Source organism: Panthera leo, chromosome D2 (assembly GCF_018350215.1).
Source record: "Panthera leo isolate Ple1 chromosome D2, P.leo_Ple1_pat1.1, whole genome shotgun sequence".
Lineage (NCBI taxonomy): Eukaryota > Metazoa > Chordata > Mammalia > Carnivora > Felidae > Panthera > Panthera leo.
The window spans coordinates 17,742,674-18,030,189 of NC_056689.1; the positions used below are offsets into that span (position 1 = coordinate 17,742,674).

Below are 287,516 nucleotides of genomic sequence, written 5' to 3' on the forward strand. Positions count from 1 at the left end.
CCAGATGGGGGATTCCTCCTCCCTTCTGCCAGTTTCCGTGGTCGTCCGCATTAACCCAGAGAGACGCTCTTGCGACAGGCCGGTGGGTGGCTTTGCGCTACCGAGTAATCAGAGGGGACCTACACCAGTTTAGCGCTCTGGTTTTTAAACGGTAACCACCTGTTTTCAGATACGTGCTTGAAGCAGACGGCAGTTCCACCGGGGGTCTCTTGGAGCCCCTGCAACGCCGGGACGAGTTTCTGTTCTTCTGGAAGGAGGACAGAGGCACCTAGAGTACTGATTAGGAAAGCCTGTAGGACCCCGTCCTGCAGATGTGAGTCTGAGAGCCTTGGAGAATTGCTCCAGTTCAAATCCACCTGGCTCCAGTATTTCCAAGGGTTGGAGAGACTGGTTGCCCCTGGATTGGCTCAGTTAGTAGCTAGCTGGCCACTGCTGGGGTCTGGGGAGGGCCCAATAAGTGTTTCTCACCACAGTGGGGGGGGGCAGCAGGTGGCATCCCGAGGCCAGCCATCGCTGTGGGATGTCTTTGCTACAGAGTCTGAAAAAGAAAATCAGAACAAGGAGCATCCCGACCCTTATGGAGAATAAAACAACAAATACCTAGAAGCTTCTCCAGAGCAAAGCTCTGTTAGGCCAAATGCACTGAGCTTCACGTGGTTTGGGCCGCAGTCCCAGGGCTGCGGCTATAGTTAGAATCGGGTAAGGTAATCCTTCAGGGAACGGAACGTGGGTGAGTTTCTGTTTGTATTTGCTGCCTTCCTTCCCGGTTTCTCTGTTTCATTCACATTGTCTCTTGTCCCCACACTCTGCTTCCTAAAAAGCCTCAAGTTTGAACAAGGTCTGACTGTAGTCAATGGAACATTATAATACTAAGGTCATATTTCAGAACTGAAGTGGGTTATTGGGGTGGCTCAGTCGGTTAAGCATCCGACTCCTGGTTTTGCCTCGGGTCATGATCTCACAGTTTGTGAGTTCAAGCCCCATGTCGGGCTCCACGCTGACAGCACATAGCCTGTTTGGGATTTTCTCTTTCTCTCTCTCTCTCTCCTTCTGGCCCGCCCCCACTTAGTCTCTGTTGGTCTCTCAAAATAAATTAAAAAAAAAAAAAAAAACCTCAAATGAGTTACATAGGAAAACTTTGGTGTCTGGATCATTCTGGACAAGGACATTCAGTTTATTGACTCCATTAGACAAGGCCCGGCCACCAGAATCGAATGAACTCTACAGCTGTGCCAGAGAAGTTCGCAGTCGCCAGGAGCCTGGAAGGCTCTGGCTCATCGTGTGTGGCCGTGCACCGCCGTTGTCCTGGGTTCTGGGTTCCTCAGGGAACCCAGCCTCAACACCAGGCAGTGAGGGAGGCAGGCAGACCCACCCATGCCCCCTCTGAAATGTGGGGCACTTGACCCCGGCGGGCACCAGATGCACCTGGTGTGGCAGATTCTAGAAAAGACAGAATCGCATCCTCCCAAGAGGCTGAAGCCAGACCATATCTGACCCAAAATTGCCTATTTGCCATGCAGCCAATTATGCGTAAGCTTCTCTGGAAAGCACTGGCCCTGAGAGCCAATTCGACCTCAGTGTTTCTGGAACGTGCTGCACCACACGTGAGCAGCTAGTCAAAAAGGGGTCCTACGAGAAGTCCTAGCCAAGCGAAAAGAAAGTTTCTCATCTCCTAAGTACCAATCTGCAGCTACAAAAGTTTTATTCCTTCCATTCCCCCTGTGGCTTATACTTGGTTCTAATTTCCTCCAAGGAAATGGGGTACTGACCTCTTCAACCTGACAGCTGGTGTGAGGGTTTGCTTGCCCCCAGTTAACTTCTAATGTCCCACACTCCTCCACTAGGAAAGAGCCACAACTTTAGCAAAAGCAGCGCTAGAAAAAAACATTCACTGGGAAGATGAGATTTTAGCTACTTTAATTAGCTTTTTCACTAGCCCTGGCCGTCTTTTTAAAAATGCGTCTGTTCCTCAAAAAATTAAACATAATACTACCAGGTGTGCCTGGCTGGTTCAATCAGTAGAGCATGTGACTCTTGATCTCAGGGTCATGAGTTCAAGCCCCGCCTTGGGCCTAGAGATTACTTAAGAAAAAAAAAAAAAAAAAAGAATTACCGGATGATCTAGCAATCCTTTTTTAAATTTAATTCCTTTTTAATGTTTATTTTTGAAAGAGAGAGAGAGAGAGAGAGAGAGAGACAGAGTGTGAGTGGGGGAGGGGCAGAGAGAGAGGGAGACACAGAATCCGAAGCAGGCTCCAGGCTCCGAGCTCAGGGCTCTCAGCACAGAGCCCGACGCGGGGCTTGAACTCCCAAACCGCGAGATCACGACCCGAGTCGAAGTTGGACGCTTAACCGACTGAGCCACCCAGGCGCCCCTGGCAATTCTGCTTCCGGGTATTTATCCAAAGAAAATGAAAACGCTAATTTGAAAAGGTATGTGCAGCCTCATGTTCATTGCAGCATTATTTATGATAGCCAAGACGTAGAAACAACCTAAGTGTCCATCAGTGAATGAATGGATAAAGATGTGGTGTGTATGTGTGTGTGTGTGTGTGTGTACATATATATGTGTGTGTGTATATATACATATATATGTGTGTATATATATACGTATATATACACATAAATATATATACATACATACATATATACATGTATACATATAAATAATATTCCATTGCCTATACATATATATGTATAGGCAATGGAATATTACATTATTTAACGTTTAAGAAGGATGAAACCCTTCCATTCGTGACAACACGGATGGACCTCGAGGAAATTAATGCTAAGTGAACTGAGTCAGAGAAAAACAGATATTGTACGATCTCTCCTACATGTGGAATCCAGAAAAATATACATATACAGTATATAGAAAACTAAGCTCGTAGAGAACAGATTGGTAGTTGCCAGAGGTAGGGGAAGGGGGTTGGGAGAAATGAGTTGAACTGCTTGGGTTTTTTTAGTTAAATTGATACCAAAAAAAAAAAAAAAAAAAAAAAAAAAAGCATCTAGTTTCATACTTGAGAGCTGCCTCCCCGCGATAGAATATAGAAGGAGTGAACAAAAGAAGGAAGAAGGAGATGTGGTTTCTATTATTTCAATAGATTAGAAAGAACAGAACAGTTGTATTCATTTTTTAGGTAGAAATTTAAGATCTGGAGTGGTGGGATTGTGGGATTTTTTTTATTATTATTATTAGTGAGGCATGTTGGAGTCATTAATGCCATACATAGTCTATTGTGGCTTTTTAAAGTGTGTCCCCTCATTAATGCTTATCAGTGCTTATCAATAGAAGTACAGTGTCCAAAGTGGGACAAATGCTGTTTTAGTTCCTGTCCCCGTCAAGCCGTGAGTCTAGTCCTGCCCACCATCCTACAGGAAGAGACTTTGACCAGTGAGGGGGTCCCGGAGGCTAGGACAGTGGGTCCACATAGAAACCAAATGGTAAGAGGGGCGGTTGGGAAAACAGGGCGATTAGCTTGGTTGGTGAAGCACTGACTCAGGAGGGAACGTGACATTTGTCTCTGGACTGCCTAGTCCCCTTCTCCATGTGGTGCACGTCACCAGGCTTCCGCTCAGTGGGGAAAGCAATTTGCAATGCGTAGAGCTGCCCAACATTGGGACAGGACACCCCAGAAAGCAGGGAACGCTCTGTCAGTTCCCGGATGTCTCCAGCCAGGGGCAGCTCTCAACACAGGAAGGTCCCGGAGGGCATCCTGTGGGCAGGAGGTGGCCTTAACTCCGGGCTGTGGGCTGGAGCGGGACACCCCTGCTGGCAGCTGTCATCTTAACTGAGGAGGAGCAGAAAATAGCCATGAATCGAAGCCCTGACTCCTGGGCTCCTGGGGAGAGGTGATTTGGGATGAAGAAGGACCAAAATTACAAAGACGACTGCCTCTCTCCAGAGGATGCCGGCAGCCAGCTCCCAGCCGCTCACCTTCTTCCTCTTCCTCAGGTGGGGGTCCCCACTGACCCCAAGTTCAAGGGCACCAGCCATCAGCAACAGGGAAATCCCTGCCAAAGAATCTGGGAAGATTGCCGTTTTATTTGAAAATGCCTTTGCACCATTCCATTATTTTGCTTTTCCTTACAGTTTTCAGTTAAGAACCTTTAGGAGGGGGGCGGCCTGGGTGGCTCCGTCAGTTAAGCAGCAGACTTCGGCTCAGGTCATAATCTCGCGGTCTGTGGGTTCGAGCCCCGTGTCCTGCTCTTTTGCTAACAGCTCAGAGCCTGGAGCCTGCTTCGGATTCTGGGTCTCCCTCTCTCTCTGCCCTTCCCCCACTCATGCTCCGTCTCTCAAATAATAAACATTAAAGTTTTAAAAATATAATCTTTAGGAGGAAATTTGTAATCTCGTGAACTGCACATATGTAGCCCTCAGGGGACGTCACACAACTACGTCCCCATCCCTTTTGTGAAGATAAAGCCTACCCTTTTGTCAAGACTTTGATTTCACCCTAAGACATGCTTGCAATACATTTTTACAAATTTTGTATGCCATGAGCTAATTTCTGAGTTCTAAAATGTGAAGTATGGCATATACATACATACATACATGTGCATATATATATATATATATATACAGTGTAATTCAGACTTCTCATGTGATTTTTCTTCAGTTTGTCTACAGTCAGCAACTTTGAAATACAATCAAATATATTGCATTTGCGGGGCGCCTGGGTGGCTCAGTGGGTGGAGCGTCCGACTTCCGCTCAGGTCATGATCTCACAGTCTGTAAGTTCGAGCCCCGCGTCGGGCTCTGTGCTGACAGCTCGGAGCCTGGAGCCTGCTTCGGATTCTGTGCCTCCCTCTCTCTCCGCCCCTCCCCTGTTCATGCTCTGTCTCTGTCTCGAAAATAAATAAAAACATTCAAAAAAAAACTTTTTAAATACATTGCATTTGCTTCTCTCTGGTGGTTTCTTCTGGGGGAGGGAGGGTATGATGAAGGAAATTCGTGAAAAGCATCATGGGATCTGTTGTCAGACTAATAGAAGAGGTTGGGCAAAGCCTGGTGAGCCCACCCTAGGGACGCTCCCAAAGGAAAAGAGTGTTGGCAGATAAGGGGGCCCCGGGGGCCGCAGGCATGTCTGGACATCTGAGCCTTCTCAACTCTGCTGCTAATCCTGGGGAAAGTCAGAGGGGTTCCCGTGGGGGCCTCCTCAGGCTCCCCCTCCCATTGTTCATGTTGGGGGTGGGGGGCAAGTGGGAACAAAGGGTCTCTACCCATCAGAGGCCGGATTGTGCAGCCTGCCACTTGTCAGCTGCTGCCATCACCACAGCCTGTCATTCTCCTCCCCCTTTCCAGAAGGTTCTAGAATTGGACGCATGAAACTGGGGTGAAGTTTCTCAGAAATTAGGTCCTTGTGAACGAGGGAAAATGGGAGGTGGTAGGTGTGGGGGCATCAACAAAACACAGGGTCCGTGACTTTGGCTTTGGTGGCGATATCCTACAAGGCCACAAGATGGGGCTCGTCGTGAACACAGAAAATACTTATGAGGGACGAAATGTCAGATCCCAGTTTCCAGTCTTCTTTTGACACATCACAGAAGAATGGAAAGATTTGGAGAAGCGTGTGCTTGTCAACTTAAAATCCGAATTAAAACATCCTCACCGCACATACTTGGCAACGTCTTAATTTTTGAGAGAGGGAGAGAGAGAGAGCGGGGGGGGGGGGGGCAGAGAGAAGGGGGGACAGAGGATCTGAAGCAGGTTCGTGCCGACGGCAGAGAGCCCAGTGCGGGGCTCAAACTCAAACCTTGAGATCATGACCTGAGCCAAAGTCAGACGCTTAACTGACTGCCACCCAGGCGCCCTGCTCGCCAAATGTTTTTGTAAGTGATGAATTTGTCTTTATTTCATGATGTCTTGTTGACCCCTGATGTGATTATTTTCTAACCTCCACCGTCTTTGTATCCCTCCCTCCATTTTTCCTTTCTACATCTCTCTGCCTCTGACTCCTCTCTCTTCCCCTCTCCATTTTCTCCACCCTCTTCTACCCTCCCCTTCTCCCCTCTCCCTGCCGCTTCCTTCCCTCCTCCCTTTTCCTCACATAACTTTGGTGAGCCCTGAAGTCGTTCCCTGATTGTCCTCTCTGAGCACAGGGGACATTGTGGGATATTCCTGCTCTATCTGGGTTCTTCCTTTCTGTTCTCTCGTATCCCGGTTTTCAAGTCTCACTGCCCCACAGGGACTCTTACCTCCTCTCAAGTAGGGGTGGGGGGTGTGACCCTCTGTACCAAAGACATGAGGGCAAGACACCCCAGAAAGAAGACATCCAACAAGGTGGGGCGCCTGTGCTGACTGCTCGGAGCCTGAAGCCTGCTTCAGATTCTGTGTTTCCTTCTCTCTCTTCCCCTCCCCCACTCACATTCTGTCTCTCTCAAGAATAAATAAACATTTAAAAAAAAAAAAAGACTTCAACAAGGAGACAGAAGACCCTTTATAGCCGGGAATGGATGACAAAATTTATTTTACTGATACTAGGGTCCCAGTCTTCCCTGCCATCTCTTGGGGCTCATGGGACTACTCAGAAAAGCTAACAGCTGCTTTCTGGTTTGAGAGAGAGGAAAGCTGAAGGAAAGCGGAATAAAAGCCATTCATTGAAGAAACTTTTATTGAACTCTTCTAATCTACTAGCTACTGGGGGCGAACAAGAACGCTCTCTTCCGTCATGGGTTGTCAAACAGTGGGAGACACACACACACACACATACACACACACACAAATACCTCGTGACCAGAATAATAATAGTATGTTAAAAAAATAATCAAGGAATGGGGTACCTGGGTGGTTCCGTTGGTTAAGCATCTGATTCTTTTTTCTTTTTAAGTTTATTCATTTTGGGGGGGGGGGGGGAGAGGGAGGGGCAGAGAGAGCGAGAGAGAGAATCCCAAGCAGGCTCCAAGCTGTCAGCACAGAGCCCAAGGCAGGGCTCAGACGCATGAAATGTGAGACCTTTGGCTCATGACCTGAGCCAAAGTCAGACACTTGACCGACTGAGCCACCCAGGCGCCCCAAGCATCTGACTCTTGATTTCAGCTCAGGTCGTGATCTCATGGTTCGTGGGTTCGAGCTCCATATCGGGCTCCGTGCTGATAGTGCAGTGCCTGCTTAGAATTGTCTCTCTCCCTCCGTCTGCCCCTCCCCACCCTCAAACTATATTAGCTTTTTTTTTTAATTAAGAAACAATGACTATATTTTCTCACCCACAAATGGGGATACATTGGCTGAACCGTGTTCTGTCACTGGGGTAGCATATTTTTATAGGATTTATTACAGGAGATCTATACGGGCCAGAGAGATGTCAGGTGTGAATATGACTTCACAAAACGAATCGTGCTTGTTTCATGGAGTAAAACTGGGTGACACTGGTTCATCTTGGGCCAAAGGCTCTGGGATTTGCCATGGGGAGAGTCTTGGACTAATAGGTACAAGCCCAACAACTGTGCCCCAGTTTAATCACCCTGACGCCACAGGGCAAGAGAACGTGAGATCCGTCCATGTTAAAACTTACGCTTAGAGAAGAAATATTCAATCTGGAGGGAGAAACCTGCTCCTGAAGGAGTCAAAGTCGACTGAACACGGACGCTCTGCACCAGGCACACCCTGATTAGGGGACAGTGGCCGACTCACCCTCCCTGTCCCCCTCCCCACCCTCTCCCAAGTCCCAGGAACTAGAAAAACATGGGGTAAGACTTGTCATCAGGGACTCCCTCACCCGGTTGCCCCCGCCCTTAGCCACCTGACCTTGGACACCTTGTGGTAGCAGTCACTTTTTGGTCACATTCACCATCCAACAGGGGAAAAAGTCTAGAGACCATGAGTAATAAACCCCCCAGTCGACACCCATGACCTGCAAATATATTCATGGAGATAACGGGATGGAATATTTAAAAATCCAGAAGGATTGTTGCCCACGATTGGAGTTCTGGAAGAATGAAATGGAGGCGGCTTTGTCTGATCTCAACAGTGTTAGAATGAGAAAAAGAGGAATATTTAACAACCTGGTCTGACCTTGATTCAATCACCTTCCAGACCCAATTTTTGGTCTGCCGCCCCTCCCTCGCCCCGCCCTCCCCCCACTGCCCTCCCGAAATTTGTCCTCCTTTGAGATGACGCCTTTCCCATGTCTGTCCAGCAGAGGGCAGCAAAGTACACCTTATGAGCCTCAACGAAGGTGAACCGTACAGAGCCTTCGTTCAACAAGTATGTTCCGAGTTTGGGGTCCAGGGATTATTCTAGGCACTGTGGATACACAATAAATAGGACACACAAAGTCTCCACTGGTCCAGAGAAAGGAGAGAGACAATACACAAGTCATCAAGACCATAAACCATGATGCCATGGGGCCAGGAACGGGGAAAGTCCTTGCTGCTGAATTCGGCATTCATTCAACCAGCAAATGTGTACTGGGTGCTGATTAGGCACCAGGCACTGGTAGAGACGCCTGACAAATCTCTGCCCTCCTGGGGCTTATGTTCTAGCAGTTGGGAGAGGACGCAGGAGCCTTTTTAAAAGATGTCAGGTATGTGGAAGAAGAAGAAATAGGTTTTGCAGGATGCTGGGGTATGAGGCAGAGGGAGGGTCAGGTTAGGTTCAGAGGCTCAGATCAGAGAAAGTTCCAAGGAGGAAGTCAGTCGAGCAGCATCAGGGACCCACTGCGGCTTACGCTCAGGCTTGCTGTGTTGGGATCATGTGGGGATGCCCGGCCCACCCCAGGCCAAGTGGGGGACCACTGGTCTAGAGCAAGCGGTGCCTGGGGCAGAGCAGGGCTGCAGGGCTGTGCAGGGCTGTCGTGGGGAGAGGAGGGGCTATGGTTAGAGAGGCCCCAAGAGGCCCAGCGGGACAAAGACGGTTGACTCCAGTGCTGCGGGAAAACCAAGAACATGAGCACAGACAAGCAAGGAGCAGTGAGGGGGAGGGGGGGGGGGAGGGGGGGTTACCTGGCCTCAGGGATAAGGACAGGAAATGGTTACTAGACTAGGGGAGGGACGGGGAGGAGAGACGTGGAGGGAGAAGAAAGGGTGGGGTGGGAGCAGCCTAAAGCCCATCATGCAGTGGGGCCAGGGGAATAATTAGCCCCATATCTTTCTTCCTGCCCCTCAGGTCCTGCCATGCCCCCGGGGGGCCAAATCTGGGCAGTCAGAGGACTGAGAGGCTTCCCCAACCAGGGGGAGGGCGGGGAGCGGCTCCGCAGAGGGGTGTGCAGCCCCCGGGACCGCGCCGGGGGCGAGGGTGGGGGGAAGGTGGAAGGAAAACAGGGCTGCAGTGTGTATGGAGCCCGGCTCTGGAGGGGCTGGGCTTCCAGGGCCTCCCCGGAGTCCTGCCCGGAGGAGGCCGAAGGGCCCTGGCTTCTGATGTGAAAATGGGACCCTATCTGCTTCCGTTTGGGGGGCCGTCCCGAACAGCCAAGGGGAACGCAGAGTTGGTGGGTTGGACACGGGGCTTGGACGCGCCCGGAGGTTGCCAGAGGGCCGCACAGGGTTTGCAGCGGGTCCCCTGGAGTCCCTGCCGCTCGGCCGCGCAGTACCTGCGCTTCACGGGAGAGGGCAGCCTGGAACAGCAGGAAGGGCCTCCCGGGCCAGCCGTGCTCAGAGCCCAGGAGGCCCAGAGTCCAAGTGACCAGAAAGGCGGGGACGACCCTGGTGCAGGGGAGGTGTGCGGGACGGGGCGGTCTCCCTAGGCCCCACTCCTCCCCCCAGAGCAGGGAGCCAGACAGACCCAAGGAATCCCTGCTGGTCCTGTTCCGCCAACATGGCCTTGCCCGCTCCGTGGGGGTCCCAGGTATGTCACACGGTCAGCCTCTCCAGGGACAGGCTCTGCTCTTGTGGCTTCTGGGGTAAGAACACCTGCCTGGCTTCCTTCCCAAGGACCCGGTGATGACACTGGGGATGTGAACATCCGGGCACTGCCGTCCTCATTACCAGCACCACGGGCTCAGCCCGCTGAGTGACAAACCCAGGGCACACGGGAAGTCAGCACTGTCGCAGGCCACCTGCTCTCTGTCACCCAGTTCCTTGTACACAGGTGGGAGGTGGGTGCTGGTCCGAGGACAGTCCTGCAGCCCAGCCAGACGAGCCCTACTTCTCACCTCACCAGGCCACCCGTGTCCGCGGGGGCTCCAGCTCTGTCTGGTCCACCTGTCCCCCCGCTGGCCAAGGAAAGCCTAGCAAATAAGACATTAAATCCCTAACAAACTTGCTATAATTGGACGCGCCCGGAGTCGGTTAAGCGTCCGACTTCGGCTCCGGTCCTGATCTCGCGATTTGCGTGTTCGGCCCCGCGTCGGGCTCTGTGCTGACAGCTCGGAGCCTGGAGCCTGCTTCGGATTCTGCGTCACCCTCTCTCTCCGCCCCTCCTCTGCTCATGATCTCTCAAAAAGAAATAAATGTTAAAAAATAAATAAATAAAAAATAAAAAAGCAAGCAAGCCAGCTGTCTTTTTGCTAACATAAACTGTGCCTGAAGCTGGCCTGGGCGTCCCATTCTGGATCTTTTCTATTTCTGAGATCTCATCCTTAGCTTTCCGGGATGTTGTGGATCCAAAGCAACCAGGGTCCAGGTGGGGAGGGTCACCTGCGCAGGGAAGGCCTCCGGCGTCCACATGATGCCCTCTACTCCTGCTGCCTGTTGGCGGTCTTGATGCCCTGGGGATGCCCTGTGATGCCGCGTTGGCCGTAGGTGCCAGGAGGCCCAGCAGACCTCCCTGCCCCTACAAGGCAGGTGGCCTTGCAGAGAGCTCCCCCTATCTAGATCTGAGGAGGTGGGAGGGGCAAACAGCTCTAAGACCTCCCCCACCTCCTCCTCCCCCTCTCCCTACCCAGCACACCGCTCGAACCCTAAGAAGTCACCTGCTTCTGAAGTCTGCGTGTTTTAGCAGCCGCCCCTGTTTGTGGAGGGTGTTATCCTCGAGCTTGAGAAGAGGGGCTGCCTCCAGGTCAAAGCAAAACGTGTTCACAGAAGTGAGGATTCCAGCTATGCTGATCCGCAAAAAGTAGAGAGGAGCCTCCAGGCTGTTTCCACGGCAGCTGCGCCATTTTGCATTCTCAAGGAAGGCGCACGGGGCTCCAATTTCTGCACGTCCCCCGCCTCCCTCGCTGTCTTCTTTCTTTGATAACAGCCATCCCAGCAGGTGTGAAAGGGCATCCCATGGTGGTCTCGGGTCGCATTGCCCCGACGGTTAGTGATGCTGGCCTTTGTTTCTCGTATACCTGTTGGTTGCCTGTGCGTCTTCTTTGGAGACCTTGAAAACAGAACGACCACAGGACCCAGCAATCGCTTCTGGGCATTTATTCAAAAGAACCGAATCCGGGCCTTCAAGGATTCGTGCTCACGTGTTCACGGCAGCGTCTTCCACAGCAGCCCAAGAGGTGGGGACAACCCAAATGTCCACCAACAGGCGAAGGAATAGAGAAAGCGGGGAATGTACACAAGATGGAATACGATCCAACCTTTAAAATAAGAAAAGTCTGCAATACGTGACAACATGGATGAACCTTGAGCACATTATGCTGAGTGAAATAAGCCAGACGCAGAAAAGGCAAGTAATTCAGGACCCCGCTTCTAAAGGCATGCCTCGGAGATATGGAGGGGTCTCTTCCAGGACCACTGCAATCAAGCAAATGTCACAATTGAGTCAAATAAATTTTTTGGTGTCCCAGGGCGTAGAAAAGTTATGTTTACACTTTACAGGATGTTTGCTACAGATTGTGGTCTATTAAATGTTCAATAGGATTATGTCTAAAAAAACTGGGTGGCTCAGTCGGTTAAGTGGCCGACTTTGCTTCAGATCATGATCTCACGGGTTTGTGAGTTCAAGCCCCGCGTCGGGCTCTGTGCTGACAGCTCAGAGCCTGGAGCCTGGTTTGGATTCTGTGTCTCCCTCTGTCTCTCTCTCTGCCCCTCCCCGCCAACCCCCCACCCCGTCTCCCTCTCCCCACCCCCCTCTGTCTCAAAAATACATAAACATTAAAAAAACAACATACAGACCTTAATTTAAAAATACTTTATTGCTAAAAGTGCCATCATCATCTGAGCTTTCGGCGAGTTGTAATCTTTTTTGCAGGTGGAGGGTCCCGCCTCGATGTTTTTGGCTGCTGACTGATCAGGGTGGTGGCTGTTGAAGGCCGGGTGGCTGTGGCCATTTCTTAAGGCAACAATGAAGTTTGTCGCATCGATTGCCTCTTCTGTTTGAGGACGATTCCTCTGTGGCCCGCGATGCTGTTCGATAGCATTTTACCCCCAGTAGAACTTCTTGGAAAATCGGAGTGGATCCTCTCAAAACCTGCCGCTGCCTTCTTATGTGATATTCTAAATCCCTTGTTGTCATTTCAACAGACTTCACAGCATCTTCACCGGGAGTGGACTCCAGCTCCAGAAGCCACTTTTCTCTGCTCGTCCCTAAGAAGCGACGCCTCATCCGTTCAAGTCTGATCGTGAGAGGCAGCCCTTCAGTCCCGTCTTCGGGCTCCGCTTCTGAGTCCGGCTCTCTTGCTGTTTCCACATGCGCAGTGACTTCCTCCGCGGAAGTCTTGAACCTTCAGCCCGGAAAAAAAAAAAAACCGAACAAACCCAAAAAACAACAACACCCAATATCTGCAAAGCGCAACAAGGCTAGATGTCATAAAACGAGGCATGCCCGTCGAAGGTGCATACGGCGGTCACGTTCACAGAATCAGAGGGGGCTGGCGGTCGCCGGGGGCCGGGGGAGCGGAATGGGAAGTTACTAATCAATGAGCATAGAGTCTCAGTTACGCAGAATGAACACGTGCTAGAGATATCCTGTATAACTTGGTGCCTAACGTACTGCGTTGACCTTTAAAAACCGGTTCGGGGGGTAGATCTTTTGTTGTGTCCTTACCACAAATAAAATAAAATCGAAAAAAAAGAAAAAAAGAGTCATGAACCACGAGGGGTGTAGCCTGAGCGGCTGGAGGGGACCGTGGCCGGCAGCGAACGCCCCTTCCCGGCCATCAAGCCTGCGGGGACCCGGCGCAGGCTGGCGGGAGAGATCCTCAAGCGTTTTGAGCGAAACAGATCCTGTCTCCATCGCCCTGAAATGGATCCAGGCTTCTGGGGACCTTCCCAGGGAACCCTACGCTGACCCGGAGGGCCGTCCGTTCCGTGGCGACCTGGCGGCCTGTGTGTCATCAGGGCCTGGGGTTGTCGTGGTCTGGGAGCGGCTGGATGCGGTGAAGCCCGAGTGACGCTTGGGGAGACCATCCCTGCGGACTCCAAGCCTGGGGCCGTCCGTGGGGCCTTTTGCATCCAAGGTGGCAGAAGCATCATCCGCGGTGGCAATTCCGTGGAGAGTGCGGAGAAGGAGACCGGCTTGTGGTTTCAGGCTGAGAAGCGGGGGGAGGAGGAGAGCCGGATCTCCAAGTGAACTAGATCTCCCGAGTGGCAAGAGGGCAGACTCCAATGCCTCGCCCACTCTGGTCCCTCTTCCTGGCATGGGCAGGGGCCAGGCTGTAGCAAATCCTTTCGTTTTTGAGAACTGCCTTAAATTTTTTTTTTTTTTTTTTTTTTTTAACATTTAGTGTTGAGAGACAGAGACAGACAGAGCATGAGCAGGGGAGGGGCAGAGAGAGAGAGAGAGAGGGAGACACAGAATCCGAAGCAGGCTCCAGGCTCCGAGCTGTCGGCGCAGAGCCCGACGCGGGGCTTGAACCCACGAACTGCGACATCATGACCTGAGCCGAAGTCGGGCGCTCCACCGACTGAGCCACCCAGGCGCCCCCTGAGAACTTCCTTATAATCCGGAGGGGGACGCGGAGCTCCCTGCACGGTATTCTGCGCTACTCTCAGATTCAAATGTTTCGTCCGATAGAAAAGCAAATGAAGGAAAGACAGGAAGGAAAACGGAACCGTGAGCTGGTCCCATGGCGGCTGGACACGAAGCAGGCAGTTCGAGTCCGCCCTTCGATGTCTGCCTGGCTTGGTCAATGAATCAGCAAGGTGTCTCATCTGTGCACAGGTCAGGCGCCCGGTGTGGAGCCAAGACATCTGTTTCTGGACATCTTCGGTACGAGGATAAACAAACAGCAATCTTTCCAGAATGGGGGGTAGGTTGGGTAAATCTTTCTGTATAGCTGGTGGATTACTCTTTTTTCTTTAGTATCTATTTTGTTGAAGTGAAATCCGAGTTCACTAACATACAGTACAATAATGACCTCAGGAATGGAATGAAGTGACTCATCACTTCGATAGAACACCCAGCGCGCATCCCAACGAGTGCCCTCCGTCACACCCCTTTGCCCCTTTAGCCCATCCCCCCCCCCACCCGACACCCAGCCAGCAGCCTTCAGTTTGTTTTCTGTATTTAAGAGTCTCTTACGGTTTGTCTCCCTCTCTGGTTTTATATTATGTTTGCTTCCCTTCCCTTATGTTCATCTGTTTTGGCTCTTAAATTCTGCATGACTGAAATCGTATGGTATTTGTCTTTGCCGGACTTATTTCACTCAGCGTAATACACTCAAGTTCCATCCACACTGTTGCAAATGGCAAGATTTCATTCTTGTTGCTCGCCAAGTCCTACCCCATTGTGTACATATACACATCTTCTTTATCCGTCCGTCGATGGACATTTGGGCTCTTTCCATACTTTCGCTACTCTCGACAGCGCCGCTATAAACATTGGGGTGCCCGTGCCCCTTCGAATCAGCACTCCTGCATCCTTTGGATAAATACTGGGTAGTGCAATTGCTGGGTCATAGGGTGGTTCTATTTTAATTTTTATCTTTTTTAAAATGTTTATTTATTTTTGAGACAGAGAGAGAGAGAGAGAGACAGAGTGTGAGCCGGGGAGGGGCAGAGAGAGAGAGAAGGTGACGCAGAATCCGAAGCAGGCTCCAGGCTCCGAGCTGTCAGCACAGAGCCCGACGCGGGGCTCGAACCCACAAACCGTGAGAGCATGACCTGAGCCAAAGTCGGACGTTTAAACGCCTGAGCCACCCGGGGGGCCCCAAACTATTTTTAATTCGTTGACGAACCTGGTCCACGTTAATCTTGCCAAGGACTGGCGGCAGAGATGGAGGGACCCCTCGGGGTCTCTCTCCATGATCTGATGATTGGCACTGAGTGCGTCGGAGTATCCTTTCTCTGCTCCTGCTGGCAGGGACCCCGGGGGTGGGGGCTGCCGGCCCCATGTGATCTGGAAGCCTCGGCAAGTCCTCCTTTCCCACATCACTCACACCTCAGAAAATGCCTGCTTTGGTCTTCTGAGCATCTCCGATGTAAGATACCAAGCCCCCACCACTCCGAGGGTGATAGCTAAACCGTCTTCCATTAATGGTTTAATGTGAATTAGTTAATTGCTATCATTCATTTTAATTCATCTCAGCCGGTCTTTCCAGAAGAATCTTCCATAAATCAAGGAGGCGGGTTTTAACTATTGCCCGGATGCCAGCTTGCAAAGACCAGTGAGACCCAGGTCCCGGCCTCCCCAGCAGTCGAGGGGGGGGCGGGTGCAGACACAGTGAGCCACCGCAGACCCAGGGGACAGTTCCGCACAAAGCGCTGTGGAAACCTGAAAGAACATTCCAGAGCGCTGGAGCAGTTGAAAGCTAGGACTTCGGGGAAGCTGAGCAGAGCCCTGAAAATAGAGCACATTCCAGGGAAGGGCCCAGCAATGAATGGGCCGGAAGTGGTTGGGAAAGGGTCCAGGAGGTTGACTGAGACGTGGTGATGACAAGTCAGGGCAGGAACACGTTTTCCTTTGTTTTGTTTTGTTTGTTTGCTTTGCTACAGGGCAGGCGTCATTGCTCTGTGAACGTATATGCGATTTTTCTTTTTCTGGGAGGAAGATCCACAGAATTCCTCAGATTTATAAAGCACATATAGAGGCGCCTGGGTGGCTCAGTCCGTTGAGCGTCCGACTTCAGCTCAGGTCGTGATCTCACGGTTTGTGGGTTTGAGCCCCGCGTCGGGCTCTGTGCTGACCGCTGTTTCAGATTCTGTGCCTCCCTCTCTGTCTCTGCTCCTCCCCCCACTCGCACTCTTTCTCTCTCTCTCAAAAATAAACAAACATTAAAAAAAATTATAAAGCATATATAGTCTGAATAGTTGGGCCCCCTGCCTTCCTCAATGGCAAGACTTGGAGAGCTTTTTAAATTTTATTTCTTTTTAGGGAGAGAGAGAGAGTGTGAGCTGGGGCGGGGGCAGAGAGAGAGAGAGGGAGACCCAGAATCGGAAGCGGGCTCCAGGCTCCGAGCTGTCAGCACAGAGCCCGACGCGGGGCTCGAACTCATGAACTGGGGGATCACGACCTGAGCTGAAGTCAGAGGCTCAACCGACTGAGCCACCCAGGTGCCCCAAGACTTTGAGAGCTTTTAAGCAGGGGTGTCTCTCCACGGGAACGCAGCTGCGCTCTGGCCGTTCCTCCTTCGGCCACGGGGACCGCTGGGCACACACTTTCTCCACTTGAGAGGAGCCAACATTGAAATGGATTTTTTATAAAGTTGCTGCCAGCATCTTCATAAAGGGAAACATTCAGCAGAGCGCCTGGCTGGCTCAGTCACTACAGCATGCGACTCTTGATCTCAGGGTTGTGGGTTCAAGCCCCACATTAGGGGTAGAGCTTACTTTAAAAAAAAAAAAAGAGAGAGAGAGAGAAACATTCATTCTTCACGGAGTTCCTTACGCCTCTTCGATAGACTTGACACTGTTCTGGGCATCGGATGTCCCTGTTCTGAAGGATCTCATGTGCCGGGGGAGAGAGACATACAGTGGACATCACACAGAAACAAGAACATTGCAGAAAATGTCATGGAAATAGAAGAGAGGAGGGGCAGGGGCATGAGAGCCATCACAAGAGGCATCTCTGAGGAGGGGACATTTGAGGCTTCTCTGCCAGTGAGGAGGAGGCGGGTCCTTCAGATTGGGGGGCAGAACATTCTAAGCAGTGGAAATGACCAGAGCAGTGGAAGTCAACTTTGTAGCTAAAACGGGCAAAAAAAAAAAAAAGACGGGGCTGGAGGGGCCAGAGTGGGGGGAGCTGGCAAGTGGCAGGGCTGAAGGCGGGGGGCACAGGGACAAAGCCCAGACTGAGCGGGCCCCGGGCGGGAGGGACTAACACTAACAGTATTTCGAAGCCTTTGCAGTGTTTTCGTTTTGTTTTTTAAAATGCGAAAGCTGGGGCGCCTCGGCGGTTCAGTCGGTGGAGCGTCTGACTCTTGATTTTGGCTCAGGTCATGATCCCAGAGTCGTAGGATCGAGCCCGGCGTCAGCGAGGAGCCTGCTTAAGATTCTCTTTCTCTCCCTCTCTGCCCCTCTCCCCTGGATCATCCTCTCATCTCGCTAAGATAAAAACAATAATAAAAAAAATACAATGTGGAAGTAACCTCATCTGATGTCTTATTTTATTTTTTTTAATTAAAAAAAAAATTTTTTTTAACGTTTATTTATTTTTTTTGAGACAGAGAGAGACAGAGCATGAACAGGGGAGGGTCAGAGAGAGGGAGACACAGAATCTGAAACAGGCTCCAGGCTCTGAGCAGTCAGCACAGAGCCCGACGCGGGGCTCGAACCCACGGACTGCGAGATCATGACCTGAGCCAAAGTCGGCCGCTTAACCGACTGAGCCACCCAGGCGCCCCTGATGTCTTTTTTTAAAATTATTTTTTATTTCGGGGCGCCTGGGTGGCTCAGTCGGTTACGCGTCTTACTCCCGATCTCACGGTTCATGAGTGTGAGCCCCGCGTTGGGATTCTCTGTCTCCCTCTCTCTCTGGCCCTCCCCTGCTATTTCAAAATCAATCAATCCACTTTACAAAACACTGACATAATTGTTTATTTTGAAGTAGCTCAAGACTCACAACGAGAAGTGGCAAAAGTAGTCAATTTCCCATGTACCTTTCACAGGGTTTTGGGTGGACAGAGATTTCCCTTTGTCTCGGGCAGGTGCCTTGGGGGTGGAATTGTGGGGTCCCGTGGAAACCCTAGGGCCCAGCGTCGAGAAGGTGCCAGGCTGTTTTCCAAGGCAACTGCGCCACGTCGCATTCCCACCAGTCATGCGTGAGCGTCCCCAGTTTTTCTACGTCTTTGCCGACGTCTGTCCTTTCCGTTACAGCCGCCCCGGTGGCTGTCACGTGGAGCCTCATCGTGGCTTCAATTTGAACTCCCCGCCCGATTACTGAGGTTGAGCGGCGTTTCACGAGTGATCTCTTTTTTGAACGTGGCTTTCGCTCTCGGTGGAGACAGCACTGGGGGAAGGCGATCGTGGACACGAAGAGGCCAGTCTGGGGGGCGGCGGGGGAGGGGGTGCCGCCCGGCACCGGAGGGCAGGAGCGTGTTCTGGAGCAGCTGAGGAAGACAGGAGCAGCCTGTGACCTGGGATACATCTTGGAGGAGAGAGTAAGGAGACATGACTCTCAACCACGTGTGGACCACAGGTCAAAAAACAGAGCCTCTGTTTTCCGGGTTCCGTGAACTTGGCTATGGGGCCCCGAGTACTTCACTTACTTAAATCACTTCTTCTTGCCTCGTAACTTAGAGCGCCACTCTGGGCCCTTGGAAGAGTTCCCAGTTGTCGAATATTTGAGGCGCTGTCAGGACAAACGGATTTATCCGCTACCGCTCAGAATCAGGGCCAGCGCTGGGCTCCATATGAAAGGGCTTCTCCTAATAATTTGAACAACCTGCAGCGGGTTGTGCCGCCCGGCGGCTGGGAATCCGTTCACTGGACGGCAAGCTGCTGGTGCGTCTTAAATCGGCAGCCCTCGGAGACGGTGCGCCCTTGACGAAGGGCGAGGTCCGCTACGACCCCAAGCCCTGGATGCTTTTGGACTCTAATTTCACCACTTGTAGAGTGAGAGTTGAGACCGGGTAAGGTGGAAAGGCATGCAGGTGCTTTCACACTGGTGCTCTCTCCGGGTCTGGAGGCATGGGGTGCCCAGGACAGTTCTGGGTGGCATGGGGGGGGGGGGCCCGACGCGGGACTCGAACTCATGGCCTGAGCTGAAGTCGGACGGTTACCTGACCGAGCCCACCCAGGCGCCCCTCTATTAGCTCTCTTCGACCCTGACACTAACCTTATGAAGCAGGCACTTTTATTACCACTAATCTACAGATGAAGAAACGGGAGCACAGAGAGGTTAAGCCACTCTGTCAAACCTCACAGCGCGTGGGTGATAAAGCCAGGGTGTGACTTCCCACAGCCCCGCCCCCCGAAAGCCCAGTCTCTCAGTCATGACATCACATCACTGTCGCATCAGTAAAGTGTGGCTTCCGGGAGACTTTGAGCCAACTGGGGAAAATCTGATTTTACCAGGTAAAGCTGTTTCGAAAATACGCAAGGCAGCATTAGAGTTCATGATCGTTGTTCTGGCTTCTTCAAGTGGCCGCTGAAGGTGAGAGAAAAGAATGTTCGGAGTACGAACCTCTCTCCTGCCAAGCTGGTTTTCCCTGAGAGGAAGGCTGAGGACGGTGGGGAGGCTGTCCTGGGGGTATCCCATCTGGAAAGCAGTTCCATGAAGGGGGAAAGCTGGGAGAGCCTTGCTGTGGCCTTAAAGCAGCTCACCAGCGCTCCAGGGAAGGTTCTGGAAGGAAGTCAACAGATTGTGGACAGTGATAGCTCTGGGAGGTGGGTGCTCCATTCACTCATTGACTGGGGACACCCCATTTTTAGCAGAGAACTTGCAGAGAAGGGGTTTAGTGCCTTCCCACCATGCAGAGCTCGCACCCCAACGAGAAGCTTCCGTCCCGATGTCCTGCTGGCCTGACCCTGGCGCTCGCTACTCTCAACGGCACGGGAGCTGGCTCACTCTGGGGCATCTGAGGGACACGGCCCCCAGGCAGGCCTGCCTGGGCCGCCCGACAGTATGTAAAGCAGCCGGAAGCCCACAGACCCTCAGAGATGCTGAGTCCCTCTGAGGCCGCCACGGGTCCAAGGTCAGGCCAGGAGGTCAACCGCGCTCACCGGAGAACGTGCCACGGGGCTGGCGGATACTGAGAACCCGGTCATAGCCCCGAGGTCACTCTGTGCCGCTGCAGACACGGTACTGACAACAGTCCACCCCAACAGGTGACTCACGCTGAACTGGGCACATTTCTTGGGGGAAGAAGCTTCATGCAGAAAACAACCCCAGCTTTTTTTTTTCTTTTCTTTCTTCTTTTTTTTTTTCTTTTCTTTTTTCTCTTTTTTCTTCCTTCTCTTTTCTTTCTTTTCTTTCTTTCTTTCTTTCTTTCTTCTTTTCTTTTTTCTTTTCTTTTTTTCTTTTCTTCCTTCTCTTTTTTCTTTTCTTTCTTTTCTTTTTTCTCCTCTCTTTTTTTCTTTTCTTCCTGTTTTCTTTTTTCTTCCTTTTCTCTTTTCTTTCTTTTCTTTTTTTCTTTTTTCTTCTCTTTTTTCTTTTCTTTCTGTTTTCTTTTTTCTCTTTTTTCTTCCTTTTCTCCTTTTTTCTTTTCTTTCTGTTTTCTTTTTTCTCTTTTTTCTTCCTTTTTTCTTTTTTCTCTTTTCTTCATTTTCTTTTTTCTTTCTTTTTTTCTTTTCTTCTTTTTTTCTTCCTTTCCTCTTCTTTTCTTTTCTTTTCGTCAAATTGGGAAAATAAAGCCATCAGCCGCTTGGTCTTCCCTGTGGAAGTTCAGAGCTCAGGGGCGGGGCCCCGCCTCCAGGGAACAGAGGCTGCAGGAATGGGGGGGGCACTGAACTTCTGGGGGTTCGGCCCCTGGGGATGGGTGGTCTCCCGGTCTCTGGGGCACACTGCCTTCACTCCTCCCCGCACGGCCCTGCCAGCCCTGCAGCCTCTCTCAGCAGTCACGGTCACGGTCACGTGTCTACACTTGCAGGGCGGAGGCGGTGTCCCCATGGGAAGGCCGGCACCTTCCAGCCGGAGGGTGAGGAGGCCCCCGGGGCTCCCGACACTGGGGAGCAGCAGTCAGCGCGGTGGGGGCGCAGCTGGCACGGTGACTCCCTCTCTCAGAACAGCTCATTTGCGAACAGCTTCACCTGCTCCTTCTCTGGGGTTTTTCTGGAGCGGGTACCTCCCTCTGCTGCAACATCACCCCCGAGGGACTCCCAACGTTTCAAAGCCCAGAGGCTCTCGGTTTCTCTTTCCTCCAGCTGCATGGACACCACGGAAGCCCCCCTTCCCCCTGCCGGCCTCCTTCCAGGATCCCCATCTCCATAGCTCTCTGGCCAGCAACCCTCTCATGACCAGTGGGCCAAAGGGCACGGGTGGTGAATGTGTCACCCTTCCCTGGGGACACCTTCTCTTTACTGATGCCCATCAACACACGGTGTCTTTTTGTTTTTGTTTTTTTTTTTCTTAAGTAGGCTTCCACACCCAGTGTGGGGCTTGAACTCACGACCCGGAGATCAAGAGTTGCATGCTCTACCGACTGAGCCAGCTAGGCAAGCGTCCCCAAGACACGATGTCTTAACAGAAGGAGCAGTAGAGAGAACAGTGACCCTCAAAGGTGTCTCTCCCTGGAATCTGTGAATACGCCACCTCACGTGGCCAACGGGAACTTAAGTGGCACACGGAAGTAAGGTTGCTAGGCAGCTCAGCTGGAGACGGCGAGCTGGATTATTCTGGATTATCCCAGTGGGCCGGTGTCATCCCCAGGGTCTTTATCAGTGAGCCCCTTCCCCAAGTGTGTTCACAGGGGAGGAAGAAGGGTAAGAGGTGCGGTGCTGTGGCCGTTGAAGGCGGAAGGGGCTGCACGTCGAGAGGCGTGAACAAGTTCTAGAAGCTGGGGAAGATGTGGCTACGGGATCCTCTCCCAGAGCCTCCAGAAGGGAGCACAGCCCTGCAGACACCTTGGTTGTAGCCCAGCGGACCCCAAGCCAGGCTCAGACCTCCAGACTATAAGACTGAGCCACCGGGTTTGAGGTCACTTGTTTCAGCCCTGGAGAGACCTGAGGGCAGTCGGGACACGGAGGAGTTTCTCGATAAGCACAGGGTGGGCGGCTACCCAGCCTTGCAGGAGCTCCTGGCCTTGCAGGAGAGCAGAGGGAGCCGGTTTTCCTGGAGAGAGTAAGAACCCGGAAAGACAAGAGCATCTGACTTTTGTCCCTTCCGAGCGCACGCGCGGAGGCCAGCCTCGAGACAGACTTCTGTGTTTCTGATCCGTGGGGGCAACGAGCAAAACGAGATTTTAACAGAACTGCCCCAACGGCCAACCCGCGTGATCACGGCTGTTGTCTCAGGCGAAGCCCCTGCACGGAGCCCGAGTTTATCGCCCCCGAGACCAAGGAAGACTGTAACGCAGGCAGGTCAGTTGTGATCGGGCCAGGAAGAGGCCTGGCCCTCAAGTGCCACCTGCCGGGACGGGACGGGACGTCACGCCTAGGACGGAGACGCAGCGGGCAGCGTGGAAGGACGTAGAAGGCAGGACCCTCCCACCAGGGGAACACCTCCAGCCCTTTTCCTGCCTCTCCCACCCCGCGTGCCTCAGGCTGACCCTGCGTTTAAGGACAGAGGCAGGACCTGGGCCTCACAGTGAGAGGCCACATGCCTACGAGAGGAGGCAGCTCCCATGTGGTGGGAAGTGTGGCAACAGAGCCGGGACTCTCGGACTCTCGACTGCATTTTTTAAAGTTGATTTTTGAGAGAGAGAGAGAGAGAGAGAGAGTGAGCGGGGGAAGGGCAGAGAGAGGGGGACAGAGGATCCAAAGCTGGATATGTGCTGACAGCAACGAGCCCAACGCGAGGCTCGAACCCATGAACCGTGAGATCGTGACCTGAGCCGAAGTCGGACGCTCAACCGGCTGAGCCACCCAGGCGCCCCTTCCTTCCCTCTTCTAACTTCTGGTGGCTGCTGGCGTTCCTTGGCTGGTGGCCAGTTTCTGCCTCTGTTTTCTCATTGACTTCCGTTCCGTGTGTATAGCTCCCTCTGTCTCTCTTTCATAAGGACACTGGTGATTCGATCGAGGCTCCACTTGGACAATCTCGGGTCATCCCTCCGCATCAAGATCCTTAGGTTAATCGCAACTGCAAAGATGCCTTTTCCTTATTTTTAGGCCCCAGGAATTAGGACGTAATATCTTTGGGCGGCCATTTCTTTTTTCATTTTTTCTTTTTAATGTTTATTTATTCTTGAGAGAGAGACAGACAGAGACAGAGTGTGAGTGGGGGAGGGGCAGAGAGAGAGGGAGACACAGAATCCGCAGCGGGCTCCAGGCTCCGAGCTGTCAGCACAGAGCCCGACGCGGGGCTCGAACTCACAAACCGCGAGGTCATGACCTGAGCTGAAGTCGGACGCTTAACGGACTGAGCCACCCAGGCGCCCCTTGGGGGGCCGTTATTGAACCTACCACCATTCCACACTCTGGCGGCCAGATATTCACGTCTCTCCCACGTGCAACGTATATTCACCTCATCCCAACATCCCTGAAAGGCTCAACCCACGACAGCTTCAACTCAAGTTGAAAAAAATCTCATCTGTATCTCATCGAAAGTTCCAAATCACATCATCTAAATGGGGTATCGGTGAGACTCTGGATATGGTCCAACCCGGGGAAAATTCCTCTCTCTCTCTCTCTCTCTGGGCCTATGACACTAGGAAATAAGTTAATCTATTCCCCAAACACAAGTGGAGGGCAGCCAGAGAATAACAGTTACAAGATTCTCATTCTAAAAGGGCAACAGTGAAAGGGAAAGGGGGTCACCAGTCCCAAGCAATCGGGAAACCCAGCAGGGCAGATTCCCTTAGGTTTCAGGGTCTGGGATCTCTCTCTCTCTCTCTCTCTCTCTCAAAAATAAACATTAAAAGAAAAGAACATAATACTTTTGGGGCGCCTGGGTGGCTCAGTCCGTTAAGCGTCCGACTTCGGCTCAGGTCACGATCACGCGGTTCGTGAGTTCGAGCCCCGCATTGAACTGGAGCCCGCTTCGGATTCTGGGTCTCCGTCTCTCTCTGCCCCTCCCCCACTTGTGCTCTGTCTCGCTCTACCAAAAAATAAATAAAATGTAAAATAAAATAAAAAGAACATAATACTTTTAAGCACGATTATATCTTAGGTACAGGGCAAGCTTGCCTGATGACCATCACTCAGGGCCCTTACTGAACTTTCTTTCCAGGCCCTTCTTTCTTCCTGGCCTGGAGGTCTGGCAGATGGCCGACGTGAGCGGGATCATGACGAGGACGGGCAGCGCCCGTTCTCTGGGGCAGCTGTGCACAGCTGGTTCCTGCCTCGTTTGCATCCCCTCAAACACGGCCGTCTCGGCCACTATTCAGGCGGTCACGCCGGACGGTGACGAGCAGGACAGGGGATAGAGGGCGCCAGCCTTTCCTGAAAATGGGTTTTACCGACTTGCTCACGGCAACACGGGAGGCAAATCGCTTCACGCAAGGTCGGCCGTGCCAGCCGACACGGGCTGCTTCTTCCGTCACCCTGTGCCCTCCAAAGAGCGGGCTTTCCTCAGGGGACACCACGGATTCCTGCGTGAACAGCGTCCCCGCCCGCAGCCTCTCGCTCGGCCTTTCTGCCAAGTCGTCCCACACATCGCGCCGGGAAAGGCCCAGACGTGTATGCGCTTTGGAGACGCCGGCAGGACTGGGAAGAGGCAGGTGGGGACGTGGCCTCGCGGTGCGAAGGTTCCCGGGAGCAGCGGGACCTCCTTCGGAACCACAGATCCGTCTCCTTCCCTCACGAGGACCAGGAGGTCCCCAGGTGGAGGAGGAGGATGGGGCCGCAGTCCGCGGCCCAGCAGCCTGGGTGCCAGTGTGGCGTTTAGGTCAGCCGGGTGTGCGGTGAGAATCCACCTGTTTTCCCATAATACAAAATGTCTTAAGAAAAAAGGACTTAGGAGCTCACTGGAAGGGGCGGGGGGTGCTGGGGGGCTCTTCGTATCCACAGCGATGGTGGACACAACACAGAGAGGGCCAGGCTTGGGGAGCACTGGCATCGTCCCTAGAGACCCCCGCTGCCCCGTCTTTATATGGACGGTGGACCTGGCTTCCTCGCAGGCCCCTCTGGCTGCCCATGAGGCTACCATCACTCTTCTGGAAAGCTCTGACATCCATGGGACAAACAATTTTAGTGGTAACACGGCAGGTGGTGTGACAGATTGACAGGTGGCGACCGTTTGGAGAAGGGGGATCTGTTGAACTCTCTCAATCCCATCACCCAGGCAACCTCTCTTCATAATCACTGGCCCTGGACCCCGGGCGCCGGGAGGCAGGCTGTGTCCGTGAACCTTCCCTCCAGCCCTTGCCTCCCCGATGGGGCCCACGGATGTGCCAGAGACCGTCCCTGCTTTCATGGGCTTCTGGACGTGGAGACATCTTCCGCGATTTGGATCTTCTGCCTCTGGGGCTAAAAGGACAGCAGGGCAAGAGAAAGGAGGAAAAGCTGAGCTGTCACCGGCGTGGCTGATGAAATTCAGGTCAGGTATGTGACAGCTGCGGTCCTGAGCAGTTCTTTCCCCAGAAGTGTCATCAGGGAGAGAGACTTTTTTGACAGACAACAGTGTTTATCACCCTGGCGACTCTGCTCCAGGCCCTGCCTTGGCGGGAGCCACGGGTCCTCTCGGGGACCCCCAGCAGCGGGAGGACACTGTGCGTGTCCCCGGGAGGCAGCAGTGTGCTCACTGCACAAAGCGAGGACTCAAGAACCCGCTCCCCACCCTCCACTTCCCCACCTGCTCCTGGCAGCCGAGAGCGCAGGCAGAAAGGCTGGGACTTTGTCGTAATAACAAAGGGACAGCTTGTGGGGGTGGGGGGTGAGGTACGGGCTGCGAGCCTTGCCTCGGGAGTGAGGTGGAGAGATCTGTCACTCACAGGCTCCTGAACCCAAGGATCCCACACCGAAGTCGCGAAGTGAGGATCCGTGATGTGAAATCCTTTCGAGCAGCAGGTGCCCGGGGTGGGGATGGTTTTCTGGCAAAGCAGGTCCGGGTCAAGGCCGAGTTGGAGGACCCCACCATCTCGTCCCGGCAACTCTGTTACTATCATATCCCCATTTTTACCGACGAGGGAACAAGAGTACGGAGAGGTGAGAACACTTGATCCAGAATCCTACAACCTGGGTTGGTGTGGGCATGGCCTTTTGCGTTTTTGCTTTTCAGCTCCCAAAGGAATGGCAAGATGCAGCCAAGGTTTGAGAATTACGGGTGTCAGACTCAGAGCAGGAGGTCTGGGATGTTGCAAAGCTTGTCATCTGCTGTCACCTTTTCACATTCTAACGTACTGGGGGTTAGCACTGCAGCAAATGAATTGCGGGGGAAGGGCGGACGTAAGTCCTTTGGGGCAGGGATAGAACACCCTGCTTCGTGACTCCCCACACGATGTCTTTCTCATACGCAAAACACATTCACCCCGTCCCAACAGCCCCAAAGGTCTGGACCGATCCCAGCATCCAACACAGGTCCAAAATCTCATCCAAACAGCACCCGAATCAGGCGTGGGTGAGACCAGAGGTAAAGGTGTTCTCGACGGTCTCAAACTGGGGTCTCAGAGCAGACAAGTTGAAAGAGGACTTCATCCACCTCCATTCGGACCTCAGTCGGCACTAATTAAATTCGTTTCAGCTTCTCTCTTCACTCAGGCAAAAGACCCCCAACAGGCACAGCATCCCGTGATGAAACTACCCCCTGGAGAAGCAGGGCTGCTCCGAGCTGCAAGACCCCGCGTGCTTGACCCCGAGACAGTGGTCCTCCACCTGACCTTCATGCCGGGGCCACTGACCTTTGTCCCACGTTCTCCAAGTATTTTCAGCACTTTGGAGAGTCTTTGAGCCGCCAGTCGGCTGTCTTTCCGGTGTTGGCCTCACGGAAATAAATTCCTTGTTCTACCACCGCTCGTGTCTCTGACTTTGGGTTTTGCCAGCGGTGAGAGGCTGAACCTGGTCTGTTTGGGACCCCCCTGCGCCCCGGGTGAAGTTAGTTATCTGTTTCCAAAATAGAACAGTGGATCAGAGGACAGATGTCCCCAAGCCCAAAGGGAGAAATTGGAAAGAAGAAAGGGGTGGCGGTCCCAAGCACGTCTGAAACCTACAGGGCGAGTTCCTCTAGATTTTAAGGCTCAAGAATAACCCTCTGGCTCCAGGCTCTGCCTTCTGGGCCCACCAGGGTGGTGACCCTGACCCTTAGCCCTGACCCCTCTGAAATGGAGGAAGAGTCAGCTCTGTGCCCCTGGGGCTGTGCCCTCGGGCCGGTGTGGCAGTGAGGAACGCCTGTGACCTTTGAACGGTCTTCAGGGTCATCCTTCTCTTGGCCTGAAGGGCGAGGCATGCTCACAGCTGGATGACTGTGCTGTGCTGTCCCGCAGAGTCCCAGAAGTCCGACAGCCTTCCTCCGTTTTGTCCCGTCTCTGGTCCCCTTGGTCTAAGTTGGCATTTCTGCTGGTGTACAATTCTTTCAACACTTGAGATGGGTCTCAGGAGTCCTAGCCCTCAGACAGGAGGCTCATCACAGACCTGGATAAGCCTGCTTCTATTCCCAGCTTCTGCGGAGATGGCTATTGGGATCCTCGGGTGACAGGCCTATATTCTCTTTAGCAAACTTGGCCCTGCCTCCTGTTGAGAGATCTCTCCAGAACACGCTTTCCCACTTTGGGAAGTGCAGATAGGTGGGGAGTTTTCCAAATCTTCAAGTTCTGATTTCTCTTCCAGTTTGTCTCCTTTCTCTTGCATTTTTACTATAAATAGCAAGAAGAAACCAGGCTGTACTTGGCAACCATTTGCCTGGAAACCTCCCCAGCTCCGTACCCGGCTTGGTCACGTGCTACTGTCCATGAAACACTGGGACACGTTTCAGCCAAGGTTGCGGCCACTTTTTGACAAGGTCTGCCTTCCTCCAATTTCCAGTCAATGGTGCCTCACGTCCATCTGAGAACGCTTCGGGAGCATTTCATGGTCTTTAACTTTTTTTCTTTTTTAGTTTTATTTTGAGAAAGAGAGAGAGAGAGCGAGCATGTGCAGGAGAGGGGCAGAGAGAGAATCCCAAGCAGAATCTGTGCTGTCAGCAAGGAGCCTGACTTGGGGCTCGATCTCACGAACCATGAGATCATGATCTGAGCCGAAATCAAGCATCGGACGCTTAATCGCCTGGGCCACCCAGGTGCCCTGGGAACACCTTTACTGCCCATATTCTAGCAGCATTCTGTGATGATATATGCATCTCCCTAAGGCGATGTAAGCCTTTTCTTTTTTTTCTTTTCTCTTCTCTTCTTTCCTTTTCTTTTCTCTTTTCTGTTCTCATTGAGCCTTCAAAAGAATTGCTTTCATGCCTGTATTTCTACCAACTGTTTCTTCAAGGCAATCCAGGCTTTGTCTAACATTCTCCTCAAAACTCTTCCAGCTTCTACACACTACCTAGTTCTGAAGCCATTTTCATACTTTTTAGGTATTTATTACCCAGCTCCTGGTCCCAAAATCTGCATGAGTTTGCTGGGGGGGGGGGGGCAAAAAAAGAACCACAGACCGGGTGGCTTAATCAATAGAGATTTATCTGCTCGTAATTCTGAAGGTGCCAAGTCAGAGACAAGGTGTTGGCAGGCTTGACTTTTCCGGAGGCCTCTCTCCGTGTGTAGACAGCCATCTCCTCCTTGTGTCTTCATCCGGTCTTCCTCACGTGTGTCTGTGTCCTAATGTCTTCTTCTTTTAAAGACACTAGTCATGGGGCACCCAGGTGGCTCAGTTGGTTAGGCATCTGACTCTTGACTGTGGTTTAGGTCACGATCTCACGGTTCGTGAGTTCAAGCCTCACATCGGGCTCTGCGCTGACAGCGCGGAACCTGCTGGGATCCTCTCTCTCTCTCCCTCTCTCTGCCCCTCCCCTGCTCATGCTCGATCACAAAATAAATACGAACTCAAAACAAAATAAATAAAACATTAAAAAATAAGATTACAAAGACACTGGAGCCTACCCCAATAACCCCACTTTAACTTATTCACTCGTTCCAAGACCTTACCTCCAAATATAGTCACATCCTGAGGTGGTGGGGGATAGGATCTCAACGTGAATTTTCTGGAGGTGGAGGAAACATAAATGGAGGCTCCATAATGAGCCTTGGACACTTTTTTTTAAAATTTTTTTTTAATGTTTATTTATTTTTGAGACAGAGACAGAGCATGAACGGGGGAGGGTCAGAGAGAGAGGGAGACACAGAATCTGAAACAGTCTCCAGGCTCTGAGCCGTCAGCACAGAGCCTGACGCGGGCCTTGAACTCACAAACCGCGAGATCATGACCTGAGCCAAAGTCGGACGCTTAACCGACTGAGCCACCCAGGTGCCCCAAGCCTCAAACACTTTATTTTCCACTTCCTCAGACATGACCCATGTGGCTTAGTGATGTCGCTGTGTGGCTGTGCCCTGCCCACCCCCCACTGTTGCCCCCTACTGGAGAGACGCGGGCCATGCTCTCACCGGGTCTTGCTCCTGGCATGTGGCTGGGGGAGGGGAACACATAGGATGGAGAGGTGCTTAGCTGTCCCTGTTCTGAGGCCCCTGGCGCCACTCCCAGGATGTGTAATGTGCATGGAGAACTCAGCGTCTCTAGCACGGATCGCCTCGGTTCCCCTGTTCGGTCGCCCTTCCCTCTGTGGCCCCCACGTGCCCACAAGCCCGCAGCAGAAACCACGCTGGCTGGTGGCTGGTGGCAGCCGCCGCCCCTGCCCGGGAGGGAGGCGCTCTTCACGACTCCCCTCTTCTTGGCAATCATCCCGCGTGAGCCGACTGTGCCCATTTCACGGCCCGGGTTAAATGACGCGCCTTGGGGGACACAGGTGGTGTGAGGAACCACGCCCGCGCTCTGTCCCCTCACCCCCCTCCGGCCACCGCCCTATCCCCCCACAGCTCTGCGCTTGGGCTCCACGCTCCCCTTTAACCACCCGCGGCCCCTGTCTCTTCACTGCTCTTGTGAGCAAACTGGACGAATGGCTTGGCTTATGGGAGCCTCAGTTTCCCCGATGGTGAAACGGGGGTGACAACTGCTTTGTGGGCGGTGAAGGTTAGAGGGGATTTGGAGGATGGCGCTTTGGTTCCAGGGCCTGGCAGGTCACAGCCAGGCTTCTTGGGGTCACCCCGTTCCACTTGCCTTTCTCGCTTCCCCTCAAGCCTTACTCTCTATCCTGAAACTCCCGCCCCGCGTGGCACCCGGCAGTGGTGTTCCGTCGATCGCGCACCTCGCCCGTGTCGAGCGCTGGTGCGGCCCCGGGCGGGCCTGCGGTGAGGAGCTCCGTGGAAGCAGGTGGACCGTCCACGCAAGGCGGGCTTGGGGGTGACGGGCTCCCGGAAGAGGCCGTGCCAGTGGCGGTCGAGAAACCTCTCCATCCCTCTCATCCCGAAACACTTCTACAACATCCCCATTCTGCTTCCTTGCTCCCTGGACGATCTTCTGCCTCCTGCATTTCCCGTGTGGATCCAAGAGAGCGAGAGGCCGGTCAGAGAACCCCAGGCCCCTTGGCCCCCAGGTCATAGGTTCAACCGGCGCTTGGACGTCCTGCGGACGAGGGGGCCTCCCTGCGGCCCTTCCTGGGCTCCCTCCCTCACCCGCCCGAGGCATTTATTACCTATTATTTCTCAACACGAATGCAAATTCAGTGACCGTGAGTCTCGGGTGCGTGGCTCACACAAGTCTGTCCCCAAGGGGCACCTCTTCTCACTCAGCCTTCAGCATCAGGGCAGGGGCCCAGGTCCAAGGTCAACGTCCGATTCTCCTCTGCTTCGCTCAGCCTCACACACTGTTTCCATGTGATGCTGCAGCAAGGAGACGAACCCCCCGAGGCTCAGAGATGGTCCCAGATCGCAGACGTAAGTCGCGAGTGTCATCTACACTGGGGTTCTTAGAATTCAGGGCATCCGGAAACTTCGGTGGGGCAAAAAATGACATCTTTATTTTCACGAACCTCCAGTTGAATTGGAGAACTCCAACTGAACCGAGGACTTTGTCACCAGTTAAAAAAAAAAAAAAAAAGGAAGAAGAAGAAGATCACAGGGGCATCTGGCTGGCTCCGTCGGTAGAGCTCGTGAGTCTTGATCTTGGGTGTTGTAAGTTCGAGCCCCGTGTCGGGTGTCGAGATTACTTAAAAAAATAAAATCTTTAGAAAAAAAGATCACAGGTATTTTCATATTACATTAATTATTGCAGATTTTTGAAAATCCTGCTCATGCCCATCACGACTTTGAAATAACAGTAGCTACGAGATTAGAAGCCTCGTTATTTAATGCGTTAGGAAGCACATATCACAAAACATTGTGGTAACTGTGTTTCCGTCTAGTTAGTCGTCTCTGTAATCCCAGGACACATGTTTTATTCATTTGAAAACCTCAGAAGAAACCCCACGTTGCCGGCAGACATCAGACACCGGGAGACCCAGAAGCCACCGCTCTCGAGGATGTAGGGACGCTGCGACCACATGGCCGTCCAGCTGTCCACAGGCCCCGCCTGTCCAGCTGCTTCCAGGACTCTTGCAGGGATGAGCAGTTCTCCCTTCCTGGTCCTCCTTGCCAGCAGAACCAATTTCCATGACTGAGGACAGCGGCCCTGGGATAGGACCATTGCTGGCTGACTAAGCACCTGAGTGCCCGGTTCTGCAGGGGTGGGGTGGGGTGGGGTGGTCACTGGGAAAGATGTGTCTTCTCCAAGGAGAGAAAGGAAGGGAAAGAGAAGGGAGAAAGGAAGGCAGGCAGGACAAAGAAGAAAGGAGGGAGGAAGGGGGGGTGGGGGAAGAGAGAGAGAGAGAGAGAGAGATAAAGAGAGGGAGAGAAGGAAAGAAGGGGAGAAAGGAGAAAGAGCCTGGGTGGGAGGGGGGAGGCGGACAGTCAGGCAGAAAGCAGTTCGTTTTGTTCACGACAACGTCTAGCCCCAGGATTGACCTAGAACCCTGTCACCTGTGGATTTCTTGTTATACAAGGTAACAAGTGTCTCTTTTAATCTAATCTGTATGTAACTAGGATTTCTCCCACCCAATCCAAAAAAGTGCTCTAACAGAGAATCTTCTGCAATTCAGCAGCAACACGACAGCTCATTTCTGAAAGTCCTTCGGTGACCCGCATCGGCCACTCCACGGTCTCACATCTTGACCCTCACCTGGTGACCCCTCCCCCAGGCAGTTGCTCACACAGCGGGGAGGCGGCCCGGCCAATAAAGAGACTCAGTCTTTATTCTCATGACTGTGTTCAAGGTCTGGTTCAAAGTCTGACTCCCCCGTGGGTGGAACCCGGGATGAGGACCACGGTGGTCCTTTCTGCAGCCCTGGCCCAGCAGGGCCCGGACCCCCAGGAGCTCAGGCAGGAGCCGACACGCCAATCTTTCTCATTACTGCTTTGAGACCCTACGGTTTTTTGGAAATGACGTACGACATTTGCAGGCACACATAATACAGAAAATCAAGCATCTATACACTGTATTATTGGTAAATTAGTTAGGGATATTGGTAAATTGGTTTCGGGAGAGAATTTTCTTTCTTTTCAGGTGTGTCCATAGACGGGAGAGAGCATAAAAGCTTTTATTTTGTTGGCTGAATGTTTTTTTAAGGTTTACTTATTTTTGAGCGAGTACAAGTGGGGAAGGGGCAGAGAGAGGGGGACAGAGGACCTGAAGTCGGATGCTCAACGGAGTGAACCACCCAGGCGCCCCCTGGCTGAACATATATGTATATTCTTTCAATGTGATTGCTGTAGAATCAAATAGCTGGGCCAAGTCACATACTTGATTATAAAAAATGTTGCAGATCTGGTCCTCTTGCTCCAGTCCAGAGCTCATAGAGCTCCCCTCCCCCTGGACCAGCCCAAACTCCTTCCAGAACATTCCAGAGGGCACAGCTGGCTGGACTACCCGGTCTCGGTCTCTGCAACGACCCCACTCAGAGGCTACAAAGTGTGCTGTCCTCTTTCCTGGCATTTAATGTTTTCTCCCCTCCTACGTCTTCGGGACTATCAGGACAACATAGTTTCTCAACAAATAACGAATAAGCTCTTCCCTGATGTCAAAGCAAGTCCCCCGCCCCCAACCCCACCATTCCTAAAGGACTCTGAGGGATACTGCACAACTATGCTAAGAGCTCTTTTTAAAAGACGGCAGGAAAACCAAGTTTTTAGTTGTCTCGAATAATGGAGAAAGGGGATGCAGAAATGTGGCTTCCGGAACATTAAAAAGACTCACCTGTCCAGCCTTTTCAGTGACTCCCCACACCCCCAATCGCAATCCAAATTGCTCAACAAAAAATCAGTCATTTCAGTGTTTTCTTGACATGCCGGTGGGGTTTTCTAAAGGTAGGTATTTCATTTTATTAAAAACAATTTTTAATGTTTACTTTTATAATTTATTTTTTTAATTTTTTAATGTTTTAATCTTTATTTTTGAGACCGAGAGAGGGAGAGAGAACGAGCGAGCAGGCAAGGGCAGAGAGAGAGGGAGATACAGAATCCGAAGCAGGCTCCAGGCTCCGAGCTGTCAGCACAGAGCCCGACCTGGGGGCTCGAACCCACAAATCGTGAGATCATGACCTGAGCCAAAGTTGAACGCTTAACTGGCTGAGCTCCCTGGGTACCCCAATGGTAGCTATGTTAAAAGACAGAAGGGAAAGGACCTCAGCCAGCCTCAGATGGCATTGAAGAGCCCCAGGAAAATGGTAAGCAGGTATATAGATTTAAAATACTATAGAAGCTGGGGTGCTTGGGTGGCTCAGTTGGTTAAGTGCCAGACTTCGGCTCAGGTCACGATCTCACAGTTCATGGGTTTGGGCCCCGCGTCAGGTTCTGTGCTGACAGTTCAGAGCCTGGAGCCTGCTTTGGATTCCGTGTCTCCCTCTCTCTCCGCCCCTTCTTGGCTTACACTACTCTCTCTCTGTAAAATAAATAAACATTAAAAAAAATTTAAATGCTAAGAAGCTGTGAAAATATTTGCCCCCTGCCCCCACCCCGGTTCGGTTTGGCATCCAGGCTCTAAGTGCCCAGGGCAGACTCCAGGTGAGCACTTAGAAGTGGCATGACCTTGAGCAGGTTATAGCCCTTGACCTTGAGGAGGTTAAGGGCTTCCAGCAGCAGCCTCTCTGACCAGCTATAAGAGGCAGCCCATCACTCTGTCTCACAGGCTACTGTGAGCGACGAGAGTATGTTCCGGGGCACGGCTCAGGGCCTGGCAGGCACATCGGGAACATTCCACAAACAATAACAGTAACAGTAATTATTACAAATAAGAATAAACCCCGCGAGGGCACAGCAGTAAAAAGTGAATGAGTTTTAGAAGTGTGATAGGAAATGGTCACTGAGCGGGGTCCCCAAAGCAGACAGACCGTCTTCCTGGTCCTCCCACACTAGTCCCCTCCATCCTGTAAAGCCCAGGAATGACGTTAGCCACCAGCACAGAGCGTTATCTATAAAGTATCTTCTCTTTATTTAAGTTAAACAATTTTCGAGGATGGTTTCCATCTATAAAATGGACAAAGTACAAGCTCTGTACAGCAGTTCTTTTTAAAAATCAACTGGAAAAAAAATTACCAAACTATATTTTGAGTTTGCAAAACATACTCACAGATACCATCATTTTAGCGTTTATGAGGACGTAAGAAAAGACCACCACAGAGAAGACGACTCACTTTGCCACGCTTGGCTCAAAGGGCTCTTAGGAAAAGAATCCGTACTTGTAAAAACGGGAGAGGGTGGGATCGTCCCGATGACTAAAAAAATAACGCAACCACAGTAAGTCACTTTGGCACACTGTGTCATGTAAACATAGCTCACCTGTAGACACTGGTTCCCGCCCCGCCTGCGTCCCACAGCCTCGCGCGGGTACCCGACGCTCTCCCCAGGGGCCCACCTGGAGTCAAGACCAGCCTCTGAGGACACAGGTGTGCAGCGTCGAGCCGGCTAGGGCCTCCCTGCCCGCTGAAAGCACCTCTGGGTGCTCGGCAGGGGGCCAGAAAGGAAGACACAGGACAGTCACCCGGCCACGCCTCTACGCCTGAGCCCAGCGTCCCGGAGCAAACACGCGCAGGGCTTGTGCAGTGGAGGACAAAAGACCAGGAAGATCCCCTTTCCTAGAGGAACGGGCAGGGAAGAGAGTGGCACTTTGCAGAGCGTCAACCCAGCGGAATCTTCTGGGGACACTTCTCACTCTGTGACCTCCCAGTCTCTGCCCAAAGGGGCCCGAGGAGGTGAATTTCTGATGCGCGCCCCACGATGCCTCAGCTTGTGGGTGGCCGGCCTCTTTGAGACGGGGCCCGGGTGTGGGCAGCAGGCAGGAGAGGGGAGAGGGAGGCAGTGGCCGCGAGAATGACCAAGGAGCCACTCTGTCCCTGCGTGCGGGGCCGCCGCAAAGGCAAGGAGGACTCTGTGGGGACATTGCCGGGTGCCTCTTCCTGGTAGTAGCTTTAGTTCTGGTCTTGTGGTTTATACCGACAGCGGCTTCCTAAAGCACAAGCCTCGTGTTCCATGCCCTCCGTGTCAACGGATCAGGCGTCTTTCGGTTTGTAGCTTTCCTAACGGTCGACCCAACGCCCATGACCGACAGCAGTCACCTGGGCCCGGGAGGGACAGTGTGGGCAGGCCAGATTCCAGAGCCCAGGGACCGTGGCCAGCCTGCCAGCTCGCCCAGACTCTCCCAATGAGTCCGGGGCTGGTCTCTGACAGCTTCCTGCCATCACCTACTGAGGGCCGTGGGAAGGGGTGGTTTTTTTTTTTGTCTGTTTTTGTTTTTGTTTTTTGTTTTTCCCTAAGAGAAAAGAAATTGGAATTTAAAAAGACCCAAAGCAACGTCTGCTAAAATAAGTAACCCATCCACGTTTACAGATACCGAGGGCACGAAATGTGGATCCCAACATTTGGCGGTGACTTCCGGGCTGAAGGCAACAGAGGCGCCCTGTGTAGGGCAGCCCCCCCCCCCGCCCCCCGCCCAGCGGCCCCCATAGCATCTGCTCACGAGGATGCTCCAGGGGGCAAGGGAGACCACCTCCTCCCTCCCGGAGAGCCCCATCCCTCTTCCTTCTGGCTGTGAACTGCTCTGTGGAGAATTTACAAGATGAGAACAACCTACAGAAACCATAGGGAACTGACCGTACGTTCGTTCTATATACTTATATTTAGTGTCCCACTGTAGAAAAGTTCATACTCAGATACAGCAAGTACATCATGTGGAAGAGGGGGGGTCTGTGCTGGGAAGACAGCTGGGAATAGAGGAGTGGGGACAGGGGAATACGACGTAAACCTGCAAAGCGACGTGGTTCGCTGCTGTGGAAACCCGACGTGATTTCAATGGCATCAAACATGGAGATTTCGAGAGAGTTCTCCTCGTGGTGACGTAGCAACGACACCCCTTCCACCCTCCCTGCCCCCAACTCGTACGCGTTCGGGCCGCTTCTCCGCCGTCCCTGGGGGGTCGTCCGGGGCTTCCCGGCCGGAACCGGGGGGGTGGGGGGGGCACCGGGGGGGCCGTGGCCTCGGAAAGGGGGCCCGGCTGTCTCCTGTGAGGGGAGGAGAGCCGTTGCTCTCTCCTGGCCTCTTCCGTGTCCGCCCAGGCCCCGCGCCTCGCAGAAGTTCTCCGACTTTCAGACCGTGATGGAATACTGAGGTATATAGTTTCGCGGAAAGTTCAAGAAACATAATCAATAACGTGATCACCAAACTCAGCCCGACGGTGTAGGAGACAGGCCGGCGCGGCCTCCCCGGCTCTCCTACTGCTGCAGGTTGAGCGTGAACTTCCACTGCTGGGACAGGGCCGGGCTGCACACCTCCACGCTCAGGCCCCCGTTCTTGGCCGTGCGGCTGTCCAGGCACAGGTTGCTGCCCACGTGCCGCAGCTTGGAGTTGCCCTCGATCTGTTCCCACTTCTGCAGAAGACAGGAGAATGCCTTACAGTAAGGGCACGAACGGAACGGCACGAAACAGATCCTTTTGGCGGGGTCTTCTGGCTACATTAAAAACCCAAAGAACCAAGTATCTTTTTGGGGGGGGGTGGTCTCTGATCACGATGGATGGGAGTTACCAACGGGCCCCCCACAAAGCAGCCCCAGGTGCTGCGAAGCGCCCAGGAAAGAAACCTCCGCTCTCCGGCCTCGGTTTGCAACTCAAAGCCTCCTTTTCCAGGCCGCCAGGGACCGCTTCTCCTGTCCCGCCCTCTCCCTCCTGTGGCTGTGCCCTTGTCCAAGCACCAGCGCCCGGGCACCTGCTATCCTCAGTCATTACAAGGACTTGATGTAGGGACTCTGCATTCGTCCCCAAGAAGGCCTCATCTGATGATCTTTCACCTCAAGGAAGGAGCCCCAGGAAGCTGAACCAGCTCAGAGGGGACCCCAATCGTGCCCCTGGTTACTGGAAGGCAGCCCTGCCCAGAGGGCATGGCCTGGGCACCTCCACACTCTCACGTAGGCCCTCCTGCTAGGCTGAGCCAGAGGAACCGTGTCAGGTGCAGCGAGAGGGAAAGAGATGCTTGAGTGGCCAGAGTATCACCTTGAGGAACCTGTTTCTGGACTGTCCGTTTTCTCTACTAGTCTGCGGGCTCCTTGGGGGCCGTGTGTGTGAGAAACTTGCCTCAGCCACACTAGAGTCTCCCAGCGCTCTGCCTGGCACAACCGAGTTCCAAATGGGGCACTTGGAGAGCACAGGGCAGAACGTCTTCTTACTCAAGCGTGCGCACCCTCCCCCCTACCAAAACTAAACCCAGCAACCAACCCGCCAACCTCAACCCACCAGCTAACCAAACTCAATCAGCCAGTCAATCAACTCACCGATCAATCAACTCATCAACCAACCAACCAACCAACCAACCAACCAACCAACCAACCAAGTCAGGAGACAAAGCCCACAGCCTAAAGGAAAGGGAAGGAAAGGCAGGAAATCTGAGCCCCCCCACCCTGCTGTTTACCCCCATGTAGAAATCTTGAATGTTTGTTCTTTAAAAAAAAAAAAAAAAGTATCACACTTTTTTCTCCCCAAAGTTCTCCCTTCATTAACATAGTCTGTGATTCTAATTAATTTTTTACACTGTGTGCGCTAAAGCTCCTTTCCGTAAGTATTTTTGCAAATCCTTTTGACACCGTGGAATTGAATTTTCTTCCTCCTGCCTCCCTTTCCCCTCTGACTCTGCAAATGCACACACAACACGAGCACACAGACGTGCCTGGAAACCAAATGGTCCAACTGGCAGGACGGTGCGGCTTCAAGATAAATTTAGCTGAGAAGCCTCGTCTCAAATGGCACATGAATGAGGTGGGGAAGGAGGCAGAAGAGGCAGAGGGGAGCCCAGCTCCCTGGGAACTGACCTTCTGCACCGGGACCCTGGGATACGCATTCGCATGGCCCGCTAACCTGGAGTTTTTGCCAACAGTGAAATTCAGCGTGATCAGATGAACACGGGGGAGGTCATGGCTACCTGCCTGTCATCTCCTCCTTTCTGGCTCCCTGGCCGTCAGTCATTCCTCACGCAGGTTTCCTCCATTGTCATGGGAAGTGTGTATGCCCTGCCCACATCCCCGTGTCACTCTGAGTGGCCAAGAATCGGGTTTGACAAAGGACACGGAATGAATGGAATCTGATTTCCTTCTCTGGAGGGGCTCTGCCTGTCATGTGTCAAAACATCAGCTAAATGGAAGGTCTTTAAAAAAAGAACCCAACCCCAGCTGTGTCTCTGGCAGGCAGCGCCCTCCGCCCGGGCTCACGGGTCAGATTTCTGGGGCATCGAGGCTCTCCTGAAACAGCCCCCACATTTCCACGTGCCACGCAGCCCGAAGAGTCTGCAAGAATTTTCCATCTCCTGGTGTGAGCCTCTCGGGGGGTCAGTGACACTTCCTAAGACCTGGGACTACAGCAGGATTACCTGTCAACTCCTGAGATAAGACCAGCTCCCGCTAAAGTAGCTCCTCTAGAGGTTACGCATCTGTTTTGTTCTGTTCTTTTAGGAGGTTTGGTGACCAGATAAAATCATCAATTTGTCCCTTCTTTGTGCCTCCATGGACGCCCCTGCCCCGTGACACTCCACGGTAGCGTGGCTGCAGCCTGGGCGGGGGGCATCATGGAATCCTGGGTGCATCGATGCCCAACCAGCAGGACTGTGGGCGGCCCGGGTCCAGGGGACAGGGGCCTCCCCGTTGGGCGGTCGCGCTCGCGGACCAGGGGTACCGTGCACTCCTGAAACCATGCCGTCAACACAGATGAACATTTGAGGACGGCAGACTGTGGGCAGACAGCCGTGCGGGGGAGGCACCCGCTGCTAAACCAGGGATTCCGCTGAGTAGAGGATGCGGGACACCCAGTGGTCAGGCCAGCGGTGGCCAGAGGCAAGCGTTTCTCCGACAACGGGATCTAATAAGCAAGGGACCAGGTTTTGGCCTCGGTCCTCCCAGGGGACCCTGGAGAGAAGATGCGGGTCTCAGCCTCCCCTTTTGTGAAGCCGGTGTTGAACTAGAAGCCCACTCAGGCTCCTGGCTCTGTGCCTCAGTTTCCCTACACCCATCTACCTGAGAAGAAGGGACTGTATGAAGACAAGCCCGCTCCACACGTTGGCATGTGGAAGGGCCTTTTGCGGCTACGTTTCTATTTCTGACACTAGCCATTACCCCAGTCAAGAAAGGGCATGTCTCCATGTTACCCGCTGGGAGTATGTCAGAGAAAACCAGCTTCAAAGGCAAAAACATTCTAAACTGTTTGGAAAAATACATACACATATATGTACATACATGTATATATGTGTGTGTATATATATACACACACGTATACACTTGAGAGTGTGCGTATAAGGTTTCATCCACTGGAACTTACATAGCATTTTTGTAAGTTTAAAAAGCAAAGATATTTAACAAATAAGAACGTAAGTTTTCTTTAAAATATCCAGCGGCATGGAGAGAATGTGCCCCCACGTGCAGGGGGGTCTGATGAGGCGGCAAGTTACGGGGTTGCGGTCATCACGTCCAGCACTCAGACCCACACATCCGCGGCCACCACCGTCCGTTATCTCCTTGGTGCTCACCGACGTCACCAGATACTTTCAGGGTGCCCACAAACAAGCAGCTGCTACAGAGAAGCTTCTGGACAGGGGACCACCAGCCCTGCTTCCCTTGCACAGCACGGAGGGGAGGAAATGACCTGCCCCTACCACCGTGCCCGGGCTAGAGAAGGCAAGGCGTTCACAGACCTTCGGAGGAGCCGAGCATACAATCACGAAACAGATCGGTCAAGAAGTTACGGGGAGCCGTAACCCAGGACGGGGCACTCATGGGAGAGCGGCCCACAGGGGGCAGAGGAGAGAAAGCACGCCATCCAGAGCCGGTGCCCACGGAGACCGAGGAGCCTTCGCAGCACTCGCACCCCGCACCCTGCAGAGACACGACGATCCCACGTTCGCCCAGCACGGGATTCGCGGGCAGCCGGCCACACACCGGGGGCTGCCCAGCAGGGTAGGGGGACGGCGGGCAGACCGCGGGAGCTGGAGTCCGGTAGGGCAGCCGGCACGGCAACAAACACGGCGTACGCGCTGCCCGTCGAGGCCACGGAGGAGGCACCGGGAGGCCAGGCCGAGGGGCACGGGCACCCTACCTGTCTGCTGTCGTTTTCCCGGCAGCCCTGCAGCTTTATGACCGAGCCCGGCGTCCGGTCCACCACCGTCAGGCACAAGTCCATGTGTTTCACCGACTTCTCCTTCGTCAGGGCCCATTCCTGGAACGCAAAACTGCAGGTCAGGGGCGGGCCACGCGCGGGCCCGTGAGGGGACGGGGCCCCCAAAGGGAAAGGGTCACGCTGTGGAGCCGGGATGTGGAGCCCCCTGGGCCAACGCAGGGCCGACACGCGACTTTCCGCCTAAGGGCGGGTCCTCAGCTGGGGGTGTCCGGGGGTGCCTCCCGGCGCAGCACCAAGATTTTTGCAGACCGTCGTGGCAGCAGGGCTCCGAGAACGCCAGGAACCAAGATAAACAGTATTAACTATGTTAGCCCCAGACGCAAATCAGAGCACCGCGCTCATCTTCTACCCTTAAATGTGAGCTGGAGACACCGTGGCTCGTGCGTGGTTCCCACAAGACGGACGGTGCACCCACGTCGTTTTGGGGAAGGCTCTGCGCCCCCTGCAGGTGTGGTCTGGAAACAGCCTTTACGAATGCGGATTGTAACGTGTGAAAATTATAAATTACACAGGGCCAATCTAGGCAAAACGTACAGCGTGTAGCCTCACTCCTGGGCGGTGGGTGATTTAATGCTCAGGAAGGTCTGAGATCCCTGCGGCTGGGCCTATGTATTTACACACACACACACACACACACACACACACACACACACACAGCACAACTAGTTATTCTGAGTACTCGATAAGACTGTCTCAAACGGCAGGAAGCCAGAGAATGGGGAAGAAGTGGGAGTGTGGCCATAGGCAGAGGGCTCCCGGCAGGGCAGTGGGTGGGACAGGAGGAAGGTGGCTTCTGACCTCTGCTCTAGGGCGGGACCCTTTCGAAGGGGTAAACACCCAAATGAGCGCTCGGGATCCAGAAGCAGCAAGGCGTCTCCCGATGCAGAATTCTATCAGGACAGACCACCCGTGGCGTCATTTCTGCCGCCACGATACAGCCGTCCTTGCAATGACCCCACCGCGCCCTGCAGCGACCCAGGTGCTCTCGCAGGGCCGGGCCCAGGGCGGTGAACAGGCAGGCAGGGCCCCGACCCCGTGGGGCTGGCTCTCCAGCGGGGAACACACATGAATGTACCACGGCCACTTAGGCGTATTAAGTGCTTTGGAGAAATTATTTTCCTTTTCTTCTAAGGGGACAGAGATGAGAGAGGGAATAAATTATCATTTTTTTAAAGTGTATTTATTGAGAGAGAGAGAGAATGAGTATCTCAAGCAGGCTCTGTGCAGTCAGTGCAGAGTCCAATGTGCGGCTCAAACTCACGAAGCGTGAGACCATGATATAAGCCAAAGTCAAGAGTCAGACGCTTAACTGATTGAGCCACCCAGGCACCCAGGGAATAAATGACCTTGTAAAGAAGCCTCACTATTCAATACCCAGGTCACCCTGGGACAAATGGTGGGCCCCAGACAGGCAGCCCCCGCAGGGACCGGAAAAGCCGTTAGCCTGTTCTCCGGCTGCCTCGCTCCTAACAGGGAGGCCGACTCGGGCCAGTGCCCTCACTCCCCTCGCCTTCAACGTCCTCACCTTTTAACTAGTGTTTCTCAAAGTGTGCTCCATGAGGAATTCTATGAAGTTAGTTCCAGGTCAAATACATTTGGGAAACGGTGAGTTTGGGCCATGTTTCCCTCCGCAAGTTCGGAAAGAAGTCTCTTAAAGGCTCTGAAAGTCCGAGGATAGAAGAAACTGCCCGGGCTGTTTTCCTTTGAGACTCTCAGGCTCGGGAGCTCGGAGCCCTGTCCCCACCTGTCCCCGCCAGCGGCTCTTGGCAGTGAGCTCTGCAGAGTGCCCTCTGGTAAGGGCCACGTGCCGCCTCTGAGCGGCGACTGCAACCTTCCACGATGCCGTCACTCAACAGTCGGTGCTTCTCAGGTGCCAACAGGTGCTCAACGTCACCGGCACTTGAGGGCGTCACTCACGGCACAAAGGCCCCTGAGAAGGAGGACGTGCATGTGGTCTTTCGTCACGTGTCCAGCGAGGCTTGTGTGAAACAATGGCACCGAGACACCCCCCACCCCCACCCCCCGCTCCTGTCTAAGATTTTACATGGTTCCGGGAAGCAGGTGTCGAAAGCCGCTGGAAGGGCTGCAAACAGATACCCAGTTAAAGCTCACGTCTCGATGTTTCTACGAGCTTCTTGCCACTGTGCGCTTAATTATTTTAAAGCCGACTTTAGGCTGAATTTCAGAAAAACTAATTCAGCTGTGCAAACAACACAGCTAGTTGCCACTTTGTTCTTCTGTGTTGCATTTCAATGATCTGGATTTGTCAAATAAAGTTCATAAATATTTAAGGAACGCTTTTTTGAGCCGCTCCTCTTAAAAAAGCCAGGCCATTAATTTTCCCATTTCCTGTGTGTCTGCTGGGGCTCAGCCAGAAACCACATAACAAACCTTACTCTTCCAGAGCATGGGACCCTATTTTCAGTGAGGGAATGTTATCTACCCTCAGTTTTCACCCATGTGGCACACTTCTTAAGAAAGCATCACTTTGCGTCAGATCAGATGGGGCTCACTCGTGGCGGGTTTACGAGTCGGGTTCTCTGCGAGCGGTAGGCGTGAGCTCTGCCTTCCAGAACCACACTCCCCAGTACGGTGGGAAAAAGAAATTTTTTTAATCCTTTTTGAGACACACACACACACACACACACACACACACACAGAGAGTGAAAGGGTAGGGGGAGGGCAGAGAGAGAGGGAGACACAGAATCCCAAGCAGGCTCCAGGCTGTGGGCTGTCAGCATAGAGCCCAACGCGGGGCTCGAACCCATGAACCAAGAGATCGTGACCTGAGCCGGAGTGGGACGCTTAAGGGACTGAGCCACCCAGGCGCCCCGCCTCGGTTCAGTTAAACAGAGCAAATGCCTCACACCCTCGGTCGCATTAGCTACGTTCTGAGTGCTCTGTAGCTGCAAGGGGTCGGGGAGAACCGCACTGGACGGGGCGGGCTAGAACACCGTCCTCACTTTACAAAGCACAGCTGGACGGCGCTGATCTAGAAGGCGGCTCTCTCTGGGCCTCAGGCCGGTCCACGGAGGAAGGTGTTCCCAGGCGTGTGGGTGAAAGTACACCACGTCGTCATACTGCCTCCCGGTCCCTCAGTGATGTGGCCTCTCCCTCGAGGAAACTCTTCACCGTGCAGCTGCTCCTTTAGAATCACCCGCCTCGGGAGCTTTCGAAAGCCCCAGTGCTCTGCGGCCCCAGGCCAAGTGAAATCCCAGGCTTTCTGGGCATGGGACCTGGCGTCGGTATTTCTTAAAAGCTTTCGGGGCTATTCCAGCACAAAACCACAGGAGGAGTGCTCAGAGCGAGTGGAAACCTGCTCCCTGGAGAGGCGGGGCTGTGTCCTCCCGTCTATGACCCCTGAGGGGGCAGCACCTGGCACAGCGGGTCCCCCGCAAATGTCTGCTGAAAGGGAGGAAAAGTCACCCCGTGCGAGAACAGCAATGGTCTCACAACAGGAAAGGGGAAAAAAGAGTGGGAACGGGTTGGCTCCGCACAGGCCGTCACGTGTGTTTGTCACGACAGCCCCAGGCACGGCACCGGGGTCTGCTTTGCGCAGGCTCTGGGACAGGCCAAGGTCGGGGCTGGGCCACGGCACAGCACTGTCGCCTGTGTGCACAGCTGGGAGCAGCCGTGTCTGGGGGGCCTCCTCCACTGTCCCCAACTACTTCCTCCCCCGAAGACGGTGCCCTGAGAGCAGCTCGCCACCAGCGAGCTCCGATGCCTAGACATCAGGGGACTATAACCAGGACACCTCGGAGACTGAGAGGGGGAGCAATGAAAAATTTCACGGGGAGAAACAGGTGTAAACCGAGAACGTCCGGGCCAGGCCAGAGCAGTGTTCGTGGGCTGAGATACCAACATGCAGGCGGGATCTGGGGATCCAGAGCCACAGCCACCAGCCGTCACTGGTGGGGGTGATCACATGGGCCACTGAGTGGTCGAGAGCCAAGCACAGAGCCCGGGACAGAAGCTGGTGCCTGAGACACTGAGGGCAGGGTGGGCGGTGACGGGAAATCCTTCACGGCCGGCCGGCACACTTACTTTTAGAATGCCCTACAGAGGGGCACCCGGCTGGCTCAGTAGGCTAGGCCCCCGACTGGATTTCGGCTCAGGTCGTGATCTCACGGTCCGTGAGTTCGAGACCCGTGTCGGGCTCTGTGCTGATGGTGCGGAGCCTGCTTGGGGTTCTCTCTCTTCCCTGATTATGCTCTCTCTCTCTCTCTCTCAAAATAAGTAAAGAAATGTTAAAAAAATTACTTTCAGATGCTCTACAGAGTAAGACTTCTCACTGCCCAGGAGAGCTGCTAAAATATAAAGGACTGAGCCCTTTAACTTTCACTGGATCATCAGAACATCGCAAATGTGACAGAGGGGAACCCCAGGAATGAATTGAGTGAAGCCAAGGCGGAATTATAAAACGTCTAACAACAGGGCTGGTAAATAACTCGAAGGCAAACTTTCAGCAGTTTCATCATGGCTTTGGACAGAAGCAGATAAAACCCCCGCCTGTCCCCGTGCTCACACCCCTCCCGCCTCCCACCGCAGCCCCGAACCTCTACTGCTCAGTGTAGAGGGAGCCATCCCTGCACGGCCTCCCGCAGTCAGACCTGGGCCGGGACAAGGATGACAGCAACGCCACGTGACCCTGTGTCATCCCCTGTTGTGTGAGGCTGAGTATGTCACAGAGGCCATGCGGTCCCCAGCAAGAGGTGGGATCACACTTAATTTCACTGCCTCGGACTGAAGGGCAGGAAGAGTGCCTCCCCACCCCCCCCCCCCCACCTCCTGTCCCCAACCAACAAACTGCCCGACTTGTGTCCTCCCTCCGCCTCTCCTTCCTTCCCTCTTTACTGGTCCTCCTTCCAGCTGACCCCTCACATTTGGGGGGCCTGGGAAAGAGTACAAACGGGGACCCACATATCACAGGCTGAAATACTTGAAATCCGTAAATCCAGCTGTACCCAGAGGCTGGCCGTGCACTCACCCAAAGCTCACGGCCTGTCCAGAAGACAGAGGCTCTGGGGACAGAGGGGAGACCCTGGGAGCCCAGGCGGGGGGCGGTGGGGGCGGCACGCAGGTGCTGGGCCGGACCTGGCTGCCGCCTGAAGCTGGCTCTCCGCCTCTTATCTGATTTAGGGTGTCCGGACCATTCCAAGCATCTGCTAAGATGCCATCACCAAGTGAAGGGAGCATTTGGGGATCGCAGTCTGCCTAGATACTCCCTGGGGGTGGGGTCTGGAGCCACCAGCTGTACATGGGAGCAGGGGCCCTCTTTTAAAAATAATCCTTTTTAAAGAAGGTTCTAGGATCAATAAACCTGGATACACCGAGTTAAACTGCCTCCCAAACCCCGCCTCACCCCGTTTAAACTGCAGGCCCTCTGAGAGCTTGGCATATTTTCAAAGAGGTAAGAGTACTTAGCATTGCCCAACCTTTTTTTGCGTACAAAGCCCATGGTTTCCCAAATACCTGTTATTATCTCATTACAAAATGGCTTTCTAGACCATTGTCTTCTGGAACACGCAGGCCACGGTTAGGCCCATCAAGCCTTCTTGGCCTCATTTTCAGTGAGGATAGAAGGTGGTGGGGTTTTACGCTTCCTGGAAAAGTTGCGTGTGTGTGTGTGTGTGTGTGTGTGTGTCAGACCGAAGCTAGTAATTATTAATTTTTCTATCTAAGCTGTTGCTGTCTAACAGGCAGGGGGACCAGGAATGACTCTGGCGGCTGCCACAAGGACTGTGGTTAAGTACCCATTTAACTGGGGCATAGGTAGGTGTTGACAAGCACATTCGGAGACTAGACACAGATGGGGACACAGAACAGGTGCTCTGGGGATGAGCACACATCACAGGGAGGACGGAGGCAGCAGGAAGACGAGGAAGAGGAGGAGGAGGAGGAGGAGAGGGAGGAGGAGGAGGAGGAGGAGGAGGAGGAGGAGGAGGAGGAGGAGATTAAGACTGGCCCAAGGCTGCTGACAGGCTCCACGCCTCTGATCCGAGACACCCCACCCGATTTGGTGGCCGTCTGCTAGCGGGTGACAGGCAGGAACTAGGTGCTACCTCACGGACAACTGGGGTCACAGGAGAAAGGCAGCAGCTAGGACTTGTAACGTCAGGGCCCCTTCCCCGTTGTCTCTGGGTCTCCGGGAGCTAAAGTCCACCCCACGCACATACCTGGTTCCCCCCTGCATTGTGGCACTCGTAAACTCCGACGACACCGTCAGCAAAATGTCCCAAAGTGTCCAGGCAGTTGGTTCCCTGCTGCAAGGCCCCAAAAGCTATATCCTGGTGGTCGGGAACCCTGGAAAGCAACGGGAGAATCGTCTGCTTAATTCCGCGGGAGCCCCCAGCTCCCGCCATCCACTTCCTCGGCTTGGTGACTTTATCTCAGGCAGCAGGAACCACGAGAGGAAGGCCTCCACTAGGCCCCGTGCCCCTCCCCCACTGGCGGGCGGTCTCAGCGGGGCAGCGTTTCACCCACGTCCTGGATTTCTAAGCCCGACTGAAGATCACGTTGGAGGACGAGTCTTTGTATTCCATGTCAGGGAAACGTTTCTGGAAAGGAAAAGCTCCTGTATTCTTCCGGTGTTGGTCCGTTGGAAGTTCTTTAGGAAAGCAATGAATGAGGGGCGCCTGGGTGGCTCTGTGGGTTGAGTGTCGGACTTCGGCTCAGCTGACGGTCTCGCAAGTTCGTGAGTTAGAGCCCCACTCTGGGCTCGTTGCTGTGGGCCCAGAGCCTGCTTCGGAGCCTCTGTCCCCCTCTCTCTGCCCCTCCCCCGCCTCGTGCTCTCAAAAACAAACATTAAAAAAAAAATTAAAAAAAAAAAAAGATACGTATTTAAAAAAAAAAAAAAAACAGTAAAAGAAAAGCAGTGAGCATGGTCATGTGCCGCTTGAACTTCCCAGAAAACTTAGGATCTGACCTTTGCCTGGAAGAGGGGAGAACCTGAGTGGCTTTGTCGGGCGGCCTTGCCACAAACAGACCCAGGGCATGGCAGGGGGGGGAGGGGGGGGAGGGGGGGGGATGACACGCCTTGGGATTCGACCCGCATCTGCACCCAGCCTGGGCCCTGCACCAGCTGCACCAGTCGTCTCCCAGACCTCCCGCTCTCTCCACACCTCACCCCCCTCTTCCGCACGGCACCCGAGGAACAGGCCAGCTGCAAGTTATCATGTAAAAATACTGCCTCGTAAGCCGGGCTCTTGGGAAGCACTCGGTAAGTGGCAGTGATTACCACGGCCACAAACATAAGTACGAAGTTGCTGTCTCCCTTGCCTGGTGCAGGGCGGGGTCGGGGGCAGCGGAGTCACCTGCCGGCACGGTGTGCGATGCTTTGGACACGGTCCAGTGTCACCTCGGGGTGAAACCACATTTGATGTCGCTCTTGCCTGGCATCATTACCCACTAAGACCCAGGCCAGCAAATACGAGGTGGGCGCCACTGGGGGGCTATGATCTGCTGCTGGGAGGCCCCGCGTGAGCTGAGAGAGAGAGAGACGACGACCGGGGGGCTCCCGCTGGTGACCGACGCCGTTCCCAATCCCCAGCGAAAGCCATCCTTCACAGAGGGGGCCGGAGGGAGGACACCGTCCCGCTGTGCCGGCTCTTCCGGCTGGGGGTGGGCGGGGGGAGGGGGGCGGGACGTCGTACGTTGCTTTAAAAGCCGAGGCAACGGTTCCAGGGGGGGATGTGCGCGAGCAGCCGCGATGAGGCCCAGCCGCATCATCTAACCCTCCCACGCGTCTCTGTGACGAGGGGTCTGGAGGAGCCGTTAGTGCAAAAGATCACGGTGGGGGCTGTCGCGTTCCCGGTCCCCGGGCTGGGAGACACGGGACTCGCGGTGAAACGCTCTGGGCATATTCAGAACAAGGGATGTGCCGCATTAAAGCCAAGAGCTGTCTGGCAACCCCTTTACGAAGATGAAGCGGAGATGGATCCCGAAGGCCGGAGGCCCGCGCGCCCGCCGATGAGGGTATCAGTGCTCCCTCGGGACGCGGGGCTCACATTAATTCATAAGGAGACGCCGGGTGTGGACAGAAGGCGCGGAAGAGTGCTTCTGATGAGCTCTCCGGGAGGGAAGCAGGGCGCCGGCGTCATGACTCCCATTTTACGTGGGGTAGAGACCAGCCTGGAGGAGGGAGGCGCCGTGGGCGGGGTCCCGGTCCCCGCGCCCCTGCTGGGTGCCACCATCGGCGGTTGCACAGGAGGGGGCGGTGGTGCCCGGGCAGCAGGGGCCAAATGGCAAGCGGCAGAGGGGCAGAGGGGAGGTATTCTTGGACCTGCGCCCGGGTCGGTGCCGGGTCTCAGCTCCCGACTCTCGCCGAGTGGGGCGAGACACGCGAGGACAGGGAGGCCCGGGGCGCCAGAACCGGGAGGCCGGACGGAGGCAGCCGGGCAGGGTGGGCACAGCGCACACACCGGTGGGGGGGGGGGGGGGGCGGGCGCTACTCCTCGGGCCACTTACATGGCCGGTTAGAGCACAGTCCTCGGCCGCTTAGCCCCTGCCCCCCTTGCCAACGGGGAAGGAGTTAGATGAGGGGACACCTGGGACTGTCTCCACCTCTCCGGAGAAGGGCAAGGGAACGCGGCAGGAGGCCGCCATTCAGGGAGCACATTCTCAGGGCTGCTTGGCGACAACGGGGGGGGGGGGGGTGGGGAAGGACACACAGCTCTCACTGTGGGGGGGTAGCGGGGGGTCCAGCTCCTGGCCTCCTGTCCGAGGTGCAATCTTCACTTCCTCACCTTCCAAGGCCTCGCCGCCTCTCCGACACTTGTTGCTCCTAAGCCCCGGCGAAGTGAGACCCCCCCCTTGCAGGTCCCCCCGGGGGGCTTACCTTAACTCTGGGTAGACGTTTTCGAGGTACCATTTGAAAGGCTTGCAGCTAAGCTTCTTCCTAAGCTCCAGTCGGCTCTGAATACTGGAGAAGAGGGAAACAAGATTCCTTTACCAATCTGAAGAACTGACCAGCTCCCTCCATCAAATCTGCTCCTGAGAACAGCCCTGAGGCGGCAGTGGACCTTGGACCCCGCACACTCCTGTCCCCATGACCCCGGGCACCTCCCGCACCCCGCCTGCCCGAGGCCCTCGCCCGGTCCCGAGCAGAGGCCCCTGCTTTGACCCCCGGGGCGCTTGTTCTCGACTCTGGAGGCGGTGTGGTTCTTGGGGTGCGGGCTGACCACAGGGCTCCCCCCCACCCCCAAGGATCCCGAGCAAAGCAGCACGAGAGGGCGCAAGTTACACTTACTTTCCATAAGGGACGTTTCTGGCAGAAGGCACTGCTGCGTAATAGAAGTTTTTGTATTCGTCCATCCAGACCTCTGCTGCCCGGCGGGTGTTACTAGAAACAAAACAAATCTCCTTGAGCTGTGATCTGCTTCCTTTCCATCAGCGTCACGCCGTGTGCACTCGTCCGCTCGGAGTGCCACTTAGGAAGGTCCTCCGACGCCGGCCGGCAGCTTGGGCAGCGGCGTAGAGAGCGGGCTGTCCCCGCTCAGCACCCAGGCCCGTGTCTGCGGGTAGCTGGCATTCAGCGGGTGCTTACTGAACAAACAGAGCTCGCTTTCTCGGGTTGCGCGAAAACGGATTGTCAAAGGGCAAAAGTCGGAGTCAGAAATGCAGCACAGGCAGGGACTGGGAAGAAGAGACTGGGGCTGTACCATCGGGAAGGACAAAGCGTCATGGCAACAACCCGTGCGAATGTGTGCGCAGAAGGAAGCACCAGGGAGGACAGCCGAGAACCCCTCGGCCTCCACGGCCCTTCTCATCACGGCTCTCACCCTACCAGACGGCCGTGGCCAAAAGTTAAAAATAGGTAAGAATTCCTATTAAAAAAGACTTTTTTTGCCTGCAGACCTGAGCTGACAGAGTGTCCTGTTTGGACAAGGAGTCGTCACGTGAAGGGGACAGCAGCTTTACGCCCCACACGTGGGGCTCTAATTAGCCACCCCATGCTTTTCTAGAAGGCAGGAAAACCACATGCTTCGGTCTCAAAACCATGATGCATGATCAATAAGGCCGCTGGAACAAGCTACTTTTGCACACACGGCCTGCGTTAAAGGATTCACGCGCACGGACGTCCACATCTGACCCTGCCGGCATTCTTTGCAAAGCATGTATAGAGCAGCATTCATACAAGGAGCCTCTCTGCTCCCAAGTCCTGGACTCAGTTCCAAAGTAGACTCACCCCTCCTTAAGAATCCGTACAGAACACACGACGTTCTTCCACAATAAATTATTAGGGAGGCAGCGTTCACCTTGGAAAGGAATTCCTTTTCTCTACCAAAAAGGTCTCTTTTTAAGTAGGGAGGCTTTCAAACGATGTGAGCTACAATTATGAAGATAATTTCTAGGCGGGGCATACATCTTTCACCTAAAGCGATGCAGAGCCCCTTTTTCTCTTCCCGAGATAGAAGATGAACTGTTCCAAATGCCATTTACTAGACAGACAAGACAATACGAAATAACACGGCTGTCCTCTGATCTGGCAAGTTCCCGCTTCGGAAGGGAGGGGGAGGGGAGGAGGCTGGAGAGATGGACCTACCACATTAGAAGACTACCATCTTTGTTAATGAAATTGGCGATATTGTTTATTTTCGCTCTGTAAGAAAGACGTTCAACAACGGGCATTTAAAGATCCGAAGTGCCCGGGATGCTGGATCGTTAAGTATTATTTCTCAGAAGAGCCATTAAATATTCTTACTGGGATTCGGAGTCTTACTAAGTGGCCCATGCCTCAACTTAACACCCAGTCAATCTCCAACAGGCTGTGTGACGTCAGTCCTCTGGGACCGGGATCGCTCATCAGTTGGATGAAACGGTCAGATTCAAGCATCTCCTAGGTCCCTTTCAGCCCCGAACGCTTCCAAGGTTTTCTGAATTCCAATCACACAGTGGTTTTGAATCACCTAAGTCATTAACCCATTTCACAATCCCTAAACGCAAAGCAACATCCTTCTGTCTGCTGAATCGAGAAAGATCCATAGGTAAGACCCAACCAATAAGCTTCACGTGCTTACTTCGCCCCAGTTTCCATTCATTCATTCAAATATTTATTCAGTACCTACTATATGCCAGTCTTCTTGGTGCTACGGATACAGCGGCACCCAGAAGGGTCCACTTTGATTTATCCAGGTTTTCCTTGCCTTTGCTTCCTCTCTGCCCACCCCTACGCTCAGCGCAGACAGGGTAGCTCTCTCAGAAAGCAGGCAGCAAAAGAAGGTGTGAGTCACACGGGCCAGTTCTACTGCACGGTGGGAATAACAGAAAACAGTCCGGTAAGAAAGTAAGTTAACACCGCTGGGTTTCAATCGCATTGGTGAAGTCTCGCCATTAACTCGAAACCTAAAACCCAATACCCCTCTCTAAGGGATGTGCCCCACCGCCAGGCTGCTCTTCTGACTGGGGCCATCTCTGGCCTCCGGGTAGATTCTAATTCACACATACACTCCAGCACGCACTCAACACCCTACAGTCTCTTGAGGGGCCTGTAGGAAGCAAACTGGACATGTCATGACGTCACCCAACTGGCCCACTCTCAACTGGTCTTGAGGGATGTGGCTGCCACAACCAGAGACGTGAAGCAAGGATTTGCAGGTGGGTCAGAGCCTTACCCTTTCTAAAGTGCCAGTGCCCACATGTGCACACGGGAGGGGCAAAACAAGGCAGGATCCCACTGGGGCTACTTGCTCCATTCATTAACTCATTCATTCATTCATTCATTCCTCACTCACTCATTTGCTGACAAACTAACCTACATAGGGGCGCCTGGGTGGCGCAGTCGGTTGGGCGTCCGACTTCAGCCAGGTCACGATCTCGCAGTCCGTGAGTTCGAGCCCCGCGTCGGGCTCTGGGCTGACGGCTCGGAGCCTGGAGCCTGTTTCCGATTCTGTGTCTCCCTCTCTCTCTGCCCCTCCCCCGTTCATGCTCTGTCTCTCTCTGTCCCAAAAATAAATTAAAAAAAAAAAAAAAAAAAAAAAAAAACCAAAAAAAAAACGTTGAAAAAAAAAAAAACTAACCTACATAAATGAGATCGTCCTCTGCGTGTTGTTCTATCGCCTCTTTTAGCATCTAGATAAAAAGATCGGTATGTGGTAATGCCGTGGAGTCCAGAGCCCGGCTCCCCCAGTGGCAACCTGGCTCAAGTGCTTTCCGGTTGTGTGAACTTGGCCGGAGGGATGACGCTTTCGCCGCCTCAGCTTCCCTTATCCCTGAAGCGGGGACCAATCAGAGTACTTCGTTCATAAGGTTTTAGAATGACGTAAGCTAATGTTGGCAAAGTACTGAGAAACAGCCCGACGCACACTAATCGCCACATACGTGTTAGCTCTCGTCGTGAAGTCCCAATTGTTAATGGTGAAATACTTACACACTTAATGCCGCATATCGGAGGAAACCAGAGAGAACGCGGAACTGGAAAGGGACCTCAGAAACCATCTAATTCGGCCCCCTTATCTTTTAGATGAGTCAGCCGAGGCAGAGGGCCGCGGAGATGCGACGAAGGCCAGCAGATCTCTGGGGGCCTGGGTCAGTCTTTTGTCCGGGCCTCTGGTGCGCAGACTTCTCAGGGGCCATAAGTTATGGCGAAGAAGTTTCCCTTCTAAACGGCTTAAAAACGACACTGCATAAAGCAATGTTCTGTGCATGTGTATGTTAACGGATACCTTGCCCTGGTAGCGACCAAGGGCTTTAATACGTCCACACGAGAGGCTTTTGGGAGGAATCTCATGTTGTCCCCGGGAAAGAACAAACCCCTCACTGTTTATTTTGTGGAGCTAGCTGTAGAAGAAATACTTCCGTTTCTAGTAAAGAGCAGAAATGACGTCAGACGGCATTCGGGAAAGGACGTACTGTTGAAAGAGGGTAATTTGGCCGGAAGTTTTATTTGATACTTGGCCTCGCTGGAGGCTCCCAGAACTCAGACCCTCCGTGCTGACATTTTCACTTCTGCTGAAATAATTTTCACTTCCGGGTAAGAACAACGCGCGTGGTGTGCAACCTGCACTTGAAATCTAAGCTGTAAAACAGCGGACCAGAGAGAGGCTGTTTGTTCTCCCGGGCTCACTTCTGCTCTCTCTCCAGCTCTCCGGGTTCGGTGGGGGCACCGGGTTGGCAAAGCTGACCGCAGGCCTGGGGCTCGCTCATCATAATTCCCGGCTGCCGGTCTCCGGCCACAGCCAGGCCACCGTAATCGCTGCCTGTCGGCGCTCCGCTGTCACAGCCACAGCCCCGTCCGCGCCACCTTCTCTCTGCCTGGGCCCCCGCCCCTGCCATCGGTTCCTCCTGATGTCACCTCCTCACCACCCTCTGCCCAGAGGCCATGAACACTTCGCTAAAGCTTAAAACAGAGAAGTCAGATACCTGCTCAAAAGTCAGGTGCCTACGGTAACTCGCGCCCCCCCCCCCACCCCCCAGGCATCCAAACATCATCCCGAGTTTCCCCCCACCTACAGGGTGCTTGGCTGGGGCTGGTCGAGCTCTCCCACCCTGTCTACTGTCCCCTTATTCCCTAGGCTCTGGGCCCACCTGGTGGCAGACGCCGATCTCAGCGCCGAGGACCTGCTCGTCCTGCAGGGAGCGCTGTCCCCCAGGAGCCCAAAGCCCCTCCCTCCCACCTCTGGGTCTGAAACGAGGGCGCAGAGGGTCCCTCCGTGTCCAGTCCGCTCCCGCTCAACCACGTGACCACCGGTGATCCTTCTCTGATCCTTCTCGCAGCATTTATCAGTGGCTGCAGTCTTACTTAGCTATTCAGATGTGGGGCTGACCGCTCCCGGCTCCCTGGGGCCAGGCTGGCCACGGGCCTGCGTGCCGTTTTATCTTTAGCATCTGGAAGAATTCCCCAGAAGACACCCGTAGGCCCACGATGGGTAATTGGCCTGTCTTCTTCAGAAAATTCTTGATTTGGTATCTTCACGTTTGCGAAGATATTTCTGTTATCTACCATAAATCATTTCCATACGCCGCGTCTTTTTGGCGTGAATTTAGTATGGCCTGACTTTCGCGTTGTTCACATACGGTGCCCTGAATGGTAATATATCAAGTTCCTCTTGTTCACAATAACGTTTTCTCACACATTCTGCCGGCGGGGGGGCGGGGGGGGGGGGAGTGTCTAGTTGTCTGAGCCTTCACACGGGTACAGACTGGTGTCATTACTACCACATCAGGATGCAGGAAGGCACGGTCACCCCGGACACCCCTCAGGCTGCCCCCCTGTACTCACGCCTCCGCCCCACCCCTGTCTGCTCCCTGTCACCGTAGCTGTGTCCTTCTGACACCGTCCTAGAAACGGGATTAAACACCATGCAACTTGTCACTCAGCAGAGTGAGTGGCACCCGTGCTGCTGTGGGCACAGTCGGTCCCCGTCCTTGCTGAGTGGCACCCCAGGGAAGGACACCTGCTTCTATACAGCCCGAGGTTAAGTCCCGTCTGGGTGGTGGTGGCCACCGGTGTTCCTGTCCCCGCTCAGCCCCTCATAGCCACTCACCGGGCGAAGACGGTGCCGCTGCCACCCGGGAAGGTGTAGGGGTGCTGCTTCCGGAACACGTGTCCCACGCGGCTGCAGGGGACGATCTCCAGGCTGCCGCCGCACTGCCACACGCGGAACGAGATCTCTGAGGCGATGAATGAGACAGGGTGACTGACGGAGCCCTGGACTGTTCTGAGCAGCAGCCACCCCAGACAGGGTACAAGACATCCACCTGCCAGTATCCCATCAAAGGGCTCTCGTGCCCTCGCCTCCTGAAGGAGATGTGAACAGGGAGCCTGCCTCCTTCCAGAACCTGGTCCTGAACATTCTACGGTGGGGACACTGGACACACCCAGTATCTCCTGGCTCCATAGCACAATCAAGAAAGTATGTGCAGGCAGATCAGCCTGACTGTAGCGAATATAAGTTGCGTGCCTTAAATATACACAACGTTAAATCGTCAACGGCACCTCAATAAAGTTGAAGAGAAAAAAAAAAGAGATGGAACGAAAGTTCGTACTGCGGTTCACCAAGAGGGTGTCTCCACAGCAGTGTTTTTTTTACAGAAATGGGAAGTGGTGTAGACAAAAAGAAGAATGTCAAACAAACTCCCTACCCTGGGACACTTACTAGCTTAGATTTGAGCACAGATCCAAATTATGGAGTCAGCTAGATCCGTGTTACCAAATCCCATGTTTGCATTCAAGAATTCGGTTCCAAATTAAAACAAAACAAAACAAAACAAAAAAACAACAAAAGAGCATGCAGAAACGTTTTTCAGATTCAGACGAGACACCTGCAGACAAGTGTGATTCTCTGGTCTATTTTGAACATGGAGGGACTCCGGGCACAAGACCTCGCGTATCCGTGCGACATCACAGGTATTCACTGATGAAATGCTTGCCCTGAGTTCTTCACCAGCGGGTTCGTGATCAGGGGCTATTACGTCCGCACTTGCTTTGTATCGACACCGTTAGAAAAGGCACCAGGAAGGGGTATAAACATCCATGAATTAAAAAGCATGAAATACCCACAATGGAGCTTCGATGTCAGATATAACCGGCCACCATATAAGCCAACTTCCTCGACAGCTTATTTTCAGGGCACTGACCACGAGTAAGCAGCTGGACTTTCTCTCTTCAGGAGAAAACGACCCTCCCCTTAAATTCCAAAATTTATGCTTATCCAGAACTGTGCATTATTAGCAGGCTGCAAGTCACCTGGAAAGTTCACAGGTGCCTTTGGACTGTGGTAATGACCAAAGACGCCCGAGTAGCACAGAACCCTCAGAGCTGGCCATGGACTTCACTGGTCAGTAACCAACGGTTCACCTGCTTCGACACAGAATCTACCTGCAGGAGCAATGAGATGCTCAGGCCAACTTCAACACACACACTGCCCTGAGTGTCTGTACTGGGGAAGAGCTCGGCGCGTGGCTGGCTTCTGGAACAGCCTGGCACCCTCTGACCAGGCACCTGTCCTCCTCACCAACCATCTCAGCGACCGCAACAGTCTTCATGGTTCGTATAAAAGGGCACTTCCTCGACATCATTTCACACCCGTAAGAACACGGTGAGGAAGCGAGCTAGAATGCACAGAGTTAGCAGTCACCGCTGGAAGTATAAAAGGGTCAGAAATAAGGTGGGATTAGGGCACACCACAAGCGAGCTGCTGGATAAATCCTCCAGGCAGAGCCCTGTCTGTGGCAGCAGGTGCCCAGACCGCACCGCTGAAGGCACGTAACACCCCCTCGGGCACGACGGGAGTTCCCAGGACTGGATCTAGCAAACTCAAGTAGGAAACCCCTCGTTGGCTAGAGAGGAGCGATCCATGCAGCTGCCGTGGGCCTTTCATAACCAATTCCCTCACAGCCTTGAAAAATGTAGGGTCATGACCAACCCAAGTCTCTGCCGTGACGGGTTTCTGACTTTCTCCGTGTCCAACAAAGCTTTGAATAAGAAGTTCTCTGCGTTTCAGGAGAATAGAAATTTAAATATACGCTTGCCTAACTGGAACATTCGATCTGGGGGCTAGGAAGGCCCTGAGGCTTCCGTGGAGGGCATGTGTTAAACCAGGAAGGGACCCATTCAGAGACCTGGCGGGAGATTTGGAAGGCCACACAGAAGTACGATTACGTTCAACTCTGAATGCACTTGAACTTGGGGACGCTACAACTTGGGAACGATTACGCAGGATAACTTGGTGGCTTTTGGATCAGGCCACTTGTTTGCTTCTCGGCTCTGCTAACAACCGGCCGTGAGGTCTCGGGCAGGACCTCGGTCCTTCAAGAAAGCATGAAACGAGACGCACAGCGCTGGCGAAAGTCTCTAGGTTGCGCACCCGCAACTAACGAAACCGTGGCGCCGTGCCTAACTACACCTCAACCGAAAAAAAAAGAAAGCAAGCACAAAATGAGATGATGCACCGGAAGCAGTCAGCATCTGGCTAATGCTGTGGGGACACGGCACAGAGGACAAATCACGTGTCCAAGGAGGCTAACGCCTACGTCTCACAGGGGCCGGGGACCAGCTTCTCCGTCTTTCTTTTTCACTGCTTACGTTAGACTTACGTTGCCAGCTAGGAAAAGCGGAAGGTGCAGTGGTTTGGGGGGGGGGTGCACCTCGAGGTGGGCTTGGGTGTTACCCGGAGCACCCCACCTCTCCCGACACACGTCCACACCCACCGGTGTGCACCCACCCGGCGCTCAGAAAAGAAGTCAGAGAGGTGCCAAACGGACTCAGATTGGGGACTTCTCTTGCTGAAGCCCTACGCCTGTTCACCCTCCAGAGCCAGTGGGAGACTCCTCGAGAGCGGCTTTACGGAGCCGGGCAAGGGAAGGGACGATGCCAGACGGCACCCACGCAGGGACTGTTCCAGCCCCTTCCTCCCTGTCCGGCCCCACCCCCACCGAGGCCCCTCAAGCCCTTCCGCGGGACCTCACTCATGGCACAGCTACATAAATACAAAAACCAAACCAACAAAAACTCCAGGGCATTTAAGAAAACGGCCTCCCCTCCCTCAGGTCTCTGGTGAAATGTCCCCTTTGGTATTTATATCGACACTCTTCGGTGACACAAAGGCTGGCTGCCACATCATCGGCCTAATCCGTGCTTTCAGCTGACAGCACACCTTTTGAAAACCACGGTCACCTAAGTGAAGCCCTGTCCTGCTGGGTGGTCCCGGCCGGCGAGATTTGCACGAAGCCATCAGGAGATGCCTGGGGACCGAGGGTGACGCGGAAGTCTCTTCAGAAGGTTAATCATTCTTCTGAAGCCTTTCGTGCTCAAACGACTTTCACACAAGTCCTCCCTACCTGTCACCGTGTCATTAAAAAAACAACCAAAAGGAGTTTGACTCATGGTCCTTTGTCCCAGTGTTGTTACTGAGCCCAAAGAAGCTTTCAACATCAAACCGAGGCAGACAAATCTCCACAGAGGAGACGCCATCACTAACTTTAACATCATAAAGTCAGAGAAATAAAACAGGCGCGGCGAGCTTTTTTCTTCTAAACTAACAAAAAATGTCAAAGTTTCTGTTACGGGTAAAAACTCCTAAAACTGACGGTGACATCATTTGTCCTCTCCTTTGTCCCTGCCCTGCTTTCTCCCAGGGTTTGCCCACCCAAGGGCGGATGGTACCGAACAGCGTCAAGAGCTGAGGAGAATCAGTTCAGGACCGCCAGCAAAAAACGACGACGACAACGACAAAAAACAAAACCAACCAAGCAAAAATCAAACAAAACAAGAAATCTTTTCATCTCAATGCAGTAAGTATGGTGCAGGTACTAACCCAGACCAAAGTCTATAAAATTTCATTGTATAGAATTGGGCGCCTGGGTGGCTCAGTCGGTTGGGCGTCCGACTTCGGCTCAGGTCATGATCTCGCGGTGTGTGAGTTCGAGCCCCGCGTCGGGCTCTGTGCTGACAGCTCGGAGCCTGGAGCCTGCCTCGGATTCTGTGTCTCCCTCTCTCTCTGCCCTTCCCCTGCTCAAACTCTGTCCTCTCTGTCTCTCCAAAATAAACGTTAAAAAATGAAATTTCACTGTCCCTAAACCTGAGGAAAAACGATTAGCATGGGTTAGTAAAAACAAACAAAAAAATCAAACTAAATGAGAACCGTTCACAAAGTAGTCAAGGAGGGATTAAATGCCAAGGCCTCTTCACGCCGTCTGATTTCCGGGACTGTGGTCAACCCCACGAGGCTGGCCCGGACTCACTTTCCACTCTACACGGCTGAAAGCAAATCCTACAGCCTGAAGCACTTCCCCACGTTTGTTAAGCTCGCTTTCCAAACCCTCGGGTCCACACGACTTTGAAAAGTTTGCATTTTCCTTCAAAGACAGTGTCTGTCCTCTAGCATCCCTCATTCTAACTTAGGGTGACAGATTTTAACGCCCAACCCAAAAGGGGCGCCTGGGTGGCTTGGTTGGTTAAGTGTCTGACTTCGGCTCAGGTCATGACCTCACGGTCCATGAGTTCGAGCCCCGCGTCGGGCTCTGTGCTGATAGCTCGGAGCCTGGAGCCTGGAGCCTGTTTCAGATTCTGTGTCTCCCTCTCTCTCTGCCCCTCCCCTGTTCATGCTCTGTCTCTCTCTGTCTCAAAAATAAATAAACGTTAAAAAAAAAAACAATTAACGCCCAACCCAAGACACCCTGAAGAAAGGTATGTTATCGATACTTATTCGGGGACGGACGGGGTCTGATGAACGGTCACTAACGTCTTTATAGCTGGTTGCCAACTGGCCGCCTGTATACCACAAGCTCTTGCCTAACAGCCTCTTCCAAGCTTCCGCTTTTCAGTCGGGCGCCCTTGCTGGGCGGAAGGCCACGGCTTCACCAGGCTTGGAGAGCCAAGATGCAGGCTCACACGTACCCAGGTTCTCTCCTCCCCACACGTCCATCATCATGTCGTACTTCCCCAGTTCTTCAAAATAGAGCTTGTCCATCACGAACAGCCCTCCAGCAATCATAGGGGTTCTGAAAAGGCAGAGAGGGTGGAAGGGAAGAGAGGGAGAGGTCAAAGGTCAAGGACAGCGCTCCTGCATTCTACTGCCAAGGTCAGGTCTACAAGGTGAGCTTAAAAACGAAGCCACAGCCACCGTTCCCCAGTCGGGGCTCAGGATGCTGTCGCTGTTTTTCCGCTGCTGACTTCAAATGCTTCCCACCTGCCCTGCTCAGACGCTCCCACGGCGCAAGGGGCCGGACCCGGTCCCCTACGAGAGCGTGACCACTGAAGCCGGGGGCACTCACTGACAGGTGGCCTTTCCGTGCCTCCATTTCCTTAGAAGATTACAAAGAACGATACGTATAAGCTCTCAGGAGACTCTGCAAGCGACCCAATAATATCAGCTGCCCTTATCTTGGAGCTGGTTCCTCACGTTAGATGGGACCCATCACCTCTGTGTCTCCTGGTCAGCCTGAGAGGCAGTTAACTGAGCCCCTACTTCCTTCCCAGTAGATGCCCTGAGAACTCAATGTCAAGTGCCGGCAGGGAGAGGAAGGGCTTAACTAAGTCTCTAGAAAACACGGGGCCTGGGGTCTCACCTGTGAGGGCACCCCAAAGGATGCCCGGCACTTACTTTATGGGGGCGACCGGGTTCCCCTGGCGGGATCTTCTCTGCTCGGGCGTCATGTAATCCCATTTGAATACCAAGTTCCAGTCAAAACCTGCCGGCCACAGAGAAGACACAAAACACAAGGCGCCGATAAGTACGAACTGTGCTCCTGCACCTCCGTCCCTCACGGCTTAGACGTATTTGTATTTGATGTTTGGACTGGACTCACTGAAACCACACACAGCAAAAAAAAAAAAAAAAAAAAAAAACAAGAAAAGAGCGTGACCACGAAAGTCGCAGCAGGAGGGAGAGGGCGCCCGGGGGACCTGGGCAAGAGACCGGCAGGGAAGGCGCATGCTGGAGAGGCTCCCTCTGAACAGAAAACGCGGGTCAGGCTTTCCTAGGATGAAAATGCCTGAGGGTAACGGACCCAGGGAGAGAAGGGGGGTCCGTGTGGAGACACCCTGCACACCCGAGGGCTGTAAGGAGGCGAGAGAAGAAAGAGGGACAAAGTCAAATCTGCCACCGGGCCTCCAACACTGTCCTGGGGCAAAAGAAGAACCCAGGGGAGGGGACAAGAACACAGGGTCCCTGGGCCTGCAACCTGGGATCCTCTCAGCGTCTCCTGGCTGCAACCAAACCATATTGGGGTGGGGGGGTGCAGAGGGACCACTTTTTGACGAAAATGAGCCAAATACTTCCTTTGGCTGCCAGCGCAGCAGGCAGCAAGCTGCAATTTCTGAGAAATACGGCCGCCGTCCCAAGTCACTTCTAGAAGCCACAGGCTGCTTGGACAGCCGAGCGTAGGCCCGGTACCTGCCCGTGGTTTCTGATGTTTGTATTGCCGTGTCTCGCCCTTACTCAGAAGGCACCCCGCACCAAGCCGTGGGTGACCACACACCCCACCCGCTGATGCTCCAGAGATGCACGAGGAGACCACTTCTTGGTGACAGGGGGCTCACGATACTGCGTTTCCAAGGGTCTGGCAGCTGAACCTAATTACTCTAGGGCCATCTGTCCTCCAGCTCTGTGCCATGGGGCCTGGACCAGCAGGGACCGTGCAAGGCCTAGGTTCGGATCTCTCTTCGGGGTGCTCTGAGGTCAAGGTCTGGCTGTCCCGCCAGCCCCCACGTCTGTAGCCTGAACAGGGCAGGGTGGGAGGCGTGAGCCGGGGGTCTCCCGGGCCAGCACGGTACGCCAGATGGCCCCTCCAGAGGCATGGGACCACAAAGGCCCCCCCGCTGGTACCGCCGAGTGCCACAGGCTAGCAAAGAAGAGGCGAGTGGCTGGGGGGGCCAGGCGGCAGAGACGGGAGCCCAGGGAGGAAACTGAGGCAGGCCCCACACTGGCTTTCCCGAAGAGCCCAGCTCTCCCCGAGGCCTGCCTCAACCAGGGAAACGACAAACGTCCTGCCTGTGTGATCAGCAGACAACGCAGAGGCCCCAGCGGGCCAGGTGACGTTACCACCGCCCGCTGCTTGTGAATGTTCATTCTTATTTTATTAATTTGGTCCAAACAGACAAACTATGTTAGGTTTTGAGAACGTGCTAAAAGTGCCGTCCTTGATTTTTTTCCCCCCTAAAGGGATCTGACAAAATGTTTCTGGAGTAAACCTGGTGCCTCTTCTTCTTCCGACCCCGGCAGGAGGCCTGAGCCCCGCCCCGCAGAGCATCTGGGTCCCTGCGCTGGCTCTCACACAGGAAGCTGCTCTGGGAGCAAGAGAGCCCATCAAATTTCCGCTCTTGCAAGTCCTCGGGGACGAAGACATTTTGAAGACCGACGCTTTCTTGATAACTAAGGATCTGTCCCCTTTAAAGCAGCCAAACCGCCTCACTGTTTGCCGAGAATCGTTTTTGAACTCCGTGTCTCCTGATGCGCGTAGAGCCCTCCCACGGCGACGGCCCCGCTGCCGATGGCTCGGGACGGGGGACCTGCCTGGCCACATCACGGACCTCGTGCCGGCGAGGCTCATCCCTTCGCTGCCCACGACACTAGCACCCCACTTCTCAGACGGGCACGCGGAGTAGCAGAGGTCAGCTGGCAGGTGGGGCCAAAAGCCGGAGTCGCCCGGACCGCCCCGGCATTCTGTTTCCTGAGGCTGCGCCCGGTTTGAGAGTTTCACGGTCTTCTTCTCTCCGTGCCAGGCCATCAGTGGCTCCTGTGTCTGTCCGCAACAGTCCGTCCTCCTGGCATCCACTCAAGGTGTTGGAAGACGGGCAAAGCGACCCCTAGGTTCACACAGAGCAACTGGGGTGCCGCTGGGCAGGTAGAAAAGACTTCGTGGACCGTAGGTGGGAAGGGTCGAGAGCAAAGACATTACACACGCAGAAGGCACAGGCTCTGACGTCTCTTTCAGCTGCTTTGAGCGGTCTCAGCTGACCTCCTGGCTCTCAGCCGGGCTCCGAGAGGCGTGACCGCCAACTGGCCGAGGTTCAGAGCACAGAGCGTTTATGACCGGGCGGTGGCAGAGCCCTGTGTCACCAGCCACCCCCTGCCCCACCCCCACCCCACAGTCCCAGGGACAGAAGGACACTAGTAAGAGCCGTGTGTCACATGACCAGTCCTTTCAAGGGGCCAGTGTGATCCCTACGCTGCCATCAGCACCATGGAGCCCTGCATGAGACCGGCGTGTCCCCAGGCAAGGTCCAGGAGCCCGCGGGGGTCCACAGACCCTTCTGGGGGTCTGCCACGTCAAAACCGCGTTCATATTTACATGAGACCTTATGTAAGTGCCTCTTTCAGGCTCACTCTTTCAAAAGCCCATGATGGAGCTTTCCAGAAGCTGTAGGACGTACGAGATCAGCACTCTGATGGACAACTGGATGTATATTTGCATCGCCTCGTGTTTTAACAAGTTCTCGGCTTGAATTTCTAACCCAGCAAATGCCGATACGTGCAGCCAGCACGGTATAGTCGAACAGGGGTTCTCTGGGGCCTGTGATAATTTCTGGGAACGTGAAGAGCACGAGAAAAGTCACCAACGGGGCCCCAAGGGGGCTGGGTGTGACAGAACACATCCGGAGGCTATGAGGATCAACAGGAAGCTGGTGTGACCACTTACACTTGAGGTGACCCAAAAGTGAAGCAGGATATGAATGGTCGGTGGGGGGGGGGGGGTGTAGGGGGGGACCTGCAACCAAGCCACGCGAAGGGGTAAAATTGGCAGGACTTGGTGACGAGCGGGCTTGGGTGGTCAGCGGGAATTGGGGATGACCCGGGTGACCCGGGCGGCAGGGCAGGTGACCTGGATGGCTCTGCCACCAGGGAGAGGCAGGCTGTCGCTGTCAGAGGAGCTGGCGTCACAGGCAAGGCAAAGCCAGGCCCGATGCTGAGCTCTGATGCTCACCGCACACGGCCTGTCAGCTCTGGCGGATCCTCGTCCCAGACTCCGACCTGGGAAGGCTTAATCTTCCGATTAAAAATGACACCAGTCGTGTGTACTGAGCCACACGTGTCATAACAGCCACAGAAGGCCAACGAGATAAGAGAAGAACAGGAAACACAGGAAGTCCTCTAAGGGAAATAAGGCTATTTTTCGCTCTCTTTAGGAGATCCCACTTGTCGAGCACAGAGACACCCTTTGCTCGCGGCGCGTGCACCGGCAGCGTGAAAGCTGCTGTCACTGTCACGCTGAGAAGGAGCAGCGATCAGACGCCACACAGACAGCAAGAGCGAGGCGGGGGGGGGGGGGGGGGGACCAGGAGCCGTGCTTACCGCCTTTCAGGTCAGCGGATGCCCCCACGTACTGAAAGTTGTCCATATTGATGACGTCGATGATGGGGGACACGACCCGAGTCCTGTCCTGGAACACAAATGAACAAAAGACAGGAGTAGGTATCACAAACAAAACAAAGGATCCCACCCCACAAAAGGCAGGCATTCGTGGCAGGCAGTTTCAGTGAAACCCACCGCCTGCCATCTCTAACCACGCTGTGCTCCAGGGGACCTTGGGGCCCCCCATCCAACGCGCACGCCCTGCCCTCGGCCGTCCTGTGGACGGGCCCTATTCTGTGCCGAGCAAGGTCGAGGGTGAGCGGGCAGAGAGAATCACTCCCTGAGAGGAGGCAGCCATGGGCACGGGGTGCCTCAGGCGTTTGCTGCCCCGGCTGGAGGCAGGGACCGCGCCAGGGTCCCCAGCGCGCTCTTCCGTTTTTCCCAGATGTCAAAACGCCGACCACGGGGCTGCTTTCATCCTGACAGAATCTAAGCTCAGCTGCACTGAAACATGAGAACTGTGAGCCGCGGCCTTGGGAGTGGACTCCTGGCCGAGACACCCACACGGCAACGCTAGGGCATGAGCAGAGCTACCGAGTATTATTCCGGCAGAACGGAAGCCAAGTCGGCTAGAGAATTCCAGACTCTACGCAGGTCTTACCTGTGATTTCTATCAAACAAGAACATTTTTTCCCTTAGATGGAGGCATTTCTTTATGCCGCGGTTATTATTCTGGTAAGAGTTTGTGAACATAAGGCCTTTTAACCTTCCTGCCCTCTTTCAAACGAGATGCTTGATGCTGGGGACAGGCGCTGCCCCACGCGGCTAGTTAACGGAAGAGGAAGTGCTGTCCTCCAGCCATTTACAGAGCCCGTGTTAACCAGGGGAAAGACTTCGAAAAACAAATTGGTAACAGAATCAGCAGAGCTAAGAGCCTAATACATCACAGGAACACGTAAAAGAACAGTATAAAGTTCTGACATCACCCAGGAGCGAGTTTACGGGACACAAGACCCCGTGCGCCGAGAAGGGAGAATCAAGTCTTCCCTTGCCTGGCTCAGTCCGGACCTGGGGATGGGCACCAAATAGCATAATTTGCTCTCCTTCTCAGTCCGCTTCTTTTGTTTTGACTTCTTTTTTTTTAATTTTTTTTTTTAGTTTATTTTGAGAGAGAGAGAGAGAGAGAGCGTGAGCAAGAGAGGGGCAGAGCGAGAAGGAGAGAGAGAGAATCCCAAGCAGGCTCCGAACTGTCAGCGCAGAGCTCAACACGGGGCTCGAACCCACAAACCGTGAGATCGCGACCGGAGCCGAAATCCAGAGTCAAACGCTCAACTGGTTGAGCCCCCCAGGCGCCCCTTGGCCTCTTCTGATAGGACTGGAATTGGTGAGAGTGGCAATTTTCCACTCCTTCTGCCCTTACTTGAGGAGAGAGTATTTGAAAGAATTCTGACAGTTTGATGGCAGAAGCCTGCGGTCTCCACACACGCTAATATCCTGGCTGTGGCCGTGTCCTCCGCGACCAGGGAGGAGTCTGGTTGTGTGAGAACGGGCCTGGAGAGGACGGGATTCCAGAGGGTTCTTCTCTCGGCTAGGTGCGTGTATAGGTGTAAGAGGGCTCAGTGAGAGGGGATGCAGCAGAAACTGCTTTGCACCCCTGGCTGGGTCTCCTGCATGAATTCTGGATGTGTTATTAAACACGTTAACCCCCAGGTTCCTCGTGGGGCAAATGGGGTCAATACGTAATTTATCTAACACATAGTTAGCGCTCGGTGAACAGTCCCGAATCTCGTGGCATCACTGAGAACTGGGACAAGGAGTCAAGATCATCAATACCGCCATAGCATCATCATCGCTGGTAGCTTGTGGTTATTGAGTATTTCATGGTTTAGTGCCCCTCAGCTACCCGTGTCACGCGTGACTCGTAAAAGGCTTCACTTGTTCGTTTCTGTACTTTCGTTAGGTTCGCTTTATCACCCCAAAGAAACCCTTTCTCAGTACGGAGAAAAGAAAAGTTAGGAAAGCAAGCAAAAGGCAAGCAAAATGACAAAAGGCCGAAGGTAATACCAGTGATGACGTGTCTGGAGACAGAGGTGCACAAAATTGCGCCCCGGGGCACCCTGACAGCCTCTAACGGTCAACTGTGCGCTCACGGGCACCCCGTTCCGCCACGAGCCGGCAGGCTGGGCTCGTCGGCGAGCAGCATGGCTGGAGGTGGCCAGCCTGCCCTCCCGGCCCTCTGGAGGCAGCGATGGCATCAGCCACTCCGAGCGCACTGGCTGGACGCCGGGCGCTGTCCTCAGCGCTCGGCCCCTCCTGAGCTCAGAGAGAAGGCAGACCCTCCTAAGAGGAAAGGGACCGTGGGAAACTGATCAGGCTCTCGCCAGCCTCCGCCGCTCCTCGCCTCCGACTCATCAAAGTGATTTTCTCTCCAGTGATAAGATTCCTACAGTGAACGGAATACTCTTGGAGCGGTTGTGCCAGAGGCACGCTTCCCCCCCCACCCCTTTCCAGCACGCGGGAGGAGCCCAGCACGAGCCCCGGGCCTCACCTCAGCCACCCTCTCCAGGAGGGGCTCCAGCCAGTGCTCGTTGCACTCACAGTGGCTGTCCAGGAACGTCAGGACCTTGGCCTGGGCCGCATCGGCCCCCCGGACCCGTGAGCGCATCAGGCCTGCGGAAGCGATTTCAAAAGCGCATCAGAGTATCTGAGAAGAAGGCAACGAGACAGCACATACAGCATTGACATCCCCCCGCCGCCCCCCACGGCTCTGTGGCCCCCTTGCCGGGCACAGTCTAGTACAGAGTTGGGGGGCAGGATCAATCCTGCCCCGTGGTTACCAAGACAGGCTGCTGTCAGGATCTCCATTCCTGAGTTCCTTGGAGGACGAGGAAGGCAACTTTCTTAGAACGACTGCCCTCTGAGTCAGGCCCTTAAGAACCTGAAGTCTCCTTTATCAAGCAACTGAACCGTGGAACTTTTCCGACTACCTTCTTCTGACGCAGCAACGGTTTTCTCCTTAACTGGGGCAAGGGAGGTGTTACCCAGACACCTTCAGGCGCTGGTGGTACCGATTTTAATGGCGATGACGTAACGCTCAGGGCGCTGCAAATAGCTCTGCCTGTCCAAGACCTACCACAGCCAAAGAACATCGGTGGCAAATCCCGGCTGACCGGGTTTTACAGAAAATTCGTTCCACGACAGGTCAAATTTCCAGAGTTTACGTACTGTGGTCTGTTAATAATATAGATTTTTTACTATCACGCCGAGTCTTATCACAAGTCGTATCTCTGTCACTGGATGACACGGCCATAAGTGGCTTTTGCTGCGTATGCCGGGCCTTCCACAGTGTCCCCTGTCATGATCACCTGGGGTTGTGCATTTCACAATTTCAGGTACCTGTGACCAACGGAGGTCTGGAAGCCAGGGGATCCTCCTTCTGACATATCATCAGAAGGTCAGCAGTAGCCTAACGTTAGGTCACAAGTCTGTGTCATCCCCCTCCCTTCATCTTATCACGGGGGCATTTTATCACCTCACATCATCACAAGAAGGGTGAGGAAGGAACGAGAAGATATTTTGAGAGAGAGAGACCACATTCGTGTAACTTTTAAACAGTACAGTTATAAATGTTCCATTTTATTATTAGTTATTATGGTTTATCTCTTATTCTGCCTAATTTATAACTTACACCTTGCTGGAGATACGCATGTATAGGGAAAAAGTTTATTCAGGGTCCCTTACTATCCGTGGTTTTAGGCGTCCACTGGGGGGTCTTAGAACGTATTCCTGTGGATAAGGGGGCACAACTGTATATGAAGATGATGTGACTATTCACGACCCGTGAGGACAGTGTTTTCAAGTTCCTTTATACAGAGTAGTCAAAATGGGTTTTCAATGATTCTTCTAGGTCTGCATGCTATGGGAGGGGGAAAAAAGATAAAGGCTTCTAGTTCTGGTAATTGCAAAGTCAAGAGTCTTAGCTTGTATTAGACAAGCTCTTGCTCAGAGAAGAGTTATAAACTCTGACCAAAAGAGAAAAAGCAAGAATCGGAAAGGGCCAGACAGCAGTGAGAAGCAGGCAGCAACTGGAGGGGATTCAGTCCCTGAAAGGAGAAAATCACAGGGAGTGAAGCCCAGGGGTGTGTGGTGTTTCTCCCGAGGTTACGCTACGACCCGCTGCAACACAGCCTTTTTGGCTGGAGGTGTCAGAGGACAGAGTTCAGGGTTTCGAGAGGGGCTAGAAACTGAAAGGAGGAGATCCCGGAAAGGAGGTTCGTTCGTCCCAAATCTGGAGATAACCTCCTCAAAAATCCTCGGCTGACTCCTGAACTTCAGGCACAAGGGAGACCCCGTGAAGTCCGTGAAAAGAAACAATCAGAAGGCAGAGAGAACTGAGATTTCAGCCGGTAACCACCACGGGGACTCACAGTTTGGCACAGGGCTCCCACCAAGTTAGAAGGGCTGGGTCATCTTTGAGGCTTCCCAGCCGATTCTAATAAGCAGCCAGATGAAGTCACTGGCACATTAAAACCCCCACTAAACAAACCGAAGGCCATTCCTTCGCTGCCATAATATTCACGCAACTGATTTTGTCTGACATCTAGTAGCATTACGAAGCACATGTATAGATGTTCAAGTACATGGGAGACATACATGCACACACGGACACCCAAGCACACACATACATTCCCGTGTGTGCTTTTTCTCACTCAGTACCACCCGCTTCGTTTGCTTACAGGTTTCCTTCCCACACTCTGTCTTCCCACAGCGGCCCCTCCCCCTCCCTTTCCAGAACAAAGCATCAACTCACGTTCTTACCCAAGTGAACATCCTAACTTAAAGCACTCAGAGGCACTGATGTCTAAGGTTAAACTCTGACAAGGCCAGCAAGTGATCTGTCAGTTATAAAATGCCACCATGAAAAATAATTTCTTTCTTTTCCTCCTCTTCTTCTTCTTTTTTCTTTCTTTCTTTCTTTCTTTTTTTTTTTTTTTTCTCCTTGTGCTAGCAGGCACTTTGGGTTTCAATTCAAAAAGTTATCATGCAGTTTGTTTGGGGGCCCATGTAATGCAAGACTTCGGTTTGACCTCAAGGTTTTGGCTTATTCTAAGCTTGGGAGATAGACGCGAGTCCAGCAAATAGAGCTTCCCAAGGGCAGGGCTGGTGCCACTGTTTATGTATCTTGAACCTGAGGAACGAGGATCTTGGTTGGTTAAAACATGGTGCTGATCGCACTGTCCTAATAGGCTCAATCACTTTATCGCTGATGAAATTCCTGCTAAGAAAAGCTGCACGGATTGGCTCTGACCGGGCTGCACGGGAACCAGAAGAAAGAGTATATACGCTGATCCGAGAATACAATCACCACTCCAGGATCAGCGGAGTCATCCTCAAATAACTAAGATAGCGTGTTTTAAAGCTGTGCCGTCCTCCTACACTGAAGGAGTTCTCTGGACCATGGAGGAGCCTAGAATCCAGCCACCAAGCCCTTCAAACAGCATCGATACACTGGATGTTAATTGCGTTGTGGTTTTAGCTTCCTTTCCGGACACTTCAAAGTAATACCCCCCCCCCCCCTTTGGAGTCTCTCTCCTAACTGCCAATAAAGAGGACTCGATAAGCCCAGCTCTGGCAGACAAGACTGACCGCAGGTTTTGCGGCTGGCCTTTGCAAAATCCAATAAGCATGTAATTGCAGCAACATCTCCCTTTTTGGGATGGTTCACCTTCAGCAGGCTGTCAAACTCGAATCCGTTATTTTATCAGATGCCGGGAGCCTGGCGTCACCAAACTTCTCATTGCTAAATCTTTGTTTTCCTTCTAAACTCTGGTACTCCAGGGACTGATAAGACTTCCTGGATTGTAAAAGGAAGAGAGACGCCAATTTTCTAAATACATAAATAAAAATGTAATTTGAACTCTTGCCCTAGTATACAAACAATTTCAATTAAGCTTTGAATGTCCTCCCTCGGCTTTGCTGGGAGAGGCTCCCAAGAGGCTCCCGTAGAGAGAGAGACACACACACACACACACACACACACACACACACACACACACGAAGACTAGAAAGTTAATTGTTCTTTTATCTGAAACATTTCGGGCTCAGGAAAAGTCAGCATTCAACTGTCTTGATAATTGAATTAAGAAAAAGAGTTTAAAAAAAAAAAAAGAAAAAGAAAAAGAGTCTTACCTTCTCGCCGATCATTTCTGAGAACCCGCACCTTCTCAATTTTCCCCAAGAGAGCCCCGTCCTCAGCTAGGGAAAGAGAGAAGCAGAGAATTTGGAACCTCGTTTGCAAGGGCTCTGTATTCAAGTATTGTGATTCCTAGTCATCCGTGGGCGGATCTCCTGGGGCATCAAAGAGGCACCTCTTCTTTACACGGCCCAGATTTCTGACCTTTTCGGGCACTAAGGAAGGCCGGCGCCCAGGAGAAGGGCCAGGCAAGGGGCAGGAATCTGTCTTGGTACTTACGGTCATTGCTGTAGTCATCCACCAAGATGATCTCTTTTATGAGGTGGGGCGGGCTTTTCTTAAGCACGCTGAGGAAACAGAAAGATAAAGGTTGGGGCGCCTGGGTGGCTCGGTCGGTGAAGCATCTGACGTCAGCTCAGGTCATGATCTCACGGTTCGTGAGTTCGAGCCCCGTGTCGGGCTCTGTGCTGGGAGCTCAGAGCCCGGTGCCTGCCTCGGGTTCTGTGTCTCCCTCTCTCTCTGCTCTTCCCCTGCTTGTGCTCTCTCTCTCTCTCTCTCTCAAAAATAAATAAACGTTAAAAAAAAAAAAAGAAAAAAAATAAAGTTTGGAGGCCTTGTAGGGGTATCACTTGGGGTGGGGGATTCTCATGCGACGGTCCCAATCCTTGGCTGGAGAAGCCATCAATCAGCCACTCCTTGTGCTGCGGTCAGGTGACCCGTCTGAACCCCCAGCAGACAGCTCTGGCCTGGCACGCCGGGGATGTCCAGCAGCCCTGCCGGGGACCACCGCCCGTATGGTGCAGCAGGTGGGCACTGGGTGGCCTCTCCTGCCCTTACCTGACCACTGTCCTCAGCAAGGCCGACCTGGCTTCGTTGTGGAACGTGATCACCACGCTGGTGGCTGGCAGGTCCACCCGCCACTGCTTCCGCTGACACCTGAGGGAAGAGAGACATCGTCCTCTGAACGCACCCGGACCAGCCTCGGAGAGGCCCTGGAGGGCACGAGCCCGAAGACCCGCCAGGATGGACGTTCTCGGGTGCGCCTGCTGTCTGCAGGAGGGACTGGCCTATTCTGAGAGAAAGTGACAACAGGACATAAGGAAGCAGAGAAACACAACCGGAGTTACACGTTAAAAGAGGATTTCGGCGAAAAGTAACATATTGAGAACATCTTTCTAACGCTGAGAGAGAAAAAAAAAAAAAAGCGTGTTTTAAAACAGGGAAGTCCCATCTCTTCCCACATGCAGATACACCTCTAGAGATGTGCTTTTCACAATTCACAGTGGTTATTTCCGAGGGGTGGAACCGACTGCGAGTCGATGTTCTTTTCTCATCTCTCCGGCAAGCACGTGGGGCCTCTTGTGGTTCTCGGCAAAGCTGTATCTGGAACCCGGCTCTGTCCCCCTGACTGCTCGGCCGCCCCCCAACCCCCCTCCCCCCCCCCCCCCCCCCCCCCCCAAGGGCAGCAGGGACACACGCCTGTCACCCTGCCAGCCTGTGTCCCAACAAGGTAGGCGGGAGTGGTGCAGGCTGGGGCGGGGTGAGGGGCGGGCCCGTGGGAACTTGAGCCCGGCCGCTCTCACGGGCGATGTGAAGCATCCTGAGAGAATCCAGGGACCACGGAGAAGCTCTGGGCAGATCGAAACAAGTCACGTCTCGGGTCTGGCCTCCACAGACAGACACAAGACCGCAAGGACACAGGATGGCTGTGTTAAAAAACGGGACCCCGGCAGCTCTAGGTCGAAGATGCTAGAGACAGAAACGACCCATCAAGGTAGAGCCGGCTCAGCAGAAGCCGTCTTCAGGGACCCTTCAGGGCAGGCTCCACGGACCTGGAGAGCACAGAACACGCCAGCATAAAGGTGATGGTTCCAGAGAGAGAGCAATACATCTGGGGTGGGCTCACAGCCTGTCAGGACCGCCGGCAACATTCGGGCAGTTACCAAAATGATGGGACCACTGATAACCCGCTTGGAAAAAAAAGGCTGGGAAGACAGGAAAGCATCTTTGCCCTGAGGGAAACGGAAACAGTTCTCAACATCTTTTTTGTGTGTGGAAGCGTGCAAGTGGGGGAGGCGCAGACAGAGGGTGTGGGGGGGGGGGGGGACAGAGGATCGGAAGCGGGCTCCGTGCTGACAGGTTGACGGCAGTCAACCCGATGTGGGGCTCGAACGCACGAACTGCAAGATCACGACCTGAGCTGCCGTCGGACGCTCAACCGACTGAGCCACCCAGGTGCTCTTTGACCAGCCGTGTTAACACCCCAGGCCCGAAGGGTGAAACGGTTGTGCCATGAGCCTGCAGGAGGGTAGGAACCTGTCAGGTGGCCCCCAACGCGGTCCCTCCACCCCGGCCTCTGCGATAGCTGCACAACCTTCCGTGAGGCCAGTGCATTTGACAAACCCTGTTTTTCCCTGTTAGCTCTTCACGCAGGCTACCACAGCTGTTGAGCGATGGGCTTCCAGAATTAAAGGGGTCTATCTTAAATGGCCAATCAGTGGGAAAGGGAGTCGGGTTAGAAACAAACAAACAAAATCTCTGGCGCCCAGCCACGGCTGAAAGCGTGTAAGCAGTGAAGGACCGAAGCGTTCACACTAAATTTCCATGACTGGGAAAGACGACCTCAGCGAAGCAAATTTGGCAAAGGAGCAGAAAAGCGGTGCAATTAAAAAGCAATGAGGTCCAGAATCGCAAAATGGGCTTCCTTTGTTTATTTTGGTTTATCTGGAGAGCCTGATTTTAATTACTCACGAGGACGCCGCATAATATACCGGTCATGTGTTTGGGGGGGGAGGGGGGAGGGACGGGAAATGCATTCTGGAATTAATAGCGGACCTCGTTACGGCTCCCGACAGCTAAGTCCTTAATGACAAGTAGATAGACAGGCTGGTTTTGTTGTTTTTCCTTTTCTTTCCATTTCAAGAATTAGCTAATTGTTGGCCGAAGGAAGGAAGGAAGCCAACTGGTGGATGCCAGGTTCAGCTGTAAACAAATTACCGACGAGTGCTGTTCCCCAGAACTCCATCCGTAATGCTAATGAGCAAGAACTCGCGTTAGGAGGGTAATACCCTCTCCAGTGAGGTCCCACCTAACACAGCGTGAGGTGCTGAGCTAAGCAGGTTGCGCCCTGACTTACCGAGCGGGCGACGCGGCCACGCGAGGATTAAAACTGGGAAGCATTTTTCATGCCCAAATCACAGTCCACTTAACCAATCCGATCACGTCCTATTCTCCCAGTTTGCTGTTCTCCGCGGGAGCCTCATTCTCCGTGAGCGCTGGGAAGTCTCACATGTTTCAGGACCCAAAAGGGCTGCTGCAGGCACATTATTTTATTAAAACTCTTCTACGTGTCCATAAGGCACCACGTTTTGCCAGGATTTGGCAGTCAGGAAATTTAAGAGGCATCCCGTTATTTTTTTAAAGGTTATTTTATTTATTTATTTTTGAGAGAGAGAGAGAGAGAGAGAGAGAGAGAGAGAATCCCAAGCAGGTTCCACACTGTCAACGCAGAGCCCGGCAATGGGGCTCAAGCTCTCGGACTGTGAGATCAGGACCTGAGTCGAAATCAAGGGTCGGACGCTTAACCGGCTGAGCCACCCAGGCGCCCCCAGGTATCCCATTTTCCAAGGCAGAGGGCTAACAAGCAAAGACGGAGAAATATCTTACCCCCCTCCCCACCATGAGTTCAGAGTGGATGTGTGTATGGATGTGGATGAATTCAGATCCGAACTCCTCACGCTGAGCCAAGAGAAGTGGAGGGGGAGACGGGTGGCAGGGAGTGAAGAATTTCTTTAAATAGAAACGGAATCAATCTTGCATTTAGAGTCCCATCCTTGCCAAGCAGTCTTCACTACTCCGGAGCCAGCGAAAGGCGGCCCGATTTCGAAGATCACCAGGGGAGCTGGCTGCCGGGGGCACGTTCATACTTGAGCGTTCTTTGGGAAAGGAATACAAACTGCAGATTACTTCAAGTCAGCGCAGGAAGAGTGTGCGGCCGGTCCTGGCCTCCAGCTGATGCAAGCTGGAAGCGGTGCGAGGCCGAGGACACGACACGGGGCTCTGGGTCAGGCGCCGAGGACTGGAGCTCGCTGGAGTCTCCACGGGCCTGCTACTAAACTGGTCATTCTGGTAACTTCCTGTCTGGTCAAACGGACACGTGAAAAACTGGAGACAGAAGTTGTGCTTTGGTTTTTTTTAAATGCTTAATTTAGTTTCATACTTCTCTGAGACCACATGGCTATCATGATCTGAACTCGTGATTGGCTGGAAATGAGAAAAATGGCCCATCTCAATGACAATGTGCTCCTGAGCCCTTCAAGGGGGATGAGGGGATTTGTCTCGGGGACAGACTCGTCTCTGATGCAGGTGTCATATTTGGGGCTGGTCACAAAGTTGCTCAAAGAACCAAATGCGCTGGGATGCTAGGGGCTCTGGGTAATAATGCGGACGAATAATAAGGGATGTTTTCTACGCCGCCCCCAGCACGCCACTGCTCACTGTCACCCAGCTGATCTCGTATTTCTGCAAAGGGCCTGCGGTAACCTTGGTCACTGACTGTGTCATCTGTGAAGATGGCCCTCGTAATCTTGCATGGTTTTCGGGAGAACCGAATAAAAACCTATGAAAAAAAAAAACCTCCGAAAAGGGGAAAGGTCACTAATTGTAATGCAGAGTTAATAACAGGTGTTTGGTGGCTGTGTGTCATCGGTGCGGGGAACTTAGCGTGGAGTTTTCTCTAGTACCTTGGAGTTGAGGCCGATGTGATGGGCATGGGACAGACAAGCACACACGATGGTCTACGGGAGGACAGTGTGGTCACTCGGTGGGAGAAGGGTTCCCAGGTCTCCACGAAAAGCGCAGTGGATAGAATGGTAGGGGGATGGAAAAACAGGCTTCGGTAAGAGAGAGAGTTCTAGAACCTCTACAAGGTGCAGAGCAAGGTCACGCTTATTCTGAGATGGGCATGATGGCCAAAAGGAGGGTCACGGGAATGAAGACACACTGGGTGAGTAAGTTCCATCTCCCTGAAACGCCTGTTCAACTCAGATTTTGTAAGGAAAATACCGAGCAACTTGATCGATGAGTAGTTAATTTAACAATTAAAGTAGTAATTAAGCATTATTCGATGTTAGCATAAAGACGGGTGTCTATCATGGAGGAGATGGGATATGTATACCCTTTAAAAGAATAAAGCAAAGTTAAAAGCCACGTCAAGCTCATGAAGGCATCTTCTGGGTGCCCGGCACTCAGAGGCTGCTTGGCTCCTCTGTGAAGCCAGTAGGGCACTTCCAGCCGGTCCCGCAAGGGGGATGTGCAGACCCCAGGACCCTGAGCATTCGACACACAGCCCGTGACCTGATCACAAGTCGGGATTCTGGAGTAGGTGGAAACTTCCCGGCAACGGGAGCCTTGAATGATTAGTTTCTGCAGCCCAGACCTTACTGTGTGGCCCCCCAGCCGCCTTCCGGCCGCGTCTCTGCTTCCCGGGGAGCAGCTCAAGGGGAAAAAAAACACCCGGCTGAGGCAAGGCCACGGTCACGTTCGAGGTTCTGGTTGCTGTCGTATGCATTTCTCTGTATAAATTGTGAAGCTGGCATCGTGGGTTCCTTCAATCTGTGAGCGCAGTTCGAGTCCGCCTCTGAGAGACAAAGCTGGCTCTGGTTTGCGGACAGTGAAACAAAGCGAAGCGGAAGGGTGGGGGGAGCGAAGCTTCCGTTCCTGGGTTTGCAAAGCCAAGGGTCCAGCCTTGGACCACGATGCACTCGCCGGGGCCTCTTGGGAAGAGGGGCAGATGCCGCCTTTTCCCCAGGCCGCCTCAGCACCGGCACCCGCATCGTGTGTGTGCGGAGAACTTCACACCTACGATCCGGACAGCAACATACAAGCACCCGTGCGCCCCCCGCTCGGCTTTAGTAAATCTTGGTATTTCACGCTCACCGCTCTAAGGCTTCCCACTGTGGGCCAACGCCACGCCTCATCCCTTCCCTGCTGCTGGCTGACTTCTCCCTGTCAGCAATGACACAGCAGTGGACGCGGTCTTCTTACATAAAGCTTCTCGGCCATTAGGTCCCCACAAGTGGCCAGTCACAGATGGATGTCCCTCTTCAACTGAACGTGAGACAGTCAACTGCTCTCTATAATGGCTGTTACCAGTTTCGCTCCTGCTCCCAAGGCCCCGAGTTCATGTGGCTCCACGGTCTTCCCGCCCCTTGGTATCGCCGGAGTGTTTTTATTTGGCCAGGCAGGCTGGTACGAAACAGCTGTTCGGGGTTCCAATTTTTATTACCTCATTACTACTTGATGACAGGAATTTAGATCTTCTGGACGTCATCCTTCTGTCGGCCAGATGCACCGTAGAAACCTTTTCCAAGTCTGTGGCAGATCCTTTAATTTTGTTCGCGATGTCTTCTGTCAAACATGCGTCTTAAGTCAGACTTTTCAAACTGTGGCCCTGGGGTAACGTTCTGATGACCTAAGGTCATTAATATATTCTTTGTAGGTTTTCTTCCAGATGTTTTAACTTTTATTCATTTATTTTATTTGAGACAGAGAGAGAGAGAGAGAGAGAGAGAGAATCCCAAGCAGGCTCTGCACGATCAGCACAGAGCCTAACGCGGGGCTCGAACCCACGAACCGTGAGATCATGACCTGAGCCAAAACCAACCAGCTGTACGCTCAGCCGACTGAGCCGTCCAGGCATCCCTGGATGTTTTAAAACTTTTACAAATACGTTTCACATTTACATTCTCTAACTGCCCGTATATATTTTTATGAATGGTAGGACTAAGTGATCTCATTTTTTCTACACGGATGATTCGTGTCTCAGTACCGCTTAACAGCTCATTACTTCACCCCTGATTTGGAATGTCACTGCTGTCACATTGCATTTTTTATATGCAGACATCTACTGCTGGTTCCATTTCTGCTCTGTTCACGTAACCTTGCATTCGCGCCATGCTGCCTTAACTGGAGGTAAGTCTTCGCCTCCGACAAGGCAGGCTGCCTACGATGTGTAGTTCTTCATTCAAGATACTTTATTGGCTATTCGGGGCCATCTGCCTTTCATAAATTTATGAATTTAAAGATCAGTTCTTGAAGTGCCATGAGAGAAAGCACCATAGGACACTGTACTGAATTCACAGATTAATTTGAAGAGAATCAGTATCTTTATAATACTGAGTGGGTTTGGGTTTGTTTTTTTTTTGCCCTTCAGTTATTTTTTTTTTTTTAAGTAATCTCTACGCCCAACGTGGGGCTCAAACTCACGACCCCACGATCAAGAGCTGCACACTCCACCAACTAGGCCAGCCAGGCACCCCCCCCCTTCAATTGTGTTTTGTACTTTGCTAGTTTTCTCCAGAAAAGTTGTGCACGTCTTTTGTTGAATTTATTCCTAGTTACCCCTACATTATGCTCGCTATACACAGTGGGACCTATTTTCCCATCTTCTAACAGGCCAGTGCTGCTGCTCGGTTTTGCACGTGGCCGGAGTACTGAGCAACCTCACTGAACTCCTTAGTTCTTTTGTTTTATAAATATTTTTTTTAGAAGTTTATTTATTTACTTTGAGAGAGAGGGTACACGAGCAGGAGGAGAGGCAATAAACCGTTTATAGGTTCTCTTGGATTTTCCACTAATCAATTCATCCACATTTTGTTTTTTTCTTTCCATTTCTTACAAATCTTACGTTTCTTGTCTTAATAAGGCACTGGTTCTATGATCTACAACATAATATGCGATTTAAAAAGGGGGGGGGCTAGAAAACATCCTTACCTCCATCTCATCTTTAATGTGCTCATAATTAGATTTCTTTCTTTCTTTTTTGAGAGAGAGTGCGAGTAGGGGAGAGGGGCAGAGGGAAGGAGGGATGGAGAGAGGGAGAGGGAGAGGGAGGGAGGGAGAGAGGAAGAGGGAGAGAGAAAGAGAGAGAGAGAGAGGATCCCAAGCAGGTTCCACGCCCAGCACGGAGCCCAACATGGGGCTCGATAAGATCATGACCTGAGCAGAGATCGAGAGTTGGATTCTTAACTGACGGAGACACCCCCACGCCCCCAGAATTTCATCATTAAGCAGAATGCTTCCTGGAGATGTTTTATAGACTACCTTTAATTAGGTTAAGGAAATTCCCTTGTAAGTGCTATATTTTGCTGATTTTTTTTCTCTTCCATCTATTAAAGATGACCATATAGCCTTTCTTCTTTACTGCATTGAGGTGGTAAATTGTATTAATATAGTTTTCTGTTGCTCAATCCTCTTTTCCTAAAATAAACTCTAACTGGCCATGACTTTTTTAAATAGAGCTGTGTTACACTTGCTAGTATTTGGTTGAGATCTTTTGAATCAATAACGTAACTGTGACTGGTCTGCAAGTTTCTGTTCTTATACTTTCCTTTTCCAATCTCTAGCAAGATTCTCCTGCCCTCACGAAAGCATGCACGATAGCTTCCCTCTTTTTCTATTCTTTAAACTAGTCTGTGGTGTATGTAAACCCACCTGAGCCGTCAATGTGGGGAAGGCAAACTTTTTATTGCCCAGACGGTCTTTCATGGCTTGTATTTATTCATATTTTTAATTTCTGGAGTGATTCTGGTAATTTCCATGTTCCTAAAAAAACCATTCCATGTAAGTCGCATTTATTTGCATAAAAGTGTACTTACAATTTTCTTATGGTCATTACAAGCTCTACTGTGTTAATAATAATGACTGTGCTATTTTCCCCAATACTATTTTATCATGGTTTTTCTTTATTTTGGTTAATCAGTATTCTTGGAGATTTCTATTTTTTGAAGATCAAGTTTTACATGATCCTATTTTTTTGTGTATGTCTTTCTAGTTCATTAAATTTTTCTTTTTCCCAATGGAGTACTACATGGCAATGAGAAAGAACGAAATATGGCCCTTTGTAGCAACGTGGATGGAACTGGAGAGTGTGATGCTAAGTGAAATAAGCCATACAGAGAAAGACAGATACCATATGGTTTCACTCTTATGTGGATCCTGAGAAACTTAACAGAAACCCATGGAGGAGGGGAAGGAAAAAAAAAAAAAAAAGAGGTTAGAGTGGGAGAGAGCCAAAGCATAAGAGACTCTTAAAAACTGAGAACAAACTGAGGGTTGATGGGGGGGGGTGGGAGGGAGGGGAGGGTGGGTGATGGGTATTGAAGAGGGCACCTGTTGGCATGAGCACTGGGTGTTGTATGGAAACCATTTTGACAATAAATTTCATATATTGAAAAAAAAATTTTTTTCTTTTTCCTGCATTATGTCCTTCCTTCCACTGTTGAGGTTTTTTTACCCTGTCTTCTTCCACCTTCCAAGGTCACAGAGTGGGCCGGGGTTAGCCTATGCAACAAACAGGTGGCTTCAAATCCAACCAAATTCTCTAGACGGAGAGACAAAGGCAGTTCTGTGCTCAGCCAAGAGCAGGGCGGGGTGACGTGGGGAGAGGTGGCCTTAGGTTTCGGAATGACTGGCTGTTTAACTCGGGGAAGGAGCCGCGGGGAACAGGTCTTCATCCTCTGCCAAGGTACACAACGAGGGCCGGGCCCCGGGGGAGACAGGGCCACCCTGGGGGCTGCTCTGACCCCAGTCTCTCCAGCAGACCCAGCGTCTGAAAGTGTGCCGGCCCCCTCGCACACCTGTGGGGCCGGGGAGACAAAGCAGGAGAAGCTGTGTGAGGGTCAGGCTCAGACAGCAAAGCCCCGATGTTTCGGAAACCCTGACATAGATGAAAACAGATCCTGTCACTTCCCAGCCCCTTTGCTCTCTGCTTGTGTACGGAGTATGGGGGTGGGTGGGAGGGGGGGAGGTTAACACACAGGCCACTGGGAGGAAGGCTGTCAACAGCAGGTGACCCCAAACAGGCCCTGAACACACATTTGTCCCCTTGCTCTCACCCACAGAGACCACACTTCCACGATTTCCATTCCAAAGGGAAAACAGGGTGGGTCTATTTGTCCCCGTGGGAGCCACAGAGCCCAGATGGTTAGTGTCAGACTCTCAGAAGGGCCTATTTCTTTTATAAATGTTTATATTCATTTTTGAGACAGACAGAGAGAGAGAGAGAATCCCAAGCGGGCTCTGAGGTGTCATCTCAGAGCCCGATCCGGGGCTCAATCTCAGGAACCATGAGGTCATGACCTGAGCCGAAACCAAGGGTCGGACGCTTAACCGACTGAGCCACCCAGGCGCCCCCCCCCCCCCACAAGAGCCTATTGAAAAGTAGATGCCTTGGCCCTGCCCACCCGAGTAAGTCTGAGTGACGCCTGAGAATCTGATTTCAGAAACTCCCTCTTCCCCAAGTGATGCCGATGCAGGCTGTTCTCAGGCCTCGTTTTAGGAAAGTTTGCAGAAGACTGAGCGACAATGGTCCTCTACTATGGAGCTGTAACTAGACTCATCTGAGGAGCTCTGGAATTATCCATGGAATTCTGATACGGACCACAGGGCACAGAGGCTAAAAACCACTTCTCTAGAGGACTGTGGTTTCCCATTCCCCCTCCACCTCGACCCGAGTCCCCGTGTCCGTCACGTAAGGACCCCGCCTGTGCTGTGTTCCTCACACTCTGGCCAAGGCGAGAAGCCCGACACTTAGAGGGTCAGGTGTGAGGCTTTGGAATAAGGCTCCAACGCATCTGGGCCCTGTGGATCGAGATCCGGCCCACGCCTCAGATCTGGACTCACGACAAGAGGCGGGCGGGCCTTGCAACCGATCGTTGTCCCTCTACCTTCAGAGCATGAGGGACATTTACAGGCCAAACTAGGTGGGTGCACCCTTCACCCCAGGGCACTTCCTCTCTGGCCACCCACGGAGATCAGCCTCCCGTGGCCATGTTCACGGTGCGTTTCGCTACGGAGTTCTAGGAAGGTTGGACAGACCATGGGGTAGAACGGGTATTAGAAACGGGACAGAAGAAAAAATTGAAAAGGCAGAAGAAGAAAAAAAAAGAAGCAAGCTAAAGACCTCTCGTATAATGTTCATTTAATTAAAACACACTCTTAGTACTCCTCCAAACAGTGATAACGGCATAATATTCCACCTAATCAACTAATTTCTGGTCAGTCCTAATAGCTAGAGAGCTTAGTCTACAGAGGTCTTTTAAAGCGGAAGAGAACCAAATCCTAAGACATTTGAAAACCTCTACAGGACTCATCTGAAATTAAGCCTCTTAAAAATCTAGTTGGCAGGAGATTTGAATAAGCCCCATTAATCACCATGGGTCTGTCTCGCTTTGAAATTACGAGTCTAAAACGGCCCCCTCGCCTCCCACAGGTTCTCGTATTCCGTACCGCATTGCGAAAGGGAGCATGTTCTAAGACAAAATATTTATCCTCGCTGTGACGCCAGAAGCTCAAGCCGATCTGATCTCCCACACTCCCCGTGGAGTCCTCTAGACGCCCCGGAAAGGCAAGGGTTCCAGAGGTGAGAGCGCACACATGCCCGGGGCGGGCGGAGGCCACGCACGAACACACACTCTTCACGCACCAAACACTCCAGGCTCAGCACCGGCTATAGGAAGGGCCGCCCGGATGCACACGAGTGCTCTCCTCCCGAGCCGGGGGGACCTCAGGGTTCCCCTGGCCGCCTTCAGCAAGCACGCCGTCTGATGGAACCCAACTATTCTTTCATTCAGAGGGCGTCATCTGCCCTTTACTGCCTCCGGTTTTACAGACACTAAATGGTAACTGAACGCTTCTTCAGGAGTCAAGAGCCGTTGCAAGCTGAGAAAATAACAGCCCTGGACGAAGCCATCTGAACTTCATCAAGCGTCCGAGAGCACTCGAGCCATCAACCTCCTGCCCACCGATCGGGCGGAGGCAGCTCAGAGGCAGAAAAGCGCAGGACTTGAAACGACCCTTCTTCCTGATGCCATGGAAGAACGCTGTCCTCTCGGGATAGAAGCCCACGCCGCTCACGAGACACTAAGAACCACGTGCTCCATTTCTCGCCCCTGGTCTGTCCCCCCGGGACACGAGGAACCCACTGATCGGCTCAATTCCACCACCTCTGTTCCCAACGGCCGCCACCTTCCTCCCTGATACGCGAACTCCGGTTTCCAAGCTGCCGAGGATTTAGTTTTTATCTTCACTGCTCTGCGAAGAGACGTGCTTCTATTTTTATCTGCTCCCCACAGTCTCGAAGCGGCTAATCCTTAGGAGCGCGCCCTCGTAGGGATTCTTCGGGCAGTTGGCTTTCTTTTCGTCCCCGTGTCTTTCTCTTTCAGCCGTCGCTGCAACACTCGGGCCAAATACTGGACTGCGGGTGGCCACTGAGCCGTGGTCTGACCTCCGAAACTTGGCAGGAGAAAGCTACGTCCTGTCGAGGGTGCCGTCTGAAGGGACCGCCCTTTTCAAAGATACCGTCAACTGCTCCACGCTGCTGACTGCCGGAACAAAGATCGACCGCTCGGATAACGATGCTAGGAATCAGAGGCTGTAGTGGATCCATTCTCTCACAAAGCCCAAGGCAGACAGCTCAGTCAGGCCACTGGACAAGCCTAAGAACGTAACCCTGACGTAGCAGGTTCCCCATTCCAACTGCTCCCTTGGTCCTGGCCTATCGGCGTTCCACGTAGAGAACAGAACGGAACACCCAGCGTCTGTCTGTCTCGGCATGGCTTGTTCACGTTTTTTCCAACCAACGTCCGGATGATTTGTTTGCTCGTGTCAAACGTGAACAGCAATTTCTGGAATCTTGGGGAAGAAACATCAGCTTCCAGTTGGGGACAGAATGGTCTGCTATGGTGAAGAATGATAAGGTTATGTGACCTATCTGGGCACTGACAGTTACTACGTGGATGCAGAGCCTCAGTCCTGCTGAGGCTACCGATCCGTGGGATGTCTTCTCGGCACACCTGAACGAGGGGGTACATGCTTCCTGGAAATGCAGAGATCACCCTCTCTTGCTCCTTTCGGACAGATTTTGTTTGGGATGAATTGCCAAGTCCTTGAGGCAAGTCCTGATTGGCCCAAGACAAACTCGTTTTTCCCCGCCTCGGTCATGGTCACAAATAGCCGTGACTTAGTTCTGGCCCATGGACTGTAACAGAAGGTCCGCTGGGCAGACTTCAAGAAAAGTAATAAGCTGCTGAAGGAAAGACCACTTCTCACCCCTTTACTTCCTGCCTTCAAAGTGATCACGATGCATGGAGCTATGGCAGCCTTTTTATAATCAGAAGGCAAAAAGGATGGGGCTGAAAAAATACTGAATACGGTGGTGAGGAAATCAGAAAGTTCTCAGTCCACCCGAAGCCTTAGAGGGTCACCCCCACACTCCTTAAATAATTTAATAAGCTGTCTTTTTTGCTTAAAGTACCCTAACTGATATGACACGATACATAACATAAGCAGAAGGGCTTTGGACTTCTTGGTGACAACACTAACAGAAAACAATGAAACAACATACACAAGAGTTTCAAAATAAGACGTCCCACTAGAATTCTGTGCATTGTGAATTTACCATGCGAATACAGAGTGGAAAGTAATTCTCGGGTGAGCAAGCCCACAAAGCATTTCAGTTATCTGAGCTGCCTGAAAACATATTTGAAGATCTACTTTAAAATAAATAAATAAAAAATAAATACATAAAACCAAGACTCCACTTACGGCCTGATATGGTAGGATGCATGAAAACGACTTCAGCATTAGTGTCTAATAGGCTTATATAAATATGGTTATGCAAATAAAAATTGCTTAAAAGATCGTTATGTAAAATAGAATTTTATTAAGTGATTATACAAAATCATGTTGACAATAATCTGTGTCGAATTCCAGATAAATCAAGTCAATCAGAAAATGAGTGGGAGAAAGTAAAAGCATATTAGTTCCTGACCTGAAGATACATACGGTTTCATTCTTGGCATAAACCAAAGCTCCTTTAATTTCAGTGGTTTCGTTGAACTTTTTTAAGTAGGCTGCACACCCATCGCAGAGCCTGAACTTCCACCTGAGATCAAGACCTGAGCTGAGATCAAGAGTTGGAGGCTGAACCGATTCAGCCACCCAGGCGCCCCGTTGAACTTTTATAAACACGTAAAGCGGCAACTAGTTGACTCCCATGTAGGAAACAACTTTCCATGTAGGGGGGAAAAACAACTGACAAAACAAAAAGACCAGCAAAGTCAAGCATTTTCCACTGAATAGAAGAAAGAAAACGGTGGCAAAAACATGCATTGAAAAAACAACAACAACAACAACAAAAAAACCAGAATGACATAAAACATCAGAGAACAGATCTACCGTGAAAATGGCAAAGTGTTCTATTAGACCATCAGGTTGGCCTAAAAATAAAAATACAGTGCTAGGGTTGCTTAGAAAAGACCAACCTTAATCAACAGGACACCGACACGGAAGGAAGGCAAAAATATATCAAGAATAAGCAAAATCAAGAGATTAACTTTATAAAAAAATAAAACGCATGGCAAAACAGAAAAACATCAGGTGAAACGCCAGAGGGTAATTTTATGTTAATAAAGGTATAATCCATCATGAATATACAATTTCTAGGCTCCGAATCACTGTCTTCAAACGTATCAAGCAAATACTCTTAGAAAAAAGCAAACAAGCAGAAACTCATAGAACTGTGGTAGGAGCTTCGAACCCTTCTATGAAGTAGACGATAAAGATCAAGGGATTCTGAATGCAATTAATCCCGTTGGTTGAACATGTACATTTTGAACTTTGAAACAATTAGAGATACGACTGGCCTTAAAAAAAACAAAAAACAAAAAACAAAAAAACCCACACACAACAACAACAACCCATGAGATATTTATAGAAATGAGAAGTGAAGAATGTAGCCTCCGGAGTCAGGCTGCAGTCGTTTATAGACTCCAGCAACCCTGAGTTATGCAACCTTGTGGATTCTGTTTCTTCACGTATGAAATCGCAGGACCCGGAGGAGCACCGACTTCAGAGCCGTTGCAGGAATGACATGAATAAACGCCTAAAAAGTGCTGAGCATGGCGTCAGGGAACAAAAAACACAACTGCACAGAGTTGCCATTGCTGACACCAATCTCATGCCACAAATAAAGCCCCCCCCCCCCCCCCCCGGATCTGCCAAGTCAAATGACCACTACTGGTGATTTCTTCAAAAAGAAAAGAAAAGAAAAAAAAAAACCCACATCGATTTCTTACAATTTTGAAACTCTCTCAGAAATACGCGTGGTATTAAAAAAGAAACCAAAAGAATTCCAGAAGAGTGAGAAATAACACTTTGGTCATTTAAAAAGTAGGTTTAAACATAACAAAAATTGTAATGCTACATTTTGTAATACGGGGAAATTCAGCCAAAGCTGCATTCCGGAAACAAATGTAACAGATGTGAAATACACATTCAATTCTGATGGGGGGGGGGGGGGAGGAAAGCAGAAGGAAGAAAATATAAATAGATAATATAAAATACAAATATAAATAGCTATATAAAATATAAATATATAAAATATTTTTTTTTTAATTTTTTTCAACGTTTTTTTATTTATTTTTGGGACAGAGAGAGACAGAGCATGAACGGGGGAGGGGCAGAGAGAGAGGGAGACACAGAATCAGAAACAGGCTCCAGGCTCCGAGCCATCAGCCCAGAGCCTGACGCGGGGCTCGAACTCACGGACCGCGAGATCGTGACCTGGCTGAAGTCGGACGCTTAACCGACTGCGCCACCCAGGCGCCCCTAAAATATTATATATACTTAATTCAAATATAAATTTATATAAAAATATAAAATATAAATAGCTAGATAAACAGATATTAGAATTTATATAAAATCCAAGCACTTGGTTCCTAAAGGATGTAAAGGAAGAAAGAGTAAAAGGCAAAGAAGAGGCATAAGGAAAAAAAAAAAAAAACCAAAAAACAAAAAACAACTCCAGAGAGACAAACCCCAGGCATTTCTAAACAAAAAGGAAATTTAAGTGCATATGCACACAACACTATGCCAATAAGTTTGAGAAGTGAAGCTTATGATCTTCTGGGAAGATATAAATTATCAAAATTAATTCAAGTACAACATAGATAAACCTACCATATGTCAACATCCAAGGAAGCATTTTAAAAAGTCATCAAAGGACTACTTTCAATCAAGCAAAAACAGTTCTAGGTTCAGATGACTTTTATAGGTGAATTTCAAGAAACAATTCCTTTGTAAATAAGTTTTTCTTAAGCATCTTTTTAAAAAAGACAGTTGTTCTAAAATTCATTTTACAAAGTTAGCTTAAACACGAAGCCAAAACCAGATGAAGGGAAGGGAGGAAGGGAGAAGGGGAGAGCGAGCGGGAAACCACAGATAATTTCAATTACGGATCTTAATCCAAAACCTAAAATAAAGTAGTAGCCAAACTCAGCAATATATGGGAGACATTCTGCTAGATTCTCAGAACCGAGTAATACGCTGACATTTAAGACAGGACTTCCTTTCAAGTGAGGGGGCAAAAAAGGTTGTTCAAATATACGCACCCCCAACACTGCTGGCATTAAAAATGAAAAGAAACAATCCCCACTTCCGTCCCCAGAGAATTAGCCACATAAACATAAAACGGAATACATAAAGCCACGAGAAATGAAAGCTATATTTAAAATGTTTCCTATGGATCACTGAGTGGAAAAAAGCAGGATGCCAAACAGCAAATATAGTATCGTATTTTTATATAATTACATGCACCTCGCTATCAGGGGATGTAAGAGACACATGAGGAAGGTCACTTCCAAGAATGCTAATGCTTATTCCAGTCTACTGAGGTTTTTTCGATAAGGTTAATTCCTTTTAACCCTCTGGTGTGATTTCCTTTTTTGGAGGGTGGGCTATACAACAAACAAACACGTATCTGCTCTTTAATAGCTATTAACGAAAGAAAAAGAAAACTGTTTAAGAAACTGGGTGTCTTTTGGGAGGGTCTGATACGAGCTGTCCTACGCAAGGCAGAGCAGATGTTCTGGTGGGGATCGCTGCGGTATAGAAGGCACAGGGACAGACTGCAGAGATTTTGAGCTACTATTTGCTTAAGAGGCAGTTTGCCAACAACAGAAGGGGGCGTCACCACCACCACCACCAGCACCAACATCCGTGTCTGACCCTGGGCTCCTTGGGGCTCGTACTGCTTACACCCCAGACTGGACAGATCCTGGGGTCGTCTTCCCCTCAGAAGACTGTGACAAAGATGTGTTCCGAGGATGACACCACCGAGCGCTGGTGGACACCTCTTTTTTTTTTATTTTTTTATTTTTTAATGTTTATTTTTTGAGAGAGAGAGACAGAGACAGAGCATGAGCGGGGGAGGGGGAGGGGCAGAGGCAGAGGGAGACACAGAATCCGAAGCAGGCTCCAGGCTCCGAGCCCGATGTGGGGCTTGAACTCACGCGGTGTTCCGAGATCATGACCTGAGCCCAAGTCAGACTCTTAACCGACTGAGCCACCCAGGCGAGGTGGACACCTCTTTACGAGTGAGATTCTAGAGCCGACAGTGCCAGCGGAGTTATTTCATAAAAGCGGCCGCCAAGGGAGATCCAGGGGAATATACCAAGAGCTACGTATTAGGTGCTAATCTCCAGGGTCACCTCCAGGTGACTCCAGAAGCCTTCCAGGAGGTCGAGTTGGCTGAAGACGACTCCTGGCATCTCTACTCCCCACTACGGCCTCTCCTATCCCACGGAACATACCAGAGCTCATACATCTGGTAACTTGGGTGGTCTTAATCTCAAGCTATGCTAACAGAGGATGAGGCTCTGACCCTCCAGGACTAGCTATGCATCATGTGGCAGCAGAATGACATTTACTTTGCCACTCTTCTCTGTCTACCTAGCAGGACCCCATAATCCCTAATTTACAACTCCGAAATTTGGCACTCTGTACAACAACAACAACAACAACAACAACAACAACAAAAACCCTCCTATCCTATCTGGTGGCAAGACCTGGGCCCACGTGCATTCATTTGGCAGGACAACCTGACCTGGACTGCTGCCTGTCATCTTTATTCATCTCGCTTCGTGTGAATGTTCATTAAAGTTTTCCTGTAAAAAATACTGGCGCTTAATTGCAAGGTAGTGCCCCAGAATTAAGGATCTCATGTAATAAAACCGTGAAATGTATGTACCGCGATATCTGTCCGGAGTGGAAAAAAAAAAAAAGAATTCCTCAGGAGTTTAGGTGAGGGACTGGGGACTCGTATAATTACAGACAGTCTGTCCCCGAGAAGCTTCCTAATAAAATACCTGAAGAAAGACTATGGGCAGCTCTGGAACAAGGGAATACTTGCAATAATTCTTCCTTCCTTCCTTCCTTTCTTTTTCTTCCTTCCTTCCTTCCTTCCTTCCTTCTTCCCTCCCTTCCTCCCTTCCTTCTTTCCTTCCTTCCTTCCTTCCTTCCTTCCTTCCTTCCTTCCTTCCTTCCTTCCTTCCTTTAGGGGACAGTGCAAGTGGGAGAGGGACAGAGAGAGAGGGGGACAGAGGATCTGAAGGAGGCTCTGCAGTGACAGGGTGACAGCAGCGAGCCCAATGTGGGGCCCGAACTCACGAACCGTGAGATCATGACCTGACCCAAAGTTGGACGCTCAACGGACCGAGCCACTCAGGCGCCCCAGCACGTGTAGTAATGCTGAGGGGGAGAAGCCAGGGACTGGACTGAGAGGCAAGGAGAGAAGGAGTTCACTTGGAAGGCATGCCAGGAGAACAGAGAGGCACTCCAAGCCCCGTGGATGGTTCACAGTCCCACGTTCGACAACCAGAATCAGACAGGCTTTCCTCTAGCTCCCGACAACATACGGGGGCCGTTCCGGGTTCCACACACGGCACCTGCACATCAACATCAAGAACAGGCAGCACCTTGGCCTTTGCACTTAGTGTAAGAGAACATAAAAAGGAATTGCCAGCCATAAAAAGGTATTGGCTGCAAGGGTCACAGCGTGGATACCGGAGGAAATACAACAATCACCACAAAGGGGAAAAAAAGCCGTGGAAAACAAACCTGCTAACGCGGAAGCCATTGTGGCGATCAGAAATCTCTCCGTGCTTAATAACGCACATTCAGGGATGGATAACGGAATGGTTTTAAAGACCACGTTGAACTGTTTCCAAATCCCAAATGTCTGGCCTCTATGCAGGCTTGTGCCCTGAATTCTAGATTTTCACGTATCTCCACTGCCCACTTGAGCCTTCCACTTGGATGCAAAGTTCCCTCCTGGGCTTTGTAGCAAGGCTGCCCTACCCACGGCTGACGCTCATGCAGCGCCTACTGTGTGCAGGTCACCGTGCTGAGGGGCGTACAAGTGTTAACCCATTCATTCCTCACCGCGGCCCCATGGCATGCCCAACTTATACCAAAGGAAACTGGCACAGGGGGCTCAGCGCTGTGCCGAGGTCGGGCAGCTCAGAAGGGACACCGGGATTTGAACTTGGGCAGTCAGTAGCAGCACCCGCTAGCCCTCCTGCTCCTCCTCTCAGGAAGGGGCGAGTCCCTTCTTCAGGCTGTTGAGACAAGGTCCTTGGCCTCATCCTTCAGCCCTCCACACCCAGCCGTTCAGCATCACCTCGACTCTGCCTTTAAGATGCATCCAGAATCCAACCACTTCTCATCAGCTCTTCTGCTAACCCACGGCTCTGAGCCAATGTCAGCGTCCCTTCCGGGGGTTTCTCTGCTTCTGTTCTCGCATCTCCCACTCACACCCCCAAAACAAGCCTGGTCCTAACACAGCCACCTTGAAAAGACCGACGCTTTGCACACCTAATTCAGACGACGTTCTTCTGCTCTAAAACCTGCAGCGGCTCCCCTCTCTCAGAGGAATGCCCAGCGTCCTTACAAGAAGCCTCCAAGGTTCCCAGGGGCCCTGACCCCTCTCACACCTCCTCCTCCCCCTGCTCAGCCACGCCGGCTTCCCTGCCACCCGGATATGCCTGGCACACTCCCTCTTCGGGGACTTTCCCTTGCCACGTCCCCTAAAGGGCATCTTTTCCCTGTTATCCAGATGGCACTCCCTTGTCCCTCCCTCAGATCTTTGCTACATGCCTTCCTGCCAGTGAGAGCCTTCCCTAATGACCTGTTTACTTTCCCCCGGTTTTACTGAGATATAATTGGTATAAAGCACCGAATAAGGTGTGCGGCATAACGATTTAACATATACTGTGGGGGCGCCTGGGTGGCTCAGTCGGTTAAGCGTCCGACTTCAGCTCAGGTCACGATCTCACGGTCCGTGAGTTCGAGCCCCGCGTCGGGCTCTGGGCTGATGGCTCAGAGCCTGGAGCCTGCTTCCGATCCTGTGTCTCCCTCTCTCTCTGCCCCTTCCCCGTTCATGCTCTGTCGCTCTCTGTCTCAAAAATAAAATAAACGTTAAAAAAAAAAAAAAAACAACATATACTGTGAAGTAATTAGCACAGTAAGTTTAGTTCACACCCGTCATCTCATATAGACAGACACAAAGGAACGAAGGGAAGAAAAGCTTAGTTTTCCTTGCGATGAGAACTCTTAGGGCCTACTCTCTCAGCAAGTTTCAAACATGCCACACAGCAGTGTTAACGAGAGTCACCATGCTGCATAGGACACTCCCAGTACCTATGGATTATTGCCACTGGACGTTTGTGTCTTTTGATCACCTTTCTTCAGATCTCCCTCCCCCACCCCCACCTCTGGCAATCACAAACCTGATCTCTTTTTCTAGAAGTTTGTTCTTCTTTTTCCTTTTTTTTTTTTTTTTTTGGATTCCACATATATGGGAGATCGGAGAGGAACAGTTGCCTTTCTCTGACTTATTTCACTTAGCATAATGCCCTCAAGGTCCATTCATGTTGTCACAAATGACAGATTTCCTACTTTCTTATGGCTAAAGAATATATCAGTGTGTGTGTGTGTGTGTGTGCGTGTGAGACATTTCTTTATTCATCCACCTATGGACACTTACACTGCTCCATGTGTCGGTTGTTATAAATAGTGCTGCTATAAACATTAAAAATGCTGCTGCTCTCTCTTTGAGACGCTGATGTCATTTCCCTTGGATACATACCCAGGAGCAGAGTTGCTGGACCAAAGAGTAGTGCTATTTTTAATGTTTTGAGGAACCTCCATGCTGTTTTCCAGAGTGGCCGCACCAGTTGGCATTCTCACCAACAGCGTGGAACAGTTTCCTCTTCTCCACATTCTCACCAACATTTCTTATTTCTTGTTTTGATGACAGGCATGCGAAGAGACGTAGTGGTATCTCCTGGTGGTTTTGATGTGCATTTCCCTGAAGATTAGTAATTCTGAGTACCTTCTCATGTCCTTGTTGGCCACTCATATAATTTCTTTGGAAAAATGTTTATTCAGGTCCTTTGCCCATTTTACATAAAATTACATATATATATGTATTTAGAGGTACATTCATATGTACCTATAAATATATATGTATTTAGAATTATATATATTTAAAATTTATATGTATATATAAATATATATACTTAAAAGTATATGTTTTAATTATATTAAATATTAATAAAATAGATAAAAAAATACATAAAGAAAAATACCCAGAAAGAGCTATTGAGTTGTATGAGCTCCTTCTATGTTTTTTATATTAATCAGATACACGATTTGTAAATATTTTCTCTCATTCTGTTGGTGCCTTTTCATTTTGTTGACTGTTTCTTTCACTGTGCCTTACCACTTATTTAATATTGGACCTCTGACCTTGACTATCATACTGTCTGACCCCACGCTTAGTTTATTTCTCTCTGTTGCATTTAACATCTTATTGTCATAGAGCTGAATCACTCGTTTTTGTTGTCTTCCACTCCTACCCCCTCAGTCTACGCTCTAGGCGGCAGAGAAATTTTACAATCAGTTTTGTTCATTATTGTTTCCCTAGTGACCAGAAAAACACCTGTCACACAGGAAGCTCTCGAATGCCTGCTAAATGAACGCATGAATGCAAGAGTCAAAAAAAAAAAAAAAACAAAACTCAATATAAAACTTCAAATCTGAGTGCAATTTTCTTATTGGGGTATTCTTTTAACAGATTCAAATTTCCAAAGACGTGGGTTTTCTTCTCCCATCATTGCCTGATAGAAGAAATCACAGTTGATCCAGCGTAGTTGAGTGTTAATTTTAAAAGTCTGTACTTCTATTTTTACAGATTGGGACAGAGATCGGGGTTCTCAAAGATTCGGCCACACCGCTTAGCACTCCAGGGTATGTGGGGACTGGTCAGCTCTACCAGCGAATGGGCAGACGTTCCAAGTGCAAGAACGCAGGTACCATGAGCTGGCAATGCCGCTCCTCTCAAGCTCATCAGAGAAGTCACAAGTGATCTCTGAAATCACAGTGTTCCAGAAAAAGTAAAATATACAGCCTAAGGGGCTGAGAGAGTCGAAACACATTTTACACTGTTTTGACTGTTTCCTAAAATAGACAAAATCCTTCCCATTAAAAAAGAAGAGAAAAAATTTTAACAGTTCCATGGTGGTGGCGAAGCAACGGGTTTAAGACGGTGGCTGAAACAGGATGGTTTGTTCAGACCCAAAGATTCATCGCATTTACCAAGCAACATACAAAGGACCCCTTCTCCTTGCTCTACTTTCCTTTTGAAACAGGTGGAAATCGCTATTTCAGTTACGTCCTCAACTGTTTTCGGTCAATGCCAACAAGCTCCAGGGTTGCGCTGCACGACAAGACCCAGACCTACAAGACCTCAGCACAACAGAGCCGTTCAGACAAAGAAGGCTGAACGTCTGCCCTCAATGGCACACACGTATCGAGAGCAAAGCTCTCAAAGCTGATTTCACATATACATAAGCTGCTCGTCACACACGATAACAATACGATAATATTCTGTGGGGCTGTTTGTAGTTTATGAAGCTCTTTCACACATATCTGAGCCTAACAACTATGTGTAAGATGGACAGGGCATGCACTGTTGTGGTTTCGCAGATAAGAAACTCAGGAGTTTAGAGAGATTGTTCCGACCTTAGTCTGGGAGTTAAGTGACAGAGCCATTAACCACTCAAGTCCACAGCTACTTCCTTTTCTCCTTTTTCTTTTTTTAAGTTTATTTATTTATTTTGAGAAAGACAGGGAGAGTGAGCATTGGAGGGGCAGAGAAAGATGGGGGGCGGAGAGAGAGAATCCCAAGCAGGCTCTGCACTGTCAGTGAGGAGCCCCTTGTGGGGCTGAAACTCACAAATTGTGAGATCATGACCTGAGCTGAAACCAAGAGTCAGACACTTAATCGACTGGGCCACCCGGGCACCCCCATAGCTATTTCTACTTATTCGGACTGGGGATAGACAGTGCTGCTCAGAGAAAAATTTATGAACTGTCAAGATTCGGACTGAATTTGGATTCCAAACAGAACACTCAGGGTTTTTTTCCCTGCTTTCAGTAATAGCAAAGTTCCTTGGTATAGACCAATCTGCCCACAAGAAGCTACTAGAAACGTTGGATGAAACACACAAAAAAGTCTATTTGAAGGCACTGGAGAGTTAACAAGGCAGCTGGGTGTTACAGGGCCGGGTTCCCAGAAAGAAGAGAGGCCCCCAGAGTAAGGCCAACATTCTCTGATCCCTCTTCCCCTCACGCGGCGTGAAGCCGACAGACTGGAGAAGCTAAGCAGAAGTGATGGCTTTGCAGGAGGCAAAGCAAGGTAAGTTTCTGCAGGTGTCACGGAGCTGTGGAAGCCAGAACTGCCGTTCAGGTCTCGCCAAGGAAAAAGGGGCTCTAATAAACATCGCAGACTTCCAGGTGGAATCCCAAAGGGCTCCCTTCCAATAGCAAAAGAGAACTGGGAACTCATCAGTGTTTTACAAAAGACTGAAACCCAGCTGATGCCAGCTCGGTGCCAGCCCTGCCTGAGGCGATCTGCCCTTTTTCGCCTGTCACAGAGCAAAACGAAATCCTCTTTGGAGGATGAAAACATCAAGGAGGCCCTTTAAATATCTCTATTATTTGTTCATACACAACAAAATAAAATAACTAAAATTAAGAATTCAGCAGATGGACTTAAAAGCCAAATAGGTATGGGAGCACCTGGGTGGCTCAGTCAGTTAAGTGTCTGACTTCCGCTCAGGCTGTGATCTCACAGTTCATGAGTTCGAGCCCTACATGAGGCTCTGTCAGCCCGGAGCCCACTTCGGATCCTCTGTCCCCTCTCTCTCACTGCACCTACCCACCCCCCACCACTCTCTCTAAAATATGAATAAACGTTAAAAAAAAAAAAAAAGCAAAATAGAGATAGCAAAGAATCAGTAAACCAGAAGGAAAGCCAATAAAATTATACCTAGGTTAAAGCACAAAGAATAGAAAAGGATACATAAAATGGAAAAGAGCACAAGAGGGACACAGGACATGCTGAAATCTCTAACAAAGATGTATTTAGGGCCCAGAGGGAGACAGGAGAGAAAATGGGGCAGAAGAGAAGCTTGCCAAAGACAGGAAGCAACAGATTCAGGAAATCTACAAACCCAAACAGGTTCAATACAAAGAAGACACTTAGGCACATTTCAGTGAAATTTCTGAAAACCAAAGACAAAGAGAAGTATCTTTAAGGAAGCCAGAGGAAAAAGTTAAAATGCCTTCAAAAATGCTACAGTAAGATCAACAGTTGATGTTTTACCAGAAACAATGGAAGCCCGAAGACCATAGAATGACTATAGAAAAGTTGCCCAAGCTTTGGTCAACCTGGAATTCTAAATTCAATGAAAATACTTTTCAAAAGTAAAAGTGAAGTAAAGGACAAATTTATTTTGAGACAATAAAGGGAGAGAATTCATTGCCAGAAAACTGGCACTAAGAGAAATACTAATAGTTCTCAGTCAGGTGAAAAATGGTCCCAGGAGGAAAAGTGAAAATTATAAGAAATAAGGAAAAAACATAAATACGTGAATAAATCAAAAGGATATTTACTACACAAAACACCAGAAGATGTCCTGTGGAGTTTACACATAGAGAGAATTAGACCATATGGCAATAAAGAGTGTCAAAGAGGGTAGGAGAGCTAACGGGGTCAAGTGCTATGAGGTCTGTGCATTATTCAGGAAATAATAAAATTATTCATTTATATTAGACTCTCATAAGTAAAGAATGCAACAAGCTAACAAAGAGAGAAATAATCTAAAAGAAGCAGGAAAGAGGAGGAAAAGGAACACAAAACGTGGCATAAATAGAACATTGACAGAGATGCCAGTGTTAAACCCAAATACATCAGAACCTGCACTAAATGTAAATGGAGTAAATATTCTAATTAAAAGACAAGATTGTTGGGACACCTGGGTGGCTCAGTTGGTTAGGCGTCCGACTTCAACCCAGGTCATGATTTCTCGGTTCGTGGGTTCGAGCCCTGCGTCAGGGCTCTGTGCTGACAGCTCAGAGCCTGGAGCCTGCTTGAGATTCTGTGTCTCCCTCTTTCTCTGCCCCTCCCCTGCTTGCGCTCTCGCTCTCTAAAAATATGAATAAACACTGAAAAAATTTTTAAAAAGGACAAGATTGCCCTTCCCGGACCACCCAATGGACTGGACTACGCCACTGTCCATTAGCCACCGCCTCTCCCCCTGCACTGCGAGCTCCTCGAGCACCGAGAGGACCTTCGTGCACACCGCTGTATTCCCAGGATGCTGGTGGAAAGGGGACCGAAGAAGAAAGAGACAAAATCACGTTACTCATTTAGGACCATCCGTCTCTGCCCAAACTATAAGCCAGGGTCCCAGCCGGGGGAAACTGAGCCACACGTGTGCACAGCCACTCAGGGATTGAGCTTTCAAAACGTTTGCTGCTGATCTTTTTACGAGAAGGCCTCCACCAGGCCCTTCGGAGCTGCTCACACAAGGCACAGACAGCGTCCACTGTCTTCGCCTTATATCGTCTCCCAGTCCGGGGCATTCTTTGTTTTAGATGCAGAGGAGGCCTCAAATGGTCAAAAAGGGGAACGGATAAGGGGAAAAGGAAGGGTAGCCTATTGCCGGAGCTGGTTTTTATAAAAACACTACAAATAAAAGCAAGCAAAACAAACACAGAACACAACAGGCTGGTGAACGGTGGCGAGGCCGTGGCCAGGATTGCACACGTCAGGTGCAGGTCAGGCCGTGGGATGGGGCGGCGGGGGGCCCGTGAGAGCAGAGAGCCTGGAGGCCGGCCGCCTGCGACTGTCCAGGTGGCACGCAGGTCCCTCCCCCGCCCCCCGGGGAACAGAAACGGAGCACACTCTTCTATCACGTGACCCGCGGAGAACTGACACCGGAAAGACAGAAGCAGAAACCTTGCTTCTTCTCAACCTCCCGGGATTCCACCAGCAATGGCAGTGGCCAATCGGGATCAATTGCTTTTTGGGTACTTTCGGGCCTCGTGCCTGAAGACCAGGCGTGGGAAAAAGCCACCTGCCAAGGGCAAGGGCGAGGGGGCACGCCGTCAGCGACTCTGCTTCCCGTGGGGGCGAGGCTCCTGGGCTCTCTGGAGGCGGGCTCTCCATTCCCCCCGCTTCTGGAGACTGGCGGATGATGTCATCAGGAGAAGGATCTCCCCACCCACCTCGCAGGAGTGCCAGCAGATTAAATAAAATCAATGCACATAAAAGGCTGAGCGCAGGTCATGACACTGATAAAACGTCCCAATAAATATTTTGTTGCCGTTACTATGCAACAGAGCTTAAAGCCTCGCTGTTGTGCCGCAGCCAAACCCCCTCTGCCCCACCGGCCACAAATGCCCGCGAGGCCACCTGAAACTCAGAGGGAGCTGGGGGGCCCCTGCTTAGAGAAGCACCTGTCTCCTGTCCCAGGACCCTGCAGGTGGGACACAGGAAGGTGACTTGGGTCTGCCAAAGCAGGTCTGAGCCCCGCTGAGCTGCCGAGGGAGCAGATCAGCTCTGTCCCAGAGCAGCCGCCACAGAAGAGGGTCAGCTGCTCATGCACGTTTGTAAGATGCCACTTTTATAAGAAAAATGTGAAATGAAAACAAAGCCCCGGGCCCCAAGAGACCCCCACCCCCCAACTCACGAGAAGCCAGACTCCTCCAGAGCCACACTCCTCTCCTCTTGTTTCCCCGGATCTTCTGCTCTCCTAAAAACCAAACTCTGTGTCCCCCTAACATAACGGCCCACACCAAAGCCTCACTCCGGGCAGCTGAGTTGACATAGAAAACTTTTTCTTGGCTTTCACGGTGTTTATGCTCACTGAGTAACAATGAAAAGTTGGATTGTATCTTTCCCCACAACCCTTAATCCCGATTAGCTACTCTTAAAACCACGGACATCAACGCGGACATTCCAGCCAGACTAAACAGCCCAGCCGGTTACTTCAATGCCTGCCCTCGTGTTGAAAGGTTTCTAAAAAATAAAAGCAGGAAAGAAAGAAAAGAATGGCCCCTCAAGAGTCCCCCTCTCTGGGTTTGGGCTGCATTACAGCTAGACGTTTAAGAAACTGGTTCAAAACACAGCCCTTGGGTGATTATCCTGAACGGAACAAAACCAAACCTTACAAGTAACCCCAAATTTACAGACAGAGTAAACACAGTGTTCCCTCGATTTCAAGGCTGCCATTAGGTGTGCACCTTGGACAAACTTCTCTCTTAGAGAAGGATCCTTTGTGGGATGCAGTTGAGATCACTCGTGGTCAGGAGCAGTATTTCAGTTTTAGACGCAAAAATGTTTCAAAACCCTTCATTTTTAATTTAGTGATCAAAAAAAAGACGGGGGGGGGGGTAGCACAGAGAGCAACTTGCTAGAAATTCAACTTTTGAGACCTGAACAAAATCTGCCCTTTTATCAAGCGGTTCTCGTTTTTAAGGGACTTGGATAAATAAATGGAAAGGAATGGTGTGCGGCTGACAGGGAAAAGAAGGAAACAAGGGAATAAGGCTTTCCCCCCTAAAGGTTTGTTTGATTTTACTTATATACACAATTTTAAAGCAAACCAGCTCCAGCTTTCCCCAGCAGACAGAACGATACTCTATATAAACTCCTTGGGTTGCACCTGATTCCTGTACTTGACTTTCCCGTCAGATGCATTTCTAGGCAAACGAAACAAAATACACACGCGTGTGTGCGCACGCACTAACAAAAAACAGCGCAACACTCTTCTGAGTTGGACTCGGGAGGGGCTTTAACACACCCCTCCTCACCCCTACTCTAACAGGGTAACAAGAGTACTCCTCCCCTGGGGCCTCAGCACCCAGAGGACACAGTCAGCGGTCGACCATGTTGGACTGTACTCCAAGTGTTGGCCTTGGCTTTAACCCACAGCTGAATTTCAATGGCGGTCTCTGGGCCTCTCCTCCTTTCTATGTTCGTTGCCCTGGGGGGTGATGTCCATCTCATAGTTTTAAATGCCACCCGTATACTGACCATTCCCAAGTTTACATTCCCACTAAGACCTTTCTGCTGAACACCAGACACATACCCGATCACAGACAATGTACCCTTGGACTTAACATGTCCAAACGTTAACTGCTGACGTGTCCCCCGCACCCGCTCCACTCAGCCCCCTCATCTCAGTTAAGGCGACCCATCTCTTCCCTTGTTTTAGCCATACATCCTGGAGCTCTGCTTCACGGCGTATCACACCCCTCATCGGACCCACTGCCACATCCTGTTGGCTCCCCCTTCCATACGTATCTATGTCTGTCCAACACTGTTCTGTATGATCTTTCGTCCGGGCACTAACAACAGCTTCCCAAAGGTGGGAAGGGAAAGACCTAAATAGTCGGAAAAAACATTTTCAAAATTCCCATTGGTCTTTAATTTGCTTTTAGCCTTGGTAATTTATTTGAGATTTCAAATAAAATTAAATGAAGTTGGGGGGGGGGGCCTGGGTGGCTCAATCGGTTGAGCGTCCAACTTCGGCTCAGGTCATGATCTCGCAGTCTGTGAGTTCAAGCCCCGCGTCGGGCTCTGTGCTGACAGCTCGGAGGCCGGAGCCTGCTTCAGATTCTGTGTCTCCCTCTCTCTCTGCCCCTCCCCTGCTCATGCTTTGTCTCTCTCTCTCTCTGTCTCTCTCAAAAATAAATAGATATTAAAAAAAATTTAAATGAAGTAGGGGAATTTTTTTTTTTGAGTGGGCAACTGTACTGTTAAGACTAGGATGGGCTCCTATTTTCTAATTTCTAAGGCTTATTAGAATAAGCCAACATTTCCTGTATGTCAGATCTAGGATTTCACTCCTGACAAGCTTTTCTAGGCTACTTGCTTCTATGTATGTATTTTTTTTTTTTTTTTTTGCAGGGGGCGGAGGGGGGCCCAGTACATTTTATATACTTAAAAAAGGTAAATAAAACATTGCCCAAATATGTGAAGTTTTGTTTTGTTTTGTTTTTGTTTTTGCAAGGCTCTGAACACCTGATGCCTTGTATCTATCCCAAAGGACAAGAAATAAAGGGTGGGATGTAATTGCATTGCTTTTCAGTCCTGGAAGAATGTAAACACGTTATGTTTATTTGGTGTTCATCATGGGGTTCATATGATCTCTACTGCTAAAAATCTCCCTTGTTCTTTTATGACTCTTAGTATCACTGATGACTTAGTAGGCGCTCACCATACGTGCTGAGCAATACATTCACTCAACAAATATTTACTGAATTTCCCGAATGCCGTCAGTCGTCCAGTAACGATCCTGGCGGCAGTATCTCCCTATTCTAATGGGTAAAGACGGATGAACATGTAAATAAGTAAAACATATGGTGTGTGGGTGGTGATAAGAATTATGGAGAAAATCAAGGGTGGGGGCCAGGCGGCTGCACTCCTCGGGGAGGTGGTCGAGGTCAAGGGCCGCCTCGCTGCCAAGATCGTGACCAAGATCTATGTGACTCCAAAAACCTTGTTCTTAATGAACCACGTGCATGGCTTTCAGATTTATCACACATGAAGGCTGAATTCAAATGTTTCCATAATCCTAGACGAAGGGAGAGATGGTGAGACGGGAAAAAAAAAAAAAAAAAACAAAAACCCAACAAAACAAAACAAAACATTTATGTAGAAGGTCAAAGTCTTTAAAAGTTCTCAATGAGAGGTATGGTGGAGGTCGGGGGAGATTCACAGAGGCAACTTGATCTCCTTAACCTGACATTCAGTATGAGCTTACGCTCCGAGGATAGCACATTGGCTCAGTTTCAGGCATCTGACTGACTTGGGGAGACATTAATTTAGCCAAAGTCAAACCAACACGGAAGGCATCCCAGCTGTTCCTTTAACACATGCAAATGAAAATGCCACTGTCGCTGGCACTAAAATTAAACTCACCTCTAACACCTCCCACCATGGGAGGAATAGTCAAACATCTGCTTGGACAAACTTGTATTTCAAAAAACTGGAAAAAAAAAAAAGCTATATACGCACATATATTTAATTTGGGGGACTTTGAAGCCCACACACTGATGAGCCATCACAAAGACACTACTTTCTCTCAGCTCTAAGGAAAAGTCACAGCAGGAAAACCACTCACAACCCAACGGTGCAGTGACACTCACACCGTCTCATGGAGATGTGATTCGAAGCAGTTGATTCAAAGCACCAGGTAAGGTTTCTGAGCCAGATTCTGCTGGAACGTCAACCACGCTCTTGAGTTTAGGCCAAGCCCCTCTTAAAAGCCACAGTGCCCCTTTCTGGCCTTAAGTCCGCTGCTCCTAATCACTGGGCAGGTTTTTAACAAAGGGGGACCCTCCCCTCCCTCTCCGTGCAATGAAGACAACCTTTGTGTCCAGAGTCTGACTCTCAAGGACCGTGTAAGTGCCCCCGAGGAGCGCTTCGCACAGGCGGGGTGCAGACAGTCTGGTTAGCCTGGGGATGGAGGGGGGTGGGGTGGGGACACCGGCACTCGTGACCTCTCCCCAGAGATGCAGGCATGTGCATACACACAGCTCCAGGACTCGCAGGGTCCCAGGGCCTCCGTGTGGGCTCCCTGGGGTCCGTGGATCCCAGGTCAGCAAACCTTTTTAGATAGGCTGTTCAACAGCTAACCCTGCTGAATTTAATCAGGAGCACAGCCTGAAGACTGAACAAAGCTGCCTATGAAAAAAAAAAATTAATGGATTATAGGACACATTAAACAAAGACCATCTCCTGGACTGGATTTAGAAAAACGGTAAGATTCTTAATATTATGTATCACATATAATTATATATCAGCCATATGTTTCATATATTAAATCTCTCTCTCTCTCTCTCTCTCATGCACACACACACACACACACACACACACTGTGCACTTAACTTCTTGGTCCAAAAGTCCTGTAAATTTACCTGCTTATGAGCTGCTGTGGGAGCACAGAGCTGTCTAGAACACGCACACACAGTAAAACAAACACGCAAAAAGACCGTTAAGCAAAGGGAGTGATAACCTGGCAGCTAAATGGTTAACCGACACGGTTAAGTCAAGTTCCCCTGAAAGCAGGAGAGGAAAACACCCTTTCCGTGCATGCTACTAATTTACAAAATCAAGCCAAACTTGAAGAAGTGTTCACGTGAAAGGTAGCTGACTGTCGTCCCTCGCCAGCTTACCCTCCTCTCAGTCCCTGGGACACACACGCAGGGCGATCTGATCGCTGATGGGCTCTCTGGAAGCCCAGCACTGCCTGTCACGGCCTTGCCCCTGTCCTTCTTTCTGGATGCCTCCAGCTCAGGACTCCCCCCTCCTTCGGGCGTCTCCTGACCTTCCCACCTCCTGGGGGCCCTGGCTGCACTGCTTTAGAGCAGACTGTCCAAGCCCTGGGGTACCATCCCCCCTCGCTTCCTGGTGCACCTGTTACCCGCCCCACCCCACCCCCGCCCCATCCCCAGCCAGAATGGGACTGGGGCCAGAGACTCTTCTGTCTGGAATCCCCGGACCCGAACACAGTGTCTGAGTCGCAGTGGATGTGTCATCCATGACGATGAATGACTCCCTAAGTAACCCGGTGAGCAGGAACGCCTACCAAACAGCCAGGAAACAGCTGTCCTCCAAATACAACTCTTTATTTTTTAACAATCTGCAACAAGCCCAACCCCCGCAATGATCTCCATGTGACCAGCCTCCCAGTCAGAGCTTCTTACCAGCAAGGCTGAGAGGTGTAGCGGCAGTGAGGCCTGACAGTAAGCGGTGACAAACTCACGTTAGAATGCCTGGAGACCTCATCAGCCGAGCCCGATGAACCCCGGAGTGCCCTCCGCCCTTGGGTCCCAGATCCCTGAAGAGTCAAGAGAAGGACGTAGTCCTCCTCAGTCTCTGTGTTTCAGCTCAGTTTCACATCCGCCCTGCCGGGGTTGTTCCTTTCCCCTTTCCAGTCTCTAGAACATTTCTGAGTTAAGCTGTCCTAATAGAGCAAGAATTCAGATTTCCTTCCTTCCGACGACGCTACGAACTATGGCAAATTACATGTGTTTGGGAAGGGGTTTGAGAGATGACATGCCCTTCTCGTGCTGACCCCCCACCCTCTGGCCAGCCACCCATGGCCTCTCGATACTGCCTTAGGGGATCCGAAAGACTAGAATCCCATCCCCAGCGGGCCTGTCTCTTCCAGGGAGTGGAGCCCCAATGCCGTATGCCTTTTCCGAGTTTTACCGCCCCGTAGAGACACGATGCGCGTTCAGTGTCCCAGAGTAAAAGAAAAATGCTGCGTCGTGGTCAAAGCTACTTACCAGGTGTGGGAAAGCAAGCAGAGGCCCCAGGCCGACACACAGCTTAGTACTTACTGGTCATGTCTGGTGTCCGGGATGGCTCTGTCCATCCGCAGCTTATCACTTTCCACTTGGTTGAATTTGTTGCGGGCGTAGGGGTCCTGCCCGGAGCGGACCATTGTCCCTCCGACGTAAGCTTCCTGGTTAAAGTCCCGCCACCGCACTTTTCCTGAGAGAAAGAGCAGACAGAGGGTGTGGGACGAGGGGAAAATGAGAGCAGAGGCCAGCACACGCCACGTGAACGGTGCTACCAGAAGCCCACGGCTTCCTCTGATGGCAGTTTTCGTCCACAAACTAGCTGAAAACAGCCCAAGCGAGCATCGTCACGTGCCCAGATTGGAAAGCCGGATGCTGGCAGTTTGCAACGAGACTCGGACCTCCTGTGTTGTCTAGTGAGCGATATTCTGTGCCAGCCAAGGTATCCGTAAGCATGGTTCCACACACACTTGGTAAGAAAGGAGATCACTACCTGCTTGTTGCACCTTTCCAGGGATTACGGTAAGGCCCAGAAGCATCCCAGATACGGTGAAAAAGATGATGTCCAAATTACACTCAAGGCTATCCTGTCGAGTCACATCGGGTGACACGAAAGTAAGTGTTTAAACGTGAAATGACAAAGAACAGGCGATCCCCACATCCCTCGGTGAGACGCTTCTCAGGGCTTCTTCTCGAAGCTGCTGCCACGTCTGACCCCACGAGGAGGTGAGAGGAACCAATCCTAGCACGGACACCTCCTAGCACACGTTTCAAGAGGGAATGGGGCCAAGGTGACCTGTCCATGCGTGGGTCAGCCCTGACTCGTGATCAGATTAGCTGCTGCCACTCTAGAAGGCCAAGCAGTAGGTTCTCCAAGAACACGACAGCGGAGTGGGGAGTCTGTACTGGGACCCGGGGTAGGGGCAGTACTGGCTGTAGCTGGATCTAGAGGAAAGGGCACTGCAGGCTGGGGCGAGGCTGGGCAGGCCTGGGCATCATGAACGCAGACCCAGAGACACAGCAAAGGCATCAGTGCTCAGAGGGAAAGACAGAAGGAAAGGCCGACTCAAGGCAGAGAGAATATTCAGGACTTGAAGTTCGCCCTGGCTTTTAGGCCCCTGTCTACCGCTTGCTACCTTTATGATCTTGGGCAGGTTTTTTTTTATTTTATTCTTTGAAATAAGAGTTTCCTAAAGATCAATGAACTTAAAACAATGAAAAAAGGTTTTTCGTGAGGACTGAATGGCCTACGATGTGCCAGTTTGGTAGGTGTAGCAAACTTGAACCAAACTCAAAAAAAAAAAAAAAAAAAAAAAAAAGAAAAAAGAAGAAGATTAACAAACCTGTCCCCAGGAAGCTTATGAAATTCCCAATGGTCACAGTGCTCTGAAGAAAAGGCATTAAGGGGCAAATAGTTCTGGGGTCGTTTTCTGTGGGGTGTCTGATAGGGGCTCTAATGTCCGAGTAGACACCCAGACAAAGGGAAGGACTGGGCCACGGAGCCCTCTGGGAACAGTATAGGAAAATGCTCAGGGAACTGCGGTGCAAAGGCCCTGGGGTGGCAGTGAACTACCTTACCCCATTCAGGACCGGCCAGGAAGCCAGTTTAACAAAGAGTGAGGTGCTGGCCAGAGACGTGAGAGCAGGCCTGTTGACAGCTACCCACAACAGGCACATGTGTGCAGGCCACAGGTCTTCTGCCTCCTGTCAAACGCTGGGCTGTTCAGTTAAACTCAACAATACCTACATGCGTGCTTTTCCAACATGGATCTCTCCGCGTCCAATCAAAGGCACGTCCCGTTTCTTTCTCTGGTTCAGAGATGAGGAAACTGAGATTCGGTTACATGAGATCTGTTCAAGGCCATAGAGTAAATTTTCTATCTACAAGCTCATCTGTTTCTTGCTGCAATTGTCCCGCGAGGTCAGAACCCCCATCTCATCACAGCTGGTTGCCGTGGAAATGATGCTTGGGGTCACAGAGGTCCAGTCTCTCAAATGGAAAAGCAGTTTCAAAACTCACGAGCTCCCTGGCTATGACGACGCTGTGCCCCCGAAAAATGTCTGGTTAGGTTATGGGAGCTGGCCACAGTGTCAGCGTTTTCTCCCGCCTAAAATAAAACATTTCCAGAACACCTTTTTGGAAACATGTCTTTCATGCTAGGGCAACCCTGGAAATACTTCTGGATCCTCCTCTCTCCCCATCTTTCTGCCTTCACCCTCACAGACTCTTGAGGATAGGGAAGAAAAAAACCACCCATCTGTGCTTGGACTAACACAAATCAGAGCCTCAGCTAAGATCTATGTCTGCAGTACTCACTACGGAATCCAAATGAGCCGGTTCCAACTAATGTGTAAAGGCCTGAATATTCGTTACTACCACGAGGCACCAGGAACCGTGGAGCCCCAGCCACAACCAGAGAAGGGACCGTCACCCAAGAGAAGTTCTGTCTGTCACTCTGCTTATGCTCTCCGTGACCGTCACCTGGAGCGCTGGGGACAGTAAGAAGGGAGTCAGCTTACTCCTGGCCTGGTGGGGCAAGGCTTCTGCTGAGTTCCTGGGGCTTCAATCCCACCTATAGGTCTCCTTGTAATAGAAAACCTTCCCCCCTTCTAGAAAAGACATGAGTACAGCAGAGGGTTTTACGGGGTTCCTGATGTCGGGTGACTGTGGGGACTTGGCCCCAAGCCATTGGTGTATACGAAGTGTGGACTATATGCTAGGCATTGTGTTGGCTCCTGCAGATACAGTGAGCGAAAACAGACCTGATGCCTGCCCAGTGGAGGTCATGTTCTAGGAGATGGAGGGAGACAGATAATAATAAAATGACTATACCGAATCACTGTCTCATTAACAACCGAGCTAGGTGTTCTGATACTAAGAAATGTAGTTCTACGGAGGCACCTAACAGAGGAAACTGATGTAGACAGGGGGAGTAGGGAAGGCTTCCCCTGGGGAAGGAATATTTGAACTGAGAAGTGAAGAATGAGTAGGAGTAATGTAGGAGAAGCCACCCTCCAAAGACTGCAGGAACCCCCTCTGAAGCAGCCCACAGTGACTCCTTCCGGCTTGGGAACATCTTCCACGGGACCCTTGTGGACTCTGCCTTGCCTTGGGACACTTTTCCCAAGGCGTGCGACCATTTTACTGGAGACAGGTTATAACTGGTTTTTCTGTCACGGAAGTTCAGCAGTATGTCAGAATACGGCAGGGACTCTCAAACACGTTTGACTATGACACACATTTTATATCATGTCCCCGACACGTGAACACACATACGTAGGCACACAATTGAAATGAAGGTTTCAGCCTTCCTCTGTATGAACAGATGGATCCATTTGACCTGTTTTTCTTACGTGGGTGCAGCACCACAAAAGTGGCTTCATGCTCGAATGATGGGTCACACCCCATAATCTGAAAACCACCAGGCTAAAGAACCGTTATAGAAATCAGTTCTGTATTCTATAGAATTCCTAGGGCTGGAGCCACCCAGAGAACAGAGGCAGGAAAGAGAGAGCATGGCTCTCAGAGGGCATGCGTGCCCCATCCCTACCCGGGCATTAGGGGAAGCAGCCGGATGCAGAGACAACGGAACACGCTGGGCCTAAGTTACAGGTTGGAGGGAAACAGTCAAAACAACACGTACAAAGTCTGAAGAGCCTGACTTTTAAAAAATGCCATTCATAAATCATCGTGTACTTCTTTCACGTTAAAATTTTTAGAAAGTGCATTGGAAATTAAGAGCTTTAGAAAACGAACAAACAAAAAATACACGAACACCTACAGACAGTGCACTTGGCTAGCTAGGCAGAAGCAGAGGCCATGAAATACCCCAAAGATATAAAACTGTACAAGAAAAGGGGGTGCCTGGGTGGCCCTGTCAGTTGAGCGTCTGACTCTTGATTTCAGCTCAGGTCATGATCCCAAAGTCGTGGGATCGAGCCCCGCATCGGGCTCTGTGATGAGTGTGGAGCCTGCTTAAGAATCTCTCTCTCTCTCTCTCTCTCTCTCTCTCCCGCTCCACCCCCTCCCCTGCTAGTGGTTTCTTGCTCTCTCTCTAAAATTAAAAAAAGAATTTTTTTAATTAAAAAAAACAAACAAAAATCTTTGCAGGAGAAGCCAGAAAGCAGCTCCATCACCAAAGACCATAGAAAACCACCTGCGATTAAAGAACACAAGAGAGAAAGTGGGCATTATCCTAAGAACGCCTGGGAAAACTGTTTGCTTACTAAATGAGTTATGAGAGTATTTAAGAAGAAATCGATTTCTGGACGACAGACAGATTCTCTGAGAAGGAGGAGCCGTGCGGCCCCATGAGTGTGGAAACCTAGGCTTCTGTCAAACAGACTCTTCCCAAAGATTCCTGCGCGGGCGGGACAAGCCACCTGTCTGCGACCTCGCGCTGACTTATGGGGCTGGGTGACGATCCCCACCCGATTCCAGATTCCAGTCCTCTGGCAGCCTCCCTGGGTCCCCCGTTCCCCTCTGTGAACAGCACAGCCGGCTCAAGCCTTCCCTGTCCTTCAAGGTCAAGCTCCTCTGAGAAGTAGGATCTTTGGATCTGCCCCACCCCCAATGCCTGCCACAGGCTCACCCCCTCCCCTCCCCTCCCCTCCCCTCCCCTCCCCTCCCCTCCCCTCCCAGCTGGACTGGGAAAGAGTTCCTCACCCGAGGGCCAAACCTCCTGTTTTGTTGCTAGTTCTTACCCACAGACGCCAGCACGGGACGCACACCGCATGCACGAAGACTGGCCAACCCTACAGGTGGTCTCCACCTGGGTCCAAGGCACCCGAGACTGATCCTAAAAAAGCACCCCAAATCCTGCACGCTGCTCGGAGGAACCCAGCCTCATACCGGCTCTCAGGGGTGGCATCGCGGTGCGGACACCCGCATCTGAGAAGCGCTCTCCGCCTGTGCTGGACAGCGGCTTTTCTGTTCGTCTGGCTGGCGGCGCTGCCCTCTGGAGCCTGCTGGTCAGATCATGGGTCCCAGTGCAGAGAAGCTGAGGACGCGGGGTTAACAGCGGTCCCATGCCAACCCCCGGGACGGATGGGGCTTGGAGGCCCACAGCCAGCGTTCACGGAACACAGGCCGAGGAGCAGGGGCCCAGGGGTGAGTTCAGCTCACCCACCCTTCCTGAGCCTCTAGTCTGTATGCAATCAGAACATTCTGCCTCTGAAGTTGTTACAAAAAATGATAGTGATGACAGCGATAATAATTCCTAAGCCACTGACGACCGTCCAAAATGAACTGGCTTAGTAGGAGGAACGGCTAAACACAAACACAATTACCTCCACTTTGCGGGTGTGGCCGCCTCACTTGGGAGGGTCGCCGGGAGCTGCTGAGCCCGTCCAGCCCCTGCCCCTCCAGGGGGGTGTCCCACCTCTGCAGCTGACCCTGAGAAATGAGTGGGAAGCACTGCAGGGGATCCTCGTCTGCCAAGGTTCCTGTGGGCACCTGCCCAGGTGAGCACAGGCCGGAACGTGCAGGCCAACAGAGTCCACACCTCCCTGCTGCCCACGAGCACCTTCTGCCTCTGATCTTAGGGAGAAGGGGGCCCGTGGCCAAGTTCATCTAAGTCTGCGCCTCCGTCCTTCCATCCCCATCTGCTGTGCCCAGGAAACACGTGGCGAAAATAATAAACACAATGTCGTTCTCCGCTTGCTTCAGGCAGGGGAACCATGTCGATACCATCACATTTCAAAGGTGGGGCGGTGGAGAGGGGAGAGAAGCATGGCTGTCAGTGACAGGAAGAAGAGTCAAGAACACGGAAGTTCTGGCGGCCTATTCTCAGATCATACTTGTTTTACTGTCGGTCACGTCGTGATCGGCGAGGCCCCTCAGTGTCTCACTTGAGTGGCTTCGGAATTTCTCAGGGGGGACATCCCAGGGGCGTAGGCAGGAAGTACAGTGCTGAGCAGCCTATCTTCCATTCCTCGGGGTGCCCCCCCTGTCCTGCCCCCTCCCCACCCTGAGGCCAGCTGCAGACGGAGATGCCACCCTTCTGCCCAGAAGGGGAAGGGGAGGGAGGGAGAGGGTCTCCCTGTGAAGGCCTTGTGTGCGTGGGACAGGGTGGGGTGGGTTTCCCGTGGAGCCCCAGAACCCATGGTGTCACATCTTATGGCTGGAAGATTCTATTTTTTTTCTTGAGAGAGAGAGAGAGAGAGAAAGAGAGAAAGAGAGAGAGAGAGAGAGAACACTCGAGTGGGAGAGATGGGCAGAGAGATAGAGAGAGAGAGAATCCCAAGGAGATTTCACACTAAGTGTGGAGCCTGATGTGGGGCTCGGTCTCATGACCCTGGGAATCATGACCTGAGCAGAAATCAAGAGCCAGAGGCTTAACCAAGTGAGCCACCCATGGGCCCCACGAAAACTCCCTTTTAAGGGGCATCTCAGCCTTTTGTTCCTGCTAACATTTGCAGTCCTGGGGAACTACTCAGTTCGTAAGACAGCCATTCTATTTTGGGCAAACTCACTGTAAGGAAGTTCTTAATTCTGGAGAAAACATTCACTGCCTTCTGTTTTCCCCAAGCTGGGTGAAATGGGCCAGTACGGAGAAGACGCCAAACCCTGAGCGAGTGAGCACACATAAAGGAATGTAGCCTCTGTCCTCGAGCTGTATATGTCATTAGTGGGAAAGGGATGCCAACAAGTGGTGCGGACAAGGAGTCTATAATCCAGGGACAGGGGCTCAGAAAAGTCCCCAGAGAAGGGGCATTTGGGCTGGGTCTTGAGGCACGAGCAGAAGCCTGACGCACGGAAGGGCTGTGTGGGAAGACGCAACAGGATGGAGGGAAGGATGTGTGAAGACAGGGGTGACAGGAGAGGAGAAGGCCAGTCCTTGCCCAGCCCCGAGGCTCACCCCTGGCTCAACTGCTCAAACTATAGTCCACGTTCTGGGGAGCACAGAAGTTTCGAGCGGGTGAGGGCTGATCAAATTTGCACTCCAGGAATACGATTCTGGCCGCAAGAACAAGGACGGACGCTCAGAGGGGGAACCTCCAAGGTAAAGACGTAGATGATCCCCCCAAATCACCTGCCCCCTCAGCTCCCTGCTCAGGAAGACCCTGCCTGCACCCGAGGATGAGTCCCGGGTCCCCACAAGCACATCTTTTCTCTTCGAAGCCCAGCCCTCGTGGACCCCGAACCTGTGAGGGACTCGGCTCACCCAGTACAAGGTAGGGCTGCTTCTCAACATGGCCACCACCTCCCAGAGGCCCTCCCGTGTGTCCGCAGCTGTGGCCTCGTCCTAGGCCATGCCTCTTCCCTCTTCCTCACACATGACTCCATTCCAGCCACAGCTTTTCCACAGACCTGCTCACAGAGGGCCTTGAAAGTGCTCCCTAACCCTCTAATAATTTAACTCCAAATTCTGCCGAGGACGGGGCCCAAGTCCACCCCTGAAAACAGAGATGACCGCATATGCCCCGTCCTCCCCCAGGAATTGCAGACAGCCGTGGGTCCTCGCACACCTCTTCACCCAGCTGAGCCCACAATATCCTACTAACGCATCGGTGCCCTTTTCCGAGTGAATATCAGTGTCTATCGAAAGGCAATGGAAACTGAATGGAAACTGACGAGCTCTGCACTCTCTCCTTGATGCCCTGGCTCTGAGCACAGAGGGTGGGTGGAGTGGGGGCTGGCCCTACTCTCCGGCCCATCCCCCAGCCCCGGTGCACCTTGCACCCGCTCTCTTCGCTGCCTGGTTTCTTTGCTCTTTTTCCTCTCCGCTTCTAGGCAGGGGCCTCAAATCTGCCACACGGTGCATGTTGAATAGCGCCAAGCAGTATCCCGCAAATCCCTTCTACGGCCTGGCCACCCCCCGAAGCCTCGGCTTGTCCTGTCGCCCCTCTCACGGATCCGCGGTGCAGCTGGAAACCTGGCCCTCCTCTGCTGCCCGCCCGCCTGCCAGATCCGGTCTCTGCTGGGAGCAGAGGCCAGTCCAGGGAAGGGCCGGCTACTTCCCACCGCCCCCCACTCCCCGCACCCTCGGGTTGACCTCCGAGGCCTGCCAGTGTGGGCTAGCTGAAGGGCACGGTCCCCTTCTTGCCTTCTAGCACAAGAAACAGTGTCTGGAGACGGGGGAGAGTGAGGCCCGGGGCAACCGCCTGCTGGGACAAGAGCCCGGGCCTGAAGGGAAAGATCAGACCCTCATGAGTCTCGGCTTGAGGGCCCCGTGGGGAAGGGGTCCCTAGGGTTGGCAGTGAGAAGACACTTCCAGCCACCTGTATGTGCTGGTCCATGCCTCAGACACGTACGTGCCCGCTCTGTGCCAGCCGTTACCACAGTGCTCCCCTGACCACACACACCTCAGCCCCAACGATTTCTTTCGTTTTCTGTTCCCATCCTTTTTTTTAATTTTTAAAAATGTTTATTAATTTTTGAGAGGCAGAGAGAGGCAGAGCGTGAGCAGCGGAGCGGCAGAGAGAGAGGGAGACACAATCCGAAGCAGGCACCAGGCTCCGAGCTGTCAGCACAGAGCCCGACGCGGGGCTCGAACTCACAGAAGGTGAGATCATGACCTGAACCAAAGTCGGAAGCTCAACTGACTGAGCCACCCAGGCGCCCCTGTTCCCATCTTTGACTTACGTGTTACACCTGCCCACTGACATTCTTCTGTTACACCTGCCTCCTTCACAGGACAAGCTTTGCAGCCTTAAGTTTCTTGAATCCAGAGGTTCTTCTCTCCCTCCTAATCCCCCCAAGCAGCCTCCTGAGCTACTTCTAAAAGCTTTTCCCAATCTTCTTCCTAGTTGAGGGTTAGCAGTCCACCCGCCACACACACATGCCCCAATCCAATCCACACGGGAGGACAGCAGGGCACCCCGCGGGCAGAGAGACCAGCTGGTCCTCATAACCATGCATGGTCCATGGGGCCCAGACGGAGGCTGCAGGCGGGACAGGTGCTGAGGTCCATAGGGGGGAGCCCCTGCTCTGTGGCCTGAGGTCGGTGCCCGTTCCAGCTGGTGCGGGGGTCCTAAGTGCCACCCAGGACAGCATTTCCACGGGAAAGCTCATTCTCGTCTCCTAAATAACCAACCCTACAACTGATCTTTTGGAAAAGACACTTTTAGAGCCAGGGAATTGCTCGCATTTGGAGGACTCGTTCAGTTCGTTCAGTTCGTTTCAGTTTAAAAGAATACATTTCCAAACCATGCCATTTCTTTCTTAAAAGTTTTTCCCCTAGGCCTCATCTTTAAGGAAACAATGACCTTGATCTATGCAAATGAACTTCCAAAGGGTTAACTTCACAAAGCCCAAGTGCTGACATGTGCCCCCAGGCACCGGCCTGTTGTCCACACTCACAGGCCTACGAGGGGAAGGAAAATGACGTGGCTGGTGCGGGTCCCACCGGGCCAGCGGATTCCGGTGGCTGGAGACTTCTGGATGCTGCGGTATCATGGCCGTTCTGCAGTGCCTCACTCAAATCCTCCCTGGGAAGGACGGCTTAAACAAACTGAACGCTAGTCTGTATAAAACAGAGCCGCTTCCTCCCAGAAAGCAGCCAAGAAGGGAAACAATGTATTTTACATCAAAGGACAAAGCTCTCAGATTTATTTTGACCTCCTGGTTGATCTCAAACGGAATGTAGTTTTACTATGCTTCAAAGAAAACAAAAATTCTTCCTATTTTTCCTCTAGAAGGTCATCATGCTACCAGATGAAGGAAGAGAATGGGTCAGGGCTAGGATCACAGACAAATGTGTCCATTTAAATGACAACGACACGTAAATGACACTTTATGCTCATTCTCCCTCTATGTGACAGTGTCTAATTATGAATAATTTGGTTTGATGTCCATGGTCTCTCCTGATCATCTCTTCCATCCCGAATATTAGTACAAGTATCAGAGTGAACAGAACCGAAGCTGACACACGGGTGGGAAAGTCTCTTCACCAAGACCCCTGTCCTCTAAGGGGCGCCCAGGCAGCTCAGTCAGTTAAGTGTCTGGCTCTTGATTTCGGTTCAGGTGATGATCTATCTCGTGGTTTGCGAGCTCGAGCCCCTCGCGGTGCGCGGACAGGGCAGAGCCTGCTTGGGATTCTCTCTCTCCCTCCCTCTCTCTCTGCCCCTCCCCTGCTCATCTCTCTCTCTCTCTCTCTCTCTCTCTCTCTCAAAATAAATAAACACTTAAAAATAATAATAAAAGAGGCACCTGGGTAGCGTTAGTCAGTGAAGTATCTGTCTGATTCGGCTCGGGTCATGATCTCATGGCTTGTGGGTGCGAGCCCCACATCGGGCTCTGTGCTGACAGCTCGGAGCCTGGAGCCTGGAGCCTGCTGGGGATTCTCGGTCTCCCTCTCTCTCTGCCCCTCCCCTGCTCACGCTCGGTCTCTTTCAAAAATAAACATTAAAAAAATGTTTTTCAATACTAATAAAAAAAAAAAAAAACCCTAGCATCTAGCCACCGCTTATAAGTTTCCAATGACGGGGAAATCATTGCTTCAAAAGCAGCCCGTTTCATCAGACAGCTGGGATTGTTGACATCGGCTTCCTTATACCGTAACAAAAATTGCTTGCCTGTAACTTTCACTCTCTGGAGTCTCAAAAAAAAAAAAAAAAAAAAAAAAATTAGTCTTCAGCCTCTTTTGTATGGCTGCCTTCCAAATATTTGGACATCACGATTCCATTTTCCCCTCCTAGGCCCTTCCGTAGAAACATCCAGTTAATTGAAGTGCTCCTCATCAGATGCTGTTTCCGGCCCCCTCACCGTCTGAGTCATCATCATCATCTGGGCCTGCTCTAACTTATGAGCGACTCGGAAAACCCTGTGCCCGGAAGGGAACGGGATACTTCAGGGGTGGCCTGTCAGCACACACAGCGCTAGATGCCATCCGGATTGTTCTGGATGCCGTACTTCTACCTAGTCAAGCTTAAGCTCATTCTACTTTATTTAAAAAAAAAAAAATTTTTTTTAACGTTTATTTATTTTTGAGACAGAGAGAGACAGAGCATGAATGGGGGAGGGTCAGAGAGAGGGAGACACAGAATCCGAAACAGGCTCCAGGCTCTGAGCTGTCAGCATAGAGCCCGACGCGGGGCTCGAACTCACGGACCGCGAGATCGTGACCTGAGCCGAAGTCGGCCGCTTAACCGACTGAGCCACCCAGGCGCCCCAAACTCATTCTACTTTAATAGCTCTATCACACTTCTGGCTGCTGACCTGATCTGTGGCCTCGCTTTTGCTTTGCTACTTGTTGGAAGGTGGGGGGAAAGGACGTTAGAAGGTTTGTTTTCCGATGGCGGCTGACATGCAAGGAAATGGTTCCCCCTGGAAGACCATTTGGCGATTAAGATGAAAAAAACCCTTAAATACACGCACTGCCATTGACCCTGCGGTTTCAGTTTTAGGAATTTATTTCAAGGAAGTAATTAAGGGATCCCAAGAGTCACCTCAGAAGATATTCGCTGGAAACCCTCTCTGTGTCCTACAACACAGGACAAGTTCAAGGAGCTTATGCCAATGGATACACTGCGGTCATTGAAAATGCTGTCGAGGGGGTACTGACGGACACGAAAAGGTGTTTGTGACGGAAAACGCCAGGAAGAAACGGGTGGAAGTACGGTGCGGTGCCACATATGTAAAAATCTTGACATAACCAGCTGGTAGGGGCGGTCTGTGGCCTGTCCTGAGCCGAACCAGGAGGAAGAGGGAGGAGGGGGGAGGGGGGAGGGGGGAGGGAGGTGGCCTCCAGGACAGACGCAGGGAGAACCCTGAGGTGCTACCGCTGGGAGAGAGGGGCATGTGTGGGGACACTTCTCAGGTACTCCTCCAAATCCTCAGCAATGTTACCTCGCAGACTTGGCCTATTTTTTTTTCCTAAGAACTCACAGAAACGCTGAGAGGCCCAGGAGCTGACTCCGAAATTGTGTCTAGGGCTCCAGGCCTCCTGTCCCCGGGCTCGGCACAGCCGAGGGGGGGCAGACGCCGGCTCACCTCAGTCAGGTGGGACACATGCCCAGAGCGAGTCCAGAGGAACCCTCGGTGGGAGAGTAACAGTGGTTAGTGTGGGGTGGTAGAATTATGTGTGAACGATTGTCTTCTTTTTGCTTATCTGAATTAAATGTTCCACATAAGTATATTACACTTATGTATGTGCTTATTTTAACATTTATTTATTTATTTGGAGAGAGAAAGACAGAGAGGGAGAGAGAGAGAGCATGGGGAAGGGGCAGAGAGAAGGGGGGGGAGAGAGAATCCCACACTGTCAGTGTGGAGTCTGATGTGGGGCTCGATCTCGTGACCGCAAGATCACCACCTGAGCTGACGGCAAGAGTTGGACGCTCAGCTAAACTGAGCCACCCAGGCGCCCCATGTTGCTTGCTTTTAGGGTATCCTTCAAGGATACTCAGCCACTTACTTTCCTAACAATGACCCTGTGCAGACCTCTGGCTCGGGCCCGGGTCACAGCGAGCCACACAGAGTTAGCCGTCCCACGGCTGTCCCACCGTGCTACCCAGGCAATGCGGCTCACCGGGCGCACGGCGCACAGAGATACAGGGGAAGGGGGTTCAGTCGTAAGAAGCGGGGAAACCCTAACACGTGCTACAACATGGATGAGCCTGGGGGATGCTGCACGGAGCGAAACATGCCAGTCACCAAAGGACAACCTTCCCTGGGGTGTCTCGGGGAGTTGAGTTCAAGGAGACACATAGGAGAGCGGTGGCTACCAGGGGCGAGGGGGGTGCGGTGGTGGGGAGAACGGGGGTTAGTGTTTCACGGGGACAGAGTTTCAGCTTGGAAAGGGAGAAAGTTCTGGAGACAGATGGGGGTGACGGCCGCACAACGGTGTGAATGTACGTGATGCCACTCAGCTGTGCACTTAAAGACGGCGGCCACGGCAAACGTTCCATTGTGTGTATCTCACCACGATTTGTTTAAAGAACGCACGACGCCGGAGCCCCGTAAATCCCTCAAAAGGAGAAAAGGTTCAGGAGAGCACTTCTCCCGACTCTGTAGCAATGCAGGATGAACACACAAGTGGCTCAGCTCCTCTTTCCTCTGGCAGGTGGGAAGTAGAAACGCTAAAACGTTTCCATTAGCATCAGCGGCAACTTGCACCGGGACTTGGGTTCCATTACGCATGTCGCCATTCCCGTGTCATTCGTCTCTGCGTAAATGCAAGCAATTTGTTTTGAGAAGTCAACTGGCTCGGGTAATGAGGCAGCGGCGGGCAGGGGAGGGGCGGGAGGAGACACCCCGAAGGATGGGGGTCCTCCCAGACGACGCACACCGTAATCAGGACTCTCCTCTCCCTACCCGTGTCTCTCCGAGGCCTCGCCCCCTTCCACGAGGTTGTAACGAACACAAGAATGACACCAAGGTTTCGGAAAGGCAAAAACAGAATCTACTCTCCAAGGACACGTCCCCATCTGAAGGACGAGAGCCCTTCAGATGGCCCCTGTTCCTCATTGTCCTGGATCATCGGCCATCCTGCCCACTCGTCTCATCAGTCAGACGGAGAGAGGCGGAGGGCACAAGAGGAGAGGACACAGGAGGGCATTTACTGGGAGAGACTCATTTTTCAAACCAGAGAGCTTTTTCTGTACCCAGGGGCGGGGAAGGGGGGGAAGATAAAATTCGTCTCCATCAGATAAATTTTCAAAAAAACACAAAACCGGACTAACACTCTATTTGCCAGAACACTTTGAAAATCAGCACTGAAGGGTGCCTGGCGGGCTCAGCCGGTTAAGTGTCCCACTTCAGCTCAGGTCATGATCTTGAGGTTTTAGAGTTTTAGCCCCGAGTCTGGCTCTGCGCTGACAGCTCGGAGCCTGGAGCCTGCTTCGGACTCTGTGTCTCCCTCTCTCTCTGCCCCTCCCCTGCTCGCACTCTGTCTCTCTCTCTCTCAAAAATAAAGACATTAAAAAAAAAAAGAAAAAAAAAAACTAAAGAAAGAAAGAAAGAAAGAAAGAAAGAAAGAAAGAAAGAAAAGACAGTCAGCACTGAAAAGCAACTTCAGTGACCAAAAGGGGCCCAGAACCTAAGGACCAGAGGCTTTCTGCTCCAGACCTGAAATCTACAAGGAAGGCAATGGGACACGAAGACATATCCTCACCCCGTCTCCAAGACAGTACGATTGGTGGTCTTAATCTGGGGACAGAGACTGGAAGGCAACAGAAAGGTATAGTTTAAACAACAGAGTTGGGGCGCCGGGGTGGCTCAGTCAGTTAAGCGTCTGACTTCGGCTCAGGTCATGATCTCGCGGTTTGTGAGTTCGAGCCCCGCGTCGGGCTCTGTGCTGACAGCTCGGAGCCTGGAGCCTGCTTCAGATTCTGTGTCTCTCCATCTCTCAGCCCCTCCCCTGCTCATGCCCTGTGTCTCTCTGTCTCTCAGTAATAAATAAATGTTAAAAAAAATTTCTTTTTTTAAACATAAACAACAGAATCAAGGGATCTCACAGAAGAAAGTGTGGCCATGAAATAAGGAAAATGAAGCTGTAAAATAGTCACTATCCGTCTAAGGTCAACTACCTGGTGGCAGCGCTGAGCACTGCGCCCCAGTGCCTAGCTCAGTGGACAAGTGTCCTTGTCCTCAAGCCCCGTGCTTCTCGCGGACAGCTCTCACATTCCAGTTCCTATGAGGCCACTATTTCAGAAATGGCCAGAAAAACTGGAAAGTGGACATGGGCTGGGCTATCCCAGTGCATTCGGGACATCAAGAATCTCACAGTTCCTCCTCAACTTCTAGAAAGCAGTCGCCGTAGAAGGACATGTCCACGTGAGCATGCTGTGCTACCTCCGTGAAGCCAGCGGCCTCCCAGGAGGCAGGACTCTCCCCATGAGCATGACCACAGCCTTCTCTCCAAGGCTGCAGGAAACCGGCCCAGGGAGCAAAGAAAACAAACGACTCCTTCCTTCTTCTTCTTTTTTTTTTTTTTTTTTTTTTGAGACAGAGAGAGACAGAGCATGAACGGGGGAGGGTCAGAGGGAGACACAGAATCCGAAGCAGACTCCAGGTTCCGAGCTGTCAGCACAGAGCCCGACGCGGGGCTCGAACTCATGGACTGTGAGATCATGACCTCAGCTGAAGTCGGACGCTTAACCAACTGAGCCACCCAGGCGCGCCACGACTCGTTCCTTCTTTAGCCAATTTGCAGGCATCTATCTGACTTCAAGTGCCTGTGACCCAGACCAGGTGCAGTTCTACCAAGGGAAATGCAGGATTCATTGAGTCACCCTTGACCTTCGGGAGCTTCGACAGAAGGACTCCTGGCCAGCGTGACCTGAGTGAGATGGGAAGCAAACTGCTTCATAACTGCCCCCCACCCCCAGCCCCTGGTCTCTCCCGATGACAGTGGGATCCAAATAAACAGAACTGGAAGATGACGCCGACCAGAGCTCTCACTCCAATTTTCAGATCTCCTTCACGGACCGGGTTGCGACTCAAGAACTTGGTGAGGAAATCCTAGGTCTCTAACAGGCAAACGCTAGATTTGGGCTGTTCATAAACCCAGCTGCTGGTGCTCAAGTTTGCGGTTCTGTTCCTGCACCCTGGTCACAAAGCCCTTCTAGGCTGCACTCTGGCTCAGCGTACAGGCTTCTCTGTGCTCCTCAAGCCCCGTGAATCGACTGCTGAGCGTGGACGACTGAGCTGCCACCAGAAAATGAAGGCCAGGACCCCAGCCTCCGGGCCTCCCCTCTGCCACAGCCACCTTGCTGGTTGGCTTTATTAAAAAATCCCAGAGTCTACCGAAAAGCAGCGCGGGCTTGGACGGGAAATCGAGTTGGGAACAATAATCTGGGCTTTTGGAAGCCATGGCGGACCCAGGAGCGGGATCCCCAGAGTGGGGCCACGCAAGGCAATCTTTAGGGGTAAAGCCACAGTGGGTCTTTCTGAATCCTTCATAATATTTTATTTAAAATGTGCTTTGGAACGTATCACTAGATTCGCGTGATAATATGTGTTTAATCTGTAAGTGTTTTAATATAGATGGAGGAAGGAGAGCTATCCTCAAAATATTTTTGCTAATAGGGCATTTGGTCAAAAAAGTGGGAGCCGTCACGGGGGGCATCACTGCTATCTTGAATCTGGTTCCTACATCTGTCAGTGGGTTTTGTGGCCATGTTAAAAGGCACGAGGCTCCTATATTTGGCTTCGTGCTGCCTCCTCCCACCCATCTGTCTACAACTGCTAGATATCCAACACCTAGAACACAGGAAGCTGGGTTTCTGAACAACCCACTTTACCCAGAGGAAAGAGCTGTGCACAGTGGTTCCTTGCCGACCACAAAATACTGGCAGTGTCCATCATTCTTGCGGAAAATGTGTTTCGCAGCCAGAGCAAAATAACTTCTTTTTTTTTTTTAATTTTTTTTTAAGTTTATTCGGTTTTTGAGAGAGACAGAGCGCAAGAGGGGGAGGGGCAAAGAGAGAGGGAGACACAGAATCCCAAGCAGGCTCCAGGCTCTGAGCTGACCGCACAGAGCCCGACGCGGGGCTCGAACCCACGCACCGTGAGATCGTGACCTGAACCAAAGTCGGATCCTTAACCGACTGAGCCACCCAGGCGCCCCAGAGCAAAATAACTTCTAAAGAAAAAACTCATGTGTACGTGGGTTTAGCGAGGAAAAAGGTTACAACTCAAAAGGTCGAAGTCCTTCGGCAAAATAAAAGGACACGGTGCCTTTAGCAAGTTATCGGTAATAACTCAAAAAAAAGGGACTGTCAGTATATTCCTGTCCTATCTCTGAAGAAAATCAACTGTGTGACAGCTACAAACATGACAGCCAGGGTCAATACCACACTGAATTGATTTTTAACTAGAGTATGACTCTTTTTTTTTTTTAATTTTTTTCTTTTTAATGTTTATTTTTGAGACAGAGAGAGACAGAGCATGAGCAGGGGAGGGGCAGAGAGAGAGAGGGAGACACAGAATCCAAAGGAGGCACCAGGCTCGGAGCTGTCAGCACAGAGCCCGACGTGGGGCTCGAACTCACGGACTGTGAGATCATGACCTGAGCCGAAGTCGGCCGCTTAAAAGACTGAGCCACCCAGGCGCCCCTGACTCTTAATAGTAGCAGCTGGTATACACCCTGAAGATGGCCTCCCCCTCCCACTCCATATAGGACTTAAAACCCACTAGAACACTTGGTTTTAACGGAAGACAACCCACAGGAAGTCTCTCATTAATCCACACCGTAGAAGCGTATCCTATTATTATAATAAAGAAATCCTTATTAGCGAAGTATTCCATTCAGATGCTCCCCACTGCGTGGGAAATGCCTATTTTACATAGGAAGGAACCTTGGCTCAGAGCTGCATGACTCATCCAGGAGTTGGGGAAGAAGAGAGGGGGCCGGCTTAATAGATACATCTAATGTGCTCACACACGCGTGCTCCCGTCTAGCGCAATTGGGACAACGGAAGGGTATAGACAAAGGGTATAGACCTGCGCTCCCTGGGGTGATACTTATCCAACCTTGGTTAGACACATGAATGTACAAACTCCCCGTCACCACGAAGTAAAAATTTCGTGAGCCAACTTCTGGTTTTCCGGGCCAGCGTGTGAAGAGTTGGGAAGTTATCACTCCATCCATCCTAAGCTATCGACAACTCTTCTGAGTTCCCTCAGAGAAGTGAGATCATAGAGCAAACCGCTACTCCAAAAACTGGAGACACCCAAAGGTGAATACAGAGAATCACAACTTTCTGGAGGACCCATCTGTGCAGGAACCTTGTCCGGGTAACGAAATCAGAACGGTGACAGATGAACTGCTGGAGGGAGGTCGCTGTGGACAAGCCTGAGAGCTAAAAACTCCAGGGGCCTCAGTCATAGGTGGCCCCCCATACCTCTGTGAGTTTTTACCTCCAGGAGCTTAACTAGGTTTCTGGACGACAGACCCCTTCCTTCATGCTTCCAGCAGGAGAGGAAAAAGGATCATTTGGAAATATGCCAGAGCATTCTGTTCTTGACAAGGCCTGCCCTCAACAGAAACTATTTTACCACAGCCTAACCCCATGGAAGTTTATCAGAGCCTAACCGACCTGGAGAAAGGAAAATGCTGGACCCCAGCCTGCCCCTAGCCTTCTGCGTGGAAGAAGGGAAATACTCCTTTCTAATCAACTTTAGCTGCCCTGTCCCACCCATGTGGGAGAGAAACTGGGAAGCAATTGTGAAGTTCACAGCCCAGGGGCACAGGCTCACTAAAAGATGAAACCTAGCAAATGACTATAGAAGGCTTCCCCTGCCCCCACACCTACCTTATCACTACAGGCCTATTGAGTTCCTTCTACCCAGCACATCATACTCGGCTTTTAAGAAGAACTTACAAGGCATACTAAAAGGCAAAAAACAAAGTTTGAAGAGACAAAGCAAGCATCAAAACGGGCTTAGATATGGCAGGGATGTAGGAATTACCATACCAGGAATTTAAAACAACTACGATTCGTATGTTAAAAGCTCTAATGGAAAAAGTAGACAATATGGAAGGACAAATGAAGAACAGAGAAACAGAAATGAAAATTCTAGTCAAGAATCATACAGAATTACTAGAGATCAAAACACTGTAACAGAAATGAAGAGTGGCTTTGATGGACTCATCACTAAACCGGGCACAGCTGACGGAAGACTCTCTGAGCTTGAGGATATGACAGTAGAAACTTCCGAACTGGAAAGCAGAGATTTAAAAAACAAAGAACAAAAGAACACTGAAAGGAATCAGAATGGAGTTATCCAAGAAATGCTGGATAACTACCAAAATGTACACACATGTATAATGGGACTACCAGAACGACAAGGAAGAGAGGCAGGAATAAAAGATTTATTTGAAGTGGTAATGACTGAGAATTTCCTCACGTTAATGTTCAGATACTGAATCACAGCTGCAGGAAGATCAGAAAATACCAAGTGGGATAAATAACAAAAAGACAGAAAACATAAAAAAACCAAAAACTACACCTAGACATAGCATATTCAAACAGAAAAAGTCAAAATTTTATTTTTATTTACTTGTATTTATTTATTTTTTTAGGATTTTATTTTTAAGTCATCTCTGCACCCAACATGAGGCTTGAACTCACAACCCCGAGATCAAGAGTTGCATGTCCTACCACGTGAGCCAGCCAGGTGCCCCTTTAAAAAAATCTTGAAAGAAGATGGGGAGGAAGGAAACAGAGAAACAAAGATAAGAATTCTATCCAGCTTCTCATAAACCGTGCAAGCAAGAAGAGAATGGAATGAAATATCTATAGTTTTGAGAGAAAAAAATTGCCAACCTAGAATTCTATACTCCATGAAAATAATCTTCCAAAGTGAAGGAGAAATAAAGACTTTCTCAGATAACAGAAATTGAGGCAATCTGTGGCCAGTAGAGGACCTGCCTTGCAAGAAATACTAAAAGGAGCTCTTCAGAGAGAAGGAAAATGATACAGGGCAGAAAACTCAAATCTCCATAAAAAAGTAAGAACATCAGAGAAGGAGTAAGTGATGGTAAAATTACAACTTTAATTTTTTTTAAGTTTATTATTTTTGAGAGAGAGAGCGAGCACACAGGGGAGGAGCAGAGAGAGAGAGAGAAAGGGAGGGAGGGAGAAAGGATCCCAAGCAGGCTCCGCGTTGTCAGCACAGAGCCCAATTCAGGACTCAAACCAACAAACTAAGATCATGACCTGAGCTGAAACCAAGAGTCAGACACTTAACCGATGTAGCCAGCCAGGCGCCCCCAACTTTAATTTTTCTTATCCTCAATTGATAAAACAGGTAAAGATTTGTTCAAAATAATAATAGCAACAATTTTGCATGCTTATCTATAGTATATATATTTAGGTACACACTATACATATGAAATGAATGACAGTGATGATTCAAGGAACAGGAGGGAAGAATTCTTTTTTTTTTTAATTTTTTTTTTTTAAGTTTTATTTATTTTTGAGACAGAGAGAGACAGAGCATGAATGGGGGAGGGGCAGAGAGAGGGAGACACAGAATCTGAAACAGGCTCCAGGCTCTGAGCTGTCAGCACAGAGCCTGACGCGGGGCTCGAACTCACGGACCGCGAGATCGTGACCTGAGCCGAAGTCGGCCGCTCAACCGACTGAGCCACCCAGGCGCCCCGGGAAGAATTCTTAATATGTTGTTATAAGATACTTACACTAACTGTGAAGCAGTCTAGTGTTATTTGAAATTAGACTTGGATTAGTTGTAAATGCATATTGCAAACACTAGGCCAACCACTAAAACAATGGGAAAAAATAGGAGAGAAAAATGGAATTCTGTAAAATGCTCAATGAAAGCTACAAAAAGCAGAAACAGTGTAGAAGACAAAAATAACAGAACAAGGCAAGGAATAGAAAAGGCTAACAAATATGGTAGATATCAATGCAACTATAGTAATAACCACCTTAAATAGCAAGGGTCTAATACACCAATTGAAAGACAGAGTCAGAGAAGATCAGTAAACAAGACCCAACTAGCTGTATATTGTCCTCAAGAAATCTACTTCCAAGACAGAAAGCACTGAGCCTACACGGGTTTACTGATGAGGTCTACCAAACACTTAAGGAAGGAATCATTGCTAATTCTCTACAATCTCCTTCAAAAGACAGAAGCAAAGTTAATACTTCCTAACTCATTCTATGGAGCCAACATTACCCTAATAACAAAACCAAAGACATCACAAGAAAATGGCAAACCACTATCTCTTATGAATATAGATGCAAAAATCTTCAACAAAATATCAGCAAATTGAATCCAAAACCATGACAAAGTAGGATTGATCTTAGGTATGCAAGACTGGTTCAACATGTGAAAGCCGATTAATGTAATCCATTTGACAAAATCCAATACTCCTTCATGATAAAAACTCTATTCTAGGAATAAAGGGGAAACTTCTTCAGCTTGATAAAGAACATCTACAAAAAACTTAGAGCTAACTTCATACTTAGTGGTAGGAAACTAGAAGCTTTCCTGCTAAGATCAGAAATATGGCAAGGAAGGACACCTGGGTGGCTTGGTTGGTTAAGTATCCACTCTTGATTTCGGCCCAGGTCACAATCCAAGGGTTGTGGGATGGAGCCCTTTGTGGGGCTCTGTGCTGAGTGTGGCGTCGGCTTGCAACTCTCCCTCTCTCTACCCGCCCCACCCCCTGCCACCCCTCTCCCCTGCTCATGCTCGCTCTCCAAGATAAGAAATCATACGGCAAGGATGTTTACCACTTTTCAACATCATACTAGAAGTCCTAGCTAATGCTAGGAAACCAAAAGTATGTTATAGATTAAGAAGGAAGATGTTTGCAAATGATATGTCTATGTAGAAAATCTGAAAGCACTGAAACTTCCTGGAACTAATAAGTAATTACTGCAAGGCTGCAGGATACACGGTTAATATACAAAAACCAACTGCTTTCTTAGATACGAACAATGAACAAGTGGAATCTGAAATTAAAAACACAATACCATTTACATTAGCACCCCCAAATGTAAACACTTTGATAGAAATTTAACAAGATAGGCATAAAATTTGTACGAGTAAAACTCTAACACTGACAGTGAAAATAAAGAAAGAACTAAATAAATGGAGACAGTCCACGTTCATGAGTAATAAGACTCAATACTGTCAAGATGTCAATTCTTACAGCTTGATCTATAAATTCAACACAAACAAATGAACATCCCAGCAAATTATTTTCTGAGCATCAACCGATTCTCAAGTTTATACAAAAGCCAAAAAAAAAAAACAACCAAAAAAACAAAAAACACAAAAAACAGAATAGCCAACACTTCATTGAAGATGAAGTACGAAGTTGGAGGACTGACATCACCCAAATTCAAGAACTACTATAAAGTTAAAGTAATCAAGACAATGTGGTATTTGACAAAGGAGCAAAGGCAATACAATGGGGCAAAGGTAGCTTTCTAACAAACGGGGCTGGGACATCAGGACATCCACATGCAACCCATCAATCAGCCCATCTAGACACAGATCTTCCAGTCTTCTCAATAGTTAACTCAAAATGGATCAGAGACCTGATTATGAAGCCAAACTATAAAACTCCTGAAACAAAATGTAGGAAAAAAAATCTAGGTGATTTTGGCAATGACTTTTCAGATATAACGTCAAAGGCATGATCCATGAAAGGATTGATAAAGCTCAATCTCATTAAAATTAAAATACCTGCTTTGGGAAAGACATTGTCCAAAGAACAAGAAGACGAGCCAAAGCCTGAGAGAAAGAATTTACAAACGACATATCTGATGGGGGATGGTTATCCAAAATATGGAAAGAACGTTTAAAATTCGGTAAATGGGCAACCCGCTTAAAAAAAAAAAAAAAAAACGGATGAAAGACCTGAGCAGGTACTTCCCCAAAGAAGACAAATGGAGGGTAAATAAATTTATCAAAAGAAAGTCAGTATCATATATCGTTAGGGAAATGCAGATTTAAATAACGAGATTCCACTTCCAACCTATTAAAACAGCCCAAATCAAAAACACTGACCGTACCAGACGCTGCTGAGGAAGCGGGGCAAAAGGAACTCTCATTCATTGCTGGTGGGAATGCAAAACGGTACAGCCACTTCGGAAGACAGCTTGGTAGTTTTTCGCAAAACCACACACACTCTTACTACGTGATCCAGCCGTCTTATTCCGTGGTCCGCACCCAAATGAACGGAAAACTTACACGTACACACAAACCCGCCCAGAGATGTTTACGGCAGCTTTAGTCACAGCTACCAAAGCTCAGAAGCAACCCAGATGTCCTTCAGGAGGTGGATGGGTAAACTGGGGTCCACTCAGACAACACAGTTGTATTCAGTGGTGAGAACAAATACACCGTCAAGCCACGAGAAAGCACGGAGGAAGCGTCGATGCACGTTACTAAGTGAAAGAAGCCAATCTGAAAGGCAACGGGCTGTATGATTCTAACTAGATGACGTTCTGGAAAAGGCCCAACTATGGAGACAGAAAAAGGATCGGTGGTTGTCAGGGACTGGGGCGGTGGAGGGATGAATAACTGGAACACCGAGGACATTTAGGGCAGTGAAACTATTCTGTAGGATAAAGCAGGGGTGGGTTCACGTCACCGTACATTTGTTCGGACCCACAGAACATACGGCACTAAGAGTGGACCGTAACGTAAACTAGGGACTTTGGGGGATTACGACATGCCGGCGTTGGTTCCCTGAACGTAGCAATGGACCATTCTGCAGGGACATGCTGACAGCGGGGGAGGCGCGCATGTGTAGGGGCAGGAGGCATGTATGGGAATCTCCGCACTTTGTGCACAATTTTGCCGTCAAGCCTAAAACTGCTCTGAAAAATAAAGCCTTTAAAAAAAAAAAAAAAGTCTGTGAACCGATATATACCATCCTGTATTTTCTGTTTTATTCCTTTTTTTTTTTTTTTCCAACAAATTTTGGTCACCTCCTAAGTACACTTATTTCACCACCCGCTAAGGAGCTTGAAGGAAGTCAGCCAAACATGACTAGAGGGCAGTGTCTCCAGCAGCCCTCTGCAATCCATGCTGTCTACTCCGCGGGCTCCACAGGCGACAGAGGGCCAAGCGCGACTCATTCGTGGTTTCTGAGCAAGAGGATTTCCCAGCCCCCAGCCCCCAGCTCCCAGCCCGAGGCTAGATGGGTCCCCCAGGGGCTGCTGCAGTTACCTGGAGGGAGGGTCTCCATGCTTTGTGCTTTCTCATCCCCGTTGCTGTGATGTAGGTCTTTCTTTTTAATTGGGTCAATTTCATTCCAGTCCTCCTAAGGGGAACAAAGACACGAAATGGGTTGATCACTTCCTCAAGCACACCTTCACTCACCAGTTCAATAAACACGTGAGGTCTTGGGACGCCAGAGAGCCCTGGGGACATAACAAGGAGGGAGAGAGAATTCCCATCCCAGAACTTCTCGGAGGGTGGAGGTGTGAGGGGAGCAAAGCGTGGGAATGACCTTTTCCAAGGAAGGATTTGCAACTTCTCTCTTCATTTTATATTTACACTGCATATCTAGGGGAAGGCAATACTCCGGAAAACCCAGGGCTTTGTGGATTTGTGAAGGTAGGGGAAGGGAGGTAGGGAAAGTAGATTAAATAAGATAATTCAGTAGTGGTTAAATTAAAGCCATTAAAATGATGGTAGCTCTCCAGACATCTTAGATGGTTAAGGACACCTTAGGACCAGATTTCTCCCTCTTGGGTCCCTTTGAGCCCTCCTCTGACGTTGCTAAATGATTTGTTTAATTCTGCTGAGTAACAGTGGAGGGAGGAGGAAGGACCAGCCCAGCTTTTCCTCGGGCTTCACTCTAATAGGACTGCCAATGGAACAGAGCTGTAAATTAAGGGTTTAATGTGAAACCAGAATAAGATATAAGCTCTGGCAGAACTTATTCAGCTCATCTGCACAAATAATTTACTCTAATCCATCAACATTAAATCAAACCAAAAAACATCTCCATGACCACAGAGCTAAATATATCTTTCAACCACTTGGAATCTGATTTCTCTGAATCAAGTAAGAAAGATTTCTGTATAAGAACCCAGATCAGAAACGTCCTATGGCTAGTCATTTTCCTACACAGATTTCCGTGAGCCAAGCCGTGTCGACTGGCCATTCTCTGGAGCAGATGTTGTCGGGATGAGCCCTCCCTGGGGAGAGACCAGACCAGTTCTGCACAGGTTTGTCCGCTAGCACTCCTCCAGACCAGCGTGGGCTGCGTGTTGTGCAAAACGGGGCCACTGGAGACATTCTGGCTCTTTCAAACGTAAAGTGAGATCTGCAAGGAGGGTAAGTCTCAGGTGCTGGGCCAAATCAGGCATTTTTCCCAAATGCGGCTTGCTTTGCCAGTAACCTCCATTTTTACTCAAACGGTACAGTAACGAAAGAGAAACCATGCCTAAGCTTCCCCCCACCTCTTAAGGCCAGCTTTTTCTTCAGCTGCTTCTTCAGTGCTATAGCTGGGTTTATCCCACCAGGGCCACCGCGGGAATGATGGGTTGGGGGCACCCGGGAGGTGCAGAACAATGGGCTCGAGACGAACGCTCCTGTGCCTTGGTGGTCCTGCCCCTCCCCACACCTGTCACAAGACCTCTGCCCTTCAAATGCCCCAAGTCCTGTGACTTCTGAAGAGTTTATCCTGCATTTTAACAAAAGTATTAAAATGCACCAGTATCCCAATTTATTTTTTTGCGGCAAGCAGTTTTTCAAAGGTATATTCATAATTTGGCTTTTGAGACCATTTGGTTAAAAATAAACTTTCAATTTACTATCAGTGATGATTTCGCGGAAAGCTTGGCAAAGGCGTGGGAGGAAGAGAATCTAACCTACTGCCTTTACAATATACGGAAATGTATGAATACTAAATCCAGCGAGTAATGAAGTTACCAGAGTCATGCTGTGCGTACTTTTAATTAAGCATTATTAATTTTTATTTTGTAGCTCGCTTGTAGCCTTTTGTGGCTAATAACTCTCTCCCCCCTGCAGGCATTACAGTGGCGAAATGGATCAAACCATTTAACCTTGTACTTGAATAAAATCAAAAGTGAAGGGTGCTGCTGGGGCCAGTGCCCCAGAACCAAGGCATTGTCTGTACTGTTGACAGAATCAACATTGAGGCAGGTCAACCATCAGTGCTCTCTCAGAAAATAAATGCTTCCTTCTTCCCGCAGGCAAGACGGACTGGGTCCAGAGGCGACATTCCTTAGCCTCCCTTCCCCCTCCCAAATCCACCATGCCCACCATAAAACCAAAGCTGGGGATGAGAACATGTTGAACGGCAAAGTCCCAAGCAGGTGAAATAACGCTAAGGGCCAATTATGAATGCCTGTGACACAGATGCTTCACAGAGAATTCCTAGTTCACAACGGGACGTGGAACTACCTGGGTCACATAGTGGGTAAGAAGCTAAAGTTGGCCTTTGATGAATCAGGCCTCAGTTTAAACCAAGTTAGAAGAACCTGATTCTCACAATATCATAAAAGTCCAAGGATACGGGGCGCCTGGGTGGCTCAGTCGGTTAAGCGTCCGACTTCGGCTCAGGTCATGATCTCGCGGTCCGTGAGTTCGAGCCCCGCGTCGTGCTCTGTGCTAACAGCTCAGAGCCTGGAGCCTGCTTCGGATTCTGTGTCTCCCTCTCTCTCTGACCCTCCCCCGTTCATGCTCTCTCTCTGTCTCAAAAATAAATAAACATTAAAAAAATTAAAAAAAAAAAAAAGCCCAAGGATACGGTTCCAGGAGGTCGTTCGCAAAGGACTCGTTCATTCTGGACTCCCAAGTTAAAAATTGCAAGTTACCACGTAAACTACCTGCTCCCAGAGTAACATGAGGAGGAGGAGGAAGAAAAGGGGGAACTGCCTAGGCCACTCAAGCCCCGTTCTAGCCACGGCGCACACACTGAACTTCCTTCCAGTGCTATTACTAACCCCATTTTACAGATGAGAAAGCCGGGCACTGGAAGCTTAAGCACATAATGAGGTTAGATTCAAACCCCAGGGGATGGATGGACGGATTGATTGATTCTAAAATTTTTAATGTTTATTTATTTTTGAGAGAGAGAGAGAGAGAGAGACAGAGAGAGAGAGAGAGAGAGAAACAGAGCATGAGCAAGGCGGGGGGGTGGGGAGCAGAGAGAGAGAGGGAGACACAGAATCCAAAGCAGACTCCAGGCTCTGAGCTGTCAGCACAGAGCCCGACGCAGGGCTCGAGCTCACAAACTGTGTGATCATGACCTGGGCCAAAGTCGGACACTTAACCGACTGAGCCACCCAGGTGCCCAACCCCAGGGGATTCAGTACCGGAGTCCATGGTCTCAATCATTCTACTGTACTGCCTTTAGGTAAAATAACTTCCCCCACTACCAGTTAGATAGACACGAGTAAAGCAAAACAATGTATTAGCCATTCATTCATCTCAGGATATGTCTGATCACTGTAAATTCCTAATTGTTCAGGATGATTGATCGGATTCACTGGCTGAGACAGCCGGTGCCCATGTACAACGCACCCCCTGTCAACAGCTCACCCTTCCAGACGCTTGTCATGTTCCACTCTCCTCCTGTAACCCTGACCCATGGCCTTTGCTAGATGGAAGAACGTCCCCAGGGATACAGTGAGGAGTGGGCAGGTTCACCTTGGCTGAGCGTGCCCACTCGGGCGCAAACAAGCATCCCACCTGATGGCACAGTGCCACAGACCCTGCAGAGTGTGGGGAAGGCTCCGAGAAGCCTGTGGCCAAGAAGTGACACCTTAGCAGAGATCTGAGGGGTCAAGAATGGACCTGGCAAGGAGAAATGATGGGGCTCTGGGGGAGATGAGGATTCTGGTGGAGGGGAGAAAATGAAAGGTAGAAAATGGGAAGGCATGGAAGTGGTGAGATACTGAGACTTGAGACTTCCGTTCCAGAAACATCGCGTTGGCTGTAGTGTAGGGAGCAGACGGAGGGGACAGAAGAGAGGCCAGGGGGCCACGAGGGCAATGCAGCAAGGGACGGCGGGGAGCCGGCTCAAGCCTGGGTCCTAGAGATGCAGAGAGGAGACTGGCACAACCACAGGGCGAGGATTGGAAGAGGAAAGCAGGAAGTAAGGAAGGAATCCGAGATGGAGAGTTCTGACCTGGGCGTTTCAGACAGGAGGCGCATTCACCGCTAAGGAACACAAGAAAGTTGTCTGGGTGGGGCAAGGAGGGGAGCTGGGAGATGCAGACGAGCCTGTTCAGGAAATGTGGAGGTTCCCGCAAGATACCGAGAGGAGGTACCTGGCAGACACAGGAGACACACGGCTGGAGTTCTGGAAAGGCAGGAGGCCATCGAAGCTGCTGGCGGGCATGTGAGACCATCGGGTGGGGGTGGGGGGTATGAGCCAAGTGAGAACGGGTCCCAGGGCAGAGGGAGATGCAGGACACATGACAAATTGGGAAGAGCCCTGGCCCACGAGCTGGAGCCTCGAGGTCTCGCCACAGGGATCTGAGGAAGTCACCAGCCTCCCTCCCTCCACTGGGGCACCGGGCTGAAGGTCTCATGGTCCCTGCCTGCCCTTGGCGTTCCTGGGTACCGGGTATTCTCAGCACTTTTTTATACTTTCCACCCATTTCACATGGTTGGTATGCAAAAGCTCTTCAGGTCCTTGGAGGGCAGGAGGGCTCTGTCACATTTCTGGTGTATCCCATGGCACCAAGTGTGGCACTGGTCTCAGGTTGGTCACATGATAATAAACGGAGTTGGGACCAAACACCCTCACGCTACTTACTCGGATTGATCTGACTGGCTTCGCCCACTTTGCAGTAGAAGCTTTTCATGACAACGCCCCCCCCCCCCCAATACATCTACATACATGATGAAACGTATTTACACCAGCGGGGGGGTGGGGAGGGGGTGTGGTGGCTCGTTTCAAAGGGGAAACATGTGAAATGCAACAGTGTGGAGAAGGCTCCAGTGCCCAGGACCCGCTGACAGGCGGGACGTGTTACCAACTGATCTGTTTGTTTCCTCCCATTTAAGAGAAAATGATGCGGTGACAGGCAGGTCCTCTTTTCAGTGACAAGTAGAAACGGCTAAGATTACAGGAGTAATGATGTGGTTTGATGCTGGGTCAGAAGTTGCAGAGCATTCAAGGCCTGGGATCCGGTCAGCCTGCTGTTATTTCCCCGGGGGCAGCAGCCTCCTCTCTGCTTTGTGTCTCTGGCTTGCAGAGGAGGGATACTGACATGGAACTGACATGCGGAATGACTAATGCTGGCTGAACCAGGGACTGCCGCTGAATGTGGACCAAGGCGGGCTCAGCGGGTCTGGCTGCAAAGTGGGTTCCGTCAGGGAGGTTTCTTTAGCCAGATGTCTGCCACCCGTATCAACGATCATGGAGCAGGGAGGATGCTGCTACCCCCCCACCCCACACCCCCCACTCGTCTTCACTGTTTGGACCACAGTGTGGGAAAGACCCGGAGAGAGCCTCACCTCTGGCACTGAGACTGTCTCTCCCTTGGGAAAGGGCATATGAGCCCAGATAATGCAAAACGCAATCTCCTGTCCTCCCACTTACTCATGTACCTGGGCTCATAGCTATTATTAAGTGTATTTGAATTGGGTGAGTTTTCACAGAGTCTTTAGAAGTTCTAGATACACACTGTGCCCACGCTGTTCTTACGAATGGGTAACAGAAGCAGTCTGTTACCTGAAGCACAAATGGTGATCAAGTCAGGCTGGGACTGAGATCAGATGGAAATAAATGACGGAGTGATGTCTATTTATCTAGCATAATTAGAGAGAGCAGCAGCCAAAATTCATCTCGTTTCTAAGAAGACAAAAGAGCAATAGGTTTTAATGAAATGACACGTTTTTCAGAAATAGTAAATCCAATAGGTTGGTTTATGGCATAGTTACGAAAATTAATTCAGTGTAAATATAGCTTTATTTATTTAAGGAATATTCCCCATCGTATTCCCTGTATGATCTGTCTTTGTTTCAAAATAAGAAGAAATAAAAAAATAAATTAAAAAAATTAGAAGCGGGGGCCTAGGTGGCTCAGTCGGTTACGTGTCCGACTTCGGCTCAAGACCTGATCTCAGTTTGTGAGTTCAAGCCTCGGGCCTTCTGCTGTCAGCACAGAGCCTGCTTTGGATCCTCTGTCCTCACCTCTCTCTGCCCCTCCCCCCCCCCCCCCACTCGTGCATGCACTCTCTCTCTCTCACAAAATAAGCATTTAAAAAAAAAAAAAAAAGTAAGAAGAAATAAATAAAAATTGGGCTTGGCTTTTGCCAGAGAGGTGTCAGTGGCTGCGGAGGGAAGGGCTGTGAAAGCTGCTTCCGGGTCACAGGTGTGGAGGCAGAAAGGCCTCTGTGGTGGTGTTGGGGCGGGGACAGCGAGGGTCAGCGGGCTGTGCAAGCAGCCTTTTCCGTACTAACAGATCGCCATCGACTTGTTAAGGGCACCGATGGGTCCAACCCTTCTTGTCCCAGATGGGAAAAGCGATCGGGAAGGGCTAAGTGACTTATCAGGTTATCAATCAGCGCAAACGTTTATTATCTCACCCAGCTTCTCAGAGTCAGGAATCTGGGTGGTTCCGGCTCACGGTCTCTCAAGAGGCTGCAGTGAAGACGGCGGCCAGGGCTGCCAACCATCTGAGGGTCTGACCACGCTGAGGGGCCGCTCCCAAGGGTGTTCACTCACACGGCCGCTGGGGGAGGCCGCAGTGCCTTACCACGGACTCCTGCCCAGGGCTGCGTGAGTGCCCTCGCAGCGCGGCAGCTGGCCTCCCCCACGGCGAGAGATCTGATGGGAGGGGAAGGTGGGGGGGAGACAGACAGAGGGAGGGAGGCAGACGCCAGGACTCCCTTCACCACTTAGTCTTGGAAACCACACACGGTCACACCAGCCACATTCTGGTGGCGGGGAGCACATCCCTACGTCCAGCCCACGTTCAAGGGGAGGGGAATCAGAGCCCACGTTCTGGCAGAAGAAGACTGCCAAAGAACTGGTGAACGTGTTCTGAAACCACTACGTTCGTTCCATGCCCAAGACCTGAAGGATGGCGGAGGGGAGGACAGAATACGGCTACAGCCCAGTCAGTTACCCACACATGGGGGCCACGAGGCGATGAGAGCCCGAGATCAGAGTCACAAAAGGGTCAAGCCTGCGCAGTAGAACAACGTTCCCTCATCTCACATGGACCTCTTGTCCACAGGCCAACATAAAGACTAATGCCACTTAGGGTAACGTGTTTGGATCCCGAATCACCCCGGAAGCAAACATACCTCCACGCGTAAAACCAAGACGAGAAAGGTGGATGCACAATGTGGGCGCATCAAAGGCTGCCTTTGTAAATGTTAAGTGGCTAACACTTGTATTTGGTAACAGAGATAAAAATATCACCGTGGGGGGGGGGGGGAGAAAATAAATAGGTTGTTTTTAATCTCCCGTTACTGAAATATAGTTTCTCACTGTTAAATTTTTTCAGCTGACTAGACCATATGCTCGGAGGCAGATTAAGTAACCAAAAATAACTTCTGAATGACTACTTGGCTTTTTTTCTCCTCAATTGTCTACTTTCCACTGTTACTTAATGACTGTTCAGTAGCACCTCGACCACAACCAATCCGAACAAAAACATTCAAGTTCTGGGGGCGGGGGTGGGGGGAAAGGCCAGGTTGCCAGATTTGTTGAAAAGATGTGATCATTTATATTTCCACAGCCCAGTGACACTGAAAACTAACTGAATTGTTTACCTGGGGGCAAATTTAAAAAAAAAATTGTTTTTTAAATATTTTGGAGAGAGAGAGAGAGAGAGAGAGAGAGAGAGTGTCAGAGCGTGAGTGGGGGAGGGGCAGAGAGAGACAGGGAGACACAGAATCTGAAGCAGGCTCCAGGCTCTGAGCTGTCAGCACAGAGCCCAATGTGGGGCTCGAACGCACGAACCATGAGATCATGACCTGAGCCGAAGCTGGATTCTTAATTGAGTCACCGAGGCGCCCTGCAAATTTAAAAAAAAAATTTTTTTTTTTAACGTTTATTTATTTCTGAGAGAGACACAGCATGAGCAGGGGAGGGGCAGAGAGAGGGAGACATAGAATCTGAAGCCGGATCCAGGCTCTGAGCTGTCAGTGCAGAGCCCGACGTGGGTCTCGAACCCACAAACCGTGAGATCATGACCTGAGTCGAAGTCGGATGCTTAACCGACTGAGCCACCCAGGGGCCCCCACCTGGAAGCAAATTTTTAAGAGTCGACTTAGTTCCCTGCTAAAGACCAAGAACTCCCACACCCCAGCATTCTCACTATAAAGTGATCTACAGAGGAACCAGAAGGACTATTTATTGTTTCTAATATTTCCGGGTGGGTATCCACCCCCCCCCCCCCCCAGAATAGTGCCGGGAAATAATTCCTAGGTCTTCTTATGAGAGGATGAAAAAAACCTGCTGATGTGAGGTGTCACTATTGAAATTCTTCTTTCCAAATAGGGTGTGTGACCTGTTAATAAATTGGTGAATGGAATTTTAACTCACTGGGAAACAGTCTAAAAATGTTAGAATACCCAAGGAAAGCCCCTTTAGTTAGGCTAGTAGTCAGATCACTTTGAACCCTGACCAAACATCTGTTAAAACCGGAAGCCTGTACCCTACAAACACTATGCATTTATAAAAGAGAGAGCTTCTATAACATCATACGGCAACTACACTTAAATAACATTTTTTTAAATCAAAGCAATGAGACATGAAAGTAATTGGAGGAAAAAAAAAAAAGATTTCCACTTCTAAGTAAGTTCCCACTGAAAGCAATAACTTGACTTAAGAGGAAAAGGATTCCCCTACCTCCCAATCAGAATAGAAAGGGGGCATAACATACTGTAGGGACCAGAACTATGCTGGCTCAGTCGCTCAACCATTTCTGAATATTCTCCAAGGGCACCAGTGAGAACTCCCCCACCCCAGGTTTCATTGCTGGGGGAGAGCTGGTCACACAAGCTGGAGGAGTAGAAAAAGCTCAGGGTGAGCTTCCAACAGCAACCTCCAGACAGTTTCCAAAACCTTTATTCAGGTTAGTGTCAAAACACAGGAAGGGCTGAAGAATCGGGACCTGTGTAGAGCAGCGGGGAAGGAAACAAGACAGAAAGCCCAAGTCTCCCGGCTTTCTCCAAGGCCTGGTCCTGCCCCAGCCAACTGAATCACAACCTCTGGGGATGGGATCCAGCTGGACTGTTTTCCAGACGCTCCCCAGGCAGCGCTAACGCACAGTCAGGGTTAAGAGCCACCAGTCTCGCTGATGCACTTACGGTTTTTCCCATTCATGACTCCAACTGAGCTCATGAAACCCAATGCTGCTAAAATGGAAGGGCCAAGTGTCTACGGTGGGTTCAAGTCACAGGCTGCTTCGTACATGATCGCTTGCTCACAAATGAAAAACACACTATGATAAAGGTCACGGCTTTGTTTGGTTCACAGCGTCGTCTCAGAGAAATGCAGGCTGCCGAGCAGTACCGTGGGGCTGCTGGTTATTTGGAAGCTGTAACGATCCCGTGGACCGAAGTCGTGAGTCAGAATAGCCCTGCTATTTCTCCCCTGTTATTTAACTTTTCTAACATGCAGAGGGCCAGGGGCATCACCCTGCCCACTCTCTCTGTACACGGCCAATTGCCTTAATTTAGTCATCATCTTTCTGTTTAGATCCCCGTGGCCACGGGTCCATCGGTGCCCCAGCCCGCTCAATCCAGAAACTCCAGAACCTGAGATGCACCGAGGAAAGGTTTTGGGGTGTGTCGTGGGCATGGCAAATTGATCCGTCCTAGCCCACGAAATGTTGCCAGGGCTCCGCTAGACTGTAAGGCACCGAACAAGTTAGACATGAAGTCTCATCGTTGAGAACATCAAACTTGCCTTCCTCCGATTTGAGGGACCTGCCTTCCCTCATTAGCTCATTCACTGATTGGTTAACAGGTATACGTCTGTTACTTCTGTGGTCTTCCTCCCCAAAACCCTTAACCCCAGTCTCATCAGGAGAAAAACATTAGATAAACCTCAAACACGGGGTAGTTTTTTTGTTTTGTTTTTTTTTTTTTTTTTTTACCAAATCCTTGACCAGGACTCCCCAAAACCATCCAGGTCACCAAAGGCAAGAAAGGCTGAGGACCGTCATAGCCCAGAGGAGCCTAAAATGATCACTCAAAGAAAAACTCAAGAAATCTGACTAAAGTAGGGATTCCAGTTCATAACAACATATCAGTATTGGTTCTTTAACTATAACACATGTATCATACTCATTTTTTTAATGTTTATTTTGAGAGAAAGAGAGAGAGAGCATGTGCACACGCGAGGGATGGAGGGGGGGAGAGGGGGGGAGAGGGAGGGAGAGAGAGAGAGAGAGAGAGAGAGAGAGAGAGAGAGAGAATCCTAAACAGGCTCTGAGCTGTCAGTGCAGAACCCAACGTGGGGCTTGATCCTATGACCTGTGAGGTCATGATGTGAGCCTAAATCAAGAGTTGGGACGCTTAAGCGACTGAGCCACCCAGGTGCCCCTGTAGGATACCAATTTCAGATGGTCGTAATAGGGAAAACTGGGTGCAGGGTCTATGAGACTCTCTGTACTAAGTTCCCATTTTTTTTTTCTGCAAATCTAAAGCTATTCTAAAAAATAGTTTAAAAATTTTTTAAATTAAATGTGTGCAGAGATCTTATTTACATAAAAGGAAAATAATTACATTAAACACTCCTGGTTCAACGTCTGTCAACTACGTATTTCTAGGGTGTCTTGTCACTTTCTAATAGCAATTTCAATCCCCCTCCCTCTCCCGGCAGGGAGCTGAGGTGTGAATCTCTTGATAAATGCTGATTTTAAAGCCAATTTTTGCAATGAGACACAGAGCCCAGGAGCAATCTATTTCACACCACCATTTTCTCTTTTCAAGAGCAATCAATCCATCCTAAACGCCCATGCTCACAGTAGATGACCAAAGCACTAGGTGGCCCAGGGCAGGGGGGGCACGAGGCAGGCTATTAACATGCAGCTTTTCTGCATCCCTGCTCCTAAATAAGATTTTATGAAGCAAGACGGCTCTGGGGCCAAGTCATAAACATTCCCGAAGGCAAGAGCAGCAGTTTTTTAATCCAGAGCCCCCAAGTTAGCTGAGCACCTGCTATTTTAAGGAGTCGTTTACAGCCTCATTTTTTTAATTGCGTGATCAGATTCCACCTCTTTCTTCCTAGAATCAGAGAAATAGCGTCTCCGATTTCGGGGAGGGAGGTCTGCGACAAAGCCGCTTTCTAACTGCTGCTTCTTGTTCTGGAATTTTCAACGTTAGCTGAAGCAGGTTCTCTTACTTTAGAGAAATGATGAATTTCCGCAAACTTGACAAGAAAATGGCTTTTTAAGAAATGTTTATTTTGGAGAGAGGGAGCGTGTGCACAGGCATGAGCAGGGGAGGGGCAGAGAGTGGGGGGGAAGGGAGAGAATTCCAAGCAGGTTCTGCACTGTCAGCGCAGCAGCCCGACTCGCGGCCCGATGTCACAAACCGTGAGATCATGACCTGAGCTGAAATCGAGAGTTGGACGCTTAACCAACTGAGCCACCCAGGCGCCCCAAGAAAATGTCTTTTTAGAAAAAAAAATGGGTGTTTTAGAAATATCATTTCTCCTGTGACGTGTGCAAAAATCAACTGCGTATTAAAGTGTTAATAAATGATTAATTCCCAACAGAGGAGAAAAAAGGGGTGAGAGAGAGGTTAAGCAGGCAGTCAGCACGGCAAGGTGTCGAGCAGCCAGCAGGGACACACAGGTGGCATCCTCACCAGCCTTTTACCACCAAGATGTTCCCCCCCCAACCACTGCCCTCTACCCACGCTGCCCCACCTTCTCCCTCACCCCGATCACCACCAGGATTCCCCTATGCCTGGCAGCAGCCGGACCTCTCTGTCAATACCGTGGCAAAGCTGCGTCCCCGCTTTGCTTCAGCTCAGAGGTGTATGGGGTCTCACAGAACTAACCGCGCTGCAATGCTTGCTACCCTGTCAAAAGCAGGTGCCACTAACTCGTACATTTACTGATGAGATCCCTCCCCTGGGCACCTAAGGTCCATACAGTTGGTTCCTTCCTTGCTCGGTTCTGTAACCACTGGCGTCAAGAACCGTCTAAGAGAAAGAGCCTCCCTGGGCATCAGATCTGTTTTCAAGAGCATCTCCGGGAGAAAAGGGAGTTCTAGAATGACACGCCTTAAAGCGCTCCAAGGGGCCCCGGGTTGGGAACTAAATGGAACATTTTCAATTAAGTTTTTGTCCCTCCCTTACGTAATCCCAGAGCGTGAGGGTCAGAAGTTCCTGGTAGCACAGCCCAGGTAAGGCTGACCAGGTGCGAGTGGGAGGGAGGATCTCTTACCAAACCCTCGCCCCATACCCAGCACTGGGCCAGAACTGGTGTTTTCTCGCTTGCTCCTCTGCCCACCAAGGCGGATACGGCAATTCTTCCCCACCCTGAGGCTCCCCTCACAGCACCTTACCCGTGCCCCTCAAAGGGGAGACGCTCAGTTCAAGTACAGCTCGGATTTCAATTCCTTTTCCTTTGGGGACAATTAAATTCAGGGAGACCTGGGCGTTGGAAAAAGGAAAAAAACAGAGAAGCGAGGGGGAGAGGAGGTGGCTTCCCCAAAGCTGCCCTGGGAGAGAAGGGGAGGGTAGCAGGAGCCCAGCACACCTCCACGGCCAAGGCCAAGGCCGTGCAACCTGAAGGCTGAGGAGGGAGGTGTTGGGAAAATATATGATAATTCGTGGCAAGGTGAGTAGGTAGGACGATGGTGACCCACGTGGGTCTTTTCAGAAAACCAATGAATGTGGCCGGAGGACCGGAAAATTCCACGTGTGAGGCACGCAAAGCAAGGAAAACACACTCAGGAGCATCTCCGTGAGGCGGTGGGGAGAAACCATCTCAAGTTTCTAACAAATGAGCAGCAGCACACGGGAACTAAACAGCATTCACCTTGATTAGTTTAAAATTTACATGTTCTCATGAGCATTCTCTTCATTCAGGGCACGATGGCTCCCTGCCCGCCGTAGGAACGAGACCCCCCAGCCCTAGGATGGCTGGCCCAAATCCGTTTTTTCTCACCGGGACTTCCTTTTATTAGTTGCAAATTCTTCTTTCACAAAGGATTTGCGCAAACAGAACACGGTCATACATCGTTAGCCCACTTTACGGATAAGTAAACAGGCAGGGAAAGTAGGTTGCCGTAGTACAGCCTGAGCCCGGGTTCCACACCAGCCTGTCCCAAAACACTGTTTTCTTCCACTGCTCCACGCTCTTTTCTTAGGAGGTTATTTAGATCAGATCAGAGGGGGCCAAGTGGGGCGTTCGCATCCAGCCCCCAGTTCGTGTGGCACGTAGTGGAGCCCTGCACCCCAGAACAGGGAAAGCCCCAGCCCAGCCGGCAATGTCCGGTCCAGGGATGCTGGTGCCCCGGGAACCTCCCTCCCTCTTGTGTTCTGCCAGGGGACAGGACGGACGGTGCCGGTCGGGGGCAAGCTGTTTGATCCCTCAACCCCCGGCAGGTTTATTTACACGTCCATTCTCTGCCTGCAACAGCTGGGACATTTTCCACACTATTCCAGCACGCGGGATTACAACATGGGTTGCAAACATCCCGCTATCTTATTAAAAGGCAAAAGGAGACAGTGTAATTAGCTCAACCTGACCGGAACTCAACTGGGCACCACGTATCAAGAGCTGGAAAGACACTTACAACCTTTAAGCTGAGAAATCTCATTTCTGTGAGTTTATCCTAATGAACTAACCCGAGATCAGGAGCAAGTGTTCTGCATGAATGTTGTAGCATTGTTTCTGAGAAAAAAAAAAAGAAAGAGAAAACTTAAAACAGTCCCCAGTAAGAAGGCTGGTTAAATTGTGTTATAGCCCCTCAAAAGAGTATTATGCAACCATTAAAAATTATAATTATAGGGATCACACAGCCATATGCAAATGCTTATAATGTGTTAAAGGGAAAAGCAGGAAACAAAATTTTATGTACACAATGAAACAACTATATAAAAATACGTAGCCATATGGATTAGCTTGGAATGAAATGCACTAAAATAAAAAAGGGTTGTGTTAGCGTGAAGAATAATGAGTTTTTGTCTCCACTTCTCAAACTTTCTGTCATGTTTTTAAATTACCTTCATGAATAATAAATTTAAACACAGACATGTTTAGGTTGGAACTTCAAACCTATGCACTATTTCATATCATTAAGGCATTATGGCAGTTGGCTCGTATCTGGCGGCAGGCTGGGAAGACCGCCCAAAGCAGCTGGAGGACCCCGGGGCGGCACAGGAGCTGTTTCTAGAAAGAGGTTGTGAGCCTGGCCTCTGCTCTCAAGGCGTTAGGTGAAGACGCTATTCTAGAACCCAGGGAGGTCTCCATCTTCCCTCAGGAATTGGTAAGGTCCCTGCTGTCCCGGACAGGGTTTGGCTCTTCCAGGCCTGCCGAGGGGCCCTTCTTCTCTGTGTCCATCTCCTTCCCTACCGAGCATTCCCTCCAAGAAACTGGTCAACAAAAGACGAAACTGATCTTGTGTGCTTACGGCCACTGCTGGCACTGACCTTTGGAACTAAGAGGTACACTGGACACGAACCTTGAGTTCGCAGGAACCTACGTGCTCAACTGCCCCTGTCCCCTCCAATGCAGAACATGGACGGGATGAAGCTAACAATAGCAGCGACGCCACCTCCACAGAACTGACATAACAGAGAAGTGGGGCCGCTCTGTGCCATGAGTGGTAGGGTAGCTGTAGGATGCTGCTTCTCTCATTCTTCACTGAGATGCAGTATTAATGCCCCCACTCAAAGACAAGAAAACGGAGAACCAGAAAGAGGATCAAAGGCACGCAGCCACGTCCAGCGTCACACCCCGATCTGAGTGGTCCAGGTTCCGTGCTCTATCCACAACGCCCAGCCAGTTCAGGGATGGACTGGCTGACCCAGTGCCTGCTCGGATGGTTAGAATAGCTAAATCCGGCTCATCTAAGTGAAGTGTCTGGCTCACAGTTTGTTAGACAGTAAGTGGGGACCGCCCATCCTTCCTCTTACCGTCTCTGATTCCATTTCAGAAAAATTGTAAGTTACGCTAATGTTGCGTTTCAAACGTTGTTCTCCTTACTCACACACTTTATCTCGTTTAATCATAATGGGAAAGATGGGGAGAAGGTGATTTGCTGCAAAGAGCTCAGGCCTTGCAGGCAGCTTCAGATTTCCTGAGCCGGAGCTCACGGCAACAGGAATCACGTCTTCCATCCACGGCGAGGTTGCAAGAATAAAATGAGGTAACATGCATCATGATGATGCTGGCAAGGACCGACAGTAGGTTCTCAATGAAAAGTGAGCCCCTGTCCCACACAATCACCTTATAAGTCATACGGCACTCCATTTTGTAGCAGAGAAAACTAAGGCACAAGAAATCACCTGAGTTACCCAAGACCCCATAGTTACTGATAACCAGTCACAAGCCTTCGTTCCACTGCAGACCCACAGAGTCTATGCAATTCAGGAATCACCACCAAGAAGTGCGGACTCCACAGAATCTGTCCAAGTGGTGCTTGTATCTCATCGCTGCACTGAGGTCTGAGAAATTAACACTCTCTTTCAACGTAGGGTTTTGTTTTTTTAATGCTGCATTCCAAAGAGCCTATTTACATGCTAATTTACTCTCTACAGGCCAAAGATTGATGTGTCCATTGGCTTTGAAACAAGAAAGAACTAGATGCGAATCCAGGTTCCAGAACTTTATAAATGATCCATCTAATACTTTTTTTTTTAATGGTTCTTGTTTGTTTTTGAGAAAGAGTGAATATGTATGAGCAGGGGAGTGGCACAGAGAGAGGAAGAGAGAATCCCGACCGGGCTTCATGCTATCCACGTGGAGCCCGACATGGGGCTTGAACCCACAAACCGTGAGATTAGGACACACGCTGAAACCAACAGTCAGACGCCCAAGAGTAAGCCACCCAATCACCCCACAGTCTCTCTAATTCTTGGCAGCATTATCCAGAAGGCTAGACTCTGAGAGGATTAGAGTAGGTGTATGGGAACACCGCATATGCTCCGATATCCAAGCCGCATCGTAACAACCTTGACGATGTGTCCGACCAGATATAGTAAGTGCTGGGAGGAACGCTCTAGAAAGCTGGCTGGCTTACATGGTTGCGAAAAACGGCAAAGTTCATCTGAGTCCAATCAAGCAGGACATGCAAACTCACTTTCATTCCTGTGTACACGGGCTTATGCAATAGCACTATAACCCTGAATCTTCCCAGCACACCGTCCCAATGAACTAGGAGTGCCGGGAATTTTTTAGTTTTTAGGAAATTTTGCTAGTGGGTCTTACCCAAGGTTTATACCCGATCTGCTTCCAAAAGGGATTGGGTAGCTTAAAACAAAAGACCTAAATAGCAATGTAAAAGAGATGAGACACCGAGACTGAGGAAATGAGGAAGCAAAATGTTGTGGTCACCTTGAATTTTAATTCTGAGCTTCCCAGGGACAGAAGTAAAAACGGAGTAAGGGGAACGAGAACTAGGATATAATGAGACTCCGTCATAAGCCAGAATATATGGATGCAAGTAACCCGCCAAAGACAAAATGGTACATGATCAAGTCGGAATCTCAATTCAGACCAGACTCCGAAGGCTATGTATGCTGCAACTAACTGCGTTTTCAGCTCCCAAGTGAAGTCATAAGTACCTTAAGAGAGGCTGAATTTCTGGTGGAAAATCTGCAATTTGTCCTGAAAGTAACGGATTGATTGCAGTGGATTAAACAGGGTCGCGTTTCTCGGCTCCTCCTCCCACGGGCGCTGGAGTAAAAGGGCCCTCCCCTCGCGGACGCTAGGCTTGGCCACGTGACCTCGTCTGGCCAATCGGAAGCCTGGGACCACCAGGCAAGGCGGGGCTTGTAACCGGACTGGCCCTCTGGGAACACAGCTCCAGGGACCAGGCCACCACGTTCAGGGTGACTTGCCAGGCAGCACCAGATGACGACAAGGATGGGGAATGAAATAATACAGGAAATCCTCAAGAGCAGCTAACACAACACAGGAAGCGATCTTCCATGGCCGTCGCCCATAAGAACCCTGGGAGCGCGAGGTGAAAGGCCAATCAGTCAACGGATTCTGCATGAAGCAAAACCAGTACCGTCCACAGTCGGAGCCAACAGCCCCCATTTTAGATATTATACCTCCCCCTGAGTAAATAGAAAAAAGGATCCAGGAGAGCCTGTGTATCAGCCGGGCTGAGTCTCTGCGCTTCAGAAGCCATCTCTGATATAGTTATGCATTTAACAAGTTTTCGGTTTTTTTTCTTACTTAATGCTTACTCTACGCCAGGTCCTTTGCTAGCTAGCTGGCAGAGAGGCAGAGATAGCTGTGCATGGTCAGGCCCTGTCACCGAGAATATCACAGGTGTAGTGAGCATAAGGTGTGTGCTGTGCTCTTGGGCGTGACCTAAGGCTCAGCTCTCGTCCGTAGAGTGGGGACAGCGGTCGCTGGTCACTGCACAGGATTTCCTGCTACAGTGCCTGACGGATACTGTATATTCAGTAACATCGGTACTGCTATTAAAACTCGTGAAGTATCCCTTCCCTATGATACGGACGATGGGCTGGAGAAGTCATCGGTGGGAGGAAGTGAGGAGAGGCTTTGAGACGACAGTGGTCATCCTGCAGAAACGAGAGGAAGGTCTGACCAGTGAGCAGAGACTTACGACACTGGCCCAGAAGCCAGGGAGGAAGCACCCGGGTGGGTGGCTCCTGGAGAACACACCCCACGAGGTTATGACTTCAGCCTCCTTGCCCTACCCTCCAACACTCTCGGGAGTCATTCTGGGTCAAAAGGCAGGAACGGAAGGCCTGCGGGCTAACTCCTCCAGAGCTAGAAACAAACTGGCAAACAGGGCTTGGCCAAGGGCTTGAGAAAGCTGGCACTCCCCCAGGATTCCGGCTCCCGAGAGGCATCTTGGTCTACCAGGTGCCAGGAGAAAAGGGACGAAGGGAAGAGGGGGAGCACTGTGGCCAGAGCCAGCCTGCCTACAGGTGGTGGGGAAACTCCATTTCCCTCTTGGAGCTGACCAATTTTCACCTGGCCCGGCCCCACTTGAGACATCCAATTCGGTCTCCACTGCGTTTAGTGGTACAGCCACCCAGTCGGAACCAAGATGGCCCTGGGTCATCTGGCACCCCGAGGCCACCGCGCACCCCACGGTTGCACCCCGAGGCCACCGCACACGCCACGGTTCCCTGTGGACTCGGTGTGTGGTCCTCCGGCTGGCCATGGCAGCGTCCAGCCCTGGGGCCGAGCACAGAGCAAAGTGACCACCCTTTTCCCACTGAGGAAAGTCTGGCTCGTGTGGTCCCAAACGAGGCTTCAGTTTTACATGTTTTGCTCAGCCCCGGCTAACACGCCGAGCGGGGATCCATGTAAAGAAACAAAATAATTAGGTGAACGTCTCTCGTTGACCCCAGTCTCACACGAGTATCTCCTTTCTTGAGACCCTTCTAATAAACTCCAGGGATTACTAAACACGGGAGAGAAAGCAGCAGGACAACTTGGCTTCAAGGGCAAATACAAGTCACGCGCATATAACGTTTTCTGTGGAGGCAGGAGCAACCAGGAGGAGAAGGGAAGACAGCTCCCTGGGTAAATAAAATAATCACATCGATTGCAGCCCAGAGTGCAGGGCAGCTGGTGTTCTCCCCGGGGCTGGGCAAGCTCGCGTGTTTACAGACTACGGGTGAGACAGCACGCTTGTGATATGGCTCTATTTCAACCCCGGATTTTTGTCTCATCAAAAGACAGTGTCGGCGTCCTCAGCAGACACGTGGGGTCTGCCCCTTCACCCACTTCAGGCACGTGATGCAAGAATCAACAGACCGCTGCCCAGGCGCCGGCCAAGCCAGCGGCAGGGGCCGGGGCGCCGCGTGGAAACACTGCCTCGGAGGCCGGTGGTCCACAGCTCTGCGGATACGGGGGCAAAGCCATCAGACAGCATTCATCCAACCGACTGTCGGTGCACAATTTTTAGCCGTGCTAGGATGGCAAAAGGCACGAGCTCCCGAGGGAGAGTGAACCTGACTTGATTGGCCTCCAGGGAGAAATGGTAGGGACTCTCACCATAGGCTAGGCCGGCTGTCTCATGGGAATGTCTCAAGAACTGCCCGCCTACTGGCCGATCCTGCTCTCATGGGAAGAGGGGGCCCTCTGGCTAAAAACGTTCTGCAGACCAGCCACCGGTCCAGTATGCAAAGTCTGGCAGTGTCACAGGAGGCCTGAGCTTTCGCTCCAATATCGGGCATTTTTCCAAAGCAAAAGCCTAGGGACTTTGCATCTTAGTGTCCCCATCTCCAGAAAGGGGAGCATATGTTAGCGATGGCCTCAACCTCCCCCCCCCCCCCGCCCCCCGCAATCCCTCAACAGATCCGCTGCGTGCAGGCTTGACCCACAAGCTGGAGAAACGCACTGCCCCTGGCTGGGCCCTTATCTGTACCCTGTGCGACACAAAATGCCACCATCACCCTGCCACCCACTGGCTGGGTGGTCCTGAGGGCTCACTGTTTTATGTTCCCTCAGGTACAGACACTTCCAATCCCCCTGCAACCAGGCTCCACCCGACCCACCCAGGATCATTTCTTTCTTTAAAAAAAAAAAAATTTTTTTAACGTTTATTTATTTTGAGAGAGACAGAATGCGAGCAGGGGAGGGGACAGAGAGAGAGAGAGGGGGAGACACAGAATCCAAAGCAGGTTTCCAGGCTCTGAGCTGTCAGCACAGAGCCCAACATGGGGCTTGAACCCACAAGCCGGGAGATCATGACCTGAGCCGAAGTCGGACCTTCAACCGACTGAGCCACCTGGGCGCCCCATTTTTTTTAATATTTATTTTTGAGAGAGAGAGAGAGAGAGAGAATGAGCATGAGTGGGGGAGGGGCAGAGAGAGAGGGAGACACAGAAATCCGAAGCAGGCTCCAGGCTCTGAGTTGTCAGCACAGAGCCCGACCTGGGGCCGAAACCCACCAACTGTGAGACTGTGACCTGAGCCGAAGTCAGATGCTTAACCAACTGAGCCACTCAGGCGGCCCACCACCCGAGCTGATTTCTTACTGACCCTCCCAACTGCCCACTCCCGGGCCTGTTCCGGCAGGTTCCCCACATACGATGCGCTCCTTCTCGGTTCCTTCACCTGGCTCATGATCGGTTTTCAATTAAGGTATGCTTTACATGCGGTGAAATCCACTCTCGTGTGCGGCTCTGTGAGTTTTGACAACTGTGCACATTCATGAAACCACCTCCACAAGCAAGACGTAGAGCAGTTCCCCCACTCAAAAAATTCTCCCGCATACCTTAACTCGGCCTCTGGCATCCCCTGAGCAGCCTTCTGTCTCTATAGCTTCGCCTTTTCTAGGACGTCACGTGAGTGAAATAATACGGTAAGTGACCTTTTGATGTCAGCTTATTCCCCTCACCTTGCGGATGGAGATCCGTCCATCAGCACTTTCCTTCTGCCGTGCGGTGGTAACCCACCGTGTACTGCCACGCTCCTCGTGGGGGTACCACAGCTCGTGCGTCCGATCTCCAGCTGGGGACAGCCAAGGGACTTCCAGTTTGGGGCAAATGTGAATGAGGTCGTCATGAATTCCGTGAGCACACGCGCTGCCACTGCTCTTGGAGAAACGTCTAAGCCGGACTCCTGGGTGGTACGGGAGCGCATGTTTCGCTTGATAAGCTGCCCAACTCTTTTCCAAGCCAGCCGCGCCATTTTGCCTTCCCACCAGTAACATGAGAGTTCCAGACACCCTGTATCCTTGCCAGTACTTGGTATTATCGTTTGAGTTTTTTTTTTTTTTTTATTTATTAGGTCATTCTGCATAGGTATATAGTGACACAGGGCAACTCTCTTATTTGCTGGAATTATGCTTACGACATGCTGGGCGCTGTGCTCAGTGGCTCATTCCCTTTCAATTAATGCCCATTCCAAATCTCCACAGTGAGTTCCGGTATTTTCTCTGCTTTTAAATGAGGAAACGGAGGTGGCGTTCGATCCGAGGTCAAACGACCGCAACATTCGCGGCCTTAAGTAAGATCTCTCCGAGGATGGCCTTCCTTACACCTTCACGGATTCTCTGTAGTCTTTTGGGCCCTTGCTCAAATTTCACCGCCTGTGTGACGGTTTCTCCAAATCGTAGCGTAATACAGCCCGGTCTGACCTTGCCTTTTAGGGCCCTTGATCAATTCCCTAATTATTTCCTTTCTCTCCAATTAGAGAACCAAAGCGTTCTTCAAGTAACGCACGTGTCTGGTCTCCCCAACACTGCTTTTCATCTTCTCCATTTTAGGCACTGACTGAAACGAATCAGAACACGTAGCAAGTGTCTGGAAATTGAGGGAGGAGGCGTGCTATAAAAAACAGAGGCTACAACTTGCGTGTCAGGGCCCAGTGTTCCACAGTGCTTTATGCAGCCACAACCTGCGGGTCGTATTCTGCCCCACCAGGGGGATCAGAAAGTTCAGGCAGTTATTTAGAGAAACTGTGGCAGGTTATGGGTCACTGTAAAGCACCCCCGTCCCCAGTTGCCACAAGCTGCTCCATGACCAATGATAATAAAATAGCTGGTGTCTGGAAAACAGGGTGAAAACAGCTGGTGACATCACGAAGGACGAACCAGTTTTAGGAAACAACCTTAAAAGCAAAAGAGGCACAAGACAGACTACCGGGGACAAGGGAGACTTCTTAGGACGACAGTGCAAACCAGTGCTAAAGCCAGACCACATCCCAAAACAACACAGCAGACCTCAGCCATGGAACCGGAAGCTGCTGGAAGGCAGTCACACCTGGAGGCCAATTAGCACACGCAACCAATTCGTCATGTGCTTGACCCCACCATGTTCCTTTCCCTACAGGATTCAGAAGCCAGGACTTTGCTACAAATCTCCGTGCTCTGCTCCCTCCTCTTCCCCAACCTCAGCCCCACATCATCGAACCAGCTAGGCCTACGTGCTGTCCTGTCCGGTGAGCGTTTCAGATCAATGACCCCACATCCTAGAGAACGAAAGCCTTTCCCTGTATTTCTATCCATCGCCCACAGAAAGCTCCCGGTCACTTTCACCTCCTCCCTCCCCTCACCCCACCTTCTGTGTTCCAAGGGTCCTACCAAAGTGTCTCTCACACCGCGCCGGCCATCCACAGGGCCAGCGTGCCCAAGTCCGTGGCACGGACTGCACGGTGTCTCCTGACTGGACGCAACGCCTCCCTCTTCTGTCCACATGGAAGCCACCGAGGAATCTGCCCTTTTAAATTTTTCGTACATTTGCTGATTTTTGAGAGACAGAGAGAGACGGAGCACAAGTGGGGGAGGGGCAGAGAGAGAAGGAGACACCGAGTCCCAAGCAGGCTCCAGGCTCCCAGCTGTCGGCACAGAGCCCGACGCGGGGCTCGAACTCAGGAACCGCGAGGATCGTGACCTGAGCCGCAGTCGGGACGCTTAACCGACTGAGCCGCCCAGGTGGGGAATCTGCCCTTTTAAAGCAACACTTCCATCCTCTGTTCAGAGCCCTGGAGCAAACCGTGTGGGCCTCGATGTTTCATTTCTTAGAACTCGCGGGGCCTTCTCTTGACCTGGCCCCTTATCTCGGCTCTCTTGGTCAGCACTCCCTCCTCCTGTCAGCCTGGGTGATTCCTCACCTTCTGTGACTTCCTCCTTCTGCACTCCTCACTTGGAAACCCCGTTTGGGGTTTATAATCACTCTTCCTCTTGGAAATGGTCTTCAGATTATAAAAGCTTTAGACCCACAAAGCCTGGATCTGCCCGTGGGGCTGTGCCCGGAGGGTCTCGAGCCGTTGCTACCGGCTCTCCCAGGGACCAGACGCCATTTGGCCACACACACCCGACGCTTTACCCCCCTCGTGGCACTTGGGGTGGAGGGAACTTAATGACCTACGCCCGAACACTTCGATTTCTGATCTGTTTTTGAAGGTTCTGGAAGAAGCCAGAATTTCTTTATCGTAAGCATCTGAAGTAAAGGCCGTCCTGAAAGAGCTCCCGGTTGAGTTGTGTGCCGCTTCTCGGTTCGCGGACAGCCCAGCTGAAGCACCGAGTGGGAGAGAGAGGTGGGCTGTGATGGGTCAGAGGCAGTGGGCCCATGTTCGGGAGCAGACAGAGATTCTAGACAGAGAACCAGAGGCAGGCGGGGCAGAGAGAGCCAGAGCTCAGCACGCACGGCTTCGACAACCCTCGGGCAGAGCACAGTGGGCGAATGCCCTCTGATTTCTGCTGTACAGATGTGGGGGAACGTGACGCCCTCTGACAGGCTGGAACCCACAAATCCGGGAAACTGCTTGGAGGCCAGACACAGGCCCCGCACCTAAACTCAAGTGCTTTCTCTTTTCTTCCTCCAAATTTGTTAGTGAACATACAGTGTAATATTGGCTTCGGGAGCAGAATTTAGTGATTCGTCACTTCCATACAATGCCCAGTGCTCGTATGTTCGTCCGTTTTGTTTCCTAAATTCCACGTGTAAACTTTAGTGCTTAAAACCGAGCGGAGGGCCGCCCTACCTGGGAGTGCTCTGAGGTCTGGAAAACAAAGTCCCAAACCTAGACCCTCCCACCCCCCCGCCCCGCCCCAGCAAAGTCTCAGTCCAAATTTCCCCATATTCTAAGGACACCAGCCATGTTGGAATAGGACCCACCGTAATATAATAACCTTAGCTTCATTTGACGACCTCTGTAAAGACCTTGCCTCAAAATGAGGTCACATTCTGAGGCCACGGGGGTTAGGTTTCATCAGATCTTTTTTGAGGGGACACCTATAAATAGCACCTCTCTCCCCGAGATTTCGCAGTGGGGGGCAGAGTATACAGATAGAAGGGCCCAGACACCTCTCACTCAGTGGCTGGTTTTCACACCGACCTGTGCCTATTCGTTGGCATTCCGTCTGGCTCAAGGCTGTTTCTTAAAGAGGCAGAAGGCACAGCTCTGGCCCAGCGAGGGAAAGCGGGCACAGAGGTCAGTGAGCTAACGGCCTGTGGCCCTTCTCTATTAAGCATCCGCCCCACGTGGAGAAAAGCTCATCCATCGTGGGACGAAGGGCACACATCTTGATTCCAAGCACAGGGTGTTAGGGCAGCTTGATTTCTGACAGGACTGAACAGTGCACTATTCAAAACGTACAATATATACATTCCCCTTGCACAATGGGGAAAAGTTCTTGGCATAACAGCTCAACAGACACTCTGATTATGCAAGCTCTTTTCAAAAAGCGTCGGGCCTCCAAGAAGCTAATCTGACAGAGACTTATTGTTCTCTCCAAATAATGGGTGAAAAAAGACACCATTTCTGAGTCTTTAGAAGACAGACACCCAGGCAGACAGGCCCACACAATCAATCTGTGCAGAAGTTGGTAAGAGGCCGGGGCACCAGTCGCTTTTAGGAACGTATCAATTCCACCAGACTCCAGGGAAGGAAAGAGAGTGAATGTTGAGGGCCACCGGCTGGAGGCCCCCAGGCCCCACGGCCTCCTGCGGGCTGCGGGCGTGCCAGGAGGGCCAGAGACCAGAACAATGGCTGCAATCCATTTCGCAGGAGTGGGGAGCAGGGCCACGGCCAGACGGGCTGAGCTCACCGTGTCTGACAAAAGGAACTTTTCACAACCGAGACCTTTGGGTTGGAATTATGAAAAGAGGACAGGGGTGGGGGTGGGGGGTCGGGAGGGCACTTTGGGAGACGGGTGACTGGTGAGTTGAGAAGGCGTCCTCAGACAAAACTGGACGTTCTCTACGACTTATTTTTCAAGAGGACTGGGGTAAATTAACACCAAGGTCACTGTAATGCTTGTTTCAACGCATTACCGGTATGTTTTCTGTTTTTCTAATATACTCGAATGTGCTTATTGTAAAAGAAAGAAAAAGAAAGAAAGAAAGAAAGAAAGAAAGAAAGAAAGAAAGAAAGAGAAAGAGAAAAAGAAAAGAAAAAAGAGAAAAGAAAAGAAAAGAAAAGAAAGAAATAAAAGAAAAGGAAAAAAGATCTTTAAAATGTTAACTAAGGCTGAACCCTCATAAATTGCTCTTTAGGGCATCTGTCGAATCTGACCATAGAAATACTCTCATATGTAAGAAAAACTGAACTGACGATCAGTGTGTGTCTGCTGCATCCCAGGCATGGCACCAAGCAGATTTGTTTTCATTATCTCTTTTCCTTTTCTCTCCTTTAAATGTACTTAGAAGGGCTGAATGCATTTTAGTCACGTCACCAGGTATTAAGTTTTACTCACAGTGGTGGACAGGAAAACCCAAGGCTCAGGGAGACGCGAATGATTTTCTGTCCCGAACCAGAGCCAGGCACAAGGCAATAAAACAGGTGACAGGGTAAGAAGGCAAAGCCTGAGAATGTGAACGAGGGTGGGCCAATCACTATCCGGGCAGGTGCACCCGGGAGCCGGGGACGAGGATGGGGCCGGGGTGGGAAATGAAGGGAGATATGGGGAACGACCATGGAGGAAGATGGACCCTTCCTCATGACAAGTGATGTGAAGGAACCATCTGAAGGGCGGACCAAGGCTGCACATGACGATGACGGTCACCTTGTCACACACAAAACATAAAATACACGTCCTTTTTTTGGTAATTTTATTTATTTGAGAGAGACAGAGACAGAGACAGAAACAGAGACAGAGACAGAGAGAGAGAGAGAGCACACTAGCAGGGGAGGGACAGAGAGAGGGAGAGAATCGCAAGCAGGCTCTGCACTGCAGAGCCCAGTGAACCGTGAGATCATGACCTGAGCAGGAACCAAGGGCACTTAAGCGAGTGAGCCACCCGGGTGCCCCAAGTATGTGTTCTAAACCAGATGAGCTACTTATCCTGCTCCCCGTCTCTCCCTTTATTCCTCTCCCGACCATGCACTAGCCCAGCAGCTTTCAAATTTTTTTTGACAAAACCGACAGTAAGAAGTAAATTCAATGTAGAGACCCAGTACTCAATTCATACGTCAGTATATATACTATATATATATATATATAGTACATATACCTGTGCACATATGCACACACGTCCCTATATATGTGACAAGCCTTATAAAATATACCTCTTTTTACCATGTGTGATGTGCCCCAATATCTTCTACTTAATTTTTCTTTTAAATACGGATGCCATCCCTCCTAAATGAGTTTCACGACCTACTTTGTGGGTTGTGACTTAAAATCTGAAAAACCTTGCTCTAGCCTTTGGAAGAGTCACGGTCAAGGTTCCAGACTGGTATCAGGAACACTTACAGGCCACGGGTTCGAGCCTGAGTCAAAGAAGTAAAAGGGAGCCCGACACCCGGACCCGGACCCTCCGAGGGCCTTCCTTTTGTTCACCTGTAGCTGAGGACCCAGATGAACACCAGGGGCTGTGCTGTCCTTCTTCACACCTGCGTGGCAGGGGCCTGGCCCAGGAGGGAAGGTGCCCCAGGGGAAGGCAATCCTGAGATCGGAGAACTGGAAATTCTCCTCCCGGGGCCATGCTGGGGAGGAAGGGCAGTCAGGGTCTCAGTGCCCTACTAAGGAAACATGGGCCATGCACTACCTCCTTAGGGTCCTGAGGACATTACATTTCTGGCTGGGCTGTCACCACTGGCTGCCTGGAGGCACGCAGAGGGACAAGCCCACCTTTGTCCTACCCTCATCTGGATCTAACCGTGCCATGCTGTGTCTCTGAATGGGAACGGTCAAATCAAGAGATCCAAGCAGGAGGCTCCACTGGAACCCGTCCTCAAGGCTCCTCCCTCCCAGAGGATGCAGGGACTCGAGGCACAAGGAGGGAGAAGGCGACCACAGGGACCATCAAGTCACTATGCTGACGAAGCTACAAAATCTGATCTAGGAGGCCACACAAAACCTGAACGTACTTCCGCAACAGGAAGAATGTCATGTTCCAGGAAGGAAACAACTCAGGTAGTGGAATTTAAACAGAAAAGAGCAGAGGCGCCTGGGTGGCTCAGTCGGTTAAGCGTCCGACTTCGGTTCAGGTCATGGTCTCACGGTTTGTGAGTTCGAGCCCCGCGTCGGGCTCTGTGCTGACAGCTCGGAGCCCGGGGCCTGCTTCGGATTCTGTATCTCCTTCTTTCTCTGCCCCTTCCCCACTTGTGCGTGCTCTCGCTCTGTCTCTCCCTCCCTCCCTCAAAAATAAATAAATGTAAAAAAAAAAAATCTCTTTAAAGAGAAAAGCACTGAGTCAAGTCACACAAAAGCACGAAATACACCTGCACCCCAGTCCTAAGAGTTGCATACAGTGGCCCTAACTGGGGGTTATGGGAGTTGCTTTGAGACTACAGGAACAGACTCCTCAGGGAAGGAAAGGCAAAGGCGAGCTCCTCTGTGCTCAGAAGACGGCAGGCTTCCATCCGGGAAACTCATCAGAGACGAGCAACGGAGCAGCCCCCATTCAGAGGGCTGACTCCACTCCCTCGATGGGAAGGCGGCAGTTTCTGTGCCTCCTGCCATCTTGCAGGGGTGAGGGGAGGGCCGGGTGGTCCAGCACAGCCTCTACCGGAAGAACAGACACCGCAGAAAACTCTACAGAGGTGCCCTGGACAGGATTTACCAGCAGCGCTTTAAGTTTCAAAACAAGACCAAAAAAAGAAGAAAAACAAAACCAAGCAACCCAGAAGAACCCTGAAACCGCTGCACGGGGAGGAAAGACATCTCTAGAAGAAAGGTTTATGCGACAGAAGAGAGGAGACGTTCCTTTCAGAATACAAGCAGACACGCAACCCCCCCCCCCCCCAACTCCCAACTCCAACTCCAACGGAGACATTCACTTCTCAGGGCGGGCGGGGGGGGGGGGGGGAGCTATTGACTAAAACAAAAGCAGAAGAAAAGAGGAAGCTCGAGGTAGCTGTTTTAGCGTAGCTTCCTAAAGTAGCTTTCAGAAAGGTTCAAAAGTTTTTTTTTTTCACAAAAAGGATTTTTGTCCGTTTTATCCAAACAGAAGTCTCTGGGAGCGGGTATGCCACCTCGGGAGACGTATGAAATCCTGTCTTTTATTTCAAGCCTGTCAACTGTCTTCTGGGTGCTCTATCTCTGGCGTCCTTTGGCGGAAAAAAGGAGCGAGTCCCCTGCACAGAGAGAGAGGAGCACAGGGAGGCAGGCAGCTGCCCAGACACCAAATCACCTGACGGCTCCCTGAGTGAAGCCCGGGGGTGGACGGCAACCTAGCAGGTGTCGGGCGGCCCAGTGGTTCCCCAAGCCCGTGCAGCCATCCCCACCCTGGAGGCTGTCACACTGGGGGGGCTGTCACTCTGAATTGCAGCGTAACTAGGGAAGGGACATGAAGGGTCCGTAAGGATTAAATCAGAGCGGGAGGCCCGCAGGGGCACCCCAACACGTGCTCTGATGCCCCCCAGGGAAGCCCTGCCGAACTCGTTCGAAGGCCTGCCCAGCCCCCCGGAGACGAGAGCCCGGAAGCAGTGTCTCCGGTGTCCCGTCACGCCACGCCCTTCTGAGAGCGAAGGGAACTTGGCTGCAAGTTTTCCGCTCTGGACACAGAACCGTTCGATCGATCTGTCCGTTCGTATTCACACGGCTGAGATGTGAAACAACAAAACCAAAACGGAGCCCGTCGCCCACCTCGTTAAGCCGGTCTAGGCGCCACCTCCCCCCCTGCCCCCCCCCGCCCCCGCCCCGGAGAGGGACGACACCTCGAGCAGGTGGAGCTTTCAATCCCCTAAGTGCAAGGATCCCCACACTTGTGTTGTACTCCCGTGTGCCAAAGGAGTCCTGCGTGCCCCTGTCACGACCGTGGCCTGTCCCGGAGTCACTGCAGAGGAGAAGGGAGGCATTCAGCTCTGGAACCTCCCTCCCCGCAACACCAGACCCGAGAGCCACCACAATCACAGAGCGCCCCAACCACTAACGCTGCACACACGCTGTGGGCCCCAGAAGCCTGCAATTAGGCAGCAACCACGGCCGCTGCTCCTAAACCCTAAGTGGCCCTGCACTGCCTCCCTGCCGGGAGACACGAGATCTGGGCCACAAGACAACCTCAGGAGCTGGAAAACGGCAGCAGCAGCTGTTGCAACCAGACGACCAAGAATCCGACGAGGAAAACCCTTGAGGAGGCTGCACGCCCCAGAAGTGACTTCGAGGGAGCGAGACATCTAGCCATCTCTGCAGCAGGGCGGGGTGGGGGGGTGGGGGGCGCAAGGGGCTTCTCCAGTCTGGCAGGTCCTGAGGAACACCTGACTCACAGGTTGAGAACAGGGTTCGCCGTCACAGAGACTGTACTGAAGTGTTCCAGAAGGCCCCTGGTGGGTATCACGTTTCCCGATTGCAGTCTGGGAGAACAGTAGCTCGTTGCTGTGTGCTCGCCCTGAGTGAGCACTGGGTTGCTACAGGGCTCTCTCGGGCGATCTGGCTGTCCTGGGGGACAGCCCTCATCTGTGGGCCACTGCCTCTGTCAGCTGGGTGAGCGCCTCGGTCTTTTTTTTTTTTTTTTTTAATTTTTTTTTTTTTAACTTTTATTTATTTTTGAGACAGAGAGAGACACAGCATGAACGGGGGAGAGGCAGAGAGAGAGGGAGACACAGAATCGGAAGCAGGCTCCAGGCTCTGAGCCATCAGCCCAGAGCCCGACGCGGGGCTCGAACTCGCGGACCGCGAGATGGTGACCTGAGCTGAAGTCGGACGCTTAACCGACTGAGCCACCCAAGCGCCCCAGCGCCTCAGTCTTTTAAGACTCAGAGCCTAAACACAGGGGAGGGGGAGGGGGAGGGGCGGCCTGTGTCCCCTGGTCTGGGCACCGACACGGGCATGCCGAAGGCTAGCACCTGCACTCGTTACCGACGACAATCGTCTTAAGGGCCGGCAAGCGTAAGAGTTTCAGAAGTAAGCTGGATGGCACACGGGGTGGTGTTTGCCACGAAGATCCGGGACAAGTGCCTTCATCTGAGCCCTTTGATCTAGGGCCTCCAGTGAACAAAACATCCTTCGGGATACTGCTCAGCCAGAGGTCCCAGGCTCCAAACCATGACACCCTCTAGGTGACACTAACAGAGAAGCTTCCCATGCAAAGGAGAGGATGGCAGGGGCAGGGTCACCCCCCCCACACACACACCAACCGCGGGAGGAGGCAGCCTCTATCAACAGTGACCCCAGACCCTTAGCCCCGGCCGCACAGCCTGGTGAGGTCATCAGCCAGCAAATGCTCCTAAATGGGAGACAGGATCCGCTGAAAGCGCCCTGGCCTGAGATCCCACAAGAGGGGAGGGAGGGAGGGACGAGGGACCACAGGGCCAGGAAAGGGGAACCAGCCCCGGATGTGTCCGCTGCTTCTCTCCCAGGGGAGAGGCGCTCGCCCACCCGACTCCGCAGTAGTCCCAGTCAGAGCCTGACCAGCTCTCCAGCACTTTCTGCCGGGAGTCAGGACAGGCAGAGGGAACCCCGGGCAACACCACACCTTCGCCAGGAAGGAGGCTGTCGTCTGTGACAAGTTTTCAACCATAATGAATGTTTTTCACGAAATGAAAATCGCTACGACTCGCGATCAGTCGAAACCAGGCAGTGACAGAGGAAAAGGCTTGTGGGGCGCGTTTCCTTTTCTTTATCCTTTGCATGGGTCAGGGGGCAACAGGCTGAAAGGAATACAAAAGCAATTTCTCCCAACCGAGGATCGTGTCAAATCACAGAACGGCACGGGACCGTCCTCGTGGGCCATCTCCCTGGACTCAGTGACGCCACCCCCCTCCCCCAATTCTCCAGACTCAGCCTCCATTTCCCCAACTCCACCCCTCCTTCCCGATCCCCTCAGAGAGACCCTCCTCATGGCCCACGTGCCTCGAGTCTGGCTTCTCGCTCCTCCCGCACATGCTGCCAGGGGAACATCCCATGCACGTGCAGGGCCCTCCGCGACCCTCACCTTCTGCCTTCTCACAGGTGCATTTCCAAGCACCCCCCCGCCCCACCCCACCCCCGCCCCAAGCATCCGAGGCAACAGGAGCCACGCCAACTCCCTGACCTGCCCTCACACTTCTTAGACAAGACCCCCTGCCCCACCCCAGCACGGACCACACCTCCGGCTCAGTCCCGATCACGCCGCACCGAAATCAAATGATTTGTTCGGGGTGCCTTTCCTTCCCCTAAAGACATCAGCCCCCTGACCGCAGGGTGGGCTCCCCGCTCGGACAGCCAGCGTGTGGTGCCCGCGCAGTGACAGGCGGCCCGGCAGTAAGGGCATTCCTGAGTGCTTCCCCAGCAAGCTTCCCAGGGCCGCACCTGCCTCCCCCCAGCCTGGCAGGGAAGGGAGAGACGCAACGGCCCGCACGCAACACTCAAACAGAAAAGGAAGAATATCCTTCTCGGAATGAGGACAGATTCCAAAACGTGACTGAATCACTAACAAAAAAACGCTGGAGGCGGAGGGGTGGTCGAGCTCTCGGCCCGGGGGGCTGGGGACGGGACTCGGGACCCTCCAGCCCTGCTCCTCCAGGGCCCCGTAACCAGTCACATGAAAAGGGACGGGCAAGAATAACCGGTCGGCCTTTATCCGCTTCTCGTGTCCGACTCCAAAGGAACAGAAGTCCGACGGCTGTCTTTTTAATTCCCGGCTCAGGAGGAACGAGGAAAAAGTGCTTATTTTTAGCCGAGCCGAAAAAACGTAAGCGTCCACGGATCAATAAGGAGCCAAGGCGAAGAGAGAAATCTCACAAGAGATCAGAACTGCCAAGAGAACCCCCCTCCCCGGGCAGCACGGGAGACGTGTGCAGGGACCGCCTGAAGCAGCCTGGACAAGGCGGGGACCGTCCTCTCTCTTCTCTGGATAATTAATCTCAGGATGATGAAAGCGCCTGCCACAAGCTTCTCGAAAACACACACGCTTCCCAGAGGAGCTGGGCAAGTGGGTAAGGAAACGAGCGGTGTGAACTCCCGTTTTCTCCGTAATTAAGTTGTTTACAGAGACCTCGTTTCACATGCGATCTTTCCCAGTCCAGACGGAACCACTGCCACCAAGAGGACAGCCGGTTCTCAGCGGGGTGTCCGAGCTGGGCCTGGAGACACCACTCGGCTTCCTCCTGTGCCCGCTGCTCGGAGGCGGGACCCAACACCCACACGGCCAAGCACACCAAGGGGGGTGGCTTTCAACACCAGCTATGAAGCGGAATTTTTTTTTTTTTTTAATGTTTACGTATTCATTTTTGAGGGAGAGAAAGAGAGAGAGCGAGCCCAGGAGGGGCAGAGAGAGAGGGAGAAGGAGGATCCCGAGCAGGCTAAGAGCCAGATGTGGGGCTCGAACTCACGAACCGTGAGATCGTGCCCTGAGCCGGAGCCACAAGCTCAACCCACTGAGCCACCCAGGTGCCCCCCGGAATTTTTTAACACGGAGATGCCTAAGCCCCGGCTTCAGCAACTGAATAGCGGCGTCCAAGCATCCCCAGGTGATCTGGCGGGCTGAGAGCCACTGACTCGGCTGCATTGCCTCACCCACCCACAAAGTGTTTCAAAAACAAAATACAAAGGGAACTGGAGACTGGCTTCAAATACTAGACACACAGGGGGCCAGTGGTTTCCACGACAAACTACCTTTCGAGGCCGAGGCCTGACCCAGAGGCTCCCAAGCCTTGGGTGCCCAGGGCAGGGACTTAAAATGTGGATTTTACCCTCAGGGATTTGGATTCAGAGGGTCTGGACTGAAATCGGCCTGCTCTCAAGCAACACAGGGGCACTCTGGGCAACGGCGGTCTGAGGACAGTCTTGGTAGGAAGGTGGAAGAAGGGGGATAATGAGTGAGAAAGTCCGCGGGCCTCATAGCAGAGCACATACCCTGGCCCGGGAGGGGCCGCCGGGGAGCTGCTGGGGCGCTCGGCCTCTGCTCCCCCTGCTTCTGCAGGTTATCAAGCAGGGAGGGTCCGACTTCTCTCAGAGAACTTTCCCGAAGGCCTGAGGAGAGATCCCTGAGGGTCGCCAGAGGCAAACTGCGTGGCCACCCTCCCTGCGATGTTTGGCAGCCATGATTTCAGAAATGCTCGCCATAACCTCTACGCCCATCAGCCACCATCTCTCGGGGGTTCTGGCACTTCCCAAAGGCAGCTCCTCCCCAGTCTTCCAGTCTCTTCCTGCCCTTGTGAGAATACAGACACAGGCCAGCGAGGCTTCCTTTGAAGTAGGCATCGCAGGCAGAAAAACAATGCCTGGGATTTGATTGAAACTACAGTGGGGGTGGGGGGGGGGGAGCACAAATAGGAAAAGACAAACCAAGCACAGCAAAATCCCCATAACTACTGACAGGGTGGTTGGCACACAGGAGTTCACTGCTTCCACTCCTGCGGGTTTTGCAAAATAAAATAAAAAAAAAAAACTGTTGAGAAAAATTACTAAAAGCCTATATATTTATTACAATCAATAATCGTAATTCTAGTGGCAAGGAACAGAGGCCACATGGAAGCCACTAGATCTGTGGTCTTTTGGATACAGACAAGTGACCCCAATCGCCCTGACCTGGAGCTACTGCCACCCCCCCCCCCCGTAATCATTCACACTCCTTTGCTTTCACTCCCCAAAGCACCCTGGACCCTAAATTGCACAGTCCCTCTAGACACAGGGAACAGTGAGCCTGTAATAACAGGGTTGGCTCTTTGAAACGCGGCCCCAAAGCAGCAGAGTAACATTTACTCCCCTGACCTGCTCTACATCATGATCTAGGTCAAAATACTGACCCAGATCTGCTTTCACACACCTCCTCGCTATAGACACCAGGCTGTAAAGCGTTCACGACTGGGTGATGCTTTTGGAAGCTGAGTGTATTTCAGCAGACTTCAGACGCATGGCTGTGTTCGAAAGGGTGCTATTTTAAAACTGATTAAGATTCAAAGGTTAGCAATTAAAGCCATTAAAAACAAAACTCCTGGTATCTGACAAATGCCCAAATGACAGGAGGAACATCATCTGGGAGAAGCAAAACGAGCTATTTAACACCAAACGCGGTGACAGTCAAATGCTGCCCGAAAGAAACGTCAACAAACAGCTGTTACAGCTGGAAAGCCTGGCCGTCTTATGAATGTCACCCACTTGGTGTCACAGATAAAGACAGGCCCAACCCCCTCTGAATTATCAGAGCAGCAACAGAGGCCTGGGAAAACCAGGGGCTTCAATAAGGGCGTGGGACTGACATTTTCCCAGGGGAAAAACAATATGCTGCATAAAGCCAAGAAAAAAAAAAAAAGTGTTCAGGGGCAGTCGGATGATCCCTTTCTCCTTGGTCCCTTCTGCATCTGTCACATCTCTTTACAGAGCAACAGCGGCATTCACGGAAAAGGCAGCTGGTCTCCGAGGTGGGTTCCTCCCGGAATGTCAGGGTCACCTGCAGGGTGGGAGCCGGCACAGTGTGCTAACGTGCCCACCTGCGCACACCCACGCTGCTGCCCCTCCCGTTTCCCCGAACGATCCAGTTTCTGGGTTTCATTCCTGCGGCTGCTGCAAGCGGTGGACAGATGGACAGAGTGCCCCGTTCATCTCTTGCCAGAAAACAACTACTCGCGCCACAGAGCCAGTCAGATGGTGTCTTCCCTGGGGTGCTCAGATGTGGACACCGAGAGCCAGAGAGTAGGGACCCTGTCCAGGTCGCGATGCCCACTGGTGACCGGGCAGAGAGTGCCCCAGGGCCCTGATTCCTAGAGTCCACTGCTAGAAAGGACTCCTGGGTCCTGCCTCTGGGGTCAGGCTCCAGGAACCCCAGAAGCCAAGCCGATCAAGCCAAGCCATTCCCTCTGCCAGCTGCTCACCCAAAGTCAGCCCTCCAGCCCACTCCTCAAAGACCAGCTGGGCCCAGGGGCTGACCTGCTTACACACTGGGGGGCAATCAGTGGTAGCCACTGCGAGGACCCGGTGTGGGGGGGGACTCCCCACCTTTTCCTGGTATGGATACAGGCCAATCCCCGCTTTGGGTTTAAAATGAACATTAGAATAATAGAAGTGAGTATTCAGGGGAAAGAAAGAAAGAAACAAACAAACAAAAACCCATGAAAACCAGCCTACCCAGGCACCTGGGTAAGGCAGGGGGCTGAGAAGTACCCAGAGAGCATTTAGCAAATAAACAATGTATTTTATTAAGGAAATGAACAGAACAGGCAATGCCCAGTTTATAAAAGACTCACCAGCAGCCTGGCCTGTCTTCACACTGCATCTCTACCTCGTCTTCCCCACCCTCCCCTGTCCCTGCAGGGGGGTGGGTGGAGGTTCTTGATCCTGAAACGGCCCAGCCCTTTGGACTGACACAAACACCAAGTGGGATGATTTTTCAAGTTCCAAATTATCAACTCACAGAAAACTAAAAAAACAATTGTTTTAACGTTTATTTATTTTTGAGAGACAGAGCGACAGAGCATGAGGGGGAGAGGGGTGGAGAGAGAGCAAGACACACAATTCAGAGCGGGCTCCAGGCCCTGAGCTGTCAGCGCAGAGCCCAACGCGGGCTTGAACTCACGAACGGTGAGATCATGACCTGGGCCCCAGTTGGACGCTTAACCGGCTGGGCCACCCAGGCGCCCCCCTAAAAATGTTTTATAGTCCTTTTGAAATCACTTGCCGAAAACCAGGAGGCAGCCTGTGAGGACGCCAGGAAATAGAAGAGAAGACTTTTCCCATCCCCCATCCTGACGTGGCCCCATGGTGACTCCGGTGCCGCCCCTGACCTTCAGCAGGTGGCCCTGAGGAAGGGCGTGTGTGGCTGTAGTCAGGGTCTCGCCTCAGCTCCCCTAGCCACGAACTTACACTTGGCACGAATCGCTCAGCCAGGCTTGCGGAGAATTTCCTAGGCTCTGTGTTCTTTACACGCGTCACCTCCTCTAACTCTCTTAGCTGCCCGAGGTCAAGAAGCCAAGTAAGCCCATCCGAAAACACATTAACTACATAAAAACAGAAAACAACCAGTGCTGGCCAGGATGCGGAGAAATCAGAACCCTTGTGCGCTATTGGTGGGAAGGCCAAACGGCGCAGCCACTGGGGAAAACCGTATGGAGGTTCCTCATAAAATTAGGTGAAAGTGGAATTACCCTAGGACCCAGCAATCCCACTTCTGAGCACAGACCCAAAGCAACGGAAAGCAGCGACTTGAACAGACACACGCAGACCCGTGGTCATGGCAGCTTCTTCGCAAGAGCCGAATGGTGGAAGCAACGCCAATCGTCCATCTGCAGGTGAACGGATAAACCAATCCTGATACGTACGTACGATGAAATACTACTCAGCCTTAAAAGGGAGACCGATTCTGGCCCAGGCCACGCCGCAGAAGAACCCTCGGGACATTACGCACGTGACACAGGCCAGTCATAAAAGGGCGAATACTGCGTGACTCCACTCGTATGAGGTACCCAACAGCAGTCAAATTCACAGAGACAGGAAGTGGCCTGATGGGGGCCGGGCGCTGGGGGAGGCGGAGGGGGGAATGAACGGGGAGTCAGTGTTGAATGGGTTCAGAATCGTGGTTGGGGGAAGGTGAAAACGTTCTGGAGGTGGACGGTGGCGAGGGACGCACGACAGCGTGAATGTTCTTAATGCCACTCAACTGCACACTTAAAAAATGGTTACGTGGAAATTTTTATGTTATACATATTTTACTACAATTAAAAAAAAAAAATTCGTTTTTTAAGCCAAGTAAGGAGCACAGCCAGCGTCTGAGGCGGCATCTGGACTCGGAGCCTGTGGCTATCTTAAATGATGGGTAAGGCTCCTTCTTTCAGTGGTAATATTAAGACTCACTCTTGCGGCGCCTGGGTGGCTCAGTCGGTGAAGCGGCCGACTTCGGCTCAGGTCATGATCTCGCGGCCCGTGAGTTCGAGCCCCGTGTCGGGCTCTGTGCTGACAGCTCAGAGCCTGGAGCCTGTTTCAGATTCTGTGTCTCCCTCTCTCTGACCCTCCCCCATTCATGCTCTGTCTCTGTCTCAAAAATAAATAAACGTTAAAAAAAAAAAAAAAAAAGACTCACTCTTGAAAATAGGGTGAACATTTCTGAAATAGATCAGCTCCCACCGCTCTCCCGTAGGGTGACCGCATTCATGCGTGGAAAAAAAAAAAACGTCATCTGTTTTCATGTTTTTAAGAATCTTTATCACTGGCTATGCATTCTTATTCAGCTTGCGGGTTATTCCTGAAACACACACCTTTGTAAGGAATGCTGATGTTTTCCCAGGAAGGCACAAAACCAGAGAAATAAGGATACAGCTCTTCCCAAACCACAAAGGATCCCGGAAAGCAGAAGTCTTGTTTGTAATTCCCTTTAACACCATTGTTCGGTAATCAGAGAGGAGAACCTCCGCATAAATTTAAATACTGTGTAAATGGGTTGTATAAAGGCACACGCTATGGGCATCACCTTATTTTGCGTTATGCTAAACGATTCAGACAATTCATTTACCAGGGAGATACACACAAGCCTCTCCCTGAGGAAAAAGGGAAGGGGGGGCTGGGGAGGAGGGTTTGTAAACAAGATGATATCTAAACACTGACACAGACAGAATCAGGCGTAGGAGGGGAAAGGATGAAACCGTAATACATTTGCAAAAAAGCCTCCCGCGGTGGAAGTTAGCCACTCTAGAAAAAGCAGACACAGACGGATGCACCTGTCATCAGAAGAACACACAGGGAGAAGAAAAAGCACTCGGGCTTCCACACTGAAACCATGACTCTTCCGATCTACCAGTCAGACCTTGGTGTGCCGAAACTTTCTAAATATAAAATATGTCCACGCTTAAATTTCACCTAATTTCCTCCTGCAAATATAAAATTTCCTAAGTTCTCCTCTCAATTTCCGAAATTTCCTCATTTAAACATATAAACTCAGAGAAGGGGAGTCTGTTTTAGAAAGCAAGGAAAGGGACGCGTAGGGATGTGGTGATTGCCAGTGGTCGATGGTCAACAGTGGCTAGAAAAAGCCAGAAGCTTCTACTGGTCTCAGAAGACTGTAACTCCCTGAAGGCGCTCTCCGCCTCGGTCCCCAGCAGGTGCCTGGTCATCAATGGGTGAAGCAGGAGGGCGGGGCCACAACCAGAGAGCTGCAGACAATGACCCGCAAGGTCGCTTTTTTTCTATCAAGCGGTGCTGGGACAAAACCCAAGGAGAAAAAGGTGAAAGGGATGGGTGAGAGAGATCAGGATGAGGCACAGCTCCCTGTAAAAGAAATCACAACTTAAAAGCTAGGGAATAACCACAACATCGAAAGGCTTGGAAGGAAAGCTTTTTCTCCAACATCAAGTCAATCGAAATCCAAGAAGGGTGCGTTCCAATGTTCATTAACGAAGGAGAATAAAAGCGACGCCACATACAATGGCAATCCTGCGTCACATCCTACTTTACCTCTATTCTCCTTCTTTTCAGTGTGTCTAGTTAACTCGAGCTGGGCACATCCAGAGAGCCCAGCAGACCCCATGGGGGTGGCAGGCGAGGGAGTCTGTAGCAGCGGGCCCCCACCCCGGAGCCAGGAGAATTCAAATGACGGCAAGACCCTTCTGCAAAGAAGCCAGTGATTCACATCCACTCCTCAGCCTTGGAAGAGAAAGAAAGAGATGCTCCCCTCGCGGCTAGGACAGCCTCGGGCCGGCGGCCCAGCTGAAGGTCACCAGCAAGCGGCCTTTCGGGTGGCGGCAGGTGAGGAGGCGCAAGGCCCAGCCTCCGCGCCTGATCACGCGCACTGCTGGGCGACAGCGCTGAGCACAGTATGAGTCAGAAATGGACTTGGCTCCCGGCGACATCCTCCTGCTGCGTCTGCCGCGCAGCACAGGCCCAGCCTACACTCCGTTCCACGATGGGGCCCACGTGACTCCTCTCCACAAAGCACCTGTGCCTCCTGGCACCCATTCATGCTGGAGTTAGTGATACCATCTGGCTCCACCCAGTCAACCCTGGAGAAGCCCCCTTGCTCCCCTCAGGAACCGGGTATCAAACGGAAGCTCCTGGTGGGGAAGGATCCGCCTTTGTCTCAACAAAATGGTCTCTCAGCGGGGGCGCCCGGGAGGCTCAGTCAGGTAAGCGTCGGACTCTTGATTCAGGCTCAGGTCTCGATCTCACGGTCTGTGAGTTCGAGCCCCACGTCGGGCTCTGCACTGACAGTGCAGAGCTTGCTTGGGATTCTCTCTCTTGCCCTCTCTCTCTGTTCCTCCCCTACTTGTGCTCTCTCAAAATAAATCAAGAAGCTTAAAAAATAAATCAATAAACTTTAAAAAAAAAAAAAAGGGTCTCTTAATGTAGGGACAACCCACTGACCACTGGAAGCTGCTGGCTGTCATCCCCAGGCCCCCATCTATCTGACTCACTTCCCCCGTGCACGAAGCCTGATGATAAAGGAAGCCAGGTCAAGAGCTGGGCTAGGCTGTGGGAAAAGCAAGCCGATCTCAGCTGTCAGGTCGAGGATGTTCTTGCTGAATGACCTTGGACTAGATAAATGACATTTTACTTTCCTGGAAAATGGCATTACCAGAATCTCCTCCCTCTTGCCCCTCTCCAAGTCCTGTAAGGCTACAGACAAGCAGTGGTTGGAAGCGTCTAATAATAGCATCAAAGCAGAACACTGCCTCCAGGATTTCTCAAGTTACCCTGTCACGCCCGGTGCTCCAGAAGCAAAGCCCTAGACATTGGCGATCTGAACAAAACACCTTCCTCTTTAGGTCTGAATGTACTGTGACAGGGAAGGTTGTGGGTCTGGGTCAGCAGGAGGTCAGGAGGCCGCTCTGTGCTAGAAATCACATCCGGAAGAGAACACGAGACAGGCCTTACGGACTTCACTGTATTTGGAAATGCGAGGCTAAATGTGAAAAGTACAGTTCACCGACTCGGGCCACAGGGTAGGGACCTTAACTCTCTCTCGGGAGCTCTGTGCCGGGGTCATCTGTAGACAGCTGGCAGCCAGACCCAGCGGCTCGAGGGGACGCTGGACAGAGAGACGAGAAGGAACGTGGTGTCGATGGAGTGTCTACGATGCGCCCAAGAAACGCCGCCAGGGCTTTGCACACATCAGCTCATTTCACTCTCTTGACAAGGCTCCGGGAAACATCCTTTTCACCCTTATTTGTTAGAAGAAAAAAACCGAGGACTGAAAAGATGGCACGGGTCGCAGACCCCTCAGACGATAAACGGCAGAGACAGAGTTCAAATTCAAAGCCAGACCGCAGAGGGTCCTCCCCGCCCCCCGCCCCCCAATCTCTGCAAGGGGACAGGAGGAAGGGCCGACTTCCCCCTACAAGGCAGAGGCTGGTGGCTTCTGTGGCTTAACGCCGGACAATTCAAAGAAAGACCGGAGGAAGACACCTGGGCCGAACTCAGAGTTTCAAGGTCAGCATGGTGGAAATTCGGAGACACCCGGGCCGAACTCAGAGTTCGGAATTTGGAGACTAGCGTCTTCTCCGAGAAAAGCATCACAACGTGACGTTCCAAAGAGGAAACACAAGCCTCAGGAATCGGCGCGAGAGGAAAATTCTGTATTGGAGGAAAAAATGTGGGTGTCTCCGTGACTGCCTTCCTCTGCGGCCCTTACAGGTGCACCCAAAATCCACGCTGGCGCCTCAGGCTTGCATTTCCAACTCTCCCCCCTCAGCAGAGTCAGGCCCACACATCGAATGTCACCTGCTCAAAGATGCACGGTCTTTCCCATCGCGACGTCTCTGAAATGGAGAGGCGACCTAAAACCGATGGCGGAACACGCTGGTCACAGCTTTCTTTTCTCTTAGGGGTAACGAAATAAATGATGGCGCCTCTTACAATCCGTAGCGCCTAAGAGTGAATTTTTGTTTTGTTTCGTTTCGTTTCGTTTTTCTAAGATTGAGTTTAACGTTAGAACGCTCTGAAGTTCTGTAATATTTCACCGTTTAACATTTAGATGATTCAAAACACTCTAAAGTGTCTCGTTGGAGTTTCGCAAGAGGTAGTAAGCCAGATAGTTTTTTTTTAATTCCCATTCTTCTTTACTTAAATAAAAATGGAGAAACCGAGGCAGACCGCTCGGTGATTTGCTCAAGCAAGTGGCAATACCAAGCCTGGGCTTGAATCTTCCTCAAGCTGGGCCCGCGGGGAGGAGCCTGGAAGTCAAGTGCAGAGGACAAAGGTCAGGATGCCCTGACGCCCTGTGAACTCACTGTGTTCTTCCCCAGCCCCGCCATACCTCTCCCTCCGGTAGCGAGAAGGGTGAAGATTCCAACCAAGAGAGGTCCCTTGAGAGGATGTCGGGGGAAGAGCTTTATCAATACAGATCATCACTGGCGTCAAAAGAGGCTGAGCCAAGGCAGCTAGTCCTCCCCACCCATCCTGGGACTCCTTCCACCTGGCCCCAACCCAGAAGGAGGGCAGGACAAAAGAGGGACACTTAGAAGCTGCTCCGCTGGAAACGAAGAAATAGTGACTGGCTGTGGAGCCTGGACCACTGGTTAGCTTCCTGCAGGGGAGGGGGAAATCAACTCACTTTCACTTCTCAAAAATACTCAAAAAAAAGGGGCACTGGGGTGGCTCAGAGGGTTAAGCATCTGACTCTTGATCTCGGCTCAAGTCTTGATCTCAGGGTTGTGAGTTCAAGCCCCTCACTGGGCTCCGTGCTGGGCACGAAGCCTACTTAGAAAAAATAATAAGTATAGGGGCACCTGGGTGGCTCAGCTGGTTAAGCCTCCAACTTGATTTCAGCTCAGGTCGTGATCTCACGGTTCATGAGTTTGAGCCCCGCATCAGGCTCTGTGCTGACAGTGCAAAGCCTGCTTGAGATTCTTTCTCCGCCCCTCCCCTCCTCACACACATTCTCTTTCTCTCTCTCGAAAATAAGCAAACATGTAAAAATAAATAAGTAAATACATACGTACATACTTGGGGCACGTGGGTGGCTCAGCTGGCTGAGCATCTGACTTCAGCTCAGGTCATGAGCTCATGGTTCCTGAGTTTGAGCCCCACGTCGGGCTCTCTGCTGTCGGTGCAGAGGCCACCTCAGATCCTCTGTCCCCCTCTCTCTTTGCCCCTCCCCTGCCCATGCTCTCATGCTCTCAAAAATAAATGAATAAATAAAATTTAAAAAATAAAAAAAAATTTAAATACCAAATAAATTCAGATAAAGAGTTAAACACAGAAATCAAGCCAACACGCCAAACACCAGAGTAATATGTAAGTAAATATTTATTTGAGTTCTAGATGAGAAGGCCATTTCTGAGGTTTAAATCGATGGAAGGAACCATGGAGGAAAAGACTGGGAATCTGCACATAGCAATGTCTCCCTGTTTAAAAAAGAAAAGAAAAAAGGGGAAAATACCACCCCTAGAAATAGACAAAGGGATGTAATCTGTAACCTCTATTACAAGGCGCATACAAAGTGATGGGAAAAAAAATGGGCTACAGAATCAGTTAATACACGCGGGAAGCTGTTGAATTCAATAGAATTAAAGTATTGAAAATGGCCATGTCTATCTCCCCTAGGCTACGAACAAAGACTCTATTTGCAAACGTTAACATTTCCACTGGCAAAGGTATAAAAGAGGCTTCTGGTCCAAGTATAGACTGGTTCGACCTTTCTGGAAAGGAGCGGACAACACCTATCAAAAGCCTTAGAAAGGTTCGAAAGTCTCTGACCCTGTAATTCCACTCCCAGGAATTTATTTGAAGGAAACGGTGAAAAATGCAGCCAAGGTTTGTGTAAAAATGTGTTCGTTGTTAAGTTAAATGACCAGCAGGGAATTAGCCAGGTAGACATATCCATGCAATCTTAATAAAAAAAAAAAAACTTGTCAGATCATGTAAAAACACTTACGAGGTAGGGTTAAAATTTTCCAGCGAGGGGGAGAAAAAAAAGGTAATAGGTTATTATTACCTCTAGTATATATATATATTTTTTTAACGTTTATTTATTTTTGGGACAGAGAGAGACAGAGCATGAACGGGGGAGGGGCAGAGAGAGAGGGAGACACAGAATCGGAAGCAGGCTCCAGGCTCTGAGCTGTCAGCACAGAGCCCGATGCGGGGCTCAAACTCACGGACCGCGAGATCGTGACCTGAGCTGAAGTTGGATGCCCAACCAACTGAGCCACCCAGGCGCCCCAACCTCTAGTATATTAAGAAAAAAGAAAATCAAGCTTAGAGGGAACCATGGCCATGGTGCTTATACCTATGGATGATGTATTACTCCTTTCCGCTGCCCATGGTCTTCTGGAGTTTTATCATTAACGTGTGGCCATTCTATAATGGGGGAGGGGGTGTAAGCACCCTCTCACCCCACGCTCAAAAAACACAACTCCAGAGCAAAGGGAGGCTGGCACAACAGCTACTAGAATATACCTAGAGGTATTCAGAAAGAAGAGAAACCTCTAATACGGCAGGCCTTTATGCTGCAACAAAATGCTCAAAGCGTGTTTTTTTTTTTTCTTTAACATTTATTTATTATTGAGGGACAGAGAGACACAGAGCGTGAGCAGGGGAGAGGTAGAGAGTGGGGGAGACACAGAATCCGAAACAGGCTCCAGGCTCTGAGCTGTCAGCACAGAGCCCGACGCGGGGCTCGAACTCACGGACCGCGAGATCATGACCTGAGCTGAAGTCAGTTGCTTAACCAACTGAGCCACCCAGGCGCCCCTCAAAGCGCGTTTTTAATCACCCATTTAATTCTTTCAACCACTGGCTTGTACAGGATTCAGGAAACGTACGAAAATTGCCCGTTTTCATTGGAACGCTGCCGTCCCGTACTTCTTTTTTTCCCAAGTCAGCTCCAAGACAGTTTGCAGGTCACCGCGGCTCACTGTGGTGGTCCCTTCCTTAAGCCTCCTAATTTCATATTTACCAGCGAGACCCAGCCCTGAGACAAAACCAGAGGAGGGGGCCGGGCAAGCTGACAGACAACTCTGCTGCCTGTCCCACGGACCCCCTGGGGGGTCAGGCAGAAGGGGCCCAGGACCCAGAGGTCCCACGGGCTTTCCGGGCAATCCATGTAAACCAGGTACCCACGCCACAGGCCCAGCCAGATGGCCACCAAACCCCTCCTAGGAAAGGAGTCGAGGATGTTCTTTCCCCAGAAATCTGGTGAGCTGGTGGGTTCCTGGGTCAGAGGTCCTGACGTCCCCATCTCTGTCATACAAACCGGCTCAGAAGACGGTTACCCCAGGGACCCCACACCTGGACCAGCCAAGTCCCTGCGTTCCTAGATCTCTGGGGCTCACCCTCCATGTTTCCACTCCCATGAGAAACAGAAAACAGAAAGCAGTCGGGTGTGGAGGGAGCGTGGGGCTGCCCCCCCCCCCCCGCTGCCTCGGCCCCGATCCACCCAGAGCTCATCCTCCCCCCCCAAGGTCCACCCATCCCCCCAGCCGCCATCCTGACCCAGTTTGCTGCTTTGCTGGTGGCCCACAAACTCATGAAAGCGATTTAGCCATCATCAGCCAAGCGTGACTCAACACACGGGGCTGTCTCAGAGACTATCAAACCTGTCTAAGTGGAAATTCCAGACACTCTGCGGGGCACAGCAGGCAGGGGCTCCCTGCTTGGGCAAGGAGACAGGGTCGGCGGAGGCCCCAGCGGGCTCCAGATACAGCGTGGCTGGTGCCGGCTGGCTCCCCCCTGAGCCCCAAACTGCCTCTATGTGCAACCGGTGTTCCTTTAGGCAACCCAGCCAACAGCGGGGGTAAACACAGGGCTCCTACCCCTCCCAGCTGGGCTCCCAGCACAGTGGAGCCTCTGCGTCAGTTAGCGAGAGCGCGCACAGCAGCATCTAGAAAGGAGCATTTAATGAGTGCTTTCCAACTGCCAGACCCCGTGTTAAGTGCTTTTCCAAAGCCACTTAATTTACCTAACAAGGAAAGCAATAGTGGCCTCTGCTCCGCGCTGATAGTAACTACAACGGACGGGGAGATCACACACAAAGGGAACACCGCTCTGGTTGAAGGAACTTCTCAAAATCCTAACATGTGAAGGATCCGGAGAGGATTCTTGCACTTGCGGGTGGTAAGAGAAGGTGGTAGGAGAGTCGTTTTCAAATATTTGGGAGGTTTTCAGGTGCAAGACGTGGGAGGGCCAGGAAGTTCCAAATTGGTGGATGTCAACTAACCGGAAGTTTCAGAGGCACAGAGGACTTCAGGGGTTGTCTACCCGACCCCCGCACTTCACCAATCAGGAAAATGAGGTGGCCCAGACCTTTCTGCGTGGCTCAGACAACATCCTGAGGCTGCTGGGCTGCCTGCTCAGAGTGTTCCAGCAGGAAGGTGGTGCCCGTCCTCAGGGATGCTGCAGAGGAAGCATCTGGACCAGACCAACTGTGGTCCCTTTCAGTTCTAAGACTCTGACGCCAAGTGAATTGCAGGACGCAGGCACCTTTTCAGGACCAGGGCGCGTGGCCACTCCTGAAGGACACTCGGGTATCCTGTCTGTCCTGTCTCCTCTCAAAAGGTTCAGATTTGTGGATTTTCTCCCCAAATAGCACACGGGCTATAGGATAGGAAAGACAGAAGTATTAAGAAATAGCAAAATTCACAGCCTATCTGCAGTCAGAATTTGGCTTTAAATCCTGGCAACATGATCTATTTTGAGCATGAGACAAGTTTGCTAATTCCTAATGAGCCAGATTAGAAACAGACTACAAACGAACAGCACACTCATCACAAAAGTATGAGAGTACCCAAAATACACCGCATTACTTATGCACCGCTAACAGCGGCATGTGGCCACCGAGCAAAAACAGTGTCACAGTGCTGCAGGAAGAAAGGGCTTGCGGAAGTATGACAGATCATCCAGAAAATCCTCTCTGCCGATTCTTAAGTATCCAGAACACGCCAGGCTGAGCTGCCCCGAAGGATGCTGAGGCGCAGGAAGTCCCAGACGGGGCAAGCACAAGGTGCTCTGGGACAGAGTTTAGGGGCACGGACCCAGATTTGGAAAGATGGAGGTTCAAGAAGCCTCTTCTCGGCTGGGCCCTTCACGGAAGGGGGCTCTGGCACAAGCGAGGGGGAATTTCAGGAGAACGGGGGTCTGGGACGCAGAAGGGGCTGGGAGATGCTTCCCTGTCCCAAACTCAGGTCCTCTGACCGTTCAGGCAAGACACATCCAGAAAAGAGAAAGGTCTCACGTGGATGCCCCAAAGTCCCTTCTCTAAGATAGTTCCTGCTTTTTCTCTGTCCCCTCCCCACCCGAGAAGTGGTGAGTCTATGGAGACAAACCTGGAAACCAGTGGTTCCAACCGCACTACCAGAACCAACTGAGGATCTTTATTGAATAAATGGGAAGGACCACGGATGCCTGGGCTCCACGCCTTCTGACTGACGGGCACTCTGGGGGACAGGCGGGGCTCCACCAACTCCCAGGGACTGAGGAGCCCAGAGCCAGTCAGCCTGTGGCACCACAGCACCTGCGTGACCCTGTCGATGCCAGGACAGCGAAAGGTTCTGCAGACCCCGCTCTTCTCTATGACCCCACGGATGCAATTCTCAAGCGCACCTGCATTTAGAACTAGCTGCATATGGTGAGTGGGGTGTGAGAGAGCAGCTATAACAGGAGGCCTGTTGGAAGGCAGGACAGATGGCCTCACGTGGGCTGGGAGGGCGCTAAGTCACAGCCGAGCCGCACAGTGGCCTCTCGGGGGCCCAAATGCCGCCCCCCCCCCCCCCGCTCCCACAGGCACTAGAAAGGACCCAGAGACCATTCCTGCGACCATCAGGCTTGCAGTGAGAAACTCCAGAGAAGAAAAATGACATCTGAGGCAAACGGCCCAGCTCTATTTGTTCCGGCACCCCACAAAGGCCACGGGGTTAATGAGTCCTCAGCGAGCACAGAGGGCCGCAGTCGCCCGCATTCAGGGCAGGACCACGAGGACACTCTGTCTTCGCCTGCAAAGACGCTCTATATTACACACCCTGGAAGCGACACTCTGGCAACAAGGAGTGAGTTATAGCACAATTAATTCACACCTGGAAAGAGTTCACGCAGCCAGCGGTATGCACGGGGTGGCAGACAAACAGCACTGATGAATGGAGAGCGTGGGCACGTCGCTGGGGACAATTAAGGCACACAGCAAGGTGCGTCGATGCATTCGGTTCTTTCCAAAAGCGGCTTCTCGCGAATTTTAAAGCAAACGATTAAGACAGTTCTCCAAAGCAGGTGAATACAGAAAGCCACCAACGCCAGGCTTGAGGAGGGGTCTCTGACCCCGTCCCTCTTTCCAAACGAAACACCGCGCGGCACCCAATGGGGGTGGGGGGGAGCGTTTGCTTTATGGATCTTTCTCAGGCTCTGGCGCTCTGCAAAATATTACCATCCATCCCGTTAACCGACCACTGGGAATATAAAACCCCCAGACTGAGCAGTTAGGTTGGAAGTTTACAACCTCGCGGCTTAGGTCTGGAAACCGAAGTCAGCCACGCCAATCCTCCCCGCTCACTCCCAGCCCCGAGGGGGAGAGCCATCAAGCGGTGCCACATGTCATCACCCCCGGGGCGCCCTGGCTGGCCTCAGCAAAGCAGACGGCCTCTCTGCCCCCCTCTGCCCTGCGGCCCCCCACCCCCCCCCCACCCCACCCCCACCCCCGCAAGCCGATGGCCCGAGGCCCTCGTACAACTCAAGAGACGGGCCTTTTTGGGGCCTGGCCCAGAGCGTGGCCACTGACGGGTCCCCTGCGTTCCGGCTCTTTGGCCTAGTGGTGCTGGCATTTTTCTACTCGCCTTGGGGTGGGGTGGGGTGGGGTTTGGTGGGGGAGGGTCCTTCTCAAAGCATCCGCATCCATGAGGCCTCAGCCGCGGGCCCCTATAAACTAAGGTGAAGAGTCACGTGGTCCCGGGGTTGGCAGGCTCCTTCCTCATCCCGGTCACGCCCATTTCCTCACAGCACCCCAGGAGCCCTTGAAGCCCACCCTGACCTCCCCCTCTGGACTATACACCTCATCAGGCACCCCTCTGCCTGCCCTACAAGATCTGGCCCTTTCGGTGCCCCCACTCCAGGCTTTGGACTATCCCCGCACACACCCCTCCAGGCACCCCGCTCCACTTAGTTCCCCATCTCGGGGTCTCTGCTTGGGCCGTCCTGTGCACACCCACTCTCGTCTGCGTAACTTGCCTCAGGCTTTAGGTACGGCTCAGGGGTCCCCAGCTCCAAAAGGCCTTCCAGCGTCCTCCCTCCCCATCAGTCCATTAAGGGTCCTTCCTCTTTCCCCTTGACCCCCCAGCCTTCCCACACCGCAGGACCGTTATCCATTTACACGTGGCCTCCACCTACACCCCGTCCTACCCCTCTCTGGCGTATCTGGCCAGTGAAAACACAGACTTGACGGAAGGAAGGACAGACAGGAGGGGGAAATAAGAACTCTGCCGAAAATCCGTTTTAGAGGGATTGGCATACGTGCTCCAGTTCTGAAGAAATGATGATATAAAGCATGACGAGAGGTTTAAAAACAGCTTAACTTTTCACTTAAACGGAAGACTGGAATATCACTGGAAGAGCTCTCAGGATCTGGCCATCCGACACAGAGTTGCCTCGTTACCCTTCACACCCCAGTATACCTTGCTCGTTGCCTGGAGGCAGCTATTGGCCTGCTCAGAAGGCCCAGCTCTGCAGCCTACCCAAATCCAGGACCCCTGAGAAGGTAGTCCCACGATCCCGCCACTCAACTTTGGTTTTTTTGGTTTTTTTTTTAATGTTACTGACCTTTCCATGGGTGCGATACCGCACAAAATTTAAGACACAATCTTGGCCGAAAGGCTCACAGTCCAAACACACAAAGTAAACCTTTCATCTCACATTATTCAATCTGCCTTTAATTTAAGCCGCGTGATGCTATCAAACTCCAGCCCGGCCTGGCGTGACATCCTCAGGGAGGGGCGCCCAGCAAATTGCAGAATCTGGAGAACACAGAGACCTCTTACCAGCTGCCCTTTCTTTCTTTCTCCACGGCCCCCCACCACCCTGTACAACTTCCTTCGCCCCATCTCGGTTAGTTTGCTTTGGGGAAACTGACGCTACGTTGGAGCTGGGTGACGGGTTACCGCATCTCTGTTTACAAATGCTCTAATCTGGTCCTGACTTCAAACTCTGGCAGTCTCCTTTGGAAGTCTACTGACTTCAAACATTTTTCCGCCAACAAGGCATAAGCAGGCTTGGGAAGAATTCACATGTAACAAGAGTAAAGAATAACAGCTTGGTGGGGATCAGCGTACACAACACGTCAAGTCTTTTCAACCTCATCAACAAATAAAGCAGCTCTGAAGGTAGGGCTGTGGTCTCTTTGGGAGAGAAGGAGGCCCGTGAAAACAGACGGGGGTGCAAATGAATGCTATGATCTTTCAGTATTCGTACGATCGATTAGAGCACGGCAACCTACATTTAATAACCACACAGTTGGGTTCTCAGAGGGAAAGACCACGGTCCCGAATGGACCCTAACCTGTCACGGGGGGAACTGGGTGGGGCTGTCGGAGGAGGTCCTGCCCACCCTGAACACCCTCGTTTGGGTTGCTGAGTTCACGGAAAGGACTCAGCCCAAAAATCAGTAGGAGGTTCCAAGATCCCGTCCATGCTTTCTCCAAGGACCTGAAGAAATTCTGTGTATTCTGGAACACAGGGCAAGCACCTTCCAGTCCCTCTAAGGGGAACTGGCACCTGCTTCCTTGAAGCACCAGGAGCCCTGCGATTACTCCCAGTATGTGACACTCACAGCTACTTCCCGACAGTACAACCAGAGGGACGTCTCATGCCGTCGGCAGATCTGGGGAGAACTTCTAATTATATTTTCTTTGCTTTTTAATAAACGTAAACATTCCACTGGTGACAAGACGACACGGTAGCTTGGCCCAAGCCCAGTATGACCACAGCTTGGGTCAGGAGGGCTCTTCTCGTGGAGGGACAGCTCTCTCCGTGATGCTTACCAACAAACCAACACACCGAATTCTCAAGACCAAGTGCGTTCCCCTCTCCTAGTCCCTGCGCCTGCATCAACATTAAAGAGAAAAATATGATAAAAATTTACTGCGCGTAAGTACCCACCAAAACTTGTACTTAATTTAAGTCCATCTAACTCTATGCTGGATATTTCTGACATCATGCAGATCTGAGAACACCTGTGTTTCTTTTTAAATCGGAGCTAGACGTGTGAATTGTTTACGTCCCACCGGAAGTCCAAAGGGCAGGGACAAAATCTTTAGCTCATTTACATGTCACTGTGGGCATGCTTTAATTACATGGTGAGAGCTGTACTTTGGGGCCTACAAAGTTCACCACCAAACAGAATGACTAAGAAAGTATTTTTATGGCATGCTCACACTTTCAGAGTGCTTGCACAGTGTGGGTTTGTGGTTTGGTTTCTAGATCACACCTGCTCAGTGTGCAAGTCATTTTCAAAGCTGCAGATGCTAAGAAACAAACAAACGAGGGTTACGATCACGGGGCTAGAGTAGACAAAAGAAGGTCATTAAAATATTCTGTTTCCCGAGGCGCCTGGGTGGCTCAGTCAGTTAGGGGTCGGACTCTTGATTTCAGCTCAGGTCATGATCTCACGGTTCGTGGGTTCAAGCCCAGCGTCAGGCTCTGCATTGACAGTGTGGAGCCTGCTTGGGATTCTCTCTCTCTGCCCCTGCCCTGCTCGCTCTCTCTCTGTGTCTCAAAATAAATATTTCTTTAAAAAACCATTCTGTTTCCCACAGTACAGAAGGGCTTAAACACACCTGCTGCCTTATAAATACACACACACACACACACACACACACACACTTCCCCTTTTCAAGTTAGCAGAGAGCTAGGAAGCAAAAAAAAAAAAAGCCTCTAAGAAATGACATAAAGGTCTGTCACAATAGGGGCTTAGGCAGGACAGTCTCAAATGGGTACAAAACTGAAAAGAGGTAAGGGGGCCCGCTCCCAGAAGCCTAAAACACCTAAGAGTCTAAACTTAACCTTGGAGGCAACACTAATACGGGCGTCACTGGGTACAGAGGGGCTGTTTTCAGATCCTGGAACTCACACAGTGGGACTATAGGCCACCCTTCAAAACAGTCCCCTTGGCAGGACTGGCTTCCCCCAGAGCCAACGGCATACTGTTCATCCTTTAAGGCACACCTGATTTTTGGAAACAGCTAATAATCACTCAGAGCCGAGAGTAAAATAAATAGGGCAAACGATCAAGTTCAGTAATTTCATTCTTGCTCAGAAACTCACAGTGTGTCCCAAAGAGCAAGTGCGATTTTCTCATGCAAGCCCGTGAACTAGGTGTTGGTTGCAATGCCAGAAGCAGAGCTCCACCGATGCTCTGAACAATGACAGTGTCGGGAAAGTGAGTGGGTAGCCCCTTCCCGAAAAAAACATCTTTGAAGATGGCCCGTCCTCTGAATGCACACATGCTGATGAGTCTATGACATCCAGTCTCGTGATTTTACAGCCATCCCTTGAAACAGCAATTCGACACGTTCCCCAATTCAACGTAACCCCAAATAAGTTATGCTTAACGAGGGGACACTGGGCGCTTCAACAGCTAATCAAGAAAATCATGAACCACAACCCTGCAGAGACATTAGCACCCCCGTAGGTATGTGCCAAAGCCCAGAAGCGTGTACGTGCATTACACGTGCATTACCCCACAGGCTGACAGCGCATCCCTAAATCATCTTTAGTGGGTTTATCATAAATACAGATAATAAATTCAGTGTTAATAATAGCTGAGACCTTTAGGATCCTCTGGAAGAAGACACACACTCATCCCCCTCCATTGACTGATCCACTGTGGTTTTCTGCAAGAAAACAATGTATTAAAAAGATACAACTAAGAAACAACATCAAGCCCGAGCACACACGCTAACACGGGACTTCCCCAGGACACCTGCTTCCCAATATTATGACTTGATAAAGTGTGGGTTTCACTGAGAGATCAGGTTGGGGGAGAGGTAGGATCAGTGTGCAGTCACTGATTTGGGGGCCTCGAGGCTTGGGACTCCCAGTTTGTAAACCCGGATCTAACGGAGAACAATTTTTTTTTTTTTTTTTAAGGCAGAGGTACGCCACTTTTCTTTTCCCGCCAACTATGAATGAGTCGGTCTATCAACCTCTAGTTAAACAAATACACCTGCAGGAAGTGACAACAGCCAACCGACACTTGTGGGGCAAAGGCTCATGAGGACAGTGGCCCTCTGCCAAGCCCTGGCAACTGGGCTGTTTACAAGAGGCAGTGCTGCCCAGGGGTTCAGGGCGAACATTAGGATCAGAGAGACCTGGGCTCAAATTCTAAGTCTCCCCTCTGCCCTTCTAGCCCTGTGACCCAGAGCCAAGCTGCTATCCTCCCAATGTCCCCTTTACAGGAGCTGCATGAAATGCATTCCGTGATAGCGTGTGTCTGCCCAGGGCCACCGGGAGGACTGGATCTGTACGTTAAGTGCCTGGTGCAGTGACTGGGAAAACATCCAGCTGTTGTTCCTTATGGTGAGGTCACCAAGCCTCCTCCAGTGTAACTTTCCTCCACAGGGGACACGCACACAGCAGTAGTGGGTTCTAAAGGCGACACCGTCCATCTTCAACAGGATCAGGGTGAAGGGCACCTGAGTGACTCAGTCGATTAAGTGTCCGACTTCAGCTTGGGTCGTGATCTCACAGATCGTGAGTTCGAGCCCCACGCTGGGCTTTCTGCTGCCAGCACGCAGCTTTGGATCCTCTCTCCCCGTCTCTCTCTGCCCCTCCCCTGCTTGGTCGGTCAGACTCCCTCCCTCCCTCCCTCTCTCTCTCTCTCAAAAATAAAACTAAAAGAGTATCACACTGAGACAGGACACTTGCCCAGAACCAAAACGGATACAAGTGCTCTCCTGCCTGGCAAAGCGCATCCTTGCCCAAACCTGGAGTATGCAGAAACGGTGCTGGAGCTCTCCCCGCTAACCACGTAGCCCATCAGAAAAACGGATGAACAAAAGGAAGGAGAGATCCAGGGAGCTGAAACAGGGACTGAGGCAGAAGCAGAGAACACAAGAGAGAGGGAAACAAGGAACGGAGGAGGTGAGGACAGGGAAGCAGAACGGAGTTGCCTGTTCCTGCGCGAACACCCGGCTGGTGCTTCTTCCGGGGTTGGGAGCTGTTCTCCAAGAGTGGTTCAGGGACTCCTCACGTCCTCACGGGCCTCGGCCGGCACACGGCAGGCACGCGGAGGGCTGTCTCTCCAGCAGAAAAGAGGGAAGAGTGGGAAGCAAACATCCAGATTCAGAAGCGGATCCAGACCCGGGTGGCGTCAGGGGAGGTGGCTGCAGCCCACCTGGACACGGGCTCGAGCTCACTCACTGCTCTAAGATCACGGCTCCACAGGGAGCACCAGAGAAGGGCCATGGCGCTGGCACGACACAGCACCATGGAGAAGCACCTGGTGTAAACCCACCCCAGGCAATGCTTTCAATAAACCTGGAGAGAGATGGGGCAGGGGAGGCGGGGGGGGGAGTCCAAACAAAGTTAACCAATTTCTAGCCTGGTGTCCACATCAAAGTTTGCTTACGAGCCATTCCGCCTATCAAAGAGTTAAGGAAGTCACTGGAAGTTTTCTCTTAAACAAGCGGTGGTAGGTGTGCCAGCACGACCCAGCCTGAGGCTCCGCCGTGTCTGGGCACGTCTGATGACCGGGGGCCATGGGCACCGGAGAGAAAATCTACTGGAAGGTATGTGTATAAGAGAGAAACTCTCCCTCCCAGGCAGCCTGCAGAAGACGAGAACAGTGACTCCTGCGGAGGGAAGGGCAGAAAAGGAGCTGAAGGAGCATTTCAACATCCAGCCTTGAGCCACCGGGGTCTAGACGGTGGCGTCCCGCTGGCACAGTGACACTGGAAGAGGAGAGGCATGCGGGTTCCATTTAAACATAGAACACAGTGTTCCGCAAAGCAAAGACTCCAGGGACACAGTGATAGGGCTGGGCGGGGGGGGGGGGGGGGGGGGGGGGGTTGCAGCTGGGCAGCCCCAAGAGACGCACCCTTGGCAGGGACCTCGTTGTTCTCAGGAACAGTCCTGGCCAGGGCCGATTGGGGCGTAGGCAACATCCACAGGGCGGACCAAGACGTACAACGTCAAAAGGCTCTTCCTGAGCAGCACGCCCTGGACCGCTTAGAGCCAAATGGATGGGCTCTGGCAGGAGACGGGGGGGTTACTCTTACTATATAATAACCTCCTCCTAATCCCGGCTGGGAGTGGGGACCCGGAGAAACTCAGGTGTAGCCTTTAGAAACCTCTTGCAAACCCGATGAAAGATTGAGGCAGCAGGTGTTTGCATTCAGCCGTCCTATGTGGTAAGACGCGCGCTGGGGGCAAAGCATCCAGAGACGGCTGAGCCAGATACCGGCCCTGGGACACTTACAGCCTCGGTCACAGAGGGGATGGCGGGGATAACAGATCATTGCAACCCACGGTGGCTACACCTGCAGAAGGATCCGCCAGGTATCGAGAGAGTGCATGAGAAGCCGGCTGCCCCAGGGCCCCGACAGCAGCGGTAAACATCACCTTCTGATAAAAGGAGCCAAGGCTCCCTGGGAAAATGGCGGATTCCGGGTCGGGGGTGAGAAATGCACAACGTGACCCCAGCAATCTTTTCATGCCAGGTAGCAAGACAGTGATCAAAGGTGACCAGGAGCCACCTAGAGAAGGGCTCACTGACTGAGGCTGCGATAACTGGAACATCAAAAGGAATAAAAACTGTAATAAACTGAAACAGCTATTTGAATTTTTTTTTAGGTTTTTTTTTTTTTTTTTGAAAGAGCATGAGCAGGGGAGGGGCAGAGTCGGGGAGAGAGAGAGAGAGAGAGAGAGAGAGAGAGAGAGAGAGAGAGAATCACAAGCAGGCTCCACACTGTCAGCCCAGAGCCTGATGTTGGGCTTGAACTCACGAACTGTGAGATCATGGCCTGGGCCGAAGTTGGATGCTTAACTGACTGTGCTCTCCATGGCGAGATCCCGGTCACGTCTTGCAGGGTCAGGGCCACAGGTTGGCACGGTGTGGCCACAACGATGGCAGGAGCAGAGGATCCGAGGTAAGGAGGAGCCACGTAAGAAGCAAGCTCCCCACCGGTCTGCTATGGTCCAAACGTTTGTGTCGCCCCAAGTTCACGTTTAAACACCAACACCCAATATGGTGGCGTCAGGAGGCGGGGCCTCAGGGGAGTGGTTAGGTCACGAGGGTGGAGCCCTCCTGCCTGGGAGCAGTGCCCTCACAGATGAGACCTCCCTTCCCCAGGTCCCCTCCACCAGGTGAGGACACAGCGAGAAAGCGATCTGAGAGACGGCTCTCGCCAGGGCCCGACCGTGCGGGCACCTGACGTCAGCCTTCCAGCCTCCAGGACTGCGAGAAGCGAATGCCTGCCGTTGCCCCACTGTGTGGTGTCGTGTGGCTGAGACACACACAGTCCGTGCAGGCGCGACGGAGAAAAGCCGAGACTGGAGCCGGGGGGGTGGGGGGGGGAAGCTCACTCACGCACAGCCCTTCCCCCACCCCGCCGCCAAACGGAGACTCTGATGGGGAGCCTGGCCGCGCTTGTGGCTCAAATCCTACAGGTCACGCCGATGACCCAGCAGACGGTGGCGCCGAAGGGGACCAAAATGGAGGGGGGACCACCCCCGAAGGCAGGCCAACGGTCCCGGTCACTACGCGTGACCGACCGCCCTCGCCGATGTTCAGGCCCGCACAAAGGAAGTGGTGACGTGACACGTGACCGGCCCCGCCTGTCATTACTGATGCCGCACCACGTGTGTACCGTGACCAGGAGACCAAGCCAACGTTCCGGACTGGATGAAAAGGTGAGCTGGGGACACGTTCCCTGGGCCCCGGTGCCGCTTCCATCCCAGAGAGCCAGCTCACTGGGTCACATCAGGACGCACCAGGTCAGCGGGACTCTGACCCACGATCGGCCCAACCCTATTTCCGACGTTTTGGTCATCGCAGGGCCTACTTGAGGCCAATCACCCTCCTCCTGCTGAGGAATCCCTCCCACCTCACTACCACCTAAAAATGACTCTTTCCAAAATAAAGAGGTAATCAGAGGGGAAATGTCAACGTATTAACCTCAAACCTCACCCCGCATTTCACTGAGAAACAGTCACGTGGGCGGATCCCTCCGCGAGTCAGTCTGAAGCGACCCAGTGACCGCAGAGAAAGGGCAGGAGAGAGGACTAGAAACGAGGCATGAAATCATCAGGAAGCTAAACTGAAAACCTGATATTCTGTGGCCAGAAAGGAATCGTGGCGGCCCAGCTCCCAAAACCTGGGATCGCTGGGCACACGGTGAAGCGAGTGGGAGGCTCCCACTCCAACTGGAGCCGGCTCCGAAGCTGAACGGAATATACGTCAAAACTGGCTTCCCTCAGGATGCGAATCTGCCACCCAAGGCTTGTAACACGACGACTCTCGCTCTGTCACACGGAGCGCCGCACAGAGACAAAGTCCTCCTTCCGCGGCCTCACCCTGTACGTCAGAGACACGGCACAGGCTGGCACGTGCCGCGAAGAAAGGAACCGGTGACTTGCCCTCAGTCGCGGCGACGGGTCAGGGCAGCACCGGAAAGACAACGCCCCCCTCCCCATCTCCCAAATCGGCGCCCCGTCCGCAGGCCCAGGAGCACCCCTGACCCCCCTCCCCTAAAGGCACCTTCACAGGGAACACGGCCTTTTGTCTCACCGGGTACCGACAAGCTCACGTCACTCCCCGGGCTCCGAAGGCCACGAGGGGAGAATCTGAACCCCCCACGTGCCGGCCACGGTGGCGAAGTCCCGATGGGCACCACCAGACACCGTGCCATAGCGGGAGAGACGCCTGCTCGGGGTCTGCTTCTGTCCTGCCCGACAGCCCCAAGCAGACAGCGGCCAGACGGGGGCCTCAGGGCGCTCCCCGCCCCCTCCCTGGGCAGGCCCACGGGGGACGAGTCGCTGGGCGAGAACCCAAACCCGACAGCCCTGCTCCCGTGCGCCTCGCCCCCCCTCCCTCTTCTCCGGTCACCACCCCCACCCCACAGACAGGAGGAATGGCTCGTGCTGAGACCCCCGGGAGAGGACGTGACAGACGGTGCGGTCCCTGGGCCTGTGCTGCCACCCTCTCCCCTCCTCTCCACCTGCCTGTCGGCGCAGGCCCGGGAACGTCTCTGACAGACCTGGAAGCAAAATGCTTTCAGAGCCTTCGGGCGCCCAGGCGCCAAGGGCAACCTACGTGCCTCGGACACACGCTTGAAATGCAGGCACTCGGAGCATCTTCAGAGGGAGCACCTCCTTTCTTTGAGAAGTGTCCCGGCCCGGGCACCGGCACCATGACGACCCCCCCACCCCCACCCCGCCACTGCCGGAGGCACCAGGATCGGGCATCCGTGCTAAGCCAAGCCAATCAGTTCCTCCAAGGAGGTGCTGGCTTACCCTCCACGCTGGGAGGCCGAATCCAGGATGAACAGGTGGAGGCTTCCCAAGCCGGCGACAAGCCCTCTGCAGAGAGGAGAGCGCAGTGACCCAGCGTGGCTGCTGCGGTCTGGGCCGTGACCCAGTCCGTGCCCTGGGCTGCTTCACCGTCCCGCTTCACCCCTGGCCTTCTGAAGCCAGGCAGCCTTCCTACGCTCAGTGATATGAGATACCCCCACATCCCCGTAAGAAATTCCCTTCTCCGCGTAAGATAGCCCTCAGCAGGCTGCTCTTACTTGTAACCAAGAGGATCGTTTAAAACGGGATACATTGGGGCGCCTGGGTGGCTCAGTCGGTTAAGCGTCCGACTTCAGCTCAGGTCGGTCCGTGAGTTCGAGCCCCGCGTCGGGCTCTGGGCTGATGGCTCAGAGCCTGAAGCCTGCTTCCGATTCTGTGTCTCCCTCTCTCTCTGCCCCTCCCCCGTTCATGCTCTGTCTCTCTCTGTCTCAAAAATAAATAAACGTTAAAAAAAAAATTTTTTTTTAAATAAATAAATAAAACGGGAAACATTAAAAATCAAAGAACAACAAATACAGGCAGCTGGCATGCGAATCCGGCGGCCCTTCCCAGGTAACGCAGGAAAAGAACAAGAAGCATTTTGCACCCAAATTTCAGGTCCTGAGCTCCAGACTCCGCGTTCAGGGTACTTTTCTCTTTCCGCGGGAAGACCATCTTCCATTTCGATCCTGCATAAATTTCCACAGGGAAACAGTTTTCATTTTAAGAAGCTTTGGTTCCAGGCAACCCGACAGTTAATTTAATGCAACAAGCTAATCACGACGAGAGGCGGAACAGCAAACGTATTTCCATTCAAGGGCTTGCTCTGGGGTTTACGGGGAAAATCAGAAGCCAAAAGTTCTAAGCAATCCCTGACGATCTCAGCTGGCTAGAGGAAGCCGACCTGGGTCCCTGGGGGCAGGGCTTTCCACAGGACGGTGTCTTGGGCAGCCCAAGAGCACCATCGGTCAGAACTGAGTGGGGGGAGATTCCCCGTGGAACGAACACACGCACACACACACACACACACACACACACACACGTGCACATACATAGGTGCTTACACAAATAGACACCCACCCACACACACATATTCTCAAAACGCCTTCAACTCTTCCATTATCGGCTTCTTCCTGGTAGCCACGTTTCTTGTATTCGAAAGCCCTGTGGTCTGCGCCCATGACCTGCCCAAAGAAAACTATATACCGTGGCCTCTTCCGCTTCTCCACGAAGGCCAGGCTCATGTCCAAACCCCTCTGAACTCATACTCAGTGCATCTGTATTCCTGGTCTCACTTAAACCGGAAAAGTCCCTAGAAAAATATGTTGGAGACAGAAACAAAACAAAAACAGAAAAGCCCAAGTGGGGGGTGGGGGGAGGGGACCCTCAGGGCTCAGGCAGAGAGGTCTAGAAACCAAATAAAGGACAAAAGCAACGTGTGCAGTTTCTTGCGTTACGACTACGTCCAACACCCTGTTACACTCACTCATCCGGTCCTCACACGAGCCCTTGGTTACCCCCACTGCGTAAGAGGAGAAACTGAGGCCAGGTAACAGGGCGGGGGACAGACCCCAGTGAGCCATCCTGGGGTCACTCCGTGTCCTGCCCCAGGACGCCCTGTTCCCTGGAGTTCATGGCAGCCCAGTGACTCAGACAAGAACAGCCCAGAATATTCTCTGCTCCATCCTCAGAGCATGCACGGAGATCCTTTCCTTCCCCCTAACATGTCCCTACCACAGGGGAACACCGCAAAGGAGAGGTGAAGGAGGCAGTCACAGAGCTTAAAAACCACCAGAGCATTTAAACAACGAGCTACAGGCCAGACAGACAACCAGAGGGGCCACTCGGTTTGGAAGCCATCCAGGAACCCACAGGTCAGGGTTCACTGGCAGCACTCACCAGCTGCTCGGCGCTGGCATTCTGGGCAGGAGAGCCGCCCCCGGCCCGGGGGGGACCATCGCCCCCCAGTGCCTGCCAGAGGGCAAGGGGGCAGGCGAAGGGGGCGCAGGCCTCCCAGGCGGTGCTCCGCCGCGGACCCCGCTGCAGAAACAGAAACAGACCTGGGACGATCGGTAACCCACGTCCAAAACGAGGTAGGGGTCAGCACGCTTATGACACGGAGTCATTCGGCCTTCTGACTTGGGGGCTCACCGCCTGGCTCGCCCGAAGGCTCCTCCCTATGTGCGCCCACATCCCACCACCCTGCGTCCCACGGCTGACCCTGTGCCCCGAGGCCTCCTGCCCCAAGAAGCGCCCTCAACCAGCCCGCCCCGGCCAGCCCGCCTCTGCGCTCCCAAACCTGCGCTTCTCCTGCTCCCGTCCCAACACCGCGCAGCCTCTGAGGCCCTTCCTCCTGCGAGCGCCGTTCCTCCCCGCTGGTCTCCACCGCGCTGGCCCCTGCGAACCGCACGGCTCACGCTTCGCCAGGAGGCTTCCTTGCTCGCTCCTGTCTCTTGTGGTTACGCGGAGGAAATGGCCCACGGTGTGAAATCGTAGCCACCAGGGTCACCCCAGCTTTGGGAGCCAAGTGGCAGTGTCGACGTGTGGCCTCCACCACACCCTGAAGACAACGTCCTTCTCTTTTGTTTCGAGTGTCCTCCCGGGACACTGGGCAGAGTAGCCGAGAGGCTCGGGGGGAGCTTTGCACACCGCCTCAGGGCGCTCTCTTCTCAGCTCTCCAAGCCAACTCCCCGTCTTAAAAGTCTGGACCTCGCTGCTTGTCGTGTTCCCGCCTCCACCCACCACCCCTTGCCACACCTGCTGGGGGGCACCCGCAAGCCTCCCACCATGGTTGTGGGTCACTTTTCCGCGGACCCCTACTTCAGAACCGTGAAGCGCTAAGATTCGCTGGCATGTTCTGCCAGCTGAAAGATACTTGCTGAGCAGATGCCCTGTGCTGGGCGTGGGGGGGCTGAGTGGGAGACGGGGAAGGTCATCTGGGGAAGAAAGAGGTCTTCTCACAGTAGCAAGAGCCCTCCTGCCTCTCCCTGGGTGCTCTGTGGTCTAGGAGTCTGGGGGTCTGGAGGCCCTGGGTTGGGGGAGGCAGGGGGCACCAAGAAAAACAGTAACATTCACTGTGCCTGGTCAAGACCAGCACTGAGCCTTTGCATGCACCATCCAAGGTGGATGTTTCTATTTTCCTCCCTTCCTAAACAAGGAAACCGAGCAAAGCAGGTCAGACTCCCAAGTCCACTTGCAGGCCAGACGCCTGCCCCCCTCACCTCCCCTCCCCAGAAGACAGCTACGGGCTAGGCGGGACCAAGCCAGCCCCCAACCGCAAGAAGGTGGTCAGATCTAGTCACACTAGTTACCTAGCAATCTAGCTGCATCAAAATATCCAGATGGGCCCCAGCTGGGCGGCATGAACTTGAAGCAAGAGGTGTGGGCTCCCGCCTGGGCAAGAGAATTCAAGGGGAGCTCTCCCACCGCCCACCCCGGCCAGTGTGAAGGCAGCAGTGACTGAGAGGGGGCCCCAAGGGGGTGTGAACCTAGAAGGACCGTGTGGGGCTTCCTGCCCCCACCGCCCATGCCCACTTGGCAGATGCCCCTCCACACGCTCAGATCCTGGCCTTACAAATTCCCAGGGTGGAAATAAACAGGTAAACAATTCTGCCAAGGAGAAAGGAACCAAGTGTCCTCAGAGATACAGGAAAAGGCTCTGGTAGCAGCAAAGGGGCGATTTATTTTAGGACGATGGTTCTTAACCTTGGCTGCTGATGTCCATCCCCCTGCCCCAGCAGACTGCGAGCCTGAACGAGGGCTGATCTGGCACCAGGCCTTCCGTAGAAGCTGCCGCTGGGTTACTCGTAGCCTGGGTCACTCCTTGCTCCCTGCAGGTGAGTATGGTCTTGGCATACGTTACGCTTCTCTTGCATTCCACGGAGCCTAGGACAGTCTCTGAATAAACACCGGTTGGTTTCTGATGAATCCTGATGAATGATCTGCCAGTCAAAAGCACATCTCTAGGGGAGCCTGGGTGGCTCAGTCAGCTGAGTGCCCGACTTCGGCTCAGGTCATGATCTCACGGTCCGTGAGTTTGAGCCCTGCGTCGGGCTCTGTGCTGACAGCTCAGAGCCTGGAGCCTCCTTCAGATTCTGTGTCTCCCTCTCTCTCTGTCCCTCCCCCCTCATGCTCTGTCTCTGTCAAAAATAAATAAACATTAAAAAAAAAAAAAGCACATCTCTAAAAGAAAAGAGCTATCTTTTAATAAGCAGGGTCCATTTGGGGCATCTGGGTGGCTCAGTCGGTTAAGGGTCTGACTCTTGATTTCGGCTCAGGTCATGGTCTCACGGTTTGTGAGATCGAGCCCCAAGTCCGGCTCCTTGCGCTGATATGTATGGAACCTGCTTGGGAATTCTCTCTTCCTCTCTCTCTGACTGACCCTCCCCCGCTCATGGGCGCGCGCGCACACACACACACACACACACACACACACACACACGTTCTCTCTCAAAATAAATAAATAAACTAAAAAAAAAAAAATAAAAATAAGAAGGGTCCACTTATCAGTTTAGTGTTAACACTCTGGTATCTAACCTGAGCAGTTTTCACCTGAGTCATTTCACCACTGTCTCTAAATGTCAGTAGGTCTAAATTTTATAGATGCTGGAATTTCACAATGTTGCAGCCAGAGTCGTGACCTAAATGGTAATCAAGCCACAAGGCGTACATGGGAGCCAGTCAGGCCGGGCCAGAGGATCCAGGTGCAACCCCTGATGGTTCCCAGACATAGATACGTGTCGCAGAGAGGCTGACCGTGCAACCCCATGCACGCGGCAGGGGCACTGGCCCTCCTCCCGCTGACCACTGATGGGTCCCCTGCCGCAACCCACAGGGAGCCTGTGTGGCCCCAAGCCCGCTGCTGTAGCGGACCGCCCACCTGCTCCTCCCACACTGTGCCTGCAGCAGGAACACCTGGGTGTGCTGCCTAAGCATCTGGCCCCAAATCACCCCTCTGAGAAAGCCTCCCTCTGCAACCAGATCCCATTTACAGGACTGCTGCGGCCACTTCTCTCGGGGAGACACGGATCTCAGGGCAGTGCTTTTCAACTGCCAGGGGAGGCCGGCAGTGGCGTGTGAAGTCAGTTCAGTGGGTTTGAACAATTCCATGTGGCTCAGAGTGAGAGCTCCGGGTGGCAGTGAGCTTGTCTTCTCCTGCTGTGCTTCCCCCAAGCCCATATCCTGTGCGATGCAAGCCAGTGAGCCCGATGAATGAGCCTGTCCCGACCGCAGCCATACTCAGCAACACCCTTCGCAGCACTCAACGCTTTACACAGATAACATCCACCTGTCCGCACCTGCGCGAAGAACGGGGGCCCACGACCTGCCCGAGGCCACAGAGCCGGCAGGGCAGCCAAGTTCAGGAATCCAGGCTCACAACACAGCTCGTCCCAAGAGGCCACCTCACCCTCGACCACCACAGCTCCCCTGGGGGACTGCTCAGGCTCTGCTTCTCTCCGCCCTGATCTTTGACTCTGCTTTCCAACACCTCAAGTCTAACGAACATCTTCTGGGAAGACTTTTTGCCTCGATTATTCATATAAACCAAACCACCTTCCAAAATTCCTGCTCTGGCAGCAAATGGAAAACCTATTTGGAAGTTTAAAGACCTCTGTGATTCTCTTTAATCAACAGCTTAAGATACAGCTTAAGATACACACACGCACGCTCGCACGCATCGCACACACACGCGTGCTTGCACCCATGTGCGCACACACACGCACACACACAACCTGTGAGAAGGAACTACAATCCCTCTTTTCCTGACTACAGTCGCCTCTCAGTCTGTGCAGGTAGCTGACCGCCCCCCCCCCCCGCCCCCACAGAGGAAGCAACCACCTGCATTTATCAGCCGCTGTCTGTGCCACCGCCACCCCTTATCTCCACCCCTGCCAGTCTTCTCACCACGACAGTTAGGTCTCTATACTCCCAGAGCACCCGTTCTGCTGACAGGGTGCAACCTGCTGAAGAGAATGCCCGAGGAGCCCAGGCTTCCTGGCACTGAGGTCTAGTTTCCAGAAGCAGCTCCTTCTTGTGCAGGCCTGAGCACTGCGTTCGGGGCTCAGCCCACATGGATCCACGGGGTGACCCCCGCGCATCGCTGCCACGTGCCCACCAGCAAGCCTCACAGATGCTGGGCCTCCGTTTTATCACTGAAATTAGCGGGAGAATAATATTGCCTTTTCCGCGGCGCCGTTATAAGGATCAGATGAGACGGGGCACGTGACCAGGATGAACGCATGCATTGCATCCACACGGGAACACTTGTGCAAGTGAAAGGGAGTGTGTTAATCGCCACGCCGGGGCAGCAGAGCATCCTGGGACGGCCCAGGACACTGGCACGCGGCCAACCTACTGACTTAGCGAGAGGGACTGTTTAAATGAGGGCTGATGAGGAGGATCACCGATGCCTGGCTTACAGAAAGTGTCCGATCCTTGTTCATTACTGTTACGTCATCCGATACCCCTCTCGAGCCCCAAAGCCCACGATGTAAAATTCTCAAGAACAGGCATTAAACACAAAAGGCCAGCACTGAGGCCACAACCTCCGTGGCCGGGTCCCCGGACAGTGGGCCAATCACCGCTGGCTTCTGCAACTGCAGGGACACGGAGGCTCGGGCGTCCAGGGACCCGCCCCAGGGCCACAAGGACGCACCAGGTCCCCGAAGCAGGCACTGGGCCATTATCTCCACCCACGGCCATTCCTCGCGCTGAAACCTTTGGGTGATGGGAACACCCTCCCCCCCAGGCCTGGCCAAGTTCACAGAGAGGAGTAAACTTGCTGCCCAGAGATACGCGGCTCATCCACGCGGAGAACGCAGAATGCTGCTATCACTCAAAGTCCAGGAAACGGGGGAGATGGTGCCTGGCAATTCTCCAGTGCGGAGCCCTGAGCAAAAAACGCTTGCATACCCGAGTTCGTGGAGTCTCCAAGTGGTTAATGGACAACTCTTGCACAAGACTGGCTTCTAAGAAGTCAGGCTGGAAGACCGGACGAAAGGAATCAACCGTCTCTACTGCGTTCACCCGAACCGCTATCGGGAAACGAAAAGGGCCGCCAACAAAGGTGACCGGGAAAGGCTGGAAGGACACGGTGCGTGCTGACACCGGCTACTGGGTTCGGTGGCAGAGCTACATCCGCCACTTAACTAGGGGTCCACCTCGTTGTCCAGTCACTCCTGGGGGGGGGGGGGCGGGGAGCAGCGCCCGGCGTGTAAAATGGGCATCGTCATCCTCACGAGCCAGTAGGACATCAATCCCAAAGCAGAGTAAAACACAGGTACCAGTCTCCCGTAAAGCCACAGTGTGATGACGGGAACCGAAACCCTCACGGTCGTACGCCGCCGTTTACACAGCTTAGGCGCTTCGCCTGCATGGACCACCAGGAGTTACGTAGGAGGCGGGTCAGAAAGAACAGGCTCCCACAGCAGCTTAAGCGAAAGCAACACGGGGGTCACTGAATCGAGACACCATCAACTGTGGGGCACACCATTACTTTTCCATACCACTTAGGAGGAAAAATTGTATCAATTAGACCATGAAACACTGTCCATCGTGAGCATCCTGGTCTCAGAGATGTTAAAACACCGGGGGGGGGGGGTGCATTTTAGAATTAATGAGACACAGTGTGACGAGGACCCCAGGGTGGCCTCGAACCCAAGGTCTAGTCCTCACTGGACAAGGCTCGAGGCCAGTTTGAGCCCACTGAGCAGTGGGTGTCCGGTGGAGAATGCAAGTTAATCAGCCCTGGGAGCTCGCACGCATTCCAGACTCCCGGCGCCTCCTGCAGCGTCTGACTCAGTGGATCTGGAATGGGGCCTGGGGATCCTTTTCTCAAAGCTCCTCGGATGATGTGTCATACAGGCCCTGGAAGGGTTCCTGCCGCCCTCCAGCTGGCCCTCGCCAGCCGCCCCACTGCCATGCCCTGGGCTGAGAAAGCGAAGAGATGTTCCCGTGCCTAGGGCGCCCTGTGCCAGCCAGGGAAAAAGCCCGGCTAAACGAACAGAACAGGATCCGCTCGCACAGCGGGCCCCCTCCCCCCCGCCTTCCGCTCTAACCTCTGGGTTACATCTTCCACGAGGGACGAGCCAGACCGAAGGTGTGGGTCTGTATCTGCAGTGCCATTCTGTGGCCCTCCCACACTCCCATTTCTGTTGCGTTTCTCATGCACGCTTTCTCCCGACTGTGATTCATTTTCTGACTATGCAGTTGCAAACCTCCATTTAGAACAGGGGGGGAACTGAAGGCGTCCTGTGTGGCATTTCCCTAAGTCAGCTGTGACTCAGCCTGGCAAAGCCCCAAGTGCCTTTACAGAGGCTTCCTTCTGCCCCTTTATTAGCTCAGCGAGCAGCCAGGACTGGTAATAACAGGCCAATCGCCGCTCAGGGGCGCATTTGCCGCCCCCCCCCCCCCCGGGGACCCGGGGAGAGAGCAGGAATGCGGGGCCCCTTCCTCCCAGCTCTGCAAACTTCATTTACATTTTGAAGCGTCAGGGGACACGGGTATAGCACTCCAGGATTCCTGAAGCCTATTAAGAAAGGAGAGCCGAAGTGGGTGGCGAGGGCACGAAGCAGCTCCAGCCACCTGTTCCCGCCTCCCACCCCTACTCGGCACACGTTTTTTTATGACTCAAGGTATCCAACGAGGCAGGGGTTTCAAAGCCTCCCATGTCTGATGCTAGAGCAGCAGGGGGTTGAGAACCCGGATCATCAAGCTACAAGGGCAGCTACAGCCCTCTGACGGCCACCAGCTGGTTCTGACAACCCAATGTACCATGGGAGGCGAGGGATTCCCCGGCCGGCCATGCCGCCCGATTCCCCACAAGACAGGATTTCAGGTTTTTTTAAGAGAGCGGTTCCATTAACGAAGCTTTGGGGAAAGGAGCCAGGGTGACGCTGGGTGAGGGGGCCCCTGTGCCAAACGGAGGCCAAGCCCATCTGCCCTGCCTCCCGGAGCACCTCCCGGCCACCCCGGGGCCACCGGCTGCAAGGGGTCTGGCTTCCCCATCCCACATCGCGGGGGAACGAGAGAAGCCAAGGGTGCTGGGGTCAGAGGGAAATGCAGCTCTGTACCGAACAGGAACGCAGGGCGGGCCCCGCGTGGGGAGCGCGCAGTGAGCACGGATCAAGTCGACTCGTTCATTAAACCCAACGCCTGGCTCTTTGGGGCAAGCGCTGGCACCCTGAGTAAGGAATCGTGCTGGAGAAGCGCGGCGTCACTCCGGGAGACGCTGGCCAGAAATCAGCGCAAGGGCAGGTAGGAGCGACTCTCGCGGAGGAAATGACCAGGGAAGGAAAGGAATAAATAACGAGCCATTACCTAATAAGGGGTTTGTCTACACCAGCGAACTTGTTCCAGAACCGAGGCCAAAATCAGGGTTAACTACCACAGTGCCTACATGATCATTACACGTTTGGGGGTTTTGGGGTTTTATTTTGTTTTCTTTTTTTTTTCTTTGTTTTTTTTTTTTTTTGTTTTGTTTTGTTTTTAAACCACCTACTCTTCTCCTTAGAGCCACAGAGAAAATCCTGCAAGAATCTCTTTCCTGGAAGCAGACACGGCCTTGAGACCCCCAGTGATATAGACGGCCCCTGCAGTCCACCCACCTCTGCCCCAAACCCCACAGGAGGGAAGCCCACTTGTATTTCTTCTCAGCCCAGCGGCGGAAGACGGAGGCCTGCTCGTGGCTGTCGACAGTCGTCCAGGGGAAAGGCGGTGGCTGCCGGAGAGCATCTCCGGGCTCAGCCCAATTCTCACTCCACAGAAAGTGATCACCTTCGCACAAGGGCAGCACAGTCACTCATATCCACGGCCAAGAACAAGACAAACCAAGGTGAAGGGAGTAAAAGCCCCATTAGGTCCTGCGATGTGCAAAGGGAGGTTCCACCACTGTTGTCAACATCCATTAAGGGGATCTGGGACTCCTTGAAATCTAAGGAATGATTACTAAAACATGAAGGACCACAACCCTCTGCCTCTGTAAATAGCTCTTTCTAGCAACTGTTTTTCTGGACAGCCTCGCCCAGGAGGAAGCAGAGGCTGTTGACAGTTTCTCTAAAAACGGACTTGACTTGTGCCCCTTGCGGCCGAGTGCTGTGTCCCAGGCACCGCCTCAGGGAGACCTAGGTCCGAGCCTCAGCGTGACCTGCGGAAAGCAAAGTGTCACTACTGATCCCAGGGAGGGAGGCCTCAAATACTAGCCCTCCCCATGCCACTTCTGAGTAGTCCCCACCCTCCTCCTGGGCCCCCCCTCTCACCCCTGCCCCCCTAAGACAGTCCCTTGGTGCTTGCACCGTCACGGCTGCTGCAATGTCAACCAAGCCTCTCTCTGACACCTGCCCAACGAATCTGCGTTTCCCTCCGCGCCCACGACAACAGCTGGCAGTGACTCAGTTTACTCTTTGAAAAAGAAGAGCCACACGTCGCCTGAGCCCTCGCGCCAAGCGCCTGTCAGTCCGACCAAGAAGCCCGCGTAGCCTTGTGTCAGATCGGCGAGGAATTTCCACCTCGCTCTTCCAAGATCCCGAACTGGGTCCAAACGTTCCCCCACAAAACCGCATTGGTCCCAAGCTCTTCCGGAAAATAACCTGGGAGTTCCCAAACCGGAATGCGCCCACTCGGGCTTATACTTTCAGAGAGGCACTGCTTCACTCTCTGAGACCAAAGTCACGGATTTATCTTGAAGCTGGAGTTACCGTCTCCAGCAGGAGCTCCCCTGAGCATGCCCCACCCCTGCGTTTAGAGCACGAAACCCGCGCTGCCAGCCAGGGGCTCCCGGCTGCCCGGCGTGCCCAGCCCTAGTCGCTCTAGGGAAAGTAAACGAGCACATCTGCCCTCAAGGGGCTTCGCCGGGTCTCCCCTTTCCTGACGTTAAAACAGAGTCAGGCTTGTTTTCCAGGCAGGAAAAGTGCTTCCTCTAAAAGAGGAGGAAAAGTTTTAGAACTTAGTAGCACCTATAATTCGCTCTCCTCCCCGATAGGCAATCTGTCTTTGCACTTGAACGCGATGCGGACGGCTCACCAAGAAGGGCAAACAGCGCAGTAAGAGCGTTCGGGAACCGAAGACAAGAGAGGCTAATTTTGGAGGCAGCAATCCACTCTCCAACCACTTCCGGTGCTCCCGTCTGGCAAAGGGAGGAACAGGTGAACCGTCCCCCAAATCTCCCCTATGAACCTCTCCCTACGCATCAACCCTTTACCCCAGGCCAACCGGCCCCCAAGTGCCAGGAGAAGAGTCCACATCATATAGCTTCTTGAGGGAAGAGAGGGAGCTTCTCAGGAAGAACACACACAAAAAAAGCGGGAACGATAATCCATCACAGATTCACAGAACCCAGAGTTTGACTTGAGACTCGTGCTCTCCCCCCGTCACCCTTACGTTGTTTATTAAACATTTACTCCTGTTTATTAAGCACGTACTCCAGAGTTTGGCTGACCAGGACCTGAAAACCTATGAAAACACCCTCAGGATTGTGTCAAGAATCTTTTAAGTCATCTGAAAAGCACTCGTTTTATCTGTCTTGACAAACTGGGGACATACTCTGCAGGCTTAAGAATTTCAGCTCAAGACACACACGCTGGCATCTGACAGACTCAACGGCAGGCAGACGTGTCTGGGAAAATGGGTGCGCGAGTGACCAGACCCAGGGAGCACCTGATAGGGGCTGACCACAAGGGCCAAAGGGTCACAGCCACTCAGAGAAGGAAAGGCTGGTGGACGTGATGGTGCAACATTTATTGCGAAAGTCAGAATTACAGTGAGGCGCCCTTGGCGTTCAGCATGTTCAGGAAGTGTCGGGGGAAATACACACACACAGATACAGCCGACCCTTGAACCACACAGCAGTTAAGGGCACCAACCCCCTACAGAGTCGAAAATCGGAGTCTAACTTCAGACTCCCCCCAGATTTAACTATTAATAGCCTACTGGTGACTGGAAGCCTCACAGAGAACGTAAACAGTTGATGAACACGTCTTGTCTACGGTTTAGGTATCATGTGCTGTATTCTTTTTTTTTAATTTTTTTTTAAATGTTTTTATTTTTGAGACAGAGAGAGACAGAGCATGAGCAGGGGAGGGGCAGAGAGAGAGAGGGAGACACAGAATCTGAAGGAGGCTCCAGGCTCCGAGCTGTCGGCACAGAGCCCGATGCGGGGCTCGAACTCACAGAGTGTGAGATCATGACCTGAGCTGAAGTCGGACGCTTAAACCGGCCGAGCCACCGAGGCGCCCTTCACGTGCTGTATCCTTACAATAAAGTAAGTTAAAGAAAGTGTTATTAAGAGAATCAGAAGGAAGAGAAAATACATTTACATACTGCACTGTATTTATCGGGAAAGATCTCTGCTATCAGTGGACATGAACAATTCAAACCTGTGTTGTTGAAGGGTCAATGGTACATACACATGGAATGTGTGTATATGTGTGTGTGTGTGTGCATAGTTCCCCACACTTCCTAAACACCTGGGGTGTGTGTGTGTACATTATGCATGCATATATGTATATTACCCCCTACTTCCTAAATGTGTGTACATATATACATAGGAGTATGTGTGTATGCAGACTTACACGTACACGAACACACACACACACACACACACACACACACACACACACACACAGATATTCTGGAGGCAGCCTTGCATGTTAATTACACCTGTCGAACTGAAGAGCACTGTGACTTTGGGGAAGTTATTCAGCAACCTGTGCCCATCCATTTGTGGAAGCAGGTCAGTGATACCTACACCTCACAGGATTTGCAATGACAGAAACCCTGGACGCCCCCCTGTGCACGGCAGCAGGCGCACAGCAGGTGCAGAACCAAGGAAGTTTCTCCAATGTCCTTTGCAGCCATTTGAGGAATATGAGCTACCCCTCAGAATTTGGAAAACTGAGGCACAGAGTGATGGGGCAAGTTGCCTGGAATTGTAGCAAATGAAAACCGCTTCCCGGGGCTCCTGGGTGGCTCAGCCGGTTAAGTGCCGACTTCGGCCCAGGTCATGATCTCACGGGTTCGTGGGTTCGAGCCCCGCATCGGGCTCTGTGCTGACAGCTCAGAGCCTGGAGCCTGCTTCGGATTCTGGGTCACCCTCTCTCTCTGCCCCTCCCCTATGTGCTCTCTCTCTCAAAAATAAACATTAAAAAAAAATTTTTTTTTTAATTACTTCCAGAACTTGACCTTTCATTTTGTAATCACTGATTTAGCAAACAGTATGTTGAACTCCTACTCTTCACCACAGACTGCATGAGAAACTGGGAGAAACCATGGGCCATGCCCTCCGGACACCTAGGTCCTAGAGGACAGGAAAGAAATACTATTACCTAAACATCCACAGGGTCTGGGACACCAGGCCATGGAGAAAGCAGTTCCTTAGGGTCGGACATCTCCTAACCCTGGAATAGAAAGAAGCTGAGAGGGGCGCCTGGGTGGCTCAGTCGGTTGAGCGTCCGACTTCGGCTCCGGTCACGATCCCGCAGTTTGTGAGTTCGAGCCCCACGTCGGGCTCTGTGCTGGCAGCTCGGAGCCTGGAGCCTCTGTCTGGATCCTGGATCCTGTGTCTCCCTCTCTCTCTGCCCCTCCCCTGCTCACACTCTGTTTCTCTCTGTCTCTCAAAAATAAATAAACATTTAAAAAAAGAAAAAGAAAGAAAGAAGCTGAGAATGACAGCAGCAACCGGCCCCTGGCAGGCACCTGGCCCAAAGGAAGGACGATGGAGCCCTCTTGCCTGGGTTTGCAAAGCCATCTGCAGAGCCAGATGGAGGGAGACTCCAGGAACTCCTGGCTGGCAGCCTCACAACATGGGGGAAGAAGAAGTGTCCTTCTAGGAACGAAGGCCAAAATGCCATTAAGCTATCCACAGTGAACCCTCCGAGGGCAGGGGCAGTTGCCAAGAAACAGGCAGGGCCCGTGGCCATGGCAGTATAACATATGGTACCCCCAAACCGGGTTTCCCTGCTGGCATCTTCAGGACGTCCCAGCTTGGGACATGTGAAGAGCTCTATCAAGGGGAGAGACGTCTTCCTGGTGAGAGCTACCGAGCTGCACGGACTTGCTGTAGAGTCACGAAACATACTGACGGATTAAGCGCTTTCGAGAAACTTGCAACAAAGAATGTGTCTTAACTCCGTTTGTTGTCCTAGACTCCCAAGACATATGACGTGACACGCCCCTGCCCTGCACCCCCCGTCTGGGGCTTGGAGAACTCCGGCATCACTGTGGTAGGACGACGGGATAGCCTTTGTACACGACTGGGGATTAGCAAAAGGGGCAAAATGGTGCCAGTAAAGAAAACAAACCTGGGCCAGGGGACACGAAGACTGCTCTCGGTCCACAAGCAGGCCCAGAGCACAACGTGGTGGGCGGCTTGTGCTTTGCAGAAACGTCAACATCAAAGATGCCCAGGAGGATACGGGAGGATGAGGAAGGCCAGCTCTTCCGAGAAAGCAAGTGAAAGTCTACGGTGAGATGGCGACGCTGAACACGAAAACTCAAGGAATGACGGACGCGTGACATCATATCAGTTAGACTTTCTAGCCAATCTCCCAGACTCATCGAGGAGTGAATTCCCCCAAGCCTCATGCCACATCTCGGGCAGTCCATGGCATGCAGTCAATAAATAAATATATCCTAGAAAGGGATACAGCAAATCCACAAGACGTCTGGGTGGCGGCCTCAAAGCCTATCATCCCGGATTAATTTTTGTGGCCCTGGGAGAGTCTTTCCGGCTAGGGCCAGCCCCCAGAGATCCCAGCAGCCTCCAGGAGCCTGCAACCCTCACGATGGCTCAAATATGGTATGTTGTGGGAACTTGTCACTTCGGGTCAGGCTGGGCTACCAACAGGGTCAGGTGGTCCAACCCGGCTAATCACTGGGAGGAAGGACAACCGAGGCATAAGGTAGACACCCAAGTTTGGAGAGGGACGGGGTGAGCCCAGTCCCCTAACACTCCTAGCCTGAGCTGGGCTGTCGAGGTGTGTGGTGAGCGGAAGCCAAGTGGCCGAGGACAGGACGTGGCCCATGTCCCTTCTCAGAGCTGCTCCCCTCCCCCGCGTCATGAGGGACCTTCCTGACTGGGAACCTATTCTTCAGAGGATGCCAGGCCCAATACTCCCAGCAGGACACTGGTATGCTATGGGGGTCTGGTACCTCCTGCCACATTAACTCTGGAGAAAACACACAGTATTTAGATATGCCTTCGAACCTCATCATCCCACAAGTAACCCCTTATAGTTCAACTCTCTGCTGAAAAGTGTAAAGGGCTGGAAGTTTCTAGAAAAATGCAATTATAAATGGCCACTTACCCAGAATGCAAACAAGGAAATTCAGAATTTATTGTGGTGTTGACTACTAACATTTATATACTCTTTTAAACAAGGATACTCCTAGATATTAACTCATATTTTTTTATCTCTGAAACCAAAGTAGAATTTGCAGTGTTACTGATTTTATAAAGCCCGACCTAAAGACTCAGATACAAGCGTTGCCGTAAGCTGCCCATCAGGTAAGTGCCATACATGTTACCATAATTCTCTACTAGTTAAAGACATTTCAAAGTTCCACAATGCCAAAAATAGATGATTAGTTCATTTTTAAGCTTAAAAATGTAAGGAACGTTATTTACAACAGCCAAAAGGTAAAAGCCACCCAAGCGTCCACTGACAGATGAACCGAAAACGTGGTCTATATCCACGCGACGGGGTGTTATTCAGCCTTACAACGGAAGGGAACTCTGACCCCCGCTACGATGTGTGTGGACCTTGAAGACACTAAGCTAAGTGAAACACATCAATGGCAAAAGGACAAACACTACACAATCCCACTCATACGGGGTTCCTAGAGGAGTCAAACTCATAAAGACACAAAGCAGAAAGGTGGTGGCCGGGGGCTGGTAAGGGGGTGGGAGACCGGGAGTTAGTGTTTCATGGGGACAGTTTCACTTTTACAAGACGAAAGAGTTCTGGAGGCCGATGGTGGTAAGGGACGCATGACAACGTGAGTGTACTTAGTGCCACTGAAATGTACACTTACAAACGGTGGGAGAGGAAATACACTTGGTTTGCCAAAGAATGGTAATCTCAACAGGATAAAAATTGTACCTCCCGAACGAAGTACCTGGTGTTTTAACAGTCTGGGTGAAGCGTTCGTTAAATTCGGAGTCTGGCGGGGAAAGCTCCTGAGGTCCCCTGTGATCCCGGGTCTGAGCTGTGCAATCTCAGACATGCCCTTTCTCTCACTCTCCATTCCCTCCTCCCAGACGTGGGTTTGGACAGTAACTCAGTATGATCCTGATGTTCTCCGAACAAATTTAATAGGAGGAGGGAATCATTCTGTTTGCTTCTAAACAAACCATTCAGACAGAAATGAAGGAATTACTCATTCCGCGGAATCTTTTTACCATCTGTTGCTTGAAGGGACGTCTTCACTGAACGGGAGCCTGAGCTGGAGGACCTCAGAGTGAATTAAACCCAAGGAGGAAACGTGCCTTCCAGGTTTCGGGTCCCGCTGATTCTATGCGTATACAGAATTCAGGCCAAGTGGGTTTTCCCCTCGAGAAGAAATAAATGAAAGGACGACTCCTAAGGAGATTCGACCTGGACAGCAGTTCCCAACCTGGTACCCCCGCCCCCACCCCCACCCTGGGGCCGCTAACGATTACAAGGAAGAGGCTGGAAAACGGAATTAATTATGGATCAAGAAAGACTTTTTTGCTTAATGGATTAAAAAAAAAAATCTCTTAAATAAGACGAGGGTCAAACGCAGAAACATTTAAGAGGTCCTGGAAAGGAGGACGGAGGGCAGGAAGGCTGAAGTGGGGCCCTCAGGACATCCTGTGGCCCCCTCAGTGATAAGCAGCCAGCATTTTCTCCTCATCACCCTGCCCCTCCTGATTCCCTTCGACAAGACATGCATATTAACAACTATCACGTTTGAATCGCTTAAGCAGATGACTAAGCTGCATTGATAAGGAATCCTTTAGTCATAATTATCACAGATAAGTACATATTTAATATGCTCGGTTTCAGTAATTAAAATCCGAGGGGAAAATCTTCTATCGTGGCTCAAGCTGCACTGGCAGGTTCTAGAATGAGAAGAGCCACAAACTGGAGCTGGCCTGGCTCAGCGAGAAGAATCGTGACGGCAAATATGGAGCTCGCGGCTCCCCGCTCCCCAGCCTGGGGTGGCTCCGATTACCTTCCTGCACAAAAAGTCCCCCTCAAGTGCAGTGGCTCAGACGACGACGACTGATGGCATCTCGGGGGGTTCTGGGTCACCTGGGCAGCTCTCATAGCCCACCGGCGTCACCGGGGTGAGGCCACAGGTACCTGGCGTAAGGGGTGGGTGGCCTCTCTCACCTGAGGCCTAGGCCTGGGGTTCTCCTGCATGTGGCCTCCCCCCCACCCCCCCCAGAGTCTCCTGTCCTCCTGGCAGCTCCCCAGGGCCTCCTGCATACCTAACACAGGTTAGCTTCCACATCTGAATCCGTTTCATCTATGTGGGGAGATCGCCAGCCCCCTGCAGACCTGTGGGGACGATTCACAATCACCTAACGGTGACTGGTTAGTCCCCACCCGCCTGGCTCTTTATCTCCTTTCCCTAAACTGTTTGGCTCTCTTTCTCGTTTGGTAGTTTTTAGGTCCACTACACATATGCCTTTTAACATCAGATGTTTTGGGAAAGTGTATTTAAGTCAAAAGTAACACTGTTATTACCCCCCCCCCACAATCTACTAAGTGATGGAACTAAGGCTCCATAACAGGTGGCGCAGATCACCCGAGTTTACATGGCCGATAAACGGTAGAGGGTGGGTTCAAACCCATTTATCAAGACTGCCTTCTTGGCACCCCCTTTGTGCTGCCTCTCAGGAGTGAAAGGATACACAGGATGAGGGGTGTGGCCAGTGGCGCACCCCCCCCCCCCCCCCCCCCCCCGCAGGTCTCACCCTGGACCGGGTCAGAGCTGTAGGAGACGTGGCTCTCTCAGAGAATGCCTTTACCCAGCAACAAAACTCCGGGCCCTTGCTTCAGCTTTAGGTGTTGGCCTAAACAAAGGGCTCCATGTGAATCCCTGCATTTGGTTTCTGATATTCTTTTCCCCAACCGACACTATCCATTAGGATGTTCAGTGACCTTTAAAGTCCAGCAGATTCTTACCAAGTGCAAAGGCTATGAACATGTTGGTCGCTCACAAGGAAGGGCTTCGTTCTATTAGAAAATGAGGACTATATAACCCAGCACGCTTCCTCTGGCTACCGAGATACAACTCTGTGTTCCACTGAAGGAGCTTCCCTCGGTTCGGTGTCAGGAGATGTGCTAAAAAAAAAAGTGCATGGGACTGCTCTCTTAATGGGGATCATAATGCCTGCCAGGTAGGATTCTGTTGGGGGTTAAACCCAACACAGATGGGCAACATCTAACCAGAATCTGGCCCAACCGAGATGCTCGATGTTCATTCCCCTATTCTCCGCGCTCTTCTATTTTCTTCCCCCGTCTTCTCCTCACCCTATGCCACCACCTCCCCACCCCTGCAAATTATCTGGCCGATTTTTAAACTGTCGTTTTGATGAGTCTGTGTTTACACATAACATATACGCTTTTTCTTCTGAGCTGCCTCAAATCTTTTTACAAGTGCGTACAGCTTAAATACACAACAGCCATCATCTAGAAGTTGAAGGAAATTTCAGGGTTGTTGCATAAGGGACGTGGAATTTGGAGATAAGGTTGGAAAATGTCACCCTCCGAAAATAAAGCCAAAAAGAACCAAGAGAATGAATGGCATTAGCCATCTGGGGCCATCTTTCCAGGAAACAGCTCAGTCGAGCTGATGATTTAGAAGTGTAGTTGATGAGAAGCGAGTATGTCTCCAATCTCACAGAGGAATCAAAAACAAAATCTCATCAGGATAACTTGAGCACAAAATCTGAGGAACGTAACATAAACTGTAATCTAATTAAGTACAATATGTCTCAGGAAATGATTCTGCCGGCTGAATACTGAAGAACGCTGAAAACAAAGTCAGATTTATCAGCCAGGATCCAACTGGAAGTCAGGCACCACACAAGCTTCTGGAACGGAGGGGCTTTAATATAAATCGTTAACTAGGTGTGAAGTTGTTAACTAGGTAACTGAGAGGAAGAAAAGCCTACGGTATCAGGGAGGCAGCAACCACAGCAGCAGCCGCTGCCCCTAGGATCGAGGGAACAAAGGCCAGAAGCGGCAAGGGCTGAACCTTACACACTCAGGGAAGGGGCCCTGGCACCCAGACCGCTGAGGAGGGGGCGCGAAGGCGGGTGGGGACCGTGATGGTGGTTTCTCCGGCACTGGGAAAACCAGACGCAGCTGGTGCAGGTGAAGGGGACAAGCGTCCCTGAGGGCCGCTCGTGGGAAGAGGCAGCCGAGGGGAAGGACCAAGTCCCCCGAATGCCCCTCCCCCAACTCCCCCGGGGCCTCCAGGGGAGCCGCTGGCAGAGCAGAAATGGACTGATGGGCAGAGTCCTAGCTCAGGCATCACAGAGCAGAGTCCAGAAGGATTTGGGGCTGAGATAATAATAGTTTAATAAATTGCACATTGGGTTTTTGTGAAAAATGAGTCTCCACTGCTACCCTAGGGAGACAGTATTGATTCTATACACAGAAATATCCCCAGAATGGTGAAGGCCAATTCATCAGGCTTCACAGGCAGAGGGAAATACGCCTACAGAAAACATAGCTGCTCACCCAGCTCTGTTGTGGCTTCCTGAGTACATAAGCCCCCTGGAGCCTGCTCCCAAAGGCATGGTTCTCGTCATGAACGAATGAACTGCCATTCATTCGTTTTACCAACGAATTTTATTTACCAACACTTTACAACTCTGGTTCATGGAAACCCCAATCTTTGACTGATAACTTCCTAGGTGAGCTAATAAAATTGAGTTTCCAAACCTGTGAGATCCTGGGCCCGTGGCAATTCACTCTCTCAAAGCTCTGTCTGAAACAGCTTAGTGGCTGCTCTGATGTGACCACATGTGACTGACGTGTATTTGACCACATGTGACTGACGTGTATTTGACCACATGTGATTGACCACATGTGATGCACGCGCTGGATAATTCATCAGGTGTTCTGAAGAAAGTGATCATGGAAGTTTCAACTGTTTCTACAAATGTATTACACACACATACACACACACACACAAACTGTGCAGAATAAAGAAAAGAGACGCAAAACTTCAACCTCCCCATGAATAAACCTACTCATGGCATTCATACATTCTCACCAGTTTATCCTCCAATAGAGAATCAGCCCAAGTCCGTGGACCTCCGAAACCTCAGAAGCACAGGACCTCCAGCCCTTTCCTCCCCACTGTATTTCACAACGTACATAAGGCGATCCATCCTAAGAGTTGACAAAGGACAGATATGCTACTGGAGGGTCTCCTACCTTTAATTCAAATGGGCAACGGCAAGGCCGTGGAGGGGAAGCAGCCAGGCTGCTGGGCAGAGCTCTTAGAACCACCAGTCAATTCCAGGAGAGACAGCTTTGTTTATTTCCACCCAGAAGATAGTGGCTCACAGGCAGTCTGACGACAAATGTCATGAAAAAGTTCCCAACACTCCCAATCAGATGGTACATGATCCAGAATAGGCTGTCTGGAATTATTTTTTTCTGGAGATTTAGAACCACACGGTCACTGATATTCAAAAGTATGGGGTCAAACCTCCATCCTCAAAAGACCAACAAAGCCCCCCAGATTTAAAAAATACAGAGAAATAAAATCCATGGACTGCTCAACTCCTGAATACCCTACTCCCTATATTCATCCAGTGCAGAGCCTATAAGAAAAGTCGTATTTTCTTTAAGCTCTAAACTGTCATTTTGGTATCTTTTGATTATTATTTTTATTGCAGACAGCAAGATGCTTAGAGATTCCAGAATAACTCCTATGACTAAGAGCCTCATTCACTAATCCAATGGGCAATCCATTATACGCTCATCCATATTCAACTCTGAATATAACAGCAAGCACCCAAAGAGAAGACCCAACTCAAACCCAAAGCCCACAAAACTGACCAAACATACGTGCAGGGACCCCATGATGTTCAGCAGTTACAGCCAAAAGATGGAAACTCTCAATAACGCCCCCCCGGACCAATTGTTTCCAAATCTGACTTCACGAGAATCGTGTGTGGGGAGCTTTTTCTAAAACATGCCTCGGCCTAACGGCCCAACATTCCAATTTAATTGGGCTGGGGTAGGTTCTAGGCACCTGTACTTTTAAATCTCCCCAGGTGTTTCTACTGTGCAGTCAGACTGAGGAACACTGGACGACAGCGAGGGGGATGGGCAGGGAGGAAAGGTGCAAACTGCAAGGAAAACCAATTTAGACACGGGGAAGAATCAAGTGGGGAGAAGCGGGAAGATGATAGCACATAGAGTCTGAGGCTACTGCAGTCCTTGACGTTTCATTTCAACGCAGCAATCGAGTGCAAACAATGGGCAATTCCTTCAGTCTGTGTATATCGCATTTGTGAAATTCACTAATAAGCACTGGTCATCAGATGCGGCAGCTCATAAAATATGGAAACTACGCGCGTCCTACAGGCCACGTCCCCTTCTGTCCGGGGACAGTGTGCACAGACTGTCAAGGAGCTGTGCCAGATGCGAGCTTGGTGCCCGCCCCACGAAAGAAGGGTGCAGGAGCCCTCCGGACCAGGATCTTCATTCCCACCTCCGCAGACACCTTCCCTGGTGAAATTTCTCCCTGTGGTGGAAGAAAAGCATGCTGACCTCCACAAAGTAACTTCACAATTCTGCTGAAATGACATATGCACCTTTTCAGCCAGGAAGACGCAAAGGTGTGGGAGCGCATGCCTCTATGTGCGTGTACATCCACGTGCACAAGTACATGTGTCAGTAGCTGCAGACAGGGGCTTTCCAGCTGAGTTAAGTACCACACACACACACACACACACACACATATCATACTGAGCACTTTCTACCTACATGCTCGGCACAGGGTTGTACTAAGTGCTTGACAGACGACATATCATTCCATCCTCATAACAAAGGAGGCTCTGTTATTTCCACCTTACAGGGGAGGTGACAGACTTAGAAAGGGGAGACTGGACCCAGGCAATGCCTCCAGAGCTCAAAGCCGCTCAAGCCACCTCTCCACCCACACTCCCAGGGTTCTCCAAAAGCACCAGGAGCGCGGCAAACATACAGCTGGGGAGAAGGTGCTATGCCCTAAACGCAGTCTATCAATAGTAGGTCATTAACTGCGTCAAGAGATCCAACCCAGGAGATTCAGCCTGCAACTGAATCCTCACTCTGCAAAAGTGAGGTCCTGTGTTGGAGGTGAAACCGAAGAGGAAGAACAAGGAGTGAAAAGGCAGATCAATGCCCTTGGCACACAAAGGACTCATTTTACAGCTGTTTTCCTCCCCAGCCAACAACAATACCACCCTCTCCCCCACCCCTGCCCCCCGCAAAATGTAAAAGACAGAAAGCTCCAACCTCCAGAGGGGGAGGTAGTCAGGCTGCAGATTTTCCCTCCAGGCCTGCCGCTTCCCCTGTTCTCCCTTCTCCCTTGACTTACACGTTCTTCCAGCCACCTGCACCCCATTTACCCACGAGGAGGTTCTCTGCTAGTTGTCGAAGGCTGAACTAACCACTTCTCAGCGCAGGGCAGAGCGATGTGCTGTTATCACTAATCGCCACCATCCGCTCTAAATTCTTGCTCAAGGGACTCCAGACGCCATCCCCCCAGGGTCTCATTATTCTGTACCTCCAAACTCTCCAAAAGAAGGGAGGACAGAATTTTCTCGGCTCCTACGGATGCCAAGTCCTGGAATCAAATCCTATTGCCGGGTCTCTGCATTCCACGACGGCGGACAGAACGCTCCCCTGTTGCTCCGCACATGTCCCGTGGCACCTGCATCCCGACCTGGACGCGGCGGGTTGGCTACGAACACTTCACGGGTTGCTGGAGGCATTCCAACATGCGCTACCGCTCCCCTGGCGAGCAGTGTCAAATTACTTCAGGGGGGCCCCCCGACCAAAGTGTGAACAGACCGCACGCCCACCCAGTGGCCCTCCAGAAGGACTGCCCGGAGGCGCCCCCACATTTCACAACATAAATCCGCCTCCGTCCCATCTAACGCCCTAAACCTCCCATCCTCTACATCAGAGGTCAGTGGTGTGTCAAAACTTCTTACCCAAGTGGCCACTGAAGGCACAGAGCTTTAAAATAACCAATCACAGGCAGCTCCAAAAGCTCAGGAACGTAACGTGCAAGAGAACGTCAGATGCCTAATCGGGAGCCCAGCAGTGTGTCTAGACAGCCAGGCAGCCTAGAGACCACTTTAACCTAGGTGCCTGCCTAAAGATTACCATCTAAATGCACAGCAGTTTTACGATGATGGATTGGTGGAAGGGGAGTTCATAATGAAAAACTCTTCGCTAAATACAGCTGGAAGGAACGAAGACGGTTTAAAAACAACTGATAATTCTATCGCTCAGTATGTCTCTCTCTTCTGCCTCAGCATCCTGCATGGTCTCCCTGCACTCCTCGGGAGAGGTGAAGCGGCACCCCGCTGATTAAGGCGCGATGATTTAACAGCATACATACAAATACAGCTGGGGCCCGTTGGGCCGCAACAGCAATGCAGCATTTCTGGAGGAAAGAAATGCTCAGGGATGCACTGCGCTTGGGGGAAAGCCAGACTTGCACCCAGAAACGATAACGGCTCCCTACCTTGACCGCTTCTGCCAGACCACAGCTGTTACAGACCGGAGACGGTGCAAAAAGGGGCAAATGGCTTGAAACTCAAGGCTAGGGCACGCCGCAGGGGGGAAAAGCTCAGGGGAGAGTGGAGGCAGAGGCCAGGATGGGTTCGAATAGTATGACGTGGTTCACCAAGCAGCAGACCCTCCACTGAGTCTGGGCTCACAGCCATTCTCACCACGGTGGCTCCCACCAGTCTGAACTGCATCTCACTGCCCAATGTTTACAGAGCACCAGCAGTGTGTGGGGTGCTGAGCTACCCTGGGGGAACCCAATGACACACACGAATAAATTCCTAAATGCTTACTGACCCGGTGCCTCCTTTGCCCACCGTGCTTCTATTCGCAAACCTTCTTTTGCTTTTCGTTGCCCAAGCACACCAAATCCAGTCTGGCCTCAGGACCTTTGCACATGATCCTCTCCATGACTGGACGGTCTTCCACCACGTCTTTGTGGCTAGATCCTTCCAGTCATCAGATCCTCCCCAAATGTCCCCTCCTCGGTCCTTTCTGCTGATTATCTGGGCCCCCTTGGAGCTCCATGTGGGGCTATCCAGTACCGGTCTGGTGGGCCTTCAACCTGCAGCCCTCCCAGAATGCAGATTCCCAGATCCTTGGTGGCTTCATTCCCCAAGGTCAGACACACCACGGCTGCTAGTGCAGTTCTCCAGGAGGGAGAAAGGCAGGAAGGGGAGGAGCTAAGCACACGCCAGGCCTCAAGATGCTCACAGGCTAGTGGGATGCAGGCGATTAGAACTTACACCACACTGCTCAGCGGTGCAAGAGCATCAAGGCTGGCACGCAGCGGGGGACCCAGGGATGACGGAAGGCCGCGTCCTACTATCAGGATCCGGAGACGCACCCCTCCTCCCCCAAGGGCACGCAGCCCAGTGTCTGCGGCTGGCGTTGAAGGGCTTGGGCCAACCCACAGCTCCGGGTCCTCTCCTCCTTTGTCCCTCTGCTCGCACACAGATCAGAGGACGGGACGGAGTGGTAGGGCCCCCTCCCCGGGGAAGGCGCTAAGAGACACCCACGGGGCTCTTCAACGCTTCACACACACCCAGGTATGGTTGATCCCAATCATTCCAGAGACGCCGAGCACAAACATACTGCCCCCATCGTTACCACGCAGGAGAAACTAAATGCTGAACGTTGTCCGTCTCTTGAACTCTCTGGGCACCACTCCACAGTCCCGACAGCCTTTTTAAAGGAAAGGGCAACGCCTTAAAACAGGGATTCTCTATCTTGATACGTTTCTTCGTGCCGCCAAGTACCGGAGGGCTGCCGACAACCTTTAAAGGTCATCTCTTAGCCCGGCTCCCCCACCCCTTCCCCCCCCCCCCCCCCGTTGCCTAATTAACACTTAAATGTGTATGTTCTGTGCGGACGGCTTCCTGACCAGCACGCCAGGCAAAGGCCAGATCGCTAGGCCTTGTCCGCTACTTCTCTGTGTGCAGACCTCCCAGGCCAGGATTGCTCTTCTCACGGCGCGACATTCCCTTCCTGGAGCAAATAAATAGCCCAGACACAGGAGGGAAGGCTCCCAAGCCAGACTCTCCCCCAGCTCTGACGGGGGAGGGATGAACAGAGCTCGCCACAGGGAGCACGATGGATCTCCAAGGAGCACGCTGGATCTCCTAGGGTGGGCCAGCTCCTGAGGCCTTGGGAGGAGGTGACCAGCCTACACGTCTGGGGGCCGGGAAGGCAGGGCGTGAAGCCAGACAGCCACGCAACTGCCGTCGCATCAGCTCGCTCCCCCGGGCCATTAATCCAGTCGGTCTGCTTTGTTCTGGTGCCTCTGGGGACCACGCTGCACTCTGACCAACTACAGCATCTTCAAAACGTAACCCAAACGTGACACTGCTGGCCTCGCTCGGTGCCACAGCTTCCCCTTAAAAACAGGGACCTCCCCAGGGCCATGCGATTCCATGTGGCCCAAGAAAGGGAGACAGACCGCAAAGGAAGCGGGCTGCACCTGATTTCGTCCCTGGTCCAACGACTCACACCACGACGTCACCATCAGCTAGGGTCTCTTCCTCCGAGCAAGCCCCCTTGTCCATCAGAGAAGCCTGGAGTCAGCCCCAGAAGCATCTGCGGGAAAGGAGAGTGAGCACGCGCAAAAGGCAGGGCGCTGGCTAACCCGTGTCAGTATGGCCGCCATCATCTCGTGAATCTCTAGCCACCCCCAGTTTACAGATGAGGAAACGGAGGCCAGTAAGGGTGACGGCAACACCTGAACCCAGGCTCTTCGAGTGGGCACAACCGAACATCCGGGTTTTTGCATGGAGTGTTCTTCTCGACATCATCGCACGGTTTATCTATTAATCTGCAATCCAGTTGTACGTTGTCTTCATTAGAGGCATCAGAGAAACCACACGAACACCCTGCTAATTGACAGAACTAGTCCTCAGCCCTCACTGGGGGGGCTCTGTCGCGTTGCCACAGATTATTAATTTGTCTCCCGCTTGTCACTCACCTACAGTTTCAAAAGCAAGCCAGAAACTGTACTGATGAAACCAAAAGAACGTTTCCTAATTAAAACCTTGTGGAAAAGTTTCCAAATAACACGCCGCATTCAGATAATAACAGCTCAAGATATTGAAAAAGCCAATTGCCTATTAGAGTTAAAAAAATTAATTACACAGTCACAGAGTTAAAAACCACATCCTGGGGTAGTTTCAAAGACGAGAGCTTACGGGGTAAAACCGGGAAATGAGCTCCCGGGAACCTCACGCTGGAGGAGAGGGCTCCGGCCTGAGCTTCCTGCCTCCGGTCTGCCAGACACCCCCCACCCCACCCCCATCGACTCAGCGCTCACACCGGGGCCCCTGCCCAGGTCACCCACCACCTCTGGGGCTCGGCTTCCTCACTGAAGAAGGAGCAAAGGCTGCAGGAATCCCTTGTGTCCTTACCCTCTTTCTAAAACGAAGGTCCCAGGCAAGCTCCATGGAGGTGCAGGTACTTTCCGGGAGGGCAGGCTCGTCTGCTTAAACACGGCAGAGGGCGGCTGGCTCCAGTGAGCACAGGAGCCCTGGGCTCGTGAACACCTGCCACGGAGGGCAGCCCCACCCGGCTCGGGGCGCCAGCACCTGTCACTCTAACATGAGAGTTTTCCGTCGGCACCAGCAGGTGTCAGAGGCACTCGCTACAGAAGTACCAGGCCCCATTCCGCCTCGTTCTTCACTGAACCACCCGAGGAGACCCATAAATGAGGAAACTGAGGAACAGAGGAGTTAAGGGACTCGCCTGGGTTTACACAGCCACCTGGAGAAGCCAGGCCCACGGCTCCCGTGTATGCATCCCCTCAGCCCCGTGCCCCCAGGGCCAGCTGTGCCGTCCGGAGCGCCCCTGCCCAATCGCCCTGGGCTCCGCAAGGCGGTCTCCAAATGCCCCAAGGTGGATTTACCGAGTTGCCCTGGCAACCCCCTGAGACCCGGGCTCCCCACTGGACACCGGCTCTTAGGCGGCCACTGGCCAGAAGTCACGCCGCATCGCGCACGGAGCCCGGGTCATCGAGGACTCCGCTCTGCGGGCAGCTCAGACCCTGAACACACACCGGCACTCCACAGGCCCCTCTTTCCCTCTGCTGAAACCCACATAAAACCTCAAAGTACTGAGGAGAGCTTTGCTTTCAGAGACCGATGGCGCAGGTGGTAAGGACACCAGCACTTTGCGATGCTTGCGTGAAGCACCAGGCGGATTAGATCATCAGACGCCCCACCTGCCTCTGTGAACCCGTCGGCGAGACCCGGCGGACCACAGCGAGGCTCCTTCTGTGATGCCCGCCCTCAGGCCGGAGCTCAGACCACCTAAGAACCCAGAACACACCCCCTCCCAGCTCACTGCTAGCTCACCCACATCCGCAGCACGCAGTGATAAAGGTCACGGAGACGATCGCCAGCCCCAGCAATCAGCACCTTCCAGGTCTGAAGCTGCAGGCCTGCATTAACGAGACAGAAACCTGCCGTTTGGCACGGCCCACTCTTGAGTCAGGGACGGCAGCTCTAAGATCAGGACGGCCACAGCTGACTCTCTCCAAAGCCGTATTTTAAGTAGGTGGGGAGCCATTACAATTCTAGCCCCAACACTGCCACTGCGTGACCTGTGGGGCAAGTTCATAACCTTGGGGCCCGCTGGAAACTGCACGCATGAGTACAGGAGGAAAACCAGTTCCTGACATTCTTCCGGGCATGCAGAAACGAAAGATAAATGAGCAATGCCTCCAAAGTGCTTCGGGCAGCTCGGTGACAAGGCTGACATAAATTGGAAGTACCAGGAATTATACCTTACAGAAAACATGCGTTATGAGGAGCGCCTGGCCGGCTCAGCAGGAAGGGCATTTGACTCGTGATCTCGGGGTCGTGAGTTCAAGTCCCACGTTGGATGTAGGGATTACGTAAATAAAACTTACAAAAAAACACATGCATTATCATACGTTTGTAACAAATGTCTCATTCACAAATCCAATGTAAAATATGAGGTGTTACCAACGATATCCTGCTGGGGAAGAAAGGAATAATATATATTTATTAAGGGTCTCCCACCCTGGCTTCCCAAATCATCAATGGCTCCTAATGGATTGTTTATGACAGCAAGCAGACCACCCAGGATGAGTGGAAAAGCTGGCAGGACTAAACATACACGTTTTCTGCCCACTCGCACCTGTCAAATAAGAAGGATACAGTCAATGTAACACAACATTCAAGTCAAACTCAGGTAGGTGACAGGGTCTCTGGGCCACGGAAGAGGCTGGTTAGGTGTAAGCGATCTCACAGAACACCTTGAACTAACAAACACTCTCCCACCAAAACATTCACCAAGGTTAGTAATTTCCTAAGAGTTTACACAGATAATTCTTATAGAAGAAATGGTACCAAATATAAGAATATTTTCCTGATGATACAGGTGACAGTTCAAGATCTTAGGCAACCTCCGAAGCATCCTTTGAAAAGAACCACCACTGGGGGCGCCTGGGTGGCTCAGTCGGTTAAGCGGCCGACTTCGGCTCAGGTCATGATCTCGCGGTCAGTGAGTTCGAGCCCCGCGTCGGGCTCTGTGCTGACCGCTCAGAGCCTGGAGCCTGTTTCAGATTCTGTGTCTCCCTCTCTCTGACCCTCCCCCGTTCATGCTCTGTCTCAAAAATAAATAAATGTTAAAAAAAAAAAATTTAATCACCACTGGGTATTCCTAAATTACTGAAGACACACAAGGCTGATGTATGTCTTTACTAACGGTGATGCTGATTTATGAGAAATATATATTCGCTCTTCATCCACAGGTCCTGGCTCACGACTCCCCAAACCCTTGAATTGCCTGTTGTCCTCAGTTCCTGAACACCCTTTAGAGCCATAAAGGTGAAATGGGTGTCTCATGAATCTTAACAAGCCCCCTTTCACAACTGGGTTTATGTTAATGAGGTGACTTTGGAGAAGCTCTCAAGATGGGGGCTGGTTGCCAGGGGACCCAACCGTGTGATCAGAGGGCTGGAACTTTCAGTCCCACCCCCCCAATTTCTTGGCGGGGGGGGGGGGGTGGAGAGCAAAACATGGAATCGATCACCCATGGCCAATGATTTGGTCAGTTATGCCTATGTAATAAAACCTCCACAAAAACCCAAAAGGAGGGGGTTCGGAGAGCTTCTAGGAGACTAGAAGGCTTCTGTGTGCCACCACGCCAGGCCTCAAACTCCATGAGGACAGAAGCTTCTTTGTTTGGGACTTTGCCCTATGTATTTCTTAATCTGGCTATTCATTCATATCCTTTGATATCCTTTGTAATAAATCAGTAAGCTAGTCAGTAAACAGGTTCCCTGAGTTTTTGAGCCGTTCTAGCAAACTAACTTTTTACCCAAGAAAAGGGCCTTGGGAACCTCTAATTTTTAGCCAGCCCGTCAGAAGCACAGGGGACAGTCTGGGCTCGTGATTGGCAGAAGTGGAGGACGATCTTGTAGGACTGAGCCCTTAACCCGTGGAAGCGGGCACCGTCTCCAGGCAGACACTGTTAGAATTGGATTGAACTCGTAAGGCGCTCAGCTGGTGTAGAAGCACTGTTTGCTAGAAACCTCCCTACAACAGACATGTTGGAAACTGGGACCAGAAACCTTTCACTGACTCTATCCCTAAGCCTTCAAGTTGCTTTTTGAAAAAGTTTGGTTTTCAGGGGCGCCTGGGTGGCTCAATCAGTTAAGCATCCGACTCTTGATTGCGGCCCAGGTCATGATTTGCATCCACAAATACTCTAGTTTGTACCTACAAAAGATGAGGATTTTCAAAAAACAACCCCAAGACCATTACTGCCACTAAGAAAATTAATGATGATGCTTAACATTTCAACTGCTATCCAATCCCTCTTCATCTTTCTTTCTTTCTTTCTTTCTTTCTTTCTTTCTTTCTTTCTTTCTTTCTTTCTCAGGTCTTTCTCTAGTTGGCCTGTTCAGTGATTCTGAGCTCCATGAAGGAAGACAGAGTGCCTTGCTCACCCCTGCAGATCCCAGCATTCAGCAGGGTTAACTTGTAGATAGAAAACGCTCCAAAGTGTTTCGGAAAGGGTTCATGCTCATCACTGCTCACCTCTCAAAAATAAAAGCCAAGAAGTACCTCTGCTCCCATGGATCCTGGGGATTGGGAGTGAACAGACACAGAGGTACACGTTCCAATGGGGGCTACCAGTTCCCTTTATCAAGCACAGAAGGCGCGGAGCCGAGTTCTCATGAAGGGGAGTGATCTCACACGTGAGAAAAAGAAGACCGTAACTCATCAATTCTAAGATGCACTATTTTTCACAGCTTAACATGAAATTGGGACGCATCCCACAATGAATGAGCCTGATGACGCTGCGGGCCAGGAAAAGGGCCACAATGCACCTGTCATCACAGCACCTGCTCAAACATACAACACGCCAGTGGCAAAGTCCACATGATGCACGTCAAGTGGCCTGGAAGAAAACCCCAGAAACAACAGTAAAGCACTCATAATCCTTAGAAACCAAACCAAGTAGGATAGAAATGAATGGGGAATTGGGGAATTAGGGAAAATTCCCAAATGAGTTAAAATCTGGCTAACTCTACATAACTGCCATGCTATGTTAAGAGCCCAGAACCAAGAGCTTTTAGAGCTTTCATTGATTTTTTTTTTTTTTTTTTTTTTTTAATGCTGCATCACCAAAGGTCTTGGCAGTGCAGATGACTTTGAGGAAAACAGACACAAATATCTCGGAGTCAAAAAGTAGACACTGAGAAAGTTTTAGGAACACCTTACCCAATATATTTCATGTGTATTTTCCTTTTTATCTATGCACAAGCGTGATGTATGGAAAAATCAATGTCTAATTAAGTCCAAAAGAGCTCTTTAAATAAGTAGAAAATAAAAACGTTAACTGATAAAGAAACCATTGTGTCACAGTTCAATGAACAGTGGCTTTTTTTTTTCTTGCCCAGTGCTACGTAAAATAATGGTTTTATGGATAATGGCATCTTAGACTTGATAAAAAGAGGTATATTCCAGATGAAGGGGAAAATCGGTGATTATCAAAAGTGAGCAGTGCCTGGGTGGCTCAGTCGGTTGGTTGAGCGTCCGACTTCGGCTTAGGGTCATGATCTCATGGTTCGCGGGTTCGAGCCCCGCATCGGGCTCGCTGGTGTCAGCACGCGGCCCGCCCCCCTCTCTCCCTGCCCCTCCCCCTCGTGCTCTCTCTCTCTCAAAAATAACAAATAAGCATTAAAAAGAAGTGAGCAGCAAGAAAAACAAGTGGGTGGGTTCTCAGCACAAGGGAACAGGGAAGGGCCAGAAGGGGGCACGGGGCGGTGAAAAGAGGGTAAGCCTTGTGAAGGTTACAGAGCAAAAGCTCAAAATCTAGGTCGAGGGGAGAGCCCTTGAGGCGGGAAGCGCCAAGACAATGAGCGTTGAAGGCATCCCACGCAGGGCCAGCCAGCTCACCATCCAGGACAGGCCCGTGCATCCCCCACGCCCCCCACGCAAGAGTCACCGCCTGATAACACGGTACCTAGTTTATGGGCATCTCCCAAATGCAGACCTCTAATTTACATCAGCTCCTCCAGCTGTCCCTGTGATTCAGCTGAGACAGGCAGACCCTGCCACTCACGTGTGTCTGCCTTCTAGAGCAGCACCCTTCCACGAAGAAGGCCCCCGGGGCAGAGCTAAAGAAACCTCCACAACTGCTCCAAAGTCTGAAGGTCTTTAAAAGGACCTTTCGTTTGCCGCCACGCAAATGCTCCAGTTGTCTTTTCCGGAAACACGCCGGGGGCGCTGCGCAGAACCCCATGATGTATCTAATGACTCCTCGTAAGTGCCCACAGTTTCCCTGAAAAGCAGCTGGGTAATCCCACATGAGAACCGGGAGGATGTGCAATTTCCCACCGTTCCCCTCCCTACCACGGCTGTGGGCAGTGAAGTCACATGTCCATTTTATTTTCCACAAATACTATAGACCACGGAGCCTCAGTGTGACCCACTCTGCCAAGAACCACCTCTCCAAAGCCCGGGTGCCAGGCCAGCTTCTGCCCTCTGGTTTCCTACAGACTGGTTTTCCTGCAGGAATCAAAACCCCCATCACCCAGAGCAGCTCACAGACATGACGTCACAGTGGGAATCCCGTGCCGCAGCAGGTGCACAGGGACCCGCGAGGATTCCTCATTAAATGAGAATACGCCTGGAAAGCGCTCCGCCAACGTGCAATGTCATTTAACAGTGTACTCAACAATGGACCATGGATGCCGACCGGGTCCAACTTAGCATTTCGCACAGATTGGCTCAGAAATCAAGCAACGGGATCGTTCCACATGCACGTTCTACAGAGTCGATGCACGTATTAACCTCCAGGCGCCTAGAGCGGTCTCAAGCCCGAAGCGGGAGATGGGGGCGCGGGAGTATGCACACCGTGGTCACTACAGTGGGTACGCGCATCACCCGAGACAGCCCTGCGACAAGAAGACCCAAGATTTCCACGTCACAGAGGAAATTCCACCAGTGACAGACCTAAGGCGACAACCTTCGGGAAAGAAAACTAGCTCTCTTGTTTAGCAAAAGCAAGTGAGAAGACAGACCACCAGAGGACAGGACACAGCTGGAACCAGGGGCAGCGTGCGAAGCCAAGGGAGCCACAAAGATTCACCTGCTTCCGCAGTCTGGGCTCAAACCTGCTCAAACCTCACTTCCCCGTTGAGCCTAAGGGACCACCGAGGCACCACAACAACCCCCACCCAGCTCCTAATCCCCTGACGCTGCTTTTTTCTCCCTTGGCACTTAGCACCTTTCTCCACCCAATACCATTTACTAACCTCTCCTGTTTCTGTCTGGCTCCCCCCACCCCCAGAATGAAAGTTCCATGAGAACGGGGATTCTGTCTGTTACATTCACCGCCGTATTCCCAAGTACCCAAACAGTGCCTGTCACGTAGTAGGTGCTGACGAAATACTCACTGAAAGAAGGAATGGAAGGGAGTAGAACCTGTTTTCATTTCTGCTCCTGCGGGAAGGGCAGCTGACGACTATGGTCTTCAGGACCGGATGATGACCGACGGATAAGAACACGTAAAATGTAATCACACAGCGCAAAAAGGTGAAAATGAAGAAAAGAGCCAAACGGACCTGATACCACCATCGAAGCATTATGTGTGTGCTCCAAAATGCCTTCCGGGAATGTTCTGACAGGGCGCAGCAGGGCGAGGGCGCTGCCACAAGGCACGGAAGGGGCACGGACAGACCAGGTACCAAGAGGGAGCCACATCCCACACCGCGGGCAGGCAGAAACCCTCCAGGCCTCGAGCTGTAGGCAAACCCCACCGCCTCCGGAGGCCCGGGGATTCCTCCCATCAGACAATGCTGGGTCGGCCATCCACCAGCTCTGCAACGTTGGGAAAGTTACTCACCCTCTCTGTGCTTCAGTCTTCGTTGGAAAAATGAGAGGAATAAAAGGGCTGCTACGAGGAGTCACCGAGTCAACATCGATAAAGCATCAGGCCTGGGCCTGGCACACAGCGGGTGTGCACCCAGGGGTCCACCCTGACCGCACAAAGAGGCCATCCTGTTCGGCAGGGGTCTAACCATAAAGGTCGCACGGGGAAAAAAAAAAATCAAAGTTTACACAGACACTGCAGCGGTCCTTAATCAGGGGCGATCCTGTCCCCCAGGCGGTACCTGGCAGGGCCCGAAGACATTGCTGGTTGTCACACACGAGGCGGAGGCCAGGGAAGCCACTAAACGTCCAACAACACACAGGGCAGCCCCACACAACAAAGATGAACTGGCTCCAAATGTCCTCCCGGCCAAGACTAAGCAACTTCTGATCTGGAGTGACCGCTGCCCCAAGGGGACCCTTGACCCTGATAATACACGTGTCCTGATGTGGGCTCTGGAAATACAGTAACCCTGTCCCGGCCACGCTGACCATACCTCCTCCCAGAGTCACCGGGCAGGAAAGTGCCCGCCCTGGCAGGACCGGGTGGCCCGCACTCAGGGCCTGAGGGACTCGGGGGAGGGCAGAGGCAGGTGGCACGTCCCCAGGCGGCCACCCCTGAGCCGCTCGCTGCTTCCCGACAGCCAGCTCCCGTAAGGCGTGGCACCCAGGGCCCGTAATCCCCAAAGCCCAGGAAAGCTGCTTCCATGTAAGCCCAGGAGTGAACAGCCCTGTGTGGGGCCTTTTTGGCTTTTCCAAATCCAGCCTTCTGGATGAATCACTGCCTTCTCCATTCCAACACGCGAAGAAACCCAACCCGTATAAGATGACACGTTCCCTGGGCCCATTATACTGGACATGACAGAATGCAGAAACACCAAGGCAGAGTGAGGGCAGGGGACCGATGGGGAGGAGGAGGGGCTCCAGCAGGGAAGGCCTGGTTAGCTCGAGTCCGGTTTTTCATCTAGAAACGGGCACATGGTCAAAAAGGAGAAAGGCAGGGGAGGCTCTCCTGACCGGACAGGTAAACCAGACAGGCATTCACCTGGCGTTGATCCTGAAGGTCAGGCACATGGCCAAAGGCTAGAGAAGCCCCACACTGGCTAAGAGACAGGGTCAAGTTCCACTCTGAGGACCTGAGTGTCCACCGGAGTGCTCCCTCCAACCCATTCGATCTAATTCTCAAAGGAGGAGAGGCCCTCGCCAGGCCCAGCCTCTCCTGAAACCCCACTCAGGAGGGTTTGCTTGTGGAAGGACCAGAAGTCCTCCCGAAAACGCTTCACCAACAAGGCAGTCTGGAGGCAAGGATCTGAGACAGGAGGAGTGAACACAGATCCCCAGCAGCAACAGAGAATCAAACACTCCCGCCTCAAGGGGAAAGGTGACCTTTCGGGTCAGGGGGGTGACACCAGGCCAACACTTCCTTGGCTCTGAGTGGCACACCGACGGGGGTGGCACCCCACATGTGTAAGTCCCACAGCGACGTGGACACAGAAGCGGGGTCCAAAAGGCCCCTGCAGTGGCAGGTTTTCAGTTCTCTGGTTGCTGAACATGGAGAAGGGATCCCAAGGGAGGACCAGGGCGGCCAGCGTCTCGGGGGCATTCGGGGTCTTGAGGGTGGCATTTATTTCACAAGCAGAACGGAAGCATCCCCCTATTTTAATCTGTGTGGCATCGCTGTGCAGGTGCATTTCCACTTGGACATCCACCCAGCTCGTGCATCGCAGCATCGCCCAGGCAAACCTTCCAGAACAGGATTCACAAGGAGCACAGCAGAAGAACTAAAACAGGGGAGCGGATCTGGCCAGGTTTGGCAATTTTGTCATCCCAAGAATTCGGCTGGGCCGGCTAGGAGACTTCATAGGTTTGGTCTGGTTTCGTTATTTCCCCAGGAATACCCTACCTCCTTCCCCGGGATCTCAGCCAGCATCTCAAAGTCAGCTCCTGCCTTTGCCTGTGTCTCTGCCCCAGGCAGCCTCACCGGCACCACCACCCCCCCCTCCCTCTTCCCCCTTCTCCTCCCCCTCCTCCTCCCCCCTCCTCCTTCCACTAAGCCAACTGTCTCTGGATTTGCTAGAAGGTAGGCAGCACAGCATTGCCTGCTTTGAAGTCGACCTCTTCCCAAACGTGACTTCCAGCTCTGGCAGAAACAAGATACTATGTGTCCACATAGCTACCTATAGGAATATAAATATATAAATATCCCTGGCCAGTCATTTCCCCGACCACCTCTCCATTTACCTCTCCCCCGGTTCCAAACAGGAAACCCACCATTCACCAGGAGGTAGGGTAGAGGGATTTACGGAGGGCCTGAAGCCCACGCCCAGCCTTTACCAGCCAGGTCTCCCCACCCCTACCTCGAGGTCTGACAGCGTGAGCCAGCCGACCCCTGGGGACAGCAGCTTCTTGCTGGTTTCTGCTAGAGGGTTAAGGCAAGCGCCCGTTACTTCTGCACGGCTTATCAGCCACAACCTGCTTCCCTCATGTTCGAGCACCCAGAGCCAGCCACGACATAGCTCCGGAACAGGGACCCTGGACTTGCCTTGGAGACAAGTTGGTATCACGGTGCCATGTGTCGGATTCTCTGGCTGTAGCCTTCTCCCCCCACCACTGCCCTGCCTACCCTCGGCTTCACACTCCCATCTCAAACAGAATTTCCTTCGACTCTACCCTGCTCATAGGGGTGGCTAGGTGTCTTCTGGGTGCCCTCCTTGGCCTCCACCCACAGACAGGCTCACAGACCCCCATCTAACACATGGCAGCCTCACGTTCAACCTCACACCACTCACACTGGAGGAAACACCAGCCATCTCCCCTCCTGCCGGGGGATGCAAGGCCGAGGAGGGCCGCCCGGATCCCAGGTGGGGACCCCCGCTCTGACACCACAGCTGGGCACGAGACAGCTGGCGCATCCTGACCCCTTCCCAGGAAGGCGGTCCTTAATGTCACTCTTTGATACGAGCCCAAATGAACCAAACCAATCAATCTTGGAGGAACGGGTGAAGGATGAAAGCACAAAACAAAAGCATCAATGGTTTTCCAGAGGACAAGAAGACACTTGAGATTCCTGGTTCACTGTATTTTCAAGGAGTCATTTGGGGGGCGCCTGGGTGGCTCAGTTGGTTAAGCGGCCGACTTCAGCTCAGGTCATGATCTCGCAGTCCGTGAGTTCGAGCCCCGCGTCGGGCTCCGTGCTGACCGCTCAGAGCCTGGAGCCTGTTTCAGATTCTGTGTCTCCCTCTCTCTGACCCTCCCCCGTTCATGCTCTGTCTCTCTCTCAAAAATAAATAAACGTTAAAAAAAAAAAAGATTTTTTTTTCAAGGAGTCATTTGGGGTTTTTACTTTTTCTTTATTCCCCCTACTGCCCCAAAACCATTCAGCCGGTGTCTATTCTTTCTCAACACCTTACTAATGGCATCTAGCGCTCTGCCACGAGGTGGAAATGGTTATCCCCACTGTAAAGATGAGAAACGGAGGGTCGGAGAGGTTCAGTTAAATTAGTAGAGGTCACTAAGCAGAAGCGGGTAGAGAGCTAGGGTCGCTCAGTGCCCATAAATGGACTCATTGCCATGCCTCTTCTTGTGAACGTCCACTGCCCAGCTCAAAACGCATTACTGTCTCCCTGTGATCAACCAAATTAAGAACCAGCCAGTCAGCCTGGCACACGAGGCCCTCTAGAGCCTAGTCCCAAAATCCAGTTGCCCTACGACGTGTACCACACTCCCCCACCACTCCCCCCATCCCCCACATGCCTCCTACAGGACCACTCCCGAAGCCCCTCAAGGAAGGGTGGTGGAAAGCGAACGGGCTGCCCGGGCCCGGGGTCCGTCCTTCAGCTAACACCTTCCCTTCCCTCCTGAGGACGTGAGCAGCGCAGACCAGGGGTCTCAGGTTGACGCACTTTTTTTTTTTTAATGTTTATTCATTTTTGAGAGACAGAGTATGAGCAGGGGAGGGGCAGAGAGAGGGGGAGACACAGAATCCGAAGCAGGCTCCAGGCTCTGAGTCGTCAGCACAGAGCCCGACGCAGGGCTCGAACTCGCAAACCGAAAGATCACGACCGGAGCCGAAGTCGGACGCTTAACCTACTGAGCTCCCCAGGTGCCCCTCGGGTTGACACAGCCGTCAACTTTACATCCCGGGAAACCCTTCCCTTTCTGTCCTCCACCGCCACCCTTAACCCTTAGGCAAGTGCGCTTCAACAGATATCCCTTCTTCTCTCCTTACAGCCTCACCCACGGCCAACCTGCCAAGGCCTGGGGGAGACTTAACGTGATTAAAATTGTAAAGCATTTAAGATGCTCAAAGGAGAGACATCCTTGAAGTGCAAATTATTAATTCAGGGGGACAGAGCCAACTATGGGAGGGGTGATCTACATAAATGTAAAGGAAATACTTTTAAACAATATTACATGTAAACCGATTGACCTCACACCTGACGCCTCAGCACTGAGTCCCGAACGGTGTGGCAATGCCCACGATGCTTCTGAGCACCTGCTCCTCCCGTTCGCCTTATTAGATCTGCAATCCGAGGTGCGGCGGCTTTCTGGGTTTTGCCAAATGGGAGAGTGATGGTCCTGGGATGAGTTATTTAACAGGCAGGGCACACAGTGACAAGCCCGGGCGGGGGTGCTGAAGCAGCAGAAATACCAGGCAGGCTCCCATCAGACAATCCCCCGAAGTCTAATACTGAAGCCTGGTACCCCGTGAAAAACATCAGGGCCGAGAGACACAGGCTAAGCATTGACTTGCATACTATGAAACAAGAGAAGAAACATTAATTCCACTTGCACCTAAAACACTATAGCTAGTATTTAAATTCTGCCTTTCGTCCCACATTATCTTTTTTATGTCCATACTTTACAAGCTAAAAAAAAAAAAAAAAAAAAAAACACTACATATTTCCTTTTATCATAAGGATGAACTAAATCTGAAGAGAGGCTTTTTAGTCTTTAAATCCCTGGAAACAGTTCAGGAGGAAGGAAGAGTACACAGTTTTATACTCCAGATTAGGAAATTCAAGACGGCGGGGTTTTCTATTCAGGTCCTCCAGAATGGTCTCAGGGCTTCGACTTTCATACCAGGGTCCACAACACTAAGTTAATGAGTCTTTTACTGCGATTTCAAAAGCTATTGCATTTACACACCTCTTCCTCAACTGACAAATCACTAAACCATTCTAAGGGCCGGGATTAAATTTTATGGTTCGTTGACAGAAAGAATAGAATCCCAAATCACCAATCCATGTATAATTGTTCATTTCCCACACATTTTTTCCTACCTGATCTCTTATCTCCCACTAGGTCACAAAGAGTTCTTAGATTTTTTTTTTTTTTTTTAATTAAGGATACCACTTCAGAGGCCAACACAGGAGACCCCCTCAAAACCCTGCAGCTGAAGCCCACAGGGGAGAAGTCAGCTTCTCTGGATGCTAAGGCCACACCGTTGCTGTTTCTAATCACACGTTTCTCATGAAAGCGGCAAACCAAGGAAAAGAGCTCTACCAGTGTGGCTTATTTGTTTGTTTTTCTTTTGCATGAAAGGCAGAAGGCTCTGCCAGGTCCCACCAGCACACCAAGCCATGCAGCCCTGCCAAGGCCCGGTTTACTGCACAGCAAAAGTTTTGAAAATAATTCCAGGTTAACGCGAGCACAGTTTTCAAAGGGCCACACTGCTCCTGCTGCTCGCCGGGCTCTTTACCATCCAAGAACAAACAAAAGCCTTCAGGTACATATACAGCACTTCCCTGCGTTACAAAAAGAACGGGGCTAAGGGCACACTGTTAGCTCAGAACTCAGCTAGGCCATTTCAGCACACGGAACGACTTCATTTCTGCTCCCTCCAGACAAAGCAACTCCACACGATTCCCCAAGATTAAAACAAGATACCTATCTCTATCTAATACCTTCAGGTGAGAATGAATGAATGAGTTGAAACAAACAAACAAACGAGGGAAACCTCTGAAGCAGCCAAACCCCATCACGGACTTTACAGGTCTGACTGTATGGCTAAAAAAAGTCCGTTCATAGACACTCGGTCCCGTTTGGCTTGTTCCAGAATACCATTCCCTGCTTCCTGCCCAACCGGCGGTCCACCTCCATGAACTCAGAATTTCCTGGGTTTGCGGTGACACCAAACATCACAGCGATGAGGGTTCCAGGATTGTGGAAAAGATAACGCTGCTTTCAAAGCCTATTAGCCACCGAACACCACAAGCCAGCCGGCAGCAGGTCCACGGCCAAAGCCCTCCTCTCCCAGCACGGCCGCAGGACGGCACCGTCGGGGCTCCTCCGGCCGCTCGATTTCCTCCCGGATACGCCCGGCTGTCCAGACTGGCTTACACGGTCCCCACGGCCTAACCGCCCGACCCTTGGGAGCCTGCTCAGAGCGCCCACAGAAAAGGGACCATCCCCGCGTAACGGCGAGCGGGGCTGGGGAAGACAAGCGCAGGCGGCCACGTCCGGGCCGCGCGCCGGGGGCCGAGAGGGGAAGGTCGGGGGAGGGTGGGGGCGGAGATGTCCGTGGCCGGCCTCACTCCGGGCGCAGAGGCGCGCTGGCCCTCCGCTGACAACCGCCCAGGGAGTCTCTTTTACCCGGCACGGGGCCGGCTGCGCCCCCCGCCCCCAGAGGTAAATGGCAGAGAAAGGGGCAGAGACCCCCGACATGCACCCCCCCCCCAACACTCCCCGCCACGGGGTGACAAGGGGGAAACGGGTGAGGATTTGCAGCGGCTCGTATCAAACGCAAGGGAAGAAACTTGGACTCCTCTCTCCCGTACATGACACTTTGGAAAGGCAGCCGCCTCTCCCTCCTCTCCTCCCCACCCCCTTTTGTGTGTCCCACACCCCCACCGCTTAAACTTCCCACCGCAGGGGTTGGGGCTCCCGGCGGCCGGACAGGACTCAACTTCAATTACGTGTGGCAGACGGAGGGGGCCGGGCGGAGGGGCGGGGGGGGGGGGCGACGAGAAAGGCGTCCGGGGCCCCCAGTCCTGCGGGGCCGCGCCGGGTCGCCCTCGCCCGAGTCGGACCAGCGCAGAGGGGCTTGGTGCGCCCCCTGCCCTGGGGACTCGGCCGGGAGGCCCGCGGCGGGGAGCGGGGACCCGAGAGGAGATCGGGACGGAGGAGAGCGGGAAGGGAGGGAGCCCCCCTCGTTGCCCCGCGGCCACGTCCGAACAGGGGGGTCCGCGGCCGGGCGGGGGGCGCGTCGGCGCGGGAGGGGCCGGCGGGGGAAGGGGAGTCGGGGGCTTGGGCGGGGGGGGGGAGCCGGGCCCGGGCAGGGCGCCCCACTCACCTTCCTGCCGGCGCCGCCGCCCGCGCCCGCGGCCAGCGCGGAGCCGCCCCCCGAGTACATGTAGTAGGCGATGCCCAGCACCCACAGGAAGGCGAAGCAGAGCAGCATCCGCGAGCGCCGCCGCATTCTCCCCTCTCGGCCGCCGGCCGCGGCCGCCGCTGCTCGCGAGTGCTGCCTGGGGCCGGCGCGGGCGGGGAGCGGGCCGGGGGAGGAGCGGAGGAAGGGGAAGGGCGCGGCGGCGGCTCCTCCTCCGGCGCGGGCTGCTGCTCGGCGGCGGCGAAGGCGGCGCGCGCTCGGCGCCCGAGCTCCGCCCCGGGCCGGGAGCGCGGCGCGGCGCCCGAGCAGGAAGCGGCGGCCTCGGAGGCGGCGAGCGGGTCAGGGAGCAAAGGGCGACCAATCGGCGGCGGCTGCGGGGGCCGGGGCGCGGGCCGGAGGAGGGGATTACCGCGTCTCCATGGCTGCAGCACGCGGGGCTCCGCCGGGAGGGCCTCCGCGGGGCCGGCCTCGGCGCCGCCCCCGCTCGGGCCGCCGCCCCGCCTCCTCGGCGTCCTCCCCGCCGCTGCCCTCTCCGCCCCCCGTGAGTGACAGGTGGCTGCCCGGGACCGGGCGGAGCGCGCGCACACGTGCGCACACACACGTGCACACGCACCGGGGACGCCGTCGGTCACGGCTGCCTTGGCGCCGCCCCGCCGAGGCTGTCATCTCCTCGGTCCTGGGTCTTTGGGACCGCCTCAGACCCTTAACGGGCTCGCTCTTACCACTGGCCGGCCCACCTGAGTTTTTTCGCTGCAAACCCGCCTCCTGGCCTCGACTTAGCTGCTGCTCGCTGCAGTTTTCTTACTAATTTTACAGCAAAACATCCCCGATCCCCAGGTGTCAATTTTATGTATCCATTTAGTCAGAGGTGGGCGGGGGGGGGGGGGGGGGGGGGGGGGGGGGGGGGGGGGGGGGTGGGGTGGTGGGAGGGTCTAGCGGTCGAATGAGAGAGGTCAAGGGAACATTTTTCCGAGGGTGCACAGCACTTGAATAACAGGATTATTTTGTTTTATATTGTTTTTAATAACCATGAAAGAGGAAGAAGGGAAGCAATATATATTTTTTAAATCTTTTCCTTTCCGTTTGCTGCTTTCTTAAAAGAAGAAAGGAGAGTTACGACATAAGCATCTTAGGAAAACACTTCTGTCTTGTGACAGAATCGCTGTCACCTTGAGGATGCCCTTGCAACACGCGAACTTTCCCGTGCTCCTAGGAAAGAAAGAAATGTTACTTGGCACTCGATACTTCAAAAGTGATATCGGGGGCTTCCGGGTCTGGAGGATAATGGCAACTGCCTGAGTCTGAATCCCTACTCACATCTTCAGCAAATACAAACACAAACAAACAAGCCTTCAGCGCGACTAGGCGAGGGAATGCCGTGATCTGAACTTCTAATTGCTTCTTAAGTAGAAGAAAGAAAAGACATCAAATTCCGGCACAGCTCCCTCCACTGTTGCCAAGGACTTAAGTGAAGTCCAGGCTTAAATCCTCTACAAAGAGAAAGTCCAACACCAAGCACTAAAAACTGAACACAGGTCGGGTACTTAACAGGGAAGAGGCTTGAAAGAGAATGGGACAGGAGGTGGCCGCCTTGAAGAAGCCTTGCTTCTGGGAAAAGTCAAATAAATAAAGAAAGGGTAATGCCCTTTGGAGGCCTGGCAGTAAAGGGAAAGAAGGAAGTAAAAAGGGCAAATTAAAGACCCTGCGGAAATAAAAGACAGCCAGGCCCTCCCCCGCCACTGTTATCTATTAAAAACTGCACTTCACTGTACAGATAGAAGAGAACATTCCTGAACTAGGAACCCTGTGTCAAAATTCCTAGTAACAGAATAACATCAAATCGACTGCATACCCAGCCACCTCAAAAAGACAGCAAAACATTATTTGCATTTCCTATGATGAAAAAATGAATCCTAACGTTTTCAGCTGATGAAAATACACACACACACACACACACACACACACACACACACACGAAACCATGAAGCAGGAGAAATTGTAACACCACACATCAAACTACCAAATTGAGCAAAGTATCGTGTATTTGGACACACGTGTGTGCACATATGCCTACATATCTACAACTACAATCCGAAATTCGAAAACTAAGAACAGACTAGACAAAAATGAGGAAGAAACGCAGCAAAAGTTGACCAAATGCAGGAAAGAAATTGAAAATAAGACAAAACTGTCCGAGAAACAAAGAAAAATTACAAAATGTCCGAGGGAGAATAGAGTCAAATAAAAATATGTAAAAGGACCCTGAGGAACGTCAAGAAAATAATCAAGAAGTTGAAAATGAGATAAAGAAGTAAAAAGTGTTCAGAGATAAGTGGTTGAAATGAAAGACAGTAAAGAAGAACCAAAATACATATAACCGGAGCCCTCAAAGTAGAAACACAGTGAAACTGAGTGAATATTAAAACTGTAATCCCAGATGTCATGTTCAACATGATAACTCTATTATGAAAGATACATGGTAACATGTATGATATATTTGAAGGTTATTAAGAGAGTAGGTCCTAAGAGGTCTCATTACAAGGAAAAAACATTTGTTGTCTTTTTTGTATCCATATCTCATTTGGATACATATGACAGATATTAACTAAGCTTTAAAGTGGTAATCATTTCACAGTATAAGTTAGTGAAATCATTATGCTGTGCCATTGATACAGTGCTTATGCAGTATGCCAATTATAAAATTAAAAATGGGGGAAAGCTATAATCCCAGGAAAGAATTCGGAAATAAAAGAAAATTTGAATTACATATCAAAAGTCACTTCCGTGTACCTTAGAAAACTCTTCTGGAATAATCAGCTCCAAACGTATCTTAGTCAAATGATTAGATTTTAAAGGCAACAAGATCAAATTACTCGTAGAGTAATACAACGCAAGGCAACAGGGAAGCAGCATTTACAAGAAACTCAACGCAAGGAAATACCAGCCAAGGACTTTTGTGTCCAGCTCCAGACAGACAGATCGGAACTGGGTGCAAAATATCAGAGACCATTATATGCCTTTCCTGGAGAATGAGCTTCCCCCAACCAAAAGAAAACTGAGGAAACAGCAAAATGACTGACGGAGAGCATTTATATATTTAATTGAGAATAGTATGTACGTATTACACTTTCTGATTAAGTAAGACGGGTGCCACTAAAGCAACTGAAGGAGAAGGGGGAGAGAAAAGGGAAAACAGAATCCTATCATTGTCTATTAAATAGGTAATAGATAAAAGTCACATAATGATAGTCACATAATGATCTCATCTATGTGAGACCACATCAAATGGATAGATAGACCAGATGTCAAAAGGTTCAGAAACAGGGGTGCCTGGGTGGCTCTATCAGTTAAGCGTCGTGAGTTCAAGCCCCGCATCCGGGCTCTCTGCTATAGGCTTGGAGGCTGCTTTGTATCCTCTGTCCTCCTCTCTCTGCCCCTCCTCTGCTTATTCACTCTCTCTCAAAATAAATAAATAAACTTAAAAAATGATTAAGAAACAAAGGAAGGAACTAAAGGTGATATAAAAATGTAAAACGTAAAGACCAAGCAAAATGCAAATATCCCCAAATATTGGAAACCCTATTCTAAAATCCTAAGAGAAAAAAATTTTAGAACAGCAAAGAACAGGGGTGCCTGGGTGGTTCACTCGGTTGAGCGTCCGACTTCAGCTCAGGTCCTGATCTCACAGTTTGTGGGTTTGAGACCCGTGTCAGGCTCTGTGCTGACAGCTCAGAGCCTGGAGACTGCCTTGGATTCTGTCTCCCTCTCTCTCTGCCCCTCCACCACTTGTGTTCTGTCTCTCTCTCTCTATCAAAAATAAATAAAAAATTTAAAAAAAAAGCAAAGAATACATACTAGATATTGGGGGGGGGCACAGTAAGTATGGCATAATACATGTAGTAATTATAAAAGAAAATAAAATGACAGAGTTGAGACTAAACCATATCACTATATCATTTACAAATGGGCTTAATTTGCCTATGAAAAGATTTTCAAATTTGTTCATAAAAGAAAACCCAAATCTACAAAAAGCAGGAGCTGTGATCCTAGTATCAAAGTAGAACAGACCAAAGGAGACCAAATGAAACAAAGAAGGACACTTTATAGCCCAAACTTCAAGTCCCAATGAAGGTGTATCAACTACCTATCAGTTAGGATGTACAGTTATTGATCAGAGAAGTAAAACCATTATTAAGGCTATAGAGTAAGGGACCTATGATAGGGCTTAAACTTTGTACAATGTTGAGGGCAGAAAAGAAGTCAGTGGAAGTCTGTTTCCAGTGTGTGTGGTAACAGGTCTAAAATCACTATAACGCGCACACGTGGCATTCAAAAAAAAAAAAAAAACAAGAACAGAAACAAAGCTGGATGTGGCGGTCTGGAGTCACTGAAGTCACCGAATCTTGAGCATGTGGGGTCAAGGAAATAAACAAGTCACATAAACACAAACACTGTATGATTCCGCTGATATGAGGTACCCAGAGTAGTAAAAATTCATAAGTACACGGTTTCGGTTGGGGAAGATGAAAAAATCCTGGAGGTGGATGGGGGTGATGCGTAGCACGGCAGTGTGAATGTCCTTCGTGACACTCAACTACACACTTGAAAACGGTTCAAGTGGGAAATTTCACGTTATGTGTAGTTTCCCTCAATTAAGAAAATGACGTGGCAGATGGTTTCGCACACATCGTAGATGTGGGGATAAAGGAGTAAGATCCAGCGTATAAAGAACTTAAATATGGGGATGGGCCAAGCACATAGTAAGACAATGCGTGGTAAAGATCTTAAGGGTCTGTAAACGTATGAAAAAATATGTTAAATTTCACTCATAATAGAGTTGCAAATTAAAACTACAGAGAAACTATGAAACCAGCCCCCCCACCCCCTGCCCTGAGACATTGGCAAAAATTCAAAAGCTTGAGAAAACGGACCATAAGAAAGACTAAGGAAGGCTTCTGAGAACAGATATGGATACATTATATTTAATAATGTATTATAGGGGCCCCTGGGTGGCTCAGTTGGTTAAGCGTCTGACTCTTGGTTTTGGCTCAGGTCATGATCTCACGGTTTGTGAGTTTGAGCCCCTCATCAGGCTCTGCGTTGACAGTGCAGACCCTGCTTGGAAATCTCTCTCTCTCCCTCTCTCTCTTCCCCTTCCCTACTCTCTTTCTCTCTCTCAAAATAATAAACTTTGAAAAGTAATATCTTACATATTATATTTAATAATATATCCATATCCATTTCCAGAAGTCTTCCATAATATGTCCATATCTGTTCACAGAAGCCTTCCTTCTTCTTGTTATTATTAAATTAAAGGGTATTTTTTTTTGTTTTTTTACAAATTGTACACATTTAAAAAAAAATTTTTTTTAACGTTTTTATTCATTTTTGAGACAGAGAGAGACAGAGCATGAATGGGGGAGGGTCAGAGAGAGGGAGACACAGAATCTGAAACAGGCTCCGGGCTCTGAGCTGTCAGCACAGGGGCCCGATGCGGGGCTCGAACTCACGGACCGCGAGATCGTGACCTGAGCCGAAGTCGGCGCTCAACCGACTGAGCCACCCAGGCGCCCCTAATTGTACACATTTTTTAATGAGTATCTGCTTATTTTGCCAACACACACACACATACTCAGACGCATACAATAATGATATACCAGAAAACAATGAAATTAGTCACCTATAAAGGGCGAGAGGATAAGGTAGAGGGGATAAAAGGAGTTACACCTCCCTCAGTATACCTTTTTCCTAGCTTTGACTTTTGGAAACATGTTCAAATAAAATCAACAAAGACGGCAGGACGGCAGAACCTAAAAATGGAATCCAAAGAGAAAGACCTGAACCCAACTATGTTACAAATGAATTACATACCTATACTGCAAGGAGGTAAAAGAACGAATATGCATACCTTTTAAACAAAGTACTTGGGCTATATAACCTCAGCCTAGAGAATGAAAGAACTTCAAACAATTTTTGAACTCTCCTTTATGGTTTTTTTTTTTCCATAGTGTTATGATGTGGCAATTAAGCTGTTTTATGCATATTGTGTGATTGAGCATAAAAGAAAATGTATTGCTTGGAGAGCTAGGGTTTTCACTGTGGAAGAAGGGAGATATGAGATGGAATGATGTATAATGAAAGACAAGGAAAGGGTGAGGAAGGCAAGGAAGATTCCTGTAGAGTAAACCTGGAATTAGAATGAACAGTATGAACTGTAAATATATACACATATATATACGTACACACATATACATATACCTATATGTACATATTTCCTGGATCTGTCCACTGAAAAGATCCCAGAGCAATGATACCTCAGTAGCAATGAGCACATCTTGCAACCAGATCTTGGTTTCTAACACCATTCTCCACCATAAGTTTTCCTTGGAGAGATGACTGATTGAACGACTAGAGCCTAGAAGGTACTAGATGAGCCTAGAAGATCTTGTTGTAATGAAAAGTAAGAAATAGTGGTGGAGGAATGTTAGAACATCACAGGTGCCAGCTGGAAGGGTCCCCACTGGCTAAATCTAGCCAGTGTATATGTATCAAAATAAATATTAAATAAAATAGTAATCTATGAGTACATGCTGATAATAAATAGATAACCAAATGAAGGAAATCGTTTCCATAGCATGCCAACTGATAAATGTGAAGGAAAGGGTGAAATTGAGGAATCACCATCTTGCGACCATCACAGTAAAGACTGGTTGGTGAAGACCCGTCAATGGACACTAAAATGTGTGTGTTTGGGGGGGGGGGGCGCATGGGAAAGGGGAGTTTGATGAGAAGGAGGATATTCACAATGACTTCAAATTATCGTTCAACAGAGTACTTATTCATCGCAGAGGGAACTTAGTAACTGTATAGTGGGAAAATTGGACAACACCTTGGCCAGGTGATCCAAATTAACGTCACTCATGAGGGTCGGATAGATACCCTGTGTCTGCAGATACCCCAAGAAGGACACATCACTGTTTGGGTATTCTGGCCAAGGATTCCTCACTTGAAACTAATCGTGAATCAATATCAGAAAGAAAAAAACCACCAACCTGAGGAACATTCTGTAAAATAACTGGCTTGTCTTCTGCAGAAATGTCACTGTCATGAAAGACAAGGAAAGGGAGGCGCCTGGGTGGCTCAGTTGGTTAAGCGTCGGACTTCAGCTCAGGTCACGATCTCGCGGTCCGTGATTTCGAGCCCTGCGTCGGGCTCTGGCCTGATGGCTCAGAGCCTGGAGCCTGCTTCCGGTTCTGTGTCTCCCTCTGTCTCTGCCCCTCCCCCGTTCATGCTCTGTCTGTCTCTGTCTCAAAAATAAATAAACGTTAAAAAAATTTTTTTAAAAAAAGAAAGACAAGGAAAGGGTGAAGATCTGTTCCAGATTAGCGGACCTAAAGAGACATGTTAACTAAATGCAATACGCGATCCTGTGTGAGGGACCAAAGAAGCCTGTGGAGGACATGAATGGGACAATTAACAAAATTGGACTGCGGACTACAGAGTAGGAAACGATAGATAGCATTACGTACCCTAGCACGCCTTAGCCTATCGTACGGCGTTGTACTTCCTGACGTTGATAACCGCGTTCTGGTTACCCAGGAGATTCTTGTTCTCAGGAAATGTGAACTGAAATCCAAAGTTAAAGGGGCAAGACATACACGAGTTACTCCCAAAATTTCCGAAGAAATATACACAGAGAATAATGAAACCTGTGGCCAAGATACTAGAAAGTGGTGAGTCTGGGTAAAGAACGTGTGGGAATTCTCTTTGCAACTTTTCTGGAAGGGCGATATTATTTGATATCGATGTTGGTTTCTTTATATTTTTAAATTTTTTTTAATGTTTATTTTTGAAAGAGAGAGACAGACAGACAGAGCGTGAACAGGGAAGGGGCAGAGAGAGAGGGAGACGGGATCCGAAGCAGGCTCCAGGCTCTGAGCTGTCAGCACAGAGCCTGCTGCGGGGCTCGAACCCGCCAACCGCGAGATCAAGATCATGCCCTGAGCCGAAGTCAGTCGCTTAACTGAGCCACCCAGGCATCCCTCAAAAGAGCCACTCGTAGGGACAGAAGCTCACAACTCCCGTACCCCGTGGATACGTGTGGCGGCCACCTGCCACAGGCTTCCCAGAAATGTCCTGACTTGCATCGTGACTGAGAAATAAGAATTCATCAATGTGATTTAAGTTAAGGAATCCAGTTGCCCTAAAAATATAAACATTAATGATGTGCTTACTGTATGCCAGGCATTGTTCCAACACCGCTGGAAACGTCCCCAGCAACCTGCACGCAGCTTCCTGGGCTCGTGGACACGGAGCCCCTCAGCCCGCGTTAGGGGAACGTCAAGCCGTTAAGGATGGTGAACTTTGGTGCTCACGCGCCTGGTTCTCGCTTTTCATCTCCTGGATCATTCTGCCTGGGGCCTCACCCCAGCCTCTCGGTCCAGAAGTGTGGAGAGGAGCTCCAGATAAGAGCCAGAACGGCGGCCCCGTAGTCCGTCAATCCCCATAGCTCTTGTCCCCACCTCCCCACTCCCCGAAATGCTTGGGTCATAGACCACATGGGCCTGGGGGAAAGAAGGGCATCACCGCAACAGCCCTAAAAAGGAATTCTGGTTGATGGCTTCGAAGTGGCCGCCCCCCCCCCCCCCCCCCCCCCCCAAAGCACTCCAAGTCCTCTGCAGTAATTCTCTCCAAGCAGTGTCATGTTGCCGGATGAAAGGCCTGGGCTGCCTGTGCGCTTGAGAGCTGGCCCAGGAAGTAGGGGTCCAGTGTTGGGACCCCTGAAGGACGCTTGGCACCTTGCCCCGGCCGCATTCCACAGGGATGACGGAGAACCGGTTCCTTTAGATTTTGCACGCTCTTGTATGGTAGCCCTTCTCTCCCTGGGCCCTGGACATCAAGGAGAAGAAGGAGCGGAAGCTTCCCCGACCTTAGATGCTCCTCCCCTTCCTCCCCTGCAGCCTGGGGAAGAACTTCTAACCAGGGGGCCCCTCCGTTCATCGGGTGAATGAACTCCCGGTGCCCCTGCCCCCACAGTCCCCCGGAGAGATCTGGGATCCCGGGTGAATAGATCTCCAACTCAACTAGACTCTTCCTCCATATTTCGTGTTCCCCCACACACCATCCCATCGAGTGCCTCACGAGGTACGTATTACTCTGCTCATCTAGGAGGCCCGGAGAATTCGGGTAAGCTCTCCCAAACCCTTCGCGCAGCTAGAGGACAGCAGCACCAAGGGCAGAGCCTGGTCACCTCACTCGAAACCCGCAGCCTCCTCCTCCACCCCCTGGCCGCGCCAGCTGCAGAGTCCCAAGACCGGCTCCGGTACGCGTGGATGTTCCGAGGAAGTCTCTGGCTTATTTATAGTTTATACTCCACTCACTTCCAAAGATAATTGGAACCATCTTACGAAGCCCACAAACACACATACATAAGATGTTCAGAGAAGTGTTGTGTAGGCAGACCATGTAATGGGGGATTTTCCATTCCCCCCCTTCCCCCTGCCAGATTTCTAATCCTGGAGAGCTTTGTAAAAATATAATTTCCTGAGATTCCCATCCCAGACCTACTGAATCACAATTGCCAAGAAAGGAGCTGACTTGTAGATACTGTTTTTATTCCACAATACAAGGAGATACAGGAGACTAGGGACAGATTTAAGAGAGAGAGAGAGAGAGAGAGATCATACATCGTATAGCTGCATGGACTGAGAAACTCTTATGGGCCCAGGGCAGCTCCCCATGTCCCAAAACAACACTTCCCCTGCGCCTGCTTGAGGGTGGACGTGGTCTATTCCGGAAACAACCCATCTTTGGGGCCCAAACAACCTTTCATCACCCAAGGGCCAGAGAACACAACGACGTCCTGTGAACCACAGGTCTTTACCACACCTGCAAAACCCTGAATCTACAAGGAACAAAGCCTAGAATTCGGTTTGGGAAAGCACAATCGTTAGGTGGTCCAAAAGCAAACATCTCCGACTCGAGAATAAACGAAACGATTCTAGACTCTAGTTTGAAGTGATCATTAATTGTTTAGCTGTGAGAATGCTGTTGTGGCCGTAGAGAAAATGTTCGCATTCTTGGGAGGTACAGGCTGAAGTATTTGGAAGGTGGAGTGTCATGACGTCTGCAACATCAAATGACCGTGCGACCAAGTTTTTGTATTTATCCAGGCTTATAAAAATATAAGCCTGGATAGATCTATGGTATATAGAGAGAAAGAGAGAGAGAGAAAGCAAAGGTGGAGAAGAGTTCATTGTTGAATCCAAGTGGAGAGCATTAGTGGAACTACTGTTCTATTCTTTCAGCTTTGTCTATATTTCCAATTTTTCAAGATGAAAAATTGGGAGAAAAAGAAAGAATAGAGAACAAATGAGGGGAATCTGGTGAATAATTACAGTGAAAAGAACCACAATTTTTCCTGAAAAAATAAACAAAAACACAGACATTGTAGCCAGACGGAAACATCCGGCATGCTTGGCTGGCTGTCGGTCGATCAATTATTCAACAGGTGTTTATTACAGGCCTGTGCTGGGTCTAGAACTTCTCTAAACAGTAAAAAGGAAACAAAATTGTACACTATGGAGTTCCCATCCCCGAGGCCCTGATGATTAAATTCCGTTTCATGAAACTTTCTTGCTCTGGATCTAACTCCTTGGGAGAGTCTAAAACGGCACCTAAGCTATACCTCTGTAGGCAAAGACTTTTCAGTCCCAGGAAGACTGTCTTTGTCAGAAATTTAACCAGGAAGAGAAATAATACAGGACGTGCCAGGATGTCAGAAAGGAGAGGTTATGCTAAGAAAATTCCTGAATTCCCCCCAAAGGGCCAGATGTTCTGGAAACGTGACATGCTGTGTCTGGAAGGCCTAGGAAGGGAGGTGAGAGCAGAGCTGGGTCAACAGCAAGGGTGAACGGAAGCAAGGTCTGACCTCCGCCAGGATGAGGGATGCGGGGAGCCCTGGAGACAAGAGAGCTCAAGAGTGAGGCCTAAAGAGCCTGTAGACGTGATCAAGACAGTTCCTGAGAGAGGGACACAGCCAAATCCCATCCTCCTCCAGGGACCAGCAAGGAGCAGGGAAGGCGGGGGAGTGAGGAAGTCTCTGGGAATCACGTCACCCGGGGCCGGTCAGGCCAGCAGTCAGGCCAGGGATCAGGTTAACAAGCCTAGTGGTAATTTCAGGGGGTATTTTTGCTTACCAGGGCGTAGAAGAACATTTCTCCCCATGAAGATAATTGATCATTCCCGAACATTTCGTGGAATAATCGGGGATAAAGGGTTCAGAGTATCAACTCCTACAGAGATCACAGTCACCCGTTCCGCAAAGACGTTTTTGAGTATGTGCTTTGTGGCCAGGCTCTGCTCTAGATTACTGGAGCACACTGATGGCGAGAAAAGTCTCTGCCTTCAGAAAAACCTCATAGCATCTAGGGTAACGTGCACAATAATTCACGGGTGAACAAGTAGGACAGTGTCCCCGACCCATCTACTCTAGACCGGGCTGTGGGAGCAGGGACCTGGGGGGTACGTCCGCAAGAGTAGCCTGGGGGGCCTAAAGATGGTGGTGAAGAGACGCCAGGCTCAGGGACAAATCTGCTAGGCTGCTGTCACCCCCCGCGGTGACGGGCCTGTTGACTTCAGCATCCGCGGAGACAGACAGAAATTGCATTGAAGTATTTCTGACACGCAGCTGTAAGCAGGCGTCTCTGCTTAGAATGATTTATGAAGATGCTTTGTTTTTCTTTTTTGCACATAGTTGACTTTGAGTAAATGAGCCTTGTTCCTGAGGAATTTCTAATCAAGGTATCGCTGTATAAAACAGCCTTTGCCCTCAAGGAACTTACGGCCTTGCTTGAAAGACGGAGCACACACCCGTGGGGTAGACAGGAAGGCAGTAAATAAAGCGACACAGGGCCGGGTACGGACAATTAAGGGGGCAGTGGAAAAGTTAAAATGCAATATACATGATAGAGAGCAAGCCAGGTTGCTTTCGGAGTCTCTTTGGAATTTCCGAGTGAAAAAAGGTTTAATGTGCTTAATCTCCTGCTGTATTGATCGGGCTCTAAATCAGAGGCTGCCCTGGATGGCGGCTAGGAGAAGTCAGAGAAGGGACAGCCGCGTCAGGGTGACCGCGACATCAAATTTGACCCAACAGGCCGTGGGGGAGCGAGATAGACCACAGGCAGCGTTTTACAAAAGATGGAATAATGGGTCTTTCCAGGACGCCCTGGGATGGTCGGCTGCACCGAGGGGGTAGGAATGTTGAAGAGGGGAAGGAGGCTCGGGGTGAGAGAGGCCTCCAAAGCCTCAGAGTTCAGGAAATAGGAGGACATAAGGGAGGCTTCTATTTCTTCCTTCAACAGAAACCTGTTAGGCAGGGGGTCCTGGCTGGCTCAGCCAGGTAAGCGTCCGACTCTTGGTTTCAGCTCCGGTCATGATCTCACAGTTCATGGGTTCAAGCCCCGCGTCAGGCTCCACGCTGACAATGCGGAGCCTGCTGGGATTTTCTCTCTCTCTCTCTCTCTCTCTCTTTCTCTCTCTCCGTCTCTCCCTCTCTGCCACTGGCATGCATGTGCTCTCGCTCTCTCTCAAAATAAATAAACTTAAGAAAAAAAAGCCCATTAGGCACATGCTCGGTGCAGGCACTGTTCCAGCAACTTGGGTTACGCCAGGGACAAACACACTTAGGTTCCTTCTGGAGTTTCTAGTCTAACAGAGCGATGAGACGAGGGAGGGGAGGGGTTGGTCCCAAGCGTTGTGTATAATCAGGAAGTAAACAGCATGCCGGGAGCTAGAAGGTTCACTGGACAGGGGACCAGCAGAACCAGGGAGGGGTGGGCCATGTGCGTGCGTGGTCAGGCAGGCCCCGTGGAACAGGTGAGATCCAAGCCTGGATGGAGGGGGGGGGGGCGTGAGAAAACTAGCCAAGCAGGTACCTAGGAGAAGGGCCTCCCCAAGCAGGAGCCAGAGTGGCCAGTGCAAAGGCCCTGGGGCGGAAGCTTGTCTGGCGTGTGAGATGAACCTAGGGAGGCCAGTGTTGTTGGAGCAAAATTATGGTGAGGGAAAAGAGGTCAGAGATGGGCCAAAGGCGCAGTTGAGAATGTAGGCTCCTGTGGGCTACCCTAAGGACTTTGGCTTCTATTCTGAGCGAAGCAAAAAGCCTCCAGGGGTGGGGCTTGGGGCAGCAGAGTGACCCGGTGTGGCAATGACTGCTGGGTTGAGATTTGATCAGAGGAGGCGGGGACGGAAGCAGGAAGATCCTTCCAGAAGGGACCCAGACGGGATGCTAGCTCAGACCAAGGTGGGAACAGTGGCGGAAGCGCTCTAGGGGGGCGGCCTCTGGATGTTTTGAAGGTAGAGCCCACAAGATGTTCTGCGAGGAAGGAGGTGGGACACGGGAGGGAAGGAGCAGCTAAGGTTGATCCCGAGGATTTGGCCCTGAGACCCTGCCAGTCGGGAGCTGCCTCAGCTGAGAAGGGAAGGGGGCAGGCAGGGCTGGCTCTTGAGGGCTGGTCAGGAGTTCACGGTGGGATGTGTGGAGTCTGAGACGTGTCCGAGAGTCCCCAGTGAGCAAGTCAAGAGACCGTTGGATGCACACGACTGGAGCGGGGAAGAGAGACCTCTGAGGGTCTGGCTGTAGAGGGGGCATAGAAGGCAAGAGATGGCAGAAAACACCATGAGGCAGGCCAAGGACTGAGCTCTCTCTAACATTACTTGAAAGTTAAATACGGCAGGGGCGCCCGGGTGGCTCTGTTGGCTAAGCATCCGACTCTAAATTTCAGCTCAGGTCCTGATCTCGGGGTCATGGGATTGAGTCCCCATGTTAGGCTTCATGCTCAGCATTTTCTCTCTCTCTCTCTCTCTCTCTCTCTCTCTCTCTCTCTGCCTCTCCCCTGCTTATGCACGCACGCTCAAAATCAATAAGTAAACATTTTTTGGAAAAAAGTTAAATACAGTCAAATCCACTGTAAGCCTAGGATGCAAATGAAGAGAATGGAGGAGGGGCATCGGAGGGAGAGAATTGAACGGACGCCGACGTTTGGCTGCGAACAGGAACAAAGCAATGGGGCGATCGGTGAGACGGGGATCCAAAAATGAGCATTGCATTTAATGACGGGGAGTCTGTGAACCAGATTGAACAGTGAGATGACTTCGAGTCTGAGGAGATGGCAGGCCATCTGGTGCAAATGCCACTCACCGTCAGCAGTGTGACGGCCCCCTGAGAATGGCCATCGTACGGGCGGGGCCACCGGTGCCCTACTCAGCTGGGTCTTAGCCTTGCTCAACTGTGGATCCCAACAGTTGAAGTTGGAAATAGACGAGACTGCTTAACTCCTTCTCTACCTAAACCCATGGTGCTTATTTCTTATCATACTTACTTGAGGCATCGATGAAGGTGTTTTGCGATGACCGGAACATCCCAACCTCTGGAGCAAAAGAGCCTGGATGGCAACGGACTGCCTGGAAGACCACCCCGCCCCCCCCCAAACATCTCCTTCCCTGCTCGTCATCGTGGGCTGAACACGTGCTCTCTGCCTGCTCTCTCGCACATGCCCCCTGAACCTCTCCCATAAAACTCTGGTGTTTTATGAGGTCAGTTAAGCCTTGAGCTGGCTACTTCCCCAGGCTGGTGGCCCCAAAATGAATTTCCCCCTTTCTCTCATCCAAACCCTTGTGTTATTGCCTTCTCTTGCGACAAGTTTATCCGAGTTTGTTCTGCAACAGGGTTGGCGAACGCAGCCGGGAGCTACCCTTCTGATTTGTCCAGCTCCCTGGGGTCCCCGGGATGGAGAGTTGTCCCGAGCAGTGCCCTGGGGCTCCCCCATTCATTTCCTCAGTTAGCCGCCATGACGGATTGGTCTCTGACATGAGGGAGGGGGCAGAAGGGAGTTAAAAATGGAGAGAAAGTGGAAGGGACCCCCCTCTGTGTGGCCTGTGGAAGGAAGGAAAGGGGTGACACGGGGCCGGGGGAGCCTCAGCAAGAGACATCAGCCTTGTGTGTTGAAGGACAGGGACGGACTCCTTGGAAGGGTAGAGACTGGCCTCGTGAGTAATGGTGAGAGTGGGCCCCAGACAAGGGGAATGGAGGTCTACAGTGATCAGTCTGCTGGGGCCGCCATGACAAACTATCACAGAGTCAGGCCTTCAACAAGTCATTCAACAACAGCTCTGGAGGCTGGAAGTCCGAGGTCAAGGTGTCGGCGGCCCTGGCTCCTCCTGAGGCCTCTCTCCTTGGCTTGTCGATGGCCGTCCTCTCTCTGTGTATTCACATGGTCATCCCAGGGGGTGTCTGTGCCCCAATGGCCTCTTATAAAGACACCAGTCAGATTGGATTAGGGCCCACCCTAACGACCTCATTTTACCCTCTTTAAAAGCCCCGTCTCCGCCTGGGTGGCTCGGTCGGTTAACCCTCCGACTTCAGCTCAGGTCACGATCTCGCGGTCCGTGAGTTCGAGCCCCGCGTCGGGCTCTGGGCTGATGGCTCAGAGCCTGGAGCCTGCTTCCGATTCTGTGTCTCCCTCCCTCTCTGCCCCTCCCCCGTTCATACTCTGTCTCTCTCTGTCTCAGGAGTAAAAAAAAAAAAAAAAAAAAAAAAAAAAAGCCCCGTCTCCAAACAGTCACACTCTGAAGAACTGGGAATTAAGACTTCAGCATAAGAGTTTGGGGGGTGGCACAATTCAGCCCATAACACATAGAGATTAGATGAGGACCACATTTCCTCCCGAGATGGCAAAGCCCGTGTCAGAATAAAGCCGCGGTGGAGCGAGGGGCGGATGCCGTCAGCGAAATCTCCCCACCAAATTAAAAGTGAGGTCAAGAGCAGCCACGGTTAGGGGCCCAATAAACAGAATTCTCTCCGCTTAAGCAGAAAATGTGGGGGCAGGAAATGTGGCCGGGCTCCAGAGGAACTGATTCTCGGAACTGAGAATCCCACGAACCGGCTTCTCTGCCCCTTCGCGTAACCCCCAGTCCTGCTCACGTCTTCGTTCTTCTCTCTCAAGCATCTGTTTTCTTTCTTTCTTTCTTTCTTTCTTTCTTTCTTTCTTTCTTTCTTTCTTTCTCACTTATTTTAGAGAGAACATGCAGGGGAGAGGGACAGGAGGAGAAAGAGAGAGAGAGAGAGAGAAAATCCCAAGCAGCTGCCACACCGAGTGCAGAGCCTGACACGAGGCTCGATCTCACGACCCTGAGCTCATGACCTGAGCCAACATCAAGAGCTGGAAGCTCAACCAACTGAGCCACCCGGGAGCCCCTCAAGCACCTGCTTTCTGCACTTCAGGGCTGACGAGACCAGGCATGGCCCTCCTCCGCCTGGCCTCACGTGACTTCCCAGCCCTCCCACCTGCAGATTGTAGGGATGCTCTCTGAGGCTCAACTCTGAGGAACTGAAGATTTGGCTGGTTTGAGTAACATGCCTCCCCCTGTCCGCGTGGGGGAGGCACCACGGAAAACAAACCCAAGCGAGGGTCCGTTGTAGGCTGCTGGTGGAGAGGGCACGGGCAGGTGAATTCAGGCGTCTCCTGGGGCAGGGAAGGAGTGGGGCGGGTGGGGTGGAATGAATCCGAGCCGGGGGCTTGCAGAAAGCCAGAGGGGCCTGCGTACAGATCAGAGGAGAGCAAGGAAAGCCAAGACGGGGTCTGAATGGCTATGGGAGGGTGAGAATCAGGAACACGCAAGAAAGAAAGTGAAATTTCCCCAGAGGAGGACAATTTAGGCTAGGTAATGCTTTGTCAAGTGTGATTGCGTATAATGGGGCAGAACAATAGAGAAATGAGTGAGGCCTCAGACACTTTGCAGGGGCTGCAACAAATATCTTGGTGTCGTTCCTTTCACGGGCTTAAAACACAGGCAACTTAATTTTTTTCTGGATGGAATGAAGGGGGTGGGGGGGGGCGGGGCAATGCCGCGGAGAACGGGTTTATCAAGTACTTCAGCCCCAGGGCAGAAACCCATCCACTCTAGAATGAAATGAATCTGCCTGAACCCCCAACAGGGGCTTCGCCTCGGGCGTGGCTACAGCGCAATCCGGCTGGCTGGCTGGCTGGCTGGCTGCCTGGACCGGCTGGGGACTTGTCATGTCACGTGTATTTCAGCAGCAACTGTCGGTGACGTTGACCAGAACTCCACGCGCCGAATGCTACGGTGCAGGTTTATAGAAACGATTAGTTGAGACCACGTCTCCCACGCCCTCATTTGCCCATTCAGCACTTTGCAGAGATGTACAATCCAGGGTCTCCTGGGCTTTACTGCTTTGTAGTCTGGACCTGGGGGCGGGGGTCAAAATGCCACATTCGCAGAAAGGTAGCTCAGCTCTCTGTCCCCAAGGGTTCACACACTAAACCCATTTTGTTTTTCATTCAACAAGTAAAATACATTCTGTTACTCCCCCTTCTATGTATTCAGCTCTGGTTCTCTTCCTTTGTCCCCCGCGCCCCAAGGGAGAATGTGCCAGATCCTCAATCCTACGCGGAGGGCCCGGGACGTATGGCCCCGCACCCATGTGGATAACACTAGGGCACGGTCTCCCAGGTCAGCACAAGGGGTCTCCCACCGAAGCTGCTACAAGCCTCCCGGATCCGGCCGGAATCTCTGGTTGCCGGTCCCGTGAGAAGTGGTGAATGACGTTGTTCGCGGACCCGGAAAGTCTGGCGATGCTTTACTGGATGCCTGTCTAGCATGGCGCCTCAAAATCCTTTAAACGTCCTCCCTGAAGTTTGATTGCCGGCCGCGTTGTGACTGCCGCTTTCTCGATGCGGAGCCTCAGCCCCCCTCAGCTGCCAGGGGACCTGAGTTCCACCCACCAGTGGTGTTCTCCTGGAGCCTCGATTGGGAAGTAGGGTGACCAGCCATCCTGGTTTTTGGCCTGACACTGAGGACACGTGACACCGTCGATGCTAAAATTGGCCGAGGCCCCGGGCACACCCCGCCAAGTTGGTCACCCCATCTGAGGCTACCTACGTGTGGGAACAGGCGGGGCTGGGGCATCCCGTCTGTTGGCCTGGGGCACAGGGTGATGGCGGTAGAAGCTTCCTCTCGTGCCAGTTCTGTTTGCGTGCGTGTGCGTGTGTGTGCGTGCATGTGTGTGCACGCGTGTGTCTATAAGCCGCCTAGAGCCTATGTTCAGCCATGCTCTGGGCTTCCGAATGTTCTCTGTGGTATCACTTGCCCTGAGCTAGCTAGAGGGAGCTCAGTGGCTGACAAGACCGTGGCTTCTGGTTTAGTTCATCCGAGACTCAATGGCATCAGAGACCATCGCCGTGTCTCCGCTCAGTTGTCCAGCTTAGGTGGCTCCCCTTGTGACTGTAGGATGGCCGTCGCATGCAACACGAGCTGTGGGTTTTCTTCATTGGTATCTACTGGGCGAGAGAGTGTGTTTCTACCCCAGGATCCCGAGCAAGACTCTAGAAGTTCACCCTGCTTGGACGGATTCGGGCCATAGCCCCTCCTCCCCCCCAAACATTGACTCCATGAATGGAAGGTGCCAATCGGCTTTAGGGGAGTTAACTGTTTCCCAAAGGACGTGGACTGTGCTGGCACGGAGGAGATAACCAGAATTAAAATCAGCTTTCTGTGAGGAAGCGGAAGGGTGGGCAGAATTGGGGACCGGGGAGGCAACGAGGGTCATCACATGTGGCTCTTGCCCCTGCGGCCTATGAGAACTGGAGGTTCGGCTCAAATGTGACCTCGTGCATGAAGCCTTCTGCAGACCCGACATGCAGGGACTCCCTCTCCCCTGGGCTCTGACTCTCTGCTTATTGGGTACGGCACGCTCACGTATATCGGACGTTCGTATCTGCAGGTGATGACTCTTGTACCTGTTCATCTCCCCGCGTGCCCTGCAAGCTGAAAAGAGGCCAGGGCTCCATCTCAAAACACCTCCGTGGCTTCTCCCAGCAGTCCACGCTCGCACGCTGCCTCGCGCCCAACGGCAGAGAGCGAATGAATGAACGAGTGAATGAATGAAGAGCCCCCTCAAAGTCCTGGACTTGTGCCGTGCGAAGTCTCTGCTCAGAGAGAGAACTTGCGCCATGAAACCAGGAACAGCTCAACTTTGTATTGACTTAGGCATCTGTTAGTTGCACGGCGCGGGGACTCAGGCCTCTGCTGTCTCCAAATACCCTTTGTCTCCTTGCTACGGCTTCGTTGATCGATCATCTTGGAACATCTGCCTCCCGGGAGGTCTAGGCCCTTCCCTGCTCGTGCAAGACTGAGTGAAGTGGGGTGAGAGAGTGGTCAAGAGCTGGCTTTGATGTGGAAAGGGGCTCTCCAGTCGGATCAACAAAGCAAGCGGTTTGAAGTCAAGGTGAGGGCTCATTATCGCCAAGCCTCCCTGTCACTTTCCCTCCTCGGTGGGGTAGGTATGAGAGCGGAGAAGACAACTTCTTTTTTTTTTTTTAAGACACCTCTAATCAAAGAGAGCTCAGTAGAAGGGCTGAAAGGGAAAAACCTGTCATTTTTAAATGAGCAGACCAGTTGTTTCAAAGGAAATTATTAGCATATTTCCAGAACAGCATTGTTAAAGCGGGCTGGAGAATGCAAAAGCAGGAAAATCAAATGCCGGATGTTAAGCGGAGATCAATCAGGTCTCAGTCCTGAAGGGGCTGGATTCAGAGACCTCATCAGCCGGCGTTTTCCGTAATTATTTCTTAGTTTCACATGCAGCTAACGTGACTGCAGAGGGGGCCTAGGCCTTTCCTCCTCACCTGAGGAGAGCCCACAGTCCCTCTTGAAAATCCCAGAGGAAGCAACTGCGGGAAACGGGTCTTTCCCAAAAATCCACACACCCACTTTCCCCAAGACTGTTCTGGGCAGCACTTGTGTCATGAGATGCTCTATAATCATCTAAGGTTGGGAAATGCTCCTTACTCTGAATCCCCTCCAGGTATACTACAGACATCGGTATAGTAAAAGCCCTGAGAAGTCCTGCAGACAAAGGAAATCCGTTTCACTGCCGCTAATCCCGGACTTCTCCAGACGATTTTTTTTTTCCTTCACTCATAATATGCCTGCGGAACTAGAGTTTCAATTTGAGAAATAGTGCCTTGGCCCGTTTTCAGGCCACATTTTGGCCAGCAGCTTCAGACCCTTCTAGCAAAACTTTCTCAGAGAACCACTTTCCAGTTTGAAATTGGACTTTCGTGTGTTAATGCTACTCATGCTCTAGGAGCAGCAGAGGATCCCAAATACTGAGGTCGGGAGAACGCCCAGACCCCACCTGCAATGAAGTCCTTGCTGAGAAGATCCTGGCGGGGGGCCGGGGGTCAGGAGCAAGTCTGGTAGCAACCAGGTGTGGGGTCCAAACAAAACCCCAGATTATGAGCTTAGAGTTTGAATGGCATGGCCCAGGCTCTACTGGAAAGGAGCAGGAACATGCAGGGATAGAAGGCCTGGCTGGTCCTGTAGATTAGACAGCCTTTGGTGGGGTGGGTGGGAAGCCATAGCCGTGTTCCCACAAGGGGCTCCAGGAACTCAGATCACCTTAAACAACCTGCATAGCAGACATTAGCCCTAGATTCCATATGCCCCAATAGAGAGGTAGTTTCTCCTAATACATTCCTTGTCTTGAACTTCATGGATTCAGGGGTTAGCAGTATGGAACAAATAGCCAGCCGGTAGAACTGGGGCCAACCCAGAGGGACAACTGTCCTGACTAATAAAAACCAGCAACTTGAGAGGCCGGGACCCAGCCTGGCGGGCAAAGCCATTATTAATTGCTAATGCCAAGAGAGAAGTTGGGAAACCAAGGCGGGAAGATCGAGGGTACCATGCCAGCTGTGTGCAGTTGTGTGGGTCGCACACTGTACCAGGGGGACTAGTGAAGGAGATGGGCAGGGGCTGAAATCTAGCCTACATCCACCTGCCAAGCTAGGAGCCCTCGTAGGAGACTCTGTGTACTTCTGCAAAGGAGTATCTTTGACTCATTCGTGCAAAAGCCGAGAGCTACACTGTAGGCAAATCCGAAATCTAAAGGCAGCAGGGATTGCCAGGCAAACAAGGCAGAGAGACAGGGCTTCACCTGTGGTCCGTCCAGGGGAAGCCAACTGTCTTGTTCAGACAGAGCCTCTTTGAAAGCCCCGAGTGCCCACCCCGTGGTGCCCTTTCATAAGAGCTAAAGGCGTGCTTCTGACCTCAGCGTCTGACCACGTATGAACTCTGCTCTATTTTTAATAGAGTGACAAGAGCCAGGGATTTCAGGAAGGCTTTACGGGCAGGCCTAGGAATGGGGCTGGAAATGTAGCACTAATGGAGCTTAAGCTCTGGGGTGTCAGTCTTTGCTTGGGCTTCCGGTGGCCGAGGAAGCCTCTGGCAGTGACGTTCAATAAGGGTCGACGTAGACGAACCTTGGGGGGTGACCAGTGGTCTCGTGGCCAAGGGCTTTAGATGGGGTTTACTCCTGCCATTCAAGTTACTTTTCTTTTCGTTCGCCACTGTTACGAACGTACGGGTCCCCTAATCTGCTCACCCATGCTTTTTTTTCTCCCCCTTATTCGAGCCTGCTTTACCCTCCTTGCCTCCGGCAGTTATTCTTTAATTTTTTTTAATTTGTTTAATATTTGTTTATGAGAGCCAGAGAGCATGCGTGGGGGAGGGGCAGAACGAGGGAGACCCCAGGATCCGAAGCCGAGGCTCCAGGCTCTGAGCTGTCAGCACAGAACCCGGGGTGGGGCTCTGGCTCACGAGCCACAGGATCGTGACCCGAGCCGAAGTCCGATGCTTCGCCAACTGGGCCACCCAGACGCCCCTACCATTCTTTAAATCTTTCCATTTTCTTTTTTTTTTTGTTTTGTTTTTAACGTTTATTTATTTTTGAGACAGAGAGAGACAGAGCATGAACGGGGGAGGAGCAGAGAGAGAGGGAGACACAGACTCCGAAACAGGCTCCAGGCTCTGAGCTGTCAGCACAGAGCCCGACGCGGGGCTCGAACTCACGGACCGCGAGATCGTGACCTGAGCCGAAGTCGGACGCCCAACCGACTGAGCCACCCAGGCGCCCCAAATCTTTCCATTTTCTAAGTCTGAAGCCATCTTTACTGGATTGCTGTGTTTCCCACATTTCAGAGAAAATAAATGTCCCCAGAAATAAGCTCCTTGAAACTTTCTACCCAGTCTTGCTGTGACATTGTGATATAATTAGAAACACATGGGTTTTTTAAAATGTTTATTTTAGAGAGAGAGAGAGAGAGAGGGAGTTCACGCATGAGTGAGGAAGCGGCAGAGAAAGAGGGAAAGAGAGAATCCCAAGCAGGCTTCTCGCTGCCAGCACAGAGCCCAGCGCGGGGCTCAATCTCACGACCGCGAGATCATGATCTGAGCTGATATCAAAAGTCAGACCCTCAACTGACTGAGCCACCCAGGTGCCCCTAGAAATACGGATTTTGTCTGTGGTTCCTGGCCAGAGCCCCTAAAACCATTGTAATTTCCTAAGTGATAAGAGTAATGGGGGGGGGGCGCCTGGGTGGCTCAGTCGGTTGAGCGACCGACTTCGGCTCAGGTCACCATCTTACGGTTTATGGGTTCGAGCCCCACAGGCTGACAGCGCAGAGCCTGGAGCTGCTTTGGATTCTCTGTGCCTCCCTCTCTCTCTGCCCTTCCCCCACCCACGCTCTGTCTCTCTTTCTCTCTCAAAAATAAATAAACATTAATTTAAAAAAAAGAGTAATAGGGACATATTTCCATGATTATATTTGTTTTTTTTTAATGTTTATTTATTTTTGAGAGAGAGAGAGAGAGAGAGCTGGGGAAGGGTAGACAGAGAGGGAGAGAGAGCATCCCAAGCAGGCTCCGCACTGTCAGCACAGAGCCCAGTGTGGGGCTCGATCTCGCGAATCGTAAAATCATGACCTGAGCCGAAATCAAGAGTTGGATGCTTAACTGACTGAGCCACCCAGGTGCCCTGATAATATTTGGTTTTTGTCCAAGTTCAAGAGTGGGGTGAGAAAGGCGGAAGGAGTATCTTCTGTTGTTCTTGACAAATCCCATCGTCCACACGAGTTTATGTTAATGAAGTGGATTTCTGAAAGCTTCGAAGGATGGGAGACCGTTTTCCAGGGCAGCCAAGCTTATGACTAGAGGGTTGGAAGTTTCAGCCCCACTCCCTACCTCCATGGAAGGGAGGGAGGCGGGAGGGAGAGTTAATCATTAACAGCCAGTGAGTTAATCAATCGTTTCATGTCATGAAACCTCCCTAAACATTTAACCCAAGGGGATCAGAGAGCTGCCAGGTTCATGACCACGTTGAGGTGTTAGGAGGGTGGTGCTGATGGAGACGGTGTGGAAGCTCTGAGCACCCCCACTCCCAGACCTTGCCCTATGGCTCTTCCTGAGTTGTGTCTTCTACAGTATATGAAATATAAGTAAGCGTTTCTCTGAGTTCTGTGAGCCATTCTAGCAAGTTATTAAACATAAGGAGGGAGCCGTGGGGACCGTGATTTACAGGCGATCAGTCAGAAGTAGAGATCACAGCCTGGGACCTGAGGTTAGTGTCTCACGTAGGGGACAACCTTGTGGGACTGAGCCCTTAACCTGTGGGGTCTGTGCTGACTCTAGGTAGTTATTGTAAGAATTGTCTCATGTGGGAACAAAACCACCACGCATTTGGTATCAGAGATACTGTGAGAGTAGAGAAAAACGGTTGTTTTGTCTTTTAATTGCAAACTTGACTTCCAATGGTGTTTATCCTTTGCTCATTTTCTCTTGTGTGCAGGAGGTGATATCTTTTCCAGCCCAAAGAAAAAGATTCCCCTGATCCTGTCTAAGCGTTCAGTTACTGTTTCCCCCGCTGTCTCCCCACCTCACCGCAAAACTTAAAAGAATATCATAGAAATCTGCTTTTCCCATGATCGAGGACAGGAACTGAATGTTCCTCCCTACCTTAAACGAAGTGTCATAGACAGTTGGAAAGAATTATAACAAGCAATTCTTCAGACACAGGCAGTACACGACTGAATTGCTGAGAGAAGGGAAATAAACATGGTTAAGTCCTACAAGTGACCCGGCTTAGTGTCTGGAGAGGCTTTCCTGGCTGTATTGCAGGGATGGGGTTCCCAAACAGTCTGATGATCACACTGAGTTGAAAAGAAAGAAATTTGAATTATGGGGCAAGGTGGTTAGAATTCACAAGACGTAACACGGTGGGCGGGGGGAGGGGGAAGATCTTCACAGAGAACGAGGTCTGGGTATCTGTAGAGGTAACCAATCAAGTCTCTAGGTACCTACTGATATGCCCAGGTGGGAAAGGAAATTTCTTGAATCTTGGTGGGGGTGGGGGGAGAACCCTGTAAAACGGAAGGCCCCACATTCTTAGAGCTCACATGTGGGTAGGAAAAATTTGTGTTCCCACCAGCCAGCGTGAAGGGACATTGTAAGGCACAGGACATCAGGTTTAGCCCTCAGGAAGATACTGTCTTAGTCATTGGGATAAATTAGCCTCAACTAAAGACTTCTGAAGACTTGTCCTAAAACACTTCACAGCAAGCCTTGAAAGGAGGAGAGACTCCAAGCGACTTAACGGCCTTTTAAAACTAAGCCCAACACTTTTTAAAGGACCACACAAAAGAACCCCATCTCCCCCAAAATGTAAAATTCACAATGTCCCCTATCCAATCAAAATTTCTTGCAAAAGCAAGAAAATATGAACTCTGATTAGGGGAAAAGTCAATAGAAACAGGTACAGAAACGATAGAAGTAATAGAAATAGCAGAAAAATATAATAATAGTTATTATAAATATGATTCACTGTTCAATAAAGTACAGAAAAAGTAAATATGATGAGGCAAGAAACGGAAAATATAAAAATACCTGAATAGAACTTCTAAGGATGGAGAATACAATGTCTGAAATAAAAAAATATATATACACTATAATTCATAGTAGATTAAATACAGCAAGAGGAAATATCAATGAAAGTAAAGACATAGCAATAGAAACTCTTTAAAATTGAGTACAGAGAGAAAAAAAGAAAAGAAATAAGAATATCAGTGGTGTGTAAGAAAATATCTAGCAGGCTGATACACATGTAATTAGGGTTTCAGAAGGAGTGGGAAAGAGAGAGAAAAAAACAATTGAAGAAGTAATGGCCAAACGTTTCCAAATTTGATGAAATATACAAAGCACAGATTCAAGACTTTCAACAAAATCCAAGCAAAAGAAATATAAGGAAAATGACACCAAGGAACATCATAATCAAACTGCTGAAAACCAATGATACAGGGAAAATTTTGCAAGCAACCAAAAAACAAACAAACAAACAAACAAACAAAAAACCACACAGAGGAACTAAAATAAGAATATCCGAAGAATTCTTGCCAGAAACTATGTAATCCAGATGACAATGGTTTTTTTTTTATGTTTTTGTCCAAACAAAACATAAAGTTTTGACAAAAAACCCTGACAATCTAGAACTTCACACCTTTCAAAATAGCTTTCAAAAGTCAAATAGAAATAAATTTTTTTCAGATAAACAAAAGCCGAGCTCTTTATCACCAGAAAACCTGCACCATAAGAAATATTATAGGCAGTTAGTTCTTCAGGGAGAAGAAAAATGATATTTGATGGAAATTTGGATCAATTTCCAATAAAGTATTTGGAAATATTTGGAAATTAGGCAACATTCTTCTAAATAACCCATGGGTCAAAGAAGTCACAGGGGAGTTACAAAATATTTGAACAACAAAAAAAGGAAGTATATCAAATTTTTTTGGTTTCAGCTAAAGCAGTGCTTGGAGGGAAATTTATAGCATTCTGTGCTTATATGGTATACGTGGACAGTTCCAAAACCCAATGAACTAGGGTTCCATCTGAGTTAACTATAAAAGGAAGAGAAAATTAAGGCCAAGATAATAAGGAAAAAAAGGAAATAGTAAAGAGAAAAGACATGAATAGAAGAGAAAATATAATAATAGAGAACAATGAGACCAGAAGCTGATTCTGTAAGATCCATAACATTTATAATTCCCCCCAAGCCAGACTGATAAATAAGCATTAAAAAAGATAAGAGATGAAAAGAAAAATAAAGAACAAAATGAGAAAAGACACAAATTACTAATATTAGGAACGAGAGAGGAACACTATTCCAGATTCTACAAACATTAAGAGGATATAATGGAATATTACAAACAATTTATATCAAGAAACTCAATTCAACTCAATTCAGTAAAATGCCAATTCAATAAAATGGGCAAAGACCTTGAGAAAACAAACCTCACTTAAGAAGAAATAAGTTATGGGGCACCTGGGTGGCTCAGTTGGTTAAGCGTCCGACTCTTGATTTCAGCTCAAGTCACGATCTCGTGGTTTGTGAGTTCAAGCCCCACATTGGGCTCCACACTGTCAGTGCAAAGTCTGCTTGGGATTCTCTCTCTCCCTCTTTCTCTGCCCCTCCCCTGCTTGTGCACTCTCTCTCTCTCTCTTAAAAGAAATAAACTAAAAAAAGAAAGAAGAAGAAGTAAGTTATGGATAACCCTATACCTATGAATGAAATTAAATTTATACTTTAAAATTCTCTAAGAACAAAAAAAAAAAGAAAATTTAGGGTAGATAAACCTGCAGAGCTTCTCTATCTCAGCTTTCTTCACTATCTCAGCTAGGTGGTCAAAGTTAGTATCCATAGTGATAAGTTATGTTACTAGCATGTACCCTTAGTATGATGTGATAAGAATTGGTAATTTACCTCTGTGGTCTTCCTCCCCCAAACTCAACACCACCATCTGATCAGGAGAAAACATTAAAAAACAAAAAACAAAAAAACCCCAATTCCAACTGAGAGACACTCGACAAAATACCTAACCAGTATTTCTCAAAACCATCGAGGCCACCAAAAACAAGGAAAGTCTGAAACTGTCACAGCCCAGAGGATCCTAGATGACTAGATGCTCAGGTGGTACCTTAGACGGGATTCTGGAACCAAAACAAAAACAAAAAGAAAAACAACAACAACAACAACAACAACAACAACAACAACAACAAAAAACCCAAAGGCAAAAACCAATGTCAGCTAATAGTTGTGACAAAAGTACCATATCAATGCAAACATCTTAATGGAGTATATGGAAGGTGTCTGAACTGTCATCATAGCTTCTCTGTAAGTCTACAACCTTCCTAAAATGGAAAGCGTATTAAAAAAAGAAAAATAAAAAAACCTTCTTACAAAGAAAACTCAGACCCAGGAGGCTTCACTGGTGAATTCAATAAAACATTTTAAACGAATAACACCAGGACACCTGGGTGGCTCTGTTGGTTGAGCATCCAGCTCCTGATTTCGGCTCAGGTCATGCTCTCAGGGTCATTGGATCGAGTCCTGCGTCAGGCTCCTTGCTGACCGTGGAGCCTGCCTAAGATTCTCTCTCTGGGGCGCCTGGGTGGCTCAGTTGGTTAAGTGCCTGACTTCAGCTCAGGTCATGATCTCGTGGTTTGTGGGTTCAAGCGCCACGTTGGTTCTATGTTGACAGCTCAGAGACTGGAGCCCGCTTGGGATTCTGTGTCTCCCTCTCTCTCTCTCTGCCCCTGCCCCACTCGCGCTCTCTCTCTCTCTCAAAAATAAGTGAACATCAAAAAAAGATCTCTCTCCCCCCAACTCGTGTGCACACTCTGTCTTTAAAATAAATAAATAAACAAATAAATAAAATAATACGAATTTTATACCAGCTCTTCAAGAAAATAAGAAGAAAGAACATTTTCCAACTTTTTCTGTGAGACCAATGTTGTCCTGATATCAAAACCATACAAAGACATCACAAGGAAAGAAAATTGCAGCCTGAGATCCTTTGGGAACATAGAAACAATTCTTAGCAAAAGTTTAGTAAATAAAGTCTAGTAACATAATCCAGAATACATCATTACCAAGTATAGCTTAAACCAGGAACGCCAAGTTTGGTTCACCATGTGAAAAATCAATGTAAGTCATCATGTTAACATTTAAAAAGAAAAACCATGTGATGATCGCAACAGAGGCAGAAAAAGTATTTGGCAGAATTTAATATCCTTTTACGGTTTTAGAAAACTCAGCAAACTGGAAATGGAAGGGAATTTCCTCACCCTGAAACATCATACTCAGTGATAAAAGACACATGCTCTACCCCTTAGATCCAGAGCAAGACAAAAATGGCTGCTCTTGCTTTTTCCATTTCGCTTTGTACTGGATGTGTTCTCTGATCCAGTGAGTCTAGAAAAAGAAGCCAAATGCACAGAATTCAAACGCAAAAAAATAAAACTGGTTATATTCACGGATGTTGTGACATGATTGCTCATGTATCAAATACTAATGAACTGAGAAAATGGTAGTCACACTATTAGGTGAGGTGAGCGATATCAAGATTCCAAAGTCAACTGTATTTCTGTATACCAGCAATGAACAATGACGTTAAAAATATAACATCATTTATAATTACGTCAAAAACTATTTAGCGTTATAGTCCACAAAATAGGGGCAAGGCCTGCACACTGAAAATTACAAACTGGTGTTGAGAAAAATTAGAGAAGACCTAAATAAATGGGGTGATATATCATGTTCGTGAACTGGAAGCCTCAATATTTTTTAGTGTCGCTTTCCCCAAAATTGATTTATAGATTTAGAGAATTCCAATCAAGATCCCAGCAGTGCATTGGGTAAACACTGGAAAGCCATACCGAAAATTTCTATGTAAACGCAAATGACCTAGAAAAAGCCAAAATAATGTTGAAAACTAAGATCCACGTGGGAATACTCACACTACCTGACTTTAAGATTTACTATAAGGACACACGATTTGAGAGAGTGTGGCATTTGTGTTTAGGTAGAAGGTCAAAGGTACAGGATTTCAGCAAGAATGACAGATTAAGGACCTCTAAAAAGCCCCTCTTTCATTAGGGCGATGAGACCACTGAAAAAATGGGCTGGGTTCAACTTTTTCTGATCTATGGAAATTACCCAAAAGCTTGCAGCAAACTGGGGAGTCTCTATTCAAGAAAAACAGCTGAATATCAGTAAGAACACTGAGTTTTGTGGTGTTGTAACTTGCCCTGTTCCCATCCCCATTTCCCCAGCTCTGCAATAGCTTTGAAAAGCAAACAGCTCACCATCCCATGAAACCCAGCAGCCTGGTAGCCGCTAGAGGGGGCAGAACAAGGCTGGAACTCTTTGAAGCCCCTTTCCCAGAGAATTGTCATCATTTGACCCATTTGGTGGTTCTTTAAAAAGAGACCACTCTCGAGATTTCTCTTTATTTGATCTGACTAGGAGCTTGCCAAGTGTGAAAAGCCTTTTCTCAAGGGGTGTTTGTTAGAAACAGCCAGGGGTAACTGCTTAACCTTGCAGCTGTCTGAAGCAGTGGATTAGCATTTGGGGAAAACAAAAGGTTACCCAGAAGCTTAGAAGTAAAAGCTGGGGAATGAGATGTCTATAAGAAGCTTTGAAAAGCTCTGAGATAGTCCTGGGAATTTAGAAGTTCACATGCACCTGTAGGGCTAGGTGCATGCCCAGGCCTATGAGAATCCTCAGAAACGACCTGAGAAGGCTCTATACTCTCACCTCTGGCTGACCTTGAGGCTGTGTGACCTTGGGGCAGGCAATCAGTGAAGGCCAGAGCAGAAATGTATGCTTCCTGGCTGCGGGTCGAATATATTCCTCGACATATATACACAAAGCCCCACAGCAAAGACTGGGACACTTACTGGTTCCAAGCGTTTAAGGAACTTTTTGATGAGCTGACCATTAAGCTGTTCACGCAGAGACTTCAGAGGCCACACATGACAAAAACTGCAGCCCCAACAGAATTCGTTCAGAAAAGTCACGAAACAAATAACAACAGCAGCAATAGCCATCGACCCTAGAAAGGGGTAGATTCTGACTTTCAGAGTTGCCCCACTATATTAACAAAAAAAGAATGAGACAAGCAAAGAAACAAGAAAGTCTGGGACATGGACAGGGAAAAAAGGAGTCAGCAAAACTATCTCTAATGGATTATAGACATTGGACTTACTAGACGAGACTGTAAGTCAGGTAGTTTGAGTATGTTCAAAGAACGCCTGAGCAAGAGAAAGAAAAATGAAGAAAACAAAACAAAGCCTCAGAGAACTGTAGGATACTATCAAACATATCAATATATGCATAATAAGACTTCTAGAAAGAGAGGAGAAAACAAATCAGCAGAAAGAATATTTGAAGAAATAATGGCTTAAAACTTCCCAAATCTGATGCAAAACATTAATCTGCATACTCAACAACTCAGTGAAGTCCAAGTAGGATAAATTCAAAGAGATCCACACCTAGACGCATCGTAATCACACTGTTGAAAGTTGAAGACAAAGAGAGAGCCATGAAAGCGGGAAGAAATAAACAATTCTATTGAACCTCAAGAAGGTTAACCGTGAGCTTCTTATCGGAAACCATGGAGGCCAGAAGGATGGGATGACATATTCAAAGAGCTGAAAGAAAAAGAATGTGAATTAAGAATCCTACATCCTGGGGCACCTGGGTGGCTCAGTCAGTTAAGCGTCCGACTTCAGCTCAGGTCATGATCTCGCGGTTTGTGAGCTTGAGCTCTGCATCAGGCTCTGTGCTGATGGCTCAGAGCCTGGAGCCTGCTTCGGATTCTGTGTCTCCTCCTCTTTCTGCCCTCCCATGCTCATGCTCTGTCTCTCAATAATAAATAAATGTTAACAACAATAAAAAAAAGAATCCTATATCCAGCAAAACAATCTTTCAAAAATGAAGAAGAAATTATGACATTCCTATATAAACAAAAGCTAAGAGAATTGGTTTCTAGCCAGCAAGCTCTCCAAGAAATACTAATGGGAATATTTCAGCCTAAGTGAAAGAGCAAACAGTAATTTGAATCCACATGAAAAAATAAGGAGTTCTAGTAGGAGTAACTTCATGGGCAAATACAAATATAAATATAAAATAGGGGTGCCTGGTGGCCCAGTTGGTTGAGCATCTGACTCTTGATTTCAGCTCAGGTCATGATCCCAGGGTTGTGGGATTGAGCATTGCGTCGGGCTCCATGCTTTGTGGAGCTTGCTTAAGATTTTTTCTCTCTCTCCCTTTATCCCTCTCCTCTGCTCATGCTCTCTCTCTATATATAAAATCAAATAAATAAATAAATAAATAAATAAATAAATATGAATTTTAGACCATATTCAATATTAATTCAAATTGGATAATAAACCTGACTTAAGAATAAAATTATAGAGGAAACTCAGAAAAAAATAGGAAAACTTTTGACTTATGTTGAGCAAAAATTTCTTAGGACACAAGAATCGTCGACAAGGAAGAATAAATATATTGGGCATCATCAAAATTAAAGATTTTGCTATTCAAAAAATGCTGATAAGAAAATGAAAAGGCAAGCTGCAGCCAGGGAAATGATATTTGCAAAACATATATGTGATAAAGAGTTTGAATCTGGAATATTTAAATAACTTTTACAACTCAAAAAGAAGACAACTTAATTAAAAAGTAGATGACATTAAAAAAATTTTTTTTAACATTTATTTATTTTTGAGAGACAGAGCAAGACAGAGCATAAGTGGGGGAGGGGCCAAGGGGGGTGGGGGCACAGAATCCAAAGCAGGCTCCAGGCTCTGAGCTGCAAGCACAGAGCCTGACACGGGGCTTGAACTCACGGACCATGAGATGGCCTGAGCCGAAGTTGGATGCTTAACCTACTGAACCACCCAGGCGCCCCCCCAAAATAGATGACATTTTGAATAGACACTTCGCCAAATTAGATACGTAAATAAGCCTCTGAAAAAATGTTCAACATTATTTGTCATTAGGGCAATATAAATTGCTATCCCAATGATACTCTACCACATACCCAGTAGGACAGTTAAATTTAACGAGATTGCTAATATCAAGCTTTTTGGTAAAGATGCGTGGCACTTTGCCCAAATTTGCCACTTTGGGGGGGAACTCTCATCCATTGCTGGTGGGAATGCGAAATGGTATGGCCACTTTAATGAACAGTTTAGCAATTTCTTCTAAAGTTAAGTGTAAACGTACCTTATGCCTAGAAAGCTTTTTTTTTTTTTTTTTTTTTTTTTTTTTTTTTTTTTTTTTTTTTTTTTTAACGAGGTGTTTGCAAAAGAGAAATGAAAATATGGTCCACATGGCCTCGTATGTTCCCGGAAGCTTTATTCATAATAGTCCCAAACTGGTAACAACCAAATGTCCATTGGCTAACGAATGGATCAACACCTTGCGGTATATTAGACATGTAATATATTGTTTGGCATATTAGGGAAGGGTATTCAGCAAGAAAAATGAGCAAACTGCCCCGACACACAGTAACATGGATGTATCTTAACAGCATTACGCTAAGTGGAGAAAACCAGAAACAGAACATGACATAATGAGTAATTCCATGTAAATGAAATTCTAAAAAAAGGCAACACTACAGGGACAGAAAGTAATAGTTCGATCCGTGTTTGCCAGGGGCCAGGAGTGGAAACAGAGGATTGACTGAAAAGAACACAAGAGAATTTTCTGGTATAATGAGATTGTTCCATAGCATGGCAGTTATGCCGCTATATATATTTGCTGGAAGTCATCAAAATGCGCGCGTAAAATGGGTGAGTGTTATTGGCTATAACATTACACCTCAATAAAGCTGATTAAAAAACACATCCACAGGGGCGCCTGGGTGGCTCCGTCGGTTAAGCGGCCGACTTCGGCCCAGGTCATGATCTCACGGTTCGTGAGTTCGAGCCCCGTGTGGGGCTCTGTGCTGACAGCTCGGAGCCTGGAGCCTGCTTCAGATTCTGTGTCTCCCTCTGTCTCTGACCCTCCCCTGTTCATGCTCTGTCTCTCTCTGTCTCAAAAATAAATAAACATTAAAAAATAAATAAATAAATAAATAAAATGAATAAACGTTAAAAAAATAAAATAAAGAAAAGAAAAGAAAAAACACAAGCATAAAATAAATAAAATAAAATAAAAAACACAAGCAAGTAACTTGACACTTGTCCTACTTTGCTCCCTACCACGGCTCAGCCCACACAGTCATCGGCTCTGTCCCCACCTTTCTACTGAGACTTCTCCGGGTTCATTAGCTGCCTCTGCCTTCATTCGCCAGCTACGTGTTTTTGATCACTCCCTCCTGCCGATGTTTTCTCTGCTGGCTTTCATAACCGCCCTGTCTCCTGGGTTGTTCTCACCTCTTGCCCCATGTTGGTTTTCTTTCCAAGCTTCTTCTCCGTCTGCCCCTCAGAGGTTGGTCTTCGCTGAGATGCTTCTGTTTTCAGTCCTCCGCTCTCCTCTAAATGCTGGGCATGACTGATCTCATCCCCACATGACCTCGCTCATCGTTTCCAAACATAACAACCCAGACCAACCCAGTCTTGGCATCCAGCGTGTCTTAAATCATGTCACGGGATATAAAGAAAGCCTGAGACGAAATGAATTCAAGTTCGCTTCAATTAAACCCAGCGTATACCCACAACTGGAAGAGATCTGTGAGCAAAATCCAATGAACGTTAGTGTTGCAACTCCAGGGAAAGGTTTATAATCGTGGCTTTGAGCTAGGTGACGTCTGAAGTGCAGCCACACAGATGAGACCCCCACCTGCCATCGAATGATGGCGGAAGCCCCCCCCCCCACCAACTCCTTCTGCCCCCTCCCCCCATACGCACAATGTAATTCATCACGACAATTCTATTCCTTCTTAGGCTGAGTCCTCAGCTCACCTGCATAGCTAACTGTGAGATCAGCTGCCCACTGGGACTCTTTGCCAGACGGGAGAGCTCCCCTTTTGCTGTTCCTTCTCCTTTTGGTTCCAGGGCATTTTTTTCAACCAGGAGACTACCTCATAAAGCAATGTGCCTGCCACCCTCCATGAGTCAAAGGAGCATGTCACCGTGAATTTCGGAAAATAAAACCACCAGTCCACAGGGAAATGGATTTAACGGTCACAGTGGTGTTCATAAAGCACCTCTCCTCAGCTTCTTAAGCCCAGACTTTAATAATTTCATGTTTTTTCTGCCATGACGCTAAGATTTTTCTGAAACAGAAAGTCAGCAGTAAGACGAAGCCTACATCCTCCCCCATTACCAAGGCCACGGAACTAATGCCTCTTCTGTAACCTTGTGCCATGACCACGTGGAAATCTTCCCACCAGTGTGCCGATTTCGGACGCCCGTCACCTCCCTGACTCACTGGGATTAAAGCCCCGGTTCTCAAAAAGGTAGGCAAAGAAAAAAGATTTCGGTATATGCACGTGGTCGGACTTCTTTTAAGTCATTTCAAATCATGAGCCTTTGCCCTGAACCCCAAAACACAGAGCCTATAGCAGGGTAAAAACAGGGGTGCCTCCCTGGCTCAGTTGGTAGAACATGCAACTCTTGATCTTGGGGGTTGTAAGTTCGAGCCCCATGTTGGGGGTTGAGATTGCTTAAATAAAATAAAATCTTAAAAAAATAAATCAATAAAAACAAAAACAAAACAAAGCACCTGGTAACCTGTCATATTGGCCAGACAGGTGTTTCGGAATCGGTTTCCTTCTTATGGGCTTATTATTAGTAGTAAACATTTCTTGGGGCTCCTGGGGTGGCTCAGTCAGTTAAGCACCTGACTCTTGATTTCAGCTCAGGTCATGGTCTCACAGTTAGTGGGATTGAGCCCCAAGTCGGGCTCCGCGCTGATAGCAAGGAGCTTTCTTGGGATTCTCTCTCTCCCTCTCTCTCTGCCTCTCCCCTACTCACGCATGCACACGCACGAGCTCTCTCTCTCGCTCTCTAAATAAACTTGAAAAAATTTTTCTAATTAAAGCTATATATCCAAGGTCTTAAAAATATACAAAAACTATGTAAACACTTCTTAAAACATAAAAAGTAATAAATGTTCCCTCTGAAATTTGGGGAAATGGAGAAAATACAGAGAAAGCTAAAATTACTCATAATTCCACCGGTAAAGGACTACTGTTAACATTGTTTTATAGCTTTTCAGTTTTTTATGGACATGTACAACTGATTTGCAAGGATTTATGTGGTCGTGCTATATCTACTGTTTTATAACCTTCTCCTTTTTAATAATTCACATTTAGTGGACTTAGTCTTCATATACTCCTCCAAAATAGTGTTTTTAATATCTATGGTAGCATTCCGTCATATGCCTTGTATCATTTCTATAACTAGATCTTATATTTAAAAAAAAGTTTCAGTGATTTCTATTTGCTTATAAATATCATGTCCTTGCATAGTGATCTTTCATACACATGTATGATATGCCTACAATTTTTGACGAGATGAACCTAGGAGTCTGAAATTCCCTTAAGGTCTGGAACATTCCAATTAAGAGCCTGTGCCTCTAATAAACTCTTCCAAATGAGTCTTCTTAGAACTCAGCTGTAACCCTGCCTCTTGCGGAAGGCCTTCAAGGGCACGAACCGAATTAGCTGTTTATTCCTTAGCCTGGCGTTCCAAGACCCTTTTTCTAGTTATGTACCAGGTACTTTACACACATTATCTCTAATCCTCACAAGTGGTCGGAGGCAGATATCATTTTATGGTGTGGAAATTGATATTGAGAGAAGTCTGATACCTTGCCCAAGGTCATATCCCTAATTAATGGGTATTTGAATCCAGATCTCTGCAAAGCCTGTATTCTTTTCCTCGGTGACTGTCGCTAATGCTCACCCAACCTCCACGGGAGAGAGGAACCTGTCATACGTGCGGGAGCCAGTCTGCCAGGATTCGAACCCTGGGCTGACATCTAGCCTGGTGACCTCACTCGAGTTACCGTCTCTGTCTGTATTTGTGTCCTCATCTCTAAGATGTGGGTAATAACAGTAGCCACCTCATAGGGGTGTGGTAAAGATTAAATTAGTGACTATACATAAAGTGTGCAGACTTATGCCTGGAGCATTGGAATATTAATTACTTTTATTATCATTACCATCACCGTCATCATCGTCGTGGTTCTTACTGGTTTTTTTTTTTTTTTATTTTTTTTTTTAACTTTTATTTATTTTTGGGACAGAGAGAGACAGAGCATGAACAGGGGAGGGGCAGAGAGAGAGGGAGACACAGAATCTGAAACAGGCTCCAGGCTCTGAGCCATCAGCCCAGAGCCCGACGCGGGGCTCGAACTCACAGACTGCGAGATCGTGACCTGAGCCGAAGTCGGAAAACTTACTGTTTTGTTTTAAACAGGTGAAAAATGTTCAACCTCCCGGATAAGCTCGAGAAATGCAAATTAGGCAATATATTACATTTTTTTCTTTACAAATTAACGCAAGAAATCGTTCAAACCGCTGTAACACTCAGTGCCAGTGACGGGGCAGCAGGACAGGCATCATTTATTCTACTGCTGAAGGTGTGAGTGGGCATAAAGTTCTTAAAGGCATTTTTTTCAACATATGGGGGAAGATTTTTTTTAATTGTTATTTAAAAAACTCGTTTCTTATTTGAGTGTAGTTGACACACGATGTTACATTGGTCTCAGGTGTACAACAAAGTGATTTGACAAGTTCGTACATTATGCCGTGCCCGGCACAAGGATAGTCCCCATCTGTCACCATACAAGGCTATTACAATGTCATCGCCAATATTCCTTATGTTGGGCCTTTTTTCCCCCGTGACTTATTCATTCCATAATGGGAAGCCTGTATCTCCCTTTCCCATTCACCCATTTTGGCCAAGCCCCCACTCCCTTCGTCCATGGCCACCGTCAGTTTGTTCTCTGTGTTTCCAGGTCTGATTCTGCTTTTTGTTTGTTTGCTTATTCATTTGTTTAATTCCACAGATGAGTGAAGCCATTTGGTATTCGTATTTCTCAGTCAGACTGCCGGTTGCCATGGGGGCAGGAGGTGGGGGGGCGGGCAAAATGGCGGAAGGGGAGTGGGAGATACAGGCTTCCAGTCCCCCGAGCGCTTGTGTTGTTTCCGACGCTTGGCCGTTGTGAACAATGCTGCAATAAGCATAGGGGTGCACGTATCTTTCCGAACCCGTGTTTTCACCTTCTTTGGGTAAATACCCAAAATGGACTTATTGGATCATGTGGCATTTCCATTTTTAATTTTTTGAGGAAACTCCACACTGTTTTCCACAGTGGTTGCACCATTCCCACCAGCAGTCTCTCCGCATCCTCACCAACACTTGTTATTTCTTGTCCTTTTGATTTTCGCCATTCGAACAGGTGTACAAGGGTATGTCATTGCGGTTTTGATTTGCATTGCCCTAATGATGAGCGATGTTGGGCGTCTTTTCAGGTGTCTGTTGGCCATCTGGATGTCTTCTTTGGAAAAATACCTATCCAGGTCCTCTGTCCTTTTTGTAATTGGATCATTTGGTTGTGTTTTTGTTTGTTTGTTTGGTTTTGTTTGCTGTTGAGTTGTAGAAGTTCTTTATATACGTTGGATATTAACCCCTTACTGGATATATTATGTGCAAATACCTTCTCCCATTCAGTAGGTCACCTGCTTTTTCGATGGTTTCCTTCGTTGTGCAAAATGGTGTTCCTACTATTCCATTCCAGGAAAACCAGCCTTGCTGGCCATTTCCCAAACATAAACTGATTCCTTGATCCCTGCCTTTGCTCACACTGTTTTCTGCTCCTGGCATGCCTGTCTCATCTCTTCTTAATACTAATCTTTATGGCTAGTATTTATTGATGAGCCTGGTAGAACTAAATCCTCCTTATCTTTACAAAGCTACTCTCTTTCTTATTGTTGCATAATCCCTCCCTTTTTCTTACCCCACCTGTGACTATATTTTTCATCCCGTCTGTCCGCTTTCAGAGCTGTGCATGTGCCTGCTTACTTTCTTACTTCACAAAAAGCTTGCTGAGACGTTCCCAGAGACGGTTCTGGGAACCATCACATACGTAGCGTGGAAAACAATGTGAAATTGAACCAGACAGTCTGCGTTTAATTCCCAAGTTTGCCCTTTACTATCTCGCGCATTATTTAACTTCTCCATGCCTCAGTTTTTTTTTTTCCTCTGTGAAATGGACATGACGATAGGACCTACTTTGGGGGGTTGGCAGGGGGGTCAAATGTGTATATATGTGTAATATGCTTGGAATCATGTCTGAGGCATAGCGAGTGCTCAGTAAATGCTTGTTAATGTAATTTTACACGATAAGCCCTGAGTAGGTGCTAGTTGAGTGACTGGAGGCCCTCAGGAATCATGATTAGTCACTAGACATTTGTCTGAGCTGTGCGGGCTCTCTCTGGCTATTATTTGCTATCGTCAGGAATTATTTCCTAGAATTACTCTTGGTGGTGGTGGTGGTGTTGTTAATGGGATTCAGAGTAGGCGTGGTAATTATTGAACTCTAATCTCTGGGTCAAAAAGTGACGGCGTAAGTAAATCTTGGAGACGTAAGAAAGAAAATAGCCTTTGGCAGATGACTCTTCAAAATGTCTCCAGAAGCCAAACTGCTTATTTCTCTTAAGGTGTATTTGTTTTTGAGGGAGAGGGCGAGCAGGAGAGGGGCAGAGAGAGAGGGGAACAGAGGATCCCAAGTGGGCTCTGTGCGACCGCAGAGAGCCCCATGCGGGGCTCGAACTCATGAACTGTGAGATCGTGACCTGAGCTGAAGCGGGATGTTTAACAAGCTGAGCCACCCAGGCGCCCCAGTCAAACTGTTTCTGAGAGCACAGGCCCCCGCTGATGCCAACCGTGAACCCTTCCCCTGCTGAGGGCGTCCTGGGGCTACAGCAATAGTATTATTTGGCTTGTAGTGCTGTGTATAAAAAGGTGATCAAATATAAGCAGGTATGAGACAAGCTGCAGTTGTCCAGTACATTTTGTTGCCCTAGAGCTTTTGCTCCCATCGGAAAGAGCAACATGGCCACCCATCCCACGGGCTCGTTTACCTGCTGGTGCTCTGACCTCTCACTTTCGAGCTCCTGCCCAGTTGGAGCTCAGTCTCCAGCTCTCAGGATTTTCCAGCTGCCCCCTCTTGGCGGGGGAGTTATGCAGGATGTTTCTATGCTTTCAGTGGTTACCCCAGGAATTACAACCTACGTTCTTAATGTATCATGAACTAATGTTAATCTATACCGTTACCCTCCTTCTCTGCCAAAATTATTGTATTGTATCACCCGGTACCAAAATCTGCTTCTCTGGACTAGCGATGAGCCCTTCTGCCATTAAAGGGGCTATGCCAAGGAAGAACAGCTTTCAGTTTTCGTGCCAACATCAATCAGTTAAGTAAGAACCAGAGTTCTGAAGCGATCTTCAAGGTCAGAGGGGAATATAAGTTCGGAGAGTGTTAGGAGACCAGGAGGAGCCCAGTAGCCATCAGAGACTAGATAAGGGAGGAATCAGAAATAAAATCTTGTAAGAAAAATACAACCCACCAAGATCAAATCATGAAAATTGAAAATCTGAGCGAACCAATTATTGTAAGGAGATTGAATCAGTGATCAAAGGAATTCCCAACAAACAAAAGTCCAGGGCCAGATGGCTTCAGTGGTGAAATTCTCCCAAACGTTTACAGAAAAGTTCGTTCCAAACCTTCCCTAACTTGTGCCTGCTTAAGGTTCTCTCTCTCCTTCTGCCCCTCTCCCCCTTTGTGATTGCATCAAAAAGAATAAAATCCCTAGGGTGAAATTTAATCGGAGAAGTGAAAGAGAGGTATGCTGAAAACTATCGGATGTCGATGAAAGAAATTGAAGAAGATACAAGTAAATGGAAAGATATTCTGTGTTAATGGACTGGAAGAATTAATATTGTTAAAATGTACTACTATAGAAAGCTACCTACAGAGTAAATGCACTCCCTATTAAAATTCCAATGGCATATTTCCCAGAAATAGAAGAAAAACCATTCCAAAATGTGTATGGAACCACAAAAGACTGAATAGCCAAAGAAACCTGGGGAAAGAAGAATAAAATTGGAAGTATCATATTTCCCGATTTCAAACTATATTACCAACCTATAGTGATGAAACAATACGCACTGTCATAAAAGCAGACACATAGCTGAATGGAACAGAATTGGGAGCATAGAACCAGGCCCACACATATGTGGTCAATTACTTTATGTCGAAGGAGCCAAGAATATTTAATGGGAAAGGGACAGTGTCTTCAATAAAGGATGTTGGGAAAACTGGACAGCCACCCATAAAAGATGAAACTCGACCCCTATCTCACGCCATCCACAAAAATCAACTCAAAATGGATTAAAGACTAGAACCTAACACCTAAAACCGTAAAACTCCTCAGAGAAAACATAGAGGGTAAACTCCTTGATACTGGTCTTAGTAGTGATTTTTTGTTGTTGTTTTGAATTTTGTAGTAAAAGCCAAGTCAACAAAAGAAAAAACAAACAAATGGGACTACACCAAACTAAGAAGCTTCTGTACAACGGAGGAAACCACCAACGAAATGAAAGAGCGATGGGGGCGCCTGAGCGGCTCGGTCGGTTAAGCATCCGACTTTGGCTCAGGTCGTGATCTCACGGTCTGTGAGTTCGAGCCCCGCGTCAGGCTCTGTGCTGACCGCTCAGAGCCTGGAGCCTGTTTCAGATTCTGTGTCTCCCTCTGTCTCTGCCCCTCCCCTGTTCATGCTCTGTCTCTCTCTGTCTCAAAAATAAATAAACGTTAAAAAAAAAATTAAAAAAAAAAATGAAAGAGCGATGGTACAGAGTGGGAGAATGTTTCTGCAAATCATCTATCTGGCAAGGGGGTAATACTCCCCAAATGTAAAGAACTCCTACAACTCAATAGCAAAAAACCAATCTGATTAAAAAACGGGCAGAGGAACTGAATGGACACATTTCCAACGAACACGTATAGATACATGAAAAGGTGCTCGACATCACTGATCCTTAGGGAAATGCAAACCAAAACCTCAGTGAGATAGCACCTCACAGTTGCCAGAATGACTGCCATTCACAAGACAAGAATGTTGTCTTCGCGTTGGCCAGAACGTGGAGAAAAGGGAGCCTTTGTGCATGGTTGGTGGGAATGCAAACTAGGGCCGCCACTATGGAAAATAGTAGAGAAGTGTCTCCAAAGATTAAAAATAGAACTACTGTGTGATCCAATAATTCCACTTCTGGGTATTTATTTATTTGTTTTTAAAGTCTATTTATTTATTTGGAGAGGGAGAGAGAGCCAGCATGAGCAGGAGAGGGGCAGAGAGAGAGAGGGAGAGAGAGAAAATCCCACAGTCAGCACAGAGCCCGACGCGGGGCTTGAGCTCGCCAACCGTGAGATCTAGACCTAAGCCTAAATCAAGAGTCAGATGCTTAGCCGACTGAGCCATCCAGGTGCCCCTCCACATCTGGGTATTTCAATGAAGGAAAGGAAATCACTGTCTTGAAAAGATATCTGCACCACTGTGTTCACGGCAGCGTTAGGCAACCAATGAATTAGGTAATTAACCAAAACATGAAAACAACCTAATGTGCGTGTATATGTAGTGAAATAAGTCAGAGAAAAACAAATACTGTGTAATATCCCTTATATGCGGAATCTCAAAACAAACAAAAAAAAATCATAGATACAGAGAATGGCCTGATGCAGAGGCGGAGTGGGCATGTGTAAGGTGAGGAAAGGATGTAAGCATCCAGGGCAAGATAACTAAGTCATAGAGGTGTAGGTTACAGCACGGAGGGTAGAGTTAACGATACTGTATTGGTATATTTGAAAGTTGCGAAGAGAGTAGACCTGACAAGTTCTCAGCATCACCGGAAAAAATAATTACAACGCAAGAAAAACTAATTATATGCAGACGTTAACTAAACGTGTCGTGATCATCTCACAGGACATACATGTAGCAAATCGTTCTGTTGTACACCTTGGACTGACTCACTGTTTTATGTCAATTGCATCCCAATAAAACTGGTGGGGAAAAAAAGATCTGGCTCATGAAAGACCTTAGCAGCTCAAAGGCTTCCCTGGGGTTCGTTTTAGGGTTTCCTGGATTACTGGCGACTCAGTTGCAATATAAAAGCGTGCGCCATCTAGGGGAAGGGGCACGACAACACATGGAGACCTGTGAGTGACGTCCTCAGGCTGGTTGCCGTCACCCTGGGGGAACTAACACGCAGAACAAGGAGCTAACAAATACCGGAGCGGGATGGAAGGCCGTTCATCCTGGGTGGTGCTTTGCATCTGCGAATAAAAGGCGGGACACCGGTTAAGTGGACGGGGTGGGAGTGGGGCTCAGCCTTGAGGCGGCCTTTGGAGGACTGGGTTCTGTGTCTTCTGTTGCTCGACATGCCACAGATTTCCTTAAATTACTGTGGTGTCAGGTGGAGAGGCAACAGTGTTAGCCACGTGTGTGGAAAAAGATAAACCCCCTGCTGGATATGAGCCTCTGAAACTTGAGGCCCCAGGTTTCCAGACCCTCCTAGGGAAGCACCTGAGAGTTCCCAGGGGATTCTTCTTCCATTCAGTTGGTTTGCTCACAGGATAATCAGACATCCAAGAACAGGGCTGAACTAGGCTCTTTTCCCTGCTCCCCATCTCAGCGTCTGGGGCGGGGGGGTGGGGGGCAGGCTTTGAAATCACAGGGGGCAGACAGTTAAATAGAATACATGAAATCTAGAGAAGTAGGCTTTGTCCAGAGAAAGATCCAGCACGCTGAGGCTTGCAAACATAAAGCTCCAGGAAGCCATTGGGTAAATACAAATTGAGAAAGCCAAGCCCTTCTTTAAATTGCTTTTGGAAGAGAAGTAACCACAGGATGACATTGTCCCCCATCCCCGCCCCCCAACTCGCCCCGCCCTCACTGCCTCCCTAGGCATAAAATGAACACATGAAGGAGAAGCTTGACCCGAAAAAATATTAAACTTAATTGGTGTCTGGTTCTTAATCTTTCTAGGGTGCAAGCTGGGTACCACTGAGAATTGGCGTCTAACTGGACTGATATGCAAAACTAAGGCTGTTCTGAGCCTCTGTCCCCCCCCCCCCACTCTCAAAGAAAAACCAAGATTGCCAATAATACCTTAAGGTGTGAGCTGCCCCCATGGACATTTGCATTTAAATGTACCAGGGCCCCTCGGTGGCTCTGACAGTTAAGCTTCTGACTCTTGGTTTCAGCTCAAGTCGTGATCTCACCGTTTGTGGGTTCGAGCCCCACATTGGGTTCCATGCTGGCAGCCCGGAGCCTGCTTGGGATTCTCTCTCTCCCTCTCTCTCTCTCTCTCTCTCTCTCTGCCCCTCCCTCGCTCACTCTCTCTCTCTCTCTCAAAAACAAATAAATAAACTTAAAAAAAAAAATAAAAATAAATGTACCAAACCTTCAGGGGCACCTAGGTGGCTCAGTGGGTTAAACATCCCAACTTCAGCTCAGGACGTAAACTCGCAGTTTGTGAGTTCGAGCCCTGCATCAGGCTCTGTGCTGACAGCTCAGAACCTGAAGCCTGCTTTGGATTCTGTATGTCCTCTCTTCCTGCCCTCCCCCCCCCCCCCCCCCCCGAGAAATAAATAAACATTAAAATAACAATAATAATAATAATAATAATAATAAACAAATGTACCAAACCTTCAAACTGAAGGACATGTCCGAAAAAAAGAGTTCTTTGGGCACCCAGAGTCTGGGGCTCCACCTGTGACCCAGGATGGTTCTAGAGAAAAATGATGGGGAGCCCCTTTTTTGAGTGGCTCACTTGAAGCCAATATAAATGAACCCCATTTTTGTGTTCTTTTATTCCTCCTGTTCTCCACCCCGGCTGTCCTCAAGCCTGATCATCCTAAGCATTCATGCATCAGCCAATTTATTTCTGCATTTCATCTGACTAGGGTAAAAGTTAATCTAATTAAAAACTTAATCAGGCGAAGCAACCAACACAATATGGAAATCGAGGATTTCTACCCTTTGCATAATGTACAAACAAGGAAAAAATATATTTACCTGAATAATTAGCAGTTTCAAAGTGTCTAATAATTACCACTTGCTGGGAACAAACTCTTGGAGAAGAGGGAAGGTGGAATTAATTTAGGGGGCTGATCAAGAATGTGTTGTGGATTCCCTGTTTTAAAAAACAAAGTCACCTGAAAAAATGTGAAGATCTAATTGTCTTTATTAATCGATTCATGAATCCGGCAGCATCCCATCTAGCTAATAGAGAGGAGCTCTGTGGAGTTGTACCAAATGGAAGGTTTCTACAGGAAGGAGGATGGGCGCAGGAGTTATCAGCAAAAGAAAAGAAAGGATTGTTTACCAGCAAAACAAACAAACAAAAGGCTTATTTCAGGCAAGGTCACTTTCCCTGGTCAGAAAATTCCTGACCAGTTAGAATTACATTTCTGGGGGAAGTTGAAACTTGTCTTCAGTGACGCCATTTTGGGCCCGTGGTTTTCTTCTTAACACCTGGTTATTGGGGAATAATGAGGCGCCCGCCTACTGAACCAGAACCCCTGGCCCAGGCCGACCAGGAAAACCAGCGAAAATTCAAGGACAAGCAAGGGCATCAAGAATGGGCCAGGACGACCATCTGTTCGTAACAGCCTGTGGGGCCAGTGGAAGGGGGAGTGAATTTTGCCTCTGGAAGATCTGTCTCAATCTCTACGACTCTCTGCAGGATCCTCGGTTTTCTTAATCTGGCCAATGGGGACCCAATCCCTACCCATCTTGTTGTTCTAGGCACTGCCTGGGGGAATGAACGGATGTCCGAGAGCGTGATAAGCTCTAAAGCACTACAGCGATGATAGATATTTTTAATAAATGACATTGCTTATATAGTAAACAGGCATAGGAAGCAGTTGAATAATCAACAACGTGTATTGGAACCTTGCGATGGCAGAGCACAGGGAACGCAATGGCACCCAAGGACATAATACCCAGCATGCCTAGCCGCCTTGAAAAGAGGTCAACCAGGGGGTACCTGGGTGGCTCAGTTGCTTAAGCATCCTACTTCGGCTTAGGTCACCATCTCGCGGTCCGTGAGTTCGAGACCCGCACTGGGCTCTGTGCTAACAGCTCAGAGCCTGGCGCCTGCCTCCGTTTCTGTGTCTCCCTCTCTCTCTGCCCCTCCCCTGCTCTCACTCTGTCTCTCTGTCTCTCTCTCAAAAGTCATAAATATTAAAAAAATATTTTTCTTAAAAAAACCAAAAGGGTTCAACCAGGAAGTTTGGGCAACGGGTGTTGGATTAGTTCTGAAAAGTAGGCAAAGTCTGAGGAGCATGAGGGTTTTAAATCCATGAGGCCAAGGAAGGCGTTCTTCTGGGCAGACAAAAATCACAGTATTCATTCACTCATTTAAAAAATTATTTGCTCAACAAATGTCTATTGTGTGTTTGATCTGTATCAGGCAGAGGAGCAAATGCCTCAAGGCAAGAAATGTGCAGTGCATACTTAAACCTTCCCAGCCAGCTCTGAAAGCATCCAAAAGAAAGAGACAGAGCGGCCGAGAGAGGAGGGGAGAGAGTGGAAGAGCCAACAGGCAGGTTGTGGCCCGATCAAGGAGTCCGAATGAGTGTGCGGCTTTGATTCAGTGGGTGCGGAGCCGCTGCCCTTGAAGACAGACCCAAGGAGAATGAATAAATCTTTCCTTGTGCTGTGGCGGACGTTCACCTCCCTAACAGCCATATGTGGGGAGCAGATTAAGAGGCATGTATGTGAACGGCAGAGCGCCCAGCTCGGGGGCGCTTCTGAGAGCTCCTGGAGGGAACCCAGGAGAAGTTCCAGAGCTGTGCCAGTTCAGGCGGCCAGATTACAGATCACGTGGCTGCCTTGAGCCTGACAAGAGTCTGTGACCCATCGCCCCGGCTCCTTCTCCCGGTGGAAACCCTAGTTCCATCTCCCCAAAGCCTTTGACTTTTTGAAGCTTCTTAAGATCGAGACCATTCCGGGGAATAAAACGCGTCAGTCTGGGCAGAGGGCTGCACAAGGGCAAAACCCAAGGCACTTTTGAATAGCCCCCGTCAGCCCAGATCGGCTAGTAAGAGGCACCTGCCGCGAACGGGCGGGCAGAGAGGCTTAAACTGGCTCACTGGCTCTCAGTTTGGAAACAAGATGGAAACTCGCCCTCTTTGTTTCCTTATCCCCCACGTATACTACTGCGTGGAAGCAAAAGAGAGGTGGTCACTGTCGGTTGAATCGGTGCAGTGGTCGAGATCAGGAGGTCGGGATTCTGTTGCGCCTCCCTTATTGGTGGGTGGACTTATGACCTTGGGAAGTCACCTTGTCTTTCCGGGTGTCTGTTTACTCACTTTCAAACTGAAGATGTTGGGATTAGCGCTGTAGTCCTCATCTGGAAGGTGGGTGATAGAGGGATGGGGACATCGGCCTCTCAAAGGAGGGCAGGGCGGGTGTGTGCAAATTAAGCATTCCGTTCATGCAACCGTAACAACACTGGCTTTCCCCTTCCCGACAACCCCCCCCCCCCCCAGGCACAATTTCTAGCTGTCCGTCTGAGGTCAGACCTAAACAATGCTGCAGGTGCGTGTGGGCTAGATGAGGGTCAGAGGGTGGGGGTCCCTGGGAATCTGTCCCCTCACCCTGATGTCCCAAAATTCCATGTTGACTTTTTCAGCTCCAGGACCCTCGACATCTGTAAAGCAGCATCGATCTTCCCGTCTCCAAAGAGGAAATCTACAAAGGAGTGACACCTTACAGGAAACAGCTGAATCTTGAGTCTTCGAGGACGCTGAAACGCAAACCATTAATCCCCCAATTTCAGGGCATTGTGACAAAGCTGCAATTAAAACAAAATTACACTAACCTGAAGATCTCCCCCCCCCCCCCACCCCTCTGGGAGTTATATCGTCCAAGCCTTTTGTGGAAATGAATCGGAGGGGAAGTTTTCAACTCTGGTCTTCCCCCGGGCTCTGATTCCGGTTTTCTCTTTCCACCCCCCTCCGTGATGTGTGGTCCAGTCTCGGTGGCCTTTCTCCACTTGTCCCCATGTGGTCTCTGTCCTTACGGCCCTCACTGGGCTCCCAGGCCGGGTGCAGTGAACACCTCACCGGGCTCTGAGGGCCCTGCTCTCCTTGTCACAACCATTGCACTCACACCTTCCTGTTAGTGAGTATTTCCAGCCGCCATCGTTTTCCTCAAACCTCACTGTGCCTTCTTCGTAGAACAACATTGCCTCTTTTTTTTTTTTTAAACTTTATTTATTTTTGAGAGAGAGACAGAGACAGAGTGCAAGCAGGGGAGGGGCAGAGAGAGAGGGGGACACAGAATCGGAAGCAGGCTCCAGGCTCCGAGCCGTCAGCACAGAGCCCGACACGGGGCTCGAACCCACGACCCGCGAGATCATGACCTGAGCTGAAGTCGGACGCTCGACTGACTGAGCCACCCAGGCGCCCCTGCAGGTGCCTCTTACTCCACAGGGGAAATGGAGCCCATCTGGAAGCGGCATTCTCCTGTCCCCATGCTCCCCAAGCCAGCCAGCCCCCCTCCTGTGCCTCAAGGTCTCCACCCTGGACCCTCTCCCTCAGTCACCTCCATCTAGGAACCACCCACTGCTCCCTTTCCTGCCGGTTCATAAGTACCCCATCCATACGTAGCATGAAGAGGAAAGGCTGCCTCTCCTTAACGGAAAAATAATCAAACTCCCTGCTTGGCCATCAGGTGATCCTTAACCATAGAAGGGGCCTCTTTCCACCCTCCCCGTAGTCACCCCCACCAGCACCTCCCACTTGGAAAAGTGAACACATCAGCAGGCTGTCGGTGGTCTCTTGCTCGATCTCAGCGGCCTGCCAGCCCACGACACCTCGCCTTAGCATTTCTCTCAAATGGCCCCACCCACGTTTCCCAACGCCCGGTGGTTCGATTCAGCATAGAGTTCTCCATTATGTTCGTTGCCGTTTGACTCTTGCAGAAGACATCCCCTCTTCCAGTGCCCAGGCCATAGGGATCCTCGTTTCCTTCCATCTGCAAATGGATCCTTCCCCGAAGTCTCTGTGTCTCAGTATTGCTTGTCTGTTCTCATGGCTCTACCCTGCCATCTCTTCCCTTACAATTTTCACACCGCAGTGTGTGGCTTGGAACCTGCCCATGGAGCTCCGGGCCCCCAACTCTCCATACCTATCAAATCTCCTGTCAAATGTCCCTCGGGCACTTCAGGGTTGATCTCTCCCAAATCGAACTCGTTGCCCTCTTTTCTAAATATTCCCCTAATGTTTCTTCTCTTTGACGAATGCCGCCGCGATTCGTGATGGCACCCAAACTCACCTCCCAATTGTCTGGTCACCGCCTCTTCATCCGTGCCACACCTGCGTTCTGTGGGGCCTTCTCATTCCCCTGTAACGGATGACGATTTCTCTCCTCCAGACACTCTCCATGCTGCTGCCAAGATAACCTTTTTAAAACCACTCCTGGGATTTAGACCTCTCTATGGCGCTCTATTGACTTACGCCAATCCAAAATCCAAATCTCTGGCCAAGGCCAAGAGGCTGTTTGTGATCTGAACAAGGTGAAAAGCCAGAAGACCCAATGATATGTGAGCCAAATAGTCACCCTCTGATCTAAGCTGTCTGGGAGCAAACTCAAAAGCCTAAGGAACTTGGTTTTGTTTTTTAAACAAAGGAGACCAGTAGAGATACGAAGGCGCATAAAAACCAGAGGATCAACCTGGGCTGGTCGGAACGCCAGAGCGACCAGGACGCAAGCAGGGCAGACCGTCAGCTGCTCAGGCACACTCCCATCTTCCTCCCAAGTGTCTGCTCCAACAGCTTCTTTTGGTGTGGTTACCATTTTCCCTTCGAATTCAACTGTTTGTTTTCGTTTTCCTGGAATGTCTTCTGTTGCCTTGTAGTTGTGCAATGCAGCTCTCCCGTAACACGCGTTCAATAGGTATGTTACCCACTCTTTGAATAAGTGGATGAATGTGTCTTCTAGACCAGGGAGATCCTAGTAACCCACTCGTACCCAACAATAAATTAGGCTGGATGAATTTACCCTGAAAATCAGGGATCAAGTGGTCGGGCAAAGAGCACAGAGCTTTTATGGGGAGGAAAGGGGGGAGTGGGTTCAGGGAAAGAGGAGGAAGATTCATAACAGGGTGTGATTCTCAAGGAACGGGTTGGGATAGGCCCGGTGAAGGGGTTCTGGAAAGCACGAAGTCGCAAGGTGACTGGGGAGTAGCGCTGTGTGGTACAGTTAATGAGGAAATATAAGAAAAGGGCATCAGGCCCTTCCTGGTCCCATCTGCCCCTGGCCCTTGCCAGTGCACCAGGGACAGGCCCACAAGACCTTGTGTTCCTGCTCCAGCCACACTGGCCTTGGTAGTTTCTGGAGCTCACCAGGTTCTTTGACATTAGTGCTCCTGGAATCAGGAGTGCTCTTCTCCCTTTGTTTTCAAATACAGATTTTATCACTCTTCAGCTATCATGAGGCCAACAGATCAGGAGATGATGCCATGGAGAAGAGAGTTTCTTACTGCCATGGACTGAACTGAATGTTTGTGTGCCCCCACCCCCCCCCCCCCCGGCCCCATTCCTGTCTTGAAAACCTAATGCCCAGTGTGATGGCATTTGGAGATGGGGCCTCTGGGATTCAGAGCCCTCATGAATGAGACCAGCAGCCTTATAGGAGAGGCCCAGAGAGTGTCACCGGTGGGAGAGTCTGTGTTGTGTGAATGGAGGTCTCCGTTCTCGGGTTTCCCAAGAGAAGAGAAGATTTACATGAGGATCCACGCTTGACAAAAGACAGCCAGGAGGAAGGTAGCGAGCACAAAGCAGTTTATTAAGGACAGCACTCTCAAGATGGGAGAAGAGGCAGGCCCAGAGGTGGCAACCGCCCCGAGGCCACAGGGGATTTTTCTTTTCTGGGGTCCTGGCCGGGGTGGTCTCTAATGGAGGCTGCTTCCAATCATTTGAGGGACTCCTCCCATAGGTCAGGAAGAGGGAGGTTTTGACCCTACAAGGTTTGTACCAAACTGTCATGGCAGCCTTCCCCCACGGTGGGGGGCCCATGACCACAATGCAACGGAATTATAATGAGTCTAGGGGTTACTCTGGGGCAGGGGTGGAAGAGGAGAGAGCATGTCCTGCACCTGTGACTCTTGATATCTTAGCCCCGGAGTCTTAGAAACCACAAAGTCAAGATGTTGTGCCCTTAGGCTTCTAATGCATAGTTGATGTATCACTACCCTTGCCTCCAGCTCACTGCCTACTCTATCATAAGCTCCTTCGCTTCTTCTGCTCAGTAAGGACACAGTGAGAAGATGGCTATCTATGAACCAGGAAGGGGGACCTCCCCTGACATTGGATCTGCTGGCACCATGATGTTGGACTTCCAGCCTCCAGAGCTAGGAGGAATAAAACGCTCATTGTTTATGAGCCACCTGATCCCTGGAATTTTGTTCCATTGGCCTCAAGACAGATATACAAAGAGTCATACTCACAGCCTTCAAGAGGAGGGGGTTGCCACCCTAGGCGGGACACCAGCACCAGGGTCGGTCAGGAGGCAGACGGAGCAGGGGGAAATGTGAACCTTGACTGTAGTTTCCATGGGAAAGAACAGGTAGGGGAAGCAGGCTCAGGACTGGCTAATTTGAGGGCTCTGGTTCCCTTAATTGTCTGGTACCTCAGTTGGGGTGATTAGGGCAAGAGCCCAGCCTGTGATAGAGAAATGCCAAGCAACATCAAGAAAAGTAAATCGGTCTGTGGACTCATCAGATTGAACCTACGGGATACCCGACCTAAAGACCTTAAAAACAACCACAGAAAATGAGACAGTAGACAAAGTAAACACAGAGCGACAGCACAATCCTCAACAGCAACAACAGAACATAGACTCCACTGGAATTTCATTTTAAAGTACAAGGAGGAAACAACCGATAGCCTGGAAATCTACGTCCATGTAAACGTTATTTACGTGTTGGGGAAAACAAAGGTGTTTTCGTACAAACAGGGATTACAATAATTTTCTGCCAAGAGAAGCTCACCGAAAGAATGACTAAGTGTATGTGTCAGGAGTAAGGAAACTGAACCGGGAAGGAAAGAGTAGGTTACAGGGCGCACAAAGGCGAAGCAGGAGATTCGTAAACAAAGGAATAAATCTACCCAAACATTCGACGTAAAACAGGTAGACCTTGAGCCACATTCTCAATGTGCTTTCCTCCAACAAATATTTATTGAGCACGTGACATGTGCCGGCCATTGTTTTAGATGTTGGTAAGATAATGGCGAATAAAACAGACCAAAATGCCTGCCCCGGATGCGGGTTATAAATAAATAAGCAGAACATTTAGCATGCTGCAGGAGGATGTGTGCAAAGGAGAAAAATTAAGCAGGGGCAGGGGATAAGGAATGTTGGAAAGAAGGGCAGGCATAAATAAAACTTCATCCTCACAGTTGGAGGTTAGTCAAAGAAACGGATAAGTGTGCACAGTTGGCTGTGAAGAAATCTGGAGCTTGGGTGTGTTAAACACACACACACACACACACACACACACACACACAGAAAAACTAACCCACAGGCCCAAAATGGCGTCACTCAGGTCAAGTCATCAAAGCCGGGTCTTAGCCTCATTGCAATTTCAACCTCCCCCAGAAATTTAAGTCTTAACTGGCCAGTCAGGAATTTTCTGAGCAGCACCAACGAGGTAACCTATTGTCTTGGCCCTCTCCATCCGCCAAAGGAAGATGAGGCGACCCACCTGACAAGACCCCCTTGTCCGTTCAGGCAAGGTGAACTTGCCTGAAAACAATCCTTTCTTTTCTTTTGCTGATAACTCCTTGCTCACCCTCCTTCCTATCAAAACCTACTTTGTACCACTCCTGGGAGCAGCCCTCTACTTGCCGGACGGGATGCTGTCCGATTCCTGAATCATTTAGTAAAGCCGCTTAGATCTTCCAATTTACTTGGTTGAATTTTGGTATTTTAACAGGTGTAAGAACCTTTGGTTCTCTCTCGGCCTTCACCATGGTAGAGGCAGGACTGCCTTTTTTCCCAACGAACCCAAAGTGACTTAAAAAAAAATAAGAAGAAAGGGACATTAGGAGCGGCCATCCCTGACCCTTGAAAGGGACAATCTGTGAAGATGAGTGCAAAGTCATGGGCAGTGAGGGAACTTGCCATCAGGCAGTGTGGGGGTGGAGAACTGTGGGTAGCCAACCCTGTACTTCCCAGCTTTAGAGAAAAAGTAACAACCCAACTGCGCGGGGGCCCATGGACCTGAGAGGGTCTTGGTAAGTTGGAGTGTTATTAGAATTTAGCATTTGGAAGGGTTTGAGAAGAAGTGTGCTTAAATCAAAGCCTTTTTGAGGGGAAGTGAGAAACAGATTTTGTGGGTTGTGGCCAGTCGTAAATTTGTTTTAGTGCCAGAGTTTTTAAAAAGTGGATTTTACCGCCTATAAATCAGTTTTATTTATGAACTTCAACTTGATCCATTTCCTAACGGTTCCTTTGCATAAAATGGGCTCTGCCAGCCTGATGTCCCTTGGACTGTGAAGCAGCACAATTGTGAAATATGAGAGACCCCCAACTTCTAAAACTCGAATTTGTCTAATTTAGAAACAATATTGATGAACAGTTTCCAGGACGGGAGCTCCTGTCCTCTGACTTCCTGGCCGCTTCTGGGAACTGCCCTCCCTGTCCTGGTCCTGCTGCGTTGAGCCAGGTGGGGAGCACCTCCCATGCTCCAAGCTGATGCAAGAGCCAGAGTAATGAGGGGGGACACTGCTGCCCTGCTCACGTGGCCCCTTGGAACTGATGTCCACCTACTCCGTGGGTGAAATGGTTAGAAGCTAGATCTCACGACAGTGAGACCATGACCTGAGCCACAATCGAGAGTCTGATGCTGAACCGACTGAGCCACCCAGGCGCTCGGCCCCTAGACTCATTATAATGTATTTGCATTGAGGATACAGCTCCTCCTCCCATCTCATGAAGAAAGGCTGCCATGACGGTTGGCAACCTTGAGGGGTCAAAAAGCCCCCCTCCCAACCTACGGAAGAAGTTTCCCAAATGATTGGAAGCAGCCTCCATTAGAGACCACCCCACTGTAGGTCAAAGCTCCTCCCAGCCTAGAGGGACCCAATACTGTCTAATCCCAGAACAACCCAAGGGCCAGTTCCACCGAGAGGAACCTGCTCGCTCTCCTCCCATCTTGAGAGTATACTTTCTCTCGAATCAACTGCTTTGTGCCTGCTATTTTCCTTCTGGCTGTCTTTATTCGAGCACAGATCCCCACGTAAATCTTCTCTCGGGGAATCCAAGGACCTGGACCTCCATTCACACAACGTGGACTCTCCCACCGCTGGCAAAATGGACTTCATTAAACACCGTGCTGGCAGTTAACTTTCATCCAGGTAGGGGCTCCGTGGGAAAATGAATTCTGAGTTGCAAACAGCTGAATTTAATCAATTTTTGCAGCTCACGCTCACGGAAGGCGTGCAAAACCTGATGACAATGATACAAGAACAGGAAGAAAGGTTCCTTGCTTGATGGGAGGAAACATGCCTTGCTCTCCAGCCCCAGAATACTTGGTCTAATCTCGGAGAGCTGAACTTGGCTCTGGGTCGGGGGTGGGAAGAAGCTCATATCAATCAAGCTAAAGAGAATGAGTCGCTCCCTAACAGGAGGACAAGCAGCGGGTGCCTTAAGGAAACCAGCTAATCAAACACAAACAGTGTGCCGCGCCCTACTTCTCCCCTAAGCAGGTGACCACTCACTTCCTTTTTGGGAGGGAGTGGGCCTGGGGCTGGCAGGGGTCATCCCCTGAGCCACCTGGCCAGGGGTGGGGATCTGGGGTGCCCGCTGCTGCTCCTAGACTTGGGCAATGCTCTCCTAGAGGGGTTCAGGTCGACTGTGGGTCAGGGTCAGCTGTGCTGAGTCTCCCCTCTCTTGGCGTCTGAGCCTTTGTGACAACACACCTGGGAAGGGCCACCGCTGACGGGACCAGGGACCTGAAACCTGAAGTCTCTTACTTCTGGTGTAGGGAGACGGGAACCTGCCTGATGAAAGGGAGACCTGAGCAAAATAAATTCTGCTGTCTTCATGCCAGATACCGAGCAATCTGATCGTCAGCATCACGTGGGAGCTTTAAAAAAAAAAGAAACATGCAGCTATTTGGACCCCACCCTGGACACACTGGATCCGGAATTCTGGGGGTGGAGTCCAGGAACGTGTAGTCTATGGAAACTTCCCAGGTGATTCAGATTACAAACCAGGCTCGCAAAAATCTAATATAATGAATCCAAATAGAATTCTCACACTGGTGAGTCAATCACTGAAACCCCAGGGACGTACAAAGAACTCTTTTAAATCAATGAGAAAACTATGGTCAATACCATGGAAATAAAGACGACGACGGTTTGACTTTAAAAAAATGCAAACTGTCAATAGTTCCGCGGAAAGATGTTCATCCTTACTACCAAAGAGATGAAACAGCCAGATGTAATGGTTTTTACCCAATAAATTGGTGACAGTGAAAACACTAGATTATTCTTAGCATGGCAGGGTATGAGGAAGCCCATGCTTCTGCAGCCTGTTAGCGGGAATGTGAATTGATATAATGTGTTTACAGATCCATTTGGCCATTTCTGCCAAGATTATAAATGAATGTCAAAATTTTAAATAAACATGGCTTTCATGAGACAAAGATCTTATTCTACAGGTATATTTGAGGAAGCACGCAAAACATATAATGGTCCTTGCAGCCTTGTTTATAATCGCCAATTCCGGCAACAACCTAAACGTCCATTAGTGGAAGACGGTACGTATATTAAGGGACAGCCACACGATGGATTCCTGGTCAACTGTTAAGAATGAGCTAGATCTCTGTGTGCTGATAAAGGCACAATCTCTGGGAGATGCTATTTCATGAAAAATGTGTGGTTGGAATTCATTTTGGGGAAAAGCAACATGGGTGGAAATAGGTATTTGTGTTTATACGTGCACAGAATACGGAGGAGGGAACGTGAGAAACTGTAACATGAAGTTCCTTCTAGAGACTGGGAATCAAGGGTCAGAGAGGTGCTTTTATTTACTTTGCCTTTGACAACTTTATAAATCACTTGAATTTTACCATGAGCGTGTGTTACTTTGGTAAAACAAAAGAAGGCAAATAAACGGAAATAAAGAAGTGAAGGGGCCCCTGGGTGGTTCAGTCTGGTAAGCGTCCGACCAGCTCAGGTCATGATCTCGTGGTTCATGAGCTCGAGCCCCGCATCAGGCTCTGCGCTGACAGCTGGGAGCCTGGAGCCTGCTTCGGATTCTGTGTTTCCCTCTCTCTGCCCCTCTCCCGCTCCCGCTCTCTCCTTCTCTTTCTCTGTCTCTCAATAATAAATAAACATTAAAAAAACCCCAAACAATTGCATAAACTTACAGTAATCCAGATATCGAAGATCAATCTTTCCTTGAGGTAGAATTAAATGTGCATCACCGAGTTGTTCCCATGGAAACTGGATGGCCAAAGGAAGATTTGAGGGTTGAGAACCAAAAACTAGTTCAGGAGCTTAATTATTCTAATGAGCAGTATCCCAAGATCCAAATAAGTATGGAAGAGAAAGAAAAAAAACACTATAGTTAAATTAATAACATATATATAATTTATAATATAATATAATTTATTATATTATATGTCAATATATAATATATAATTATTATATATTATATATTGATATAATATATATAAATATAAATATTATATAATATTATATATATATATATATATATATATATATATATATATATATAAAACCAGACACGCCAGGGATTTTTGGATGGCTACAACGTGTCTTCCCTTCCTAATGGTGTGGCCTCCTCCCTATGTGGCCTTGCATTTGGAATATTAATGCTTGTTGGTCTAATACTCTTTGTATGTCATTTGTAGAAGCTGTTGCATATTCCAGAGAGATAAGATGTGCAAGAAAATTCTGCTAGCCCAGATGCTCCAAACACCCTCCCATTCTATGGGACCTCTGAATGACCTCTGAACCTGCCCTGACTGCCCTTCCCCTGTCATTGCCCCCCTTCAGCAGGAAGCAGTTAAGATGGGTCGTCGCCCCACTTCCTAATGGCAGTTGGGAGTCACGTGTTCAGAGGGGGGAATATGATAGGAGAAGATAGGAGAAAATAGGCAGAGAGGGAAAGGATAGGACCTGAGGTCCCTGGGTGGGGACAAACACAGATTTTGGAACAATGCTGGGAATGTGTGGCCATAGCAAACCCCCTCGGGTATAAGGTCCCTGTTAAGAATGTAATAGACCCCACCTACTCCCCTTCAGGTCCCCCTCAGGAATTTGATAAAAGACCTAAGTCTCACCCCTCACACACTGGAAACGAGCCAATCAGGAACGGACAACCCAGCACTTAGAGGTAGCAGGCCAATGAGGGGGAAGGGAAGGGGGAGGATTGACCAGAACCTTCTAAACCTGGGACTCTTGCCTATAGTCCTTGGGCATTCACTTTCGAATGTCCCCTCTCTGCAAAGAGAGCTTTCATATTAACCTTCCTTTCTAATTTTATACTCTAATAAACTTTTGCCTGCTGAAAAAAAAAAAGCAAAAACAAGAAAAGAAGTGGAGACTGACACATACACAAACACACAGCCTCCGTGGGTGCGGCGGCCTCACTTTCTGGTCTTGTTCCCTGTAGCAGACGCCCCTGGAGGGCCCATCGCACCTCCTGGCCCACCTCTGATTTTTGCTACCATGAGCTTAGACTTACTTCCAGCAATTAGCATCTGCCACAGGACTGTGTCCTTCCTCTTTCTACCCCAGGACCTTTACTGATGCCCCGAGTCTGACACCTAAGAGGTCCCGGTGGCATTCTTCTCAGATGGCCTGACATAGTCAAGCCTTGAGAGCCTATCCTTCCTCCCCAACTCCCTCTCTCTGCTCCCTCACTCCTCCTGCTTTGGGATCAACACCCGAATAAACCACTCACCCACGTACTGGGCATAGGATCTGCCTTGCAGGGAGCCCCAAGGAAATCGCTCCCACAAGAACTGTTGGTCCTCGGAAGCCACTGTTCCTTAAGGCTGGGGCACGGCTGTGCGGAGGTGACCGCTGACGGTGGTGGTCACATTAACAGTGACCATGATTCAGCAACACGGCAGGCCATCGGCTGTGCAGACAGCTGTGTATCATCACCCCAGTGATGTGAAGTGGAAATTATTCGGATCCCCATTCTATTGGGAAAACGGGGGTGACTGGGGTCACTGGGTCTGAGTCTCAGAGAGCCGGGGTGGACAGGCAGGCGGTGCCCCAGCTTTAGATGGGCCAGCTCGTGCTTCTGGGGCCCTCGCCTGCAGAGTATGATGGTTGCAGGACACATCCTGTGGGGCCCCCGGTCAGCGGAAGTAAGAGACTGAGTGCAAATCTAAACTGGACCGGGGCACCCGGGTGGCTCAGGCGTTTAAGTGTCCAACCTCAGCTCAGGTCATGATCTCACGGTTTATGAGTTCGAACCCTGTGCCGGGTTCTCTGTGCTGACAGCTTAGGGCCTGGAACCTGCTTCGGATTCTGTGACTCCCTCCCTCTCTCTCTGCCCCTCCCCTGCTCTCTCTCTCTCTCTCTCTCTCTCTCTCAAAAATAAATGAAACCATTTAAAGACAAACAAACAAATCTCAACTGGACAGAACTAGGCCAAGAGATTATGATGCCAGAGTCAAGCAGGGGGGGAGCTGAGTGGTAAAGATGTAGAAAGCATATCCTCTCAGGACGGAGGAATCCCTTCAGCTAGGATCCAGGGAATCCTCCCTTTATGCCCCCACCCCGAATTCCCTGCTTCCCATCGATAATTTGGAGCTCCCTTTGGAGAAGGCGGGGAAGGGGGCTCAGCGAACTTGTCTTACCCTGTTTAGAAACTTCCAACAGGGCCCAGGTGGCAAGCGCTCTGGGGCCGGGGCCAAACTGGGGGCGGCCCCGTGGGGGTGGCGCCATGGCGACGGGCATCATACACCTGGTCGTGACTCCTCTTGGCCTCCCTGCGGGCATCACGCGTGGCACGTCTCTACAGATGAGCCCTCCGGGAGTCTAGGAGGACAAACCACTGTCAGACACGACAAGTCCCTTGTCCTGAACCACAGGGTGTCCTTCCAAAATCTCATGGATGAGGGGTCCAAGAAGGGTGCCAAGCAGGAAGGCAGTTCAGAAGGACAAAGGAAAACAATTTTATTAGCGGCGAGTGCCAAGAACAGAGTATTTGTTCTTTTACACGGACCAAAGCTCCAAGTGTTCTTTGAGTAATATTTAATCAAAGGATTGTTTTAGGTGGGTAGAGAAGCAAACATCTGAACCCAGGATTGACTAAAATTCCCTCCCAGGAAAATATCCTGGGCATGAAAAGCATCTATTCTCAGGGGGGTTTCCTGTCTCCATGGGCTTCAGAGAAAGAAAGAATAATGAGCCTGTGAGCCGTTGGCCCAGCCAGGGCAGCGGGCTGTGATCTGGGAACTGGGGCTTTGTGGCAAGGTTTTGAAAGAGAGACGGGAGGGATGTTGTGGGTTGAATTGGGTCACCCCCAAATTCCCAGGTTGGAGGCACAGCCCCCGATCCCTCAGAGTGCGACCTTAACTGGGAATAGGGTCAATCAGACGGAATTCGTGAGGTTGAGGTCACCCTGGAGGAGGCTGGGCCCTAACCCGGGATGACTGGTGTCCTTATTAAGAGGGGACATTTGGACACAGACACGGACACAGAGAGCGCGCCATGGGCAGATCAAGACGGGGATGAGGATGATGCTTCCATGAGCCCACGGGCGCCCCAAATTGCCAGCAAGCTGCCGGAGGCTGGCAGAGGGGCCTGGAACACAGCCCTGCCTATACCCTGGCTTTGGATTTCTATCCCCCAGAACTGGGAGACAATGAACTTCTGTGGTTCGGGTCACCCAGGCTCTGGTACATGTTTCCCCGCGGCGTGAACAGACTAATACAAGGGTAGGGGCCACAGTGGGGACAGTGGGAGGACAGAGGCCACCCGAGGAAGCTGCCCAGGGGGCCCGGCAACCAATAAGAGTGAGCAGTCCTGAGGGCAAGTCCCGGATTCTCCAAGGGAGTGGGGCCCTTCTCCTATCTGCACATGTGCCCCAGATAGAAAAGCAAGCTAGGTTCCTGCCATCTCCCGCCGGCAATCTCACACCGTGAAGGAGGAAGTAAAAGATGATTCATATTGTTATCTGAGGCCGGAGGGAGACAAACACACTCTGGGTGAGAACCAGCCACTGGAAAGAAATAGAAACGCCCATCACGCCTCGCCCACTTCTGGCACAACTCAGTATTTTCTCTGCCCCCAACCTGCCTTCTTTTAGGATTTGCTGGTGGATCTTGGTCTCATGCCATGTGGAAAAACCCTTGTGAGAATTCACTCTTCTTCCCCAGAGTCTCCCTGAAAGGAGTTTCATTATCTAGAGTGGCAGTTTCACGGAGGAGTAGGGAGGAAAATCCCAGAACACTGGATGTGACTATCTGGAGGACAGAGATCTCTGATGAACAGCAGTGATTTTCGTCTGAGAACACAGCACATCGGAGGGCCCTTTACTGACACCGGGACTGCCCTGGGAATTGCCCTCCTGGGTGGTGGGTACAGGGAGGGTCTGGCCGGGCCGGGCCGCTGTCCACTGCCGTTTCTGGGGCCCCGTGACGTTGGTCTCTCCCTCTTCTCCCTCCCCAGCCTGTGGTTTGACCTCGTGCCAAGTGTTGTGACCCAGTGGCCCCAGGTTGGCTGTCCAGCCTTGTCAACCTCTGCTACTGTGGTAGCCGAGAACTGTTCTAACGCAATGGTGCCCATCTAAACTTGTCTGTCCCCTTGGCCATCTCCCCAACACGCACAGACACGCGCACCCACGAATTCCTCCTCTTTCTTTCCTTACTCGGTGAATGGCACCGACGTCCCCCTGGTCGCCCAGTCTCAAAATCTGTAATCTTGCTTCACCCGAATCTGCCCCGTGCAAGCCATTGGCAATCAATCCCTGGCAGTCTACCTCCCGCGTGTCTTCACGCCTCTCCCATTCCATTTGGCTTTTCCAGGGCGAAGGTCTTCACCGTGTCTCCCTTAGACAATGCAACGGCCTCCAGATTTCACCGCTGCCTACCCCCAGCCTTCCCGACCCTGATCCATCCGTCCTGGACCCCAGAGGCATCTTCAGAAAGCACAGCTGCCCAGCCCAGATCCCTTCCTTCAATGGCTCCTCACTGTCGTATCTGAGACCCTTTGCAGTCTGGGGAGGGGAATCGGCACGGCAGGTGCAGGTGCGTGAGCAGAGAGTTTTCCCCTCCCTGCCCCGTGTTGCTGAGTGGTAAGCAAAAGAAAAGAAGGAAACTTGTCAGTCCTTTAGCATAACGCTGCCCCAGCATGATGCTCTAAGGAAAGCAGAACCATCTAGTACCCTTTCCACTCTGAGACACCTGAGGGAACATGGCAGGGGGAGAAGCAAAGTGGGCCCAGGCAGGCCAGGGAAGGAGTGAGGACACAACTAGGGGCACCCACGTGGGCCCTCAGTTTCCAGGTCCGTATCGATGCAAAGTCAGGTCCGAGCCTATAGTGAGAGCCCAGAGAAAGGGGCACTGTGTCCCAGGTCCCCCGCCTGCCACGGGTGACGATGGGCGGAGGGCAGTGCTGATGGTTGGGGTTAGTGATTCCCTTCTTCCCCTCTTGCTTCTGGTGGAACCAGGGCAGGGCTGCAACTTGGCAAAGAGAGATGGTGAGTCCAGCTGGGAGACTCGAGGATGCGGACCTGGGGCCAACCGACAACCCTGAGCAGGGACCAGCTCTTGTCTTAGCACCTCTCACACCCGAGACAGGCACCCGGCCACCCTGGGGCCACTCGGGACCCTCCTGACCCATTGCTGCATTCGCAATTCCCTCTGTGAGGCTCCTCGCCACCTCTAAGTGCTAAGAGTCCAGCCACCACGTAAGACCAGCTCAAGCGTTGCCTCCTCCAGGAAGTTTTCTCTGATTTCCTGAGTCAGGATTAACTTTCCCTTCTCTCGCCTCCCTTGGGGCTTTGTTCATCTGGCAAACCACTCAGCACGTTTATGTATTTTTGTATCGGAGCGTGCAACTCCCCAGCACTTGGCGCGGTGCTCGACAGTCGGTACCGAAAAGATGCTTATTGACCGAATAAAGGAAAGAACGAACGGATGAATGTAGTGAGAGCTGCCTTTATCTGGACTCCTCTGCAGTAACCAGCATGGCCTTACGTCTCATTGCTTCTCAACAAACGGCTAACTTGTTCATTTCACGGAGCTTGTGATTAGCATCCTCTTATCTCATGTTATGATTTGTTTTTTTGTCCCCACCTCCTATGGGGGAGAACAAAGGGAAATGCCCAGAGCTTCCCACAAATACGCCTTCTGAATATTCCCAGCCGCATCGACCACTTGGGGCTCTGTGCCCTGCGCTGGGGTGCGTGGGGAAGGCTGGCTGGCCGGGCTGCCTTCTTGGAGGATGCCCAAACACCTGGTAACCCGAGCGGCGTGGACTCTGGGCAGTACCTTTTGGCTATTTCCCAAACTCTGCGCACATCCCTGATCTTATTGAGTCCGCCTGACCCTGGAGGGGGAGGCAATGCTGACCATGGCCGCCTTGCTTTCTAGACAAGGAGAGGCACTTCTGAGGAGTGAAATAAAGGGCCTGCCCCGGGCTGTGGATGCCATTAGCTAAAGATCTGGCCCTGCCCAGAGCCCAGGATGCTTCTTGTCCTGGCTGGGGCAGCGCAGGGTCCCATCAGCTCCTCAGTCCTTGGTGACAGGATTCCTGGGGCCGCCTCACTCTCTTCTGTGGATCAGAGGCTTGTCCCTGCTCCTGAGATCCGGAGGCGAGACACCAGGATTAGTCTGGCTCCAGGCCAAGGCAATCTTGCTGTCCCCTCAGAGCGGCAGCAAAGCCCGGACACAGCCTGGGCTGCCTGGGGCTTTGTCTAGAAACTTGCACCGACCTCCCCCATCCCCGCCCCATGGCCCGTTACCCGCCCTCCTCCCCCAAAGTCTGACTTTCTTTTCAAACCCACAGCTTTTGCAAAGCACTGGAGAGAAGAAATCGGTCTGGAATTTTAAGCCTCTCAGCATAGTTGGCTCTGCCTGCAACCCCGGGGGTGGGGGTGGGGGGCGCAGAGGGGGGAAGCTGAAAGCAGGGATGGGTCGCCCTCCAGTCTCCTCGCTCCTGCTCCGGGGTGGAGGTGGGGCTGGTGGTTCCGACTGAGGTCCGAGGCCGCTGCCCGATGCCACTTCCTTGCAGACAGGGCATTGCCGCCCTCCCAGCTCCTCCTGCCGCACCCCTGGAGGGGGGCTCACACTCAGGACAGCCCGCCATGTGCCAGGCACTGTGCAAAGCACCTGCAATGCGCATTCCCTCATGTCACGTGCACAGTCAGCCTCGTGCAGCCTCCTCCCCTGATGGGACGAAGGCTCAGAGTGTTCAAGGTGCACGTATAAACCCACCCTGTCTGACTCCAGGCCTGAGCTCTTAACGGGGCCGGGTTTTAGGATCTGGCTATGGCGGCCCCAGGGGAGGAGTCTGGCCCAGGGAGTTTGCCTTCTGGAAGCCTCTTTCCTTCCTGCAGACTTAGATCAGACCCTCCTCCTGATGTACCTTTTATCCTTGCCTTGGATATAGCGTGCTGACGTTAGCCTCTACCAGCTCTTGAGAGACCCTCATTTGTCAACACCCACTGTCACGGCCTCAAGACAAAGGAATGGGGTGACCCAGCGTGAGAGGCTGGGAGCCAGGGTGGGATAGAGGTTCACAGTAGGACCTGGCAACTGGCCTGCCCGGATCCAAGGGCTGGTCCTGCTTTCTGTACGTCTTAACCGCTCTGTGCCTCGGTTTCCTCATCTGCGACATGGCGGTGCTATTTTTTTTTTTTTTCATAAACCGTATCTCCCTGGTCAATCAAAAGCCAACGGTTGTGAAATGCACAGACAAGAGTGAAACTCTTGTGTGTCACTCCCAGTCGGGACTTGACTTTTCTTTGGCCCCCGAGTTAGAGGAGGGAGGGTCTCTGTGGCCACCTG

The 287,516-nt window shown here is 50.9% G+C and overlaps 1 protein-coding gene and 1 long non-coding RNA gene across 9 annotated transcripts; one reads left to right on the forward strand and one right to left on the reverse strand.

Moving 5' to 3' along the window:
- Positions 1–35,779: 35,779 nt before the first annotated feature.
- On the reverse strand, positions 35,780–224,884 carry GALNT2 (polypeptide N-acetylgalactosaminyltransferase 2). Of its 8 annotated transcripts, XM_042908262.1 has the most exons (18): positions 140,166–140,187; positions 132,074–132,193; positions 127,489–127,687; positions 126,583–126,676; positions 103,020–103,173; positions 71,256–71,354; positions 70,698–70,765; positions 70,415–70,480; positions 66,774–66,895; positions 64,226–64,313; positions 60,536–60,623; positions 59,830–59,933; positions 54,977–55,103; positions 49,741–49,833; positions 49,330–49,413; positions 46,670–46,796; positions 40,413–40,532; positions 35,780–36,712 (listed from the first exon to the last, which is right to left on the reverse strand). In XM_042908262.1, the coding sequence occupies exons 3-18, from the start codon at positions 127,657–127,659 to the stop codon at positions 36,557–36,559; spliced, it is 1,761 nt and encodes a 586-aa protein (XP_042764196.1). In that variant the 5' UTR covers positions 127,660–127,687; positions 132,074–132,193; positions 140,166–140,187; the 3' UTR covers positions 35,780–36,556. The 8 variants fall into 8 exon arrangements, with proteins under 8 accessions (XP_042764196.1, XP_042764203.1, XP_042764202.1 ...); XM_042908269.1 differs by lacking the exons at positions 127,489–127,687; positions 140,166–140,187 and adding an exon at positions 104,728–104,789 and having other exon boundaries at positions 35,781–36,712; XM_042908268.1 differs by lacking the exons at positions 127,489–127,687; positions 140,166–140,187 and adding an exon at positions 104,728–104,809 and having other exon boundaries at positions 35,781–36,712.
- On the forward strand, positions 48,067–66,780 carry LOC122202081. The gene is made up of 3 exons (XR_006194450.1): positions 48,067–48,467; positions 58,569–58,724; positions 66,186–66,780. It is a non-coding gene; the product is annotated as an uncharacterized LOC122202081 (long non-coding RNA).
- Positions 224,885–287,516: the final 62,632 nt, after the last annotated feature.

What these genes read in the sequence shown, in the direction of transcription:
- GALNT2 (XM_042908262.1), bottom strand. Translation starts at nt 127,659, where the DNA reads ATGTCTCCAGTGGCCCCGTTTTGCACAACACGCAGCCCACGCTGGTCT. An exon ending in TTGCTGAGGACAGTGGTCAG is followed by an intron (nt 70,766 to 71,255) that starts GTAAGGGCAGGA and finishes CTGTTTCCTCAG; the next exon opens with CGTGCTTAAGAAAAGCCCGC. An exon ending in AACCCGGTCGCCCCCATAAA is followed by an intron (nt 59,934 to 60,535) that starts GTAAGTGCCGGG and finishes CTGCCTTTTCAG; the next exon opens with AACCCCTATGATTGCTGGAG.